Source organism: Ambystoma mexicanum, chromosome 8, assembly GCF_040938575.1.
Source record: "Ambystoma mexicanum isolate Mex_15411 chromosome 8, UKY_AmexF1_1, whole genome shotgun sequence".
NCBI lineage: Eukaryota > Metazoa > Chordata > Amphibia > Caudata > Ambystomatidae > Ambystoma > Ambystoma mexicanum.
In genome coordinates, this window is record NC_090929.1 from 973,811,097 (window position 1) to 974,099,454 (window position 288,358).

Sequence of the window (288,358 nt, forward strand, 5' to 3'; positions counted from 1 at the left end):
AACATGTCACTCTCTTCTGCACAGCGCTGACTGACTTGCAAACCTTTTATCTAGAAAGATGGGTGACAATGCCCAATAAGAACAATGGAAAAGTGCTGTGGGCTTTACACAAGGAAACAATTACTTGGCCATCTTCAGCATAATCCAATTTCTCTACAGGGTCTTCAGTAGACTTAAAGCGGCTTCTCATATGCAGATTTGAAGAGCTTCGCCGGTCAACCGTACAGTATTACCTTGACACTTGCTTTCATTCTTTTTCTTGTGAACTGTGGGAAAGGTTTATAATAAACCAAAAATCTTATTAATAAAAATAAAATTGATTTGTGAAGATTAGCCACGCATCACACCCAGATAGATTTGTGAAGATTATCCCTGCGTCCCACCTAGGTTTGTGAGGATTAGCCACATGTCAAACCTAGATAGATTTGTGAAGATCAGCCATGCATTACACCTAGATAGATTTGTGAAGATTAGCCACACGTTACAACTATTTTGCGCTTACGTTCTATTTCCTCATCAACCTCCTTGCGCTTCCTCGCTTCTTCTCTATTCTTATCTTCTTCCCTTCTCCTTTCATTTCTACGTTCCATTGCCCTTCTAACTTCCTCATCTTCTCGTCTCTTTACTCTCTTCTCACGTACTCTTTGCTCTTCTTCCAACTTTTGCATGTTCTGCCTGTACTTTTCGTAGGCTGACAGAAGGCACGGGATCTTGAATATTTGGAGTGGGAAGTTAAAAAACCCAATCCTGTTGTAGAATGGGAAGACATCGAAGAATTCTTTCCGGCGTATGACTCAAGTACCAGGCACGAGTAGGGCAAATATTGACAATGACTTCAACACCAGAAGCATCGGGGAAACGATTGATAAAATATACAATGAAATGGGGCTGGAACAAATTTCCCAAGGTGGAAGGGAAGATGAGCGCTTGGAAAGCACTCAACTGTATGACACTGAGTATGTCACCCGAAGTAATGGGAGCAGGGGACTGTCCCTTGATAGGCTGGAGATTGGTAAGAACGAAGAAGATGCAAGGAGTTGCGTAAATGCCTCAGCCTATCCTTCCTTTTCATTCTATTGTCCCTTATTTCCTTATCCTTTTCTTTCTCCCTTCTTTGTATCTCATCAGACTTCTCTCGTGGTCTCACATCATCACTTCCCTTTCCATCGAGTTTCAACAATATCTGTCCTCCCATCCATTCGTCTTTTGCGAATGCTATCTCATCAGTTCTGTCTCCACTCCCTTTCCATTTCTTTCCCTCTCTCTCCTTAATGAGAGGTGCACAACTCTGTGCCTGGTCCTTCCTTTCATCATCCTTTCATCATCCTGTTTCTCCTTGTCCCTCTGGACTGCGGAGGTAAGATTAATTTCCTGCTTCTTCCCCTTGATTTCATCACTACTGCACGTGGGTGACTCGTATACAGGGTTGCTATACCCCGTGGCTGCCTTGAGTTCTCTTAGCGGGTAGAGTCCCTCTGACTTACTCCCCTCGATCACTGGCTCAGGCGGGGCTGGTGACACGGTAGGCGTCTCACCCCCCTCCGTGCATACGTTTAATATCCAGTCTGTAGGAGGCTCTTCCTCCTTTGGCTGTTCAAACATCTTCCAAAGTTCTAGAACAGCAAGAAGTTTCTCTAGTTTCTTGCCTGTGTATGTGGCATGTAGGTAAGTCGTCATATGCTGTAAGACGGCTTTAGATAAAGACCCATTCTGTGGCCACGGCATAAACATCTTGTGGGTGGTGCCCTTAAACCACTCAGTGCTGTACTTTTTGAGCTTGGGTGCATGCTTGCTTACATAAATGGGCAAGTGGGGTAATCTCCTCCATTCTTAAATTTCGTTACCAACAATATTTATGCAGTTTCAACACGTTCACCAGTATGAGCGAGCACCAAATACGCAAACTCCAATCCAATCCTTTCCGTCGAAATTCTATATCATCAATTCACTTAAGAACAACAATCCATTGGCGATTCCCTCTTAGTTACAGAATCACGTAAAACCCAAGCTTCATTTCAAACAATCACTGATACAGTTCTTTACATTTGACATGTAACAGGACACGCATGACAGACATTTCACAGACTAGACGGACACCAGCTGGACAGAAATATACCTGCCTTCTGATCAATACCCCGACATGGAGTTTAAACAAACCCCCTTAGTGCTGTCTTTAATCGTCACCGTAGTCTAATTGTCCCCCATTATGTGGGCTCTGAGTTCACGTTTCTTCTGACCGCTATATTAAAGCGCAAGAACAAGGCGAATCCTCTTACTTTTTCTCTCTGGTGCCCTCCCGGTAACCTACTTTTTCTCTCGGGTGTCCTCCCGGTAACCACCTTTTCTCTTGGGTGTCCTCCCGGTAACCACTTTTTCTCTCGGGTGTCATCCCGGTAACCACTTTTTCTCTATTATACTCGAGTCATTAACCCCATACATATATATATATATATATATATATACAGTCTTCTCTACTTCTGATTATTTTTTCCACCACCCTCCGTTACCTTTCCCTTACTTGTTCTAATACCTACAAGACATTTGCCAAAGTAATGAGCTTATTGTTTCACTCACCGCTCGCATCTTTTCCTCTCTGGAACCTCGGGATCACCGCCTCTCCTTTCCAGCCTCTTGCAGTCTTTTCATCCGATCCGCTGCCCATGGGAATGAGAAGGGTTATGCTTTGAAAGGCAGCTTCCTTCAGACCCACTGCAGATGTTATGGACTTACACTATCATTGTGCACAGAAAGCTTCTCAGTCTACTCAGCCGAATGGTGAAAGAACTCGTGATATTGCCGAAGGCTTAGAGTTACTTCATGCTGTTGGTCTATGGGTGTCTTAGTATTAATTAATCAATAGTTGATGGTCGAAACCATCCTCACGCTACCAAGTGTACAAGAGAGGTGGAGCATCCTCTGACGGGCCCATAGGTCAGTGCTCGCCCTCTAGTACCTGTAAGACAAGATAGCTGCACCAAGTGAGGAATGGGGGTGCAGGATTCACTTCCTCCAACACAATTCAATAAGGACAACTCAATAGTTTGGCAAAGGGAAGTCTGTTTAATGACAATTTTCAAGACGCATCGGTGCTGGAAACGCATGAAACTTAGACGAAATCTATCCCTGTATTCTACCATATATTGTGTCAAGGGTTGCCTGAACCGGTGCAAAACAGCTCAAGAAATTGGTAGGTGTAGCAGCTAAACCATGGGCCGAAATACAGTTGACAATTGCACACTACTGTAGATTGTTGCAAGAAAAGAACCGAAAAAAGGAGCCAACTCGTAAAGGTGAGGAAGCGAAGGTGGTGCAAAAGAAACTCTCAAAGTATGCTCTCGAGGGAGCCATGTTGACAAGCCCAGCTGAACCAGGCGCACAACAAGCGACTAACCCATCGCAGAATAACCAGGGTAGCACAGGATTTTACCCGAGGGGAAGGGGATTTAGAGGAAGAGGATGGCAGAGTAATCAGGGAGTGTTTCAAAGTAATCAGGGAGGTTTTCAGAATAATCAAGGTGGCTTTCAAAACGTGCAGATGGGCAGTCCAGATACGCCAAATGGACAGATGGCCCGACCACCGCCAGTGTGTTGGCTGTGTGGAATGACAGGGCACGTGGCGCGCGCATGCAGAAGCCAAGTCATGTGGCAAAATGGCCAAGGAATGCAAACAGGGATGGTGAATCAGCCTGCTGTGCCACAACAAGGCGGTGCACAGATTCACACAGTGCAGCAGCAAGCACCAGGCTTTCAGCAGGGTACTCTACAAGGGGTCCAACCCCCGAACCTGGGGAACACGCCACAAGGGCATACCCAACAGGCACCTCCACAAATACCTCACGGAACTAACTCCGGAGGGGGAGTCAACCCTGGAAATGGAGGAAATTGACAAGTGTACAGTGGACCGAATTTATATATACAATAGGACAGCTCACGGGGAACTCTGATGTGCTCTATCCTATCAGTGACACCAAACCTTAACAGGGAACCAAGGATAAATGTCGTCATAGAGGGGAAAGAATATTCCTTCTTAGTTGACACGGGTGCAACGCGCTCATGCATACGAGAAGGCATGTTTTCCTTGTCCGGCCAGGCCATAGATTCTCAGAGTTTCACAGGAGCTCACAGTAGAGTTTGCTTTACGGACAATCTGCCAGTCTCTGTAGGGGATTGTGAGATGAATGTACACTTATTATATTCACGCCAGACCCCAGTAAACATTTTGGGTCGGGACTTAATGACAAAGTTGAATATGACAATTTCGTTTACGGAGGATGGCATAGTATGCTCCACTACAGGAATGCATTATTCAAACGTGTGCAAAGTAATCAGAGCATACTCCAGACGCATAGCCATGAGAGCTATACCATTAGAGCGAGAAGTCTTTGCGTATGGTGTGCGTGTGCTCCTGGCGGGATTGCCAGGCCTCGCAGATAAAACTATGAGAACCCCTGATGAGTTCCTATTCAGACCAAGAATACCTACGCATGAAGAAGAGGGACAGGTATTTCCCTTAATGATACATACTGCTGCAGTTCGAGGGAAAGTAGCACTGGTCGAAGGGTATGATGATGAAGGCAGACAATGGTGCGCCATTATCGCCATTGAAGAAGGGTATCGAGTGACTGACGTCACTGATGAAGATCTGTTCGAAGAACACTCTGACCTAGAAGAGACCAGAGTGGAAGTGAGTGTCATATTTTGGGTCAAAATGATCAAATGAGAGGTGCCACAGAGAATGATGTTGGCACTGATACGTCCAGAATACTTTGATGATGACATGGCCCAAGTGCCTGTCACAGTGTGGACTACAGGACCCTATGATGTAGGCCTCCTGAAGGGGGCAGGAGAAGTGAAAATTAAACTGAAACCAGGAGCAATTTTACCAAGAGCATGACAATATCCCATGTCCAGAGAAGTGGATGAAGGGATTGCAAAGACAATTTCCGCCATGATGGAGAAGGGCATCCTAGTGACGTCAGAATCACCCTGTAACACAGTGATTTACCCTGTCAAGAAATCAAAGGAAGGGTCTTGGCGTTTAATCCAAGATTTAAGAGCATTAAACGACATAGTCGAAGCCAAGTTCCCTCTAGTCCCTAATCCATCTACAATCCTATGCAATGTACCCACTGAGGCAAAATATTTCACAGTGATTGACTTGTAAAATGCTTTTTTCTCAATCCCATTGCACCGTGACTCGCAAGATCTGACGTTGTTCACTTTCAGACAAATGTGTCTGAAGAGCACGAGATTGCCACAGGGGTATTGTGAGTCTCCGTCCATTTTCAATAGAGTCCTGCAAATGGACCTAAGCAATATTGCGGTAGACATTGTTGTTTTGCAGTATGTAGATGACATTCTGATCTGCAGCGCCACTGAAGAGCAATGCAGGTGCGACTCTATCCAGCTACTGACTATACTGGCTGAGAAGAGATATAAGGTTGACAAGGAAAAGTTACAATACTGTCAACAAGAGGTGCTGTACATAGGCCAGCTAATCTCACACAAGGGAAAAAAGGTAACCCCCAGAAAGGGCTGCAGCTATCATGAACATGGCTAAGCCACTCACGATAAAGCAAATGCATAGCTTCCTAGGCTTGTGCAACTATGTCAGAGCATGGGTCTTCAATTACAGCTCGTATACCAAGCCCTTGCTTCAGGCCCTAATGAAGGCCCATGCGACAAAAGGAAAGATTGAATGGACTGAGGCAATGGAGAAGGGGTTTGCAGAACTCAAGGGGGCGATTTGTAAGCCCCCAGTTCTCAGGATTCCTAACTATGAAGAGGAATTCTACCTGTTTTCACATACAGATGGCAATGTTATGAAGGCAGTACTCGCTCAGCGAACCTCACTGGGGTATAAGCCCTTAGCGTATTACAGTGGGAGTCTGGACCCGGTTATGAGAGGCCACTTCCCATGCGAGCAAAATTTAGCTGCCGCCACGTTCGCCATAGAGAAGGCGTCATCCATTGTAATGGGATGCTCCATGACGTTATACGTCGAGCACTCATTATTCGCCATTCTAGAGAAACCAAAAGGCACACTGACATCTCAGAGAGCGTCTGCCTATGAGGTGATTATCTCTAACCCATCGATCAAGGTAGTCGATGTAAAACAGTAAACCCAGCTACGTTCATAGCTGAGCCAGTCACAGAGGGAGAACCTATACACGACTGTGCAAACTATGAGGAATTCTATGATGAAATCCCCAGGGTACAGGAAAATGCCCTGGCAGGTGGTGAGATTGTGTTCATTGACGGTTCTTTAGAATTGACCAAGAAAATGGACAAAGATACGTAGGCGTGGCCATGGTAAAACACCTAGCGAATGGAGAGTTTCAAGTACTCATCAGTGCACAAATACCATCTCACTATTCAGCACAAGCTGCAGAACTTTTGGCGTTGATACTCGCCTTTGAGAATCATTCAGACCAGGAGGTAACGGTGTACAGTGACTCCGCCTATGTAGCGTCAACCGTGCATGCAGGCTTAGCACGCTGGAAAAGGAGGGGCTACATCCGAGCGGACGGCACGCCAGTGCAACATGCAGCCTTATTGGACAGGCTGATAAAGGCACTACAGCTCCCAGTGGGCATAGCGGTCGTGAAATACGCCGCCCACACCAAAGGGACGGATTTCGTGTCACGTGGAAACTATGAAGTGGACACGGAAGCTAAGCGTATGGCATCCAAGAGTGAAACAATCATGGACGTGGAGGTGGCACGCACCAATGAGCGTATGATGGTAGCACGAGCCAAACCAGAAGCCTATAGCAACATGAGACAGACACAACTAATGGAGCTCCAAGGGGAGGCACCTCAGGAAGAGAAGAATCTCTGGAAGCGTTGAGGGTGTTCTTTAAACCCCGCTGAGGGATTGTGGCAGCAAGACAGCACTGGTAAACCAGTAATGCCTGTAGCCAAACTAAAGATAGCATTGGAGCAATTACACTACCCTTTGCACATGTCAAAAGAAAATCTCGCTGCAACGCTCACAGAAGACTGGTTTACACCGGATTTAGCGGAGCATGTTGCATTCTTTATGGTGAATTGCATAATCTGCCAGAAATTCACTGCTGGGCACACATTAAAAGTAGTGAGAGGAGTCATCCCCCGGCCTAATGGGCCTTTTCAGCACTTACATATCGATTATGTCGACATGATTCAAGTGTGCAACGGGTACAGGTACTTAATTGTGGTGGTGTGTCCATTCTCTAGATGGATAGAAGCAGGTCCCTGTACACACCCAGACTCAAACTGTGCTGCAAAATTCCTGGTGAGGGAAGTGTTCCCTAGATGGCGGGTGTGCGAGGTAATGAGGTCAGATAATGGGGCTCACTTTGTAAATGCAGTATTTGAGCAGATCAGCTTGCTGCTTGGTATAAAGCACAAGTTCTCGTGGGCGTATTACCCAGAGGTTAACGGTATATGTGAGAGGCTCAACGGCTTGTTAAAAGAGAGGATAGCCAAGTTGAAACTCACTCTGAAAAAGGGATGGCTGCACTGTCTACCACTGGCATTGTATGCACTGCGGAACCAGCCAGGCTCCGACCATCATCTTACTCCGCACAAGATAGTCACGGGCAGGAGAATGATGACCTCCCCTTACCCCCGAGATAGAGCTAGATGTGATGCCCAGCCAACTAGAGAGGTCTTGGGGACCGAAATGTAGGAGTATTTGAACTGCATGACATCGAGCCTCTCTATCGTTTCAGGCCAACTGCGAAAAGGGTGCAGCAAAGCACAAAACACAACAGAAGGTGCTGAAAGAGATGCAGGTCAAAGTCTATGCGCGCCCCTCTTCTTCTCTGGTTATGCAGTATTAATAAGGAACCATGCGAGGAAAAGGTGGGGTGAGCCAAGATTCAATGGCCCTTTCATCATAGAGGACTGCACACCGTCTGTCGTCAAGTTGCAGGGCAGGAGGGCTTGGATTTTCCTAAATGACATTAAACCCTACATCGGAGAAATCCCTCAAGCTGCACTTCACCGCGAAGAAAACACAGACAAGGGGGAAGAACCTCATTATGTGCAGACAAGATTCATGACGAGGAAGAAGGACACATGAACAGCAAAGCCAAGACAAAGCAACTCTGGTTTTGAAAAAAATTGTGGCTTGTAACTAGACATTCCCTCTAAGCATAAAAAGGTGATAAAAGACAATAATATGGACACTCTGTGCATCACAATTGCAGGGTGAAGAAGAGAAAAGCGCATCTAAGCCAAAACAAACTTTTGAATAAAGTCACTCAAGCATTATGAAAAACCAAGACTCTGATAGACTACAGACAAGACTTTCCTCTGAAAGCGTAACAACAGTATCCTGAAACAGCCCACACCAAGACTTTGGTTTTCAGAACTTATGGTATCCCCCAGCAGAAATATCACAAGGGATGTGCTGTCCTGCTTTTGATTAGTATTAGAGACATATCCGTCACTTGTAGGGAGAGACACCAGTATCCCAGACTTCATTCAAGATCCTGCTAAAAGGAAGGTAATACGGCAACTACTGACTGTCCTCGCGGAGGCCTTCGCCGAGTTGCCTGAGTACAGTGAATAAGGACACAGATGCTTCCACCAAAAGTGGTCATCGATGAACTGACCTACACGCTTTTCTTTTGCATTATAGAGGAGTGCCCAGGACTCATCGGGAGAACCACGGATACCCTAATGTACATCAGAGATCCAAGAAACAATGAATATCTGAACCAACTGTGGATCAAGCTAAACTACGCGGTTGCAATCCACGCAGCAGGAAAGTGCAGAGACTGTTCACATCGAAAGAAAGGCCTGTGATCCAGAACCCAGCAAAGCAGGACAAATGTCCCTGTCACCCGAAGACAGCCGGCTGGCACATAACGTGCTATTTCGTTTAGTCACTGACTTTACAGAAATGGTGGGGAGACCTGCTGATGTTGACGTCATCACCTTCATCAGAGATCCAGCCAATGTCGCACATATGGGCACACTCCTCCACGGAATCATGCTCCAGGTGGAGCTATCTAACTTCCAGCAAGAATACCTGAGGAGATTCCAGTGAAACTTTCCACTCAGGGACAGATCATCTTTTCGCCGTGGGACAGATCGAGAAGAGTAGAAACGAGAACTTCACTGTCTTGTTTGTATTTTTTCTTCTATTTTTTCTTTTATTTTTTTGGTTTTGAGTTCCGATTGGTACCAAGTTTTCCTTTTTGCATTTAACAGGTCCCAGCATATCATCAGGACTGAAGCAGGTTCGCGAGGTGAACTGGGAACATACCTATTTTTGAGATGCATAATGAAAGTAATTTACCAAAGGCATTAGTCTAACCTTTTTTCCATAGTCTAGCAAGGGAACTGTATCCCATAACTAGAGACTACCGTCGTCACCCGCAAGAGGGGGGACACTTGAGAAGCACTTGACACTTTACGATAAAATTTTAAGTGACAAGATCAGAGTAAGTGAAAAGAAATAAACACTGACAACAGACTCATGTTCGAAATTGGGGCCCAGAACAGTAACCTAGTCCTCCCACAGGCGGAGGGGCGCCCCCACTTCCCTGGAAGAAAATGCTGCAAATTGTCCTGTCGAACGATAATGTGCATATGTATAGTGATTATTATTGTTTTTCTGTCACTAACAATCAGAACTGCATGCTTTATTGGTGCACAAAGCTTTCCAATTTCAGTGCACCCACCAGATAACGTATGCATAAGTCACACGAAAGCACCCAGCCCTACATAGTTATTCCAGTTCCACGAAAACCTGATGGTAAAGTAAACGAACTAAAATTGAATGTAATTAGCAGTGATTCATACACATTTGAGGTAACAAATTAAGAGAAAAGCTGGAGACAGGGTCAGCACGGATTGAAAAGGTAGCACTGACCACTGCATGCACCCACACACAGGAGGCACACAAAACCAGGGCAAGTGTCAATGGCTAAAGAACCTCGAACAAAAGCAACAGAGGGTGCAAGACTGCCTACCGAACAACCAGTCCCAGAAAACAGTGGAAGTGACCAAGAAGAAGCAAGCGAAAGGCCGATTAAAGAAGATATAACGAAGGCACCCAAAAAGACTGAAGCAGCCACAAGAGAATTCACAGGAAAAGCACAAATGTTGATAGATCATTTATTCCCGTTTATAGTTAGAGCAAAGAAACTGCATGAGGAGCTGGAAAATAAAGCCACAGAGACTGCAATAACAAGCACGCCAATTCCAATGTGAGAAACAAGCACCAGGCCCAAAACGCAGCCACGCGTTGGGCAGATGGTAAACCAATGGTGGTTAAATATTACTCAGGGCTTCACAACGCTCTCGACCGCACCACTTAGCATGTGTCTGTTCACCGCTAACCTGCTGGCACATATCTTGATTAGCCTCAATACTGTACTACTGACCAAGATGGCTCCACAACTACCTAACATCATGCCAGCCTTATCTAGGCTTAACAACCAAGCACCATACTTAGATTCAAATGACACCCAGGTACCACTACCTTCCAGTCACCCCTGCATCACCATAGAAAGGAACCTAGGACTTAGAGCCAGACTAGCCAAAATTCACGAGCCCCCGGCCCGCTCACTGCCCACTTCACAAAACACTAGAACGTTGCCACTCTCCACTCAATCCAGTAACCCATCCCACCAAAAACCCTATCCCACTCCCCCGCATAACTCCCCCAACTTTGGCACTCCTGGACATACACAGGACAAGCGCCATACTACTACTTCAAAAAAGATAGCCACTCCTAAAAACACAGTCAGCCCTAAAATTGAGGGAGCTTTGATCAAAAGCCAGATCGCTGGCAGCCCATGCTACAGAAATTGCAGACTTAATTATTACATAAGACCTTGACTTCCTCACCGTTACCGAGACCTGGCTACACCCAGCAGCAGGCCCCATGCTCATGCTGGCAGTCCCAGATAATTACTCTATCTTAAGACAAGACCGTCCCAACTTTAGAGGAGGTGGTGTTGCCATCATCCATAAGTGCAGTCTTACCATGAGATTAGCTACTTCTATCGACGCCCTCTCTTGTGAATTACTAGCAGTCAAAATACCACTCACTGAAACCCAAATTCTTAACATCTATTTGATCTACCACCCGCCAGGCCCCATAGGCACCTTTGATGAAGACCTCAATTCTATTCTATCTAGCAACCTCAAAAGCACCACTCAAGCAATCACCCTAGGAGACCTCAACCTGGGCTACAATGACCCAAAAGACCATCCCGCTAGCACCATAGTTAACACTCTCTCTGAATTAGGCCTCATGCAAAGATGCACGCTACCTACACAATCGAAAGGTAGAACACTTGACTGGGTGGCGGACTACAATTGCCTAGCGAATATCTCAAATATCTCAGCTCTAGCCTGGACTGACCACCACTTGGTATCATTCATGCTCTCTACAGTCAGACCTCCAACCCCGCCTACTACTAAGGCCCTACCCCCTCTCACCAGAAACAATAAAAACATGACAGTAGAAAGACTTATCCCTAATCTACTCCCCACTCTCAACATACTGCCCGACAACCTGGACCCTGAGTCCCTGGTTGAAGAATATAACAAGATTATGGCAACTTCACTGGACCACATTGCCCCCCTTAAACTCAGATCCAGCAAACCGAAAATGCACCTCAATAAATGGTACACACCATTCCTCAAAAACCTAAGGCAGCAAAAAAGAAACTGTGAGGCCATCTGGAAAAAATCCCCATCAGACGCTAACAAACTCAAACTCTCCAAACTAGCCGCACTCTACAAAAAAGAAATCTACATGGCCAAACGAGCTTCATTTGACTCTCGTATATCCCAAGCTAAATGCAACACAAAATAACTCTTTTCAATCCTCAAAGAAATAGAAAACCCTATAGCACCCCTTGACACCTGCACCAAAGATAAAAGCTGGTGCACAGAAATTCAAAATGCCCTAGCAAATAAGATCGTGACTCTTCAAAATAAAATCTCCAGCAAAAGAGCCTCCCTGAGCAACACCCTCAACTCAAAAATTCCCGACAAGACCATGCCCACTGATCTATCCCGTTTCCAGTTCTCTAAAGTTAACACATTGGAAGTTGAAAAAATTATCTTATCTCTGAAACCATAAGATGCTGCCCGCAACCTCTCCCCTTTCATTACAAAACTGATTAATGCCTCCTTCGCTACTGGTTCTATCCCTACTAATCTAAAACACTCCTGGGTACTCCCACTACTCTACTCTACAGCTCACTTTTCCACAGAGGCCATCAACTGGATCACATCCTTCCTTAATGGCAGGACTATGAGGGTCTTCTCACCCACTGCTGCTGCAGACCCCATACCCATTACTTGCGGCGTTCCTCAGGGATCCTGTGTCTCCCCCATATTATACAACATATTTACCAAGCCCCTTTTCGATTATTTGGATCATCTCGGTATCACCTACACTAACTATGCAGATGATACCCAGATCCTCCTTCTGCTTTCTGGAGATTATGGAAAGGATTTGGCCTTGTTAAATAGGGTGTACATCATCATCCAGGCATGGATGGCCACTCATGGACTATGCCTGAATGATGATAAAACAGAACTTATCATCTTAGGTACTACACTCAGTATAAAGAACCTAGGCACGGCCTACAATTCCTTCATGATTGACGGAAACAACATCAAAGTCGGACAGGAGGTCAAAACATTGGGTTTCTATCTAGACTCCAAATTTTCCCTTAAAAGACAAGTGAGCTCCCTTGCATTTTCCACGGCTTATACGTGCAAAGTAATCCGCACAGCTAAACCCTTCCTGTCGGACTATAGCTGCTTGACACTCGCCAGAGCCCTCATTTTGTCTCGCCTCGACTACTGCAATGCCCTTTACCTGGGATCCACCAAGGCCACCACCAGTAAATTGCAAACCCTTCAGAACAATGCTCTCTGAGCAGCTGTCAGGAATTGGAGGCTGTGGAAGCGCTGGAAGCTTTGATCACGCTCCAGTCCTCACCCAAGATGGCCGCCGAACCTTTATAGGCAGGCTCCTCCCACAAGCCGACGCGTTGTATCTGTTTACCAGCGCTCGGTTCGTGTGGAGATTCTCTCGTGAAATTCATCCGTTCCGGCTTCCTACTTTCGCCTATTGTTTGATTCTTTACTGTACTCTTCAGCCCTTCTTGTGTTAGCCTTGTACACCCGTTGTTTTTTGCTTTCTCCTTTGCCTGAATTTTCTACTGCACTGTACGCGGTATTCGGCTTGCTCTGGGCCGTGCCGTGCTTACTTTTTTCTTTGCCTTCCTAATGTGTATTTCTGTTGGTAATTCTTTTGAGCACTATTGGTCTTTTCATTTCTTTTACTTTTAGGTACCGGGGGTATTATTGCAACCGGCGCCGTCACTCTGTTTTAGCGAGCGAAGCCTTGCTCACTAAGACCTTAAGGAGCATTTCTTAACTGGCGAGTGGGTTTCTTTCACGGTATTTCTTCCTTTCTTCCTAACGGTTCGCCTTTGCGATCTGCTCTGAATGGGTTCTTTTCTCCTTACCTACTTACCTTTTCTAGTCCTTTTTCTCTGTTATTCTGTTTAGTCTGAACCTCTGGCTCTAGTAGCTATCTTGTATTTTCCTGTTTAATATTCCACATCTCCTGGATACACTGAGCATTCATCAGCGGTGGAGTTTGTTCTAAAGTCTAACGGACTTCCTTGCCTGCTGCAAATGGAACTTTCATAACGGGAAGAGAGGAGTTCTAATTGCCGCCCAGCAGAACCCAATGAGGAACAGGGTTTTTTCTGCCTGAGTGCTTTTTCCCCGAATCTAGGACTGGCCCCCTGGGGATCCCCGCGGTCAGGGAATATCTCTGCCAAGGTGGCCTCCGGAGGGGACAGATCCTATCTGTACGATAAAAAGGCCCGAGCACCAAAGGACAAGACTCCCACAAGGAGGAGGGATCAGAAGAGATCTGAGGCTACTCTTACAGAACCCATTCCGGAAGAAACAGGTGAGGAGTTGGGGGATTAAGCCTCGGTATCTGACAGCATACAACGCCCAAGATCCTTCATGGCGTCACTCGAGCAGTATCAGGAGTTGGTGGCTGCTCTGCAGAACCTTACTATGGAGGTGCAGGCCCTGCGAACAGAGAACGTAGCCCTCCGACAGCAAGTGGTGTTACATCGGGATGATCGCGGGGACCTGCCTACTATGCCCCTTTCCTTTGGCAAATACAATGGACATCCAGGAGATCTGAAGGAATTCCTTGACGCTTGCAGGGTGTATTTCGCCTTCCGACCTCACGCCTTTGAGACAGCCAGGTCAAAGGTTGGGTTCATTATAGCCAATCTTACCGGAAACGCTCTTTCATGGGCTACACCCATTGTTACCCGAAACGATCCCCTTCTGAGTGACTATGACCGTTTTACGGAACTTTTCAGTGAAAGGTTTGATAGGCCAGAAGTATTCTATTCATCCTTGGAAGCAATCCTAGATATCAAACAAGGAAATACGGACGTTCAAACTTATCTAACTCGCTTCCAGAGGCTAGCAGCCAAGGCAGATTGGCCTGACTCCGCCCAGCAAACCATCTACAGAAGAGGTCTCCAGGACGAAATCAAAGATGAACTAGCCAGAGTAGCCCGTCCTGCAACTTTTCAGGAGCTAGTCACATTGTCCCTTCAGATTGAATTCCGTCTTCAAGAAAGAAGATCTGAGAGAAGAAGAAACCAAAGCTTCTCACAACCTACCCCTACTCCTCCACCTAGAGCCAGCCCTGCTACAGATGAGCCTATGCAGATTGGAGCTGCCCGTGGTCCTCTGACACCAGAAGAAAGAAGAAAGAGGAGAGAGGCAGGACTATGCATGTACTGTGGCTCCTCGACACATTTGTTGAGAGAATGCACTGAAGTCCCTCCTCGTCGACAGGGAAACTTCCGCCCCCGATCTATAGCAAGGAAAGTCTCGGGGGAGGTAACAAGCACCCTTGCAACTACACAAGAGCAGTGAACACCCCGGAAGACAACAGTTTAATGGTGTTCAGGGTGGACCTATGGTTAACCGAAGAAGCTCCCACAGAAGTGTTCGCCATGTTGGATTGTGGAGCAGCGGGAAATTTCATCGACTCCAAGTGGGCTACAGAGCACTTGGTACCCGCCAAACCCAAGGTTACCCCGATTCCGGTAGAAGGGGTTGATGGTAGACCCTTGTCATCCGGACCCATAACTTTGGAAACTGTTCCATTAAGGGTGAGGTTAGGTCAACATGAAGAGTTTCTGGTGTTTGATCAGATCCGAGCTGCTCATTTTCCATTGGTATTAGGGATTCCTTGGTTAAGAAGACACAACCCTCACATAGATTGGACTGCAAACCGGGTTTCTTTCAATTCTAAGTTCTGTGATAATCACTGTATGACCTTGTGTAACGCTCCCCACACTGTAGACCGCAGGAGAAGTATCCAGAAGCCAGTCACAGTGGCCTCAGTTCCCTTACATTACCAGGACTTCTCAGAGGTATTCATGTACACAATTCCAAAACAACTACCACCCCATAGAACCGAGGATTGCTGTATCGATCTGATACCGGAAGCAGTAGTACCATTCGGAAGAATGTACCCTTTGTCACTACCGGAAAGGAAGGCATTAAGAGAGTATCTAGATGCAAATTTGCAGAACGGACTCATTCAAGAATCCAAATCTTCATGTGGTGCCTCCCTATTCTTCATCCCAAAAAAGGACTCGACAGAACTTCGCCCTTGTATAGACTACAGGGGTCTCAACAAGGTCACTGTCCGGGATAAATATCCCATGCCCTTGATTCGGGACGTCTTGGAGGCTGTACAGGTGGCGGAGTACTTCACGAAGCTTGACCTGAGAGGCGCCTATCACCTCTTGCGAATCAGACAAGGAGACGAGTGGAAGACGGCTTTCCGCACCCCATTTGGGCTCTATGAATATCGCGTGATGCCCTTTGGCCTAGTAAACGCACCAGCCGTCTTCCAGAGGTACATGGACAAGGTTTTCGCTGACATGCTGTTTGTGTCGGTAGTGGTGTACCTGGACGACATCCTGATCTACTCCAAGTCCTTGTCTGAGCACAGATCATTGGTCCGACTGGTTTTACAACATTTGCAGTCCCATTATCTGCTAGTAAAACCAGAGAAGTGTTCATTCGAATCCAAGAGGGTGTCCTACTTGGGTTTCGTATTGTCTAAGGAAGGTGTTGAAATGGATGCAAATAAGGTAAAGGCCATAAGAAACTGGAAAGATCCTACCAACATCAAGGAACTGCAAGGGTTTCTAGGATTGGCAAATTTTTATAGGAGGTTTATTCCCAATTATTCCAAAAAGGTACTCCCTCTGACCTCTTTGTTGAAGAAGGGCGTTAGATTCACTTTTGACGGAGAACCTCGAAATGCATTCGACTTTTTAAAGGAATGCTTTTCTACAGCACCCATCCTGGTTCAACCAGATCAGGCTAAGCCCTTTATTCTGGAAACAGATGCTTTTTACGGGGGCAGTAGGGGCAGTATTACTTCAAGAGGCAGATGACAGCTATGAACATCCGATCGCATACTACTCCAAGACTTTAACTAGTAGTGAGCGAAACTACTCTGTTATCGAAAAGGAACTTTTGGCAATAAAGCTGGCCTGCCAAGAGTGGAGACACCTCCTGCAGGGAGCCACACATCCTTTCACTATCAGAACTGACCACCGCAACCTACGGGTCTTACAACAATTGGAATGTTCCAATGCCAGACACGCCAGATGGGCATATTTTTTCCTACAATACGACTTCATGATGACTTACATACCCGGCACAGAAAACAAGAAGGCAGACGCCTTATCTAGAAGCCTAGGAGATCCATCCGGATCCTATATAGGACATGAACTGGTTTTGCCACATCTCACCGTGTTGGCTTCTACGGTTTCATTTCTTCAGGATTTAATCCCTCAATATCAGATGTGTGCTGAACTTCCGCTGTCTACTAAACAGGAAAAGGATGGGTTGTTTTATCATGAAGGAGCCCTCTATATCCCCACAAAGAAGCTGCAAGAACAGATACTTTCTTGGTGTCATGACACCCCCCTGACAGGGCATTCTGGTATTAGGAAGACCTTTGATTTGGTCCGGAGAGGATTCTGGTGGCCTACCCTACGAAGGGACGTAGGTCAGTATGTCTCTACTTGTTCAATTTGTGCTTCCAACAAACACCAAACAGGAAAACCTCTGGGGTTATTACACCAACACTCCTTACCGGATCGCCCATGGGAACACTTATCCACTGACTTTATTGTGGATCTGCCTCCTTCATACGGAATGACCACGATCATGGTGACGGTCGATTCCTTTAGCAAGCTGGCACATTTCTCCGCCTTCAAGCAAGTGCCTTCGGCCTCAGAGATGGCTGCAACATTTCTCCAAGACATAGTCCGTCTACATGGCCTACCTAAAACCATAGTTTCGGACAGAGGACCACAATTTACCTCAAAGTTTTGGTCTTCCCTCTGCCAGGTTCTCGGAATTCATAAGGCTCTTTCCTCAGGATACCATCCTTAAAGCAACGGCCAAACGGAGAGACTCAATGCCAATCTGGAGCAATATCTCAGGTGTTTTTGTAGTCCCCAGCAGGAAGAGTGGTATCGCTTCCTCCCGCAAGCGGAATTCGCCTACAACAACTCTCTTCACACCTCGATCCAGATGAGTCCTTTCTATTGTACCTATGGCTGCCATCCTCAACACTTGCCCGGGCTCAGTCCGCCTTCAACCAAAATTCCAACTCTGGATACGATTCTACAGGACTTGCAAGAAGCTCACAAACTCGCTAAGGAGGCACACCAAGCTAGTCAACTTTCACAAAAGAGATGGGCCGACAAAGGTTGGAGAGCCCATCCCAGCTGGAAGGTGGGACAATTAGTCTGGTTATCCACCAGATTCCTACCCAAGTGGGTTCATAGGGGGAAGTTCTCCTCTCGTTTCCTTGGGCCATTTTCCATCATACAACAAATCAATCCAGTTGCTTATAAACTCAGGATGACAGAATACCTCAGAAGGATACATCCTGTCTTTCATGTCTCACTTGTCAAAGAACATAAGGAGGATCCCTTCAAGAGACCTGTGAACCGTACACGAGCTCGTGTGAAACCAACACCTGAAGAATACGAGGTGTCTCATCTGGTGGATTCTAGTTACCGCAAAGGGCGGTTGTACTATCTGGTCCATTGGAAGAACTATCCAGTAGCAGAGAGGACGTGGGAACCTGTGGGTCATATACACGCCCCGCGTCTGGTGCAGAAGTTCCATCAACTCCATCCAGGCAAACCCAGGGGTGCCCCGAGAAAGAGGGGGTATACTGTCAGGAATTGGAGGCTGTGGAAGTGCTGGAAGCTTTGATCACGCTCCAGTCCTCACCCAAGATGGCCGCCGAACCTTTATAGGCAGGCTCCTCCCACAAGCCGACGCGTTGTATCTGTTTACCAGCGCTCGGTTCGTGTGGAGATTCTCTCGTGAAATTCATCCGTTCCGGCTTCCTACTTTCGCCTATTGTTTGATTCTTTACTGTACTCTTCAGCCCTTCTTGTGTTAGCTTTGTACACCCGTTGTTTTTTGCTTTCTCCTTTGCCTGAATTTTCTACTGCACTGTACGCGGTATTCGGCTTGCTCTGGGCCGTGCCGTGCTTACTTTTTTCTTTGCCTTCCTAATGTGTATTTCTGTTGGTAATTCTTTTGAGCACTATTGGTCTTTTCATTTCTTTTACTTTTAGGTACCGGGGGTATTATTGCAACCGGCGCCGTCACTCTGTTTTAGCGAGCGAAGCCTTGCTCACTAAGACCTTAAGGAGCATTTCTTAACTGGCGAGTGGGTTTCTTTCACGGTACTTCTTCCTTTCTTCCTAACGGTTTGCCTTTGCGATCTGCTCTGAATGGGTTCTTTTCTCCTTACCTACTTACCTTTTCTAGTCCTTTTTCTCTGTTATTCTGTTTAGTCTGAACCTCTGGCTCTAGTAGCTATCTTGTATTTTCCTGTTTAATATTCCACATCTCCTGGATACACTGAGCATTCATCAGCGGTGGAGTTTGTTCTAAAGTCTAACGGACTTCCTTGCCTGCTGCAAATGGAACTTTCATAACGGGAAGAGAGGAGTTCTAATTGCCGCCCAGCAGAACCCAATGAGGAACAGGGTTTTTTCTGCCTGAGTGCTTTTTCCCTGAATCTAGGACTGGCCCCCTGGGGATCCCCGCGGTCAGGGAATATCTCTGCCAAGGTGGCCTCCGGAGGGGACAGACCCTATCTGTACGATAAAAAGGCCCGAGCACCAAAGGACAAGACTCCCACAAGGAGGAGGGATCAGAAGAGATCTGAGGCTACTCTTACAGAACCCATTCCGGAAGAAACAGGTGAGGAGTTGGGGCAGGAAGCCTCGGTATCTGACAGCAGCCCTGGGCATCTCCAGAAGAGAACACATCACAAGATTCAGCCAACAGAACAACTGGCTCTCGACTAGAGATAAAATTCTATTAAAAACGGCATCACATACACACAAGTGCCTTAACAATGCCGCCCCAATTTACCTGATCAACAGATTCCACCGACAGTCCTCACTAAGACTCACTAGAACTGCATACAAAAACTGTCTATCAGTTCCCCATTACAAACGGGCCACCATAGGGGGCAACAGCTTCCCTGTAAAAGCTGCCAAGCTGTGGAATTCTATGCCCCCAAACCTTAGAGAAGACCTGTCCTATCAGAACTTCCGCTCTCTGGCAGTCTCCTGGCTGAAATTGAAGTCCCACTAGGACAACGAAGTGCCTAGCGCTACCTGCACACAATGTAACCATGTGTGCCTTTTTTCGTACCTGTATATAATGGCCTGTTGGCCTCTACTGATTTGTATATAACACTGGTGCACCTTATTCTTGTATTATGCATACTCTGTATATTGTAACTAAGCTTCGAAAATTCTTGTAAATGCTGTGCCCTGATACCCCCGGGTACACTCGCGCATTATAAATAATAAAACAAAAAAATAAACATAAAGGAGATCTACAAAAGATTACAAAAAGAGAGGAAAAGAAACCGAAGACCTTCTCCTACCACAGCAATACAGATAATGAAACCTGCTCCACTGAAAAGCATGCCAGAAAAACCCCCAGAGTGGAAAAGCAGTACGGATGCATTTAAAGATATAGTTATAGCAAACTACAGAAGGACACTGAGAATCAAGAGAAGCCCACATGAAGACGACAATGAACTGAACGATTACCTGGACAGCACAGCACCTCTAGGAAACATTTGGTACCAGCACATGAAGGAAGTGGGAAGAAGGCAATCAGAAGGAGAATGCTTCATCTGTGCACTTTTACCGTACAGCATGGGAAAATCCAAGATCTTTGTGGCTGTAGAAATTGATGTCCGTACAGCACACTGTATGTCACAAATAGCAACACCAGAGGGCAATTTATGGGGAGCGACGCCTCATTGATATGGGCCACTGAAAAGGATTACCCAGATGAAGACGGCTACGTCCAGGACATTAAAACAAGAAACAGAGCACATACTAGGAATCACGTGATCAGATATGAGAGCCCTGAAGTTAAAGGATCAGGAACGAGATGGGAAATCAACTCGATACTGAACGTCCAAGGAAAAACTGCAGAAGAGGCTCAAATTTGGAAGGACAGAGGCCAAATGCAGATTTGGGGAACAGTGGTTTCCCCTGATGAAAGGGAATGGGAAGAAGGAGTAGTAACCTGCCAAGCTTGGATGGTCCTTGGAGCCTGCCAAGAAGCGATAGAGAACTCACAGAGGTTATGCAAACCTCTATGGCCAAAGTTGGTAAGACTGCTGACATGGGTCGAAGACAGAGGAGAACCCTTGCAAATAGTACCACTGGAAAGCCTGAAACTATGCTTCAGAAACAATGTCACAAGGAAGATGGGAGAGAATCTAAAATGCGGACAAATCTTTGAAGCCCCAGGAATGTCGCAAGGAACCGCAGTTATAATGGACCATTACTGGGCGTGTGGATCCAAGGCATATATAAGACTACCAAAAAACTGGGGAGGCATATGCACACTAGTGAACGTCCACGTTCCCGCACTAGTGATCCCAAAAAGTGACTTTAGTATTGACAGTTTCCCGAAAGCAGATGCTCATCTAAGGAAGAGGAGATCTGTGGAACTGGTATCCCGGATGAAGAGAGAGAATTACTTTTCTGCCAAATCAGAAGAAGCATTCCATGCAATCCCATACGAACCTAGCCTCACCTCAACAGTATTCACAACACTACTCCTGCCACACATCGAAGTCGGAGTGAATGCTAAATGGTTGCAGATAACCAGATGGGAATTATTGCAGACCTACCACACCACCATAAAAGGATTTAACGCGATAAAAGAAAAACTGAGAGCAATCCGATTGATGACCCTCCAGAACAAATATGTACTTGACATGTTCACAGCATTGGATTGAGGTGTTTGCGCAAAAATCAGAGAATCGTGTTGCACGTTTATACCTTCGCATGACGAAGAAAATGGAACGTTAACAGAAGCCATAGGTATGCTGACAACCATAAAAAAACAGATGATCGACGAAACAGATGAAGTGGATGATGACAGCTGGTTTTGAGCACTGTTCTCATGGGTCCCACAATGGATGGCAGACATATTCAAGTTTCTGGGAGCCTTATTAGCAATGATACTGCTAGGATTCTGTGTTATCATGATAATCATCACAGAGTGCCAGAAAACTGCGAAGAAAGCTATTGGGATGAAAATTATGGTCGATGTCGAACCAGGATGGAAGCCTAGAGACCTGACTGATGAAGAAATAAGAGACTTTGTGAAGGCCAGCGAATTTCCACCAGAAGGAACCAAGTTTACGTATCCCAAGAAACGAAGGCAGCATGAAGGAAAATGGATCTATTGCAGCCCTAATGGACATTGCCAGCTAATGACCTGGAACAAAGACGAACATGTAAAAACAGCAAGAAGCTTGAAAGGTGTGATAAAAATATGGACTCCAAAGATACACACATTCACACCATCTTGTACAAACCCTGAAGACGACGAACAAGACACAGAAGAACCAGAAAAGAAGAATCCAAAGGAGGAAGCAGAAGTGTTCGATGCACCGACCAGAGGGGGGAGTGTAGAGGAGGTCCCAGACATGGCCTGCACCCCTGCCCCCCATTTCGAGGTACCAGCAACGTACGCACCAAGGTACGTGACGTATGAAGAACAGATGAACCAACAGAGAGCTGCACGTGGACTCTGCCCAGTGTACATCAGAAGAGCCATACCTGTTGAAACGCCTATAACCAGACAACCATGGGCTGCACGGTACCCTCTTAGACAACCGTACCAGCAGCTGACACGAAATGAAGAGTACCTACAGACGGTCCACGAAGAGGCCCAAATAGCCTTAAAGATTGGCCAGTGGAAATGACACGAGGGCCCGGACAGACTCACGGATGAGCGAAAAAACGACAATCAAAGATAACACGACAGTGCGAGCAGCTATGAAAATAGATGTAATGGACGCAGGAGAAGAGACGATGTTGAAGCGTTAGGAAACATCTCTGTAAAACAAGATGGAAGTATCCAACCAGCTCACACGTGTAAATAGGCTTGGAACGCAAGAAGCTAAGAAAACACTACTGCTTGCAATGCTTAGTAGACGAATAGAACGGCAAGCGCCAATCATATATCTACCTCAATAAAGCGCATTTTACAAGTGCGACTTCATTTTGTAAGCAGAAGTATGCCCAGGCGGCCAGAGGCCTACCAGGCCAGGTTTCATATTCCTGCTAGAGCCAGAAAGAAGAGGGAATTGAAACTCAGCAAAGAAGCAGCTCATGCCTGGGAATTCGAGGTCAACCTAATGAAGGGAGGAGAGCGGCAACTCTGAAGAATCGAAACTTCAGAGCATACCAGCCTGCCCCATGAAGGTCAAAATAAAGGGGGCCTAGACAGGTGGCGAGGCAAAGGGAGAATCAAATACACAAAATGCTGGAAACTGAAGCAGATTCACGGTGAACAGACATGTGACCAGCCAAGCGCGAAGAGTTACCAACATCTGATGTCACCCAGAACCAAGGATGCCATAACTTCTCCAGATAAGAGGCTACAGTTTCAAGCCCATACCCAGCCAACTAATTGACACATAGCCCAAAAGCACTGATTGATGGAAGGGAGGCAGGGTGAATCTTGGGACACTAGGCACCTGGTTGTCCATTCTGTATGCTGCTAATTAAAGTGGAGATTTATATCTAGGGGTGTAACCTACCCAATCACAATGGACCAAGTTATCTAGGGTTCTATAGATAGTAGAACCAATAGGATGTTGTACGTGTAGTGACGTCTATCACGTGTGATGTAGAGGGATGGGAATAGATGCCCACCCGATAAGAGTTATCCAATCCGCATGCTCTGTTACCATATACAGATATAGCACTTATACTTAAGTTACCTTTTCCAACCAATTATATTGCATGACAAACTTGTGGAGTTAGACGTCAATGATGACGAGTTTTGAGTATAAATGTTACAGTTTGTATGAAGTTCGAGGAAGTTGAAGTGAGACAGGCGATCACAACACTGCTGATTCCCATGTGTTTCCCCATTTTCTGTACTTGTCATTAAACAGACTTCCCTTTGCCAAACTATTGAGTTGTCCTTATTGAATTGTGTTGGAGTAAGTGAATCCTGCACCCCCATTCCTTACTTGGTGCAGCTATCTTGTTTTACAGGTACTAGAGGGCGAGCACTGACCTATGGGCCCGTCAGAGAATGCTCCGCCTCTCTTGTACACATTGTACACATCAGAGTGAATGGTGGTGCAGATAGACAGCGGAACCCTGCTGGCCAGTGCATACCATGAGGAATCCCTGCAACCGTGGAGCCGTGAGCCTATCTGTGGACATCATAGCAGACAATTGAAAGTAGGTGAAACTGAATTGAAAGTGGAAGAAAATCACCAAGAGTCCCTCCTAGGTGTTAGCAACTGGGAGGTGAAAGCTGATGTTTGAGATTAGAATCACATTGACTGGTGCCTTGCAAAGTCAGATCTTGTGGTGAGTGGAGCTATTTGAAGAGCTGTCTCTTTGGATGTTATGCAGGGTTTGGCTGTGTTGCACAACCTTCCTTTGCTCTCATCTAACCACTGACCCTCCTTATTACCAATTGGAATATCAAACCATCCAGACTGGTCAGAGTAACCATTCTAGGTGGTATTTGCAGTAGATTTGCACCTGGAAGTTCATTGTTACTTGATTGGACAGTACCATCTCCCTTTCCATGATGGTCACTGCCGCAGTGGGAAAGTGCCATACACTGATTGTTCCAGGTGCCATCAAGGGACAAGGCAGCTATAGGTAAGAGGGGCAAGAATGTCGGGGGGGCAGTCTGTGGGGGAGATGAGATTTGGGGGAAGGGGCACGCGGGTTCACTTACCTGTTGCTCAGGTGGAAAATGAAGGTCTCTTACTGCTCAGGAATTGTCATGAGGTAAAGTTCACATTCCAAGCTCCCTGAATGGCTGGGAGGCCCCCTGCCCTCTTCCAGTAACGAATATCAGAGAGGAAATGCCAAAGATTTTTCCAGAGAAACTCCTGCTGATGCAATTTTATTGATAAGGCATCATGAGGCATCACACACGTGCCGGTACATCTCTGAACACAAATGCAACAAATATGGATAACATATACATCTCTTGGAAACATTTTCAATAACAAATTGAATTAAACAACATTTTAAACACCATAGTATGTATTAATACCCGGCGAGTGAGGTGTGGCGGTCTCCCAGCCAATGAGTATTCTTGGAATGGAGTCCTTACCACACAGGGAAAAACCCCACTCCGAGCCTCCTCAGAGCAGGTGGCCATCATCTTCCTTGCCGGGAACAGAGGTAAGTGCACTTCCCACATCCCTTGACACTTGCCCACTCCTATTTTCAACATATCCACTCCCCTCTTTACCCCAACCCCACTTACCTGTACTGCTCTGTCCCTTGCTGGTGCTGGGAACAGGATTGTTCCAGGTGCATCTCCCCCAGCAAATTTGCTGCCGTGGAAAGGGAGAAGGGACAACATGTAGTCCCTTCTCCTGCTCCCTGGTGGCCATTTTCTTTGTTTACTTAAAACAAAAGCATGGTGATGGCCGCCATGGAAAGGGAGAATGGACTACTCGAAGTCCTTTCTCCCCGATCCATGACAGCCATTTATTTTACTTTTTTTCTCGAATTGAGCAACAGCTTTCACACCGTTTTGCAACTCGAGAAAAACTACTATTAACAGCCTAGTACAACGTGCCGGGGTACTAATAGCAATAGACCCCTCTGAGGGGGGTCATTACTGGTATAGTAATGCCCCAGGGCCTACGTTAAAGCCCTCGCTTTGCTCTGGCTTTGCCTGGTAATGCCCACCCTCCTTGGATTCTATCGCTCTAAAAAGGTCATGGCTAGAGGAGTATTTGGCTCCTATCTCAATACAATTAATGTTTCTTGTGCACCACATGGAAGTGCTTTTACAAAATGACCTCGGTATTCAAGAACACACCAACCACAAAGTGATGGTTTACAAAAATCACATCTCCATCAACCTCGCTAAATAGCCATCTTTTTTTGGTTATGCTCACGCTTATGGGGAAGAGTGAATTCCCAGAAATATAGTCTTCAGTCAACTAGCCAGGTCTTCGGAGGTGTTGCTAGTGTAAAAGCAAAAGGAAATATCGAGGCTGAGTACCCCAAAAGGAAATACACCAAACACGGGCTTATAAAGATTCACAGATCTTTATTCTAAAAACTGTACAGTTTACAAAGAAACAAAGTATCAGATAGCTATCTGGCCCTCAGTACAGCACAGTGAATACCAGCCCTTTCGGTGTGAGAAGTGAGAGGTACTGGAGAGGTACTGGACGTCTAAACAGTTGCACATTTTATAGATTTCCAATTACAATGTCCAGCCCCTCTACATGTTAATAATACTTGGTCTAGAGTTTGTGCTGAGTTCACTTCTGGCTTGACCAACTATATGCATATGGATCATCTTCAGTTTGCATATAAACAAGTTACAATGGCAAAAGTGTATTCTCGGATTTAACAATAAGCCTTAACACATGTCCTATACAATGCAGTTCAGCTAGTGTCCACATTTAGTCTTTGTACAGCATTGTAGTCGATGTATGTCTGTAGATCGGACTAGTTGGCGCAGACAATCCTCTGTCTACAAGTCAGGCATGGGACAAGGTCTCTTTACTTAACCCAAACATTCGGCCAAGGGACAGTTTGAACATTAACTTTCGTACAAGGTTCAGGACGGCTCAGTTACAAGCGGGAAACACTGTCCACCATTTTAGTACACAGGATCACTTTAGAATAGTAATCAAAATGGCGGCTGAACCTAAAATGGCAGCAAAGTCAAACTAAGTTCGGAACTTTGCAACACGGTTTTCTTCGCAGAGCGACTGGGTTTAGGCCAATATGTACAATAAAGGAGGCACGATATGATATCCCATTTAACACTAGGTCTGGAAAAGATCTGGGGCTATGCTAACGTGGGGACTGTCAGGACTCAGGGCTAGCCAGCCATTGGGCTGTAGCCCCTGAGCTTCTATCCGGGGCTACAGCCAAAAGACCTAAGGCAATAGCCCCTTCATCCCCCCTGTCCCTAAGCAACGCCTCCGCAGGTCTTCAATGGCTGCCCAGTGGACTTTGCCTTCTGTTGCCTACCTTCCTCATGGACTTTTTCCACAGTCAACACGTATGGTGTCACCCAGCACTTGTATATAGCCTTGTGGGGGAGTGCATTTGTACACCAAAATGTTTTCAAACTTGTATTCCGACTGGTGCTCATTGTTCCCCATGTTTCCACCTTGGTTACTTGTTGACTTTGTTTGAAACCAATGCTTGACACGCTTGCCTTTTCTTTTTAACCATGACTCATCTTTTGCTGAATGTATCTAGTGCCAAAAGACAATGGGCCTCATTCGACGGTAGACGGTAACCATGGTGCTATTAGCACCATGGTTGCCGCTGCTATTTTACTGTGTCCGCCTTGGTGGATGGCAGAATTACCGCCCTACTCCAAGGTGAGCGGGGGCGGTAATTCACCAAGGCACTTCCCCATTCCCATTTTTGCCCCCATAGGGCATAATGGGAATGGGGAAGGCGCTAATTATGGTACCGCAAATTGCGGTACCGTAATTAGCTGCAAGGTCCCTTTGCGCACCCTACTTTAACGGCTGCTAAAACCAGCCGTTAAGGTCGGGTCCCGCAAAGTGAACTCGTAGTAAGGCGGTAAGGGTTTACCGGTACCGGTGCCCTTACCGGTACTGGTAAACCCTTACCGCCTAACGTGTAATGAGGCCCAATGAGTACGTGAAAACGTACTGTGCAAAAAATTATCTTCAACTCTTTTCAGTTCATGGCCATTAAAACTTTGCCTTCCCTGGTGAGATTACCAACATGCGTCAGCGGAGTCCTCTTCACATACAATCTTATGAAACCATTTACACTGTACATCTTACTGCCACACACAGTCTTTTCATTGTTAAGAAAGAGCCAGACCTAGTCGCTTTGTCAGCAGTAGTTTCCTTTTAATGAGCTTTATTACACAAACACAATCTCAGCATCATTACCCAATGTCTAGAAGGTACTTGCGACCATTCGCTAGTATGCATTTGTAAATCAGGCCACTGTCTCCTTGAATGGCACATTTATAGGACGTTCACTTTCCAGGCAGGTTAATATAATGTATTTTCAGCTAGTGGCAATCCGTATAACATCACTCAGTGCATGTGAAACTGAAATGAGAGAACGGATATTACACACCCTTCAAGTAATGCATACTACTATACTGCTACTGTGACTCTGCCTTTTTAACTCTCTTTGCTACTCCTGTGCTCCCAAACCCACAAAATGGTTCCTGACATTCCTCAGTCATTATTTATTATTCACTCGGGCGCACGCGAGGCCTGCAAGGATGGGCTGTTCCACGAGCGCACTGCCCTTTCTAAGCCCTCGGCTCCACGCTGAATGGTGCTAAGTACAGACTGCGTAAAACAGGACTCCTGGGGCTTGATTATTGTCACCGTGCCCAATGCCAAAATTACTCCGGAGGCAGCAGAAGGCCAGGGAGCTTCCAGCTTTGCGAGGGCTCCTCCTGTTCTAGCCGGCCTGTATGAATGCATATGTATAAGGGTGTGTGTCTGGGCGTCCATCTGAATGTATCTTTGTGGGCATTTTTCAACAGGCAAGCTCAGAGTGGCAGTGGGAGTGTACGAAAAAGTGAATTATGACATTGTGCGTGCAGCGCTGTGCTTAGGTATGTGTCAAAATGCAGTGCTGGGGTCAGTGGAAGTACAGCGAGGGAAGCAATAAGCAGCGCGTCTCCCCCACTGGGGCCTTAAACCAATATAGTATAGCTCTGCCGTGCAACCAGGGTTAGTGCCTCGCTCCCAGTAACTCCGATTCAGTTTGCAGATTAGCACTCGCTGTCTGATGCTCAAATCAGCAAAGCATATATGTTTCTCGCTTTTTATACTAGTGGAACTTTGCAACCTCTTTTAATCAGAAGCAAGCTTTTGTTCCCAGGCTGCATTTTCCTCCTGTTCAATGTGGTGAATGGGATGGGAATGGGATGGGAAGAAGCACGAATCAGCTTGTTTGTGCTGCAGGAAGGTGTCAGGTGCTGAGAGTGCGTGGAGTAGAATTTGTGTGGTTTTACACTACAAGTCGATTTATTTCGAGAATGCTCGGGAGCTTATGTTGCTTTTATGCCTTGCATTCACGCCACACCACATTTTCAATCATTTGTGTGGCAGAGAGGAGGGGCAGAACACAACTTGCATTCCCGACACCTTCCTTCCTCTCCGCCATACAAATGCTCCAGTATTTGCGCCACATGGATTTGCATGCTGGTGCAAATGCTGGAGAACCCTCTGGTGCCCGCCGTCTTTATGCACCAGCATAAAGCAGGCAGACCCTAAAGTGATCCATTGTACACACTGCCTACCATGCTTACAGGTCAGGCAACACGCACTTTGACAATTAAACGCTGCATGATATGCTTGCATGATGGGCAGCGTTTAACTGTAAATGTGAATGCTACTTATCATGCGCACATGGCAAGCAGCGTTCACAAGTAAAATTAAATGCTGCTTGAAATGTAATCATGTTGGGCAGCATTTAATTGTAATTGTACACGCTACCTGCCAAGCAGCGTGTACAATTAAAAGTAAACACTGGCTGGCATGCAAGCATGTCAGACAGCATTTGCTCACTTGCACGGCAGAGTGCAAACGTGCAGGGCAAAAGGCAGCGTACAGAAATGTATGCTACCTTTTGCCCTGCACATTTACACTCTACTGTGCAAATGACAACAATTTGGTGACAGGGACCTGGCTATGTCTGAGTGACAATGTACCAGGTCACCACAGTCAAATTAAATGTTGGAGCAACATGAGATCTTCTCTGTTCCCCTATAGGGATATGTACGGAACAAAGGACATGGCAAGTCCAGGGAGGTGGATACTGGATGTCAAAGAAAAGGAACTCCTCCTAATTTGGGAAAAATGTAGATCTGCCTTGAAAGGCAAATCCACCTGCGAATGCTCGCAAAGTGAAGCAGGAACTGTACCTGTCACACAGGTGACAGCTCTCTCCCCTGATAAAGACAAAATGCCTTCCCACTTTACTCCAGCTGGATCCTCCAGAGGAATGGCCACCAATTTAGAATGCATCTGTAAGCAACTAATCCCTCATTGGCAGTGCCCCAATTGATAATAACTCCCTACTCGAGCACTGTTATAGTCTGCAAAAAGAAGTAAGAGGGAATGGAGGACTGTAAATGGCAGTAAAAGACGACATAATTAATAATGTGCAAAGCACATCACGTGATTTATTGATTGAACGTGTGAGTGCTAATCCTGAACGTATTTGCCACGCTGAAGGAGGCTCCAGTTTTCTGACTTCTATCACGTGACTAACACTTCAAATTCGAATACTCTGATTCACATATTAACAAGCACTGGCAAGGCCAATAGTTTTAGTGTTTACTGCAGTTCTTTGCATTTTGCATTTATAGGCACCAGGGTGCAAGTAGGATAGTACAACATTTGAATGGGGGATCCAATAAGGGGTGCAGGTGTGCAATAGAATGAGAAGGGGACTAGAGCAAAAGAGCAAGCCGTTGACAGAGGGTGCCATTGATGATGAGCAAGAGGAAATATCAGTGTGGGTGATTGGGGGTAGGGAGAGTGGGGGTTGGGGGTTAGTTGTAGAGAGAATGGGGGTAGGTTGGGTGGGTGAAGGTAGACAGAATGGGGGTGGGGGTAGAGAAAGGGGGGATAGGGTGGGTGAGGGGCAGAGAGAGTGGGGGAGTGGAGGTAGGGTGGGTGGTTAAATGGACTAGAGAGTTGGGGTAGAGTGGGTGGGGGAAGAGAGAGTGGGGGGTAGGGTGGGTGGGGGAAGAGAGTGGTGGGTAGGGTGGGTGGGGGAAGAGAGAGTGGTGGGTAGGGTGGGTGGGGGAAGAGAGAGTGGTGTAGGGTGGTTGCAGGAACAGAGCATGGTTAAGACAGAGTGAAGGTAGGGTGGGTGGGTGGAGGAATAGAGAGTGGTGGTAGGGTGGGTGGTTGTGGGGAACAGAGAGTGGGGGTAGGGTGGGTGTGGGGAATAGAGAGTGGGGGTAGGGTGGTTGGGGAAGAGAGAGTGGGGGGTATGGCGGGTGGGGACAAGAGAGAGTGGGGTAGGGAGGTGGGTGCGGGAAGAGAGCATGGTGGGTGGGTGGTGGGAAGAGAGAGTGGAGGTAGGGTGGGTGGTGTAGAGTGCTGCAGGTGGCTGACAAAGTCTCCCTCCATGGTTTCAGAGTGCACCAGGTGCTGCTTAAAGTAAAGGTAGTCGGATAGTTCAAGCCACGTATAAAGAGAGAGAAAGAGAGAGAGAGCAAACATTGCTATCTCAGTCCTGGTGCCCCTCCACTTGCACATGAGGCTGTCTCCTTCCACCAAAGAGTGGTGCTGCGCGTGCTGCGGCCCAACATTGCATAGTTGTCTTGAAAATTCTGCTACTCTTCATTTTGAAGATGCCTCTAAAACCATTCATCTTCCATAAATATCTAGAAAGGCCCCGAGAAGTTGGCCGCTATTTCAAAGCAAGATTCGCTTTTGTTTGTTGGGGTGGGGGGTATTGAGGTCAATTGGTCAGGGACTTGCTTGCGCAGACACTTCAGGAACACAGGCACTGTTTTCAACCATGCTAATAAGCTGTAGATATTTGCATCCACCCAGTGCTGCACGCAAGGGGCAGGTTTCCGATGGCAAAACGGGCAGCAAAGGGTTAATGAGGTTTGCCCCGGCACTAACACGCCTCTGAGAGGAATTGCACGACTCTATTGGACATTTTAGCAAAAGGTGGCTGTTCACCCCTGTAAGGGCTCGAATCCCCGCCCATGGTGTTCACAAGGCCTGTGCCTTCTCCACTAGGCTACCGAGGCCACTTTGAAGAAGACACCTTCTCGCATTACAGGCCAGTCAGGCGCTTGTCCCACTCTGCCCTTTCAGACTCTTTGCCTGCAACTCGTGCACCACTACCCAGGGCTTGAACTCTCTGCTTTGTCACGGGGCCTTCCTTATCTGCTGCATTCACATTTTGAGCAAAGCCTGGATTTCCCAACCTTGTCTCCGTCGTGGCCCTGGGGCCCCATGGCGTCTGTCCGTGTTTCAGGCGCCTTATACCCTCAGTATGAGGAGTGAACTTGCAAGAAGCCCTGTCTGTTTGTGGCATGGGTATGAAGCGCATACCAATGTCTGAGCCTTTCATATCCTAGATCTCATCTGCACCCATCTCAGTCAAAGAGCAATTGAGTTAAAGGCCAGAGGAAAGAAGGGAAGTTGTAAAGACCAATATTGCAGATGGCGTTTATTTATATTCATTCAATATCTCGGCCAAGGCTAGGGAAAAGAGGGAGATTGTGCTATTCCAATTCGGGTTAGCTAAAAAATATAAAAACATACCCTGATACAGGGAGGCATCGAACCTGCACTCAGCCACCATCACAGAAACGCTCCCATGCAATACCCGACTGAAAATATATTCCTTTCTACTCCATTATGCCGCCTCACTGTCACGAGCCTCTTGTTACTGGTAGACACACGCTCTAACCATTGAGCTATCAGGGACGCATTGGATACAGCGAAGGTAAAATGGGATGAGATGACAAGCGGTCCCACACCCAGGGACCGTCACCATACTGTTAACAACCAGAACCTGCTTGCTTTCCGCATTAAGCTCCAAAATGACAACAAAAATGCTATACGAATTTATAGATAGTCCCAAACCCAGTGTCCGTCATGGATGCACGGAAAAGCTCTTAGATCAGTCTGCTGCCTGCATACAAATTAAAATCTAACGGGCATATAGTTAAATACAGTCATTTTGCTTTTACTTCGGTAGTGCGCACACCTTCCCGGCAACAGCAGCAGGCCGGCATACATGAGAGAAAAGGTGAAGCCTTAGCTGCTGCTTTGGTCATTTCATAGCCAAACCTTGGCATGTTGCCATGCCCACGCCATACACTTCTCCCGAACTCTCCTTTACAGTTTTTTTTTACACAGTAGCAATATTTTGGTGAATGCGACAAAACAAAAACATTGGTTAGACCTATTCAAGAGGTGCAGTGTGAGCAGGACACAATGCACCTCACTTTAGATTCTATAGACCTGCAGCTGACCATAGTGGATCACTGTTTCTCTTTCACAGGCTCTCCTGTAAACATAGTAAACGCTATTGCTGGTTTGGCCATTACAGGAATTTCTTCGGCATTGCTAAATTAAGATGAGGGCATAGTTACAATAGTCTTGAACAAACCGCATTTCCTTGCTAAATCTTGGGAATGAAGGCCTTCCTTCAAAAGATCTCCATAGCCCCCCACATGGGAAAAATAAGTTAGTAACAAAGGGAAGAAAACTACATTTTAGGAAAACCAAACACTGTGTGTGGCGTTTAATTTTACTATGATTGGTGATGCTAATGGCGGATTTGGCGTGGCTCCTGTTGGCTGCACTCCCAATGAAAAGAGGAAATCCAAAGTTAAGATTAATAAGCATATGTTTTAGGTTATGCTCGTTACATAGAATGATACTTTCTGATACCGCCATTTAATTGGCTTCAGTATTGTGCAGGATTCCAACATCTACTTCTTCAAGATCCAGTGTTGACTGAGAGCCCTTAAGTCAAAGCAGCTACGAGTTTCAATTTTAAGAACAATAATTGACAAAAGGCCAAGGAAGGAGTAGTACACGATGCAGGATTAAAGATACACACTCTTTTTTTTTCTTATACAAGAACTCTTTGGCAAGTTCAAAAGCTCTCCCTTGAACAGAACAATGTTATTGAAGATATCACATATGATTCCTATGTTTAGGATGGTGTCCATGGAAGAAACAGACTAAATAGAATGTTTGACTCTGGGAGTAGGAAACACAACTGGAGTCCATTGCAAAGCACATAGGTCTACTCAGCCCTCACACTTCTACAAACCAAGAGCCAACACAATCATAAAGGTAAAAGAGGCACAGTTAACCACTTCTTCACCTTTTGTGGTAACGTGGGACGAGGGAAGTCTATAATCTCAAGGGGGGTGTGAATGTGATTCAGTAGCAACCCAAACAGTGAAGTACAGTCCAAAATAAAGGAATGCTCAATCAAGGTTCTATAAAAGTATACATACTGTAATTAAACACACCACGTAGAATAATAATTAACTAGAAAACACTGTAAAAACCCACCCATTTGGAAAGAACACATTCTATGAAAAATAAAAAAGATGCAGTACTCTGAGTAATGAGACAGAGGGAGAAAAGACAATAAAAAACCACAAGGTTCAAAGGATATGTTCTTGAACTGCAAGAAATGGTTTACGGTGACCTAGCCAAACTCTAGGGCCCAACACGGACTAGGGGGGCAGATATCAGTTAATAATACCTTTTCTGTGTTGGAGGTTTCACAATGGTGAACCAGGCTTCTGGGCGTTGTTCAGTTCAGCGAGTACCAAAGGCAGCTCCTGACAGTCCTTGTGGTTCGGGTCAAATATGCCCAAATCACAGCATGCAGCAGTTCAATATGTTAATGTTAGTGCGCGGTACAAATGTCCTTTAACATTATCACCACCGTAGTGGTCCCTTGGCGCTCTGGCGGCTCTGAAAGAGGAGTGGAGGTTGAGTTAGTGAGAGGAAGCAGGAAAAGTGCAAGAGAGCAGTGATGTGCTGTTGGCGTCCTCAGCCCGGTGGGTCCATTGGCTGGGCCTGGGGTGTTTGCGGCCGGTAGTCGTCGTGTACTGTTGTGCAAGGCTATGTGTGTTTTTGTTTTGTTGTTGCAATGTAGTGAAGTTTGTGCGGTTTGTTGTGCTGTAGGTTTTGGTTGTGTTTGGTTTGGAATTTGAGAGGTGTATGCAGAAAGGGAAATTGTTAGTAGTGTTAGTTAGTTTGCGTCTGTATCCTGAATTGAAGTGCTCGGCTTGCGTAGTCTCCCCTGTTGAGGCTCTGTCCTGATCTGGGTCTGACTGGCATACAGGTTCCATACTCCTCTAGTCCCCGCGTTTAACATGCTCTCTCATGGCTCCCCTTATCCTCCATTTAGGCTCCAGTGGCCAGTGCATCTGCTAATGACAACCTCTCCGGTAGTGGGTAGATTGCCAGTGTCTCGATAATTCCACACCAATGTGGTACCTAGCGGTAGTTAAGTTACGGGGCGGGCAAGAGTGTTGGTGGCCCTGGACTCGCAAAGAGGTAAGGCTCCACCCACCTCTGCTACCTCTATTCACATCCCCCTCCAAAAGAGAAATGACAGAATCAGGTTTGTCTTGGCTCTTTGGAGTTGCGAGTCCCACTCCAGGGTCTCAAGGACAAGATGAGTCCTTTCCTCCGGCTCCGAACAATTGGTATTTCATTGTTTCTGTGTTTTGTATGACCTATGTGCCATGTTTGTTTTATCTCCCCTACACACAAGTCTACACAAATATTATTGAATCATTGGGGATGATGGGGAGCAGGTGCAGGCAGATGGGGAGCAGGTGCAAGTGGATTTAGGTCACTGTCCTAAGCCCCGCCCACCTGGTGCCTTCCTGCCTGCTGCTCTTTTTCACCACTTAGCAAGCCCCGCTCAACTGATGCCTTCCTGCTTGCCGCTCTTTTCCACCACTGGGCAAGCTCCGCCCACCTGGTGCCTTCCTGCTTGCTGCTCTTTTTCACCACTTAGCAAGCCCCGCCCACCTGGTGCCTTCCTGCTTGCCGCTCTATTTCCCTACTTAAGGAGCCCTCCAGCTTCTTTTCCTTTGCAGATGGGGAGCAGGTGCAAGTGGATCTAGGTCACCTGGCCTAAGCCCTGCCCACCTGGTGCCTTCCTGCCTGCCGCTCTTTTTCACCACTTAGCAAGCCCCACCCACCTGGTGTCTTCCTGCTTACCGTTCTTTTCCACCACTTAGCAAGCCACGCCCACCTGGTGCCTTCCTGCTTGCCGCTCTGTTTCCCTACGTAAGGAGCCCTCCAGCTTCTTTTCCTTTGCAGATGGGGAGCAGGTGCAAGTGGATCTAGGTCACTTGGCCTAAGCCCTGCCCACCTGGTGCCTTCCTGCCTGCCGCTCTTTTTCACCACTTAGCAAGCCCCACCCACCTGGTGTCTTCCTGCTTACCGTTCTTTTCCACCACTTAGCAAGCCACGCCCACCTGGTGCCTTCCTGCTTGCCGCTCTGTTTCCCTACGTAAGGAGCCCTCCAGCTTCTTTTCCTTTGCAGATGGGGAGCAGGTGCAAGTGGATCTAGGTCACCTGGCCTAAGCCCCGCCCACCTGGTGCCTTCCTGCCTGCTGCTTTTTTTCACCACTTAGGAAGCCCCCCCCCCACCTGGTGCCTTCCTTCACCATCACCGTCTTGTGGCCAATGCTGGATTTGGCTTTTATGGACTTCATTCATGGTGCGTCACTCTTTCTCAACTCTCATGCTGGACTTCCTTTGCATCTTGTACTCCTGGTGGCCCTGAATCATGCTGTTCCCTTCTTCATCTTGTATCCTGGCTTGCAACATCATGTGTTACTACTGACTTCTGCAATTGTATTTGCTCTCCACTCTTGCTTCTCCACTCTTTTTGACTGCTTACTCTCTGTTCTCTCCTCCTTTCCCTTCTCCCTTTTCCTATCTCATCCCCTTACTTTCTTCTATGCACTTACTCTATCAGAATTGTCCCTGGACCTAATATGATAGCAACCTCGTCTGTTTCCTCCACCCTCCCATTACTGTTTTTTTTCCTCCCCACCACCCCTCCAGCACTATCTGAAATGTCGTCAGGCCTAGTATGATAGTCGCTTGTTTTGTTCCTCCCCTCCCTTTCTGCACCCCTCTCCCTCACCTTTTATTTTTCTCCGGCTCTACCAGAAATGTCGTCAGGCCTAGTACGGTAGTCGCCTGTCTGTTTCCATTTCCTTCCCACTCTCCCCCTCCCTTCCTTATCTATGTCTTAGCTCTTGCACTATCTGAAATGTCGTCAGGCCGAGTACGATAGTTAATTTCACATCCTTACTGTTCATGGCCTGTAAGAATGTGGTTGTATTTTCCCTTGTTCCCTCCCTTGCCTTGAAGCACTTTGAAACACATTGTGTATAGGCACTATATAAATAAACAATCATATCATTATACCGTTATCCATTTGGTGTGTATTTAAACCTTTTTGTTTCTCGATTTATAGAGGTAAACACAGCTGTTCACAGAATCATTTGGCGTGAGTCTAGTATGTGTGCCCTTAACAATCATATATTACAAAACTGGCTCATTCAATTCCCTCTTTCAGAATCTGCAATCTTCAAACAACTTCAGGGATTAGTTTAGCAATCTCATAACATATTTTGGTACTAAAGGTAATACATTGGTACATAAAAATGTGAACTATGGGACACACACTGTCTTATACACTGAGTTTACTAGCTGGAAACATATTCTTCAACAAAATATTGGGGGCTATAGGAATCTATTCTATAAAACTCAGAGCCAGGCACTCTTATTCAAAGAGCTCAAAATAATTTGTAAACGTTGGCTGAGATCTTATTCAGTTAAGACTGTTTGCTGGAAACTCATATTATGAGTCCTGAAAGCAAATAACAAGAAGACATTCTTTATTTATTTATTTTTTTAAAATCTGGTCACCCTAGCTCTGAGGCACCACTGGACACGCTCCATTTATTATCTTCCCCATGCGACGGAGTTACGTCACTCCACCGTGTGTGTTTCTTAAAGGAACACCACACTGCTGGCAGTCTTCCTCTGCTACCGCGATCTGTGTGATTTGCTTGCCCCACGCTGCCTCACAAAGCATCACTGTCATCTTCAAGCATCCTTTGAAGGATAATCGGGGCTCAGGAAGCTGCATCCAGGAGGATTGCCGTGACGAGCGCCGTCGTATCACAGGAGTGCCCAGAAATGCCTTCAAACACACAGCAACGCTCTACAACAGCATCAGCTGTTACTCATGCCGCCGTAGCACCGGAGTGCATGAAAATGCCCGACAAGGCCATTGCAGGCCATGAGATGCACAGAGAGGCTAAGATGGTTGCCACCATGGTTGCCGTAGCAACCAGGAATCAACATGCCTCTGCCAAGGGCCGCAATTGGTCCCCTGCTCCAGCTCGCCACTCCCCTCCTTCCTTTAATGGAGGGGGGGCTCACCGCCAGGCGAAGCCGCAGAGGAGCTAAGGCCAGGAGAAAAGGCCAAGCTCACTCTCTACAGCTCTCTGCTGCTCGTCGGCGCTCAAAGGCGCCCTGGACTCGCAAAGAGGTAAGGCTCCACCCCCCTCTGCTACCTCTATTCACATCCCCCTCCACACTGAGGGCCGAGCTCCACCCCACACTTACCCTGCGGTCCTGCTGGTAAGATATCTACGACTCCGTACACGCATCCAGCTCTTCCCGATGCGCTGTTATACGCCATGTATTAGCGTATGCAACCACAGAGTTGCTAGTAGGTGCCCGCGTAAACCCCTAAGCAGATGTCACTCTGCTTGAGGCCTGCCGGCTAAACCCTGCGACGCCCCCCCTTATGTGCCCAATGCCTGCCGCAACGACACTAAAACACTCTCTACAGGAACCTTGAGTCTCACGCAGTGCCCAGGCGCTGAGGACAAATCGCCTGCACGTTATCCCACAGTTAACTGTGCTGCTGCACTGCCCTATACTGCCCTGCACTGCACTGTATTGCCTGCACCTTCTCATGTTGATACTGCATTGCCTGTATTGCCTGCACCTTCTCATGTTGATACTGCACTGCCTGTATTGCTTGCACCCTCTCATGTTCCTGCTGCTGCACTGCCCATGCCCATTGTGATGCCTGCGCCCAATCATGTTGTTGCATTACCCATGCCCATTGTGATGCCTGCGCCCAGTCATGTTGTTGCTGCTTGTTTGCTCTCTCCTGCCACTGCATCCCCAATGCCTGGCACTCCATACACCTCCAACCTCCCACCTTGTAACAACCACATCCCCCCTGAGCCACTCCATACCGCTCTGCCACCCTGGACCACACCTCAACCCCCTCCTCAAATCACCTTACTGCACCCTGAACGTACCCTAACATGCACACTAATGAATGCACGTTCTATTCCTGCGCATCCTCTCGACATTCATGATCTTATAACTAAAGACAATCTTGACATACTCGTAATTACTGAAACTTGGCTGAACGATAGTTCAGGAACTGCACTCGCTTTAACTATCCCAACAGACTATGTTATCTACAGGAAATACCGCACCAACCAAAGAGGTGGTGGTGTTGCCCTCATAGCCAAGAATTCACTTAGCATCAGGGAATCACCCATACAACAGGGACAACTAGGACTCAATTGTGACTACCTCCCACTTAAAATTAACCTGTCTCACACTTGCACCATCAGTATGCACATTGTATACCGACCTCCCGGCCCCTGCGCTGACTTCCAAGACTCTCTCGTCCATGCCTTATCAGACAATATAAAAAAAACCTCCCAAATCATCCCCCTGGGCGATCTCAACTTGGGCCTAAACGAGCCTAAAGATCCTCATGCCAAAGCCCTTAACAAAGCCCTTACTACCCTTGGCTTTGCTCCCACCATCTCTGAACCTACGCACATCAAAGGACGTACCCTGGATTGGATCAACCAGCACAATTGCTCCATCCTGGTTACTGACAATACCCCCATCCCATGGTCCGACCACCACTATATTCAGTTCAACCTCACCGCTAAGCAAAAGCACACCGTCCCCAACACCCCTTGCCCAGCGGCATTCGCCAGGAGCTCACGTAAACTTACAGTAGAAAACCTGGTACCATTTCTAATGACTCCCGAGCTTCAGACGCCCTCCTCCAGCAATCCTGATATCCTCGCTGGCAACTTCAAAAACATTATCACCAATGCTATAGACACCATTGCTCCCCTGACCCTCAAGAAAGCCAAGAAAATCAAGCACTCCAACACTTGGTTCTCAAATGAGCTGCTCAAACAACGGTCAGAAAAACGCTCCACCCTCTCTACCTGGAAAGCTAACCCCTCAGATTCTAACATGGAGCCCTTCAAAACCATCTTCAAGTCATACAAAAACAATGTCAGCAAAGCCAAGGCACTCTCATTTAACTCTAGGGTTAATGATGCCAAACCCAACTCCAAAGAAATACTCTGTACCTTCAGAGAATTGGAAAACACCCTCCACCCCCCCTCCCACACTCATTAAGGATGCAGACTGGTGCAACAGCATTCAATCAGCTATGCTAGACAAGCTCAACACACTTCAATCCAAAATAACTGGCCACCAAAAAGTGCTTGAAAAGCTAATAGCTGGGCAACACAGCGAATCACCCATACCACCTGCGCAGAATCCCCCTCCCCCCTTCGAATTCAAAGACATCACGGAATTGGAAGTCATCACCCTGCTCAAATCCATTAAACCCTCCAACTGCAAAGGTGATGCCTGTCCAGCCTAACTCATCAAAGACTCTGCACCTACATTGGCTCCTTTTCTCACTGCCTTTATTAATGCCTCCTTCAGGACAGGTCTTGTTCCCAAAGATCTCAAAGAAGCCTGGGTATGCCCATTAATAAAAAAGCCCTCTCTCGATCCCACCATTCCCGGGAACTACAGGCCCATCACCACGGTCCCATTCCTGTTGAAAATTCTCGACAAGGCTGCATATGTGCAATTACAAAAGTACCTGGAAGAAAACCAACTCTTAGGCCTACGGCAATCAGGCTTCCGCCCACGACATGGCACTGAATCAGCCCTCCTCGATTTAAAGAACCAAATGGATGACATGAGAGATGTAGGCAAACCTGCACTCCTCCTGCTCCTTGACCTATCAGCAGCTTTCGACCTGGTTGACCACAACATCCTGTGCCGTCACCTTGCCTCTGCAGCTAACTTTTCCCCTAAAGCATGCGACTGGATTACCTACTTTCTACAAGACAGGGCTATGAAAGTCTTTTCTGAATTATCCTCCGCCACCCCCAACATTCTCAAATGTGGAGTCCCACAAGGATCCTGCATTGCACCAACACTTTATAACCTCATCACCAGGCCACTGTTTAGCATCCTGGATTTCTTGGGCATCTCATAAACCAATTATGCGGATGATACGCAGGTGTTAATCCCACTCACAGGTGACTACAAAACTGACATGTCTAAACTCACTGCCATTTACTCAACCATCCAATCCTGGATGGCTGACAACTGACTTTGCTTAAACAGTGAAAAAATGGAACTCCTACTTATCGGTTCACCCACCACTCTGGGTAACCTCAGTCAGGAATACTCCTTCACTATCGACAACACACCTATCAAGGTATCTGACTATGTCAAAACACTTGGCGTATACCTGGACTCGAACCTCACCATGGACAGACAAGTGAATGCTATCTCCACCTCCTCAGCCTATTATGCCAAAATCATTAATGCTTCTAGACCATTCCTCTCCCAACAGAACTGTCTCACCATAGCCAGAGCCATTATAGGCTCCAGACTAGACTATTGCAACGCCTTACTATGCGGGACGTCATGCAAGAACCCCTCAAAACTAAAACTAGTGCAAAATAATGCCCTGAGAGCAGCCACGGGGACCTCTAGGAAAGAGCACCTCTCCGATATCAGGAGACAGGTCCACTGGCTCCCGGTTAAATAGAGAATCATTTTTAAAACTCTCTCCTTGGCATACAAATGCCTCCATGATGGTGCCCCTCCTTACCTTGTACAGAGGATTGTCAAACACACTGCCACAAGACCTCTCAGGGAAGGCTACTCCAACCTTATCCTTGTGCCCAAAACCAAAAAGGCTTGTGCATGAGGATCCAGCTTCCCCACGATTGCTGGCACACAATGGAATGCCCTCCCACCGAACCTAAGAATGATTCAATCCTATACAGCCTTCCGTAAAGCACTCAAAACACAACTATCATCTAACTAATCAGCTGTTTCTCATGTGGTACATAAACTGTATTAGTAATGTCAATCTTGTAATGAGTAATGTATGAAGACTGTAACTGTAACCAAGAGACCTCGCGTTCACATGTAACCTGGCCTATTGAAACTGCATGTAAAAATTCTTGTAACAAGCGCCACGATGCCTCTGGGCTGTAGGTGCGCTCTACAAATGAAATAAATAAATAAATAAATACATTTTGTCAATTTACAAATCAGATGTGGCAACAATAATTATGTAAACTACCAACCACCATATCAAAGTAGGTATCATTATATTTCGAGATTACTCTGCCACCTAGTGGTTAGTTTATTATAATACGATGGTTTTGGAACAGAGGTGCAGACTTAAATGCAACTTATGTGCTGCAGTGACCTGCCTGTTACAGAAACTGTCAACCAGGGCATCTGTGACCTCTGAACCTGCTCTGTGCCTCCTGAGAGCAGGCGCTGTAGATCAGGATACTGATGCAGCGCATCAAAGGTATAAACTATGCTTTTGGCATGGAGTTTAATCAAATGGTGTTCTGTTTAGCAGACCACCCTTTCTGAGATGGATTACCCACATCATTTTATATATAATACAAATCAACAAAGCTAGGGCTTTTACACCATTGCCAGATGGTAATCCTTCACACACACAAGTAAAACTGTATATGTTTACTCCTCGAGTATCAAAGCTATGTATAATGTCATCAAGAAAATTAAGCCTTCTAGATCTCCTGGCTGGAACTGGTGGGCAAGCCAATATAGTTGTAATAAGGGAACCAGAGTTGTATGCATATCTACTGCATTGGCTATTCATGAAAGTAATCATAAAAGATGCCGGACCATAATTCACTTTTAGTAGCAGTATACAAGAACAGTGACCCTTCGAATCCACCGAATTCCACATTTCTTGTTATGTCTGATTCGTCTAGTAAAATATTTTCCATCCTTTGACTTAAGGAATGTATTAGTTGGACGAGTGCAAACAATTTTTTACGACCATTCCAGACTTACTTTCACCTAGTATGACTACCGAGCTTTACATTTTAGGGCTCCAACTTTTAATTAACCACACTAAGCACACCACGTCACTTCCTTTGCATGCCACATTTATTGATTAAACTACAGTGTTTGACAGAGTCGACTGGGATTGGCTCAGGAATTAATTTAAAACTTGGGAAATATTGGCAGGGCTATTAAGGATGATACAACCACCTTTATACAGGCACTACTGTAAAGGTCTTCCTGAAAAGTTTGGGTGTGATCACAAAAGAACTTACTCCAGATATCGGTTTAAAGAAGGGATGTGTGCTGGCCCCCATGCTTTTTAACCTATATATTGCAGATATGTCAGATACCGTAAGACCATTAAATAACTTTCCTTAGAACATCGGGTCAAGTCATATCCCTTGGTTTGGATGTTCAGATGATATTGTGTTAATGGACCAAACTAAGATAGGTCATATGCACCCGTTGAATTCCTTATCCTCACCCGGGGAAGGGCACTTAGCCAATCAGGGGATGGAAATGTGGGCGAGAACACACAGTGTACCATCTGTGTTTTCCCAGCCACCCAAGGCCTTTCCGCATGTGCCACCATCTTGATTGTGAGGAAGAAACAGGTTGTACCTCCCTCTTGCCTCCCCGTTGCTGCACCCCTCAAAACTTCAAGTATCTTTTCACCATCCCCCTTGTTCCCCACTTACCTACTGGACCAGAGCGTTTTTGACCATTCGTGGTGCCCCGTGCCGTCCTTGCCACCCGTCATAGAAATAGAACCCGCCATGTATGCCCCCCGACGTGGGGCTGATTGCTACAATACATCATGAGAAAAACAAAATGATGGTCTTTCAAAGAAGGGTGTAATACTGATGTAAATGTGTAAATATGTGATCTGCATATTTAACAAACAGAGCATTGTACATACCTTGGTGTCTGTTTTACCTGTGGGAACTGCAAAAGCTATCGTAAAGTTCAACCATACAAAGCGAATTTTCAGAATATGCAAAGAATTTTCTTTACAAGGTCTACTTAGTATACACAAACAAAGCATTGCACCTACCATAACGTATGGCCTTGAAACTATGAAATACAAACTGGCTTAATGCATTGGAAGGTAAGTTGTGATTCTCTACATTAGGCATCACCCCCTGCACCTCAATTAAATGTATTAGATTAGAAGTGTGACTGGTTTCCCTAGCCATTGTCCTAGATATTCAACAGAGAAATGACAAATAGCATACCAACGTACCTGGGGCAACATTTCACATATGTGGTGGCACACGCTCCTCGCACACCATATCGACCAACCAGCTCAAATCCCTTCAAGGAGAGGACCCGCAAACACCCCTTCTCTTCTCACACACCCACCCTCTGGAACTCAATCCCGGTATCAGTTTGAAATGTCCTCACAATTCTCCAATGTTGAACATCTCTCAAAATGTGGCTCCTTCAACAACACAGGACTCATTCCAATGGAATACAGACAGGCGTGCAGGCCACAACTCACGTGCTGCTCTACTGTTAAAAGGTGTTCGCCCACACACTGGCTACCCAACCCCTGCAAAGCGCTCAGCTACTATCGAGCTACATCTGCACTTTAAAATAAATTAAAATTTAAAAAATCAAATATAGCAAGATATAACAATATACGATAATCCCATTGTGGGTCTTCTAGGGCAATTCGTCTGAATAGAATTGGATAAAACTGAAATAGCTGTCATTGTTTCCCAGCTGTAGCGCCCGAAGGTGCTACTTATTACTTCGTTTCAATCTCCTCCCCTCTCTGTTGATAATAGGTGCTAGATAGTGTATTGCCAGAGAGGCAAAGGCATTGCAGAGTGTGTAAATCCGCTGACGTCTTGGAAAGCACTCGGCACTTGGCCCAATGTCTCTCGCTCGCCCGATTTTCTATTGAATTTCTGGGGAAATGTACCTATGACCTTACTGCGTATGGCATCACATCTGTTTTGGCAATACTGTATATTGGGAAGTCATGCATGGCAACTGCTTCGTCCAGACTATGATTCTCCATTACGCAACTGCTTGATACTTAAAAGTAAAAAACAGAGACATTACAAAAAAAAAAACACAATTACCCTTTGCATCTTTCATGTAATTCTGTGGACGAAATATGTATTCATTTAAATGCGAAATGGAATCGGTATAATGTTTGTATGAAACATATTGTGTGTGGAACTAATGCATTCAATTTATAATATTGTAATGGTTTGGCATGAAATGTATTGTGTGGAAAGTTATCGGTTTAACTATTAAAACAAATAAAGAAACAAAAATAAATGGCGGCCTTTTTGGTGTTGGTGTGTACATGGCGCTTGAGCACCACCAGAGGGAGCCAGGGTTTATGAGCTAAATACACTGTGTCATTTCTTATGTCTTTCTATTGCATGATAGATGCGCGTGCTTCCTCCTGCTACCCATATCACAGCAATATGTGAACAACAAGAAAAGAAAGGACATCTTACCGCAGTTACCTGCAGGAGAACAAAGCATGAGGCTGCTTCCCCTGTGCCACAAACCCTGCTGAGCTGCCAAGTGTGGTAGGACAGACAATTGGCAGGAAGGCACAACAGGATGCATTCCCTCTTATCTGAAGCCACGTTATGTTTCAGAAATTGATGGCAGTTCACAAACTGGATGGCAACCTGAGTAAAAATAATGCTGCCAGTCCCCTACTTTTCACAGGTTTGAAAGAACTTTGTTTTGTGTTTTTTTTTTAAATATTTTTCCTGGCATTCACTCTACGAACAGTTTGGGATTTGTGTTTATCTGTACTTCAATGCACATGCTGTGTTCCTGTCACATGTTAGCCCCCCTGTCTGTACTCCAAAGCAATAGTTTCAAACAAACAAAAAAACTCACATCACATAAAGCAAAGGAGAGCTGGACTGGTCTCCAGATCCTGCAACCACGCAGACCCCTTGCATGAGGGTACACGGGCAGAGATGACAGGGCCCTCAGCTAAAAGAAAGGCCTGTTTCCCAACTCTATGTTTTTCTTCAGATACTGCAACCAATTACATGTGTACCCACACCAGATGTACTCCGCCAAGGAAATGTTTACTCATACAAGACCCCGAACGATACGGCATTTGCTCAGTACACACGTTGTGGCCATTCACAGAAGGCAAACCTTGATCTGCTTTTTGCTCAAAGGGACTTCCCACATTCTAATCAGACCAGTGTCTTTAGGCTGGCAGGTTTGGGAAAAAGCCAGTCCCTTGTCTGGGTCTTCAAAGGATCATTCACTCCCACATATACCATTCGTTTTGGGAGGTAATAGTCCAGTGTTTTTCATCTCCATTCCGCCAAGAGACTATCCACTGCAGCTATGTAGCATTCCATGGATCAAGGGAATCCGCCAGGCCCTCAGAAACAAAGTCCCACGCGATGGGATTGTGGGCATGGCAGAGAGGGTCATGGGAGTTGAAGTTTCTGGTACAAAATATCATTAAATACTGTTGTTAGCATCTTCATTGCACAAGAAACGGTGGTTCAAGTTTAACTGGGATGACTAGAATTATAATAGCGTGGCATTGCAGTCCAGGATACGACTGTGACAGGAGTTATTAGGCCACATCCAAGTTATGGGCCCAAGACACCCAACCGCCCACATATTCCGCAGGGCTGTAATGCCGTTATAATATGGAAAAATTGCAAACACGGGTGAATAAGATACTGCCATCGACTTAAACTACCATGTACAATTGTAGCCCTCGATGGCACTCACTACATTAAAATACTGCCATAGACTGCAACCTCCATGCAAATGTGCTGCCTTAGAACATGCCAACCATGTAAAATCATCAGTACTGTCACAAAGCACACCCACCATTTTAAATTTACAACGCAACGTGTTATAAATATGTATGGTTGAACATTCTTGGAAGCCTTCTTTATATTTGTTATCAAAAACTCTTTAGTGACAATGTACTCCCAGTGCACGCCTGTCAATCCTTAACATAGTTCTGACACAACTACAGAGAAATGGCCAAGTGTGTAATAATGCATGGGAAGGAAGGAAGGAAGGAAGGAAGGAAGGAAGGAAGGAAGGAAGGAAGGAAGGAAGGAAGGAAGGAAGGAAGGAAGGAAGGAAGGAAGGAAGGAAGGAAGGAAGGAAGGAAGGAAGGAAGGAAGGAAGGAAGGAAGGAAGGAAGGAAGGAAGGAAGGAAGGAAGGAAGGAAGGAAGGAAGGAAGGAAGGAAGGAAGGAAGGAAGGAAGGAAGGAAGGAAGGAAGGAAGGATCCCCAATGGCTGATCCTGTAACAATTGCAGATTATCGAGTTATTGTTTATGATTACATGACTAGCGGTACCCCCAGAGTTGCACGGTTCTGTAGCTGACATGCACGTTGGGGTCTGCTATAGCCTTGTGTATGTTTTATTGTGTCATAGCTTCCTACTTTCGAAAAATTGCAAAATCGGCAGTCACCCAAAATCGCCCATACTGATAGCAGAGAGCCGAACCTCACTCCACCCCTGTGCAGGTTTAAGGGGTGGGGTTGGTAAATTTTCACTATCGCCAGTACACAGAGACTTGTATGCTGACCTTGTGTCCTAACTTTGTATTATTGGAAAAGTCGCAAAATCAGCAATCTCCCAAAATCGTCCATACACAGGGCTGGACCACGCTCTGTGCAGGGTGAATGGGTGGGGTTGGTCAAAGACTGGTATACCAACCTCGGCCCAAACTTTCAGCCCACCAACTGTTTTGGGGCTGGAGCCAACAATCGCTCAATCTGCAAAATGCTGAAATCGCCTATACTAATAGCAGAGGGCCAGACACCTCCCTGTGCAGAGTGAATGGGTGTGGTTGGTCGAATTTCAGTACCGCCAGTTCACCCCAGATTGGTATGCTGAACATGGGCCAAAATGTCAGCCCACCAACTGTTATGGGGTGGAGCCAACCCCAAACCTACAAACACACTTTCACAAATGTACAAATAGATTGCTAAATTGTTAGTTTTGATTTAGGAATCATGCAGGACTTGCAAACGTAGCAATTTGAAAGGAAGTATACAAATGTATTTATTTTTACATTTATAAAGCACGCTAAGCCCAGAGGCATCAAGGCACTGTTACAAGACCAGTTACATGTCAGACATACTGCATGCGTAATACATACAATATCATAGTTGTCCATTGCAAGTAAAGAGGCTGCCAGTGTCTTTTGCAAAGGAGGCCATTGTCCATGTATGCACTTACTCTATCAGAATTGTCCTCGGACATAGTATGATAGCTACATTGTTTGTCTCCTCCCTCTCATTCCTCTTCCTCCCCCTTCCTCTCCAGCACTATCTGAAATGTCGCCAGGCCTAGTATGATATTCGCTTGTTTTGTCCCTCTCCTTCCTTCTCCTCCCCGTCACCCTCTCCTCTTGTAATCTTCCGGCTTTATCAGAAATGTTGTCAGGCCTAGTACATTAGTTGCCTGTCTATTCCCATTCCCTTCCCGCCCACCTCCTCCCCTTCCTTTCTGTGCCTTAGCTCTTGCACTATCTGAAATGTCGCCAGACCGAGTACGATAGTTAATTTCACATTCTTATTGTTCAAGGCCATGTAAGAATGTTCACTGTTTGTATTTTTCCCTTGTTCCCTCCCTTGCCTTGAAGTGCTTTGTAACACATTGTGTATAGGCACTATACAAATAAACTATCATATTGCATCATGTGTTGGGGCAAGTATTAGACAGCGGCCAGTTAGGTGAACAGAATTTTTTTAGCGATTTGCGCACGGTCCATTAGGAATGCTCAGCTCTCATGGAAGAAGGGAGAAGGTTCCAATGTTTGGCAGCAATGACAGCGAATCTGGAGCCTCCCACTTTGGCTTGTTTGATTTTAGATTGGATCAGATGATGAGAGTAGGCAGCTCTTGTAGGTCTAAAGGAGACAGCTTTTGCCAATTCTTGTGCAAGGTGGGGTGAGGCATCGTTGGAAAGGCATATGCGAGTGATGGAGAGTGTTTTAAAGAGAGTCCACTCGTGGACAGGGAGCCAGTGGGCGTTTTTCTTGCTGCTGTGATATGCTCCAATTTATGGATGTTCAGGGCTGCTCTTAGCACGTTATTTTGTATAACCTGCATCTTTTTTATGTTGTTGGTCAAGGTACCTGCAAAGATGGAATTGGAGTAGTGAAGTCCTGATCCTATTGTGGCCCTGGCTATCGTGAGGCAGTTATCTGGGGAGAGGAAGGGTCTGCCTGAATTGATCCATTTTGTTGTGTAGGTGGCTAAGGAGGCAATAGCACTTACTTGCCGTGAGAGGGATAGTGTATCATCCAGGCACACTGCTAGCATTTTCACAGAAGGTGAAGCTGGTATCGTGGTATCGTGGTGTCGGTAATATTAAATGAGGAGTATTGTGGATCGAGCTTCTTGATCATCGATGGGGTGCCCACCAGCAGGATTTCTGTTTTGTCATCATTTAAACACAAGCAGTGGGTTGCCATCCATGCCTGGATAGACGAGTAGATGGAGTTTAGGATAGTAGAGTCTTCTAGATAGTTACCGGAGGGGGGAGTAGTATTTGTGTGTCATCAGCATAATTTGTGTAAGAATTGCCGATTGAGTCTAAGTGGATGAAGAATGGTTTTGTAAAAATGTTGTACAAATTGGGGGATACAAATGATCCTTGCGGTACACCACGGGTGATGGGTGCTGGAGGGATGCTGACATTCTCTGCAAATACTCGGATGACTCTGTCACTTAGGAAGGAGTCAATCCAGGACGAGGCCTCAGGGGAAAAGTTTTTGGCAGATGAGAGGCATTTTGTGATCCACCAAGTCAAAAGCAGTAGACAAATATAGGAGTAGCAATACTGCCGGGATTCCATTATCCCTAATTTCATCCATCTGAATTTTTAGATCAAGTAGCGCTGATTCAGTCACATGGCCAGGGCAGAAATCCGACTGGTGCAGGCCTAGGATGTGGTTTGCTTTCAGATCATTTTGGATTTGCAGATAGGCGGCTTGGTCCATAATTTTTAGTAAAAAGGGGACTATGGTGATTGGGTGGTAGTTGGTGGGAATCATGGGGTCCAGTGAGGGTTTTTGATGAGGGGGAGAACACAGGATTCTTTAAGGCTGGTGGGGACAATGCCAGTGCTGAAGGTGGCATTAATGAAGGAGGCGATGAAGGATGCCAATATCTCAGCACAATCTTTGATGAGGCTTGCAGGGCAGATGCTGCCTTTACAACAAGAAGGTTTAAGGCCTTATAAAATCAATTTAACATTGGCTTGTGAGACTTCAGTGAAGTGGAACATCGGTAGATCTTTTGGGCAGCAGGGGGGTGTTACTAACTATTGTGGCAGATGGCGAGAGTTTAAGCAAGGCTTGCTTATTATCAATTTTTCTGTGTAAGGTTTGAATTTTAGAGAGCATGGCGCTCTGGATATTGGTGCACTAGGCATCATCTTTCAAGATGGTGACTGGGGGGTTAGTGGGGGTTTCCAATTCCCTCATATAATAAACAAGTCACAAGTGTTGGATTTTGCATTGGTAATGTGGGCAGTGTAGGTAGTGGCTTTGGCAGAGATGATAGCTTTTTTCTTCTCATCTGCACACCTGCGCCCTCCTTTCCTGTCACTCTCTGGCTGGCTTCCCTTGGCCCTTTTCCTGTTCCCATCTGTGAGGCTAAGTACCTCAGGGTCATCTTCGACTCCACACTCTCCTTTTCTCCTCACATCTCTGACATCTCTATGAAGTCAAACTACCAACTGCACCTCCTCAGAGGTATTCTTCCTTTCCACTCCTTCCCCCAGAAGCTCACTGTCCCTAGACCTCTGGTTTTCACTAGGCTGGTGTCATGATCTCTGCTTCCAAAAGGTCAGGGTTTTCCCAACTCCCTTGGAAGCAGATCCATAACCCAGGTTCCGAGTGCCAACCAGTCCCAATTGGGACCTTTTGGACCCAGTCCTGGCGCCAGTGGCACCAGGCTCATAAATATGCCCAGTCCCAGCGCTGGGAGCGCCGGGCTCATAATGCTTGGGTGGACTTACCTGCAGCAGACCATGCTGCTTACTTGCCTGCCAGTTGAGCCTCTGATCCTCTTCTGTTTGGAACTACTTTTCCTGTTGGGTGGGGCAGGAGCCACTCCCTAGGTTCAGAACACTGGAACTCTTCTGGAAAGCAGGAACTCTTTTCTTACCTAGGCGTGGCTGTGGAAGGAGACACCTAAGCACTACAGGAGGCTATTTAAACCACACCCGATGGATGAATCTTGCTTTGTGTTAGTCTGCATCCTCTGCAGCAGAACGCTCATCGTGTCTTCTGCATCTGATCCTGGGCCTAAGGAAAAAGGCTTACCATCCTGAATCCAGTCTTCAGCAACACCTATAAAGACAAAAAAGAACAGGTTAGCATTACGGTCGTCATTGACAGCTCTTCACTTACCTGGTCCATCGGCTGTCACCAACGCCTCGCGCTGCATTCCGACATCTGAAAGACAAAGGCTTACCTACTCTTCGTGCGCTCCGGAGGTCTTCACACTGCATTCCGGCATCTGAAAGACAAAAGCTTACCAACTCTTCGCACGCTCCGGAGGCCTTCGGCGCTGCATCCCGCATCTGAAAGACAAAACAAGGTGCGTTTAAAGACATTGGGGAACTTTAATACTCACGTGCCATTACTCCTTTCCACATCTAACCCAGTGGGTATTCCGGCACCCTGCAGCCGCTCCGAACTTGTACCTGCAAAATAAAAAGACAGTTAGAGCGCATCGTGAAGCAGGCAACAAGCGCTTACTTACGTGCTTCCAGGCGCTTCTATTCATCACACGGGCTCCATCTTCAACTCACTTCAGCCCGTCATCCACCATCGCCGGAACCCTGCAAAACAAGAGACATCATTACTAAAGACTTTAAAGACATTAGAATTACTTGAAACTTACCGTTCGTGCAGTAAACGACGGACAGCAGTGCTCTGAAGTCAAGAGGCCTGCTCCCCTTATCCAGTGAAGAAACTGGTTACAGCACCCTGCCCCGAGGCAGATGAAGAGCACGGCGTTCACTTACCTAAGGTGAGAGAGTTAACCTTCGGGGTTCTACAGGAGAAGAGAAAAGGAAGAAGAGAGAGACATTCAATAACCCAGTTCATTAATCCCATATTTTCTATCTGCAGACATCTTACCCTTCGAGTCAAACATACAGTGCCCAGAGGTCTAGCCCAAAGAGCCAGCCGTGTGTTACAAATCACCTTTGAAGATACGGTATACGCCCAGTCAAGACCGGCGCCTCTACGGGAATCAGGTGAGTGTTACAGAACACAAAGCCTACCACAAAACTCCCGTCCAGGCGCTATGGAAACCTCGGATACCGACCAACTAGCCCAGTTACTTGGGGAACTAAGGGCAGAAGTACATGCAGCCCGTCAGGAAACGAACGCTCTAAGAAGGGAACTGATTATTTCCAAGGAGCGAACAGATGATCTCGCTAGACAATTGCTACAGTCACAAGCCGGACAGACCCCGTTACCCGCATCTGGGGGAAATCTTCCTTCTACATCCTCTATGAATCCAGTGCAGATCAACCTACCTGGGAATGTACCTCTGGCTCCGCCCGAACGATTTTCTGGTGACCCAAAGAGGTTTGCAGTATTTATCAATCAGTGCCGGTTGCATTTCTTATGCCGGCCAGAAGCCTTTCCAACTGATCAAGCTAAAGTAGCTTTTGTGCTTTCGTACCTTAATGGCAATGCGGCAGACTGGTCGATCCCTCTAGTAAATCAAGATGATCCGGTCCTCCATGATTTTCAAGCTTTTCAGCTCAGTATGGAAAAACTGTTCGCAAGACATTCACAGGGGCAGGCCTTGGACAATGAGCTTCTTTCGTTGCGACAAGGTAATCAAGACCTTTTGGCTTATATTGCGTCTTTCAACAGACTGATAGTGGAAACTCAATGGCCTGAGGACAAAAGGATTACGCTGTTTTATAGAGGTCTACGTGGAGAGCTCAAAGATGTGTTAGCCCAAGTAGTGAATCCCCCACAAGATTGTTCAGACTATATAGACTTAGTCATTCAAATAGATCACAGACTGCAGAACAGGAAGGCCGATCGTTCCAAGTTTGATGCTCGAGTATTTTCCAAACCGCCAATTCCTTCCAAAGGAGTAGACTCCGGGGAACCCATGCAAATAGGGGGTCTGAAAGGTCCTCTAACACAAAAGGAGCGGGAAAGGAGAAAACAGTTGCAATTATGCCTCTATTGCGGAAACTCAGGGCACTTTCTTCGAGACTGTCCGGTGAAACCTGCCAAGAAGGCAGTAGGAGCTGCAGTTACCAAAGTTACAAACTCTGAGCAGGGAAACGACCTCGCATGACAAGAATAGAGGTCCTCTTGCCGAGCGTGAAAACCAGTTCCGTGACCTCGCATTTCGTGATACCTATGGTCCTCATTAGCCCTGATAATCCGGATCGATTACATGCAATTGAAGCTTACGTCGACAGCGGTGCCATCGGCAATTATGTGGATCATGAAATGGTTTTGAGGATGAATCTAACTCTTTGTCCCAAGGCTGTAAAGGACGTCATTACTACGGTGGATGGTACGGAGATAGCCTCCGGGCCAGTAACGCATACCACTCAAGAAAGATGGAGACCATGAGAAGATCGTGTTCGATGTGATCAAGGCCCCTCGGTTTCAGATTATTCTAGGAATACCTTGGTTAGAGAAACACAATCCTCTGATCGATTGGCGAGCAAGAACGGTCCAGTTTCCAGAATGTGTCTCTACTTGTCACCCTCCACCTGGTGTTGCACTGGCAGCAATTTCTTCAGAGACTCCCCAGTTACCTCCCGAATACCTAGAATACCAAGATGTTTTCCGGAAGGATCAGGCTAACTCTCTACCTCCTCATAGGTCTTATGACTGCCAGATACACCTGATACCTGGATCTACTCCTCCTTGTAGTAGAATTTATGCCCTCACCGAGCCTGAGAACCTTCACCTTCGACAATACCTGGATCAATACCTGGCAAATGGGTTTATTCGTCCTTCCAAGTCCCCTGCTTCTTCAGCTTTGTTCTTCGTTCCAAAAAAGGAAGGAGACCTTAGAACTTGTATAGATTATCGCTCCCTGAACCAGATCACCGTTAAGAATAGATATCCGTTACCTTTGATCCCTGAACTCCTGGACCAAGTCAGAAAAGCATGCATATATACAAAGCTGGATCTTAGAGGAGCTTACCACTTGGTACGAGTAAAAGAGGGCGATGAATGGAAGACGGCCTTCCGCACCAAGTATGGGCTATTTGAATATCAGGTCATGCCCTTCGGACTTTGCAATGCCCCGGCCGCCTTTCAATATTTTATGAACGATGTCCTCAGAGAGCTCATAGATGTGTGTGTTGTTGTTTACATTGACGACATCCTCGTTTATTCTTCATCGGAATCTGAACATTGGAAACACGTGAAAATGGTCCTCGAAAGATTGCGTCAACACAAACTTTTCGCTAAGTTGGAAAAATGTGTTTTCAACGTGACTGAAGTTGAATTCTTGGGATTCATATTATCACCTGGCGGAGTGCGTATGGATTCAAAGAAGGTCGATGCAGTTCTCAAATGGCCATCACCATCCTCCGTAAAAGGTGTGCAAAGCATGTTAGGCTTCGCTAACTTTTACCGCAGGTTTATCCCCGAATTCTCTCGAATAGTCCAGCCCATCACTGCCTTGTTAAAGAAAAACAAACGTTTTGAATGGTCTACCGAGGCGGAACAAGCTTTCCAGGATTTGAAGACTAAATTTATCTCTGCACCAATCTTAAAACACCCTCGCCCCGAACTCCCCTACATCGCGGAAACTGATGCTTCAAGCCTTGCCATGGGGGCAGTTCTATCACAAAAGGACCCGGTAACCAATCAGTTGCATCCCGTGGCATTTTGGTCCCGCAAATTCTCACCTCCTGAAATCAATTACACGATTACTGACAAGGAACTTCTGGCTATCAAGTCTGCCTTTAAGGCTTGGCGGCATTATCTGCTGGGGGCCAGACACACCGTTACTGTGATTACGGATCACCGAAACCTGCAATATTTGAAAACCGCAAAAGCCCAATCCTCTAGACAACTCCGTTGGGCATTATTCTTTGCCGAGTTTGACTTCATAATTACCTATCGACCTGGTACAAAAAACGGTAAAGCTGATGCCCTTTCTCGGATGGGAGTGGAAGAACACTTGATCAACCCTAAACCTGTACCAATCATTCTCGAACAAAGAATTCTGGGTGTAATCGCCACACAATCCATAGAGGAAGTTAAGGATAAAGCCAGGCAACTTGTAACTCCAGCAGACATACAGAATTGGCATCTGCAGGGAAAGGACTTTGCAGTAAAAGACAACTTATTGTATTTCCAAGAACGATTATACCTACCCAGCACAGATTTACAGAAAAAAGTAATCTCTTGTTATCACGATTCATTAATAGAAGGACATCCCGGTATAGCCAAGACCTCAGAAAAGATCAAGCGCTACTTCTGATGGCCGTCTTGGAAAAAAGATATCAGAGACTTTATAATGTCCTGTGGAGTATGCGCCCAAAACAAGAGTCAAAAGGAAAGACCAGCAGGCCTCTTACGCCCTATTGACATCCCACCTCGCCCTTGGCATACGCTTTCTATGGACTTCATCACCGATCTACCTCCATGCTCCGGATACAATACGATTCTAGTAATCGTGGACTTATTCTCCAAGATGGCGCATTTCATTCCGCTCAAAGGCTTGCCAAAAGCAGCAACTCTGGCCCGAGAATTTCTCGAAAACATCGTCCGACTGCACGGTTTTCCTTCGGTTCTAATTTCGGATCGAGGTAGTCAATTTATTTCTCATTTTTGGCGAAGTTGCTGTCGGTCGGCTCAAATTGATGTGAGACTATCGACCAGTCACCACCCTCAGACCGACGGACAAACCGAGAGGACCAATCAAACTCTGGAACAGTATTTACGCTGCATGCTGCAACAAACTGAAAAAACTTGGAAAGACATCCTTTGGATAGCCGAAAATGCCTATAATAACTCTGTCCATTCGGGAACTGGGAAAACCCCGTTTTTTCTTTTGTACGGCAGTCACCCTCGAACCTCGGAGTTGGATCCCCTCCAAGATCTTGAAACACCAGCAGTAGACTACCTGCATTCTACAATCACCCAAGCCTTTAAGGAAGCTGTTTCTCACCTTCAAAGGGCTAAAGAACAATACAAGAAAGGAGCAGATCAACATCGGAAGGAAGCCCCTCAATATCAAGTAGGGGATCAAGTCTGGTTATCCACCAAATATCTACCTCCAAAAGGGCCACGCACATTCAACCCAAGATACCTTGGTCCCTATTCCATCACTACCATAGTAAACTCAGTAGCGGGCAAGTTGGACTTGCCCCCGCACATGAAGATACATCCGGTCTTCCACGTCTCTCTATTAAAACCCGTGCAACCTCAAACCCGACTAACTAAATCTCCAAAACCTATCCTAGTTGATGGAGAACTCGAGTTTGAAGTCAAAAGCATTCTGGACTCCAAGATCTCCAAATCTAAACTATTTTACCTAATTGACTGGAAAGGCTACGGCTCCCAAGAGAGATCCTGGGAACCTGCTGAATATGTCCACGCTCCTCGCCTAATCAAAAGATTTCACCGAACATTTCCTGACAAGCCAAAACCCCCGGAGAAGCCTGGTTTGGGAGGGGCCTTGAGGGGGGGTACTGTCATGATCTCTGCTTCCAAAAGGTCAGGGTTTTCCCAACTCCCTTGGAAGCAGATCCATAACCCAGGTTCCGAGTGCCAACCAGTCCCAATTGGGACCTTTTGGACCGAGTCCTGGCGCCAGTGGCACCAGGCTCATAAATATGCCCAGTCCCAGTGCTGGAAGCGCCGGGCTCATAATGCTTGGGTGGACTTACCTGCAGCAGACCATGCTGCTTACTTGCCTGCCAGTTGAGCCTCTGATCCTCTTCTGTTTGGAACTACTTTTCCTGTTGGGTGGGGGAAAGACAAAAGCTTACCAACTCTTCGCACGCTCCGGAGGCCTTCGGCGCTGCATCCCGCATCTGAAAGACAAAACAAGGTGCGTTTAAAGACATTGGGGAACTTTAATACTCACGTGCCATTACTCCTTTCCACATCTAACCCAGTGGGTATTCCGGCACCCTGCAGCCGCTCCGAACTTGTACCTGCAAAATAAAAAGACAGTTAGAGCGCATCGTGAAGCAGGCAACAAGCGCTTACTTACGTGCTTCCAGGCGCTTCTATTCATCACACGGGCTCCATCTTCAACTCACTTCAGCCCGTCATCCACCATCGCCGGAACCCTGCAAAACAAGAGACATCATTACTAAAGACTTTAAAGACATTAGAATTACTCGAAACTTACCGTTCGTGCAGTAAACGACGGACAGCAGTCCTCTGAAGTCAAGAGGCCTGCTCCCCTTATCCAGTGAAGAAACTGGTTACAGCACCCTGCCCCGAGGCAGATGGAGAGCACGGCGTTCACTTACCTAAGGTGAGAGCGTTAACCTTCGGGGTTCTACAGGAGAAGAGAAAGGGAAGAAGAGAGAGACATTCAATAACCCAGTTCATTAATCCCATATTTTCTATCTGCAGACATCTTACCCTTCGAGTCAGACATACAGTGCCCAGAGGTCTAGCCCAAAGAGCCAGCCGTGTGTTGCACATCACCTTTGAAGATACGGTATACGCCCAGTCAAGACCGGCGCCTCTACGGGAATCAGGTGAGCGTTACAGCTGGACTACTGCAGCAGCCTCTTTCTAAATCTGCCTGCTTCTACTCTCCGCCCTCTGCAACCCAACCAGAACAGGACTGCAAGACTTATCCATAGCCTCAAGCCCAGGGATCGCATCTCTACAGCACTGAAATCTCTGCAATGGCTCCCAGCAAAGTAACAATATTAAGGCAAACAATGTTTCTCAGTACTGACAGTCTGGAGGACATGTCAGTTTCCCCATGACAGATGAGCAAAAGCCAGTGTATAGTGAATATTAAGGCTTCACTGCACTGCAAAAAGGATAGGTCAGAATAAAAAAATAAACATATCACGTTTGAGGGTCCGTAGCAATGGGAACAAAGGTGCTGTAAAGAGAAATCCTTCCTAACACCCATGTAACTCAAGTAAGTAACCTGGCAAAACTGCAGACAGTTAACCTGCAACACAAAGAAGCAACCTGGCGAATCTGCCTGCCATTCCTGCACAACTCAAGGTAGGACCCCGGTGAAACTGTGTGCCATCCCCCATAATTCAAGGCAGCATCCCAGCAAAAGCGTGTGCCGTCCAAACGCAACTCAAAGCAGCATCTCAGCAAAATTGCCTGCCATCAAGGCAGAACCCCAGTGAAACTGCAGACTGTCACCCATAGTTTCAAAGCGCCTAAACAGCTGAACTACATCCCTACATCATTGCAGCCTCCTCAGGTTCTGAAACCATGCACCACCCCCTGACCTCTTCCACAAACCCCAGGCAGACCGGTGCCAGTACACCTCCCTCTTCTCACCCCCCTGACCTCTGCAAAAAAAACAGGCAGCCCCCTGACAGTGCACACCTCAAATACCTCCTTGAAATCTGCCACAACCCCAAAGCAGCCCCTGCCAATACACCCCCTCCCCTCAACCAACTGACCTCCGCCACAACCCCCAGGCTACCCACTGCCAGGAACCCCCCTCTCACCCCCTGACTTCTGCCACAGTCCAAAGAAAGCCCCCTGCCAGTGCACCCCCCTGCTCCACCCCCTGACCTCTGCCACAACTGCCAGGCAGTTCCCCGCCAGTACATTCCCCTCCCCACAGACCCCTGACCTCTGTCACAACCCCCAGGCAGTCCCCTGCCATTACACCCCCCTCCCGATCCCCTCAACCTCTGGCACATCCCCTTGACAGCCCCTGCCAGGCCACCCCCCCTTCACCCCTTGACTTCTGCCACAACACCCAGGGAGGTTCCTGCAAGTACACCCCCTCCCCAACCCCCCTGACCTCCGCCACAAACCCCAGGCAACCCCCTGCCAGTACACCCCCTCTCCTCACCCACCCTCCATCACAACCCCCAGGCAAGCCCCTGATAGTACACCCCCTCCCCTCTCACACCTGACCCCCGCCACAACTCCTAGGCAGCCCCATGCCAGTACACCCCCCTCCCACATCCCTTCCCCGCATCCCCAGACCTCCATCACAACCCAGCGGCAGCCCCCTGCCAGTATACCCCCTGCCCTCACCCCCTGACTTCTGTCACAACCCCAGACAGCTCCCTGCCAGTACACCCCTCTCCCCTCACCCCCTGACCTCCACCACAACCCCCAGGCAGCCCCTGCAAGTACACCCCCATCCCTCACCCCTTGACCTCTGTCACAACTCCAATTAGCTCCCTGACAGTTGACCCCCAACCCTCACCCCCTGACCTCCGCTACAACCCCAAGGCAGCCCCCTACCAGTACACCTCCTCTGATCACCCTCCTGACCTTCTCCACAACCCCCACACAGTCCCTTGCCAGTACCTCCCCAACACCCCCTAGACCTTGGCCAGAACCCCCAGGTAGTCCCCTGCCAGTACACCTCATCCCCTCATCCCTCATCCCCTCATCCCCCTGACCTCTGCTACAATCTCCAATCCCTGCTACAATCTGCCAGTACACCCCCCTTCCCACACCCCAGTGATCTCTGCCATAAACCCCAGGCAGCCCCCTCAAGTGCTCACACCACCCAACAGCCCCAATCACCTCCTCCCACTACCCCAGGCTGCCCCATCAAGACCTGCCACCTCCCACCAAACTCATTCACTTCTGCCCACTACCCGAGGTTGCCCCTGCTGGATCACACCCCTACCAGTCCAATGTTGAACAACAACTGTCCAAGACACCCTCACTAACAAAATTTCATGTCTGCATGAGAAGATTGCATCTAAAATGTCCAGTATTTCTTCAGTGACACCCCCAACCCTGACCAGGAACAACGCAGAACTATCCCTCCATTCAGGTTCCAACCTATCAGTATCCACACTCTTGGTAACATCATCAAAGGCCTTAAACCCTCCTGGTGTAAAGACAACCACTGCCCGGGCTGCCGCACCACTACTTCTGCTTATCACGGCCATCATCAACTTTTCCTTTTCCTCCTGCTCTGTCCCCACAGACCTTATGGAATCTTGGATCTCCCGACTTCGAATAAAAGCTTCCCTCGACCCAGCCATTCCCACCAACTACTGACTCTTTGCCAACATCCCATTCCTTCTAAAAACCATTGACAGAGTCGCCTACTTAAAAATCCAGGAATACCTAGAATCCCATCAAATTCTGGGTATTCAGTAATCGGGGTTACACCCAAAGACTGCCCTACTGGATCTCAAGAACCAGCTAGACACCACTATTGACCAGGGAGACCTTGCTCTCCTTCTACTCCTTGACCTCTCTGCAGCCTTTGACCTTGTCGACCACCAAACACTCTTCCACCACCTCACATCCGCAGCCCACTTTTCCGCTGATGCAGCCAACTGGGTCACCTCATTCCTAGCCGAAAGAACCTCTCTGCTCTTTTCCGGGGAAGCTATTGCACACCTCACTCCCAACATCTGTGGCGTACTGTAAAGACTGCGGGTGGGGGGTGTCTGTACTTCCGCTCTCTATATGGTAGAGGAGAGGCACTGAGGACCTCAGCCAAGATTCTCTATTCGGTAGCTATGGTCGAGTAATCAAGGCCTAGGTTCTCAGGAGGTGATGCGGGCTGGTTCTTAAGTACAGTGTAGTCCCTAAGCACCCACAAAGGAATGTCCACACACTGTATCGGTTACAACACAGTCTTTATATAATTAATATTCAAAAGTATATACAATATCATGATCAGTCACTTTGTACTCCGAAAATCAGTAATGGTAAATATATACAGTTCTAAAGTGGTATCACTAACGTTATTGGATCTCATTAAAGTGCATAGGGTCAGAATGACACACAGATCAAATAAAGAGGAAACCAGCAATAGAGAGAGGAAGGAAACAAGATGGGTGAACAATTGGCAGAATACTGGCCCTGATACCTAGACACAGTTCTGTGCGGAGATCCCCCCACCTGTGCAACCTGTAAAGCAAAGCTGTATCACAAGCCCAGTCCATATATTGTTCACAGGCGACTTTCCATTAATTCTGCAACCCCAAAGTACCTTGGTGTTGTAGTGTTCCCCGTCGGGGAATCAACGGCCCTTCTTGAGTGCCCTCCCTTTAAGGCAGGAGTCATGGGTCATCGAACGTCCGACGGAGAGAAGGTCGAGCTACGACATTGAAGTGGCTGCGTGGTTCCTAGCGGTGCTCGTTGACGGGGAAGCGTAAACGTCCTGCAAGGAAGAGGCGTGCGGGGCACCTTGGTGCCGATAGTTCTGGACCGCAAAGAGTTTGAAGAACTGTGGCCCAGCAAGGGCGTCGAGTCGTCGGCGTCTCTGTGGTCTTTGGGTGGCGGGAAACCCACCGGTGGATGCTCCTCGGCGCGTCAATGGTCAGGCCTTCTCCAGCAGGATACAGCAGCGACGATGCGGACAAGAGTGTCCTTGGATCAATGAAGTTCTTAGGCAAAACGGGAGCATGGCGGCTCCAGTCAGCGACAGCAGTCGTCGTCAGTGGCGGACAACAGTCCGGGTGCTTCTCCCTGGAGTTCCGCAGCAGTCCCCGTATCGGGTCCGCAGCCTGTCGAAGGTCTGTCTACCAGGGATCTTGGGCAAAGATCAGCTGTACACGATGTTATGTTATCTTATGTTATTCAGATTTATAAGGCGCCAAAGCCCATGGGCATCCAGGCGCTGAAAGACAGCAGTGGTGGAGAAAACTACCATAGATCCTAATTGAACAGAATGGTCTTTATCTGATTGCGGAAAAGAAGATGATCCTCAGTTTGACGTATTTTGATTGGTAACACATTCCAGGCTTGTGCATCCCGAACATGAAAGGCCCGTCCCAAACCACAAGATCTTTTAGTTTGTGGCAGTACCAAGAAGCAGCCCCCCATAGATCTTAGGCATCTATTCGGATGATAAATATTAACCCTCTCCTTCAAATATGAAGTGGCATTTCCGAAGATGCATTTATGGCACGTGGTAAGCAATTTAAATTGAATACGAGCTGCCACTGGGAGCCAATGCAGCTTTCTTCTAGCAGTGCTAGTAGGTTCGGAGCTTTTCATCTGGAAGATGATTCAAACTGCTGCATTTTGAATTTTCTGCAACTGTTGAACATTTGTTTTGCTGGCTCCTCCTAGCAAAGCATTACAGTAGTCATGTCATGATGCCCGCTCCCGGGAAGCCGGTTCAAGCCCTGCGTCCCCGAAAGCGGTCATCCAGTCCCCAAGGAAGGTCCCAGCAACCCCATATAGGGGCCCTTTGGACAGTGTCTTGGCACCTATGGCACCAAGCTCATAAAAGACATCAGTCCTGGCGCCAAAGGCGCCAGGCTCATTATGGGAGTGCTTGGGTGCACTTACCTGATGCAGACCATGCTGCAGGATCCCGGCCCCCTTGAGGCCTGAAAGGAACTACTTTACCTGTGGGACTAATTTACCATCCGGGCGTGGTCGGGGAAGGATACATACCTGATTGGAGGAAAGATACATACCTGGAACTTCTTCCAAGGCTATTTAAACCCCACCCGAACAGCCACACGTGCTTCGCGTTGTTCTGCATCTAGCAGCTGGACGCTCACCGTGTCTGCTCCTGCATCCTGACTTCTGCCACGCCTGCCAGCATCCTGGATCACCTGCAAAGGAAGAGAAGAAGAGAACAGAAGAGGGAAAAGTCCTTACCTGCTAAATCCGCATCCCGGAGACATCTCGCCGACAATCCTGAAAAGGAAGACTTTAATTTAAAAGCTCATCGCGTCGATCGCTGCAGCGCCGCATTCCACTCACCTTTACAGGGCGCCTCCATGTTCGGCAGCGATCATCCGGATTCGCAGTCACGCCCCAGCGCCTAGGGAGAAAAAGACCAGAACAAAAGGTGAGAGAGAGAAGGGAATAAGGAAAGCTAAATCTCCATGTTAAGACTTACCTGTTGATTCATTACCTCTTCATTTCGGGTCCGCGCCGCATCCTGGCATTTCCCGGACCCCGGCCCCTAAGGGGAAAAAGAGACATCAGCGTTAATGAGCGAATGAAAAGACATTACCAGAAAACGCTCATTAAAGACTTACCTGATTTCTACAAGGCTTTCACCTCTCATCTCGGGTCGGTGCCTGTTCCCCGGCATTCTGTATCCCGGCCCCTATGGGGAAAAAGACACTAGCATTAGTACATTAATGCATGGACACAAGGGGAACCTCTTATCAAAAAACTTACCTGGAAGCCAAGCAAGTGTGGTTCTCACCAATCCGAAAATCCAGTGAAGTAACTGGATTCCAACGCGCCCCTGCATCAGAAGCAGGATGGAGAGCTCGTCCTTCCAGACCCTAAGGTGAGACGCTACGAGAAATCACAGAAGGGTTTCGAGGAGGGTAAGAGGGGAAAGTGGGAGGCCGATTGCATTACCCCGCAGACAGTTAATCCCCTATTTTCGCCTACAGAAGGATACTTCTGCGAGCCAGGCAAGCCAGATTTGGGGGCCCGGTCCAGTCCGTCTTCCGAACCCTGCGCATCACCTTAGAAGAGGTCACAGCAGCGCGAACCAGGCCAGCGCCTCCGTGGGAGTCAGGTGAGCGTAACAAGTCAACACATGGCAGAATTACTGCTCTTACAAGTTTTATGCGGTTTTCCACTGATATTAGCGGGGCAACTTGTCTCAGTACCTTAAAATGGTAGTTGGTATTAGAAGAAATGGCTATGACATGTGCCTCGCTATCAAGGCTGTCCTCCATGTAGGTGCCCAAGGTCTTGACTTTCTGCACAGTTTTGATTTGATTGCTTTCATTGGAAAAGCAGTTGTATTTATGGTTCAGTTTAGATTGAGCGTGTTGTGACCCAAAAAGCATCAGCTGAGTTTTAGCGGCATACAAACAGAGCCAATTCACTGACATCCACTGCTTAATAACATGGTATATTGCAGTCAGAGTTTGTTGATCGACTTCATAGTTCCCGGTTATGGCCAAAACCAACTGAAAATCATCTGCATAATTGCAGAAGAAGATCCCCAAGGTTTCCAACTCAACAAATAAAGGTAATATATAAATATTAAACAACAAAGGCGAAAGACATGCCCCCTGGGGGACTCCACATGTTATTGTTTGTGGCTCGGAAACACAATCACCCCAGTAGACACAAGACTGACGGCCCTCCAAGAATGATCTAAGCCAGATCATGGCGTTGCTGGATAGGGTATACTGAAAAATGTGTCCAGAGGTTTTTTTTATTTTATAAAGGTATCAAATTTTATTTACTAAGATACATTATTTTTTCAATGAATTAATCATCTATTAATATACACACTAAATTACATAAATGTTGCAGGAGAGCATGGTACACCAGATTCTAAAACAACCTAACACAACCAACATTCTTCAACAGTCAAACCATCATTTGTACCTCAAATCAATCAACCTCATTCATTCATAATAAAAATTTGGACCAAACAATTGGTGCAATATATATGTGTAGTAGCACTTCATTGTTTAGCACCACATAATCTTTGACATTTCATTTCATCCACATTCAGTGTGTATTAGCACAATAATTGTCCAAAATGTGCTCTATTCCGCGAAGTGGGTGCATTCAACAAAAAATGACAGATCCCATCCCTGGATGTTCTTCTACCGGTTTCGACATTTGAGGATAATTAAACCAACGTCTTCATCAGGAAAACCAATTATTGCAATATAACAACTGAAAAAAACAAAACAAAAATACAACAATTATATGCAATTGCCTAAACTAGCTGGCTCAAACTGACAACATACAATTCTTCAATTGCACTTTTAGAATTTTTAACTAGAGTCACCAAGAAGTGATCAGTCCCAAGGTGTCTCTTATTGTTCCAGAGTATAAGAAAGAAGGGGGGGTTTGTGAAGCCCTAGCACCAAGAAAGACACTGGCCCTCATTACGACCCTGGCGGAAATCGAAAAACGATGGCGGAAATGCAATACCGCCATCGAATACCGCCCGTTGCGATTATGACCCGTCACCGTAAAGTACGATGCCATTAGCGACACCGTAGTGAACGGCAACGCTAACTGCACCAAGTACGCGCACGCGCGCACTGCGAAACCGTAATTACCACCATGGCGCAACGGTACGGGAATTCTGACCCTAGCGGACATGTACCTAACGCCATCAAGCATGGCGGAAAGTACCATTCCGCCATGGTGATAAGTACGGCATCGCAAACCAACCGTAAAAGGCCTTACTGAGTGCCTGTACACCACTCCCTGGCCACATTGCACAACTCCTCGTAGGTGCAATGAAGTCAAACAATGCAACCAGTGAAATGTACAAGTCACCCATGCATGCCAACGAACAAATGAATGTAGGGGCTCCAAGTGCCTTGTGAGTGGCCATCCATATTAGCCATGTCACCATTGCCGTACTGATGCAGCACAGGCATGTGAAGCTCCAAGTACAGCAACATGAACTGAAAACTGAGACAAACAAAAACAGGCCCCCCATTGCTTGACACCAGTGCAAGGCAACATACAAAGCAGTATCCTGAGTGAGACTGCACCAGCCCTGTACTCCTGCCAGTAAACAAACCAACCAGCAGCATAAGCATGTACCACACAAGTTGGCAGAGTGACTGAGCAGCCAGGCACATCTCAAGAGGGGCCAATGGGAGCAGCAGGGCACAGATGGCACGAATACAGAAGCCATTCCAATGGACATGACCTCAGTCTCCCTCCAAGAAACGCACGCAAACACAGGCACCTGTGACCAGCCATATTCTGAAAATCACATCATTCCACCAATCCACCTGGCTGACCGGCATCTGTTACACAAAAGCCAATCCCCCTCCCATGAGCATGACATCATTAAAACAGTCATAATGGCAGCCCCTATCCCTGACCTTACTGGCCTTCGTAGGCAAACGCGCCCAGTACAGTACCACGCGACTATGCTCAGAAGGCCGAACCCAAAGCAGATCTCCTCACAATACATCGCTCCACAAATAGGAATATGCTACATTACTTGCAAAGAATAGCGCTACAAGGTCAATATCATAATCAAAATTTAATGCACAACAAAATCACCCGGGCCATACAGCTATTAGGTCATGAACTCCAAATCATATCTCATAATTGTGGCCTGCATCCGCAATAAATGACCAGCTTCTTCTTGTGTGACGCCCTGTTCCTCCATGGTACACAGGGGCTACATCCACGTTCAAAAAGGCAACATGGAAGCGCCTCGAACCGCAGGGCCGTCCCATTAGGTAGGCACTAGTCCAGCTGAAAGCTCGAAATGTTGCTCCTAGCCACTAGTACTGCGTAAGGGCATGTGGGCCATTGGCGATCGTCCCATAAGATCGTAATGGTGCTCCACTGATTAACACGAAGCAGCAGGTGTCGGGAGTAAAAGCCATCTGCAGGAGTGGCATACAGATGGCAGCGGCAAAAGGGGAGGAGATACCTGTCACCCAAATGAAACGAAAAAGAATAGTATGGGCATCTGAACTCCATTTGAATTACTCACTTCAAAGATCACACTAAATCCACAGCCATATGCATGCTAGCCCACTCAAAAGGATTAATCGCACCCAATAATCACTTGCGAATCATAACTATATAAATCGAGGTGAAAACACTATTACAAACGAGTGTTTGTGTGCATGCGTCTGTTAAAACAGAATCCATTAGATGGGATTAGTAACGTGCATAGACACAAGTGTTTGAAGGCGCGTCGAGACAGGGAGGGTTCAACAAGGGCAGATAGACGATGGTCCCACTATGGCAGCCCTGCATCACATAGCGCAGAGGAAGTTGATAGATTCCAAAAAGCCATGTACATGGCAGACTCTCTATTAAATCATCTGTCCATGCATCCATACATCATTCCCTCATCCCGGTATAAAAACGCCTGATTATTTACTCACATAACATTAGAAATTTCCATTGAATCCGTGCTTAATGCAGTCTGCAAAATCCACTGTGCTGCAGGCCGGAATTCTAGTGTTGTGAAGTAACATGTATTTGGGAACGTCCTGCCTTATCCTCCACTACGCTATTGCGCATCCCATACTATTCATATCAATCATTGCATTCTCGGCATGGCCCCTGTCCCAAGGACATTAAACAATAGAACTTTCTATCTGCAGTCAGACCTGTGGGCGTCTCCTCGCCGCTAGCTGGAAACCGAAAGCGCTGTCCTTCGAATTCCTCATTTGCAACATCACGTCGAAAAGGCATCTCTGACCGCTTGAAATCACAAATCCATCCATTTAGTGCGGCAGTGTGTGAAAATGGCAACTGGCTACACTCACAAATGGGACGCCCCGCCCGTCGGTGAATCGCGGTACAGCGCTGCATGAGGGTCCACCGTTAATCGAGTACTACATTCCACGGACCCTTCACAAGTTTGTTCCCGACTGCAAAGATAGTATGTGAAACAATGGGAGCATAGCAGAATTAACATATGAAGCAATATCTCACTGCCATCGGGATGAAATACATGATTGTAATAGCAAGATGCCATGCGTCGATTTGCAGCGTTGTGTGCGGGACGTGCTCGCCCAAAGGGGATTGCAGCTTGCACAGGTGGAATGAATCACCACAGGTGGAGGCTATACAGCTTGGAAACACATAAATTGCACACCCAACCCCCTCCCACAACCACACCCACTCCAAAATGCTACCGGCAGGACTTGCGATGTTGGCCCTGGGGGACCTGATAGCACTGCAAGTACTCCAACTTCAAGAAGAAGACGAACACCAACTACTACAACAACCGGCCGCACAGAGGAGACGCAGGAGGAGGAGGAGGGCAAGGCAGGGCCAGCAAGGCCCACCAGCACAGCCACTACCACCACGCAGGCAGCCCGCAATCCCACGCCTCTGAGCACATCCGTTCAACCTCACTGATGAGCAGATCCACACCCTCTACCGTTTGGACCGGGACACCATAACCGCCATTGTGGACATGACACACGCTGACCTTGTCAGCATGATAGATAGCCCAACCGCCATCCCACCCCTACTGAAGGTGGTGTCTGTACTCCACTTCCTGGCCACAGGCACCTACCAGCACACAGTCGGACAGTTGCATGGCATTTCACAGCCACTGTTGTCACGGACACTATTGCAAGTGCTCGATGCCCTCCTGAAGCACGCAGACGACTACATCTCTCTACCACGCTCGGAGCAGGAAATTACGAACACAAAAGTGGGATTCTATGCACTTGCCGGCATACCGGGTTGCAATGGTGCCATCGACTGCACCCATGTGGAATTGGTTGTCCCACATGCCATGGAGGCCCAGTACCGCAACCGAAAACAATATCATTCACTTAATGTACAAATGGTGTGTGACTCAAACAGGATCATTACACATTGTTGTGCCCGATTTCCTGGATCAACCCATGATTCCATGGTCTTACGGAACTCTACAATACCACGCTACATGGAGCGATATGCAGGGAACAGATCCTGGCTACTCGGTGAGTCTCATTTCATGCATGATAATGTGGGGTATGTGATGCGGCAATGACCTGCCAGGAAGGGGGGGGTGCTTACGTAGCAATGTCATTCCTCAAACATCCTTTATTGTCCACATACAGGTGATGCCGGGTATCCACTGAAGAGATGGCTCCTTACACCACTCCGGAACCCACAGGACCAGCATGAGGAGGACTACAACCATGCCCACTCACGTACCCGTGTAGTCATAGAACAGGCATTCGGCCTACTGAAGGGTCGTTTCCGCTGCCTCAGCAGGTCTGGCGGGGCACTCCAGTACCGCCATGAGAAGGTTGCTAAGATGGTCATGGCATGTGTCATGCTACACAACATGTGCATACGTAGAAATGTGCCCATGCCCCCTGACGCAGAACTGCAAGCACCAGAATATGGTCATGATGTGGGTGGGGATGTGGCAGAACCTCAAGGAGTCCGCGAGGCACAGGAGGGCCGTGAAATTTGTCAGATTATCATAGATTCATGCTTCTAGCACTCACGCCTGGTGGTTGATACATGGACACGGGAGTTGTGGAACTGTGTGTGTCTGGAACATGCACAATATGGACTGTACGCCTATGATGGCCTTGTACACAAAGATCAATGTCCACACATCTCATTGGATGATTGTGAAATGTTTATAGCATATGTGAAATTGTGTTACACACCCCATCGACCCGCCACCCAAGTAAGCCCAACACACCCCCTCCACCCTCCTACCTCCCCCCCCAACACCAGTGTCCAAGGATGCTCATTGTCAGTGGGCAGACGCTATTGCAAGCCCCCTCTCCGGGTATCAGGGGCACCCCTGCCTGTGGAGCGCAGGTTCCTCCCAGATCTACGTTGGGGGCTGCCCTGGACGGAACTTGCAACGGATGATGTCTCTGCCTGCTCACGTCCATGCATGTCCCTAAGGGTTTGTGAGAGCTCAGTGAGCACACGGCGCACAGCGGCAAGTTCAGCACATACGTCTTTGGACGTCGCATGCAGTTCCCCCCTCAGGCTCTCGGTGCTTCTCTCCATTTGTACTCTCAGGCTCTCGGTGCTTCTCTCCATTTGTACTCTCAGGCTCTCGGTGCTTCTCTCCATTTCTGCCCTTAGTGTCTCTGTACATGTTTCTATGGCTGCCTTGGTACCCCCACATTCATCAGCATGGCCCTTGAGGAGCGTGGCCAGTTGCTGCTGTTGCACGATCACCTGATCGAGGGACTGTTGCCTCTGCTGGGCCATGGACATTTGCGGTGGTGTCACAGAGGGGCTGATCACCTCATGTTGCCTTGACACAGGGCTTGTGGGGGATGGCCAGTCGTCGTCTTGTGAGTGCCCCTGCGTGGTATCCTCATGTTGTACGGGATGAAACAAACAGGGGGATTGAGACAGGTCATGGATGGATCGTACATACCGTTTTCTGTGTCGGAGCATGCTGCCATTAATGCAGTGTCACCTATGGTGCTGCTGCCACCAGAAGCAGTGCCTTCTGTGGCATCCATTGGGGGGGCCTGTGGTGGTGGTGGTGTTGTGGCCATGCTGGCTGCTGGGGTGCCTGTTGAAGTCCCCTCCTGTGTGCTGCCACTTGATTTGTGCTGCTGCCGTGTCTTGATGCGTGCAGCTGAGGTGGAGGGTCTTTGGCCGTTGGTCTTGGCCCTCTTTGCAGGTGTGCTGGTAGGGGTGTCCTGGAGCTCGTCGTTTGAATCAGACCCTGTGGTGGAGTAAAGGAGGGCGAGCGTTATTAATGGGTCTGTGGAAATTGGAATGGCAATGTATCACATGCATTGGGGTGGTGCCTGAGGGTGATTTGGGTCAGGGCCTTGGAGGTGGTTTCTTTTTTGTGTGGATTGAGGGTGCAGTTGTATTGCAGCCTGCAGTTAGGGGGTGCCTGCTGCACGTGTAGAGGGTGTTTTTAGGAATTTTAATTATTTATTTATTTAATTTGACTTTTAATGTCCGCTATCAGGCCAATGTAAGTGGACGTTCTCCTGGACATGTGTTTCTGTTGCACTATGTGGACACATGGTACTTCACATGATTGGACATTGTGGTTTTAGCATAGTTTTATTTGGGCCACCTACCTGATTCTTCGGATGTCTGCACTCCTTTCTCCATCCCTCCGACTCCCTCTATGGTCTCCATTCCAATGGTGGAGGCACAGATTTCTTCCCAGGGGGTCAGCTTGATGGGTGATTCCGATCCTCCCCCGGTAGCTGTGGCAATGTTACGGTTGGCGGATAGTATGCTCCGTACGCGTATCCGCAAGTCGTCCCATCGCTTTCTGCATTGCTGTGGGTTGCGGGGTGTGGTCCCCACCGCACTTACCCGCTGTGCCACCAGGGCCCATATGGCCTTCTTGTTCGCAAGTGCCGTCCTGGTCATTTGCGTCGAGAAGACGACGGCAGCATTCTCCTGGAGGGTCTCTGTGAGCACCGTGAGTTCCTCACGTGAGAAGTGGACCTGCCGCTTGCGGTCGCACGCTTTTTTCGCTACTTTTCCCATTGTTTTGGTTTCACTAGGGTGGATGACGGGTTGGGATGTCTCTCAGGGTAGTATTTTTTATGGTTGTGTGAATGTTCTGATTTTATAGGTGTACGGCGTGCTGTTTCCCGTTCCGGGACCATGTTTTTGCTTCCGTTTCCGTATATTTACGGTCACCGTATTTTCCGATTGCCGCTCTTTACGGTGAGCGCTATGTCCGGTGGCGGAATTGCACCTAGGTCGCCGTACGACGGCGGTGAGGGGCGTTTTGGGGACATTTCCGCCATCGCGGACTTTGCACTTCCGCCAAGGCGTACTGCTCGTGCCCGATGGGTCAGAATTAGCCGCACTTTACTCTGTCGTGCCATGGCGGAAACGCTATTTACGCTATGGCGGTCAGGTCAGTTGCTTTCCGCCAGGGTCGTAATGAGGGCCACTGTGTCTAAAGTGAAATTACACCAACACCATGGAGAACCAGAACACCGAGACACAATGGCCGACACAACCATGCTAACCTGATTTCCAGTGTCAAATGCTCTCAATGGTTGGAGCCCCAAATATGACTCAAAACGAGTTCAGAAGGATTCCAGATCTAAGAAATGTATGTAAAACATAATAAGTTAAAGAGTATTTAATTGAACTGCATGTCAGTTGTGTATGGCCAGGAGCACCATAGTTGGACCAACCACTCACCCCGGGCCAGATGTCGGAGATATTCCAGTTCAGTGCCTACAAGTGCCACGTATGCCATCGAAGTAGATAAAAATTCAACTTGCACGGATCAAAATTTCATTGTTATCTGTGCAAAAAAGGGAGAGGGGGAGAATAAATATTTTAAAATTATTTATAGAGCCTGATATTTAGCAGTCAGTCATAATGGCTGTATTTAAACGGTTGTGTTGAAATAGAAACACATACGGTTTACAAAAACGAACAGGCTTTCCGTTTTGCGGCTGATGAATTTTAAATTGAACGGGAGCTGGAAGAGATAACATTCGTACCGCATAGGCGTGGAAATAACATTCAATTACTTACCACTACCGAACGCTGGACAAAGCCTCGCCTACTACAGAAGAATACTTCCAATTTGGACTCGTTTCCGATGTCTGCGGCTCTGGATCTCACGCAAAAATACTGATTGCGTGCAGGCGTGGGGGCATGGTGTTGAACGGGTCTCCTTGACATGGTCATGTGATTACTACAGAAGACGATCACGTGGGTGAAGTTCTGTAGTAATTAAAGGCACTCGTCTTAATTTGAGAAAACAAAAGGGAGGTGCACTATGTGCTACGCCAAAGAGCCTCTAAGTGATGTTAAATTGTCTCACTATGCTAAATATTCCACTATTTAAACCACCAAGCAAAAGACGGTGCATTTACTAAAATAAATCAAAAGGTTTTGGTGAGAAACCCAGGTGCAAGGTGTTTCATATGCTAAGTGTAATGGGATTACGAATAAGGCAATTTGGGGATGATGTTTTAAATTATTGCACTTATTTTTATTAGTAAGGCTGAAAGTTAGTAATCCAAAAGTCCCACTTTACAGATGTTCCGGGTATTGGGACAACTAACTAAAAACTAGTGCTTTTACTGAATGAAACGAAAATATAATTAGAACAAAGTTAGTCAAGAACTGAGTTAGCTATTGTACTTGTTATGATCCATCGTACTAAAGAAACCAATATAGATATTATAATGTGTACAGAAGCAATTGCTGCGTGATGTTGGAAACACATGCAGAAAAAGGCACGCACACAGGAAGAAAAGGGGTTGGGAGTCAACCTGAGTTGAACTCCCAAGGGTCCAGCGTGTTAAACCCCCTATCTAACGTTTTAAGATTAAAAATCCACAATTGTTCTTTATATGTCAACTTGTTCCTGGTTTGAGCCGGTCCACTAGTGGCAATTTTCTCAATGCAGAACCACATAAGATCTTCCACACTATGACCTGTCTCTAAAAAATGAAGAACCATGGGTGCATTAAGGTTCCGAGTGCGAATTTTTGAACGGTGTTCGTTAATGCGAACGTGGACCTCTCTTGAAGTTTTTCCTATATATAACCTGTTGCAAGGACACTGGATCGCATACACCACATTTTTGCTTTTATAAGTGGTGAAAGTGCGTAGGTCCCATGTTTTACCTTCCCCCACAAAGGTGGTCATTTTCCTTGAATATTTGCAAGCTGTACACGAGGTACAAGGGTAATGCCCTACTACTGGATTTAAATTAATGTCTCTGATAAAGTGACATTTAGGTGGACATCGATTAGCGCAAGTCAATTTTTGTCTCAAGTTTTTTCCTTTCTTAAAGGCAAATAGTGGTTTTTGAAGTTTCATTGTAGTCGAATTCAGGATTCTCCAATTTTTCAAAATGATACCTTTGATCGCATGACTATACTGGCAAAAGGTAGAAACACATACCAATTGCTCTGGGTCAGAAATCTTAGTCTGCGGGTTAAGGAGTACTTCATGGTTCGTATACCGTACTCGCTTCCTGGACTGTTTGACTAGTTTTTTGGGGTACCCTCGTTCAATTAGCCTAGTTTCCAAGACTTGTGCATGTTTGTTGAAGTTACCCATATTGGAGCAATTCCGCCGAAGCCGTAAGAACATTCCATATGGAAGATTCTGTAGTAGGCTTTTGGGATGTTGGCTGGAAAATTGCAATGTGGTGTTTCTTTCCGTTGGTTTCCTATATAGCTCCAATTGTATATGATCAGATTCATTATAGATGGAGAGGTCCAAAAATGAAATTCTCATGACAGAGAATTCAAAAGTGAAATGTAGATCATCATCTATCTGGTTGAGCCAATTCACAAATTGGAGAAGTGTGTCAGTATTACCTTCCCAGATTAGTAAGATATCAGCTATGTATCTTCGGTATAGCTTAATCTGTTTGAAGAATGGATTGCTGTCGTGTAACACTTTATTATCTTCAAATAAGGCCATAAAAATAATAGCCAAATTTGGGGCAAATGTACAGCCCATTGCAGTGCCCTTACTTTGCAGAAAAAAAGTCTCTTTAAATTTAAAGAAGCTATTTGCTAGCACTAAGTCCACAGCTTGACACAAAAATTGAGTTGGCACATTGTGTGGTAAAGGGCGTCTGTCCAACATAGTACGCAAACTATTAACCGCTTTATCCTGAGGGATATTGGTATAAAGTGCCTCTATGTTAAGAGTGACAAGAATTTGTTTATTGGGATCAAAAGCCATGCCTTCCAGCAAATTAATGACCTCTCTAGAATCCAATAAGAATGTTGGTGTTGTCATAGCCAAAGGCTTAATGAAAAAATCAATATATCTAGACCAGGGCTCTAAAATAGAGCCGCACCCTGATACAATAGGGCGTCGAGGTGGCTGGCTGGTATTTTTGTGAATTTTAGGAATTATGTAAAACAAAGGGATGCGTTCTTCTGAATAGCTAATAAATTCAAACTCTTTTTTCGAAAGGTAGCCATCCCCCTGGGCTTTTTCACTAAGTGCCAGTATGTTTGCCTTTATTGACGATGTAGGGTCACTATTAATTTTCAAATAGTGTCCAGGAATGTCCAACAGTCTTTGTACTTCTTGATCATATAAGTTGGCGTCCCAAACAACAATACCCCCGCCTTTGTCGGCCGCTTTGATGACTATAGAAGGATCCTTTGACAAGGTATCTATGGCCTGAAATTCGGCCAAACTAAGATTTGGTCCACCACTATTTCTAGGGAATTGAACAGATTTTTCAAGTGCTTTAAGTACAATTTTTTCAAATGTCAACACTTCCACTGGAACCTCTGATGTAGTGGGAGTGAAGGAAGAAGGTTTTGTCAAACCAGATAGGTTAGTCTCTCTAGGGCCATCTCTATCTGCAAGGTACGCTTTAAGTCTGACTTTTCTCAAAAAATCTTTAACCTCGCTAGTAAGAGTCATTGCACTAGGAGTCTGTGTGGGCACAAATGAGAGACCCCGTTTGAGAATTGACAATTCAGGTTCTGTGAGTGTTCATGATAATAAGTTGAACACGGGTAATGGTTCATCTACCATCGATACGCCCGATTCCGTGTTTGAAATTCTCAGTGGGTCAACCCTTGTCGGGGGGGCATTCTGCATTTGCATATTGCGGTTTGCCCTGCCTTGTGGGAAACTTTGGCGGCCTCTCCGGCCGCCCCTTCCTCGAAAAGGATGGTCTCCCATGGTGGAACTGGGGGCTTCCTCACTGCTTGAATTGCTAGATGAAGTGTCTGAAAAAGTGACCCATCTTTTTCGACCCAAGTCGTGATTCTGACTATTGTTCTGTTTCCAAAAGGTCTGTGGATTAAAATCATCCATCAAATACGGATATACTATTTCTTTCTTAAATTGAGCAATATCTTTCTTCAATTTATTTGTCTTTTTTTCAATAGTCAGTTTTTTAAATTCTTGAAAAGATTTATCTATTATTTCAAGTTTTTGTTTAGTTTCAGTTATCAACACATTATTCAAGAACTGTTTTTCCTTTTCCACCAATGTTTCTTTAATTTTTGCACTTATTCTTTGAGCTGTAGTTATTGTGAGTACTAATAGATCTCAGCTGCACTTAGTTGCCACCTGACTAAATGCCACCTTATACTCTATGTCATCTAAAAATAAACATGGAATGATCTTAACTTGTAGCCCTTGCGGTATTATACTGGACTTTAGGTATTCTTTTAATACGTGTCCATGCATTTCCGTACGGAATTGTTTTTTCTTTAACCTAAGTAGTGCTTCGGACGAAGTGCTACTATCTTGATTGGGTAATTCTAGATTCTCAAAAAATGACGGGCCTTCGATAAGTTCAGCTATTTGGGCCTATGTAAAAGAGATGGTGTCTGATTCTGCCATGGTGTGGATAAATCCCACAGAAATAACTACAGTGTAAACTCTGGAACACCAACTAAGTGAATTAAAAACCCTCACAATAAGGGGACTAATGCTAATATCACTAAACAAGCTAACACCTGCACAGCCAAGGGGTGAATATATGCGTACTGAAAGGCGCAGGAACACCCCACACCCTGGACCAGGGTATTAGGTAACAGGGCATACTGAAAAATTTGTCCAGAGGTTTTTTTTATTTTATAAAGGTATCAAATTTTATTTACTAAGATACATTATTTTTTCAATTAATTAATCATCTATTAATATGCACATTAAATTACATACATTTTGCAGGAGAGTGCAACAGTCGCCATCCTTTTAAGTAAAAGTTTATGATCCAGCAAGTCAAAGGCTGCGATGGTCCCTCGTAGCTCGGGAAGAGGGCGCATTACCAGGTCCTCTCTGGGTCAGTCCTTGTAGACGCAGCAGCTTTCAGATTGTGAAGGAGAGCAACAGCAATTCTTCTCTTCCAGCAGGGCTTCAAGGTCAAGCTTCAGTTACTCCAGTTACTCGTCGTAGTGGACTTCAGCTTCTGAACATGATTCCTAGCAGTGAGAGTTACCCAGATATACTGTTGATCTCCCATTCATTCCACTGGGTGACACTCAATCATCCAATCACGACTAAGGGCATTCATGCAGGCAGGCAGCCAATCACTCACACGGTGCATTCAGGCCATTCACTTCTCTTCAGACACCCACAACAAGTTATGTGTATTGGGACACGTACCAAGCCATTCAACACTCCACACTGCATTCATACCGGTTTCAGGCAGGGCTGTCTCAGTCATTCTGTCAACCACCAGATACTAGACACCCACAACATAGAATGCGTATTTGTCCCACACTCCATTCACCCAGCTCCCACCCACAGGTGTACCCACAACATACGGTCGTTGAGAAGGCTCCAGCCAGTCTGGTCGGCACTTCCCCACACTCCCATATATGGAACTTCCACCCAACAGCCAGTCAGGGGGAAGGGACAGAGTCAGGGCTTCCTGGGACTTCGGGAAGATCAAGGTAACAGGCGATGGAAGGCAAGAGGCCATGGGGGCCATTTTGTCTCCATCAGGAATCTACTGATTCCAATGACAGGGCCTGGGCATCCCAAAATGGAGGACGCTCAGGGCACCAATCATTTCAGCACAGAGCTGCCACCAGCCCGTACCCTGCTCTGTGGGTCACACTCAGGTGCCCAAAAACATACACTAGGGGCACAGGATTGCACCCCTACCCATGGGTGCCATAAGGGTATCCCATGGGTCTGTTCACCAAACCAAGAGAGAGAGCTGCACCGCCAGGAGTCCCACATGAACTCCTGAGTGGAAAACACGACAGAACACGATAAAAAGCAGTAAAGGACAAGGATACGGAGGCCCTGTCCCTCCGATGGATTTCCAGCATCACCGTCGCCACCCCAGTCTGAGGTTAGGGTACCTAATCTCCCACGAGATAGACACCCTCATCCAGACAGTCAACATACCTTCTGGTAAGGCCATCTGCATTATCGTGACTCTTCCCGGGTCTATGATTTATGGTGAAGTTTAGCCCTTGCAGGCTAATGGACCACCTGAGCAGTTTCGGGTTTTCACCCTTCATCTGCATAAGCCACTTCAGGGGCTTATGATCGGTTTGGACCTTGAAGGTAGACCCGGTAAGGTAGGGTCTAAAACGATTAAGGCTCCAAACTATACTAAAACATTCCTTTTCAACAGTAGCCCACCTAAGTTCCCTACCCTTAAGTTGTCTACTGATGAATATGATCGGATGTTGTCTTCCTTTGTCATCTAACTGGGACAAGACAGCTCCAATTCCGGTGTCGCAGGTGTCAGTTTGAACGATAAAGGGCTTGCTGTAATCGGGCGCACACAACACCTGTGCCCTACACAGACTTCCTTTCAAGCCATCAAAGGCCCTCTGACAGTCTTCAGTCCAATTAACCTTCCTAGGCTGTTTGGGTGAAGTCAGAGCTGTCAGGGGTGCAGCTATAGTTCCATAGTCTGCCATGAAATTGCGATAATACCCAGTGAGGCCCAAAAAGGCTCTCACCTGGGTTTGAGTAGTGGCAGTCTCCCAGTCCTGTACATCCTGTACCTTACTGGGGAGAGGTTGGATTTGAGCCCCTCCTACCTCATGACCAAGATACGTGACTTTCCCCTAAGCTATTTGGCACTTGGTGGCCTTGATAGTGAGGTTACCCCTTTTTAAGGCCTGCAACACTTTATCCAGATGAGTCAAATGCTCTTCCCAGGTGGAACTGCACACGACAATGTCGTCTAAGTAAGCCACGCAAAAGGCTTCCAACCCACTGAGCGCATGGTTGACCAATCTCAGGGGCATTCTTCAACCCAAAAGACATGACTCTAAACTGGTCCCTCTGGTGTTGAGAACACCGTCTTTTGCTTGGCATGGTCCGTCAGAGCTATTTGCCAATAGCCTGAGCTAAGGTCAAAGGTGCTCACAAATTTGGCAGCACCTATGGTGTCCACGAGCTCATCAGCCATGGGCAATGGGTGCGCGTCAGTTTTGGTGATGGCATTGACTAATTGGTAGTCCACACAGAACCTCCAATCCTTGGTACCGGCCTGGGAACTTGCCTTGGGGACAAGGACCACGGGACTGGACCAGGGACTGGTTGAGGGTTCAATAACACCCAGATACAACATCTTGGCGACCTCAGCCTGGATGTGGTTCTTTACAGTATCTGACATACGGTAGCACCTGGTTTTGACAGGCACACTGTCACCAGTGTCAATCTCGTGCATACACCAGGGTGTAAGGCCTGGTGTCAGTGAGAACAGAGAGGCATACTGCCAAAGCAAAGTTCTGCAGGCCTTCTGCTGCTCTGTCGTCAGATCGGGAGAGAGATGTACTCCCTCCACTGAGCCATCCAGAGGGTTGCTATGCAGCAAATCAGGAAGGGGCTCACTCTCATCCTCTTCTTTCTCTGAAGCTAGCAAGAGACATGAGACTACGGCTCGCATGTGGAAAGGCTTGAGCCTATTAACACGGAATACCTGAGGGGCTAGCCCCGAGGCTCCCATGTCAACCAGATAATTGACCTTGCCCATCTTGGAGATTATCCTCAAGGGTCCAGTCCACTTATCTGCTGAAGCCCGAGGCTTGGTAGGCTCTATCACGAGGACCTCCTGGCCCCGAGTCCAGTCCACTTGCGATGCTTTAAGGTCATGCCAGTACTTATTCAACTCCTGGCTGGCCTTAAGATTCGCTGTTGCCTGACCCATCATCTGTGTCATCCTCCGTCTGAGCCCCAACACATAGTCCCCCACTTGCATGGTGGGACCTGGAGGGGTGGCCTCCCAACCTTCTCTGATTAAGGCAAGGGGCCCCCTTACGGGATGTCCAAAGAGTAACTCAAAGGGGCTGAAACCAACACCCTCCTGAGGTACCTCTCTGTAGGCAAACAGCAGGCATGGCAGGAGAAGATCCCACTTCTTCCTTAGGGGCTCTTCCAAAGCACCTAGCATGCCTTTGAGAGTTTTATAAAATCTCTCAACCAGACCATTGGTCTTGGGATGGTAAGAGGTGGAGAACTTATAGGTTACCCCGCACTCTTTCCACATGGTTTTCATGTAACTCGACATGAAGTTGGATCCTCTATCAGACACAACCTCCTTAGGGAATCCAACACGGGTGAAAATGCCCAGGAGAGCCCTGTCAACCACCTTGGCAGTTACAGTCCGAAGGGGTATAGCCTCAGGGTACCTGGTGGCATGATCTACCAAGACCAGGATGAACCAATGTCCCCCTGACGTGGGAGGATCAAGGGGACCAACGATGTTGATGCCCACCCTCTGAAACGGTGTGCCAACCACTGTCAATGGCTGCAGTGGGGCAATGACCCTGCCTCCAGTCTTGCCGGACAGCTGACAAGTTGGGCAGGTCCTGCAGTGGGACTCCACTTCTACTCCCATCCGGGGCCCGTAGAAATGGGCAGAGAGCCTCTGCTTAGTCTTCTTGGTACCAAGATGACCAGCCAAGGGCACCTCATGTGCCAACTGCAGCGGAAGGGCCTGTAAACCTGGGGTACAACCAACCTCTTGAGGGCACCAGTTTTAGGCTTAGTGGGCTCACTAACAAGGAGCTCACCCTCCCAATAAATCCGGAATGTCCTAGGCACTTCTCCTTGTGCCTGGGACAGGGCCTCTTTCCTCAGACCCTCAAGAGAGTGGCACTCTCTCTGTCCATTACAGAAGTCTGCCCGGGAGGGTCCCCCTTCAGCTAACAAGCATTGAACGTCGGGATGATCCTCCGGGTTGAGAGCCTCTCCCACAGGAAAGTCTTCTGGCTCTTCTCCCACAGGAGTTGAGATGGGATTCACCACTGGACCCAGCCTGTCCGGAGCATGGATCCCAATGGGTGCTGTCGGAACAGCAGCAAGAGCAGGGGCTCCCTCCACAGAGGTGGCCTTCTTACTTTTCCGTTTCCTTCGTGCCTTGGGTTTCCCCGTCGGCAAGGATACCGGGCTCGCAGCCGGACCCTGGGTGACCTGCGATCGTGTGACTGCCAGAGCAGCCATGGTTAGACCATCCGTGATCATCCCCAACTCGACCAAATCGTTTCCCAACAAAATGTTTGCAGGCACGTTGTCCTGAACCAGGACCGGAAGCTTCGCTGTCTTGTCTCCATTTGTAATGTTGACTAAGGCTACAGGTGATAATTTGGGAGGCCCACCAGCTAACCTGGTGGTTCTCAGAGGAGCACCTACATAGTCCTCTCGCTTGAGCAGGGTCCTGTCCACCACTGTCATGCTTGCCCCAGTGTCACTCAAACCAGTAGAAGGCTGGCCATTCAAGAGGACACTTCTCAAAAACCTACGAGTGTTCTGTGGGATAGTCTCCAGTACTTCTGCATACTGGTCCCAGGCCCCAAGGGACACTAAGAAAATCTCTACTGGAGCACCGAAGGTGATCCCAGTAGAGGAGGGGAGGACAGTGGCCTCCACCTCAGGTACGGAGTAGGGGTAGGTCAGGCTGGCAGCCTGGACTGCAAGTGCCTTACCCTTACACTTGGGGGTCACCCCTTCAGTGATCCAGAGCCCCACAATCCCAACAAGTGCCGGGAGTGCGGAGTACGGTACTGGAACCACTGGGACTCTGCTTTGAAGCAGCAGACCACTGCTCTTACTCCCACCCACAATAGACTTATCCCCACTAGGTTTTTGGGTCTTTGGAGAGGAAGGTTTTGGTTTACCCGACTGTGATTGCTTCTAGGACTCCTCAGCTTTCTGAGAGGTCCCCTTTTCTTTATCCTTGTCCTTCACACTGGAGTTCTTAGGGGACACCCGGTGGGAAACCCACTTGTCAGCCAACCTAGCAAGCTTAAATGGGTCCAGAATGTGTTGGTCAGCAAGATAATGACGCAGCTCCGGTGAACAGGCTTCCGAAAAATGCTCAAAATACAAGAGGTGGGACAATTCAACAAACGTTTTCACTTTGTAACCATCAATCCACCCCATCATGTTCATGTGCACAGATCTCACCCAGTCAACCCAAGACACATTCTCTCGTTTCTTAAAATCCCTGAACCGTTTAAGGTATTGGGTAGGCGTTTTGCCAAACTTGGCGATTAAAGCAGACTTCATGCACTCATACTGACAACTTTCTTCCACACTTAGTTTCAGAATACAATTATGTCCAGTCTGAGGCACTCTGCTTAACAAATACTTAGCCCAACCTCTCTTATCAACATCATGAATTTCACAAGCCATTTCAAACGCTTCAATCCATTGGAGGATATCAGAACCCTCTGCATACACACCAACCCAATCTTTCATAAACTTGGCTGCTGGGGAGCTGACACTCTCAACTGGTTTAGCTGAAGTCTCCACTCGAGCTTTCTCTAACTGGATTTGCTGACATTCAGTGTCCCGGTCCTTGAGTTCAAGGTCCTTATCTCTTAGTTCAAGATCCCTATCTTTTAGCTTAAGATCCCCGTTCTTGAGCTCCACTTGTTGTGCCAACTCCTCTTTCTGAAGCTCAGCATCTATTTCCAACTTGCGATATTCAAAGGCCCTTAATAACTCAAGCTCCAAGGAATTGCTGGGGTTTGGAACAGAGGCAGCAGGAATGGTGGCATTCCCAGAATCAGATTCGGCGACAGCCCTCAGGGTAGAGTCCTCATTGGTTGCATCCCCCCTTCAAGAGCTTCACAATCAGTCTGGTAGTCCACCAGGGCAGCTATCAGCTCAGCCCTAGATTTATCCACAAAGTCTAACTCCCTGGCTTCACACTCTAAGCTCATCCGAGTCAATTTACCATTTGCAATAGATTCCATTGCTTGTAATGCAGTTATCTTGTACACAACCAAACCTCAATTTAATAAAGTGCAGATATCCTTCGTAAGTGGGATGGTTATACACTTATTCTTAAAACCATAAGCATCCCACCTCTGCCACCATTGTAAAGACTGTCGATGGGGGGTGTCTGTACTTCCGCTCTCTATATGGTAGAGGAGAGGCACAGAGGACCCCAGCCAAGATTCTCTATTCGGTAGCTATGGTTGAGCAATCAAGGCCTAGCTTCTCAGGAGGTGATGCGGGCTGGTTCTTAAGTGCAGTGTAGTCCCCAAGCACCCACAAAGGAATGTCCACACACTGTATCAGTTACAACACAGTCTTTATATAATTAATATTCAAAAGTATATACAATATCACGATAACTCACTTTGTACTCCGAAAATCAGTAATGGTAAATATATAGAGTTCTAAAGTGGTACCACTAACGTTATTGGATCTCATTAAAGTGCATACGGTCAGAATGACACACAGATCAAACAAAGAGGAAACCAGCAGTAGAGAGAGGAAGGAAAGCAAGATGGTTGAACAATTGGCAGAATACTGGCCCCGATACCTAGACACAGTTCTGTGTGGAGATCCCCCCACCTGGGCAACCTGTAAAGCAAAGCTGTATCACAAGCCCAGTCCATATATTGTTCACAGTAGACTTTCCAATAGTTCTGCAACCCCAAAGTACCTTGGTGTTGTAACGTTCCTCGTTGGGGAATCGACGGCCCTTCTTGAGTGCCCTTCCTTTAAGGCAGGAGCCACGGGTCATCGAACGTCCGAAGGAGAGCAGGTCGAGCTACGATAGTGAAGTGGCCGTGTCGTTCCTAGTGGTGCTCGTTGACGGGGAGGCGTAAACGTCCTGCAAGGAAGAGGTGTGAGTGGCACCTCGGTGTTGATAGTTCTGGACTGCAAAGAGTTTGAAGAACTGTGGCCCAGCAAGGGCGTCGAGTCATCGGCGTCTCTGGTCTTTGGGTGGCGGGAAACCCATCGGTGGATGCTCCTCGGCGCCTAGACGGTCAGACCTTCTCCAGCAGGATACAGCGGCGATGATGCAGACGAGAGCGTCCTTGGATCAATGAAGTTCTTAGGCAAAATGGGAGCACGGCGGCTCCAGTTGGCGACGATGGTTGACGACAGTGGCAGACAACAGTCTGGGCGTTTCTCCTTGGAGTTCTGCAGCAGTCCCCGTATCGGGTCGGCAGTCTGTCGAAGGTCTGTCTACCAGGGAGCTTGGGCAAAGATCAGCTGTGCACGATGGTCCCTCGTACCCCGGGAAGAGGGTGCCTTAGCAGGTCCTCTCTCGGTCAGTCCTTGTAGACACAGCAGCTTTCAGATTGTGAAAGAGAGCAACAGCAATTCTTCTCGTCCAGCAGGGCTTCAAGGTCAAGCTTCAGTTACTCCATTTCTCGTCGTAATGAACTTCAGCTTCTGAACACGACTCCCAGCAGTGAGATGTCCCCAGATATACTGTTGATCTCCCATTCATTCCGCTGGGTCACACTCAAGCATCCAATCACGACTAAGGGCATTCATGCAGGCAGGCAGCCAATCAGGCACACAGTGCATTCAGGCCATTCACTTCTCTCCAGACACTCACAACAAGTTATGTGTATTGGGACAAGTACCAAGCCATTCAACACTCCACACTGCATTCACACCGGTTTCGGGCAGGGCTGTCTCAGTCATTGTGTCAACCACCAGACACTAGACACCCACAACATAGAATGCGTATTTGTCCCACACTCCTTTCACCCAGGTCCCACCCACAAGCGTACCCACAACATACGGTTGTTGAGAAGGCTCCAGCCAGTCTGGTCGGCACCTCCCACACTACCATATATGGAAATCCACCCAACAGCCAGTCAGGGGCAAGAGACAGAGTCAGGGCTTCCCGGGACTTCGGGAAGATCAAGGTAACAGGCAATGGAAGGCAAGAGGCCATGGTTCCATTTTGTCTCCATCAGGAATCTACCGATTCCAATGACAGGGCCTGGGCATCCCAAAATGGAGAACGCTCAGGGCACTAGTCATTTCAGCACGGAGCAACCAGCAGCCCGTACCCTACTTTGTGGGTCACACTCAGGTGCCCAAAAACATACACTAGGGGCACAGGGTTGCACCCCTACCCATGGGTGCCATAAGGGTATCCCATGGGTCTGATCACCAAACCAAGAGAGAGAGCTGCACCACCAGGAATCCTACAAGAAATCCTGCGCGGAAAACATGACAGAACATGATAAAAAGCAGTAAAGGACAAGGATACGGAGGTCCGTCCATCCGATGCATTTCCAGGATCACATGTACCCCAAGGCTCCTGCGTTTCTCCCGCCCTGTACAATATGTACACTAAACACCTATTTTACCTCCTCAACTCATTAGGCATATCATACACCAACTATGCCGACAACAGACAGATCCTTGTCCCTCTTACAGGCAACTACACACAGGACATTGTTTGGAAATTAGAAAAGTCTGAACTTGGAGCACCATACCACAGACTGTGGGGTGGACACGTCCTCTTCGTTTTATCTATCATTTTCGCAAAATTGCTGCAAATATTACAATATTTATGGTAAATGGGATCAGTGTTACATTTAGGTTACTTTGTGTTATTTTGTGTAGAGGCGATATATCTGTAGAGTTGCATGCGTGCAGAAGCATAGCGATGAAACATTTTCACACAGAGGGCCCCTCCCCATTCAGGTGAAGCAGCTGATCAATATGTGCACATGGAGTTTAGCTGTATGAATGGTGGTCATGCAAGGAGATCATAATATGTATAAAATGCACACATAATGGTATACATGCATGGGAATTTGAATTAAGTAAAAGATATGAAATATATTAGGTGTGGTTACTCAGTGTATCATGGATCTTCGTATTGTGGATTCATTAGAAGGGTGTTTTCGCAATTGTGGCAAAGGCTGCAAAGGCCCATCATCAGTCAGGGAACATGCTTTGTAAGTTGGTCAATGGGGTGGGTGCGGTCAGTTTGCTAATGGCACAAGTGCTGGAGGGCAAAGGGAAGATATGATCTCTGGTAAACAGGAGAGCTCTTTGTTGTATGGGATAGGCATCTTGTGAACTCACAGGGGTATTTGGAACAAGTGGCTTCTCCCAGCAGCATTTGCTGAGATCAGTAGTATTACATTTCAGGAGAGTGATTGTGTTGTCAGAGAGTGGGTGGAATTCATGTCAATAGGAAAGGTGGGTAGTCATAAAAATTGAACACCGGACAGGTTTGGGCAATGCGGTTATCAAACACGAATAGGTCAAAAGGGAAGCTATGTGTCTTTTTTTTTGTTTCGTCTTCAAGTGCTTAGGTATTTTTCGGGCAGGTCAGTGTGAGTCATTAATAGGAATTCTGTTGTTGAGCAACTAAGAGGCAAGGTTGCCACCAAATATGGAAAGGTTTTTGGGAAGGGGTGTGTATACCTTGTAATTATAAGTGTTTAGGGGATTGTGTTATAATGTCTGTGTCCAATGAACTGTGTGGGTTTTAGATTTCCCTGTACAGGGCAACCAATCCTGTTTGGGAGATGCCGTTGTAACGGTATCTGGCGAAGAGTATTAACTGTTACAAACTGTATATAATATGTTTTCTTTGTGTGGTTAAGGGAGACCAGGGTTAGTGTGACTGTTAGATGTCATCTAAGCCCCCTCCCGGCCATCTGTACAATAAACTTGCTTTATGGACAAAAGGCACACTTACTAATTCTGGAGGTGGGCCTAATTTGGGTAAAGGGGCAGAGCTAAATGTTCACGCCTACAACATGCTCAGGATTAATGAAATCTACGAAACATTCCAGACCTGGATGACCACCGACAGCCTCTGCCTGAACAATGAAAAGACAGAGCTCCTCCTCATCGGCCCTCTAGTGTGCCTAGGTAAGGCTCATCAGGCGTACAAAACCCATCGATAGCCACAACAATCCTGTCGCCACCGATGTAAACACCCATGGTGTTTACTTTGACACCTTGCTCAATATGATGCACCAGGTCAATCATATGGCCTCTACATCAGCATATGCAATGAAGCACAGCACTACCATCAGACCTTTTCTGTCCGGCAAAAATCATTATGAAGCTGCTCAATCCCTCATTTGTTCAAAACTTGACTATTGCAACTCATTGCTCGGTGGCACATCCACCAAGAATTTAAACAAACTCCAAACACTACAAAATGATATTCTGCGAGCAGCACTTGACACTGGGAAGTGCAACCACATCAAAGAGGTGACAAAATCTACCCACCGGCCTCCCCGTAAAGGATGTATATAATTTCAAGATTCTTTCCCTCACAAATTGCTGTCTCTCCAACATCGCCCCATCCTACCTGGCAAATAAACTCAAAAGCCGTTCTGCAGCAAGGCCCTTAAGGTCATCCTACAAACATTGTCTCTCTACCCCAAAATTCAACCGTAAGAGAGTGGGAGGCTCCAGCTTCCCAGTCCACTCCTCTCTGGAATAAACTCCCTACTCACCTGTGAGACGAACCATCATACATTTTCAGAAAAAAGTTTAAGACTCACCTTTTTAACTAGCTCTGTGTCACTTTACACCCTTTTCTCCCCCCACATGTTCCTTTATTTTTGCCTGACTGTAACCAGCACCCAGGTGCCCACGTGCTAGGTGTGCTTATATAAATGCCAAAATAAATAAATAATACAACTTGCCTCAACTCTTCTGGCCTGCCTCTAACATGAATTACACTGGCCACATATCCTCCTCCAACCTGAACAACTGGGAGCACTGCTGCTGAATCCATGTCCATAGCTCCTTACAGGTCTCCCTAGTACATCACACTCAGTTGCCCATCTACAGGACAGCATAATGTAGAATCAGCTACGTTTTGACCACACCGTGTACTTGTGACATAGCAATGCAATGGAATACAATCTTATCTATTATTGTGCCCATGTGCCATTGCAATGGCCTCAAAGCGCTGTAGGTGAATGCCCTTCAAGGACACAAGTCCTGAGATATCAGAGATTGAATTGAGTCGTTTGGAATGTGTGTGTGTGCATTATAACCTGTAAAAAGGATGCAAGGAAGGTAAGCAGGTAGGTAGGCAGGTGTGGCAAAGTCCCTGCAAGTGACATAAGTAGGACAGGCTTGTGGTTGGGTGAGAGTGTGTGAGTAAAGGAGACGGATAATGTGTACAGCCAGACAGATTAATAAATAATGTGAATATGCAGCATTTGAGTGGCGCATGTGCAGCATGACATAAGAGAAGGTAGTGGGTGATTGCATATGTGTGCAGGTGGGTGGCCATGCTTTGGTTGGGGGCTACAGCTACTGAATATTGAGTGCACAAGTGATGAGTGTAGTCCACACATCTACAGTGAGGCCCCAACCCAGGTGACAGCCATAGAAGAAATGCATTTGGATAACATGGAAAAGTGATTGTGCACATGGACAAAGAGACTTCAAGAAGTCTGGTAGCAAGATTCATAAACTTGTATTCCAAATATTGGTACTACAATGATAAAATATGGGGAAGGGTAAAATGTCAAGGGATGAAAATAAAATAAAAGTCCAAAATGAAACCTATCACTATAAAACCAAATGCAGTTACAGCAGGCTTAAATGTCTTTCAATGCTTCCACCAGGGCAGAATCACACTCCTCATCCTTTGCCTAGAGGTGAGCCTCTGTTCTTTCCTGGAGGGCTTGCAGACCCTCAACCACCCGCTCTCCTCCACCTCTGCATCCCTGCAAGCAGCCTCCAGGATTGCTGCCCACATCATTGTCTGCCTCTCTTCTACCTCCACCCTAGTCCTCTCCACCATCAGCTGCCTCTCATACTGTGCTCGGACGTGCACCATTTTTCTCAGCTGCCTCCTTTCCTCCTATCAGATGTTTTCCATGTGTTGCCTAATTGGCCTCCTCAGAGTGGAATGGCCCTGCATTGTCTCCTCACACTAAACATCTGCTACTACCTGGCAGAGTGTAAGCTGCGTAGGTACCCCCTCCGACTGAATGTCACTTGTCAGTGGGGGGTGGGGGGAACAACACCTGCATTGCCCTGAAGTGCCAGCTGCCTCTCCACAGCCTGTTCCTGTGTTGGTGCCTAGTCAGACACAGTGACCACCTCATGTGGTGTTATTGGGACTTCCACCTCATGTAGGGACACCGGCACAACGAGACAGGACGGTGTTGGTAGGACTGGTGCACAGGGGCCGTGATCGTATGTGGCACGGAAGGCTCCATGGAGGATGATTGGGGCACAGAGGAGGAAGTGGGGGAGGGGAACATTGCATGTGCCTGCACACAGAGACCAAACAAGAGCAGTGCAGTTGCCAGCTGGCCCAGGAAGCACCTCATTTGCTCGTGGTGCTGAGCCAGCTCGTAGCGAGTAGCTGAAACAGCATCACAAATAGATGAGGCCCGTCTCATGAGAGCAGCCAGCAGGGGCTGCACCACATCTCTGAAGGACACTTTGGTCTCAAGGAGTGCCTCGGTCTGGGTGGAGGCATCCTCGAAGGTGGTCACTGCCGCAGCAGATTGCCAAGGGACAGGAGGTTGTGACGGACCTTCCACGGTGGACTGGCCATGCTCATGTCTCTGAGCCAGGGGTGTAGCCTGAACACTATCCTCGATGCCCCCACCTGATCCTGTGGGCTGAACTGCAATTAACTCCTCCTCCACCTCTTCCTCCATCATCCCTGATGGCTCCAGAGAGTCTTCCACCCTTGATGGCCCCTGTCTCTCAGCACCGTGTACCACAGCTGCTGAGGTATACCCACCACAATCTCCTCCTGGGACTTACCAACAACAGCCTCGCCTGATGATACTGGTGATCCCCCAGCCAACTCACCCTGAGGAGAGGTGGTGTTAATGGGGACTGACTGGGATGTGTGCCTGCGTCTGGTGGCGCAGTCCCTGCCCCTTTGCTCTACAGCAATGCTTCAGCCCTTTACATGAGCTGCAGCAACTGTGGAAAATGGGATAAAGAACATTGACATCAGTCATCAGTGCCAATGCATGTGTGACATACACAACAATAACAGTAACATTCAATCAGCATGGGTCGACCAGCAACTAAATGACACACACACACACATGCACCCACACATGTGCACGCCCATGCAATCAGCATGAATACTGACACACAAGTGTAGGGATAGTGATGACTCACAGTCATGACACAGGCACATGTCAACCCAGCACATTGTTCTGTGGACACAAACACATACAAAAAAATAAGCAAGGGCACAATACCAATGCCAAAGTGACACACATTTGACATGCAGCCAGGGCCATCGGAAGTACACCTGGGTACCTGTCCACTGTGAGAAACCTGAAGGTGTCTCCCTATCTAGTCCCCGGGATCTGTCTTCCAGGTGTCCAGGACATGGCCATCGCTTTTGGATCCAGTTCCTGGGGGTGGACCAATGCAGGAGGATCACCTTGATGGGGGGTCCTTGGCGAGTGGGACACTGACAGGTGAGAGATGGTATCCCCCTTCTTTGTACACCTTTTCCCCATCCTATTACATAGAATATTCCAAAACACTGCCCCCCCATTTCCGACACGGACACTTTTGCATGAAATACAACTCTTTCTATAATTTTTTATAAGGATTTGGCAATAGTTTTTTATTAGTATAGGCCTTTTACAATAACAAGACGCCACTAGGACTGCCTTATTTTTCATTTGATGGTCGAAGCTTGCTCCCATCTTAGATTTAGTTTTAGGTCAGACGTTTTTCCAACCTGCATATTGTTTTAAATAAACACCCTTGAATAGTGATCACTTGTGTCTGTCTTTACTGTTGCCACCATGAGTTCCTTACACCCCCCATTTACATTTAGTAACATGCATCCCGACAGCTTGACCTGTAATCTTGCAACATGTACAGGAACATTTATGAGGAACAAGCACATATGCTGTTTGCCCCAGCACATACACATGGCAGGATGACACATCACCTCTGATTTCACATGCAGTGGGATGAAACATCACACCCCTGTCCCATAGAGGTCAAAGCACCAATATGACATTTAAAGACAACCATGCACATGTGTCACTCTCAGTAGATTTGTGTGGATGGCCTCACTTGCAGATGTGCAACACATTGAGATGCCCTGCATGCATGTCCCTCACATGGCCACAACATCGTAACCAGGAATCCGTACTGTCTCAGCACTTGTTCTCATGAACTCACATTGCATGTGCATGAGTGCACCAAGTCACCAAGGACAAACAGTACACATACTAATGCATGCCCAATCAAGATATGTCTGTCATCAAGAACATCTGGTATTAGCAGGAGGCTGCATGCCTCTGCGAATCACTGCAACACACATGCTGCATACAGAAGGGGGTACCTGAAATCATGCATGCCCATGCATGAGACACATATACTGTAGAGCAGCGCACCAGATGGGTACTCACCAGGAGCTTCCAGATGTTGTTGCCACTCTCAGATCTGGGAATGGAGTGCTGGGTAGAACATCATGAGGACCCACAGCTGTTTAAGTGACATCTGGTCGCAGACTGCATGGTGCACCACCGTGGTGGGCACCATCGTGAGGGCAGCCACCACCTTGGAATGGCTCTGGGTTTTGAAGTCCTCCCAGTGCTTCCTGACAGTCCTGAGTGAACGGACTGCCACCTACTCTGTGTAGATGGCAGCCCTCATTTCCCAGATCTGTTAGCGTCTTTCGTGCCCCACGTGCATTACTGGGTTGAAGAGGGCATCATAATTACCCATGAACCGATACACCAGGATATCAAATTCATTGGTGGTGCAATTGGCAGCGCTCTGCCTCATTGAGTTGGGGGTGCCGCTCTCTGTAGATGAGGAAGATGGTGCAGACATGCCAACCCCTGAGGCAGGTGTGGTTTAGCTGGGATATGTGCTGTGAATCTGTGGTGGAGATGGTAGGGAGAGGTGGAAGTCTGAAGTTGCCAGATGAGGTGGTCACAGGGCCGAAGCAGGAGGACAGGTAATGGCTGAACAGGTGACACTCCAAGGCAGTGATGATTTGCAGCAGGTGCTTACACTCTATCAGACAGCAGCAGATGTAGAGTATTGGAGACAATACAGGGCAGGAGGAGGCAAATCATATGACACAGAGGCAGGAGGCACTTTGGCGTGGGACTCGCATCTGAGGCAGCAGATAACAGAGTAAAGTCCATAGCCTGTAAATTACGTGCTACGTGCTGCACACAGCATGCCTACATAGCTTAATCGGTACACAGCAATGACAGGGATAGTTAAATGGTGCGACGCGCATCACTGGTAGTGCACAAGAAGGTACTTTACTTTAAAAATGTATCCTGCACACCGCAGGAACCGGGATCTTATGGGCGCAACTGACACAGAAAAAGATGAAACATATAACACAATGCATGGCTAAGTGGGAGTAAGGAAATTGGTTAGGGTATGAAGACGGAGGATTGAGTGTAGCTGACACACATTTGGGAGTGCTTTGCAAGCAGCTGCCTTCATGTAATGCATACTGCATTTTTCTTTCTGGGGGTTGTCTCTGTGCATACGCGCATGTATTTTATTTTATTATGAGGCTTTCTGTTGAACCCGTGTACCCAACAATAGGCCCTTTAAGATGAGGTAGCAATACTTTGAGATGGATGGGGATGCAGAATATACTCAAACATCAATAATCAGACTGACTCAGGAAGTTGGAAAAGTACATTTGTTTTAATATCAATTATCTAAAACTGAGAATAACGAACATCAACGAACATCCGCTCGATCTTCTCACTCAGCATATTTCATACAAAACATAGCTTATATAGTGAAAACATGGCATCATTGACGTCAATCTACGTGGCAAACTACAAAAACCTACTTGGGAGAGTGATTGGCTTAAAGGAAATATCTAGGTGTACGTTCCTTACTTGTTCGGGAAAGTGATTGGGTTTCTACTGTCAGGTGGGGCAACTAAGCCCTCCTCTAGTGCAAGTCACTACGAAATGTTATCAAATACACAATGTCCTACTAGTTACATAAACTATAGGGCTCTCAATTACATGGCCCTCTACAATTGGTTGGCACCCTTGTACCCCTCTGTAATATTCCCACACGCTAGCAGCACGCAGGCTGGCACCCAGGTGCTAGTGGGCTGACCATGACCATAGCTTCCCACCTAATTAGCCTGCCATCTATCATCACTCTTGCTGTCTGCTAGTCAATTAACCTTTGAACATTGGCCTTGGAAATGTTCTCTGTGTCTGAGAATAAAAGGGAGTATAATTTACAAATTGTACAATAAGTATTACTGTCTGTGTTATATGTAACTAAGCTCTGATCATTCACTGTAACAAGCGCCACGATGCCTACGGGCTGCTGCGCGCTCTACAAATATGAATAAATAAATAAAGGCATACTTTGTCTCTTGGTTTCGATACAGCACAACTCAGTATTTATTTTCATCCGACCATGTGACGAGAGACCATGTTTCTAAAGTGCATTGTGGAACATCCATAGTCTATAAATTCCTATTCATATACGTTGGCGCATCACTGCAATCTATTCACTACGTAGATAGCCTTTAAGAATACTTTTATTTATTTATTTATTGTTGTTTTTAGTTCATAAGAACTTCTACAGCAGTAAAAGCTTTACATTGATCATCACAGATATATACTTCAATTCCTCAGTCATCTACATCTATAATTCGTTGGCAGTAGTTCCAGATCAAAGCAACTACTCATGTATCATCAAAAAATTAAAACACTTGATTTCATCTTTTCATTCTTAACATAATTTACATTCATTCTGGCTATTCATTCTGACTAGTTTGACTATTTGAACAATAATAATTTCTAAATTCAGTCTCTTACCATCTTAATATCAACTAACTCCATCCATGTCAATGATATCAACATTACACCCTTGGAACGACTCCAAGATCATCACTGTCGCAGAGATATCAAATGTTAGTTGAGCAATCAGCAGTTGTACATTAAGTATCAACAGGTGGTTTAAACATTACTGATGTCACTTGCTAAACAAATAAAAACTTTAGATGATGTATTTAGACATAAGTTCCAAAAATGAACAGTTGCTACAGAATCAAAATGATGGTAATAACGATGGTATCTACTTCTGTAAAGCAATTCCATTTTTGGGCATCCAGAAAGAACATGTCTAACTGTCTCCAAGTTACGATCTATTCCATATACGCGACACATGCGTTAATCGGTTCTAAGTGATCCGACCGTGGCTGATTTTGCTGCGGCCGGAATGTTCGCATTAGAAAGGTGCAAACCACCAAAAGTTTGCACCTTTCTCATGCAAACACACATACATACTACGGGGGCTGCAGGGGTTTCCCCCGCAGCCCCCGCTCACTATACTGTGAAGTATAGTGAGCGGGGTGTTGCGGGGGACACCCCCGCAGCCCCTGCAATTTTCTTTTTTTTTACTTACCTGCAATGCTACCACCAAAGGTTCGAACTTTTGGTGTTCGAACCTTTGGTGGTAGCATTTTTAGAACTTTTGCTCCTTACGACCATTTATAGTCGGTCAAAAAGTACAATTCCCGTTGATCTTTAGCAAGTTTCCATTGGGATCCGTGGGTGGTTCTCACGGGCATTAAATTAAGGCGCATTAGTAACCGGAATCTGTGCAGTTTGGGGTTTGGACATCTAATTAAAGGGATGGTCTAGTAAAAAATGTTATTTAAAAAATAGATAGGCAACATAAAAAAAAAATACTAGCATTCTCCGTTTTAAAACTTCCTATGTAAAATGTTGAGCTATTCAAGCTCAAAATTCGCAAAAGCAAGCACATGGGTGCATCTATTTTGTGAAATGGAGGCCCCGCCTGTGCTGGCTTTTGCTTTTGCGGCACTAATGAAGGAAAAGCCAGCCAGCTGTAGTAAACAAAAGCTACCGCTGGGTGGCTTTCCCTTCATTAGTGCTGTAGGCGGAGGACGGGGACCGGAGACCAGAGCAGGAAAGCTGCAGCTGAATCTCGGTAAGTGCTATTTATTTCTTTTAAAAAAATAAGCACTAGCTGCGTTTTTTTTTCTAGGTTTTCCGGGCTGGAGGAGCCCGGAAAACTTAGAAATAAAACTGCAGCTTTAAAAACGTTGTATTTATGTTTGCGGTCGCTTTTGAAGCGACCGCAAACATAAATACAACGTTATTGTGTTGGAAAACGCTGCGGTTTTTCTTTCCGAGTTTCTCAGGCTCCTCCAGTTCGGAGGAGCCTGAGAAACTCGGAAAGAAAAACCGCAGCGTTTTCCAACACAACCGCGTTGTTTCTGCCTGAATCTGCTTTCCCATTTGGGGCTCCCATTTGGGGCTCTCCCCACGGGGAGCCCGAGAGCCCCAAATGGGAAAGCAGATTCAGGCAGAAACAACGCGGCATTGCGGAAAGCACCGGAGACCCAAAGTGATAGCCACAGCAGGCAGAAACACACGCGGTTGTGTTGGAAAACGCTGCGGTTTTTCTTTCCAAGTTTCTCAGGCTTCTCCGAGCCGGAGGAGCCTGAGAAACTTGGAAAGAAAAACTGCAGCGTTTTCCAACACAATAACGTTGTATTTATGTTTACGGTCGCTTCAAAAGCGACCGCAAACATAAATACGTTTTTAAAGCTGCAGTTTTATTTCTAAGTTTTCCGGGCTCCTCCAGCCCGGAAAACTTAGAAAAAAAAACGCAGCTAGTGCTTATTTTTTTAAAAGAAATAAATAGCACTTACCGAGATTCAGCTGCAGCTTTCCTGCTCTGGTCTCCGGTCCCTGTCCTCCGCCTACAGCACTAATGAAGGGAAAGCCACCCAGCGGTAGCCTTTGTTTACTACAGCTGGCTGGCTTTTCCTTCATTAGTGCCGCAAAAGCAAAAGCCAGCACAGGAGGGCCTCCATTTCACAAAATGGATGCGCCCATGTGCTTGCTTTTGCGAATTTTGAGCTTGAATAGCTCAAAATTTTACATAGGAAGTTTTAAAACGGAGAATGCTAGTATTTTTTTTTTAATGTTGCCTATCTATTTTTTAAATAAACATTTTTACTAGACCATCCCTTTAAGTACAACTAGGGGCTGAGATACTTATGATGAATACCCTCCAAGTGGTTATAATTGCGCAATCCACTTAGATGTGTGAAGTATTTCTCCCAGTCTCTCAGCCATGCTTTATTTTAAAAGCCCTTTTAATGGCTTTAAATCTACCACACTTTGATTGCGCCAAAGACCAATTCAGATCAACATAAGATGCAATACACAATGCATCATAGGTGTTACAAACAGCATTGTTAGATTTGAATACAATTACATCCTTACAAATAATTCTAAGCAATTGGCTGGTTGGATGACTCAATGCTTTCAAGGGTAATAGAGCTTGCTGGCATTGGATCATTGCTTATAAATACATCAAGCCAATCTCTGCTCTAATATATTGTATTGGGCATGTCGGGGCAGGCTCAATGTAGTCTACCAGAAGAAGCCTTCTATCTTGTCCAACCAGGACAAATTTCCAAGGGTAAGAGCTGCAAGGCCATACGACACGACCGGAACAAACCATTGGTTATATAGGAGCATTATTCCCTTCAGTGTATGGCCTGCATATTGGGCAACAAATGTACATACCAATAGCATAATTTGCCTAGTGTGTTTAATCCTACTATCAATCAAAGGTTGATAACAAAGTTTACAATCCATTTCCACTCCTAGATAGTTATAGGAGTTAATATAGTCAATTGTACCCCAGCTGATTTCCATAACAGGCCAATTAACCTTTCTGGAGGATACAAGCATCGATTTAGTTTTTTTGCAGATTCACACAATTCTTTGTCTGCTTGCGTTACTGCATCTGTACAATTGTAAAATGATTTTGCATTTTCGCCATCGTTTCTGTAGCAAGAGCATCTTCATCTGAAGCCCGAAACGTTGCGCATCTTTAACACCTCCTGCTGCAATCTAATAGAATGTTTATGGTCTTCAGCCTCTTTTCTGGATGCGTCAGCTCTGCTTCGCATGATGTCATCAATCTTCTTTCTTGATCATTTTCACACTTCCTCCGGGATTTCATTCAAAGCACCATCATATTGTCGTGAGTGTATATATGGCTTCCTTAATGGGTACCTCACTTCCAGAAATATTTTTGGTATAGGTATTCTCACTGGCACTGTACGTGTTTCATACTCTGGCTCCCAACATATAGGCATCATGGGGGCAGAGCTTTGAGTGGGGGTACTTGGCTCCACCTCTACATTCCCCCCTCTGCGTGATTCATCAACCACTCTCCCATCATCTTTCACATCTAGACATCCTCGTCTAAAGAAATGCCACCTCTCTCTAGTCAATAGTGGCAAACAGCATTGACAGTCATTGCCCTGATCAATGTAGCACATCTTTTATCAAATGAAATTAAGTGTCCTTTCAGTGATCTGAGGGACCAGAATGGAAAGAAGGCACAACCTGGTACATCCTTGCTCACAAATGCCCTGACTAACTTAGCAAGAAGGGCCCACGATATAAGCAGTGTCCATGTATGATCCAGCTCTAAACCTTTGAAAAAAGACAGTAAACAATGGCAACCCTACTGACACGGTATGGGTATGGGCTTCTTTAAGCGATCCTCAGGCCCATTGTGAGGTAACCTGTAAACCCCATCAATCAGGAGGCCATAAATGTGTCATCCTAGCAGATATACATAATCCCACCAGCATATCATCTCCACAATTGGATGTAGATTCAATGCAATATGTGATATTGATGGAACTGAATATTTCATTGGTAAGAAGTGCCTGTTGTAAACAGTCTTTTTCTCTGTTTGAGTTTTATTGGATTTCAAGGTATTGGTTGGCACGTGCATGGGAGCCCATACATCTGTGGAAATGTGACTTGGGGCTCTGTCTAGGGCACAGGTACAACTTCCTGGCTTCCTGTCTCAGTGCCATCATTTAAGGCAGCCCACACCACCTGAGAACCTGGCCAAGAGTCATGTCAGAAATAGGTGCTGGATATGACTTTATTACGTGTGATAGAATGAACCTTTAAGAGGTAGTGGCCATATCATGCATGTAGCCCAAGCCAAATTGTACACATCTTGAAAGGAGCTGTAAAAACATTCCCTCCATAGTCAGCAGATTTACTGCTACGAAGTTAATTTTTAATGACATCAAATTTCTGTATATAAAGTTAAATGTTTTAAAACCTATAAAAACCCTGATATAGTTGTTCCAGGAGGGTTTTTTTGGGATTGAGATACTATGCCAGGAATTAAGCCTTGCCTTTACCTTTGCGACTTGGCTTCCTATTGTACTATTTGACAATTTAACAATAAACTGTTGGTTTCTACAATTACCATATTGTTTCCTCTTTATACTCCCCCTTAACCCTGTTGAATCCTAATTGCCCAAGATAACTCTTCTTAGTTATCGACACCAACAGGTCATTTGACCTTAAATTGCGTAATTTTGGAGGTTGAACGGGCGATACTTTCACAGAAACCTCATAAAGCTCCTGACCACTCCATAATCCCTACTGGCCTGAATAGAAGTGCTATTTGGGCTCTGATTGCTCTGAAAATTGTGGAGGAAACATGGTGTGTCATTAGGTTTCCAATTTGTCGTGATCAGTGACAATTATCCACATTTGTTAGAAGGGGACAGAAGTATACTGTGCAACTACCATCCTATATCCTTATTTCACTCAAAGAGGAAAATCTATGTGAACTTGATCCTGAATGAGCCTGATGTTACTCTACAGAAAAAAAGGATTATATCAAACTCCTGAGTGGGATTCAGAAAGGGCCAAAGCACAGCATTTCTGATTGTTCTTGTTCGACCACAAATATGTGGTGATAAACTTTTTTTGTATTAAGCCTTTATTGTTCTCATGATGGATTTTGATCGAGTTCACAAACCAAAACAGTGAGACACGTTATGGTTGAAGGGTTTACCTCTGGCCATTAATAAATAAAGATACACAACGGTTACATTCAAATAATGTGGCAAAAGTTAGGTATGGCAAGCTAAGGGAGGAAATGTATAATTTTGCACTACATCTGGTCTGCATCTTGGCAGCTGCTCTTTTTTGTCTTTTCATTGAAGATGCAGTTGAGAGAGTGATGGCATCATGGTTGAATGTACCAATGATCAAGAAGTGCACCTCGCCAATCCCTCTATGTCAGAGTTGTCCAACTCCAGGCCTTGAAGGCCAGGATCCTGATGGATTTTCAGGATGCCCTTCATTAATATTCATGAGGCAAAATGTGCATACATTTAGAATCAGTGAATGCAAATTTATCTCATGAATATTAATGAGGGGTATCCTGAAAACCCAACATGGATCCGGTCCTCAATGCCTGAGTTGGACAACCCTGCTCTATGTGCTGATGAAGTGGTGTTGATGGCCAAATTTGGAGTTTCAGAGAGCAGATTTTTAAAACCTTTGACACGTTCTGTTGCATGCCAGACCGGGTCATCAGCAGGGGTGGATTGGCCTACAGGGAACTCTGGAGATTGCCCGGTAGGCTTCTGGACCCTGGGCCTCTTTTGTGTGGCATTTCCAAATGTTCCTATAGGAAAACGGTTGGTCTTGCTGAAAATGTGTAAAATGGGGCCATTTTAAAAATTATTTCCAGGGCCTCTTTTGGTTCCTAGTCCAACCATGGTCATCAGACCTGCACAAACTAAGATGATGAGGTTGTGCAACTGGACGGCATCCTTAGTGTAAGACAGAAAAAGACAGATGTGGTCAATAGTGCTAATGGGGGTTTCTAAGGAGGAAATACCAGGAAATAACAAGTGAGAGACAGGGGACGGCTTTAGGGCCCACACAATTTCAATAAATACCATTGAACCCTCCTTGAGAGTCAAGGTGATCTGTGAGCCATCGGTGACACCTTGTAGTAGGATTTAAAGGGATTGGTGGTTAATTCCTCGACTCGGAGAACATGAGATTAGAGTTGTTAGATCAGCTCATGCTTTTTGTAGGAGATTCGAGTTTGAGCAATTCTTTTTGAGGTCTGTATGTGTATTTGGACTGTAATTTCTTCACTGTTCTCTCCACCAACTGACTGAGCTGCAAAGTTTGCAATCTCGTTTGGGCTTTTACTGAATGCTGGTTTGAATAGGGAAAGGTTGAATGTGATTAGCGGGAGCTGAGTTTGTGGAGCAGTCTGCAGCAGTCTTGCAGTCCATCTACGTCCTTTTGCGGAAGTAGCCTTTATCAGCCCTATCCTACTGCAGAGCGGTTAGCGGAGTTCGGGAGCTGAGTTTGTGGAGCAGTCTGCAGCAGTCTTGCAGTCCATCTACGTCCTTTTGCGGAAGTAGCCTTTATCAGCCCTATCCTACCGCGCAGCGGTGAGCGGAGTTCGGGAGCTGAGTTTGTGAAGCAGTCTGCAGCAGTCTTGCAGTCCATCTACGTCCTTTTGCGGAAGTAGCCTTTATCAGCCCTATCCTATCACGGAACAGAGAGCAGAGTTAGGGAGCTGAGTTTGTGGAGCAGTCTGCATCAGCCTTGAAGTCCATCTACGTCCTTTTGCGGAAGAAGCCTTTATCAGCCCTATCCTACCGCGGAGCGGTGAGCGGAGTTCGGGAGCTGAGTTTGTGGAGCAGTCTGCAGCAATCCGCTGCAGACGCGTAGCAGGACTCAAATGGAACCCCGCACAATACAACATAATGAACAATGACTCTGTGAAGTGATGCGAGGAATTTCAAAACACGCCTACTACGCTGACCATCCAAGACGGGATAATCCCAGCAAAGTCCAAAACTATTCACCCTACGTCAACAACAACGGCGAACCAAGTTCACAAGCCCGCTGAGTCTATGAAGATAAGAGAAATAAGAAACAGTGCACGTAACCTTACCGAGACCAGCAAGGTTTTTCGCCCGGCGCCAGCAACACCAGCCGCGATGTCTGATGACTCCCGTGCGGTTGGGTCTGAGCCGGAACGACCTCTGGGAACCATCGCGGGCGTGATCCAGGAGCGGAGTTTGTCGAACCGGCAGAAGAGCCTCCCTTTCCCCCGCCCGCAGCCGCGAGCAACTCTCCACCCGCCTCCTTGGCGAACGACCTCGACGCAGGAGCTGTCGGAAGACGGCCCCTCTCCGAGGCGGATCAGAACGCCGTAGGCGGAGCGGGGAAAAGTGAACCCACCAAAGGACTGCTTTCGCAAAATGGTGAAAACAGTCCAGGGTCCACGAAAGAAGCCGGTGAACAGGGGTCACTCCACACGCGAGGCAGTGGGGAAAAAGCCCACCCCACTGCGCCCCCCTCCTGCAAAACATGCAGGAGAGGAAGGAGGGGCAAAGACCTCAAGCCCACAGAGACCCTTAGAGGTCATATCTGCTGGCAAAATGAGAGAAAAAATCCAGTCCTGAAACTCCACAACATCGACCAGTCTCGAACGGGCCCTACAACAAAGACATTGATGCACCGGCCGGAGAAAAGACAAAGAAGCCTCCGTGCTGCCTGCACAGCAGCAGAAGCCTTCGACCACCACGAAGACTAATCCAACGACGACTGCTAATGAGCAGGTCTCTAACACACCCAATAACTGCGTGATTACAAGCCCGACGATAGAAGACATTTTGACCCAGAGTCAGCCAACGATTCGGAAAACTCTGCAAACAACTCTGAGGAAAGACAGCCAAAATCAACACTAAAAGTTTCAAAGAAAAAAAATAATAAGAAAATGAAAACAAAAAAAGACGTAAAACAAACACTACAAAAAAAAAACAGTACCCAAAAATGGGTCGGGAAAGTTTGCAAACGAATCAAAACATGTCACAAAGGAGTACGAACTTGTCAAAGTCATCAAAAGAAGGAGAAAGTTTAACAACGCCCTACCAAACCCCCTTCTCTCATGCCCCTTAAAGACTTTCTTCACACAACAATACAAAGGAAACTAACCTCAGAGCTCGAGGTCTCCGATGCGGAGATGCTGGAAATAGCACACGACCTGCCCCCAGGCAGCAAGAAGAAAACCACTGACTCAATTTGGACCAAAAAAAGGGAACTAGCCAGAAAAACCGCTGCTCTTCAGGCAACTCTGGAAAAAACAATCAACAACTTAGATTTAACTCAACCACAAACAACAGCACAACCAGTACTCGAAAACGTCTCAGAGAAAGAACAAGCAACGAACACCATCACCCCACCGCAAAGCTCTAAAAACGATCAAGACCTAAGCTCATCAACAGGAGTGAAAGAGCAAAGATATGCATGGACCAAACCACATTTGGTGACAGGCTTACTAAAGACGCCGCCAGCAACGACCACGGAAGGCGAGGCGTGCCAACATGGTCTTGAATTACCTAAACAAAGACTCTCCAAAAGCCTAAAAACAGCAGATCACAATCAAAGTGCTTCAACGGAACACCTAAACCAAGATCCTTTGATTCCACAAAAAAGGTTTGACAATACTTATTCTACGCCAAGAAAAAGCCGCCTCAGCGACATAGTAGCAGGAATGCAGAAAGCCACCCCAAACGACAAGCCGGACATGATCACAATCATGTCAGCAATGTCAGTTGTACTAGCACCCATCTGCAAATTGTACGAGACAATAAAAGAAGATATTCGAGACAATACGGCAATCTTGACAAACATGATTACGAAAATTGCCCACGTTGAGAGTTACCTAATGGCGATTGAAGATCAGAAAAATTGACAAACACAAATGCGGAAAACAAGAATCGAAGAATTGGAAAAAAAGATTGCCAACTTGGAACGGCTTTCCAATGTCCAACAAATTCCACGGGACGGGCCACCAACGACACAGTTGGTTCACAAACGGCTGCTAGATAAAACCAATATATCCTGCCCGAATTTAGCGTCGGAACAAAGCCAAACCAAAGCGGTTCAAAACAAAAACATTGACTTGGAAAAAACAAGGGCTAAAACGTACACTTGGTATCAACACCCAAAGAACCGTTAGCACTTCCGACCGTAGCCCAAACAGAAGAAATAATCATTAAAAGCTCCCCACGAACCACAGAAGATTTTATGTTAGACAAAGTCCTAATGAACTTATCTCAACATATGAATGTTTCAATCAGTACAGAAGACGACTTTACCCCACAGAGAACTGACGCCCAAAAGGGACGATCTCACCAAAGAACTGAAAGAGAACCCCCACCTCGAAACAAACAGAGGAGGACGACAAGAACAGCATCACGCTAAGACGCCTAGGGGAAAAAAACAAGATCCACACAAGGAACAAGAAAAATCAAAGACTAGATGGAGAAGTAGGACTGATGCCCATCATCAAAACATAAAGAGAGTGACCCGTTTCTTTAAACTCGAACAACAAGAAAGAGAAAAAGATTATCTCATCCTAAACCGCTCGACCGTAATTCAACTAATGAGAAAAACTAAATCCCTAAGGAAGATCGGAACAGAAGACGTAAAGCATGTTGAACCTTACCACAGTGGAAATTTAGCCAAAGCATACTTACACGTTAAAGCTGAAGCCATTGAAAATATCGACTACCTAGCTTTCAAAGAAATCAAACAGATGGGCTTCCTCTTAACGGAATTAAAATCCTCAGATAAAAAAGAAGAGAGAGAAAAACCAAACTGGGGATTACAAGAAAAAACAAGGCATATAACCTCGCCAAACGAAAGGCACAATTCCTCCAACACGACAAGTTACCAAGACTATTACATGAGTCACTCAATCCCAACTAAACGACACGATCAGCAGGAGCACAAACACAAAGAATCACCTGGACACTCAGAAACATGAAGGAAAACAAGAAAACCGGCGGAAACAGGCGAAGATAGCCATCCAGGAAACACATGGTCTTGTCTACTTAAATTAGAACAACTAGACCGAAAGAAGGACCACGCTCCTCTCAACCGCCCGACGATACTTCAGATATTGAACAGATCTCAAACGTTAAGGCACTTGAAATTAGAAGATATCAAACTAGTAGAACCATACCACAGCAACAAAAGAGCCAAAGCTTTCATCCATATAGAATCAGAAAGCGGGAAAAAAGTCAGTCACCACACTTTTCAAGAACTAAAAGATATGGGCTTCTATTTGACAGAAATAAAGAAACAGGGAAGAAATAAAGACGAAAAACATCCGGCCCTCACAAAAGGTCAGGAAACAAACTCCAACCATCCTGTCCAGCTTCAAGACAAAAGCCAGAGAAAGGATGAGAACCATTACCGCTCACGAGAGGACTCATCTGTAAAGCCAGACGAGAGTAAACGTACAAAAAAACCATTTGAATTGGGCAAACCACAAGGCCGCTGGAATTGGCTGAAATCAACGTGGAACATGAACAGCAAAAAATAGCAACGACCCGGGCCAGTCCTCTTAGACTGCCACGTCTCAAACGTTAAAGAGGAACGGCCCATAAAAGAAGTTTTCTGCCTGGGATCGTGTAACACCCGAGGCCACGTACACCTTACTCAGCTGAGCGACGTGAACCTTGGCAGTTTTGACATAATATGCTTACAAGAGACATGGTTGATGGCTAAACCAACACTCGACGGCTTCACAGTACAAATCTCTCCAGCAGCGAAAGGTCTGTTGGGAAGACCATCAGCGGACCTATTGACGGTATTCAAAATAGGTTTGGGCCTTGAAGAACCGAGGAAGTGGAAAGAAGCATATGAAATGCTGGTGTCTTTGACCACATGGTCCCGACAGGACAACAAACACGGCGGCGGTCTCGCAAAAAAGCTAGCCATCATCAACTTTTACTGGAATCCACAGCGTATGTCAACCGAAACGTTTTGCTCAAACATGGGAAACACGATTGACCAGCTCTATGAGGACTTCGAAGACATCGAAATCATAATCTGCGGAGACCTTAACGCAAACTGCAGCAACCTCCAAAAGTCTAATTCCTCTACCGATAAACACTCTACAATATCAGACACCACCAGGAACAGAGGGAAAGCTTGGCAGGAGCTAATCGCAGGAAGAGATATTCAAAACATCGACACCCTGTTCCCGAACAAAATAAATATCCCAACCTGGGAGTGCGGAACGTCGAGCGCTACACTAGACCACATCTGTATTTCATGGGGTCTAATTGAATTCATAACGAGGTTCCGAGTCGAAAGAACCAACAATAGCGACCACAATCTGATCACATGCTCTTGGCAGGGATCAAGAACAGCAAAATCGACATACCCTTTAGAAACAGAAGTTAGCAGCCAGAGATCCCGACTAAGGCTAACAGAAAACGATATTCTGAAAATCAGGCTCGCATGGGAGAAGAAAGTTTGGTCCAACAAGCAGAAAAACATAAGAGAAAGACCGGACTACACACCACTCCTACTGCCACACAAAAAACCTTGGGAAAAAAACCATAAAACAGCCCAGCCATCCCACGCCTTTAACGAAGAAGTGGTCAAACAAAGAAAAATGAGTCGCCGTCTGAAAAGAAGAGCAAAAAAATCGAACACCATAGAGGACTGGGAGATCTGGCAGCGGGAGATGAAAAGGTACTGCAACTGGCTAAGACAACATAAGGCACTCCAATACCACCATGACGCAGAGGATATGATGAAAAGACTTGCATCTAAAAAATCAAGCGAATTCTGGTCACTGATAAAAAAGTCGGCCCACTCACAGACCTCACAACTGTGTAACGCAGTTGATGAGAAGACATGGATATCCTACATAACGTCGGAATTCGAAGAGGCCAAAGAACCATCACTGCCAAAACAAGCAAACACGAACTTTAGCTGGGTAAACTTAACTAACCAAGAAGACATAGAAGCAAAAATCAAGAAATTAAAGTCTTCCAGAGCACCCAGCCCCGATGGCCTGACAAACGTAACACTGAAGCAATTTCCCGACCAATGGTCTGCGGTAATTAGCAAAATCTTTGCCGAATGCGAGAACAAAAAGCAAATTCCAGAGTCATGGCTGAAAGCAGTAATCGTGCCAATTTACAAAAAGGGTTGCCGCAAAGATCCGGCCAACTACAGGCCAATCGCCTTACTGGACGTCATCGGCACGATTTATGCTTCCCTTCTCTTGGATCACTACACAGTATGGGAAAAAAGCGGCCCATCGAAAGACAACCTTCAAACGGGTTTTCAAAAAAACAGATCCACCTCGCTTAACATCATGATCATTAAAATCCTAAAGGCCAAGGTAAAGGAAGGGGCTCCAAAGATCCACCTAGCCTTTATTGACCTATCCAAGGCTTTTGACAAAATTGACCGCAACATTCTGTGGGCCAAATTACAGGCCTGGAACTGCCCTCAACCAGTTTTGGATCCGGTTAAAGCACTTCACTCAGAAAACACCGTAAGAGTGAAACTCAGCCAACAAGGAGCTCTATCTGAAGAGATTAAGGTAACCCGTGGGGTCAAACAAGGCTACCCCCTGGCTCCAGCCCTTTTCATCTGTTTCCTAGGTGAATTCCAACACTCCGAAACTGAAGTCAGGTGCTTCCCACCAAAAATAGGCAATACAACTATACTGAGACTTCTATACGCAGATGATACCATCTTAATCGACCAGACCATAATTGGTCTACAGCGAAAACTGAACAACTTGGCTAATTACATCGCCCAGAACTGCCTCGTCATCAACAAAAACAAAACCAAAGTTTTGACGATCGAGAAAGCGCCGAACAAAAAATCGAAGAAACCAGCATGGTTCTTGGAAAACGTCAAAATCGAATCAGTAAAATCCATCAGATACTTGGGAGTTGACCTGGACAGTTCAAATACATCCTTGGCAATGCAAAAGACCCTATGGGATAAAGCAAAAAGACTAACAGCGCAAATGCGTCTCATCGATAAAAAGTTTGGCAAGTTCTCCCTGACCCCTGCCATAAACTTCTACAAGGGTAAAGTGGCCCCTGCTCTGATCTACAGAATGGAAGTCTCGCTCTCCATCCCAGCCAAAATTTGGACCATACTAGAAGCCCTAATTTGGAAAGCAGTGTTGGGAGTTCCCAAATCAACTTCAATGGCGGCAATCAGAAGGGAGCTAGGCCTAGTATCTCTCGAATCCATGGTTGACCAAGCCGCCATGAATTTCTTTAGGAAATCTATGTTAGATGAGTCCCTGCCAGCCTTCAACATTATCAAAGACGAGATGGACAACGCAAAATGCGCAGCCCTAGAAAAATGGACGAATAAAAGGAGAGAGAAACTGCAGGAAATAGCGTGCTCAGTCAAAGAGCTCAAAGAAAACCCTGACAGAATCAAGCAAAAAATCATAACGACGGATTGGATATGAACCCTCAATCTCGCAACTAATAACACACTCCTTACTCATCTCCCTCCGACTTTCAACAAAGTAAAATCCCCAATTAAGTACTGCAAAAAATTTCCTGACAAAAGAAAAAGAAAGCTGCTCATGAAAGCAAGATTAAACTTACTTCCGACTCAGGAAATACTAATCATCAGAGCCGCCTCTGACAACATCGAATGTCAACTATGCAAAAAACCGGAAGCGAAAGAAACTCTGAAGCATTTAATACTTGACTGTCAAAATAACAAACATAACAGAACACTTCACCTACTACGGTTGATGGAGAATCCATGGATGTTCCAAGATAACGAGCTGTGGAATGGATTAAGGGGAATCCACTAGGTGGTTGGTGGCAATGGTGAATCTAATTGAGGCAACTTTCAGACAGATCGGTGACAGAACCTCACCCACGCAGAAAATCAATGGAGTCCAGACTACAGGGACAGAGGCAAAGTCTTGATGATCTCAGATCTGTCACGTGTCACGTGGAAGTCAAAAACATAGCGCACCTGGGAAGCACGAAATGTAGAAAAGTGACGTTTGCTTAATTAGTAAAGCACTGAAGCTTTCGATACATTTATCAGGGATCCCCTGAATAAAAAAAGTTGAAAAAAAAAAGAATGTGATTATTTTTAACGTTATGTGTTAATAATAATGGACGATGAATGCACTGATGTATTTATGTATACCCGTGTTTGTGTATTTCTTTTTTAAGTTTGTCATATTTTGTCTGTTAAGATGAAAGCTACGGTAACCCAATATAGATTGTACACACGTTACCATCAATTCTTGGAGGCCTCTCTACACGCTCCTAATGGAAGGTACATTGTTGTGATGTTTTCGGTTTCGGAATTCAGCAGAATCCTGAACGTGGGCTGTGGATGAACTCCCACAACCTCCAGGAAGAAGTGGGAACCCACCCCTTCCAGAGTAAAGTTCATTGTTCAACAGCAGCTATTTATAAAGGTACTGATCAGCAGGGCACACGGTTTTCTTACACTATATTTCACACCCCGCAACCCTTTACTTTACTAGTGTTGAGTGATTTATTTGGTAGTCGTTAGCCCACTGGAAAACAACATATTCGATTTTGCCTGCTTCTATCCCCACTTAAAAAGCAATTACAGCCCTTTCAGCTGCTGCAGGTGTATTATGTATTAACTAAATTAAAGCTGGTTTAACCTTGTTTTTGATTTATCACAGTGTGACTTCCTCGATTACGTAGTTGTGGTGTGTTTACCAATCAGGAGGGAGGCAATTCAACGTTGCACAATTCCAGAGTGGAGTCCTACGATTGATATCTAAATATATCAAGTGCTGAAGTGATGAAAAGGTCCATAAACAAGTCAATGTAACTTTTAATAAGTAAAAAAAATCGGAGTGGTGGCGAAATCTTAGAATGATTCATAGCTAATCAGTTTGGCTGGCGCTGCACTGAGTCACTCCTCTTCAGTCCCCTCTGCCCTCGACCATCACCACCATGCTCCACTCCAACCCCCCCCCCTCCTCTGACCGCCCCCATTCTCCCTTCATCCTGGCAGTCCCTCGTGCCATAAAACAAGCGCATAATAATACAGTTCTTTAGTTCTTCTGGATTTACGGCTCGTGTGATAACCTCCTAATCTAACCAGGCTAGGCCGCAAAAAATAACGCCAATTCACCCAACAACGGAATAAAAATGCCAAATAAATCACTGGTATACATGTAGACTGCGGGCGATCAGAGTCAGCTTTAATTAAATTCGTTTTCGCATTATGTACTGTAGGTAGGAGGACGGTATTCTGCAGATAAAGCAGACATGTGTACATATTGCAGACGTGCGAGGATTAAGCCATCCCAGTCTGGCATAACGCTAGGGCATCCTGGGTAATATGACGCCAAGACATTTTAGGCCATGTCACGAATGCAGTTGGGTTTTGAAGAAACACATGGCCACTCTTCTTATGACCATTCCTGCTTTTGCCATTATAGATTACATTAAACTCACAGGCAAATTGCAGTTGTAGAGTTTCAAGATATTAGACTGTGGGCCTCATTACACAGTAGGCGTTAGGGATTTAACTTTACTGGTAATGGAATACCGGTAACGTTAAATGCCCATGCGGATTACGACCTGGCTCACCGCCGTTACCGGCACCGCTGAGTACGGTGCCACTAATAGCGGCCAGTCCGCGTGCGCGCAACCCTCCATCCCGTAAATAACGACATGCCACCAATAGCACAGCATCACAAGGCAAGTGTACATGCTAATAGCGGCATGGTAAATCCCCCCAAACCCCTTACCGGCATGGCGCTAATATCGCGAACCACCCGTTAAAAGAACTGTGCACTGTTACCATCTGCTACAGGTGGCCAAAATCAGCACAGGTGGAGGCAATGGAGACTGTGGCTGCTCAAAAGAAGCACACCACACCCCTTCCCACACCCCTTCCCACACCAAGATGGTTCCAATACTGGCAGCATTACATGGCCTGGAGGACCTGATTGCAGCGCAGCTGCAACAACAACAGGCAGCACAGAGGAGACGGAGGAGGAGGAGGGCAAGACAGGCACAGCAAGCACCACCACGGCACCTAATCATGCCACAGAGGCACCCACCAATTCCCAGGATCAGAGCCAGTCCACACCCTGTACCGTCTGGACCGGGATACCATCACCAGCATCGTGGACATGATACACGACAACATTGTGAGCCTCAGAGACATCAGAACTGCCATCCCCCCTCTACTGAAGGTGGTGACTGTGCACCACTTCCTGGCCACAGGCACCTACCAGCATTCAGTGGGGCAGATGCATGGCATCTCCAACCAGTATTCTCACGCACACTGAACCAGGTACTCAATGCCCTCCTGAAGCATGCACCCGAACACATATCCATGCCACGGACTAGCCAGGAGATTGCAAACACCAAAGTTGGCTTCTATTCACTGGCAGGCATCCCAAGTTGCATCGGGCCATCGACTGTACACATGTGGAATTGGTCGTCCCACATCACAATGAAGTAGTGTTCCGAAACAGGAAGCAATTCCACTCCATCAATGTCCAAATGGTATGTGACTCCAACAAGATAATCACACATTGCTGTGCCCGATTTCCCAGATCTACCCATGATTCCATGGTCCTGAGGAACTCAACTATCCCCCGCTACATGGAGCGACAAACGGGACAACGTTCGTGGCTACTTGGTGAGTAGCAGGCCAAGCATATGGCAGTGTGATTGGGGGGGGGAGATAGATACTCCAACTGGGTGTGCTTGGTGGGGGGAGAGATAGATACTCCAACTGGGTGTGCTTGGGGGGGGCGAGATAGATACTCCAACTGGGAGTGCCTGGGGGGAGAGATAGATACTCCAACTGGGTGTGCTTGGGGTGGGAGAGAGATAGATACTCCAACTGGGTGTAGCCTGTAGTCCGTCGTCCAAATGCACATACAGATGTACGCCAATGTCCATCTGGGAGGGCCGCAACGTACTTGAGATGAACGGACATGCAAGTATATGCTACACAACACAGATGACAATCCAAGTCTAGAAACATCAAACATCAATCCACATCCACATTGCACAACATTCCACGCCACAAAATACACATATGTCATCCATGCCGTCAACATAGTCATGCAGAATTCGTCCAGCACGACATCAATAATGCATTGTGCCCTTCAATGCATGCTAAGGGATACCCCCTAGCCATAGCAATGCACCACGAACCCATAGCACCACTGAAGTGATGCCTCTCAGCATGGCAACATCAATGTTGGAAGGGCAGTACACCACTAGTGTGGTACCAAATCTGCCTGGGCACAGGGACACCTAAGACCTGGCCTCACCCAGGACATGCCAATTACTGTTGGATCAATGGGGCATGTCTACTTGCAGGGTTGGGCTCACCTTTGCACATTGCAGTTACACAGACCATTTGCATGTATGCTGTTAAGTGTGTACTTGAATCTCAATGCCAAGTCAATGTTTGTGATATGAACCGGCCACACTTGTGGTGAAAAGTAACAGGACCCCATTACTTCCCCCATATAGGTGATGCCGGCTCTTCCCTGAAGAGGTGGCTCCTCACACCTGTACAGAACCCACAGAACAGGCACGAAGAGGAATACAATCGTGCACATACCCGTACCCGCATCGTGATCGAGCAGACTTTTAGACTTTTGAAGTCACGGTTTAGGTTAATTAGCAGGTCTGGTAGCACTCTCCTGTATGGCCATGAGAAGGTGGCCAAGATCACCATGGCATGTGTCATGCTGCACAATATGTGTATCAGACGGAATGTGCCACTGCCCCCTGACGTTGAAATAGAAGCACCTGATGAGGATGATGATGGTGATGAGGATGGAGGTGAAGGGGATGGAGGTCATGCAAGAGGGGATGGCCAGGAGGGACGTGCTGTGAGACAGCATCTGATCAACCAAATCTAACATGTTCTCGTACTGTCACCTGGATATGGCTAGTGATGCACTGGTGTCTGTTTGTTAGCTCACAATGGACCCTGGCGTCAATAAATTACACATACACAATGAGGAAGTCCAGGCCTGTGTTTTGCTCAAACACCAGTGTATTTATGAACTTAAACAGGAAAATGTGCATGTCCCTCAACATCCCACCGCCCTACCCCCCACCCCCCACAACTGTCTCATCACACCCTTCCCCCCACAACAGTCCCTCATATGTCTTCCACAATGTTTGCGTCCAGGCATGCACGTGGAAGCATGGACATTCACTCCCTATTGGTCATTGCCAAAACCAGCATTTGGAGGCTGCCTAGAGTTGCGTCTGGTGGTGCGTGTGGAGCGTCGGTGTGGGCTTGTCTGCCGCGAACTGGCGGACGAAGAAGTGGCAGACTGTCCTGGTGCTGGTGGTGGTGGGAATTGGCGGTCCATTGCGTCCGCAATACGTGTGAGGACCATCCCGAACTCGGATGAGCTCCCCACACAGCCTGTCTGTGCATGCCTCCATCCCCTCCCTGGAGTGCCTGGATGTCTCCCCAATCTCCGCCCTGAGACGGGCAGCCTCCTCCACATGCTGACCAACCAGCACAGTGAGACACTGTTTCCGCTGGCTGATGCTGGCCAGGTCAAGGGCAGTGTCGGGCTGTGGTGGTGTGGCTGCTGTGCTTTGTGATGCTGGCAGGTGTACAGATGGAGGCACCGGGGGGCTACTGAAGGCTGCCATGGTCTCGTCACCAGTGATGTTGGAGCCAGGTGTGTGCTGGGTTGATGGCTCTGGGGTTCCAGGGGGGCTTGGGGTGTGCATGCCCAGGTCGAATTCTGTTGGGTCCTCCACATCAGATAATGCTGCAGTGGCTGCCGCCTCTCCTGCCGAACTAGCTGCAGCTGAGGGTGGTCCCTCGGTGGCTGTGATTGGTGGTGGTGAGTGAACCTCCGGAGGTGGGGCAGTTGGGTTTGGTGTGGCCTTAGCAATGGCGCTTGACCGATGTTGAGACTCTGCAAATGGAGCCTTGTGCCTTTTCCCCTTGATGTCGTGAGGGTGTCCTCGGTCGGCTGTGGCCTTTTTTTCTTCTGCGCAGGGGGTGCCTGGGATGCATCCTCACTGTCTGTATGTGACCCTGTGGGGGACAAGAAGGGGGATGACATTGGTTACGGTTCAATGTACTTAATGCAGGATACATCATCAATGCAGTTGTGGGCATTTGGACTTCATTGTGAAGGATGCAGGTGATGTGTCAGTTCAGTGGCTCATCCATGCAGTGTTGTGTGTGGCACTTGGCTCTGTTGATGTGTGCATGTGTGTGTGTTTGGGTCTGGCACTGACATGGGCAGGGTGGGATGCATGTGTGGATGTTTGGCCATCCATGAGGGGATTCTGGGCTGACATTTGTGGGGACCAGTAGATTCAAATTGCATGCTTTCATCAGTACACTTACCTCCATCCGAAGTGTTTGCCACGCCATGCTCCATCCTCCCGACTCCCTCGATGCATTCAACTCCGATGAGGTTGGCGCATGTCTCCTCCCATTCCTGTAGTTTAATTGGCGACCCAGATCCACCTGCGGTGGCAATGTTATGATTTTCTGCCAGGATCATTCTGACCCGGAGTCTCAGGTCATCCCATCTTTTCCGGCACTCAGGTACATTGCAGATGCTGGTGCCCAAAGCACTTATTTTCAGTGTCACCTCGGCCCAGATAGCCTTTTTTTTAAGGAGTGTCTCCCACCGCATGTCGTTTGTAAAGACCACTGCAGCATTGTCAGATAAGGTCTGGGTCAGCATAAGTAGCTCCTCAGTTGAAAACTTTTCTTTCCGCTGGCGGTCAGTTGTTTTTTTAAGTGCCTTGGGCATGGTAAGGGTGTTCCAGAAAATCTCCAACAGCAAAGTACTACAAACAGGTCCAGGGGGCAGAGGATGGCAATGGATTATGTTTTTAAAGATGGCCGCCGTGCTCTTTCCCGTTCCTGTGCGATGACGCTGTTTCCGGTTCCGCTATTTAACGGTCACCGCCATAAGCGGTGACCGATATTTGCATGCTTCGTCAAGGCGGAGTTGCTATCTGCACTGTCGTCGAAGCCGGTAAGAGACTTTGGGGGAGTTTAGCGGCATGGCAGTAGGGACATTACCGGCATGGCGCAATGCTTGTGTCCGCGTACTCGTAATGGTACGCTATTAGCGCCCTCATGCGAGGGCGGACATGTTAAGGGCGCCATGCCGGTAATTTGCGATTTTTACCGCGCAACGTGTAATGAGGCCCTGTGTGTTGTCCTTTGCTTTCGCAGAGCCCCGGTGCTGTGTGACCGATGCACCTGCTAGCGCAGTAATGCATCTGCATTAAATGCAACCAACAATAACATAGACTGCTAGATATAGAAAACGTTATGAATGCATTAATACAATATGCTGATCATCCCTTTACTCTCACCGACACTCATAGGATACTGCTTTTTATGTTGTGTTATTCAGAAATTGTAACGTGCTCTGAGACACTGCAGTTTGCTAAAGATCATGGACCTGAGATGTCAACCTGGAAAATATCTTTTCTTTCTTTCTTTCTTTCTTTCTTTCTTTCTTTCTTTCTTTCTTTCTTTCTTTCTTTCTTTCTTTCTTTCTTTCTTTCTTTCTTTCTTTCTTTCTTTCCTTCTTTCCTTCTTTCCTTCTTTCCTTCTTTCTTCCTTTCCTTCTTTCTTTCTTTCTTGATGAATGCTCCAATCTGGGGTATTTCAATATATAACACTAGAAATAATGTATACACACAAATTATTATTTCTATCCCCAAACATTTGAAAGTTGCTGAGGAAAATGTCCATTCGAAATGTCTGAAAACTTTGGTGGTCTCAAACACCTAATTCATCTGATGCTAGTCAAGTGTGGCATTTTGGAATTATGACCAAGTAGCAGTCAATGCAATTGCTCAATCACTCAGACAAAAGTGGGTGCATTGAGGGTGTGTAGTGCTTACATAGTGCTGAGGTGCATAGTTATGGATGACAATCTGAAAGAACATTTATGGGACAGATTTAAGGGTGGTCTTCGAGTTGCTGGATTTCTAGAGGCCCTATCTACTTTTAATGGAAAAGATGTGTTGCCACCTAGAAGGGCAGACTCTGCTCCTCTGTGTTCTGCCACCTTTCCCTACCATTTCCATAATATTTTTGGGACATCTGTGCAAAACCCTCGCATCTCTTTAACAACACTAGTCTAACTTTCTATCTGCTACGGCGCTCCATCATCCACTACTTATAATCTACAAAGCAATAGTTCTGTTGACACGTAGGGTTCTCTTGCCCTCGACTTATTGAACAATATTGAATGCAAGTTCAATTTTTCCCGTCCATCGTGCATTGATCAGCGCATACGGGGTGGGGGGGCGGTCTCCAGAGAACGAATCAGCCAAACATGACTTCCTTCTGTCAAACTACTGAAACTGTATCCCCGGCCCCTTTCTACTGACAATACTATGGCAGAAACTGCTTCAGTTACAACATCTTTGATGGCTCAGACATCGAGAAATCAACAAATCCAATTCCTTTGGCTAATTCCAATCAGGTTCCTCTTCTGTGGACTCAAGGAATAACACGGACGGCATTGATTCAATTGTTCTTAATTGTTCTTAATTAATCTTTTTTGCGACATTGGCAGTGATCTGGGCGATCTGCGTGACGGGTCTCAAATCGCTCACTCATAGGTCAACAGTATGAAACATGCACCAGTAAAGGTACTGTGCTAACGTTGGATTCTTCATGGAATTTTATTGTAGGTTTATTGCCTCCCGTTGTTGTTTGATTCATCTAGGGAGGAAGATGTGTGGAGCGAAGAGGGGCAAAGTGACTTCAATCCAGACCAACAGGATGTTATCACTAGCCCTCTCGTAAAGTAGAAAACTAAAACAAAAAGGAAAAAGTCCCAACAGAAAAAATTAAGAATTTACCAAGCATTAACAACAACAAACGAGTATCATCTCTGCACATTCTGTGCTCTTTGCCCAATGAAGAGGAAATAATCGAACTAAACAACATGGAGGCCCAGGAAATTCCAATGCAAGCACCTTTTGCTAACATTTCTAGTGTGCCCCGGACCTTATACTCTTAAATAGACTGGGGACATTTCAAATCAGAAGAGAATCACCACCTTTCTTCTTTCTGTGAGTGAATTGTTGACAGCAGCTAAATGCACAAGGCAACAATTCTGACTTGGCAGTCAAAAATGTCTCAACAGTGCTTCGATCCCAGGCTCCATCTCTGCTTTCTATGGGGTCCAAAGTTGTGACGTTAACTACGACTGGTTTTACGAAACTAGCAACTATGGGTGTCCAATCGGATGAAAAGATTGTGAGGTGGGAGAACATTGTGCATATAAAATGAGAACTCAACATGAGTAGGGGCCAAATAATTGGATGGTTTTTTGCACATCCCAGCTTTGCATTCATTGCACACATGGGATATCGATTATGTCACTTTTCCTGAGTGTGGCACCAATCAACTGGTTATTTACTCTTATTCCAATTTAGTAACCCAGTTGGTTCGGGAGCAGCGGAACACCGAGAGAATACTGGTCTTGGACTTGTATGAGTTTTTTAGCCCCTTCAAAGTTTCATCTTATTAGTCTTCTCCACCAGCACCGCTGGAAGGAGTTCCTACTATGTAGTATTTACAACATGTGAGTAGGAGTATCAGTTAATACTTCCAATCTAGTAACAAAGTGTTGTGCCTAGATTCTACCAATACAACCAACCAAGATTGGTCATGGTTGACTGCTGAAATAAAAATAACCCATTTGCAACCTTTAACCTTTTAAACATTAACATTTTAACGTGTTTGGGTTTACTAATATTCATAGGTATATGCATAAAGAAAAAACATTCTTAGATCATCATATTTTGTTGCTACGAGAAACTATGGCAGTTGATTATTTTGAACTTGAGGGCTTTAAAAGTTTACCAAAGCAGCTTCTAGAGGGCAGTCTGGACGTCCCTCAGGGGTCTGGCAATAGCAATTGATTATAATATTCTCACACGTTTCCATTTTGCCTTAACAGCAGAGTTCTTGCTGTGGGCCTACATTTAGAAAGTTTGGCAATTTAATTTCTAATGATTTGATTTGAGGAACTTGTATAGCACATAAGGACGAACCTAATCTTATGAAGGTACAGATGGTAAAATCAACAAAAAATAAGGCAGGACAGGAAACAGTTGAGAGGGGCCAAGTTCTGAAATGGGGAGAAATCAAGAGGCCTCAAGTGGTCCCTTATTTTTAAAGAAAGGTTTGGAATTTGCAACAACAGTTGGTCCCCTGACCGCAGCACCCTGGAGAGTTGATACAAACCGAGTGTGTCCGCTAAATATAATGGAGCCAGGCCCTTTAGGCTCTTAAAGATCAGCCAAGCCACCTTAAAGTTTATTCTATCATCCACTGCCGGCCAGTGGAGGGTCTTGTGGACAGCCAAAACATGGCCATACCCATTCAGTTGAAAGACAAGTCTAACAGCTGTATTTTGGGCCCTTTGTAATCTCTGATGCTGCTGAAATTCCAGAAAGGAGGCTGTTGCAGTAGTCCAAATGTTAATTGACTAACAGACCCACTGCAATAGCATGATCCCTACTAGGAATACATGGTAAGACTTGTCATAGCAAACGCAGGGAGTAAAACACTGCCTGCACTTTGGCACTAACCTGGTTTCGCTGCCCAGGTTATATTGCCATATACAGCCCAAGTTTTCGATTTTGGGGGCTAATTTAAGATTGGTCCCCATAAAGTTTGGATTTTGAGGGCGCTTCCCTAGCGCAAGAAGATGTTTTGGCCCAAATAGGGCAACATTAGTCTTAGCCGGACTAAGCTGGAAGTGATTTTCTGACATCCAGAGAATGAATGACTTCTCCAAGACACTGGTTGATCCTAAGGAATGTTTCATCAACATTCTCTATTTTGATGAGTCATCGGCATAGGAGTGAAAGTTAATTGAATGACTCCTCAAAATGTTCATCAAGGGTTGTAGATAAAGATTAAAGAGAAAGGGGACAGGGAAGATCCCTGCAGAGCACCACAACCCAAGAGAGAGGGATCTGACAGGAAATCCCCCATTGTTACCTGCTGACTTCAGTCTGAAAAGAAATATCTAAATCATTTCATGGCATGTTCCGAGACGTTCCCAGTCTCTTTAAGACGACTACGCAAAATTGAGGGATCAACGTGCCATAGGCTGCAGAGATATCCAACATCACTCCAATAATTCAAATATAATTCCAATAATCATACATTTGTATTGGAATTGCGCTAAGATAACCCATATTTCCTTGCAATCAGTCTTAGAAGTTATTGTTACTGATTGGCTAGAGCCAGGGCATTCTCATAACATCATAATTGCAGATACTTCAATGCAGACTTTGCAGAGGTTTCCAGGTGAATCAATAATTCTACAGATGCATTGAATATCTACCTGGGTAGTACCAATTAGGGTCTTAGTTGGGATTCTTTTATGCAAAAATGGGACCTGGTTTTATTTGCCCCAGAGGTTGGGTCCAATGATGTTCAGGTCTATATCTGGCATAGCGGTACTGCTTTTTTCATGGACCACATATATTTTTCATCAGGTTTAAGATCGCTGTGCTTACCATTGGTCGTAAAGAACACACGTTTAAGTGATCATTCAATCTTGTCTCTTAGTTAACATTTATCAGTGAACCTTCCAATCAAAGGCAGCCCTGGTTTCCTCTGCCAGGAATGGTCTTACAGTACAATGGAATGTGTCCACTTGCCGTAGATTTACCTAAGTAATAAGAGAATTTGTTAACGGTGACAATTTTGCTAATGATTTTCTAACTGTTGAAGGTTACATAAAGGTACTCACTATGCAAGCACAGCCATTGGGGTTTGAAACGTTTACTCATTGCTACAATGCTAGGGTAGTTTGTGCTAAAAAACACAAACAGCAGTTACTGAGAAAGTTGTCATGCAAGTGTGTTTCTTTGGAGGTTTTCAATTATAAAAAGAAGAACATGCTTCAAGGTTATAAATATTACATCACATTATTGAAAATGCATCTCCATAATAACAACACCAACAGAATTTGTAAACCCTTAAAAACGCAAAATCTTCAGTATTCTGGGCTCTCACAAACTATGACAGGCAAACATGAAATGAATATGGATTGTCCAATTTCTGAGTTGACCTGGTTTGATTACTACTCGGCCATGTACGCTAAACCTTTTGCCAAACCGCCAGTTATGGATGAAAGACTCAGGACACATCGTGATTGTCCTTGGACTGAGGATGACATCTTATGGACAATATCTAAGGCTGAGTGGTCCAAGGCACCAGCCCAGATGGCTTATCTCCAGTTGTTATCAGAAGTGATCCACAATTGTGGTTGAGCCTGCTTGAGGTGTTGTTTCAAGGAGATCTTGTCCTCCCATTGAGTTCCATCCTCTTGGCTGGAATCCATTATTATCCCTATTCATTATAAAGGAGATCTTACCAACCTTTCAAACTATAGGCCAATAGCCATTCTTGATGAATCAAGTATGATCTTTGAGTCCCTAATTTTGAGTGGCCTTAATAGATGGGTTACTTGCCTTGGTATTAGCTGCCGATTTCAGGTGGGGTTCAGGCATTCATGTTCACTTCATTAAACACTACTATTATGGCCCACACCCAAGCAGTGGTTAAAAAATGATCCATCAGCACAACTTACATGGCCTCTATTGAGAAGAGTAATGCTTTCAATAAAGTAAATTGAAACATTTTATGGAGCAAATTACTTGCATGGCTTTTACCTTTCTATTTGGTCAACTTGTTAGCAACTCTGCATAGTGGTACCACCATTAAGGTGAAGATGACTAAAAATTGTATGTTTTTGAGACCTATCCAGACCTTTTTTTGGCTTGAAGCAGGCCTGGCTTTTTGGCCCCTACCCTCTTTGACATGTACATCTCTGATATTGACAGCCTATGGTCTCTTGACACTACATATCCCATCAAGATAGGTAATCTTCAACTAAATTGGTTAGCTTTTGCTGATAATTTGGTTTTCTTTGATAAAACACCTATGGGACTTCATAGAAAACTAAATATTTCTTTCAACTGGGCCATCAGGAAACAACCTTTTAGTCAATGGCACCAAATCCAAAATTGTAATTTATACCACCAAAACTAAACCTAAGACCAAGGTGTGGATGGCAGCTGACCAAAGACTTAGGAGAGTTTCTTTCAATCAGATTGCTGGGATTTAATTTATAGAACGTTGTATCTAAATCGGTTTTGAAGGATAATCTGAGAGCAAAATACAAAATGTTAATTTCACAGTTGAGAGGAATTTATTATAAGATGTGCAAGTACATTCTTATCCCTTTACTTTTTACTGGGCTAAAGTGGAGCCGACAATTTTGTATGGTTTGGACATGACTTTGCATGACATCGTCCCCTATATAGATACCTTGCAAGGAGTTATCTGGAAAGAAACCCTGAGACTGTCAAAGTCAATCCCTAACACTGTCATACAACACAAACTGGGTTTGATCTCCTTACACTACAAGGTGTCTTGGATGCCTCTTATGCAAACATTATTTGTCCTACACTAAGTTTCTTATATGTTGATCTGGTGTAATTCTGCAAGCTCAGTCCTTGCCTTCTATTAACACTTGTAAAGACAATATGTCCAAGCTCTTAGCTAGAATTAAATCATTTGAGGAAGAACTTATTGCTAATTCTGGTAAGATGAAGTCTAAATTATTTGCCTTGGACTGGTGTGAAACAGTTCATCGCTTAGGTTAATTCAAAACCTACAAGGAATATGCTGAATATCCCAGGAGATGGGAAGGTTTACCTAAATATATACATCTTTTTCCTTTTAACAAGGCACAAAGTGTCTACTTACGCTTTCAGCTCAACCAACTTCCTACTCCTAAACATATGGGTATGTGGAGTTTACGACCAGATCTACTTCCTTACTGCAGACTATGTAAACAAGAGTTTGCTTTTGAAACGCTTAGTCACTTGGTTCTTCATTGTCCAGCAATTAGTAACTTAAAAACATTACATTTTAAAACTTTCTTGTCTGCAAATTCAGGTCTAATGGGTGAAATGCTTTGGTCCTGTTTAATGTATGGTAATCATGTTTCTTTAGTTATAGATTTACATAGATGTTTGCAAGAGGTTTTTATTACTTTTGATATATTGATATAATTGTATATTTCTTTATTTGGTTGTATTTCTGTTTTGTGAAAGATTTTTCTAATGTAAAATCATATCACATTAAAAAAAGAAGGGCGACATGTTGCCACCTCTAAATGGAGTGGTGTTAGATGCCTAAAAGTGAAATGTTTTGGTTCTATGTCCAAGCATACATCATATTGAAAGTATATATGTTTAGCAAACTATTATTGAAAACATTGAATGCACTGTTCTTCTAGAAACTTCCGTTTATCTTCTCAGCCACAAAACTGCTACAGTGCCACTCGACTACCAAGGACTTATGGAATAGCTTCAAGCTTCAGGAGAGGCTGCACTTACCTTGGGCAGAGGCCAAACCAAGGCTGCCCTAACACATATTTGGACATTGAGCACTGCAGGCCACAATTGCTACCTCACGGCAGCCGAGGATGGGAAAAAATGGTGTGGCTTAACCCGCAATATGAAAGTTTTACTTTGTGGAAAATCTCCCGGTGGGGAAGACTGGGCCATATTGGCAAGTATCAGGCAATTAATGAAAGGATTGAGAGGGATAAGAGAGACCCCTGGAAACAGGGAGTGCGGGCTGTTCAGGTGAGTCTGAGGAGTGGAATGTGAGATGACCAGGAGAAAAAGCGAGACATTGGGTGATGAGAGAAAATGGTACATTGTTGTGAGTCTGCAAGGTGGGCGAGCAAGATTATTAATGTGAGTGTAGAGAGTGAGTGGGAAATGGTTTTGAGAGTGGCAGGAGTGTGACTGGGGAGAAAGTGGTTGGAGTGGTAGAAGTAGCATTGCAGAGGCAGTAGTAGTAGTTCGGAAGAGGGAGAAGTATTGTGGAGAAGGGAATATTGAAGATGGGAGTAGCAGTGTGAAGGAAGGAGAAGTAACACTGAAGGTTGGGGGCAAGTAGTAGGAGTGAGAGTGATCAGAGGGACAGAGGAGGAATATGATGGGAGTAGAGAGAGTGAAGGTGGGTGGCGCTGGGAGCAGGAGAGTAGTTCTGAAGGTGGGTGGAGCTGGGAGCAGGAGTGTAGTGAAAGTATCACATATGAGAGAGATAGTGGGGGAGGATTACGTGGGAGTGATAGAGCAAAGACTGAAAGGCACATCCTATAATTTCCTTTAGTCAACTAACCACATTGAAGGAGTAGGGCCAGTCCAGGAAGCCTGTGAGGCAGATAAGGCATTGTCCTTCAGGTTTTTCTTCAGAGTAAAATCCAGAACCAGGACAGTAGGGAGAAACCTGCAATATATACTAAACTGGGTAGTAAGGACAGCTAGGTTAGGGAGGGATTGGTGCTATTAGATGAGAGAGACAGAGGGACAGCCCTAGTCCTATGTTCAGTACATCAATACAACCTCCCCAACCATCTCTGGGATTTGGAGTATTCTTTGAGCCTTCTGTGACACTATTCAGTAGTGCTTGTGTTTGTGTGTGACTTATTTGTGCATATTACTCCAACTCTGATCTGTCTTCATTGGTGTCCTCTTCACTACTATGCACTCTTCACTACTATGCACAAGATGTGCTGCATGCCCGTGGTGCAATGGTGATGAGACAGTCTTCTTATTTGGCAGGTAGGTTGCACATTTCTGGGATTATGTGGAAGAATAGAAGTGCTGATAACTTGTGGGTAGACATAGCACTTTTCAAACATGCTTGCAATTCTGCACAAGAATTCTCATCTGCTGTGTCTGAGGACTGGATTTCTGTTCCTCTATCAAATCATCTTCTGCCTTCTTCAGTCAGAAACGCCCTTATAACTCATTTATTTAAAACTGCTTAGGTATATATTTATTTTTCAGCAGTTTATTTTTTTATTTTATACTGATGAAATTTAGATTCTGTTATTTGCCACATGCTGCCACCAATTGCCCTTGTACACATATTGTTTGGCGACATACAGTTCAATGCAAAAATTCATACAAATGTATTAATTACAATTATCAATCATTATTACACTTTCATAATAATCTTTAATAATGGGGGTAACTTAACCCTTATTAAAATTATTTACACTCTCCATCAGAGACAGTTCAGAAACAAACCTTTCCAAAGCTAAGGCCATAACATTTGATTATCTGCTGCTATCCTTTCCTAAAGGGAATCTGCTGAAACTGCTGCTGGTGAATGTACAAAATGTGATCAATAGTATAATCTCCTGTCAGTGAGATTAGTGCAGGACAGTAAGAGATGGTACAGGGTCTCCACATTAGTTACTCTTTTACAATATCTGCATATACATTTGTCCCTATTCCAACCATTTCTAATCCCAATCACTTCTTGCATTGGACACACATTAAATCTAATTCTCATGTAAGTGACTCTGTATGTATTGCCTGGAAATCTTATCATATATTTAGGAAGGACTCCTAATTTTTCTCCATTGTTGAAATTGACCTATACATTTTATATTTTGTTATTGCATTATGACATTTCATCAAATCAACTATGAATAATAAAGATTTCATTTTTAACAAATTTCCCACAAAAATAGAACCGTCCACATCTAATTAATTGAATATACCTTGACAATTTCTCACAAATTGTGTTACAACCCTAGAGGTTTTATTCAAGGAGATATCAAGGGTATCATCATAAAAGGTACTTTTTGGGGTACAAAAATGTTGAATACATCAGTACCACTTGCCATTTAACATGTTCTATTAATGAAACTAAGCCTAATTCACAGCAAAGTATTGATACTAGCAGCCCAAATGGAAAGAATAATACTTGTCTCCAAATGACACGCTTGATTATATTTTAAAAGCTCCAGTCTGTGTTTTGAAGAAGTTGCAGGCCATACATTAAGATAGGTACGATTGTTTGTTTATAACATTTTTTTCATAGAAATAAATGAAAATCTGCCATATTTGAAAAGTAGCTGTTTCATTTGAGCACTTATAAAAGAAATTGTATGTCTCAATCTTTCTTCTGTTGCTATTACATTGGTCACTCACATGTAGTTTAATCTAAATCTATATTTATAAAAGTATTGGAGGGTGGCTGGGTTTGTGGCAAAGCATTGTTCCTTTTACAATTCCACACTGTTTCACCAATCTGCACCAACATTTGCATAGTTATCTGTTAGGACGCTCCAGACAATACTGGCTACATGACATTTGAACACTGCACCCCTTTGCCCGGATTTCAGCATCTTCACACATGAGACTGTTGCCTGATATCAGCGAAGCATCAATGTGGTTGGAGAAGGACTGGTCTCAACACAAGGAACAAAACTCGAGGTCACTGTGGGAACTCGAAAACCATGTTTCATGCCCCTAAAATGCACGGTTTCCAAGATATTTTCACTGCAATGCACTGTAACAAACTGCACCACGCCATGGTGAGGCAACAGGTGGGGATAGAGCACAGAAGGTCCCAGTATGCAGCAGCACACCAGCTCTCGCCTCCCTGCAACATTTTCTCTGGGGTATGTCACCAGCCACAAATGCCCATTCTCAGTTTCTCTGTTTACTTCAGAGTGCAAAGTACATCACGCGATGAGAGAATCGGAACAACAACCTACAGGATCATTGATTTTCAACAATTGATGAGAGTGTTGTCATGTCTTTCTACAGAACTTGTTCAAAGAATGGGTACTTTTTGATAGTTTACTATATTTGTCTATGTTTTCAGATGGACATAGTCTAATTACCACGAGAATTTCAACATTTTGTTTCCCTGTAAGATATTATACATGATTTTGTGGGGTTTGCCACCTGATTGTGTTTAGATGGAAATGTGCATACACTGTTCAATGATCTCTGCAGTCCTATTGGGTTGTGTCAAAAATAATTAAATCATTGGCATAGGCTAGCCAAAGCATATGCACTTTTCCTATCCTATCATATTAAATAAAGTAAGGCCTGTACACAACCCTGATGAAGATCATGTGAAACATCGATCCTCTTTGACAATAAACCTTCGCTATTTAACGTAACTCGGAAGTGACCACCCTGTGTAATAATACTGCCTCTACACCATGCCCTGGGGAAGGCCCCATTTCAATAATTTTTGCCGTAGCAGATTTCTGTTGATGTAATAAAACACATTTTTCAGACCTACGCAGGCAAAATGTAATGATAGGCTGTCCCTCAAATAGGCCTCTTTTTGGAGTACATTTAACAGGAATCCATTTAACGAGGGTACCACATTTTATTCAGAAACCTGTTTGCTGCATGTTCAGCCAATATGAATTTTCGGCATGAATATCAATATCTCATAGCATCAAAGCTGCAAATATTTTACTAGAGCAATCCATCAAAGCAATGGGTTGATCGTTTTTTGGGGGAAGCTCTCTCTCCCTTTGTATATATTGGGATGATGATAGAGTTCCATGAAATTGGAAGAGTATTTGATTCAATTGTATCTACAAACATTTCCAATAATTGCTTAGCACAAAGTTCTGGCTGTTCCTTTAGCACTCATATTAAGAGATCATTTGGGCCCATTGCCTAGCCTTTTATTTAAGTGAAATGATGTCATGAAGAGAAATATCTTAAATCCAATTATCCAAAACATTAATTCATAAACAAGCATACTTATTTTTAGACGGTGCATACTAAGATTCAAAATACTCTTCCCATCAAATATAGGATATAGGGTTCCATTGTAAAGCAACTTGCAAAGTGTTTTCTTCATTTATCAATTGCCAAAATGGAGCTGAATTCCCGCTGTAGATGATTCTAAGCAAATGTTTGCTCTGTTTTTGTACCATGGAAGATATGTGCACTTTGAGCCAATTTTTATATTGCGTACATAGCGGGTTCTTGAGTGTAGAATACACTATACCCTACATTTTAAGCTCTTGTTTTTGCATCTGAATTTGTTTACAAGTCAATTTTGTGTATTCTTACTCACCCATTCGAACTACAATATGAAAGTGAGTTAGAGCTGAAGATTTTCTTAACATTAAGTAATACTGGAAATGTTTCCTTATCAGATACATTTGTTAGTTTATCTACTGACAACCTTACAAGTTGATCGTTAAATCTCCTTATTGTAGGCAGATGCCATGTAACTTTATTTTTAATGACATTTGGCAAAATATTTGTACAATTGGAGTTGGAATACAGTTGATTATACTTTCACATAATGAGCATTATCAACATTGAATGATTACTTCTTTCTGTATCAATTACCCCAAATTAGTGACTTTTATCAAATAAATATTTTGAAATAAATATATAGAAATGTAAAAATACAAAAATAAATAAATAGTCAATTGTGGAGTCTAAAGTGCCTCTGTGCAACATACGTTGAGATGGAATATCACCACTTATATTGCCTTTAGCCACCCTTAGATTCCAATTTTCCCATCAACTGCACCCATATTCTTCTAGGATAATGATCTCGAACCACTGTGCTCGATTGGATCAATGCATACACAGGGTAACTCCCCAGCTATAATCACGAAGGGATTAGACACTTTAGAGTAAATAGATATCAGGATATCATTCATTAAGTCAGACACTGTTGATGCCTCCAACCGTTGATGCCTCCAACATTTGCTTATTCCAGTAAATGTTATCTATGGAGACTCCAACAGAACTAGTTGGCCAAAAGACACATTCCCTTTGAACTCCAAAGAAAACACCCTGTGATTGAAGGATCATCACCCCACAAGGTATTTTTTATTACAATCATTACAATAATTAACCCACCATATGGGCTACCAAGTACACCCTGTTGGGACCTTTGCAGAATTACAGTAAAGCTGTCTGAATATGAAGCTTCCAGAAGCCAAACTTCCTGCAAAAAAATAATATGAATGTTTTTTAAACAAGGACATGATACATTTGAACTAAGTAAGCACACATGACCTCTGGTGCTACATGATGAGACAGCTACAATATTGATAAACTCTGTATCTTATTCTTTCATTCTCTATTTTACCGGATTGTGGCAAATAGGATTCCAGCTGCTTTTGAACTTCTGGTTACTTGGAGTCCCAAGGCAGGGGCTGCAGGACAAGGCAATCTCTTTAAATGTGCACTCCCATTCCAGGGAGCCTGGGGTTCATCACCTCCAGAGAGGAGCCTGGTTGCAGTGCAGCTGGCAGAAGGGCAGGCCTTTGTCCAAGCAGCAGTAGCCTCCACTTTGCCATGGTGATGGTTAGGGGATAGAGGTCTCCTCTGCCTTGGATACCTACTAATTTAGACACGCTGTTGGAAGACTCTGGAATGGACTGCATTCCCAAAAGGGGTCCAATGAATTATTATTGTCTTCTTGAAAATTCAAAATGAATCAAGGAAGGAGTGGGAGACAATTTCCTCATAAAAGCACATTGACACTCCGGATTAGGCAAAAACCAGTCTGCTGCATGGGGTCCCTTCCCTGTTGCTGTAACAAGTGATCCTTGCCTTCTTGCATCATACCCGAAGTGACTTGTTTCACAGAAAATGAAGCAGACAGGAAGGAATGACAGCCCAACAGAAAAGGAAGATGGTAGAACCCTTCACAGACCTACTTTACACCTCTGGCTATTCTAACTCCACACTCATCCGAAGACTACAGACTTCAAAGGGTCTTCGGTGTGCAACAATGTGGTGTGAGGCTGGCATTTGTTATGTGAGTGCCCCTTATAGGCAGGGTTCCCAGGATATCCTGGTGTGTACACATGTGGCCTCAGGAGAGTTGTTTCCTTTCTCCCAGGGAATCAAAAGAAGACAGCATCTTGGCTATTGTCTCACTTTGAGCTTTGGAAACAGCCATGCTAAACATGAATACACATTACCTTAACTACACTGATTTGGGCTTACCAGGTTCACACTGGTATGATATCAAATTGGTGTCGTTTCAATAATTGTGTTTCCTCATCAGTCACCATGCCATAACCAGGTATTGCTAAAGAGTAGAGATGAACATGCCACCAGATTAATAAGGCAATACTTATTAAATTTGGAATCAGAGGTACAGATGTTAAAATGCCACATCTGCCTGCAGTGAATTTGGCCACAACAGCTATTAGGAATGCTCATATGACTGTTGAACCTGCTAGATCACACAAGAGCAGGTGCTACAGTTGTCAGGAGACTAGTGCAGCAAAGGTACATGTATAAAACTTGCTTTTGGCAGAGATTTATGAAAGGGGGCCTGATTAGCAGACTCCCTTTGCAGAAACAGAATTGGCCACATCATTTTCTATGAAGAAAAAAAAAGCCAGGGTGATTACACTCATGGCAGATGGCATTCTGTCACAAGCCCCCAGACAAAAAGTTTGAGCACTACCCTTCTAAGTATCATGCTCATCCTCAAGGAAACAATACATACTGTGGCCATCTACATTGGAGTGCTGTGACCCCGGTTTGTGTTGGATGTCCATATTTAGTCAATGAACGATATGACCAAATGCAGTAACTAGGATTTCTCTCCTTTTATGGCCATCAACAACCTGAGAGATCTCTGGTAATTTTGGACAGTAAAGTAAGACCCAAAACTGTAGGGTTTCAGCTTGCATATGGCCCAAACTACTGCAACTGCCTCTTTTGTCAATGGTGGCCAACTTGCATTCCTGCTTTGTCAAGTGCATACTAAGTTAAGTGCATTATTTTTCAACCCCCATAGAATTTTGCTGTGCTAACACTGTGCCAATTCCAAATTCATAGGCGTCTGTTTGTATAATGAATTCCTGACTGTAATCCAGGATCTTTAGAAAAGGGGCCCTGCACAAAACATCCTTTAAGTACAATAAGGCTGTTTTGCTGGAAAGCGTCCAGGTGACCTTCCATGGCAATCTTTTAGATGTCAAATCATTAAAGGGGAGGCCAATGGGCCCATACCATTTATTGAAAGGCCTGCAATATCCTGTCTCTGGGTGGTTGGACTTCCCAATCCATCACTGCTTGCACCTTGGGCTGTAGAGGATGTTTCTTACTGCCACCTACTTGATGTCCCATGTAAGTCACAATGCCATGCGCTATCTGGCACTTAGTGCATCGACAGTCAAACCAGTATTCCCCATGGCATGAAGCACCTGCAACAAGTGGGATAGATGGTCTTCACAGGTATGACTCAAGACAGCAATGCCATCTAAATAGGAGATGCTAGAATTCTCTAATTTAGGTCGGACCTGGTTTACCATCCTCTGAAAGGGGACAGAATCTTTTTTAACCCAACAGGCATAACAGTGGACTGGTAGCGTCTCTTTGGTGCTGAAAATGCGGACCTCTCCTGCACTGTCAGCCAGGCTGACCTGCCATTACTCAGCTGTGAGTTCCAAGGTGCTCATATACTTGGCAGAGCCTAATTTGTCAATAATCTCAATGGCATGAGGTATGCGATTTTGTCTTGGTGATAGAAATGAGCCCTGGCTAGTCCATACAACATCTTGGAGACCTCCTCCTTGATGGAGTCCTTTACCTTGTCAGACATGCAGGGAATTCTGCTCTTCACTGGCTTACTTTCCCCAGTGTCAATGTCATGGATTCAACAATCTATTTTAACTGGAGTCATTGGCCCTCATTACGACCCTGGCGGAAAGCGACTGACCGGAGCGCCACAGCGTAAATAGCGTTTCCGCCATTGCACGAAGGAGCAAAGTGCGGCCCATTCCGACCCATCGGGCACGAGCACCACGGCATGGCGGAAGTGCAAAGTCCGCGATGGCGGAAATGACCCCAAAACGGCCCACACCGCCGCCGTACGGCGCCCCAGGTGCAATACCGCCACCCCTCTTAGCGGTCACCGCAGTGTGCGCCTACCGGAAAGTACGGTGGCCGGAAATATACGGAAACGGAAGTTAAAACATGGGCCCGGAACGGGAAACATCCCGGCGTACACCTATAAATACACTAAAACCACACAACCACTAAAATCACTACCCTGAAACACACCCCAACCCGTCAACCACCCTAGCGAAACCAAGAATAATGGGAAAAGCAGCGAAGAAAGCGTGCGACCGCAAGCGGCAGGTCCACTTCTCCCGTGAGGAACTCACCGTGCTAACAGAGACCCTCCAGGAGAATGCTGCCGTCGTCTTCTGCACGCAAATGACCAGGACGGCACTTGCAAACAAGAAGGCCATATGGGCTCTGGTGGCACAGCGGGTAAGTGCGGTGGGGACCGCACCCCGCACCCCACAGCAATGCCGCAAGCGATGGGACGACCTGCGGATACGCGTCCGCAGCATACTCTCTGCCAACCGCAACATTGCCACAGCCTCCGGGGGAGGTCCTGAATCACCCATCAAGTTGACCCCCTGGGAAGAAATCTGTGCCTCCACCATCGGAATGGAGAGCATAGAGGGAGTCGGAGGGATGGAGAAAGGAGTGCAGACATCCGAAGATACAGGTAGGTGGGCCAGGAAAAACAATGCCAAATCCACACAGTCCATCCATGTGAAGTACCATGCGTCCACATAGTGCAACAGAAACACATGTCCAGGAGAACGTCCACACACATCGGCCTGATAGCGCACGTTAAAACCCACAATAAATACATAAATAATTAAAAACCCCTAATACACGCACTACACGTGCAGCAGGCACACCCTAACTGCAGGCTGCCAAACAACTGCACCCTCACTCCACACACAAATCAAAGCACCTCCAAGGGCCCGGCCCAAATCACCCTCAGGTACCACCCCAATGCATGTGACACAATGCAATTCCAATTCCCACAGACCCACCAATAACCCTCGCCCTCCTCTACTCCACCACAGGGTCCGATCCAAACGACGAGCTACAGGACACCCCTACCAGCACACCTGCAAAGAGGGCCAAGACCAACGGCCAGAGACCCTCCACCTCAGCTGCACGCATCAAGACACGGCAGCAGCACAAATCAGGTGGCAGCACAGAGGAGGGAACATCAACAGGCACCCCAGCAGCCAGCATGCCCACAACACCACCACCACAGGTCCCCCCAATGGATACCACAGAAGGCACTGCCTCCGGTGGCAGCAGCACCATAGGTGACACCCCATTGATGGCAGCATGCTCCGACACAGAAAACGGGGATGCCGAAGTCAGATCCATCCATGACCTGTCCCAATCCCCCTGTCTGTCCCATCCCGTACAACATGAGGATACCACGCAGGGGCACCCACAAGACGACGACTGGCCATCCCCCACAAGCCCTGTGGCAATGCAACATGAGGACAACAGCCCCTCTGTGACACCCCCGCAAATGGCCTTGGCCCAGCAGAGGCAACAGTCCCTCGACCAGTTGATCGAACAACAGCAGCAACTGGCCACGCTTCTCAAGGACCATGCTGATGAATGTGGGGGCACTAAGGCAGACATAGAAACATCAACTGAGACACTTAGGGCACAAATCGAGAGTAGCACCGAGAGCCTGAGAGTCCAAATGGAGAGAAGCACCGAGAGCCTCAGGGGGGAACTGCATGCGACGGCCAAGGACGTATGTGCCGAACTTGCCGCAGTGCGCCGTGTGCTCACTGAGCTCTCGCAAACCCTTAGGGACATGCATGGACGTGAGCAGGCAGACACATCATCCGTTGCAAGCTCCGTCCAGGGCAGCCCCCAACGTAGATCTGGAAGGAACCTGCGCTCCACAGGCAGGGGTGCCCCTGATACCCGCAGAGGGGGCCTGCAATAGCGACAGCCCACTGACAATGAGCATCTTTGGACACTGGTATTCGGGGGGGAGGTAGGGGGGTGGAGGGGGTGTGTTGGGCTCACTTGGGTGGCGGGTCGATAGGGTGTTCAACATGACATCACATATGCCATAAAAAGTGCACGATCAACCAATGAGATGTGTGGACATTGATCTTTGTGTACTAGGCCATCATAGGCGTACAGTCCATATTGTGCATGTCCCAGACACACGCAGTGCCACGAGTCCCGTGTCCATGTATCAGCCACCAGGCGTGAGTGCTAGAAGCATACATCAATGAGATGCTGACGAATGTCACGGGCCTCCGGTGCCTCGCAGACTCCATGAGGTGCTGCCACATCCCCACCCTCATCATGACCATCATCAGGTGCTTGCAGTTCTGCGTCAGGGGGCATGGGCACATTTCTACGTACGCACATGTTGTGGAGCATGACACATGCCATCACCATCTTTGCAACCTTCTCATGGCGGTACAGGAGTGCCCCGCCAGACCTGCTGAGGCAGCGGAAACGGCCCTTCAGTAGGCCGAATGCCTGTTCTATGACTACACGGGTACGTGAGTGGGCATGGTTGTAGTCCTCCTCATGCTGGTCCCGTGGGTTCCGGACTGGTGTGAGGAGCCATCTCTTCAGTGGATATCCAGCATCACCTGTATGTGGACGAGAAACGTATGATGTGGAATGCCATTGATACGTACGCACACCCCCCCCCCCCTTCCTGCCAGGTCATTGCCAATTCACATACCCCACATCATCATGCATGTAATGAGACTCACCGAGTAGCCAGGATCTGTTCCCTGCGTGTCGCTCCATGTAGCGTGGTATTGTAGAGTTCCTCAAGACCATAGAATCATGGGTTGATCCAGGGAATCGGGCACAACAATGTGTAATGATCCTGTTGGAGTCACACACCATTTGTACATTCAGGGAATGAAATTGTTTTCGGTTGCGGTACTGGGCCTCCATGGCATGTGGGACGACCAATTCCACATGGGTGCAGTCGATGGCACCAATGCAACCCGGTATGCCGCCAAGTGCATGGAATCCCACTTTCGTGTTTGTAATTTCCTGCTCCGAGCGTGGTAGGCAGATGTAGTCGTCTGCGTGCTGCAGGAGGGCATCGAGCACTTGCAATAGTGTCCGTGAGAACAGTGGCTGAGAAATGCCATGCAACTGTCCGACTGTGTGCTGGTAGGTGCCTGTGGCCAGGAAGTGGAGTACAGACACCACCTTCAGTAGGGGTGGGATGGCGGTTGGGCTATCTATCATGCTGACAAGGTCAGCCTGTGTCATGTCCACAATGGCGGCTATGGTGTCCCGGTCCAAACGGTAGAGGGTGTGGATCTGCTCATCAGTGAGGTTGAACGGATGTGCTCGGAGGCGTGGGATTGCGGGCTGCCTGCGTGGTGGTAGTGGCTGTGCTGGTGGGCCTTGCTGGCCCTGCCTTGCCCTCCTCCTCCTCCTGCGTCTCCTCCGTGCGGCCGGTTGTAGTTGGTGTTCGTCTTCCTCTTGGAGTTGGAGCACTTGCAGTGCTATCAGGTCCCCCAGGGCCAACATCGCGAGTCCTGCCGGTAGCATTTCGGTGTGGTTGTGGGAGGAGACTGGCTGTGCAATTCATGTGTTTTCAGGCTGTATGGCCTCCACCTGTGGTGATTCATTCCACCTGTGCAAACTGCTCTCCCCTTTGGCCGAGCACGTCACGCGCACAACGCTGCAATTCGGGGAATGGTATCTTGCTATTGCTATCATGTATTTGTACCCGATGGGCGTGTTGGATTGGTTGTTATGTTCATTCGGCTATGGTCCCATTGTTTCCCATTCTATCTGTGCAGTCGCGAACAGACTTGTGAAGGGTCAGTGGAACGTAGTACTCGAGTAACGGTGGGCCCTCATGCATCACTGTACCGAGTTGCAACGACGGGCGGGGCGTCCCATTCGTGGGTGAAGGCAGTTGCCATTTTCACACACAGCCGCACTCGATGGAATAATTAGTGATTTCAAACGGCCACAGATGCCTTTTCGACGTGATGTTGCAAATGAGGAATTTGAAGGGCGGCGCTTTCGGTTATCAGCTGGCGGCGAGGAGATGCCCACAGGTCTGACTGCAAATATAACGTTCTATTGTTCAATGTCCTTGAGACAGGGCCCATGGCGAGGGAGCAATGATTGATATGAATAGTTTGGGATGCGCATTAGCTACGTGGGCGATGAGGCCGGCCGTTCCAAAATACATGTTACTTCACAACACTGGAATTACGGGCTGGGGCACTGTGGATTTTGCAGGCTGCATAACGCACAGACTCAATGGATGTTTCTAATGTCATGTGAGTAATTATTCAGGCGTTTTGATCCCGGGATGAGGGAATGATGAATGGATGCATGGGCAGGTGATTTGATACAGAGTTTGCCATGTACAGGGCTTCTTGGGATCTATCCGCCTCCCCTACGCTATGTGATGCAGGCCTGCCATAGTGGGACCATCGTCTATCTGGCCTTGTTGAGCCCTCCCTGTCTCGAGGCGCCCTCAGACACTTGTGTCCATGCACGTTGACATTCCCATCTGATGGATTCTGTTTTGACAGACGCATGCACAGGTACACTCGTTAGTGATGGTGTTTGCACCTCGATATAGATGGTTATGAGTCGCAAGTGGTTTTGGGGTGGTGATGATCCTTTTGAGTGGGCTAGCATGCATATGGCTGTGGATTTCGTGTGATCATTGAAGTGAGTTGTTCGAATGTAGTTCTGATGGCCATTCTGTTCTTTTTCTTTTCTTTTGGTTGACAGGTATCTCCTCCCCTTTTGCCACTGCCATCTGTATGCCACTCCTGCAGATGGATTTTACTCCCGACACCTGCTGCTTCGTGTTAATCGGTGGAGCAGCATTACGATCTTATGGGACGATCGCCAATGGCCCACATGCCCTTACGCAGTACTGGTGTCTCGGAGCAACATTTCGGCCTTTCAGCTGGACTAGTGCCTCCCCATTGGGACAGCCCTGCGGTTCTGTGCGCTTCCATGTTGCCTTTTCGTACGTGAATGTGGCTCTGTGTACCATGGGGGTACAGGGCGACACACAAGTAGTGGCTGGTCATTTCTTGCGGATGCAGCCCACAATGGTGATTAGTGTTTTGGAGTTCATGGCCTGATGGCTGTATGGGCTTGGTGTCTTTGATGTGCATAAATTGCTATTCTGATTTGGCCCGTGTAGCGTTTTTCTTTGCAAGTGATGTGGCATATGCCTATTTGGGGGGCGATGTATTGTGAGGAGATCTGCATTGGGTTCCAGCTTCGGGGTTTAGTTGCGTGGTACTGTACTGGGCGCGTTTGCCTACTAAGCCCGTGAGGTCAGGGATGGGGGCTGCCTATATGACAGTTTGAATGTTGTCATGCTCAGGGGCGGGGGATTGGGTTTTGTGTAACAGATGCCGGTCAGCCAGGTGGACTGGTGGAATGATGTGATTTTCGGAATGTTGCTGGGCACAGGTGCCTGTGTTTGCGTGCGTTTCTTGGTGGGGGACTGTGGTCATGTCCATTGGGATGGCTTCTGTATTCGTGCCATCTGTGACCTGCAGCTCCCATTGGCCCCTCTTGTGTTGATTTTGTTCGTTGGCATGCATGGGTGCTTTGTACATTTCAATGGTTGCATTGTGACTTCATTGCACCTACCGGGAGTTGTACTTTGTGGGCAGGGAGCGGTGTACAGGCACTCAGTGGGGCCGTTTACGGTTGATTCGCGATGCCGTACTTCTCGCCATGGCGGAATGGTACATTCCGCCATGCCTGATGGCGTTAGGTACATGTCCGCTAGGGTCGGAATTGGCGTACCGTTGCACCATGGTGGTGTTTGCGGTTTGGCATGGCGCGCGCGCGCGTGCTTGGTGCAGTTAGCGTTGGCGTTCACTACGGTGTCGCTAATGGCTTCGTACTTTGCGGTGACGGGTCATAGTCGCACCGAGCGCTATTCGATGGCGGTATTGCATTTCCGCCATCGTTTTTCGATTTCCGCCAGGGTCGTAATGAGGGCCATTGAGAGTAAATATGAGAATTGGCACAACAGCTGCTGGCCATCTTGCAATTCTTGCTCTGCTAGGTCTGAGGAGACCTAAACCCCCATGTGCGGTGTGGACTATTCATGTAATAGTTCTGGAAGGAGATCTGCCACCTTCTCAGTCTACTCATTGATCATGTGAGCCAATACCAAGTCAAACCCTGATGTTGAACCCTGAGGTTTCATCCCGTTGACATGAGTGACACTCTGCATCTGCCTCAGGGTTTTTGTATCAATGAAGTAGGTAACCTCAATGATTTTATCTAGAACCACCTAAGCATAAGGCCCAGTCCACTTATCATTAATAGGGCTGACATTGATAGTTTCCATAATCTAGATCATCTGTCCTGAAGTGTATCATGCCATTGTGTCCTTTTGGTCGTGCTCGTGCTTCATTAGCTCTTGACTGACTTTGAGATTTAGTATACTCTATTCTCTGTTCTTGCCCACTTTGGATCTGAGCCCAAGTACATAGAGCACTATGCACTGTGAAGGAGTTGAGGAAATTCCCTACCATGATTTATGCACAAGTTTAGTGGGCTTTGGGGACCCTAACACGGTGGCCAAAAGGTAGCTCAAAGGGTCTGTAGCCTACACCAATCTGTGGAACCTCCCGGTAGGTGAACATGGGGCATGGCAGGAGAATATCTCATGTTCTCCTTAAGGGCTCTTCTGAGCCAACTACCATGCCCTTCCTGGTTTTGCTAAACCTTTCACAAGTCTATTGGTTTGTGGGTGGAAAGCTGTGGTGACTTATAAGTAACTCCACATTCCTCCACTTCACCTTCATATATGCAGATATAAAGTTGGACCCATTAAGTTGGTCAGAAAGTATGTCTTTAGGGAACCCCAAATGAGAGAATAAGCCTCTCAAAACGTTCACCTGCACTGGTTGGAATGGAGCACATCCATTTGGACATTAGAGTACCCTTCTTGTAGATTGTCATGGACTTCTTGGGTTGTTGGAAGGTCAGGCATCACAACCTCAGAGAGAAGGAAAGGCATGCTCCAACAGTTGTGCTTACCCCACGCCTGCAACCAGTGGAGGTGTTTTCAATAGCTGCACGTTTATAACACCTCTTTTGCCCTACCACCCATGACGCAAAATATCTATTCTCCTCTTAAATATTTTGCCAAAGCCTCATAGGATTCAAAAGGAAGTCATAGTGGCAAAGCTCCAGTATCAACTACTGCCCAACATGGGAGAATGCCCAGCAAAATATAACAGGAACCTCAAGCATGAGATCTGTCTAATATAACATATTTGGGGACCTTTAAGAAGGATGAAGACTGTGGCCCAATCAGCCATACCCTAGGCAAACAGTTGGAACATCTGTGCCCAGTGGTAGCAGGTAACTCCCCTGAGATTGAGGTTGACAGACCAACTATTGGAGTCATAGTACAATAACATTGAAGGTTAGTGTGTAGACAGGTCTATAGCCATCCAAGGACCTCTCTTTTCAGAGGATTAATGGGGAGGCACCAGAGATTTCTATGAAAGAGCCCTCAGGTGAAAGTTCCACTGTTGAAGTCAGCAGAAGAATATAATGGAGAACCCCTACTTGGATTAGTTCAGAGACACTTACACTCGAGACTCCAATCTGGATTCAGAGGGAGCGTCTTTGTTCCTCATGGCCTTCAGAGAAGATTTCATGAGCCCAATACCTGAGGAAACATCAGCAACCCATAAAAAGAAAGTTGAGGACCCCCACCTTTAGTTGGAAGAGGCAGTCATGATGTGCCTATCTATAGATGAAGAATCACCAAAGAGACATTGATAAACAGTTTGGAATATGTAGACTTCCTGGTTCTGAGGAATTGAAGAAAGGCTACAACAATCTATGAGGCACATACTGTAACGCTCACCTGACTCCCACGGAGGCACTGGTCTGGTTCGCGCTGCTGTGACCTCTTCAAAGGTGATGTGCAGGGTTCGGAAGACGGACTGGACCGGGCCCCCAAATCTGGCTTGTCTGGCTCGCAGAAGTATCCTTCTGTAGGCGAAAATATGGGATTAACTGTCTGCGGGGTAATGCAATCGGCCTCCCACTTTCCCCTCTCACCCTCCTCGAAACCCTTCTGTGATTCCTCGTAGCGTCGCACCTTAGGGTCTGGAAGAACGAGCTCTCCATCCTGCTTCTGATGCAGGGGCACGTTGGTATCCAGTTACTTCACTGGATTTTCGGATTGGTGAGAACCAAACTTGCTTGGCTTCCAGGTAAGTTTTTTGATAAGAAGTTCCCCTTGTGTCCATGCATTAATGTACTAATGCTAGTGTCTTTTTCCCCATAGGGGCCGGGGTACGGAATGCCGGGGAACAGGCACCGACCCGAGATGAGAGGTGAAATCCTCGTAGAAATCAGGTAAGTCTTTAATGAGCGTTTTTTGGTAATGTCTTTTCATTCGCTCATTAACGCTGATGTCTCTTTTTCCCCTTTTTCCGGGGTCCGGAAATGCCAGGATGCGGCGCGGACCCGAAATGAAGAGGGAATGAATCAACAGGTAAGTCTTAACATGGAGATTTAGCTTTCCTTATTCCCTTCTCACTCTCACCTTTTGTTCTGGTCTTTTTCTCCCTAGGCGCTGGGATGTGACTGCGAATCCGGATGATCGCTGCTGAACATGGAGGCGCCCTGTAAAGGTGAGTGGAATGCGGCACTGCAGCAATCGACGCAATGAGCTTTTAAATAAAAGTCTTCCTTTTCAGGATTGTCGGCGAGATGTCTCCGGGATGCGGATTTAGCAGGTAAGGACTTTTCCTTCTTCTGTTCTCTTCTTCTCTTCCTTTGCAGGTGATCCAGGATGCTGGCAGGCGTGGCAGAAGTCAGGATGCAGGAGCAGACACGGTGAGCGTCCAGCTGCTAGATGCAGAACAACGCGAAGCACGTGTGGCTGTTCGGGTGGGGTTTAAATAGCCTTGGAAGAAGTTCCAGTTATGTATCCTTCCTCCAATCAGGTATGTATCCTTCCCCGACCACGCCCGGATGGTAAATTAGTCCCACAGGAAAAGTAGTTCCTTTCAGGCCTCAAGGAGGCCGGGATCCTGCAGCATGGTCTGCATCAGGTAAGTGCACCCAAGCACTTCCATAATGAGCCTGGCGCCTATGGCACCAGGACTGATGTCTTTTATGAGCCTGGCGCCATAGGCGCCAGGACACTGTCCAAAGGGCCCCTATATGGGGTTGCTGGGTCCTCCTTGGGGACTGGATGTCCGCTTTCGGGGACGCAGGGCTTGAACCGGCTCCCCGGGAGTGGGCATCATGACACATACTAGATTCCTTAGCCCAGGAGAGACAAATAGATAACACCTGACTATTCATGGTGGGTAAAATTGTGGCTGTCACAAGGGAAGGTATGATTTATAAGGACGAGGTATATAGAAACTATGTTTGCGGACCCAGCCCGCTCCTCACACGAGAAGCCAGATCTGCTAGAGGACCCTATCTAGAAGAAGGCAACTATCATCAAGACTAATAGTTCAGTAATCTCCTTTTACTCCAGTGGTTTATTGGGCATTAAGCACTGTCCCCTAAACAAAAGGGAAGAACAGATGGCAGTCATCTGGTTATTCCCTCCTGATCCAGAAGAAGAGAGCACAGGTGAAAAAGAACAATCCGTGAAGAAGAGTAAACTCCAAATAGGAGGAGGAAAAGGAAGAGGAAGATCTTGAACATGTGTCTATGCCATCTGCATTGGCAAAGAAAGGAGATTCCAGCTAATAGTACAACTTTTCTGCTGAGAGATGCTGGCACATCTGGACACAGGCAGTACATAGCATGCCCTTAGGCCTGAGCTCCTATGAACTTACCATGAGCCTGACCAATGGAAAATGAAAATCAGATGATTCTTGGGGTCTGGGGCAGATATACCCTCACCAGGATCATGATTAAGATTGAGAACCAGTCCTGGAATATTACAGTTTCTGTGGTGCTGGAGTTACCAAAAGGCAATCTGCTTGGGACAAGTTTATCAAGATTCAACCATTGGAGGATCCAACTTTCCAGGCAAATCTAATCTAGCTGTCGAGATATGGATAATTGAGAGTGAAGCTGGGCGAATGATCACCAGATTTGATTACCAGGCCACAGAAAGTCCCAGGTCCCATTTTCCTAATAGAAACAAAAGGAAGCCATTGAAAAGGGAAGACATATGTGGTGAAATGAAGGAACTCCACACAGTCCCTTATGAGGATAGTGAGACACAGAGAATTGGGTTGACATGGCCACTAGCTGATCTGAACCATAAGTTGATTAGAGAGGGCCTCGCTGGAGCCTGGACCTCCTCAAAGAGAAAGGGTGTTAAAATCATTCCCTAAATCCATATCACTGCATTTGGCTCACACTCACTTCTATGGTGGGCTACATGACCCAGCAGACCACCAGCTGGGGGAGTGGTGGGATTACCTTGCATGTAGGATACAAGATTGAGTATACACGGCAGTAGTTCCAGAAAGATGTAACTTTCTTCCCAGCAACACTTGGCCTGTCAATCAACAGCTGGTGTTCAGTTCACAGAACAACTTTTTGGGGAACAAAGCAGCCCACAGACTTAATGAAATACCACCTATGACATGCAAACTGCAGGATGCTGCAGTGCCACAGCCACTAATTAAAGGACTTCCAAGATGGTGAAGCATACTTCAGACACCTTTTAAACCTATCAGGGACCAGCAGAGAAAACAGCAAAAAATCTTATAGTTATAAAAGTAGCAGAGAAATTTCATTTAGTGTCTTGGACACGGAAGAACTAGACATACCTGCTGAAACTCCCTTGATACAATGGGAGGCTACTGAAGAAAAGAAGGCTGGAGGGTCAGCTGTCTGGATGAAGGCAGTGAAAATTTCATGACCCTGTAGAGGCTGGTGGGATAGATGAAGACCTAGAATTAGAAAGCCAGAGTCAGAGGTTTTCCTTGAATTACCCCTCGGAGCACTGAGACCTTTGGCAGGATGTCAATGGACTGTGGCAGCCTAAGAAGTTCCTGATTGATGGTAACATAAATACCCATGAAAACCGAGTTTCATGAGGGACTTGTCATGAATCCTGAAGCCAAGGCCCAGCATGGACCTGACCTGAATCCAGATGCTAAAGTCTTGGAGAGCCTTGGAGATCACACAAGTCCCATAACAGGAGGCCAAACTATCAATGGCAATGTGCAGGTTTTAGGGGCATCATTTCACGCATTTGAATTAAAACTAACTTTTTTTACAGTGTAATTTTTATTTATTATTATTCTACCATAAGACGTTATAGCTAGCTATTTTAAAACTGCACATATCATGATGTAAAGGCTAACACTGGACCACAGAGGCTTTGCACACCTGATATGACAGACTTAGTGACTGTCTCAATTTAAGCCAGACAACACTTAATCATTACATTCATGTAACCTTTGGCCCACGGGCTGCATGTTATGCACCACTGGTTTAACCCATCCTTACAAATTCTTATTCAGAAGTCCCTCTTTAGCAGTAAAGTATCCATTAGTCCCATTTGCCATTCATCAAACCTGAATCTAGAGCCTGTTCATTACTGACATTAATAAAGATGTTGTTAGAACCACACTTATTGGCAATGTGCAATAGTTGTATAATTAATTGGATTCAGTTGGTTGGAGTTTGAGGTTGGCGGGCCCCTGCACTTACTTGTACGGTTAGTTGCTGTGTTGCGACCTGCATCCTGGCATATGGTTTGTCTGGGAACTGTATGGGAGGAGAGGTAATTTAGGCCCCCTCCCCTCTATTCCGACCCGTTCACACATTATGCTCGTCCAAAGGCTACCCATGCGATAGCCGCGGGACGACCCATATGGATGCAAAGCCCTCCAGAAGGCTGATTATTGACTCCATTTTGTACCAAACTCTGACTGCATTTCGTACATGTTAAAGCAGGACTCATAAGCAAAACCAGCCTGCTGGGCTGCAGTTCTCCCTTCGAGATCGCACACAGTGAGCCAGTTATTTCCCTCACCCTCCTCCCCTCTGTGTCCCTGCAGCAGCTCTGTTCTAACGGGAGACTAGGCGCGAACACGCTAGAAGACAAACACTGTATCTTTTGCCTTCCTCCGTCCATCACTGACCTGTGAATGACTGGGGAAGAGTTTAGGTCTGGGAGAAACAATCCATATCCACAAACATGTCCCATCACATGCAGACCCTACTTTTCAGATATATGCTGTGGATAAATCCCCAACCTCACATCTCTTTTGAAGTAACAGATGCATCCCCCATGCCTGTGTGCCACCCTGTTTCACCCACAATGATAATCCCCTCTGTAACGGCTGTAAATCCCCTTCTGCGGTTATGTGTTATGGGGCTGAATCTATGTGATATAACAAAATGATCCTTTATTATCATGTCTAAATTAATTGCACTGTACACAAAGTTATGATCTATATGTCCGGGTCCTGTACTGTTGGTTACACATCATTTCCTACCAAAGACCTGCGTTAATGTATGATATGCCAGGTAGCTCACTCGATATGATGCAAAACATATAATCCACATGTTCACTGGTTTTTAATACTATGCATATCCACAGATGTGTTCAGATGGTACAAGATTCTCATGTGTTCAATATAAATGGCAAGACTATGAGGTTAATGTAAATAGAGTCATTTTGCAGCACGATGATCATGGTAAATGCGAAGGCATAGCATAAAAAGTAACCAGAGCCTGTTTATTATTTGTTGTACATGTAGTGGCAATACCCTGGTTTTATTCCATCCTAATGATTCACATGTGATCCCACAAATCAAACGGGACCAAGCTTAACAGACCTTCTCTCCCCTCTCTTGCTGCGCCCACATTCAGCCCCCACCATTCTCCCCCTCATGATGAGCTGATGGCTTAAGTCTCTTGTCTCACTGATATCCTGATGCTACAAACGTAACCTCTTACACTTCTGCTGAGCCCGCACCAAGTATCCACATCCCCCCTGCCCATCCCCCGACACACGATGTCACCATACACTTGCTCTGCTCCCCCAGACTCTGGTTAAAGAAATATGGGCAACTAGCCCCTCACCCGAAAGCCTTTTGATGTAACAGCCGCATGCCCCTCATCGGTGTACCACCCCAGATCACTAATCCTATGCATGGCCATATATTCCCTTCACGATAGCAAACAATAAACCATTCTTTCATGAGATCTAAAGGAATGGCTAATGAATGTGACAACATTATGTTGTGAATAGGCCAGGCACCTGGACCCATGGAGTCTCCTTTTTATCTTCCAGGTCAAATGTCTAGTAATATAACTCTTTTTTGTCAAAATGTATAAATAATGTTTAACGTATGTGGGGCCACAAGGGCAAATGTTAAGTAGCGTATATCTTCATGCATTGGACACCTCGCCTGACCCTGCACCCCATCCAGATGAGCCCAGTGGACCCACATGCTCCATGAAGTGAACAGGTCTATGCCAGCCAATCCGGGAGCACCGCCCCTACAGCATGGATACAGTCCTGTCCCCTTCATCCAATAATTTCAACCCAATCTATCCCCTATAGCACACATCATAGCCGGCGTGATTTTGTAATATAACGTGTATTTTCTGATGTTTGGGCAGAGCGCTCTTGAAGTTTGCAGAGTTCTCTGCTTGCCCTATTTGGTTTAGATAAACTTTACTTTTTATCTTCACCCGCACTTGGTCTTGGCCTCATTCCCTCCTGGGGTGTGTCCATTATTGACTCTAGTTTCACAAATTCTTGGCTATGTTGGTCTGGTCTAACATGGCAACATATTCCTTCTAGAGATTATTGATAATATTCTAAGACCGAGAGCAATGAGACTGAAGGTATATCTAAAGGATACTACTGATGTCATTTTGAAGCTGAAAAGTGTGAATTGGGAAAGTAACTATCAACTGGCAACCTTGAATGTAAGGGCACTGTATACATCGATCCAACATACATGGGCCTTGAAAGCAATTGATCATACCTTTAAGGAGGACTCTGCTCAATGTATCAACAAATCCAAATGGTGAAAGAAATGTTGGAACTAACTTTCAAAAGCAATATCTTCAACTTTACTAACACCTTTTTTAGACAGTCCAAGGGCATAGCAATGGGCACCAAATACGCCCCGGTCCTAGCAAACATCTTTATAGGTCTGTTTGAAGACACAATAATCTATCAAGACAACGCATATGAGAAAGAACTTGTGCACTGGATGAGATACATCGACGATGTACTAATAATATGGAAAGTACAACTTCAGAATTTAGGGACTTTAAGGATAGGATAAACCACAATGAAATGGGAATACAATTCACATGCATCTGCAATGAGACAAGCATAGATTTTCTGGACCTCACAATATATATTGACCACAACCAGATCAGAACCTGTACATACCAGAAACCCACGGAAGTTAACTCGACTCTACATGCAGAGAGCTGCCACTACAGACCAACCTTTCTTAATATACCTTCAGGTGAATTTTTAAGAGCTAGGAGAAACTGCCAGATAATGGAACACTTTGAGAAGGAATGTACGCTCCTAACATCACGTTTTTTGGCGAGAGGCTATACAGAGCGATGTGTCAAAAGAGCATTGGACAAAAGCTCAACAATAACCCAAGAACATACTCTAACAACCAAGATCAGAGTGATGGAGCAACCAACGATTGGCTTTATCACCAAATATACTTGTGATCATAGAAACCTGTACAAAATCTTAGCTAAGCATTGGTACCTTCTTAAACTGAATGAGAATATCGATATTTAATGTGGATGACAAACCAAGAATTATATACAGAAAGGCACAAACCATAAAGAACAAACTGAGTCCATCGAACTTACCAGACCTGATTGTGAAGGAACCATTGAACTGGTTAAAAGCGTCAACTAATGGATTTAGGAAATGTGGATCATGCACGATCTGCAAATTTGCACATAGCAAAACGGACACATTTACTGGCACCCACAATAGAACTCTAAAAATTCTACAATCTATCAATTGCAGGTCAAGTTACGTAGTGTATGGAATTATATGTGTTTGTAATCTGGTCTACATTGTGTCATGATCACTGCTTCCAAGGAGCCAGGACCAGCCCAACGTCCTTGGAAGCAGGCCCCTAACCCTAATCCTAGGCACCAGCCGGTCCCCACTGGGACCTTTTGGACCTTGTCCTGGCGCCGGTGGCACCAGGCTCATCTAAACCATCGGTCCCGGCACTGGAAGCGCCGGGCTCATAATAGGTGTGAAGATGCTTGGGTGGACTTACCTGCAGCAGACCATGCTGCTTACTTACCAGCCACTTAGAAGCCATCTGTGAACAGGAACTACTTTCTTACCTGGGTTGGGCAGCTCTACTCCCTGGATACAGCACTGGAACTCTTCTGGAACTCTTTTCTTACCCAGGCGGGGCCGTGGAAGAAGACGCCTCATCACTCCAAGGCTATTTAAACCACACCCGATAGATGAAGCGTGCTTCGCGTTATTCTGCATCTGCAGCAGAACGCTCGCCGAGTCTGCTCCGGCCTTTCTTCTTCCGATCCTGAACCTGCAAGAATCCTACTTACCATTTCTGCATCCAGACAACAGCAGCACCTGCAAAGACAAGAAACAACAGGTTAGCAAGGCGAACTTGACACGCAGTGCTTACTCACCTGATCCATCGGCTGCGGCCGTTTCATCACGCCGCATCTCCACCTGCAAAGACAAAAGCATTGCCATACTTACCGGCACGCTGTGAATTCCGGAATCCTTCATTCTGCATCGCTGCCTGTGAAAACAAAAGCATTGTACTTACTTACTGGCATTCCGCGAACTCCAGCGCTGCTGTCTAGCATCTGAAAGACAAAAAGAGGAGACAAAGACAGGTATTTACTTACGCGCCCTCCGCGCTCGTCGCAATAGAACGCCTGCGGATACTCCGGCGTCTCTTCAGCACGAACAAGGCTGCAAGGAAAAAGACCATTGGAGCGCTTGCCTTACTTACGAAGTTCCAGGCGCTTCACTCCATCTTCCATCTCGAGGGTCCTGCAAGACAAAAGGGGAAAAGTATTATACGAGTCTTATTTGATATTAAAGTGCCACGCACCAAAAGACTATAAAGACTAAAAGGTGTCCAGAAACTCACCGCTCGTGCAAATAACGACGGTAATCATCCTCTGAATTCAAGAGGCCTACGTTTCACCAGTGAAGGAACTGGCAACGGCACCCTGCATCAGACGCAGATGGATAGTCCAGCATTCACCTATTTAAGGTGAGCAAGTTGACCTGGGGGCTCTACGGAAAAGCTGGGAAGAGAGAGAGAGAGAGAGAGAGAGAGAGAGAGAGAGGGACACTCCACAATCCAGATCATTAACTCCCATATTCTTTCACCTGCAGAAACCTCACTCTTCGAGTCCGACACACAGTGCGAAGAGGTTCGACCCCAGAAGCCAATCGAGTCCTGCACATCACTTTTCGAGTCACAGACACCTTCCTGCCAAGACCCGCGCCTCCGTGGGAATCAGGTGAGCGTTACAGAAGGCGAAGCCCACCACAAAACTCCTACCCAGGCGCAATGGAAACCTCAGACACCGATCAATTAGCCCAGTTGCTCGGGGAGTTAAGAGCAGAAGTACATGCAGCTCGTCAGGAAACGAACTCTCTGAGAAGGGAACTAATAATTTCCAAGGAGCGAACAGAGGACCTTGCTAGGCAGTTGCTACAAACGCAGGCAGGACAGACACCTTTGCCCGTCCCAGGAGGAAGTTATCCTTCTGCATCATCTTCAAATCCAGTGCAAATCAATCTGCCCGGTAATGTCCCCTTGGCTCCGCCCGAACGCTTTTCTGGTGATCCAAGGAAATTCGCAGTGTTCATCAATCAGTGCCGCCTACACTTCTTATGTCGACCAGCTGCATTCCCAACAGACCAGACCAAGGTGGCTTTCGTGCTTTCTTATCTCAGTGGCAGCGCCGCAGATTGGTCGATCCCTTTAGTCACCCAGGATGATCCGGTTTTACACGATTTTCAGGCCTTCCAGTCCAGCATGGAGAAACTGTTTGCAAGACATGCACAAGGGCAGGCCTTGGACAATGAACTTCTTTCATTACGACAGGGTAATCAAGACCTTTTGACTTATATAGCCTCCTTCAATAGACTCATAGTGGAAACACAATGGCCCGAGGATAAGAGAATAACGCTTTTCTATAGAGGCCTGCGTGGAGAGCTCAAGGATGTGTTAGCGCAAGTTGTGAATCCTCCACAAGAATGTTCTGACTATATTGACTTAGTTGTCTAATTGGACCACAGACTACAGAACAGGAAGGCAGATCGTTCCAGATTTGATACCCGAGTGTTTTCTAAACCACAGGCCTCTACTAAGGGAACTGACACTGTGGAACCCATGCAAATAGGGGGCATGAAAGGACCTTTAACCCAGAAAGAGCGGGAAAGAAGAAGGCAGCTGCAACTATGCCTCTATTGCGGAAACTCAGGACACTTTCTTCGGGACTGTCCAGTGAAACCAGCTAAGAAGGCTGTAGGAGCCGCGGATACCTATACCACAAATTCTGAACAGGGAAACGACCTTGCCCGACAAGAGTAGAGGTCCTCTTGCCGAGCGTTAAGATCTGTCCCGTGACTTCGCATTTCATGATACCCATGGTCCTCATTAGTCCCGAACGTCCGGATCGTTTGCATGCAATTGAAGCTTATATCGACAGCGGAGCAATCGGTAATTATGTGTACCGTGAAATGGTATCAAGGATGAATCTACCCCTTGTCCCTAAGGCAGTAAAAGACATCATCACTACTGTGGATGGCACAGAGATAGCCTCCGGACCAGTAACGCACGCCACCCAAGAAGTGACGCTAGTGAGTCAAGATGGACACCGGGAGAGAATCGTGTTCGATGTAATCAAGGCCCCTAAGTTCCAGATCATTCTGGGAATCCCTTGGTTGGAGAAGCACAATCCTCAGATCGATTGGCGAGCAAAGACGGTTCAGTTTCCAGAGTGTTTTACCACTTGTTATCCTCGGCCTGATGTTTCACTGGCGGCAATTTCTTCTGAGGAGGTTCCCAAATTACCTCCCGAATACCAGGAATTCCAAGACGTCTTCCGGAAGGATCAAGCTAACACCCTGCCTCCTCATAGGTCTTACGACTGTCAAATAGATCTGATACCCGGAACAACTCCTCCTTACAGCAGAATTTATGCTCTCACCGAGCCAGAGAATCTTCATCTCAGGCAATATCTGGACCAATACCTAGGTAACGGGTTTATCCGTCCTTCAAAATCTCCAGCTTCATCGGCTTTATTCTTCGTCCCGAAAAAGGAAGGAGACCTTAGGACTTGCATAGATTACTGCGCCCTGAATCAGATCACCGTTAAAAACAGATACCCGTTACCTTTGATCCCTGAACTCCTGGACCAAGTCAAAGACGCATGTATATACACAAAGTTGGACCTCAGAGGAGCCTACCACTTGGTACGGATAAAAGAGGGCGATGAATGGAAAACGGCCTTCCGCACCAGGTACGGGCTATTCGAATATCAAGTGATGCCCTTTGGACTGTGTAATGCTCCTGCTGCTTTCCAATATTTTATGAACGATGTCCTTAGAGAACTCATAGACGTGTGTGTTGTTGTCTACATTGATGACATCCTCGTCTAATCATCATCTGAAGAGAAACATCAGAGACACGTTAAAAAGGATCTCGAGAGATTGCGTCAACATAATCTTTTTGCTAAGATTGAGAAATGCGTTTTCAACGTAACGGAAGTCGAGTTCCTGGGATTCATATTGTCACCTAACGGAGTCCATATGGATTCAAAGAAAGTTGATGCAATCATCAAGTGGCCGTCACCAACCTCTATAAAAGGAGTTCAAAGCATGTTAGGCTTCACTAACTTTTACCGCAGATTCATTCCTGAATTTTCTCGGATAGTCCAGCCCATCACCGCTCTGTTGAAAAAGAACAAACGTTTTGCGTGGTCTTCTGAAGCAGAACAAGCCTTTCAGAACTTAAAAGCTAAATTCATTTCTGCGCCTGTTCTAAAACATCCTCGCCCAGAACTCCCCTACATCGTGGAAACGGATGCTTCTAGTCTTGCTATGGGGGCAGTTCTATCACAAAGAGATCCGGTCACACACCAACTACATCCTGTTGCCTTTTGGTCCCGCAAGTTTTCGCCTCCCGAGATCAACTATTCAATTACAGACAAGGAACTTTTGGCCATCAGATCGGCCTTTAAAGCCTGGTGGCATTATCTTCTAGGAGCCAGACACACAGTCACCGTAATGACTGATCACCGCAATTTACAATATCTAAAGACAGCCAAAGCTCAGTCTTCCAGACAGCTTCGCTGGGCTCTGTTTCTAGCAGAATTTGACTTTATAATTACTTATCGACCAGACAGTAAGAACGGAAAAGCAGATGCCCTCTCCCGGATGGGAGTAGATGAACATTTGACCAATCCAGAACCAATACCCATAATCCCAGAACAAAGGATTTTGGGTTTGGTCAGCGCTCAATCTTTTGAAGACATCAAGACCACGGTTAAATCACTCCTAACTCTGGGCGATTTACAAGATTGGCAATTAAACGGGAAAGAATTCTCAGTGGATCAAGACCTACCGTATTTCCGAGGACGATTGCACTTACCCTGTGAGAAAATACAAAAACAAGTAATCTCCTGTTATCACGATTCTCTAATGGAGGGTCACCCTGGCATTACTAAAACCATGAAAAAGATTAAAAGACATTTCTGGTGGCCGTCATGGAAGAAGGATATTAGAGACTTTGTAATCTCCTGCGGTGTGTGTGCCCAAAATAAAAGTCAGAGGGAGAAACCAGCCGGCCTTTTACAGCCACTAGACATCCCTCCCTGTCCATGGCATACCCTGTTCATGGATTTCATCACGGACTTACCTCCATGCTCGGGGTATACTACCATTTTAGTAGTCGTGGACCTATTCTCCAAGATGGCTCACTTCATTCCCCTGAAGGGTCTACCTTCAGCCTCAGTATTGGCCCAAGAATTCTTAGAAAATATTGTTCGGCTAAACGGTTTTCCCTCGGTTTTAGTCTCCGATAGGGGAAGTCAATTCATCTCCCACTTCTGGCGCAGTTGCTGTCGTCTAGCCCAAATTGATGTAAGACTTTCAACTAGTCACCACCCCCAAACTGACGGGCAAACCGAGAGGACAAATCAGACTCTAGAGCAATATCTACGTTGCATGCTCCAACAAACTGAAAACCCCTGGAAGGATATTCTTTGGATCGCTGAATACGCTTACAATAATTCAATTCATTCTGGAACAGGGAAGACTCCCTTCTTCCTATTATACGGACACCATCCTAGAACCTCTAACCTGGATCCTCCCCAAGAATTCGAAGCACCTGCTGTGGACCACTTGCACTCGGAGATCACCCGTGCTTTTAAGGAAGCCTCTGCCCATCTGCAAAGAGCTAAAGCTCAATTCAAAAGAGGAGCAGATCGACACCGTAAAGAGGCTCCTCACTACGCTGTAGGAGATCAGGTCTGGCTATCCACTAAGCACCTGCCTCTAAAGGGACCCCGCACCTTCATCCCGAGATACCTTGGACCCTATCTCATATCTGCCATAATTAATCCGGTGGCTTTCAAATTGAAATTACCTACGCATATGAAAATACATCCAGTATTCCATGTCTCCTTATTAAAACCAGTACAACCAGAAACCCGATTGACTGAACTCCCAGAACCGGTTTTAGTAGATGGAGAACTTGAATTCGAAGTAAAGAACATCCTAGACTCCAAAATCTCCAAATCTAAGTTATATTACCTGGTTGATTGGAAAGGTTACGGCCCCCAGGAAAGGTCTTGGGAACCTTCAGAATATGTCCACGCACCTCGTCTGGTCAAGAAATTCCATTTGAATCACCCCGACAAGCCAAAACCCCCGGAGAAGACACGCTTAGGAGGGGCCTTGAGGGGGGGTACTGTCATGATCACTGCTTCCAAGGAGCCAGGACCAGCCCCACGTCCTTGGAAGCAGGCCCCTAACCCTAATCCTAGGCACCAGCCGGTCCCCACTGGGACCTTTTGGACCTTGTCCTGACGCCGGTGGCACCAGGCTCATCTAAACCATCGGTCCCGGCACTGGAAGCGCCGGGCTCATAATAGGTGTGAAGATGCTTGGGTGGACTTACCTGCAGCAGACCATGCTGCTTACTTACCAGCCACTTAGAAGCCATCTGTGAACAGGAACTACTTTCTTACCTGGGTGGGGCAGCTCTACTCCCTGGATACAGCACTGGAACTCTTCTGGAAACTGGAACTCTTTTCTTACCTAGGCGGGGCCGTGGAAGAAGATGCCTCATCACTCCAAGGCTATTTAAACCACACCCGATAGATGAAGCGTGCTTCGTGTTATTCTGCATCTGCAGTAGAACGCTCACCGAGTCTGCTCCGGCCTTTCTTCTTCCGATCCTGAACCTGCAAGAATCCTACTTACCATTTCTGCATCCAGACAACAGCAGCACCTGCAAAGACAAGAAACAACAGGTTAGCAAGGCGAACTTGACACGCAGTGCTTACTCACCTGATCCATCGGCTGCGGCTGTTTCATCACGCCGCATCTCCACCTGCAAAGACAAAAGCATTGCCATACTTACCGGCACGCTGTGAATTCCGGAATCCTTCATTCTGCATAGCCGCCTGTGAAAACAAAAGCATTGTACTTACTTACTGGCATTCCGCGAACTCCAGCGCTGCTGTCTAGCATCTGAAAGACAAAAAGAGGAGACAAAGACAGGTATTTACTTACGCGCCCTCCGCGCTCGTCGCAATAGAACGCCTGCGGATACTCCGGAGTCTCTTCAGCACGAACAAGGCTGCCAGGAAAAAGACCATTAGAGCGCTTGCCTTACTTACGAAGTTCCAGGCGCTTCGCTCCATCTTCCATCTCGAGAGTCCTGCAAGACAAAAGGGGAAAAGTATTATACGAGTCTTATTTGATATTAAAGTGCCACGCACCAAAAGACTATAAAGACTAAAAGGTGTCCAGAAACTCACCGCTCGTGCAAATAACGACGGTAATCATCCTCTGAATTCAAGAGACCTACGTTTCACCAGTGAAGGAACTGGCAATGGCACCCTGCATCAGACGCAGATGGAGAGTCCAGCATTCACCTATTTAAGGTGAGCAAGTTGACCTGGGGGCTCTACGGAAAAGCTGGGAAGAGAGAGAGTGAGAGAGAGAGGGACACTCCACAATCCAGATCATTAACTCCCATATTCTTTCACCTGCAGAAACCTCACTCTTCGAGTCCGACACACAGTGCGAAGAGGTTCGACCCCAGAAGCCAATCGAGTCCTGCACATCACTTTTCGAGTCACAGGCACCTTCCTCCCAAGACCCGCGCCTCCGTGGGAATCAGGTGAGCGTTACACATTGGCAGCACAATCAGAGAATTAAGGACACGGGTCAGAGAACATTTAGCCAAATTCGGCAGCCAGGATCCGAGACTACCACTGGAATGCCATTGGCAGGGAAAACATCAGATGGACAACAAAGCAGACATACGATTTATTGGCCTCGAGAAGATCTAAGTAGGCAAAAGAGGTGGGAACAAGGAAAAGGAACTGAGACAAGCTGAAGCGAGAACAATCTGTAAACTTAACTCTACATTTCTCGGATTGAACATGGACAATGAAATGGTGTCCTTCCTTTAAAGGACCCCATTCTCTCTCAGAACTAAATGTGTTTAAAGTGAATCCCCATGATTATAATATATTTTGCATATACATAACCAATAATCTGGACAGGACACAGGACGTTTCGAATCCTTTCAAACTTTTAGAATGTTTATTAATTTCAGATGCTCATTATCTCTAGCAAGTAATTATGAATTCGAAATGCAAAGTTTTGCTCCTTCAGAAATAGATAAATATCTAAATATTAATGTGGGATACAATGTATTAATTACATGCAACAGAATAATATCTAGAACCATATGTCAGGTGGTCTGACAGTGCAGCTAAGTACTTATCTGTTTCATTATAAATACATGAAACTACAGTGGAAAACAACATTATGATACACGGAACATACAAGGCTAGAGGTATTTGATTTTTATCATTGTAAGGCTACACACCAATGATCTATTAATACCTTACGTAATGATGTTTCGAATCTAACACACATGATCATTTGTAAACTTTTTTATTATCTCTTAACATTTAAATGTGAATGAAAAAATCGAGTCTATAACACGGCTTTTAACAATAGAGAAAGGCTAATGACACAACCTTAAAATGGCCGCCTTAATACCACAGGAGAGGAGTTGCCATGCAATTAGAAAACGGACTAGTGCTCGGGTCCGTTGTTATGGCAACCAAAACACAATAATGAGGGAGAGGACGCCTATTGATGCCCCCTCTGGACATTCGGCAGCACGCGATTATACACAAGAACATTTGTTATCAGGTAAGAGACCGTCTCAACAAGTGCGGCGCACGTTTGCTTTGTAGAAATGCCTACCGCGAGTCCGTGTGCGAGTTATTAAATGCCTAGGGCTTCATGACTCTTTTGCCCTGCACGGCTTTCCCGCGCGCACAGACATTTACCCAGACCAATCACTTAAGACTAGATGCTCTGTCAGAGCGAACATTATTGTGAACAGAAATGAGCATTTTCCCTTTCACAATTAAGGAATGTTAATAATTTAGCCACCAGGGAACGCTTATATATATAAAATGAATGGACTCTAAAAACACAATTTTTTAAGGTTATAAGTCTACAAAACTATGGTGCGATTTCCTTTCAATCCAATGGATACATAATTAGGGATGTAATGCGATTATCGCTAATTTATAAGAAACTGTTATGGTGAGTCTGTAACCAAGCTTAAGGTGAAATTATGATTGATTTATCTTTTTGTCTTTTTGAAGGGATCTAACCCGTGATTTGATGAGCGGCTACTGTATTATTAACCCAATATAGGGGCATTAGGTGAAAACAAGGTAAAACAGTAACACTTACGCTAATTTGGAATAACCATGTGACAATAGATGCAGCATTGACTAATGAAGGTGTGTTTTTTGTTTATCTCTTGACCCCCTTCATCCCTCCCCATTCCCTACCCGATTTTTGTCTGGCATTTTGTTTTTTCTGATTAAACAATTACCAATTTTTGTTAACATAACATATATTACTATATCACTTGTATCTTTTGTTAAATATGTGAATGAACATTTTTATTTTTGTTGTTGTTGGAATATACTCATATATACTTTTCGGTGATATACCTAATTAGCCCTGATTTGAAAAAGGTCCTTTAAGCGACCGAAACACGTGCCATCAGAAAGAGCATTTACATAATAAATCATGTTTTGAAAAACTGGGCGCAGCCTCATTCTGGGATTCCTTTTTTGCTGTAAACATTATTGACTCTAGTTGGGGAGTTATCACTGTATTTTGGGGGAGACACTTTCAGAAACGAAACTCCAAAGGTCTCAAAGAAAGTTTTACTGGATGGTAAGACAAACCTTGTTAACTTGCTAGTGCTGGTGGGTGGTACTTACCCCTGTGTTGTACCATACCAGTAAACACAGGGGCCTGCCAACCTCAACCTCAAACTCCAACCAACTGAATCTACTAGCGCGAAGTGCAGCATAAGTGCAGTCATGGGCAGTCAGCGTTTGGGTTTTGGCTGACTTGCCTCCATTCTTCTCAAGAATTGTGCCATTGAAGTGAAGCGATCTTGGAAAATTGTGTAGCAAATTCAACACACGTAACCAGTTGCCACAGGCATTAGACAGTGGGAGAAGAGCCTGTGGCTTTAAGGGTTGAGCGTTGAGCGCGCCACTCGGCCCCTCTACTGGTCAAAACCTCCTGGGATCCGCGAAGTAGCTGCAAAGTGCGGCGTAAGTGCAGTCATTGGTAGTCTGTGGCATCAATGCAGGCAAGGTAAAATAACTCTGTTTAAACTACTGACTTTAAGCCTCTTGACCCTTCAGTTTGGACATTTGCTGAAACCCGCGGCAGAAATCCAGGTTGTGGGGTCGGTTGGGGTGCCTTGGTCTGACTTTGTTTCTGTTGGTCCTCAAGGTGAAAAACAAGTGGGGGGCACCTCAGTAACTCTCGGAAATGGCGGCACTATGTGTGTTGTTCCCAGAGATTGAAATCAGTAACAAAACGGCGTCCTAAGAGAATCTTTTACAACATCCCCCAGAAGTGCCAGTTGCACCCCCGACTAACCCCATGTTTAAACCTGTGCCGGAAGATCTGGTGGACATGGGCATGGTGACCCAGCCCATGGTCTGCAGTACTCCTGTTTTGAACGGTTCTATCACAGGTGATAAGGTAACGGCGTATGACCAGTCGCCAGACAAGGAGGGTGGGTCAAGTCCAAATCTCCCTCCTAGCCAGCCGACAAGCCCTCTCCTAAAAACAAAGGATTTACCTTTTGTGGAGGGTAGTGGGCTGCTGATAGGGCTGCAAGCTCAGCAAGGGGAGGAGGAGGCTTAAGGGAAAGAAGATGACTCTCCCTCAACGGACCCATTTATATTTGGCTCAGTTCCCCTGCACAATCATAAGGACCCTTACTCTTATAAAGTAGATAAGGATTGGAAACCATCCGGTATTACATCTACTTTAAGATGTAATTCACAAATTTGTCGTTTCGATGCACAAACGAAAAATGTAAATGAAGCAATGAATGACAACCCCATTGCAGGAGCTTACGCTCAAACCATTCCCTCCTCGTACCTGCCTACATTGAATGGTGTGAGGGCAGGTCACGACTCAAACACAAACTGTGCGGGAAGGTCGCTATAGCCGAAGGCTCAACCCTACCGCCATCGGGCGCCCTCAAGTAGGGCAGCTCCACTAGGAATTCAACAACTGGCACACTTCCAGAACAAACATCACCGAGGGATGCCTCTACTGACTGAAGAAGACCTTTTATTGGACTTGGCGGCAGCACAGGTCGAGGAATAGTCCATACCGGAACCAGCTATCAATGCAAGAATGATATCAGCATTTGCAATCACAATGTCCCCATTTATGAAACTAATAGAGACCCAGAACGAGCAACTACATGACCAGACAACTGTTATTGCCATGCTGCACTCCAAATTAATTTACGTGGAAGGCTTCATTACAGCCTTACAGACCAATCTGGACAAAAATAAGGATCAAATTACACAAATTCTAAAAAGCATACTTGACCCAATTATTCTGCAAGAAGAAAAAAGGAGAGCTGATAGGCTGAGCTGTAATTCGCTGTCGGCGGGAGCCCAAGTGGAACTCAACAGCAATGAGGACTCAGTTCCACCTGTTATTCTGATTCCACCACCTCCTGTTCATACAGCGGTCAAAGCCAAAGTTCCCACAACAAAAGACACAACAACGTCAACTGAGAAATTCTACGATTGTGGACTCTGAGTCTGGTAAAATGAAAGGAGGCATGGCCCAGTTGCCGGCCGCTACACAGCTGGAAAACCGGGGTTCGACCAAGGCGTTAGGGCAAAGCCCCCTAAATCCGCTGATCAAAATGTATGACATGTTTAGATCCCACCAAAGTGGACTTAAGAAGACCCAAAGTGTAAACTTGATGGTGAATAAGAAGGGGTCGTGTACCTACGCAAAGAGACAAGTGCCCTCTCCTGGACACAACAATACAGAAGGCAAATCGTGCCAAGGCAAGGACCAAAAGGCAGCGAGTCTCAAGCATGAAGAAAGCAATTTTGGCCTACCCCTTAACATACAAAGACTGGAAAAGCCAGCTGCATTTAAAAGGAAAACATCCAACCTCAATGTTCACTCAACATCCTCAAAAATGTACCTAGAAATACTAAGTGAAGAGGAATCGCAGAGTGATCCATCCTATGAAGGATCAGGAAACCTCTTAATGAACTTGTCCATCTACTCGGATGACAACGATCTAGAGGAGATGAGGGTGAAAAACATCACCAAGAGGAACCCAGCAGACCCACTCTAGAGACCCCCAGAACTCCATCTGGGCCAATAAAGGAAGCCAACAAAGCCATTGAGACAAATGAGGGGACTGTAGCAGCAAATGCCACAGGTCTGCCTCAAAAAGAAGACATTAGAGGTCCAATATGGAGATCGAGAGTTCATCGAAAAATGGAAACCTCAGACGTGTCATCAGAGTCAGATGAGCAAAACTCCCCATCCCACTCAGAGCAAGACTTCATGATGATGGAACAAAGGAGGAGCGTCTTAGACCTGAGGAAAGCTGCTGGGGTTGAGCTGCAATGCAAGAGGCACAGACATGCTCCAGACTGGGACTCCAGAAGATCTGTCACATGGGCTGAAAACAACCCGGTGGCCAGTAGAGACTTGGGAGATAAACCCACCAACACACAGCAGCCAAAAATGGTACCTTCTAAGGAGAAGTTTAGATTATCCCTAGAAAGAACACTTGGTTTTGCTGACAATCTTGTGATGAACAGAGCAAATGTAATGAGGCTGCTGCGTTGTGTCGATACTCTCGACCAAGTGAGCTCCAAAGACATACACTTAAATGAATTTCCAAACGATGTAAGTTTTGATAGTGTAATACTACACATCGTGTCCTGGAACATCAAGAATCTCCTCATCAAAGAAGGGACCAAACGGAACGCACATGGGTTCACCTTGAAGGACCTGGACATTCAATCAAAGAGCACGGGTACAACCCCACAAAGGGGAGAGGGGAAAGGTGAAAGGGGGTCTTCCCGGGCCGGGACAGTAGTCTCCAGTGCTCACGGAAACTGCAACACAGAGGGGAAAGAAGATTTAACAATTGGCATCCATAGTGGCAAAAGATCAGTCCACTTGAAGAAAAGTGAAGAATCTGCAGTAGGATGCTGTGAAGATTGGAGTTGGCTGGCGGGATCGCTGGCAGGAAGATCATAACGCCAGCCGAGGGGTCAAACTGATTCATCAAAGGGGAGGTTAACTGCAAGCAGGAACACAAGAGGGTTCTCTCACTGGTTCGGCAAAAGTGACCTAAATTTGACGAAATATGATTTTATTTGCCTCCAGGAGACTTGGTTAAGGGAAATACCGCTCCTGGAGGGCTTTGAACTCTACATAAACCCCACATTGAAGGGTGTCAAAGGTCGACCAATGACAGGTCTCTTAATGGGCATTAAACGCTCAAGTGGCCTAATTGTAATTTCCTCCACAAACCCAAATCCTTGGTTCCAACTCACAATAGTATCTACGAACAAGGCCCAAAGGGAAACAGAGCATTGGATGATGCTAGTTTGTAACGTCTGCTGGAGGACCAGTTTGGGGCTCGAGCCGAGTATTAAAAACACCCTACTAAGGGCTATTGATGATGCGAAGACAACCTGGCCAAACTTGGATGTCCTACTTTGTGGGGACCTGAACATGGAATGCTTCAATAAACAAGGTTCGAGAATAGAAGTATGCCAGTTACAGCCACAGCAAACGCTAGAAGGGGCCTTGATTTTGAAAGAGAATTATTAAAGAGGAACATTCACATGGCATGACCAACCCCCAGCTATAACTTAGAAACGTGGGGGCAAGCAAGCACAATAGACTATATTTTTGACACTGCAGAGTTGTTCACGAAACTTACCTCTCTAAAAGTGAAACCTACGGACTTGAGTGATCACAATCTCCTGAAGCTCAAATGTGTAGATTGGGCATTGAAAAGCCCTTCTTCAGACTACCACCAGCAAGATTACCAATACGAGGTGAATCCGGGCGGAAACCGCCTACGTATCAGAAAAAGAGAGACAGTGTTTATCACAACTTCCCTGACGGTAGTTCAGAAAACCATGTTCTGAAGGGGGCATGTTGAACTACCCAGAGTTCCTATTGGGTTTTAGTGAAAATGCCCATCCCTCCAAGAAGGTTGTCCTTAGACCAAGGCATGCAAATTGAACAAATTGACATTAAAAAATGAGTTGTAAACAGGCTGGCTCTACTTAAAAAAACCAAAAACAACTTTAAGAACTGGTGAACTCAACACAGACATCAAGTTTACCAACAAGACAGTGAAAGAATGTTGCAGCTCGCGATAAAGAAAAACTTAGCGGGTATGTGGAAATTAATAAACTATCTAAATACCCCGGAGGACTCTAAAATCATAAACCAAGTGCCATCGCACACGTGGGAGGCGCACTTTAAAAGACTGTATGAGTCCAGGTTGGGGCTATATATTCCTTCAGAAGCTTCTTGGGACTTTAAGTTCGACAGACAAGATATAACCGAGCTTATAACAAAATCTAATGCATCAAGGGCGGCGGGGCGCGACTGACTCACAAACAAAATTCTGAAAAAGGATCCTGTCAGATGGGCGACATTTATGTTAAAACTATTTGAGACCATAAATAGGGTGAAAAAGAAACCAGTCTCCTGGACCAAATCTATTGTGGTTCCCATCTTCAAGAGGGGGGGGTCTAATCCCAGCAACTATAGGCCCATCACTCTCCTTGACGTGGTGGGCAAGATATTTGCAGCAATAATTTTGAAGCACTTCAACTCCTGGAGTCTGGAGTCTCATCACCAGGACCAGTGGCAGGCGGGCTTCCGGAGGGGGATTGGCACTGCCCTCAACATATTTATCATCAACCTACTTAAGTGCATGGTAAAACAGAAACAGATGAGAACCATATACATTGCCTCGATTGACCTAGAACAGGCTTTCAATTCGGTGTGTGAAAACAAAGAGAAAATATCGAGGTTGAGTACCCAAAAAGGAAATACACCGAACACAGGTTACAAAGGAACATACAAAGATCTTTATTTTATACTGAATAGTTTCAAAGGACAAAAACAACAGATAGCTATCGGCCCTCAGTACAACACAGCAAACTCCAACGTGGTTCGGTGTGCTCAGTGAGTGGGACTGTACATTAGAATAGTTGCACTTTATATACCTTTCAAACATGATGTCCAACCCCACTGTGGGTTAATATTCATTAATATATTACGGATCTAGGGTTCGTGTCGAGTTCACACATCTATACGTTTAGGGTTTACTTTTAATGTATTCACCAACAAGCGTCCATGGCTACAGTGTACTTTAGGATTTCTTCTAGAAACCTTCTCAAACATCTATAAAATGTAGTTTAAACAAATGTCTCAGTTCAGTATTTGAATACATTGTTCGTAACATATGCTCGCGGATTAGCTTCATTGACACGAGTAATCCTTTACACACAGGTCGACGAAGGACAAGGTCTCAGTTCATGACCCTAACAAGGGGCCTGCAGGCAAGTTACACATTAGTTTATACATAGAGGTCAAGACAGCCATGTTACATTTTCGGAATGACACTGTCCACCATTTTAGCTCACAGGGTGACTTTGCAGAGAGAACCTAAAATGGCGGCTTACATTGATTCTAAGGTCGGGACCTTGCAACACAGATTTCTTTGCAAGTGGCTTACAAGCAGCTTGGCGTAGGCCAATATACATATATTCATCACAATAGGAGGGACGATATAATTTCCCGTTTGACAGGTGGACCGGAGAAACTTGTGGGACAAATTGAAAAGGTGGGGGTGTCCACAGGACCTGAGAGAACCCATGGAAGCCCTGCACAGTGAAACCACATTGAAAATCCGAATGGACATAAGGGGCACACGGAATTGTTTCAGGAAATGGGCTGAAGCAGGGCTGTTGGCTTACACCAGCTGTCTTTTGTCTATTTATATCCGATATGGTAGAGGCATTTGCAACAACAAAATGTTTCCCGCCTAAGATTGCGGGAAACTCAGTGGGTCGCCTACTATTTGCAGATGACCGCCTTCTGCTAGACCAAACTGAAATTGGGCTGCAGAGACCGCTGGTGGCTCTGACCACATATGTTCACAACAACGCTCTAAAGATCAATGCAAATAAATCCAAAATTTTGATCTTGGGGGATGGTGGAAAGGCAAGGAAGCTGAAAAAATTCCACTGGTACCGGAATGGGGAACACATAGCAGTAGTTACATCAATGCTTTGCTGATTAAATGTTGTTAATGTAAATTCTCCTTGTTGCCACTAATAGACTTCTACAAGATGAAAGTCTCACTGATACTGACATACGCCGCAGAAGCTAACCTTTTCACCAGTCCAAAGCTATGGCCTAGCTTGGAAGGTCTTTTTTGGAAGAGGGTCTTGTCCCTCCCAAATTCACTGCCAATTGAACTTGTACGGAGAGAATTGGGCTTAACGTCCTTGTACACTTCAATGGAATGGAAATCAATTTCCCTGTACAGGAAATGCCCTGACCCACCAGGACTAAGTGGGTTTACTATCATTAAGGAGGATATTGAAGGGAAAGTGGTCCCAGTGTCAGGAATAGGGTATGGGGCAAGCCCAGGAGACAGTATGGGAGAAATTGAGATAAAGACTACAGTTCCCAGCATGTTTCATGGCGAATTGTAGTCCCTGGAGTTCACGCCGTGAGACAGTTGGAGCCCATCAGGGGTGTATTTAGCCGTTGACCGCCCATGCACAGGTGCTGATAATTGATGTTGTGCAGCACGGGCGGTTAGGACGGCGTGTATGGGGCTCTGGACAAACTGATGGCGATCTGGGTAATCAGGCAATCACGGCGGCAAGCGGGGGCTGCAGGCAAGCATGGCAGTGAGAGAGAATTGTCGGCCCGAGTCTGTTGATCCTTGCGGGCTACGGCAGTGACTCTTGGAGAAAACGCGGGTAACTCGGCAGCTTTCCCCAGCAGCAGCGGTGAACCTTCCATTCAGCCGCTTTGAGCTCCAGACTATGCGCGGCAGTGGCTCTGGCTACAGCGCTCCAACAGCGGCATGTCCTAATGTCCGGGTGTACTCTCGAGTCACCCGGACCCTAAGATAAGTACATTCAATGTATTTACGTTAATGCCTCGAGCATGGTGTTTAAGTGCTAAATTCTGAGCGATTTTCATGAGCTACTGTCGTTGGGTCAGTAGGTGATCTCGCTTATGTTTACTTACGTTCAATGTCAGTCCACGGAACCATGTGTCATGTTGAATTCATGTAAGGAAGAGTCCCTTGTGTGTGCCATACAGTTTATGTTGCTTCATGTTTGCTATGGGTTATACACGTTATACACACACGTACATGGTCATGGGTATGGTATAGTATAATTAAGAACCCTAGGTGCTACATAAGTAAATTCAGGAGTGAATAAGATAGGCAGTATCAAACATGGAGTGCAGGATTATGAAGTTTCAGTATTAAGTGCTGTGTTAAGAAATGCATGTTTTCTCTTCCCTACCTTCCCTTTGTCATTCCACACCCTTTCCCTAACTCTGTCTTCCCCACATTGGCTGCCACGTGGTTATCTGTGTATTTACATTGAGACGCCCGTGCCAACCACGGTGGGAGGGTCGATCTATCCGGCTTCTGTGGTTCGGGAGAGGGGGTTGAGACCCTTTCATCCCTCATTTGACTTGACAGAATTATCAGCCCCCGATTAGGGGTATTTGAACCACCCAAGCCAAATGGAGTCGAATCCTCCTTCTTTAGCAGAAGTGCTAAAGACATTGCAAGATATTCAAGCAGAGTTAGTGCAGGCCAGACAGGAGTCTAATAATATTAAGGCTCAAGTACAAGGGTTAGTGGCTCAGGGTATTCCCTTGGAGGGGGCGGGACCATCCACAGGGGCTACCACAGGAAGAGCCTCTACAGTTATTGTACAAGCACCCAGCAGTGTTCCATTAGTGGCACTGAAAGATTTGTGGGAGATCCTCGGAAGTATATGACATTTTTGATGCAATGTAGGTTGCATTTTCTGTGTAAACCCGCTGCATTTGAAACCATCCAAGCTAGGACAGCATTTCTGATTTCCTACTTAACGGGGGATGTAGCGGAGTGGGCCATGCCATTAGTACAAAAGGATGACCCATTGCTATACAATTGGGATATGTTTTGACAGAATTCGGCCGACTATTTGATCGAAGAGAAGTTTCATTAGCCCAGGACAAGAAACTGTTAGCATTAAAGCAAGGGACACGTGATTTAGTATCCTATGTCATGCAGTTCAATCGGTTGGTAATAGAGACGGATTGGCCAGAGAATAAACAGACAGTATTGTTTTATCAGGGACTCAGGGAGGAATGGAACCTCAACCAAGTTCCTGTACTGCTATGATTGACCTAGCTTTGAGGTTAGATCATCGTATGAATGAAAGGAAAGGGGACAGGAAGAGACCTGAGGTGGTTCCTTTTGTAAGATTGGATAAGGGCCGGGGAGGAAAAGGTAGTGATGTAGAGCCCATGCAAATAGGTGGCATAAGAGGGCCTTTGTCGGTGGTGGAGAAGGAGCAGTGCAGGGCTAATAACTTATGTTTGTACTGTGGTCAACCAGGACATTATATACGAACATGCCCTAACACACCAAAAAAGGTTGTGAGAAGTGAAGGGAGCAAGGTGGAGGCGGGAAAAGGATTGGGCCGGCCTTAGGGGGAACTCAGGTGTCAAGCCCCAGTCTGAGTAGGTTCCCCAGCTGGGCAGCTAATACAATGGATAACAAGAATTCTCATTTGTATCTGTTGCTAACGTTATTATTTGCATGCACAAAACAAATGGTGTCAGCCATGGTGGATTCAGGTGCTACTGGAAATTTTATTGACATTGGCTTGGCACGAAAATTGGGATTACCGTTAAGAAACAAGACACAGGTGGAAGGAGTACAGTCAGTGGATGGTTCTCCCTTAATTTCTGGTCCCATTTATCAGCCAACCCAACCAATTCAGATGAGATGTGAATCAAGACATGTGGAGGAGATTGTGTTGGATGTGATAGCAGCACCTCAATTTGGCCTTATTTTGGGAATGCCTTGGTTGACCTTACACAACCCTAATATTGATTGGGTCAAGAGAGATGTATCATTTGAGGGGGTGGGGAGTGAAGAACATTTGGAGGAAGAGGTTGGACCGGCCCTATTTCTGGCGGATCAGGCAGGATATTCACAAGTGATGGGTGCTGTGGGGACTGGCATCCCTAGGCAGTATGTTGATTTTGCAGGAGTATTTGACAAAAAGGGAGCAGAGAGGTTACCTCCACATCGATCTTATGAATGTTTGATTGAATTAGAACCTGGGCCAAGTTACCAGGCAGTCGTATTTATGCACTAACAGAAAAGGAAAATCAACATTTAAAGGAATATTTGGATGATATGTTGCAAAAATGTTTCATTAGACATTCTACTTCGCCAGTGTCATCCCCTTTGTTTTTTGTGCTGAAAAAGGAAGGGACACTTAGAACCTTAGAACCAAAACTGTTGGCGTCTATCTTGACGCCACTCTATCACTAACCTGACAAACAAACGCAGTCAGATCCTCTTCAGCCTACACCTGCAAACTCATTACAGCCTGCATGCCATTTCTGACTACACCCAACACTGTCACTTTAACCAGAACTCTCATCATGGCCAAAATTGACTATGGGAGCGCCCTCTACCTTGGAACGAGCCAAGAGAACTTGAACAAACTGCAAATTACCCAAAATAACGCTCTCAGAGCAACCCTAAACATCCCACGAAACCACCACATCTCGGAATCCAGATCCAAACTACACTGGTTACCGGTCAAACAGAATTTCACTGAAAGTCTTAGGCCTCACCCACAAATGCCTAGCTAACCAAGCCCCACCATACCTTTGCAGCCGGCTTTCCCGACACGCGCTACCCCCCCGCAAAGAACGGCTCAGACCCACTGTCGAACTATTACCAGGTTCAATCTCCAAAATGCGTTTGGATCTAGCTTCCCCGTCCTAGCCACCAAGCTTTGGAATGCTCTCCTTCTCACCATCCCTTCTGAAGAAAGCTTTAACGCCTTCAAATCTAAAACCAAATCCTGGCTCTTTAACCAGCCATGATGCCCAGACCCACTCCGGCAAACGCTTGCCCCAAGCTACGTCTGTAAATATGTATATATTGCTTGCATGCCCTGATTACTTTGTACTGTCAACTTGTTGAATATATGTAACTGTTTGCTTATGTAACCATGTCTAAGTTGAACCCTGATGCCTCAGGGCCTGATGGTGCACGTTACAAATAAAACAAATACAAATACAAATACAGACCTGTATTGACTATAGGGCGTTGAACAAGGTAACCATAAAAAACAGGTATTCCTTGCCTTTAATCTCAGTACTATTGGATCAGGTGACATCAGCAGTGATATATACTAAACTGGACTTGAGAGGGGCATACCACTTGATTTGTGTAAAAAATGGGGACGAGTGGAAGACAGCCTTCAGAACTAAATTTGGATTATTTGAATACTTGGTTATGCCGTTTGGGCTGTGTAATGCACCTGCAGCATTTCAGTACTTTATGCAGGAGGTGTTGAGGGAGTTTTTGGACATATTTGTCATTCTATATATTGATGATATCTTGATTTATTCTGCTTCAGAAGAACAACACATAGATCATGTGCGAGCGGTGTTACAAAAACTACAGGAGCATGAATTGTGTGTAAAGTTGGAAAAATGTGAATTCCACACTACTAAGGTGGAATTTCTGGGATTCATACTCACTCCTACTGGTATAGTAATGGATCGAAAGAAGGTACAGGCAGTCATCGATTGTCCAGTGCCTCAATGTGTCAAGGACATTCCGTCCTTTTTGGGATTTGCCAACTTTTACAGAAGATTCATTGGGAATTTTTCACAAATTGTTGCACCCATAACTAAGTTGTTAAGAAAATCCTCTGGGTTTAGTTGGAATCAAGAAGCAGAACAAGCATTTAGCGCACTTACAAGGGCATTTACCTGCGCTCCTGTTTTGAGACATCCCGATCCAGAAAGACCTTTTCAAGTAGAGACTGATGCCTCCAATATAGCAGTGGGAGCGATGTTGTCTCAAAAGGATGGGGAAGGTAGGTGTCATCCAGTGGCTTTCTCTTCCAGGAAACTCACGAGTTGTGAGCAAAATTACTCTATTACAGACAAGGAATTATTGGCCATACGAGCAGCATTTCGGAGTGGCATCAGTATCTTCTGGGAGTGAAACATCAGGTGTTGGTAATAACTGGCCATAAGAACCTACAGTACTTTAAGACTGCACATACTTTACGCCACAGACAGTTGCGGTGGTCACAATATTTCAATGAATTTGACTTCCTGGTAACTTTGTGGCCCAGGAAGAAGAATGGGAAGGCTGACGCATTATCCCGACAGCTAAATCTAGAAAATGTGACTATCGAGGTGAAGACTATCCTGCCGGTGGAAAGAGTGGTAGGTGCAGTAACCAACAGTCTGTTGATTCAGGTGAAAAGGAAATGAAGAAACAAAAGAATATGTCATGGGGTACCAACGGACCCTTAGAGACGATGAGGAATGGTCTCCCATACTATGCAGGAAAATTATATTTACCTACTCAAGATTTACAAACAAAAGCCTAGCATTGGTGCCATAACCCTCCCTTGGCAAGACATGCGGGGAGGAAAAAGACACAGGAAATGTTGGCAAGGTATTTCTGGTGGCCAACCTTAAGACAGGATACCATTGATTATATTAAAAAATGTGAAACATGCACACGATGTAAGGCTGATCATGTACGTAAGGCAGGACTATTACAGCCCCTGCCTACTCCGGAAAATGTTTGGACACACATTTCAATGGACTTCATAACTGACTTGCTTCCTGATAATCACTATGACACAATCTGGGTAGCAGTGGATTATATGTCCAAACAAGCTCATTTTGTGCCTTGTCAATGTATCCCAGGGGCAGGAAAATTGGCAGAGATATTCTTACAGAACATTGTTCGATTGCATGGATTGCCACAAAGTACTGTGTCTGATAGGGGTCCACAGTTTACATCTAAATTTTGGCGAGCCTTTTGTCAAATGCTGGGTATTGAATGTGCTTTATCTACAAGTTATCACCAATAGACTGATGGACAAACTGAGCGTGTCAATCAGACTCTGGAACAATATTTACGATGTTATTTGCGTGACGGTATGGATTCCTGGGTACAGGCTTTGTGGTTAGCAGAATTTACGTATAATAATACCGAGCATGCTTCACTGGGGATATCACCTAATGAATGCTTGTATGGACAAGGACAGAATATGTTGCCAGAACAGTTACCCCCAGTGGAAACATTTCCAGCATTACAGGAAAGAAAAGAATTACTGTTGGCTATCAGACAAAAGGCTAGAGTGAATTTAGAACAAGCAAAGCAGGATTATAAGAAACAGGCAGATAAAGGAAGAAGGGCAGCTCCTCATTATCAAGTGGGAGACAAAGTACGGTTATCTACACGTAATTTATCCTTGGCAGGATATCGTAAATTTTCCCCCAGATTTATTGGGCCCTATGAAGTGGTGACATGTATTTCGCCAATGGCTGTTAAACTTAAATTGCCTGATATGTTAAAAATACATCCTGTGTTTCATGTGTCTCTCTTTAAACCCGCAGTTCCAGGAACACATGTACAGAGACCACCAGCCATCACCAAAGAAGGTCTATCGGAGTATGAAGTCAAGAAGATATTGGATTCCAGATGCAGACAGCGGAATTTGTGGTACTTAATCCAATGGGCTGGTTATGGACTGGAGGATTGTTTGTGCGAACCTGCCAGCTCAGTGCATGCACCAAAATTGATAGAACAATTTCATTTACGTCATCCGGAAAAGGCAGGGCCAGGGAAGAACCCTGGGAGAGGAGGTACTGTCAGGAATAGGGTGTGGGGCAAGCCCAGGAGACAGTATAGGAGAAATTGAGATAAAGACTACGGTTCCCAGCATATTTAAGGGCGAATTGTAGTCCCTGGAGTTCGCGCCGTGAGACAGCTGGAGCCCATCAGGGGAGTATTTAGCCGTTGACCGCCCGTGCACAGGTGCTGATAATTGATGTTGTGCAGCACGGGCGGTTATGACGGCGTGTATGGGGCTCTGGACGAACTGATGGGAATCTGGGTAATCAGGCAATCACGGCGGCGAGCAGGGGCTGCAGGCAAGCATGGCGGTGAGAGAGAGTTGTCGGCCCGAGTCTGTTGATCCTTGCAGGCTACGGCAGTGACTCTTGGAGGCATTGCGGGTCACTCAGCAGCTTTCCCCGGCCGCGGCGGTGAACCTTCCATTCAGCCGCTTTGAGCTCCAGACTATGCGCAGCAGTGGCTCTGGCTACGGCACTCCAACAGTGGCATGTCCTAATGTCCGGGTGTACTCTCGAGTCACACGGACCCTAAGATAAATACATTCAATGTATTTACGTTAATGCCCCGAGCATGGTGTTTAAGTGCTAAATTCTGAGCGATTTTCATGAGCTACTGGCGTTGGGTCAGTAGGTGGTCGGTAACTTTGTTTATACCCAGAGTATGAGGCAATACTCGCAGTAAAGAGAGGAATCTTTACTAATTCAGGAATCCAACTACAGACAAGTCATGATCTATGTTCTCGCTTATGTTTACTCACGTTCAATGTCAGTCCACGGAACCATGTGTAATGTTGAATTCATGTAGGGAAGTGTCCCTTGTGTGTGCCATACAGTTTATGTTGCTTCATGTTTGCTATGTGTTATACACGTTATACACACACGTACATGGTCATGGGTATGGTATAGTATAATTAAGAACCCTAGGTGCTAAATAAGTAAATTCAGGAGTGAATAGGATAGGCAGTATCAAACATGGAGTGCAGGATTATGAAGTGTCAGTATTAAGTGCTGTGTTAAGAAATGCATGTTTTCTCTTCCCTTTGTCATTCCACACCATTTCCCTAACTCCGTCTTCCCCCCATTGGCTGCCACATGGTTACCTGTGTATTTACATTCAGACGCCCGTGCCAACCACAGTGGGAGGGTCGATCTATTCGGCTTCTGTGGTTCGGGAGAGGGGGTTGAGACCCTTTCATCCCTCATTTGACTTGACACCCAGCCTTAAATATTTGGCAAGAGACGTGCCTTTTCATATTGAACAACATTGCTCAATCGGAAAAACTATTAATTGAAAACCCACTGGTATTAAGACAAAGCTACTAGACTTGGACTGGATTTTGACCAAGGGAATATTGAGGTCTTACAAATCGATTGCAGAATAATCTAATGAATACTACAAAAGAGGAACAGTTCTGCCGTACCTTGAGAGGTTCCCTTCACATTGTTGCAGTTTGTGAGGGAGATTTTTGCCACTTTGGAGTACATGGATAAATTATAATTCAGGTGGAATTTTATGAGCCCAGGCTGGGTTGAGGGTGTTTTCAGTCAAAACTGTCTGTGGGGGCCAAAGTGTAACATTGTTGGGTGACTTCATGCACCTGTGTCAAGGAATTGTATTAAGAAACTGTGCAACTAAAGTTTAACTTCAAATCAATTGATGCAAAAAAAAAAAAAAAAAAACAATCTACTTTCCAGGATCTGGAACCCCGATGCTACATAAGACTCTGGTCAGCCACCATGGCAGACTACCTGGAATCCAGGAAAACAGACACCAAAAACCTCTTTGCACCAAAAGGCTCTACTGTACATGCCTTCCCTGCAACACCTAATGCTCCTAACAACCTTCAACAACAATTTATCAAACTAGAATGTCTGTGTAGCAAGGAAATAAATAAATTCTAGGAGCGTTTCACACTCCGAACTTACATAGTACAAGAGAAGATCCCTCGAGGACTAAGGATCATCATCTTCCCCCGGACTTTACCAACCCAGAGGATGCTGATTTAGCAGCAAAGTGGAAGAGAACCTGATCATGGGTTCAAAAATTATGATGGAAGTACTAATAGAACATGCCGACCGGGCACACAAGAGACTGGTCATTGAAATTGATGTACTTAAAACTGATATTGAAGCAAGTAACTCACCTACAGTGACGAAGGAGAAAAATTACAAAATAATGTATGAGATACTAAAAGCTCACCAGGATGAAATCAAGATCAGGAAAAAAAGGAAGTTTGCAAGAGATGAAAGAGACTACCAAGATAATCGTGTATTTACATTCCAACCAACATTTGACAATATATCAGGTTCCAACTGAAAGAGCAGCAGCCCGAAAGCTCACCAGCCAGCTCTGATGCAGAAAGTGACCCGGACCAAGCTCATGCTGAACCAGAGACCAGCTCAGCTGAACTGAGATCGAGCCTTACCAAATCCAATGATTTTTTTTTTTTTTATAAAAAAAAAAAAAGTAGAATTGTTGTTCGCGCTCCTAGCGCGGTGTTTGTTGCCTGCTCCTGCTCCCCCCTCCCACTTCCTGGTCTTCCTCTCCCTCCCCGCCTCCCTGCCCGCCCACCCCCCCTCTGATTGGTTGTGTGCCTGCCTCCCCTCTGGCCTACTCGACGGCCGTTCCCCACGCTCGCTTCTTTTCCCCAGCTGAGCGTGGAGAGCGGTCGCCGGTGGCCTGAGGGGATCAGCAGGCCTGGGAAGCCCTGCCTGGGCCTCCGTGAGTGTTTTGTTGTGGTTTTTTTTTTTTTTTTTTTTTTTTATAAAAAAAAAAAGTAGAATTGTTGTTCGCGCTCCTAGCGCGGTGTTTGTTGCCTGCTCCTGCTCCCCCCTCCCACTTCCTGGTCTTCCTCTCCCTCCCCGCCTCCCTGCCCGCCCAACCCCCCCCCCCTCCCCCTCTGCCTATAACCTCGCCCCTCCTGGGCAGCCCTCTGCCCGGCAGCCCCCGCGGCTAAGGGCCCCAGGCCAAGGGCGACTCCTACAGTGCGGCTCCCTGTGTGTCTGCAGGTGTCCGCAGGGGACGCCAGGCGCCAGTTCCACCTGTTCTCCGTTCCCCGGCCCACCCCTCCTTCTCCTGGTTACATCCACATGGGGCCTTGCCTCACTGTATTCACAGTTTTGGTATACTAGGGTGCTTTTTCTCCCCTCGCAGGATTCTCAAACTTAGGTGGCCCGGTACCTAATACGCATTACTGTTTGCTCTGATTTGTGGTATACTAGGGTGCTGCTCTAATTGTGGTAACTTGTGCTTGCCGCTCACTTCCTGTCTGCGTGCTCTCATTTCGTCTGTCCCCCCCCCACCTCCCTCCCTCCTTACTCCATGGTGCTCTCCGTCTCGCCTATCTTCTCTAACTGCTTCTCCATTGACTATCCTGCTTTCCTCACTAAATCTGGTAGGAAAAAGTTTAAAAAGGACATCCTGGTCTCCAACCCAGGCCTCCCTATCGCTGACACCTACACTAATGCCTGCTCTAAGGAAACTCTCACTGACATCCTCTTTTTCGTGCCTTCGCCTGACCTATGGACCCTTCATATGGTCTCTGTGCTCTCTCCTTTCTCCTCCTCTCCCATTAATGGTGGCACCCGTTGGGATGTCCTCTTGGCCCCCTTCCACTCCTCTAAGGCCATCATTAATGTCTACGCTAACGGGACCGTCTTGGTCCAAGGCCCTCAGGCCAACCTTCACCTCTTCGATAGACGCTTCCCACACCTCATCAACTTCCTCTCCTCTCCTGCTGTCCCCCCTCCTCTATCCTTGGCTACCTTGCCTCTACCCTCCCTCCCTGCCCCCTCTCGTGCTCCTTCTTCACCTCGTGCTCGTGCTCCTTCTTCTTCACCTCCTTCTTCAATACCTCCGCAGGGCGTACCTCTGATCTGTACCCCTCCCCGGAAGTTCTTCAAGGATGGCAGCCTTCTCCACATTGCCACACTAAACACTCGCTCTGCCATCAAGCACTCCTCCGATATCTGTCACCTTCTTGAGGAACTGGACCTCGACGTCCTTTGTCTCACTGAGACATGGTTCACAGCCAGCTCTGCCACCAGCTTTGACACACTCCTACCTGACGGTTAGAAGATCCTCTCCGTGCCCAGGCCCAACCGTGCAGGGGGTGGTGTTGCCCTTATCTTCCCTGAGTGGATTCCTGCCACTGTCACTCCTACGCAGACCTACTCCTCTTTTGAATGCCTTGTCTGCCGACTCTCTCTCTCTCCTAGCCATTCCCTTACCGTGGCTACTATCTATCGGCCACCTGGTCAAATTTCCTCCTTCCTCTCTGAGTGGGCTGACCTCTCCTCCGCACTCCTGTCCTCAACCACTCAACTCCTCTTTCTTGGCGACTTTAACATCCACCTTGATGCCTCCAGTCCCCCCACTGGTCTATTTCGTGACCTCTGCGACTCTCTCTCACTCTCTATTCTCCCATCTGGGCCTACTCACTCTGCTGGGCACACTCTTGATGCTCTGATCTCTTCTGACCTTCCCCTCTCCGTCCCTCTCTCCACTCCTCTCTCCTGGAGTGATCACTTTCTCCTATCCTCCCACCTCACCCTGCCTACCCCACAGGTAAAGCCACCCTCATCACTGCCACCCACCTTCTCGGTCATCCGACCCATGAAGCGTGTGTCAGTTGAGGCTTTCGCTGCTACCTTCTCGCCCCCCCCTGCCCCTTCGGCTGACTCCCACCCTGACACAGCCCTCTCCATGCTCCACTCTGCTATATCTGTTACTCTTGATATCCTTGCCCCCGTCATGAGAATCCGCCTGAAGCCCAAAGCCAAATGTAACTCCTGGTATGACTCGGATCTCGCCACCCTAAAACGCAAGTGCAGGGTTGCAGAGAGGAAATGGCGTGCTTCATGTTCATCCTCTGACAAACTGGCCTGCCGCCTGCTCCAAAGGCAGTACCGGCTCTCCGTTCTCACCAAGAAGAGAGCCCTTATTCAAGCCCGCATCTCTGCGGCATCAAACAACTCCGCCGAACTCTTTAAAATCTGCAAGGAGCTGGCCAACCCTGTTGCAGTCTCTACCTCTCCTGTCCCCTCCCAGGCCCTCTGCACTGCACTGGCCTCTCACTTCATCTCTAAAACTCAGGACATCCTGTCCTCGCTCTCCTCCTTTCACCTCCCTCCCTCCCTACCCGGCCCTTCCTCTGGCCCTTCTGCGGTCACCCCTCCTCCCTCTTTCTCTGCCTTTCCACCTTTCTCTGCTGACGAGGTTTCCAGACAAGTCCGATCTATGAAAGTCTTGTCTAAACAGGTTCACCCCTGTTCCTCCAAAACTATCAAGGACCACATCGACTCCCTGGCTCCTGCCCTGGCTGACTTTTGCAACGACTCCTTCGCCTCTGGAGTCTTCCCTTCCCCCCTCAAGCACTCCCTTGTGCACCCTCTTCTCAAGAAACCCTCTTCCGACCCCTCCTGCCCGGCTAACTATCGCCCTATCTCCATCACTCCCTTCCTGGGCAAGCTCCTGGAGAAACTGGCCATCTCCCAGCTTAACCTCCATGCTGAATCTGTTGGTAGTCTTCATGACCATCAATCTGGCTTCAGAGCTGCCAGAAGCACGGAAACTGCTCTCCTGAACATCCGTGAAGACCTGCTCTTGAACCTTGATTCCAACACCCCGTGTGTTCTCATTCTGCTCGATCTCTCCTCTGCCTTTGACACTGTCAACCATGCCATCCTGCTCAACCGTCTCCGGGAAAACCTGGGTATCACTGGTCAGGCTCTGGCATGGTTGACCTCTTTCCTTTCAAATCGACCCTCCCAGGTCCAACTGGGGTCCTTCCTCTCCGACATCTTTTTCTCCACCTGTGGTGTCCCCCAGGGATCTAATCTCTCTCCCTGGCTGTTCAACCAGTATCTGGCACTCCTTGCCCACCGCATCGCCGCTCTCTGCCCTAATTTCCAGTGCTATGCGGACGATACCCAGCTCATTTTCAGGCTACCCTCAGCCTCCCGCTCTCCTTCCCTCATCTCTGACTGTCTGTCTACTATCCAAGAATGGTGTGCCGCCAATGACCTCTGCCTTAATGCCAGTAAGACTGAGATTCTACTCATCGGTACTCCCACTCCCTCCTTCCCTGTAGCTCTCTGGCCTGCCTCCCTTGGCCCCCTCCCTGCTCCTACCTGCAAGGCAAAAAACCTTGGGGTCATCTTCGACTCCACACTCTCCTTCTCTCCTCATATTTCTGACGTCGCCAAGAGGTCACACTACCAGCTGCACCTCCTCAGAGGTATTCTTCCCTTCCTCTCCTTCCCCCAGAAGCTCACTGTCTCCCGAGCCCTGGTTCTCTCGAAGCTGGACTACTGTAACAGCCTCTATCTTAATCTGCCTGCCTCCACTCTCCGCCCTCTGCAACTCATCCAGAACAGAACTGCGAGACTTTTCCTTGGCCTCAAGCCCGGGGACCGTATCTCTCCAGGACTGAAATCTCTACACTGGCTCCCAGTGGCTGCGAGGATAAAGTTCAAAACCCTCTGCATTGTCCACAAGGCCTTCTGGGGCCTGGGTCCTAAATACCTTCAACTCTCTCTTCCCAAATATCTTCCTTCCCGAGCCCTTCGCTCATCCGCCTCCAACTCCCTCAGGGTTAGCCGCTTCTCGAAGCAACGAGCTGGGGGTAGATCTCTCTCCGCGGCAGGGACCTCCCTCTGGAACAGCCTTCCTGCCTCCCTGAAACTTGAGGAGAACCATCTCCGGTTCCGGAAGCACCTCAAAACCTTCCTCTTTGCTTCTGCTTTCCCTCTCCCTCTCCCCTGCTGAACTGCTAATTAATTTTCACTGAAACTGCACTGATCCTGCAACTGGACCACTCTAAACGGCCTCGGTCCTGGGCCCTGCCACTCTCCACTTGCACTGATGCCCTGGAACCCCTTTGCACTGCGGGACTGTCTCTGTATCCCTACAGCCCCCCCCTCCCCCAGCACTTGTTCTGCACTTACCTCACACTTGCCACCAGCTGGCCCTATTTATTTATTTATTACGTACGCCACTTACCTTGTACTGCACTTTTCCCCCTCCCCTTCCCCTTGCACTTTTTCCCCCTCCCCTACCCCTGCACTTGCGCGATCTGAATGACACCTGGCCTAGTAGGATCGCTGTCTGTCTCCCCTTGTCCCCCCTCCCTGCCTCGTCGCGCCTTGAAACACTTGTGTATAGGCGCGTTACAAATACCATATCATATCATATCATATCGAAGCAAGCAAAAGTATTGGATACTATTTTTTAGACGAAATCCAACACTACAAAAAAGGGACACATGCCCCAAACCAGAAACGTGCCAGTTTTCAAGATCCACCAAGAGACAATACACTAACAAGGAAAGATCCAAGAGAGGTAAACGAGCGGGGACCATGAAACGCAATAGAAGAGCAAGAAAGTGCTAACAGATTGACAGGATCACAAACCCAATTGCAACAGAGAGAAGTGAGACCCCCAACTAGTAATTAATCTGTCAAGCCAACCCCTAACCACCAGCGACATCAGCGTACTGAACAAAGGCTTGTCCTTTGCCCCAAACTCTTCCATCAATCTAATCGAAGCACACATTGACCTTTACAAATACACCTGGAAACTCAAGTTAAAAAAATACTTCACGAAACAAGTCAACTGGTGCCCTACGAAAAAGACAAATGTGAAAATCAGTGAAATGGACATGAAACACCTTGAACACGCACACCTACTAGCAAACCTAGAAAAAGAACCGGGCACACCTGGAGAGACAATTCAACAAACCTTGCAGGATCTGAACATTGTGGCGAGCAACCTTAAGATCCCTGAAATGAAGAGTAATCCAAGTTCACTCCCAACCTACAAGGCGAGAACGCTATTCATATCTTCACTCAGGCTGCGACCCATGACCTACACGCCTTGGAAGACCGCATGAAAGCAAAACCTAAATCCAAAATAGACAACATCACCAACCAAGAACGACGAGCACTGAAGGCACTACAAGAGAACAATGAGATCATAATGAAAGAAGCCAACAAAGGCGGTAATGTTGTAGTAATGGACAGAAAAGACTATGTAATCATGACCATGACGCACCTGACAATACCAGGGTGCTATCGCAGCTAACTTACTTGTAAAGAAATGGCACCTGTGCGGATTACTGACAGATGACAAACATAAGTACTTTCAACCAAAACAGGCCAGGACGCTGACAATGTACTTCCTGCCCAAAGTCCAAAAGGAAATCAGCAAGATCCCAGAAGTACGCCCAATCATTAGCGGGATTGGATGGATAACAGAAGCATTTAGCAAATACATTAACAATGTACTCGCTCCAGAGGTTCGCAAAATCCTGACGTTCCTAAGGGACACCATGCACACATTACTATTGCTACAACATGTCAAATGGCAACCCTACGATACACTAGTGACACTGGATGTCAAAGCCCTCTATATGGCTATTGACCACACCCTAGCGCTCAAAGCCATAGACTATGCATTTGCCACGGCCTCAGCCTCTTTCTGTTCACACTTGGAGCTAACCAAGTAACTCCTTGAGTTTTCACTGGCTAACACGATCTTCTTGTTTGACAAACAATACTACAGACAGACCAAAGGAACAGCCATGGGAGCAATCTACGCACCCCCCCCGTGGCCAACCTCTTCATGCACCAATTTGAACAGGTACATGCCTTCTCCAACCAAGACTTAAGCAACTACGTGCACAAATGGTTCCGCTACATCAATGACATTTTAATGATCTGGTCTGGATCCATGGAACAATTGGAATCTTTTCAGAAATACCTCAACGACATCAAATTTGGACTGCAACTGACTGCCACATCCAGTAATACTTCCATAGACTTCCTTGACATCACAATCAGCACAAATGGAACTGAATTGTCCACTACAACCTACAGAAAGTCGACTGAGGTCAACTCGGTGCTACACGCAACCAGCTGCCACAGGAAATGAGTGATCAATCACATTCCCAAAGGGGAATTCATACGACTGAAATGAAATTGCAGCACCCATTCACGCTTCAATGAGGAATGCTTTATCCTAGAGCGAAGATTCACTGCAAGAGGCTATCCCAAGAAAGCAATTGATTCAGCCATCAATATTGCATGCAAGAAAAAACGCCCTACATTACTGATGCCAAGAACAACCAACAACAAAGACACAGAGGAAAAAGACACAATACGATACATCACCAAGTACAATAGTGACAGCCTTCAGGTGCAGCGAATCCTGAACAAACACTGGCATATCGTAGGTATTGATGAAGACATAAGGAGATGGCTACCTTCCAAACCACTACTGACTTTTCCCAAGGCCAAAACCCTCAGGACAATCCTCAGTCCATCATACATGGCCCCCATCCTCAGATTGTCAGAGAATTCGCTATCAAGTAACAAGCCGGTAGGCTTTTACAAATGCAGGTCTTGTAATATGTGCTACCACACAAGGAATTCTAAAGCACTAATCTTCAATGGTACTGATGAACATGTAATTAATCAGTTCATTAATTGTAAAACTAAGTATGTTATCTATGCCATTACATGTGTATGTGAGCGCAAGTACATTGAAGTACCAAAAGGGAACTGAGAACCAGGATTTGTGAGCATCTAGGACTACTGCACTCACAAGAGTCAAGGTACATATTGGCAACCCATTGGCAGGAGCAACATCAGCACGAAAAAAGGAAAATATCAGCTTCATGGGACTAGAAACTGTACAAGCAGATGCCAGGGGTGGTGGCAGAGAACTACACCTGCGACAATGGGAAGCTAAACTAATTTGGAAATACAGATGTTTTACTCTTGGTCTTAATAGCGACCACGAGTACAAAGTGTTCCTATGAATAAACCCGCTTTTCACGTTCTTGCCTTATCTGCTCTTCATGCTCAGATCTCATGGAATGTCTTGCCAGCCTTTGGATGGCCTTCCCAGAATTTGTTGCTTCTGAGGATTCTCCCCTAGCCCACTGGCTTCATCGTTGCACCAGCTCCCAGCCCTACGACCTGCATGCACCTATACACCAGCAGCCCCGCTCCTCACCTTCTTTGCCCTTATCTTGGGCCCTCCCATTTCAACATGCTACAAGCGCACCACACTCGTAGCACGACCAGCAGAAGGTCTTTGCATGCTTGTCCACACTAGCCAAGCCGTAGCAGCCGCTCATCGTTACTTACCAAAAAGGGCCTCCTTTCAGCTCCCTTCTTCTCACGGTTGACACACTGAACTGCGCACACTATGCAGACCTGCCCATGTCCATGGGCACTATTAGATATGCCTCGCTTCATGTTCATTGCCAATGCGCAATCTCGGTATCTGCCCCTAGTGCCCGGGCTGTCTGCCTCCAACTTTCTTGACATGACCACCTCTGTTCTAGCTAGACCCACGTAACCAATGCCATATGGCTCATGCCACTCACCTGCCCTGTACATGAGCAGCACCACTCCAGTCTCGCTATGTGTCAACCACACATGCTACAAGCGCTGCTTCCTTGGCAACCGCTCCCTTGCCCTGGCTCTGCGCCCCCACCTTTCATTACATGCCTACCTCAACCTTATGCAGATCTGCGTTTTCATTGCCACCTGACTCATCCACAGCTCTGCCCGTGTCCACGGACACTACCTTAATTTGCCACGCCTTGGCGATCACACGCACTTTCTGCACTGTTTTTGTGGCAACCACCTCATGCGCCTTGGATGTCCACCCGACCAAGCCATGTCATGATCACCTGCCACAATTTGCTCCTTGGCGGGTTCCAACCTTTCCTTACAACTAAAAGTATTAGTAATTACTTGGCTTAGTGTTAACTGCACACGCTTCCGAAATTGCAGGAACGGCAACCCCCCATTCACCCCAGCTCCGCCCACCTTACCACGACTAATCATGTCATGACTACTGTCCACCAATACGTAAGCTTGGCTTACTTAACCATGATCCGACCAGAAAGTCAGTGTCTGACGATAGAAACTCAGAGCTTATTCTGCCTGCTTTCCAGGTAAGACCCCTTGTCGTGACCACCAGGTCACGCACAATCAGTAGCACCGTCGGACTTGCTGCGCTACATGTGCCCTCACAGGTACGATTGTCACCCTTTGGGATCGGCACTTGCCATTGTAATCACACTCCCTTGTACCCTTTCAACTGTTCTCCTTGCACAACCGGGTAGCCATGACACCTCCCACCTTAGTGGGGGCACCAACCGCTTCCCCATATCCAACCCACCTGCCCCGTGATGCCGCCACCAGACTCCACATGGGCCTCACGGACACAGCGTGCCTGCCTTCCATGGCCCACCCGACCACCACTGAGCACTTCCTTAGTCTGCACCAGCAACTGTCATCAGCGAGTGGCCTCTAAGCCAGAGCATGCCCCCACATATGGCCAAATACCACACTCAGGTCATACACCTGCAGCATCCCCACACGAGCCTCACGCTTGCCCGACTGGGCCCCCACTTGGCCCTCTCTCAATCCGCCAACAAGAGTCCACCTGACCTTGACCACTCAGCTACACTGGCGTCTCAACCGCACATGGCTCCAACAACCCGCCCTGCCTCACAACCACTCTTGGCATAGGCTCCAACATGCCACAGACTCTCAGGCCCCACTTCAGCTTTACACAGACCACGGCCCATTCACCACCCGTTTTCTCGCACTTTGACACTTCCTATCTGCACCGGGACACCAGCTTTTCCAGGTCTTGCAACACGCACCAGTGCTGCAACAACACACAGCTTCACTACTCCTCCCCTGCCATCCGGCGTATGCCCCAACTTGACACTGAACCTCAGGCATATCTCCAGCCTCACTATCACCATGACCTGCCCACACTGTCCCCTTCGTTTCTCTGACACAACCCTCTCCAGGTTCCCAACTTGCATACTAATCACATGCTTGTTCTATCCCCAGATTGGCTAACCAGCCCTCTGCCCATATTTTATTGGGAGACCAGTACCAGGCATCTATATCCTACACAGGATCACTACACTTGCTCTGGTAAGCATCAGCACCTAGCTATGAAATGACTCAGCCTATACAGCTTCTCCACACGCTAACCCTTTCCCTTCCCTCCTTCTCCACCCCGCTCTTCTCTCCTTGGTACCCTAACACCATGGCATCTGCCGTATGGAAATGTCAGTTATATAAAATGCCATCTGTATCTACCTAAATAAACATATGCATATGTGATTACTTACCTTGATTGCCCTGTCACTTTCACCACACTTCACACCCTTCCACCAACCATGCTATGTGAACAATATTAATATTTCTACTGTCTAACTATGTATGACCTTGCAGTGATGCGCCGATATGTCTTCACAATTGTCACCTCACCACATCACACATCACAGCCTTGACAAAGACCACAGTCGAAACGCGTTGGCTTTTTCTCTCTCACCTGTACCTAGCATGTTTACTAGGTCAATTGTTCTATGTTTGAAACAACATTAAAAAAACTTTACTGATGACAGCAAACCAAGACTCTTTACTACTCCATTATGATACTTTGAAACTAATTAAATTGACGGCTACAACATGGAGGTAATTACCACCCACCAGCGCCAGCAAGTTAATAAGGTTTGTCTAACCACCCTGTATAATTAATTGCCTTGAGTTTCACACAGTCTTCATTGACAATTAGACATATTTCATTACATCTGTATACAACACAGACAGTTCTAATTATCAATACTGGAATCACCAAATTAATGTTGTGCCATACTCATAGATGTCTGTCCCACCCATTGCTTCTGCACGAGAGTGTGGGGAGGTGGATAACTTTGATCATTTAGGTATCATATTTACTAGGAAGAGCAAATGGAAAAAGCGGTGTCTGAAGAGTGTATTTATTTTTTGCATGGCAGTTGAGAGGTTTTATAGATACTTTGGTTGGTGTGTCATAAGCCTTGCAAACGAGATTTATAGGCCACAAGCAGTCTCGGCAGCCAAATATTGTGCAATTGTGCAGATATTTTCGGTGCCTGTGGTATGTCAATGTTGGCAACCAGAGTGGGACACTTCTTTAGGAAATTGTTAGGGATTCCTAACAGTGCACCAAGAACTGCCCTATTCCTTGAACTATTGTATAAGAGTGGAACATATTTAATTAATTTTAAAATCTTTTTTAGATTAGGTTAAACCATAATACTCGCTGTGACTAACAAAATTTAGAGGGGCACTACAGGGTATATTGACACTTTCGGGAGCCAGGTCCCTAACCAGGTTGTGTTCTGACTTGAGTGTCTTGTAGACCGTTGATACCTCCGTCCCCAAGTGACGCACAGGGGAACCTAAAAGAACCCCGCTGTGCGACCTTTGGAGCCACAGGTGGGAGATGTTGCTTCCCGGATCCATGGAACCTCAGGAACACCAATGCTGCTGCAGAAAGAACGGGGTTAAGTACCAGGCAAACACAATATAATACAAGAATCACAGGGTCAGAATAAGCTTACCTATCCGATGGTTGGAAAACCCGGGAGACCTAGTGGAGGAGGTTTGAGACTCAGATGAGAGGTAGTCCCCAGAACAACAGGGACAACAGGGACCGGAGTCACACGTGGATACAGGACAGCCCACCTGAACCAAGGGCTGGAGTCGTAGCGTGAGCCCTCAAAGGGCGTAGCAAGGACAAACAAAGTTCAAAGGGATGATCCGAAGGCAAATGAGGGACGGGCCGAGGTTCAATGACGAGTCAACAGTTCCAAGCAAAGGTACAAAGGATAATCCGAGGGAGTCCAGGTGAGTGATCCAGAGTCAAGGTAACCAGCAAAACAAAGTTCAGACGTAGCGCCAGACAGAGTCGAAAGACAGCTGAGAAGTAGTGAGTGCTCCGTGCATCAAGCATTATGTACTGGGCGCTTCCGGGTCACGTGACATCTTCCATCGTCACGTGGGAGAGGGCGCCCTGAGTCACGTGAGCGGACGACTGTTCGATGCGGAAGCGTTCTACCGCCCCTTCTGATGTGTGCTCTCCATGGCAACTGCCAATGCAGGAAGGGCTGCAACCGGGCACGTACATTGTACCCGGTACGGAGCTTTCGGTCCTGTGGGGCAACCAAATCACGTAAGTCTTGAAACCTGGGGGGAGTAGTGTGGGAACCCGGGGAAGGTGTTGTGGGGGTGCTAGCAGTGTTCTGATGTGCAGTGTTATGATGTGCAGAGGAGCATCTAACATAGCCCCCCCCCCAACGGCCCACAACCCCGTGAGCAGGACGGGTGATCCCGATGGAACCGGGACACCAACCGAGGAGCGTTAACGTCCAAGGCGGAAACCCATGAGCGCTCCTCCGGGCCATAACCCGCCCAGTCCACCAAATACTGGAGCCTACCCCTAAACCAACGAGAACCCAGAATAGCCAACACCTCAAAGACTTCAGGGGAGGCCAGGGACACTGGGGCCACCGGGGCACAGAGACGGGAGGAATCAGGGCAAGGCTTGAGAAGGGAGACATGAAAAACGGGATGGATGCGCCAAGAGCTCGGGAGAACCAGGCGAAAACCACAGGATTCACAACCTGGGAGATCACATACGGCCCAACAAAGCGAGGCAGAAGTTTCCGACAACCAAGCAGGCGAAGGTGACGGGAAGACAACCACACCCGGGAACCCACCGCAAGGGGAGGAGCAGTCAAGCGCTTGCCATCAGCACGGGACTTCATGGAGGACTTCGCTTCAGTAAGATGGACAAGAGTACGAGCATGAACTGCAGACAGATCCCTAAAACAAGCTGTGGCAGCAGGATTTAAAGAGACAGAAGCGTCAGGGACGGGCAACACCTTGGGGTGTTGACCATAGAGGGCGTAGAAAGGAGAGAGACCCGTAGCAGAGTGAGCCGCGTTGTTGTAGGCGAACTCGGCAAGCCGTAAAAAACTCAACCAGGAGGACTGCTGCTGTAAGATAAGGCACCGGAGATACTGCTCCATAGATTGGTTTGTCATTTCGGTCTGCCCATCAGTCTCGGGGTGATAGGCCAAGAAGTACCTGGTATCGATGCCAAGCAGTTTAGTCAAAGCTCGCCAAAAACGAGACGTGAATTGCGACCCTCGGTCAGAGATAAGGACAGAAGTGAGCCCAAACAATGAGAAAACTGATTAAAAAAACAAGTCAGCCAGGACCGGGGCCGAAGGAATACCCTTACAAAGGACAAAGCGAGCCATTTTTGTGAATGTATCCACCACCACCCAGATGGTATCAAAACCCCGCACCCTGTGGAGATCGGTCACGAAATCCATAGTCAGTGTGTGGCAAGGTCTCGGGGGTACTGGCAGTGGAAGCAGCAGGACAATTGGGCAGCCCCTTCGGTGTTTGGATTGAGCGCAAACGGAGCAGGAGTTGACATAACATTCCACGTCGCGCTTCATAGAGGGCCACCAGCACCAGCGCTTTAGGAGATCCATGGTGCGCTCCTGGCCGGGATGGGCGTTAAAAGGGGCATCATGAGACCATTCAAGAGCCAAGTTACAGGTGTCGGGCGTGGGAAGAAACAAACGATCATGCACGAAGGGCAAGCCGTCACATTACACCGGATCCCAGTCCCGCAGTTGGTCAGAGTGACTGCTCGTCCATGCTCGCACAGAATCCAACAAAGAGAGAGAGGGAGTACAGAGACAGATCACGTGATTCTTGCCTAGAAGAGTATCAGGGAAGGTTGGCAACGAGACCCCACCCGAAGAGCGTGACAAGGCATCCGCTTTCCCAAGAGTGACCCCAGGACGATGAGTGATGTGAAAGTCAAAGGCGGAAAAGAAGAGATGCCACCGGACCTGTCTGCTGTTGATGCACTTCAGGGAGGCCAAATCCTGCAAGTTCTGATGATCGGAGTAGACAGTGATTCGATGCCTAGCCCCCAGGAGATGATGGCGCCAGACACGAAAGGCGTCCATGACAGCCAGAAGTTCCTTCTCCGTCACAGTATAATGGGCCTCTGAACTGGAAAACTTGCGGGAGTGGTATGCCACCGGGTGCAACTTGCCCGTGGTCGGACAGGTCTGAGACAACATCGCACCGAGGGCGAAGGAGGAGGCGTCCGCCTCGACTATGAATGGGAGTTCGGGATTGGGGTGCTGAAGGATCGGTGCAGTGGTGAAAGCGGTCTTCAGAGCCTCGAAGGATTCCTGATGTTCCTTCCGCCACTGATAGGGTACCTGAGGACTAGTCAGAGCCGTAAGTGGGGCCGCAATGGTGGAAAAGGACGAAATAAAGCGCCTGTAGAAGTTGGCGAAACCCAAAAAGGCCTGCAAGGCCTTGAGCGTCTGAGGTATCGGCCATTCTAGGACCGCCCTCACCTTGGATTCGTTCATGGACAGGGCCCCAGGGGTGATGTGGAAGCCCAGAAACTCAACAGACGTTTTATGGAACTGACATTTCTCGGGTTTGGCAAACAGCGAATGTTTGCCTTAAACGGGATAAGACCTCCCGGACGTGCTGCACGTGGTCATCTACATCTCGCGAAAAGATCAGGATGTCGTGCAGATAAACAACCATGTACACGTCCAGAATGTCCCTGAATATGTCATTCATAAAACGCTGGAATGTGGCCGGGGCGTTGCATAAGCCGAAGGGCATGACTCGGTAGTCGTACAACTTGTAACCGGTGCAAAAGGCATTCTTCCACTCATCACCCTCGCGGACACGCACTAGGTTGTACGTGCCCCGGAGGTCCAGCTTGGTAAAAACGGAGGCATGGGATAAGCGGTCCAGGAGGGGGTTGATCAAAGGGATTGGATACCTGTCCTTTTTAGTGATGGCATTGAGGCGTCAGTAATCCACGCAACGGCGGAGATCCCCCTCTTTCTTGGGAACAAAAAAAATAGGGTTTGCGGCTGGTGAAGTAGAGGGGCGGATGTGGCCTAGTCGCAGGGCGTTCTGGACATACTGCTTCAGAGCCTGTTCTTCCGAGGGGGACAGAGAATAGATCCTGCCCGAAGGAACGGCAGAACCCGGGATTAGTTCAATCGGGCAGTCATATGGCCAGTGTGGGGGAAGCACCTCGGAAGAACCGCGATCAAACACTGATTCGAATGCCCTGTACTCAGGAGGAATTCCGCTAACCACCCCTCCCACAGTATGGGAATCCACAACCATTGGTCCACCGTCATTCAATGTGAGATGAGCGAGAGCTCCCAGGGCCCGTGATGGAGTATCTGCTTCCTGATGGGCTGGGAGACAATAATTCTGGCAGATATCTGACTCAAAGAGGACCGTGCCTGTTTACCAATTAATGAGAGGATTGTGCTCATGCAACCAGGGCATCCCTAGTATGATACCAAACTGGGGTGTGGTAATCAGGTCAAAACTTAGCGTCTCTGTGTGAATGTCTTGTATAGTCAATAAGAGTGGGGCAGTTTGGTGCCTAACGGGACCAGAGACTAGGGCAGGGCCGTCTACAGCCTGGACCAGTTCGGGTCGGGTTTTCACCACTAAAGGCAGATTGAGGGAATGGGCTAAGGCAATGTCTACGTAGTTCCCCGTGGCACCAGAATCGTTGATGATCGTGACTGCGTGGGAGATACCCGCAGAGGGACAAAGAGCGGCCTGTACAAAGATGGGCTGAACACGAGCAAAAGCAGGAGAGGCACCCGGAGATGAGGACTGGAAGCTCGACCTGGTCTCTGGGTCTAGGGTCGAGCTGTCTGAAAAACCTGGGACTTCTTGGGACGTCGGGGGCATTCCTTAACATAGTGTCCCGTGATGCCACAATAAAAGCATGCATTATCCACCCTCCTACGTTCTCTCTCTGATGTCGTGATGGGACTATGTAACCATCCCACTTGCATGGGTTCCTCTGTGCTGGAGGTGGGAGGATTGACCGCTGCAGGGTGGGAGAAGCCCAACTCAGCCCTGCGCTCTGAGCGACGTGCAGGGCAAGATCTACTAGTTCCTGATACTGAGTGGGCACGGAGGGGACCACTGATAAGGCATCCTTCATTGGATTGCTCAACCCTCTATAGAAAACAACCACCCGCTTGCTTTCCGGCCATGAGGTCTCGGCGACCAATTGGTTGAAGCGGGTGATGTAGTCTATCAAGGCCCCTCTACCCTGGGTTAGTTCTAACAGCTCCAGATCCCTGGATTGTGCCTTGTGCCGGGTGTCGAAGACTCGGGACATCTCGGTAACTAGCAGGTCAAAATCATAGAGAACCGTACTGTTGTTCTCCAGTAAAGGGTTAGCCCAAGGGGCAGCCATTCCGGCAAGGTGAGACAGGGTAAAGGCCGCTTTAGCAGTGGAGTCGGGTCGCCCTGGTAACGTTCAGGATCAGCCAGGGGAGAAGGGGCTGGAAGGACCACCGGGGTCGGGGCTGGGGCACTTGCCATCGGAGGAGGCGTGGCTGGAGCGGCAGCATCCCCGAATTCAGAATCTGCAGGGAGGGAATGCTGGACACTCTGTATGGAGTCTAACCTTTGGTGAATAACGGTGTTTGCGGCGGCCATATCCGCCCTTAATATTGTAATTGCCTGTACTAAAGCAGCTATGGGTTCTTCCGTGGACCCCTGCATTGTTCAACACGACTATACGGCTTCTCAGTCTGTTCTGACTTGAGTGTCGTGTAGACCGTTGATACCTCCGTCCCCAAGTGACGCACAGGGGAGCCTAAAAGAACCCCGCTGTGCGACCTTTGGAGCCACAGGTGGGAGATGTTGCTTCCCGGATCCACGGAACCTCAGGAACACCGATGCTGCTGCAGAAAAAACGGGGTTAAGTACCAGGCAAACACAATATAATACAAGAATCACAGGGTCTGAATAAGCTTACATATCCGGTGGTTGGAAAACCCGGGAGACCTAGTGGAGGAGGTTCGAGACTCAGATGAGAGGTAGTCCCCAGAACAACAGGGACAACAGGGACCGGAGTCACACGTGGATACAGGACAGCCCACCTGAACCAAGGGCTGGAGTCATAGCGTGAGCCCTCAAAGGGCGTAGCGAGGGCAAACAAAGTTCAAAGGGATGATCTGAAGGCAAATGAGGGATGGGCCGAGGTTCAGCGACGAGTAAACAGTTCCAAGCAAAGGTACAAAGGATAATCCGAGGGAGTCCAGGTGAGTGATCCAGAGTCAAGGTAACCAGCAAAACAAAGTCCAGAAGTAGCGCCAAACAGAGTTGAAAGACAGCTGAGAAGCGGTGAGTGCTCCGTGCATCAAGCATTATTTACTGGGCGCTTCCGGGTCACGTGACGTCTTCCATCGTCACGTGGGAGACGGCGCCCTGAGTCACGTGAGCGGACGACTGTTCGATGCGGAAGCGTTCTACCGCCCCTTCTGATGTGTGCGCTCCATGGCAATTTGCAATGCAGGGAGGGCTGTAACCGGGCACGTACATTGTACCCGGTACGGAGCTTTCGGCCCTGTGGGGCAACCAAATCATGTGAGTCTCGAAACCTCGGGGGAGTAGTGTGGGAACCAGGGGAAGGTGTTGTGGGGGTGCTAGCAGTGTTCTCATGTGCAGTGTTCTGATGTGCAGAGGAGCATCTAACATAGCCCCCCCCAACGGCCCATGACCCCGTGGGCAGGACGGGTGATCCCAATGGAACCGGGACACCAACCGAGGAGCGTTAACGTCCAAGGCAGAAACCAATGAGCGCTCCTCCGGGCCATAACCCGCCCAGGCCACCAAATACTGGAGCCTACCCCTAAACCAACGGGAACCCAGAATAGCCGGCACCTCAAAGACATCAGGGGAGGCCAGGGACACCGGGGCCACCGGGGCACGGAGACGGGAGGAATCAGGGCAAGGCTTGAGAAGGGAGACATGAAAAACGGGATGGATGCGCCAAGAGCTCGGGAGAACCAGGCGAAAAGCCACAGGATTCACAACCTGGGAGATCACATACGGCCCAACAAAGCGAGGCAGAAGTTTCCGACAACCAACCAGGCGAAGGTGACGGGAAGACAACCACACCCGGGAACCCACCGCAAGGGGAGGAGCAGTCAAGCGCTTGCCATCAGCACGGGACATCATGGAGGCCTTTGCTTCAGTAAGGTGGACAAGAGTACGAGCATGAACAGCAGACAGATCCCTAAGACAAGCTGTGGCAGCAGGGTTTAAAGAGACAGAAGCGTTAGGGACGGGCAACACCTTGGGGTGTTGACCATAGAGGGCGTAGAAAGGAGAGAGACCCGTAGCAGAGTGAGCCGCGTTGTTGTAGGCGAACTCGGCAAGCCGTAAAACACTCAACCAGGAGGACTGCTGCTGTAAGATAAGGCACCGGAGATACTGCTCCATAGATTGGTTTGTCCTTTTGGTCTGCCCATCAGTCTCGGGGTGATAGGCCGAGGAGTACCTGGTATCGATGCCGAGCAGTTTAGTCAAAGCTCGCCAAAATTGAGACGTGAATTGCGACCCTCGGTCAGAGATAAGGACAGAAGGGAGCCCAAACAACGAGAAAACTGATTAAAAAAACAAGTCAGCCGGGACCGGGGCCAAAGGAATACCCTTACAAGGGACAAAGCGAGCCATTTTTGTAAATGTATCCACCACCACCCAGATGGTATCAAAACCCCGCACCCTGGGGAGATCGGTCACGAAATCCATAGTCAGTGTGTGCCAAGGTCTCGGGGGTACTGGCAGTGGAAGCAGAAGGCCAATTGGGCGGCCCCTTCAGTTTTTGGATTGAGCGCAAACGGAGCAGGAGTTGACATAACATTCCACGTCGTGCTTCATAGAGCGCCACCAGTACCAGCGCTTTAGGAGATCCATGGTGCGCTCCTGGCCGGGATGGGCGTTAAAAGGGGCATCATGAGACCATTCAAGAGCCAAGTTACGGGTGTCGGGCGTGGGAAGAAACAAACGATCATGCACGAAGGGCAAGCCGTCACAATACACCGGATCCCAGTCCCACAGTTGGTCATAGTGACTGCTCGTCCATGCTCGCACAGAATCCAACAAAGAGAGAGAGGGAGTACAGAGACAGATCACGTGATTCTTGCCTAGAAGAGTATCAGGGAAGGTTGGCAACGAGACCCCACCCGGAGAGCGTGACAAGGCATCCGCTTTCCCATGAGTGACCCCAGGACGATGAGTGATGTGAAAGTCAAAGGCGGAAAAGAAGAGATGCCACCGGACCTGTCTGCTGTTCATGCACTTCAGGGAGGCCAAATCCTGCAAGTTCTGATGATCGGAGTGGACAGTCATATGGCCGGTATGGGGGAGTCATATGGCCGGTGTGGGGGAAGCACCTCGGAAGAACCGCGATCGAACACTGATTCGAATGCCCTGTACTCAGGGGGAATTCCGCTAACCACCCCTCCAACAGTATGGGAATCCACAACCATTGGTCCACCGTCATTCAATGTGAGATGAGCGAGAGCTCCCAGGGCCCGTGATGGAGTATCTGCTTCCTGTTGGGCTGGGAGACAATAATTCTGGCAGATATCTGACTCAAAGAGGACCGTGCCTGTTTGCCAATTAATGAAAGGATTGTGCTCACGCAACCAGGGTATCCCTAGTATGATACCAAACTGGGGTGTGGTAATCAGGTCAAAACTTAGCGTCTCTGTGTGAATGTCTTGTATAGTCAATAAGAGGGGGGCAGTTTGGTGCCTAACGGGACCAGAGACTAGGGCAGAGCCGTCTACAGCCTGGACCAGTTCGGGTCGGGTTTTCACCACTAAAGGCAGATTGAGGGAATGGGCTAGGGCAATGTCTATGTAGTTCCCCGTGGCACCAGAATCGATGATGATCGTGACTGCGTGGGGGGTACCCGCAGAGGGACAAAGAGCGGCCTGTACAAAGATGGGCTGAACACGAGCAAAAGCCGGAGAGGCACCCGGAGATGAGGACTGGAAGCTCGACCTGGTCTCTGGGTCTAGGGTCGAGCTGTCCGAAAAACCTGGGACTTCTTGGGACGTCAGGGGAATTCCTTAACATAGTGTCCCTTGATGCCACAATGAAAGCATGCATTATCCACCCTCCTACGTTATCTCTCTGATGTCGTGATGGGACTACGTAACCCTCCCACTTGCATGGGTTCCTCTGTGCTGGAGGTGGGAGGATTGACCGCTGCAGGGTGGAAGAAGCCCAACTCAGCCCTGCGCTTTGAGCGACGTGCAGGGCAAGATCTACTAGTTACTGATACTGAGTGGGCACGGAGGGGACCACTGATAAGGCATCCTTCATTGGATTGCTCAACCCTCTATAGAAAAAGACTGCCCGCTTGCTTTCCGGCCACGAGGTCTCGGCGACCAATTGGTTGAAGCGGGTGATGAAGTCTATCAAGGCCCCTCTACCCTGGGTTAGTTCTAACAGCTCCAGATCCTGGATTGTGCCTTGTGCCGGGTGTCGAAGACTCGGGACATCTCGGTAACTAGCAGGTCAAAATCATAGAGAACCGGACTGTTGTTCTCCAGTAAAGGGTTAGCCCAAGGGGCAGCCGTTCCGGCCAGGTGAGACAGGGTAAAGGCCGCTTTAGCAGTGGAGTCGGGGAAGGCCAGAGGTCTACACAGGAAGTGCAACTTGCACTGATTGATGAAGGTCCTGAACTTCTTGGGGTCGCCCTGGTAACGTTCAGGATCAGCCAGGGGAGAAGAGGCTGGAAGGACCACCGGGGTCGGGGCTGGAGCACTTGCCACCGGAGGAGGCGTGGCTGGAGCGGCAGCATCCCCGAATTCAGAATCTGCAGGGAGGGAATGCTGGACACTCTGTATGGAATCTAACCTTTGGTGAATCACGGTGTTTGCGGCGGCCATATCTGCCCGTAATATTTAATTGCCTGTACTAAAGAAGCTATGGGTTCTTCCGTGGACCCCTGCATTGTTCAACACGACTATACGGCTTCTCAGTCGAGTGTCGTGTAGACCGTTGATAACGCCGTCCCCAAGTGACGCACAGGGGAACCTAAAAGAACCCCGCTGTGCGACCTTTGGAGCCACAGGTGGGAGATGTTGCTTCCCGGATCCACGGAACCTCAGGAACACCGATGCTGCTGCAGAAAGAACGGGGTTAAGTACCAGGCAAACACAATATAATACAAGAATCACAGGGTCTGAATAAGCTTACCTATCCGGTGGTTGGAAAACCCGGGAGACCTAGTGGAGGAGGTTTGAGACTCAGATGAGAGGTAGTCCCCAGAACAACAGGGACAACAGGGACCGGAGTCTCACGTGGATACAGGACAGCCCACCTGAACCAAGGGCTGGAGTTGTAGCGTGAGCCCTCAAAGGGCGTAGCGAGGACAAACAAAGCTCAAAGGGATGATCCGAAGGAAAATGAGGGATGGGCCAAGGTTCAGCGACGAGTCAACAGTTCCAAGCAAAGGTACAAAGGATAATCCGAGGGAGTCCAGGTGAGTGGTCCAGAGTCAAGGTAACCAGTAAAACAAAGTCCAGACATAGCGCCAAACAGAGTCGAAAGACAGCTGAGAAGCGGTGAGTGCTCCATGCATCAAGCATTATGTAGTGGGCGCTTCCGGGTCACATGACGTCTTCCATCGTCACGTGGGAGACGGCGCCCTGAGTCACGTGAGCGGACTACTGTTCGATGCAGAAGCGTTCTACCACCCCTTCTGATGTGTGCTCTCCATGGCAACTGCCAATGCAGGAAGGGCTGCAACCGGGCACGTACATTGTACCCGGTACAGAGCTTTCGGTCCTGTGGGGCAACCAAATCACGTGAGTCTCGAAACCTGGGGGGAGTAGTGTGGGAACCCGGGGAAGGTGTTGTGTGGGTGCTAGCAGTGTTCTGATGTGCAGTGTTCTGATGTGCAGAGGAGCATCTAACAGGCTGTGAGATGTGAAAACGTTACTTCTAAATCTGGAATGCACCACCACAGGCAGAATATGGAGTTAACAAACACACATATTGAATGGTATGAACATTGTTGAACAATATCAGTGAAGAGTAGTTTGTAGAACATGTCCCTGCTATTAATGCAGTTATGGTTAGCTAGAATATATTAAGTATGAACAAATATAACTAGACAAGTTCAAATTGTTTTTTGAAATGCATACCTCAACTTGAGCGAGTGATTTTGTCAATTTAATTACAAGAGATAAATGGAGCAATTTAATACTTTGTCTAAACCATTAGACAAAACATGTTTCTCTCTATTCTAGAGCTTCTTCAAGACCTAGATTGGATATTTGTACATTGAGTTTATAGTTTGTGTGCATTTGTGCTTTACTCAAACAACTATTTTAAATTGTAATATTATGAAAGTAGAATAATCAATTTGAACCAAGACACAAATGACACAGCGTCACCCAGTAACCATCACTTGAGGTTCACTTCCAGTTCAGAGCCACATGGGCAAAGCATTATTATATAAGAAAATACACTTTTTATCAGTAGGAACTGGGTAAAATACTGGGATATTCTCACACCAAAATTATCAGTAGATTGCAAGTCTAACTGGAGCTCCTTAGATGGTAATGACTCTTATGTTATGTTATGTTATATGTCACTTTTATAGCACCTACTGCCATCGTTATGGCCTTGAAGCGCTGTGAGGTTGAATTCCCTTTGGATGACCATAGTCTGCAGTTTTAGCCAGCACAAAGATGGTTAGGGAGTGGCTCGGACCCTAGCAGCAACCCATAGTTATCAGGTGAGAGAATGTATGCTGTGACAGATTTTCTGGTAAGCATCAGCACCTAGCTATGAAATGACTCAGCCTATACAGCTTCTCCACACGCTAACCCTTTCCCTTCCCTCCTTCTCCACCCCGCTCTTCTCTCCTTGGTACCCTAACACCATGGCATCTGCCGTATGGAAATGGCAGTTATATAAAATGCCATCTGTATCTACCTAAATAAACATATGCATATGTGATTACTTACCTTGATTGCCCTGTCACTTTCACCACACTTCACACCTTTCCACCAACCATGCTATGTAAACAATATTAATATTTCTACTGTCTAACTATGTATGACCTTGCAGTGATGCGCCAATATGTCTTCACAATTGTCACCTCACCACATCACACATCACAGCCTTGACAAAGACCACAGTCGAAACGCGTTGGCTTTTTCTCTCTCACCTGTACCTAGCATGTTTACTAGGTCAATTGTTCTATGTTTGAAACAACATTAAAAAAACTTTACTGATGACAGCAAACCAAGACTCTTTACTACTCCATTATGATACTTTGAAACTAATTAAATTGACGGCTACAACATGGAGGTAATTACCACCCACCAGCGCCAGCAAGTTAACAAGGTTTGTCTAACCTCCCTGTATAATTAATTGCCTTGAGTTTCACACAGTCTTTATTGACAATTAGACATATTTCATTGCATCTGTATACAACACAGACAGTTCTAATTATCAATATTGGAATCACCAAATTAATGTTGTGCCATACTCATAGATGTCTGTCCCACCCATTGCTTCTGCACGAGAGTGTGGGGAGGTGGATAACTTTGATCATTTAGGGATCATAATTACTAGGAAGAGCAAATGGAAAAAGCGGTGTCTGAAGAGTGTATTTATTTTTTGCATGGCAGTTGAGAGGTTTTATAGATAGTTTGGTTGGTGTGTCATATGCCTTGCAAACGAGATTTATAGGCCAAAAGCAGTCTCGGCAGCCAAATATTGTGCAATTATGCACATATTTTCGGTGCCTGTGATATGTCAATGTTGGCAACCAGAGAGGGACACTTCTTTAGGAAATTGTTAGGGATTCCTAACAGTGCACCAAGAACTGCCCTATTCCTTGAACTATTGTATAAGAGTGGAACATATTTCATTTTTTTAAAATCTTTTTTAGATTAGGTTAAACTATAATACTCGCTGTGACTAACAAAATTTAGAGGGGCACTACAGGGCATATTGACACTTTCGGGAGCCAGGCCCCTACCCAGGTTGAGAGATGTGAAAACGTTACTTCTAAATCAGGAATGCACCACCGCAGGCAGAATATGGAGTTAACAAACACACATATTGAATGGTACGAACATTGTTCAACAATATCAGTGAAGATTAGTTTGTAGAACATGTGCTGCTATTAATGCAGTTATGGTTAGCTAGAATATATTAAGTATGAACAAATATAACTAGACAAGTTCAAATTGTTTTTTGAAATCCATACCTCAACTTGAGCGAGTGATTTTGTCAATTTAATTACAAGAGATAAATGGAGCAATTTAATACTTTGTCTAAACCATTGGACAAAACATGTTTCTCTCTATTCTAGAGCTTCTTCAAGACCTAGATTGGATATTTGTACATTGAGTTTATAGTTTGTGTGCATTTGTGCTTTACTCAAACACCTACTTTAAATTGTAATATTATGAAAGTAGAATAATCAATTTGAACCAAGACACAAATGACACAGCGTCACCCAGTAACCATCACTGGAGGTTCACTTCCAGTTCAGAGCCACATGGGCAAAGCATTATTATATAAGAAAATACGCTTTTTATCACAAGGAACTGGGTAAAATACTGGGATAGTCTCACACCAAAATAATCAGTAGATTGCAAGTCTAACTGGAGCTCCTTAGATGGTAATGACTCTTATGTTATGTTATATGTCACTTTTATACCATCTACTGCCATCGTTATGGCCCTGAAGCGCTGTGAGGTTGAATTCCCTTTGGATGACCATAGTCTGCAGTTTTAGCCAGCACAAAGGTGGTTAGGGAGTGGCTCGGACCCTAGCAGCAACCCATAGTTATCAGGTGAGAGAATGTATGCTGTGACAGATTTTCTGCAAAGAAGGGAGAGTCAGAAGTGTCAGATTATGTGAACGTATGGTCAGAATTCTGCATGGGTCTCAGCTGTATTCTATTGGAGAGGTTGATGTATGTTTTGGGTGTGTGTAATCGAGTAGTGTTTATTGAGAAGAATGCACATGAGTGGGCAGTGCTCGTGCGGAGTATGTTATGTTTCTTTGTGGTGGGGTGCTTGATGCCCCATTGAAGAGAGACTGACACCTGGTTGGAAACGTTTTTGCTGAGCTTATCATAAAGGCCTGACTGGGGTGCATTCAATAGGGGTGAACCTGAAGGCAACCTGGGGGCTATAGGGAGGCTACTCGGATGGGTGTTGTGGGAGAGGGGCTCATAGCTAGAAGGGGGAAGGACGAGTCCTAACATTGGTGCTAGATTGAGTGGGTGGAGATGGAATGTAAGGGTGAGGTCTGACCGGAGCAGTGGGGGTATTTCTGGTGCGCCAGTTGGTGCCTCTGATCTTGGAGCTGAAAGTCGTAGCAGGAGCAGGTGAAGTGTACCTGTTGTGCTATTCACAATAGGAAAGGCCTCCAACCTGGATCCTTATGGGATGAAAAATACAAATACAACCCAGAAGCATTGTAGGAAGAAAAAGCAATGCGGTAGAACAATTGTCAGCCAAGTAAAAATTGCATCCATACACTGGCACTGGACAAAGTCACATTTGCCCTACATATCTTTTCACACTTAAAGATTGGTTTGTAGAGTTTTGAGGTATTTGGAGTAAAAATGGTCCCCTGACCCAGAGTATTATTTTGAATCAGTTTACATTTCGTTGACCAGAACATTATTTATCAACTTGAAACTGGGCATCCTTCCACTGATGCAGATTAAATCACAATGGAAATAAAGTATAGATTTTCTCACGAAAAAGAATGTTTCTCATCTCCTCTTTATTTGCCCTTTATATCTAAGGCGAAGGAGATATTGGTTGAGGCCAATACTGAGAAATTTGAATATCTGTACTTTTAGGGAGGCGTTATTGGTTTGTAGAGTCACTACATTTACTTTGCTCTGTGTGGAGGGTGTAGATATCTACATCAGGCCTGGACAATAAGAAGGAAGACATTGGGCCTCATTACGAGTTTGGAGTTAGCCATGCCTTTTTTAGCAGCATGGCTACCCCCAAATTGGGGTCCGGGTCCCGAAAAAGGGGATTTACCAGGCCATTCCGACTTTGGAGGTCCCAATAAATCCCTTTCGCGGGATCCGGACTGGTACGTCCCCATTCCCATTGAGCCCCAATAGGGCTCAATGGGAAGGGGGAGGATGCTAACAACGGACCCGTAAATGACCGGTCTGTTGTTAGCACCCTGGTCTGCTTGCTGCTGCCGGTATGCACCTCTGGCAAACTCGTAATGTATTAATGTGGCGGCTCGGTATGAACGGTGCCAGTGACTTACTGGCACCGTTCATACCGTGGCTGCCACAGTCGCAATGAGGCCCACTGTCTGTAAAAGAGGGCTATTTAGGGAAATGTCAGAAAGACGATTTATAAAAATGACATCCTGAACATACTGCTAGTGGATGAGTATGGTTTAGGTTGAATATATATAAGATGCCGCTCAGGGCTTTAAGTGGGGTAAGAAATCGAGGGGGGCCCTCATTTGGGGGCATGGCTTGTGGGAGGGGCGTGGCCTAAAAAGTACGCAAATCGTAGGGTATACACACAAATATATATAAATGTTATATATTTGTGTGCATACCTTACTATGGTTTGTGTACTATGCAAGCCATCTTTTCTTAACATAGAAATATGTAACATATTTCTACGTTTATAAAAGATGGCTTGCAAAGTACACACATCATAGTAAGGTACGCACACAAATATATAACATTTATATATATTTTTGTGCATACCCTACGGTTTGCCTAGTTTTCAGGCCATCTTTTTTAAACATTTCAGGTTTATAAAAGATGGCTTTGAAAGTACACAATTCAAGCCATCTTTTATAAAGCTTTGACTACGGACAAAATTGTCCGTCGGCAAAGCTTTATAAAAGATGGCTTGAAATGTGTACTTTCAAAGCCATCTTTTATAAACCTCGAAATATGTCGAGTAATCCCCAGGTTCGCCGAGGGTTAAAGACACCTCGGCGACCTGGGGAAACAAAGGGACAGTAACTGCCTCTGGTGACCTCTCGCGCAAGGGGTCACCAGGTGCAGTTACTATGACTGACGGAAGTGGCAGCCAGTCACAGTGTCGCTGTGGCTGGCTGCCACTTCTGTCAGCTTGCCTGACTTCATTGCAGGCGCATCTCCCGTCGCGGCTGCGGCCGCGACGGGATAATGCATCCCGCCAATGTTGTGGTAGGACGGGGGCCCCGGCCGGCCCACTTTAAGCACTGATGCCACGTCATTACATATGTGTACATTTTCGCAATTGTTATGCTCTTTTACTGAGAGATACTTGGTTTTCTTCACTGTGCTTGTTTTACAGATTGTGTTATCTTAAATAAGCATTGTAAAGATAAAGAGAACAGTGCTAGGGCAATGTGACATTTTGGTGGGTTGATAAGTGCAGATTTTCACAAGGCCTGTTCCACTAGCTATTAATTGTGCACTTGTTCTTCCCATGCACGACTGTGAATGACAGGGTCATCTATATAAGCTAGGTTGGAAGATTAATATAGTTGCAGCATTGTGTCTGTTGTCACTGAAAGTGCCAGGAGCCCTATGCAGCAAATAGGGTAAGCAGGTATATAGGAATATTTCCCCAGGTGTAGAAAAGGCTATCTTCTCTTTATCCTCAGGAGTAAGGGAAATCTGCCAAAATCCTTCATTGAGGTCTAAGGTGAACATTATAGTAGAGCGTTGCACATGTTCAATAATGTCCTCAATCGTTGGCATTGGGTATGCATCACAGTATGACCATTTGTTAACTGATGAAGGTCAATGAAGAGTTACCAACTAGCATTGCGATTTTGTCTTTGATGATCGGTCTGTGGACTTCTGCAATTGGTAGTCTCAAGGCAGAACTGACATCCCTGGAGAGGTGTGGACATGGTGGACAGATCCCTGGCTGGGTAACTCCAACCATACATCAGAGAAATGTTAGATACATTTTCATAAGTCCTCTTCTAGGGAAAAAGGCAGATTATCACGTATAAAGGCGCAGGTGAAGACAGGGCTTGTTACATTTAGTGGGGTCAGCTTTATGGAGGCCATGACAATTGGAGTGTTATTTTCTTTTTCTATCTATGTGGTTTTTCTACTTAGTAATTTTGATCCCTCGCCACCTTAATGGCTATGCTATGCCCATGCCACACGCTAGCTTGCTATCTTTAGCCAGTAACAATGGCCAATAACAATGTAATAAAATAATCCCCCACTTGGATTCTGTAAACTGGTCTTTGGTTTATACAGGCATTTTTGTTTTTCTTGAACACTTTGCAGATGTTGCTTTGCTAGGACCATTACTAGATCCATGCCTTCCATTGTACAAAATGGGACATATGTTTAACTTGATCTCCCTCTTCCTCTCATCTCTCTCTTAGCACGTTCTTTATGACGCTGTACTGTCTGCCATACACCATCTCAAAAAGTGTAACATTGGTGGAAGCCTTGAACCTCTTCCATACTACAAACAGGGCCCAAGGGAGTAGCTCATGCCAATGTTTCCTGTCTTCTGCCACCAAATCCTTTGCAGGTTGTAAGAATCTGGTTAGCTCTCCCCACCTAACCACTTGTTTAAACTTGATATATGTAACAGTGTAGATCTTGTATATGTATCAGCTGTATAATGTTCCCCACATGGGAGAAGTAGAGTACTGGTGCTTTAGCGAAGAATTGGTTAAGGGGAGGTCTCAGGATAACTGCTTGCATAATCTATCATGATTTCCTGGTCTCCTGCCCTTGAAAAATCCAGATGTTCCATCATATCCCATGAAGTGTTGGAAAAGCGTGTATCAATAATGGCCAAATGTTGTGAAGATGCTCTGAGAAAATCAGCTAATAAGCTCTTTCATTATATGGGACCAGTAAGGTAGTAGTTCTTCAAGTGGTTATAGATCACTAGCCTTAAACTTGTGGCAGCATATGTTCCTTGGTTTATTCCACCCCCAAATGTCCTATCGTAAATGTGTGAGTGAGTCACATCCATAATATTATGTTGGAAAAGATGGGGTACAAGTATTTCGAATCAGGTCTCGCTATCACGTTTTGCATTATTTTTAGTGTTATACGATAACCCATTCTGCTCCATGAAATCAGGCTTCTGTTTAATCTGACCCTGTGCCTTTCATATAGCCAGTTCAAAGGCTGCCGAAGAGATGGGCAATTCCTCTGGTTATAATTAAGTCAAGGGGTGCGTGTATGACCCCTACCTCCTTTGAGAATATTTCTGGGCCTTTGGAGGGCTATTTAGGCTCAAACTCCTTTAACCACCTTTCTGTTTGCGGTAATTTGGGAACCTCTAGGACCTCAGGGATAAAAAATCACTTCACACGTCTAATAGACAATTAAGTCCTCCTCTATAGTATTAAGGCCTGATCCGTTGTCGATAAAACAAACAATGTTATGTTTGACATTTTTGTATAGTGTTACAAACCCATTAGAGCACTGAATCAGACCAGAAACAACTGCTGCTAATGAATGCAGGATACATATTATAAAGTACGCATCAACATAACAATTAAAAAAATGGTTTTATTATTTTAAATGCATGATATTTGCCTTCGCCCCAACAGAGGACTTTGGTTCCAAATAGCAGCCCTGTCACGCTCACCTGGATTCCACAGGGGCGCCATACGAAGCTGGATTGCTGCGGTCAACATCATGTGCCTCTTAGCGAAGTGATGATCGACTGCACTTGCCCACTCGGTTTCGTCTGCCTGGCCCGCAAGAGGATTTTCCTAGAAGCAGTAAAGGGAATTAGCCACCCGTGGTAGAGGGGTTAACACTAACACTATCTTCCCGAAAACTTCTAGTATTCCCCTTCGTAAAGTCTCACCTTATAGTTAGGAAGGATGAACTCTCCATCCTGCGTTTGGAGTGCGGGGACGCCTAGAACTTCAGTTACTTCACTGATCCGAAGGTATTTGGCAGAGTTCCAGACAAATAATGACTCTGAGGTAAGTTAGGTGTAAACCAAATGTATAGTTCTTTTAGAGTTCAAATATCTGTTAATTCACTCATGCTCTTTTCATACCTTTCCCCATGCAGCGTGGTCCAAGGAGCGAGTTCGCCTCGATGGATGAAGGTAGCGCCTTCGTAATAGTCAGTTTGCACTAAGCACTGTTTAGCAAGTAATATTGTTCGAAGTGCGATTAACCAATAGTTCTCTATGATTGTTGCAGGTGCAGCGCCTTTGTGAAAATGTTGAGCGTAGAATGGTGACCAGCACTGCCTCGAGCGGTAATATGCCAAGTAAGTATCTTGCGGTAAGTAAGTGATTGCCTTTGGTGGAACCCCGCTCACCTTTTGTTTGTTCTTGTTTGTTCAGATGCTGGTGTTGTGAGTGGTGATTCAACGGGCACCGCGCTGGGTCGTGAAGATGCTAATGATAGGTGAGTATGGTGCGGCGCTGCAGCTGGCAATGCGATGAGGTTGTTTTAAATGTTTTCTCCCTTTCTCACAGGTGCGGCTGCACCAGGAGAAGATGATGACCAAATGGGAATCTTCCTGTTCTAACCTTCTCTTCTTCTTTCCTTTTCTCTAGGATCGGCTCCAGACACAAACAGGTGTAGCTGTAGACTGAATAGTGGACTGTAGACACGGTGAGCGTTATGCTGCTGAGATGCAGAATAACGCAAAGCGTGAGCTGTTCTTCGGGCGTGGTTTAAATAGCATCGAAAAAGTAGTTCCAGTACCACACCCAAGTAGTAAAATAGTTCCTAAAGGAAAGTAGTCCCTTCATGGCCTCATGATGGCCTGTATGTGAGTTCTTTGCAGGATTACCTGCACAGTTTAAAGATGGCAATATGAGCCTGGCACCTACAGCGCCAGGACTGAACCCATATAGCCCCTAGACGGGGTTTTGGGAATTCCTTGGTCTTTTTGGATGCCTGTTCCCTGGATTGATGGATCTGTTCCAGATGTCTGGGGGCATGCATCGTGACAAGCACCCTGCAGAGAGCAGCAATTACTGGTTTTCAGATTGCAAATTGAACTGTGGAGGGAAATTATTAATCTGATTTGTAGATTTTAACAGTCTAGACACTTTATAATGTGTGTTCCTATCAATCAGATACTCGGCTCCTGACTGATGCATTTTTGAGCCCGAGTAGTGATCTTAAAATGAAAACTGACTTGAAACACCCGATAGAGATGATGTAGGATCAGAGTGATATGAGGCTTGAAGAAGTAATTTGTAGCTGTCCTCAAAAACATGTTTTTGCAGGTCCTTCTGTCCTTCCATGTTCGATTAACAATAGCATTGCAATAATGAAGCTTAGCTCTAGCTTTTGTTCTTACTATGTCCTTGTGTGGGACACAACGAGATAAGGTCCTATTGACTAAAAAAAGTCCTCTATAATAGTTGATGCTAGTAACTACAGAATTCGTTTGAGCTGTCTGTTCTAAGTGAGAGTCAAACATATTAGGGGTCTTAATGCTCAGAAGTACACAGATAACCTGAGAATCGAGATTACATGTAACAGTTGTTTGTCAGGCTTAGTAGTATTAGCACATGGAGTTGGTTATTGACCTCCTCTTGGCCAATCAGAATGTTTAGAGTGCAGTCAACAACTACTAGCAATGTCCAGGCACAATTTCTTTTCCACAAGAGATTTCCTCTCTGGGACAACCTTTTTCGTTGGGTGCAACAAGCTATTTACAAATGAAAGAAAAAGATAGAACATGGGTAAACTTTCACTTTAAAAAAAAGAGAAACTGTTTACTTTTACAATACATATTAGTCTATGTTTATGTTAAACCTGTTCCTGTTCAAGCAACTTGCAATTAAAATGATTGACATATGAAGAGGACCATCTTATTTAAATACTACAAAATAAAACCACATTTAATTTACTAACTCAGTTTGTCTATTTACTTTACTCACTTTTAAAGTAGCATGTTTTACTTCACCACCAAAACTTCAAAACATGTATTGTTACTACCACCATGTGCTAATAGCACTCTAGACCTCGGGAGGGGTCATCATCGATTGAGATAATGACACTTCCCCATCCTCATTCATCATCCCACAATAACAACCCCTCCCTCTATGAAGCTATGTTACATGAGCTTAATATTAGCAATTCTGTGTTACCACATTTGAAACATGGGCAGTAACTTTTCTTGAAGTCCTTTAAGGAAGACGGCATTTGGACTAAATGTAAGTGTGACAAAATGATTACTACTCTGCAGGAGTATAAGGGTGAGTAGTAGATAAACCACCCACTCAGTCCCACACTACTACTAAACCAGCATTGATCACAATCATAAAGGTAAAACTGACACAGTCTGATGGCTATTCCTCCTTCTCCTTTTGTGGTAACATGGGACAGGGACAGGCTACACTCTCAGCAGGAGTTTAAAATGATAACTGTAGGAACAGAAACAGCTATAGTAGAAAGACTCCACAACAAAAGAATGTAAAATCAATATTCTCTAAAGCTATATATACTTTAATTAAACAATCAAAATGCAAATAGCTAATTAGAAAACACAAGTAAAAACCTCCTCCTGCAAATGAACACAGAAAAAGCGAAATGTGTAGAGAATAGTTGCAGGGTAAACTCTAAGAGCAAACTATTCCATGGATATGATATAGTGACTGATAAGGGCACACAATTAGCAAAGCTGCACCAAATTGACATAATTGTGAACTCCAGCCCAGACCAAGTATACAAGGGCAATTTGTGTTTAGAGCAGCCTGGCTGTCTGCAGTGCTCCCAATGAGACAATAGGAAGGGTGGTGGCTTCCTTTGATTTCCTGGATGAAGGCTATCAACTCTCTTTAGGCAAGGGGACTTTCACCAGGATATCTTCTGTGAACCATGCTTTCAAAGGGACAGTAACATAACAAAGGTCAGCCTTACACCAGTGGACTGCAGTCCAAAATGTCTTTGAAGTGCCGGCTTGGGAATGGGTTGTTGTTAGGGTAGCCAGTGAGTATGACGTGAACCTGAGAAAGGGTTCCAACATATTGATTTTCTGTTGGGCACTCTTTTCTTCCTGCCCTCTCTATTTCCTTCGGCACAACACACTCTGGCTATGATGCAAGAAGGCAAGGGTCACTTGTTACAGTGACTGCGATGGGACCCCTTATATTAGGCTTGCTTGTGTCCCCTTTGACTTTAAGTCATCCTTTTCACAAACAGAACTACCCACATTTTGTCATTTTTAATACAAATCAAAAAAGCTAGGGCCTTCTCACCCTCACCAGATAGTATTCTGTCACTGTCAGTTGCTCTTAATATCACCGGACAAGTAAAAAAATTGTTGAAGTTTAGCTGCATAACATTGCGATCCAAATTCAGGCCATTAAGAAGAAGGTAGAATGGTATTATGTTATGTTATGTTAAAGGATATTTATATCACACACCTCCGGACTGGTCCCCTAGCGCTCTGGCAGATATGAAAAGCAAGAGAGTTGGTTAAGTTAGTAGGAGTGAACAGGGAAAGAGCAAGAGAGCTGTGATGTGCTGTTGGGAGCTTCAGTTCTGTTGTAACAGAAGGTATCCTAATAATATAATTTAAATTCACTAATTCATGTGTTGTTCATATAATTTATAGGTGGTTGTTATTGTCCATTTGATTCCAATAGTTTATGTGTAGCATTTTCAGTCATGATCATGATTCTATCACGCTTTCTTTATGGGTTTATTCATCACCCAGTTTTTTTTCTTTTTCTTTTTTTTAACATTAATTTAACAGATCATTCAGTTGTATATATGATCTGTAGTAATTTTCTAATCATGTACAGATTTACTTAATTGATTTAATTCTGCCTACTACTCTGCCAGGCTTACTCAATTTTCAAAAAGCATATATATAAAAATACAAAGTGAGACAAAAAAGTGAAACGTTTACAAATGAGTGTTCATCCTACACATTCATTTGTTCAACATACATATACAGACATAAAGTGTACCAAATACATGAGACATATAACCTTTCGCATAGTTTTTACCATTGTCTATAACAACCCTGTTTGTATAACATCCATATATTATTGGTCCATAGGGGTGTCTTGGGAATTACTGTTTTTCCTGGGCGTTCCTAGCAGAGGGGTTGCTAGGGGAGGGCTGAGGGGGCTATAGACCCAGGTCTTTTGGTTTTAGCCCCGGATAGAAGCTCAGGTGCTTCAGCCAAAAGACTATAGCTAGCCCAGAGTCCCGCCAGTCCCGACATTAGCTTAGCCCCTGATCTTTTCCAGACCTAGCAACACCCCTGGTTCCTAGGTTGTTCAATTACATGATGAAATGTATCCTGTTACTGATCATCGATCACTTAGAACAGTCACTAAACCAATCCTTGGTCTCTTGTAGGTTTAAGTCCAACATTATTAAAAACTATGAAAGCCTGAGCCTCTTAGGGCCCATGGAGAGTCACTGACCTTGGAGAACCAATGGGAGCAGCATTTGCTTCCAGTCTAAATATTATATATGGCTATGTATGAAGGGATGTATGTGTTGGATATAGAATTCACCATGTGCAGGAGTCCAGAGTCCATCAACTTTCTAGATCTGACCATTATGAATAGAAAAGGGAGAATAGGATGTAGGTTATACAAGAAAAATACAGATAGAAACATGCTACTTCACATTGAAAGCCATCACCCTAAGAATCTGAAAGAGAATCTTCCCTATGGGCAATATCTCTGAATCCTCAGAAACTGCACAGAATTATCCGAGTACCAAATCCATGCGGATGCATTGGAGACGAAACTAAGAACAAGGGGCTACACTAGAAAACTTCTAAAGAACTCCAAAAAGAGGACTCAATGCATGCCCAGGGACACCCTATTGATGCCCAAGACTACAAATAGTGCTGACAGTAACCTATCATGTGTTACAACTTTTGGACCAGGTATGGGCAAGATGCGATCAATAATTAAGAAATTCTGGCCACTGGTACAAATCATTATGCCAGGGGAACCTCTACCTCTCATGTCTTTGAAGGGATCTAGAAATCTCAAAGAATATCTTACACATGCACAGATGAGAAATAAAGAAACAAGAAGTTCCCTTTGGAACCTCAGAGAAATCTCTGGAGATCATCCATATGGCAACTGGACGGCATGCAGATTCACCATAAAAACTCAAATCATTAAAAATAGTTGACAAAGAATGGAATCTCAGACAATTCTCGAACTGCAAAGCAAGCAAAGTAGTCTACATCATCCAATGCCCATGTGGCCTACGGTACGTGGGTCAAACAACACGTCCAGTGAACAAACGGATGGGAGAACATCGCTCTAAGATTAGGTGCAAAGTTCCTACAGCAAACTTGGTCTCTCATTTCACAGAATACCCACATGGAGAGGATGAAATACTGTGGTGGGTAGTGGACATAGTGAAAAGCAATACCAATGTAAACAATGCGTTACTGCTTAAAGAAGCGTGGTGGATTCCCAAGCTCCAAAATCAATTAACAGGCATAAATGAATTTATGCCAACATACACTGAATGATGAAGCTCATCTGTATGTCACACCTTTCGGGACACTTATGAGGAGGATGATAGACATACCAGTAAAAGTAGCAACAAGATAAAGTATTTGCAAGTGAGCCTAATGAGGGAGATTATGTACCTATCATGAAACTGTCATCTTTGGGATGTAAACGGTAGAAATGTAAAGCAGTTTAGTACTCAGATTGCGATCTCAGCTCCACACCGTCAGTGAGAAAAGTGTACTTTTCCCTCGAAAACGTACAGATTTAGCTTTAAGACTTGTTCCCCCGTCCCACCATGAGGTTGCAAAAAATAATGAATGGGAGCATCCAGTCGTATCTGCTTCAAAATTTAGTTAACATGTTAAGTATATAGGTTCTGCATTTCCTTATTCATCACCCAATACATAGAGCATCTTCCAGTATACCTACCAACCTGAGGCATTCCTTGACTTCTAGAAATGGCTCCTGTTTAGCTACAGGTCCAAATCATTTGGGATACCTACACGAGCATGCGCTAGGGTCCTGTAGCTTTGAGTTACCATAGCAACCCCTCCGTCCTCAACTTGGCGTGTTCGATAACTCACCCGGGACACTGCTACTGCACAGGTAAGCCCCTAGCATAACCCGAGACTTCCATCTGAGACCCTGACTTTAGACACCTTCTGAAGCCTGATTCTGTCTTCCCATTACTCTATTATCGCTGGATTTTTCACAGGGTTATGAATGGACCCACATGAGCTGACAACTGCCCACAATGTGATCTTTCCCTGCACCACTAATTGCAATTTACCAAAAGGACAAGGATCCTAGCTTGCAGTCTTCCTGTAAACAGCGAGCCTCTGGCATGCATGACACTGCAAGGATATCCAAATACTGGGTGTATGACATAAGTTTCCCTCCTCTCCCTCCACCCCATTTTTTTGTTCCCACAGGTCACTGATAGAGACAGCAGCTCTAACCTTGCACTTTGAAAGCCCAGTAAACCACGCCCCTTGTTAATCTGGAGGAAGCATGCTGAGCAAGCCATTATTGAGGTATCGAGGTTTACACAGCCACTGCATATGCCTAGCAATTGCTCTTCCAATAATGGGTCCAGATATGAGTCCTGTTCTCACATATCTCTCTTCTCCCCCTTGCTTCCTGGCCTACATTCACAGGACCCAGGGCCGCAATCTCACAGGTATGTGAAACCTCCCTGAAGAAATCTGAGCAAGTAAATCTTCACAATTTTAGAAGCAGAGGATTGCTGCACAAGTAATCCACCCGACTTCGTGGAACGGTGGACCAGTACAAGGTCAGTGACTCTCAATGAGTCTAAGAGGCCCAGGTTTCCATAGTTTTTAATAATGTTGTACTTAAACCCACATTAGACACAGGATTGGTTTAGGAATTGTTCTAAGTGATCAATGATCAGTAACAGGGTACATTTAATCATATAATTGACAACCTAGGAACCCCCAGGAAAAACACGTACATTCCCAAAACACCCCTATGGACCAATAATATATGGATGTCATACAAACTGGGTTGTTATAGACAATGATAAAAACTAGATGTTTATGCAAATGGCTATACCCCTCAAGTATTTTGTACATTTGATGTCTTTATATATGTATGTTGAACTAATGAATGTGTAGGATGAACACTAATTGTTAAAAGTTTCATATTTTTGTTTCACTTTGTATTTTTATATATGCTTTTTGATAATTGAGTAAGCCTGACAGAGTAATAGGCACAACTAAATCAATCGAGTAAATCTGTATAAATAAATCGAGTAAATCTGTACATGATTACAAAATGACTACAAATCATGCATACAACTGAATGAACTGTTAGATTCATGTAAAAAAAAAAAGAAAAAGAAAAAGACTGGGTGATGAATAAACCCATAAAGAAAGCGTGATAGAATCATGATCATGACTGAATATGCTGCACATAGTATTGGAAACATGTGGACATTAAAAGCCACCCATGAATAATATGAACAACACATGAATTTATGAATTTAAATTAGATTATTAAAACACCTTCCGTTACATTTGTATATTTTCTATAAGTCATAATATAAAAGGGTTCTCTTAAATATAGCTTCAATTCGGTTTACACCATTCGCTGAGCTTAGTTGTGTTTTGCGGTTGGTAGCCTTCATGTGCTGTTGTGTGAGGCTATGTGTGGTTTGTTTTGTTGTTGTGATGTATTGAAGTGCATGCGGTTTGTTGTGCTTTAGAGGTATAGTTGTGTCTAGTTCAGAGTTTGAGAGTTGTAGGCAGAGGGGTGAATTTTTATCAAAAGGGTTCGTTAGTGTCATCATTATCTAGATGTGACGCATGCGGATGTCAACACTTCAATCTAGAGGTGATGCATGCTAATCATCACAATTATATCTAGATATGGCTCGCGATAATCTTCAAACTTCTGTCTAGATGTGAAAGAAACTAATATTCACAAATCTGTCTAGATGTGACCCAACCTAATATTCACAATTCTGTCTAGATGTGACACAAGCTAATATTCAGAATTCTGTCTGGGTGTGATGCAAGCTAATATTCACACATCTGTCTAGATGTAACACAAGCTAATATTCACAATTCTGTCTGTATGTCATGCAGGCTAATATTCACAGTTTTGTCCAGATGTGACACAAGTTAATATTCAAAATTCTGTCTGGATGTGACACAAGGCTAATCTTTACAATTCTACCCCATCCATAACTGCCGCAAGTGTAAACTGTGGCTGACTAACCTAGTTGATTTGATGCAATGTATGGTAACCTTGCACATTGAGGCTATTTTCAGAAAGGCTACCTTATACATGTCGGGTAAATGCTGACTATGGCTGATTACCAACAAATAGGCTGAGTGTCTGTAGAGTAGGACGACTAGGTAGTGAGATGAGTGGGGTAGTTAATGGAGTACAGTAATGGCTGACTAACACAATCAGTCTAAATGCAAGATAAGATTACTATACAAACTGTGGGCTGGACGCATCAGACAATCAGCTAATAGAGAATACGATGGGAATAGTTTAGGTTGGTCAGTTTAGTGGGGAGCAGTAATTGCTGCACCCCCTGTCTGAACTGCACTTACCTTGCCAGTAGCTGCTGGTTGACAGTTACAGGTCTCTCATGCAAACACAGGCAAACATGGACTGGAGCTGCTTCTTCAGGAGCTGCCCTTTGTCTCAAGGTCCTTCACTGAGGCTGCCCGGGCAAGAGGCTGCCCTGGTGTGTTGGTCTTAAATAGGGCTGCATGCTCAATCAGCTGATCTAGTAGGCGGGAGCGGCACTGGAACGCCGAGCAAACTTGAAGCAGCCTCGGGGAGAGGGAAGCTAAGGAGTGTAGCTACAGTACCAATCACAGGGGAGGGAAGGGGGAGTGGGAGTTGCAGGTATAGGGAGCGAGTTGGGGAGAAGGGTAATACTGGGAGGGAAGAAGAGAAAAAAGTTCCACAGAGAGCAAGAAAGAGAGAGAAAAAGGTGGAAAAGAGAAAACATGAAGGGGGTAAATATAGGGACCACTCACCTGCAGCCAGGACGGGGCAAGAGGACCCGCTTTCACAGGCCTGCTGCAGGTTACAATATCATCCTGGCTCAGAAACCATCGAGGAACACAGGCCTCCACGGAGGTCTGCCAATCACAGGTGAGGGGTGAGAAGCAGGTAGCTGGAACAGGTTTGGGAGAAGGGAAAATTGGGATGGAAGAAGAGAAAAAAGCTCCAGAGAAAGAGAGAGAAAAAGGCAGAAAAGAGAAAACATGGAGGGGCTAAAGAGAGAGGGACCACTCACCTTCAGCATCGACGCAGCAACAGACCTGCCTCAGGTTACAATACCGTCCTGACTCAGGAAGCCATTAAGGGGCACAGACCTCCACAGAGGTCTGCCAATCACAGGGAAGGGGTAGGGGAGGGGTGCAAAGGAGGTAGAGGGAGCGGGTTGGAGAAAAGTGGTGAACTGGGAGGGAAGAAAAGAAAAAAATCTCCAGAGAGAGAGAGAGACAGAAAGAGAGAGAGAAAAAGGCGGAAAAGAACAAACATGAAGGGGGTAAAGAGATAGGGATTACTCATGTGCAGCTAGGATGGAGCAACAGGACCCGCTTTCACGTGCCTGCTGCAGGTTACAATACCATCCTTGCTCAGGAAACCATTGAGGGGCACAGTCCTCCACAGAGGTTTTTCAATCACAGTGAAGGGGATAGTACTGGGATGGGTGGGAAGCAGGTAGAGGGAGTGGGTTGGGGTGAAGGGGAAAACTTGGAGGGAAGAAAAGAAGAAAGCTTCAGAGAGAGGGAGATAAAGAGAGAGACGAAATAGGTAGAACATATCAAACATGGAGTGGGTTAGGAGGGAGGGGCCACTCACCTGCAGCCAGGATGGAGATAGAGGACCCGCTTTCACGGGCATGCTGCAAGTTACAATACCGTCCTGGCTCAGTAAACCATTGAGGGGCACAGGCCTCCATAGATGTCTTCAATTCACAGGGAAGGGGTGGGGAAGGGGTGAGAAGCAGGTAGAGGGAGCGGTTTGGGGAGAAGGGGAACACTGAGAAGGAAGAAGAGAAAAAAGCTCCAGAGAGATAGAGAACGGGAGAGAGAGAAAAGGGTAGAAGAGAGCAAACATGGAGGGGGTAAAGTGAGAGGGACCACTCACCTGCAGCAAGGCCGGAGCAACAGGACACACTTTCACAGGCCTGCCGCAGTTTACAGTACCGTCATGACTCAGGAAACCATTGAGGGGCACAGGCCTCCACAGAGGTCTGTCAATCACAAGGGAGTGGAGGGGTGAGAAGCAGGTAGAGGGAGCGGGTTGCAGAGAAGGGGAAAACTGAGACGGAAGAAGAGAAAAAGCTTGAGAGGGAGAGAGAGAAAGAGAGAGAGAAAAAGGTGGAAAAGTGCAAACATGCAAGGGGTAAAGATAGAGGGACCACTCACCTGCAGCAAGACCGGAGCTATAGGACCCGCTTTCACTGGCCTGCTACAGGTTACAATACCGTCCTGGCTAAGGAAACCATTGGGGGGTCTGCCAATCACAGGGGAGAGGTTGGGGGGGTGAGAATGAGGTAGAGGGAATGGGTTGGGAGAAGGGGAAAACTGGGAGGGAAGAAGAGAAAAGAGCTATTGAGAGAGAAAGATAGAGAGAGAAAAAGGTGGAAAAGAGCAAATATGGAGGGGGTAAAGAGAGAGGGACCACTCACCTGCAGCAAGGATGGAGCAACAGGACCTGCTTTCACAGGCCTTGCACAGGTTCGAATACCGTCCTGGCTTTTACATGAATATAAAATAATAAAGAGGGCAGAGTAGATCCATGAGATACCCCATAACGAACCAGTGTCGATAGTGCTCACAAATGACTGGAGTTGCATAGTAGCTACTGTTACAAGATGTTGCAATACAAATAGGGTATTGTCTAAAGGCCTGTTGTTACCTAGCTAGTCAGGTTCTTGGTGTTTTTCTTTGAGAGCAGATTAGTCCAATTGACGTCAGGATGGATGGAATAAACCCTTGGTTAAAAGAAGTGCTGATGAAAGTCGTGAGGAATTGCAACCGTTCATCAATACAATGATCGTTAATGTGACATCAGTACGACCACAGTAACACCCTTTAGTTTTTAAACATTACCCCTGTTACCACATCACTACAATGGTTGGCAGCTAGTACAGTCTTCAATGCAATTTGCCCATAGGTGCCTCAGGGAGTTAGGATATTTAGGTTGATCCTAATTATGGCCTTGCATCCAGAGGATGTTAAACATTCTTGGCACTACATTGGTTAAACCGAACTTCCCTGAGGCAGTCAGACGCAGAGTTTAGTAGTAGGAGATAAGTAAACTGCATTCAGGGGAGGGGGAGGGAGCCATATCCGGATGAAGAATTTGTCAGGTTCTGTGGATTCAAATTTTTGACAGGGTCTTCGTTGGAGACCCTTGCGGGGAGCTCGGGCACCATTGGATGTTTATTCTCCCCAATGCTTAGCTAATCATCAGTATGAAAAGCCATTTCTTGGAATGGACTTCACTACTCCACATAGGAGGAGAAAATAGTTCCTGAGCAATGTTCAGCAAATGATGCATAAGAACAGAAACATGTAGAGGAAATGATGACGTACAGTTGTGGCTTAGTCATTTGATAGGTCCATAGGTGGAGCTTTGAGATATTTATTCGGTGTTATTACAACAGGAGAAATACACTGATTCATTTGTTTTGCACATATGCACTTTTCCAGTGAATATCGGTGCAATATCTCCTGTCACAATTTTATTCATGTTTTAGAAATGTTTGAAAGTATATGTTATTGTTTAATAAAATTGGTTTTTAATACACTTTGTGTTTCATGAACGATAAACTAGCAGTGACACTGCCATAATCCACTCTATAGCCGACTCACCTTTGTAATGTGAGTATTCTTAGGAGGCTGACTGGGCAAAGTTTCAACAGTTTCAAGTTTATAGCAATACTCAATATTTTACTTTTTCTCAGTGTTGGTGTACAGGTTTCCCTTGTCCACTCGCTGGAGTCAAAGAAGGGTGCTGCGCTGTGCGGGCAGCGGATCCTGCTTTCCTGGATCTGGTACCATAAACATCTGATAAAAAGTGTCTGAATGAGATTAACAAACTATTAAATGCCAGTGGGGTGAAGTCATGCCTTCTTCAGGCTGACAAACTAAGTGTAACTTTGGTCATAAAAATATCTGTTATGAGTACAAGAAAGAGTGGGGTTGCTGCTAACGGTAATGATGTTACACTGCCATTATTCAGGGTAGGGTACTGTCTGAAGCAGGGAAAAGTAAATGTAAGAGAATGGCAGAATCTAGTTATATTACATTACCCTGGATATGGAGAGATAGTACATCTATGGAGGGACATGGACAATAATGATTGTTAGCTTGCAAATATTGCAAGACCGGTCATAGTAGGCGTATTTATGTATAGTTTACGCAGAGTGTCTTTAATGGTACCCGTGCCCTCCAAACAAGTTTATAGTGCAACACATAAAGGGCAGATCCATTGACAGACCCTGCAGGAATCCTACAGGACCTACAGTAGCAGGTAACAATCTCAATGTATTTGCAGAAAATATATGCTTATAATAGGCTCTCTTTTTGTATTGCACAGTAGCTTTATTGCGGTATGTAGCACTTTCCACATGCACCAAAATAAATAACTATCATCACAGACACAAGTTAGAAAACAATGATTATTCTACAAATGGATCTCCAATCCGATGTTATGGTATAGAGTATTGAGAAAGAACATAACATGTTATGCTGTATACAATAAGAACAATGAAATAGAAGGAAAATCAAAACAGGAAAATTGACAAAAATGAATAGAGTGGAAAGGAAAAGAATAATCTCCTGAAATTGAGTTCATCCAAATCATACATATTTATCATTGGGCCTCCTCTTAACATTTGGGAATCTTCACCTTGAGCAAGGGACGTTGGTGATTGTCCGCCCATGTACTCAAGTGAGAAATCTAGATATAATCATTGATTCTAAGCTATCCATTGTGCCACAAGTCAGCACAGTGATACAAGATGGATGCTGGCATTTGAGAATGTTAAAACCTATTCTATCTACGCTTAGCCAAGAACAGAAGATTTCCGCTATATCAGCATTAGCAATAGCTGACTTGATTATGCTAATGGTCTGTATTCCCGGGTCACTTGCCTTTGTAATCCAGTAGCTACATGGCATTAGAATGCCGCGGCATGAACGATCACTGGTACTAGATGAAGAGATTTGATTACTCCAGCTTTTAGATCACTACATTGGCTTCCTCTCTCAGCCCGATCTTATGCAGTGCTTATAAAGCCCAATACAGAATCAATCCTATTTTTCAACAAGACAAACTCCAGCTCTACACACCTTCTAGGACTCTGAGTTCTGCCTCAGGTCTTTTATTAGCTGAACCTAAATGAACGGAAAGTCGCACTAGCGGAAAGATCTTTCAGTTACTTGGCACATCACCCCTGTGATACCACCGAGACTAATCATAGAGAAATCTCTCAACTCCGCAAATTTACAAAAAGCGTAAGTCTTTTTATTTACTAATCATTTTGTGCATTAGCTTTGATGCGTAGGGATCAGCACATCAATGACTGCTCTATTTTAGTGCGGTCAGGCCTCTTGTGGTAACAGTGCATTCTACAAGCATTAACACCATAACATACCCCATAAAGACCTTCTGTATGTTTAAGAGGAAAGTGCTTACTGAAATATTCTAAATATTGTTAAGCCCTGAAGAAGTGCCCAGCATGTATGAAAAGCATCTACCAAGCACAGTGCACGCATAGTTCACATATGTATTTATGGTTGTTCCCCTTACACGAATATAATTAAAGTAGCATTATGAACTTGGATTATGGAATGTTGGCTTTTTGGGTGAGAATAACTCAACAACTAGTTATTGCCTATTGTGTTCTCTGGTGAATGTGAAAAGTCAGCTCAAATCTTAAATTGCTTAACAAATCATTATCAGCTGGTAACTTTTCACACGCCAAGAGGCACACAGTAAGCACCCTTTAAACCAAATATTTCCTAATCAAGAAGCAAATACTGGCTGGGTGTGGGTGTATTGCATTTTCAGAGTTTCCTTTTCTACGTGTCTTTTCACAAATCTGTCCACCATTGCCTCCAGCTCGCATTATTCTTTTGGTGTATTTTCAATCTTGCCCCTCCACGCAGTCCAATCCTCTGTTTATTAACTGCATAACTTGACTTTACAAATGTGCCTCCTGTGACATTCTTAGACCGAGAATTTATATCCCTGGACCTCTGGGGGAGGGGAGGGGGTGTGAGGGAGGAAGTGCTGCAGGAGAAGTGGGCAGTGGTTTTCGATATAAATCATGAAACATTTAGGAAAGTGATCAACATTTATTACCCTTATTACTCGATTTAACATGCCCAACAGGGTAGCATAAATCAGTGACAACAATACTTAGAACCCCACCTAGACTCCCATATGTGTTGTTTTAAAAATAAGGCGTTTGGTTCAGTCTGATTCCGCAAGGCCTTATTTCTGTTTGAATTCGTTGCTAAGTTCATTTCCCTTTAATTAACGTAGCGTCTCATAGTGAAGGTTTCATGAGTTAGGTCTGTGGGACGCAAGGCCTTGGCTCCTTTCCTCCTGGCAGTAACATGTTGTGTGAATGTGTGTGTGTGTTTTATCATAAACCCCCGTTCCCTGTTGTGCCCTGGCCAGGCTTCCAGGATAATAAATGTGAATATTTTTAAGGGCCTGTCAGGTTGAGGGATGACAGCCCCTGGCAGCTGATCGTTTTTCTTCTTGTAATCCCAGGTTAACGTTAACTTGCTTTGGTTTCATAGCAGCCAGCCTCTTCATTTTCTTAAATGAGGCATAATGTCCTCTTGTATTTCATGAGTGCACCAAGTACTTGCATGTCTGTATCCCTCCACCCCTCACCCCGGTGACCTCCTTTCTTTTCCTTACAGTGGAAGACTGCCCTAGTAGAGCTTCTCACTCCTCCAGCCCCTGCACAGTGAGATCTAAGTTGTGATGGTGGCCCCGCGTTCTAAATAAAAGGTAGTGAGTAATTCGGCCATTAAAAGTCCCAGTTTTGACCAGAGACCTTGTTCTACGTTTGTCACAGAGATAGTTGTTCTGACACTTTTACCATAGTGTCAAATTGTAGACACTTGTATCTTTTAGATAGTGAAATAAAAACGACCGAGTTGTGTGTTCTGTCACCTTTCTTCCTAGCAATCCGTTACACAGTCCATTATGTATCATGTGGGTTGGTTCCCGGGCAAGGCTTTTGTGTTGCGCTGGGACTTTGTGCATCAGAACCATTCCAAATGGTACTTTTTGGACCAGTCTTTTGCAGGGGCTTTCGTCTGTGCAGGGAAGAGGCGGGAGTGCTGCAGTTGTCTGTGTGCATGCAGTGAGGGTAATGCTGAAGGGGTCTGTATGTGCTGGGGACGTGTTTTGCTTCATGGGGTTGTGTGTGTGTGTGTGTGTAGGTGGAGAGGCCATGCTGCAGTTTGCAGATAGAAAGAGGACTTGGCACATTATAAGCCACAGCGAATTAGGTGGAGCTGAGGCATAACGTGTGCTGTTCCGAAAGCTACTGCAGGGCTTCCTTTGGCCTTCTTCCCTGTCTGCATGGTTGGTAATAGGATATCCAAGATTTGAAACTAAAAATAAACACTTTGCCTATGAAGTACTACTAATATATGTCAGCGACACAGATAAGGGAAAATTCATTGTCAAAACCGTGGCCAAGGTATGTTTGCACTTCTGATAAAAAAGAACATTTTATTTTGGATGAACATAACGGGGAGGCACATGGTTAAAATGGCAGGGAGGGTTTCGCCTGTGTAGGGATTGACACTGTGGGTGCATTTAAAGGCCCCAAATAGAAGTCCTTTTCACATGAATGGCAGGAATTTAAACACTGAAACAAAAACGGCGTGGCCTTTGTTTTTGTTTTTCAAGTAAAATTAAAGAGCCATGTGGAAAGGGTCATACCTGTCATTACCAATGGATAAGCAGCATTTTAATTTACAAAAGAAAGAAGGCAGTATGAAAGATCCCTGTCACATGGCAAACAGGATTTTTACATATTGAAAACAAAAACGGCCTGCACATGTGTGTGCAAATAAAAACTTTTTGAAAAAGAAAAAGTGAAAAAATATCACTTCTCCAAGACAAATGTCAGGAAAAGAAGAACATGATGTGTGGGTTGACAAAGAGCAATGTATATTATGTTTCACCCATAAAACTTCAGTGACATTTGAAGAGCCACTTTGTCTTCATGAAAAAAAATGTCAGTCCAAGGCAGACCCTTTTGCTGGCTGTGGGCAAAGCTTAAACAAGGACATTTCCCGCTTGCAGCCTGGATGTCACATCTCCCATCTAATGATCAACTGCAATAAAAATGTCTGGCTAAAGGTGTCAAAATTCAGTGTTCTCCAGACCTGCTGGCTCTGAAAGCATGGACTTCTAGAAAAGTCACCCTTGTCTGGAGCACGACTAACATGTGTGAAAATAGGCGCACTTCAAAGATGACGCTTCCAACACAAAGGAGATTGATAAAAAAAAATGGTGGGTATAGGCTGACCCAGTGAAAACAAACGGTCAGAAGCAGGAGCAAGACCATTTGTCCCACATGAAGATTCACAATTTATTTAAAAGGACTATTATCATTTAACCGTTTTCCTCAGCCATCATAAGGTGGAGGGATTTAATCTACGTGCCATTTTTTCTGTAATTTCCAGGCAATTTGGGGGATATAAAATGTAATCCTCTGGGAACTGTAATGTCCAGTTAAACTAGGTTTCTGGCTGATCTGAACATGTTCCAAATGTGAGAGTTATTGAGCGGGTGGAAAATGAAATTAGGGATATGCTAAATAATTCTCCATGATTAGCGGAATCAGAAAATATGTTTAGTATGGAAGTTGCTAGTAGAATTATGAAGTTGTGATGCACAACAAGTTTTTGCCAAAAAGTTAAAAGGCCAACAAAGCATGATGACAAATGGGAATTGCCATATGTTGCTCCTGACCCCTAAAGCAATCCTGATTTGGAGGTTGTGTTTGGGAAGAGAGAGAAGGTTAACTGTCCAATCCTAGTGGCAGGGATTATTGCAGGGTACTTCCCCAAGATTGGCTTCTCAGTAAACTGTTACAAATTCGGGGCTCATCCGGGATTTAGCTTCCTATTCCTGACCCATGGCAAGTACATTGTGACAGTCTATTAATTTTGATGCAATTGCATTAAGTTGGAGGGAAAGTCATCTTTGTTTTGTTAAAGTGCCATTAGGACTTGATTTCTGAGTTCCAGGGAGGTGTATAGGTAAAAAACAAAGAGTGAGTGAGAATTCATGTGAGTGAGGAAATCAAACAGGAATAAGAAGGTTTTATTAAAGTGCAAAAAGGCAATTGTGAAAATGACTACTGTACAAATTAGGGGAGCCAGGGAGCCTCTCCTAACTACAATATTTTTCAAAGGGGAATGGGTTGAGGATGATGAAGGAAGCTGGCAAACCAGAATTGTGCGGGAGGTTAGCTCAGTAAGCAATGCTATTTGTCTTGAAGCTGGGATATTGCACACAGCACTTGAGGCATTTTATCTGACTACAACTGCTCGTGATGAACAGATACAAATGGCTCAGCTAACTGCTCAGTTATATTTTCATTTGCTTTTAGTAGAAGAGTGTTGGCAAAATAGTGAGGCTAGTAGGATGAATCAGGCTGGAGACCTGTCAAAGGCCCAGGAGCGTATTCAACAACTCAAAACTGAGTTAAAAACACTGCAGCAAGAGAGTGCAGAGTGTGAAACACAGTTTTTTGCACTGAGCAATTCACATAAAGAGTATGCAGAAAACCAGAGTGCACTGCAACACAAGCTGAATGACCAGTCTGCTCTTTAAAGAGTCTTTTTGGAGGACACTATCACATTCCAATCATAAATAAAACAATTGAAAACTAAAAATTGTCAATTAATTATCAAAGGGGTTGATTCCCAAAATGACATTGATCAGATACATCAGCAGGTAAGTACTCTGAAACAACAGAGGACGCAGCTGACTCCGGAAAAAGACCTCTTGAAAGAGGATAACTGCGTCCTATTACAGAGGGTAAATCAGTTGGAAATGGAGGTAGAAAGGAAAAGTCAGGCTCTCAGGAACTGACCAGAATTCGAGAAGAAAGGAATGAGCTTGTAAAGCGAGTGAGGAAAATAGAAGCTGAACTATTAGAGGCAGCAAAATGTAGGGATGAACAAAAGAAAGATATTTGTCTCCTGAAGGAAAGGCGCCTTGAATAGGAAAACAACATACAAGGCTCACAGAGAGAAAATGAATCACTTCAGCAGGAGGTGCAGCAAACAAAGGATCGGTTGGTAACTCAGAATAAGGTGAATGAGATTAATCAGGCCGTAGTGTCAGAATTAAAAAGCCAGCTCTCTGATTATCAACAGCAAATAAATAAAGAGAGACACAGGTAGGTGTGAGAGCCTTACCAGGAAATTAAAAATTATAAACAGGACCTGAGGCTCCATGACCAATCAGGATATGGGACAAGGCCCACTGATAAAGGTGAGGCACCCTTCCAAACAGCAGCCTCATGCATGCCACCTATCAAGAACCGGGTGACATGAGGCAATTAGACTTACAAAGGCCTAGCCCAACTGATGAAGGCCAGTCCCTGTCTGAGATTGATGAGTATTCATCTCTATCACATGGAAGGAAAAGTGGCCATACCAGTGTGTCCTGGGAAGTAAGGAATAGTACAGTAAGTAGTTTAGACCAGGACAACTCATATGAGGAGAAAGTCGGGGAGGTAGATTGGCTGAAGATGTGACTACAACGAGACCACCTTGCCTGCTTCGTTGAAGGAGAAAAGCCAGACCCTCAGCCTAGGAAGGGCATTCTATAAACCTCTATATATCCAGGGGAAGAGGGAATTCCCCAGACTCCCTGGTAGGAGGGATGAGGAAACTGGGTTCTATCCTGAGCCTGAAAGGAACTCCAGGGAGAGTGACCCTGAGAGTTCACTTGGTGCCAGGTGAGAGGAGTCCAGACCTCATGGTTCTGGGAGATATTCTCAGTCTCATGGAAATAGGGAGCACCTAGAAGACAGGGAAGGGAGTACGGGTAGCAGTTCTGTGTCAGAGGTGAATGGACTCTGGTGCAGGAGAAGTACAATTGGTGGTGTCATTGCTGCTATATCAGGGGGACTGCACTAGGACAGACAGAAACAAGTAGAAAGACGGGAGAAGAGACAGACCCTCAGGAAGGCTGCTGAAACTTACCACCTGACAGCGGTAAGGAGACAACAGAGGAGTTGCTGAGAGCGCATCTGGTTGGAGCTGTCTATCTCTAGGAAGGCCTCAAAGCTGACTGGGTCCTATGGTGGAGAGCAGGAGTCCATATTTGAGAGTGGAGTGACCAGACCTCTGAGTGTCCTGAGATGCAGCTGGCTTTCCTGAACCTTAAACAGAGGCTTGCTATGTAAGTAGAACTGAGCCCTGGGAAACAAAACTGTGGGGGAGTCTGCTTGCCTTGAATCCTTTCCCTTTCTAGTGTGTGTGGCGGCGGCAAAACTGTGTAGATCCTTAGCCTATGTAAACAAAAATATTAATTTAATTTATTCCCCATTTGGCAGAACACTACGGAGTGAATATTGTCAAAATTTCGAAAATAGCAAAGCTTACTTCCCAGTGTGCTCTGAAACCTATAGCCTATAATTTAATTGGGTAGTCCTTGTTGTCCAGCTAACCCCGACTTCTTTAAGGAAGAGGGCTGTCTTGGTCCTTAAATCAGTCCAGCCATTTTTCCAGCTTCCCCAACACAGGCCTTTCAGTAAGGAGGGTCTGAAATCCAAAATTCCCCAAAGCATTCCTATATCTCTGTCTGACCTCCCAACCTAGACCAAAGCAAGGTGGGTGGTGGTCTGAAAAACAAAGCAATGCATCACCCTGTGTTTATTTTAAACAAAAAGTGTGGGCGAAATTATAATTGCTATGTGTATGTTTACCAATCTGGAAATCATACTGCTACCCTTTTAAGCCCGCAGGAAAATCTAAATCGCACAACATAACATAAGGGCCTTTGTTAGTGATCAGTGTAATTATTTCGTGGATGGACATTTGCAGAAAGGAAAGGATTGTGATTGTGTTCTTTTTTAATTTCACTGTTGTGATTTATTTATGCTGAGGGAAGTTGATTGTGTTAGGCCACGACGGATAAAGTGGTGTTGACATTTTCGTGCTAATTCCTATTACTTTTAATTTAAATAAATACCAATATACTTCCTGCACACCTTCCTGGTTCTTAGCTCATTGTTAGCTCAATAGAGAGTGATCCAAGGGGCATCATATGTGTCTGAGATAGGGCTAAAAAAAAGAATCTGTTGAACAGTTTGTTGCATAACCACATGAGTGGGGAGGGAAGGAACTCCCTGTGTTGAGGGTGGCTTCTCAATAAACCATTACAACACAGCCCTTACGTCCTCTACAATCTCTTGATTTTAAATCTGTCTTGAACCACGCCACCTCCTGCCATTGGTTTGTGGTTAAGATGTAAAATTATATTTTGTACAACTATTCATATTATTATTATTACTTTCTTTTAAGTGTATAAATAATCTTTTGTTGCCCACTTAAGGTCATTCCAGTTTACCAAATGAAAGCATTTAAGGAAGGTATCCAGTGAAAATTTGGAACGAACAATTTCGAATGCCATTTTGTCGAAAAAAAAAGTAAAAAAAAATGTTGAATATATGTTTTTTTATTTTATATGTTTTTTGGGGGGTTTAATTAGTTAAAAAAAGGGTCAATACAAGAAAAAAGGGGATTGGGGGAACCCCCCATTAAAAAAAAAAAAAATTAAAATTAAAAATCGACATTTCTTTTTTGGCATTTTTCATTCGAGAAAAAGGCATTCCAAATTGGGACATTCGAAAATGTCACTATAAACCTTTAAGGAAAGATTCAAACCCATCTAACAGTGCTGATTTCCTTTAATCAAAAAGCATGAAAGGACAGGTTCAAACCAGGCTCCCAGAGCTGCTGTATATGATCAACGTCGAGCTTTAGAGCATCTATACTACCACTGCTTTGGATTTGAGCTGCATTCAAGTTAATGGAGGTTTAAGGACAGAACTAGGTCACTATGCAACAGAACACATCTACAGTAACTTTTTAAAAAATGCTTGATTCCATTCTTGTTAGTTTTTGTGAGGGAGGGGGAAAAGTGCAATATTTGTACATTACTGACAGAGGACACCGGGGAGTCAACTGACAAAAGCAAAACCTACACTCTTCTTAAATGGTTAACTGTATTTTGGTTAGGATGTAAAGTGTTACTGTGTACAACTCGGCCAATGAGCACCTAAAATTTAGCACCATTATTTATTACACCTTTTTATACAAATACATTCTTAACATGACCCTGTGCCTTTGGTTTCTGCCACTTTGGTAGCCAAGGGGATCTGTTGTTGTAGGAGCTAGAGGCAGTCCTTCCATTAATCCCAGTGCTCAAGTGTTGCCCCGCTAGATGGAAATTCTCTTTTTTTGTATCCCTTAGCTGTTTTTTTAAATGTCTGTTTTTGTTGCATTGACATTTTATATGTAGTGAGGGAGGGGCTTCACAGCAGTGCGTGGCCTAACCAATGCAACCAGAGATAGGGCAGTTGCTACAAAAATACAATTCTCTGCAACCATGGGCATGCAAAATTGCAGTCACAATTGCAGTCACTCGCAGGTAGTCACTTATCTTTGGGCCTTAATTTTGATTTCGGCTCTGCAAAAGTGCTTCATGGCTTTCATAATCTGATTGATAATGGTACCACTATCTGCTTTGGCTGCACCCCATTATGAGATAGGTAGCAGTGCATGAAGTGGGGGGTAGAGACGAGAGGCTATAGCATGAGTGGGCCAAAACCGAACCACATTGGAGATTTTGGGGTTGATATTGAGCCATGTGATTAATATGAATTGCACATGAATGTGTTAGCAATTATTATAAGCAGTTCGTATTGTAGCAGATTGATGGACAGCTTTGTGTGACCTTAATTTCAAAGGGTAGATGGTAACCGCTTTGTTGCTTTCCACAGGATAGCACATGGACAGCACATCGGCTCATATTTGTGTATGTTTTCCATTAGTAGAACATTTTACTTTTAAAAAGTGTGGTCAGAATAATGTAGTGTCTCCAGAGTACACCCCCAGAGTTTACAACAAACTAAGTGAACACTTAGGGACCGAATCATGGAAAAGTACACAGAGATCCTGCAAAGCCTGCGTGGCGAGAATGCCTCTGGGTGAGCCTGCATGCAGAAGTTATTCTGCACGCTCCACGTATTCATAGAATTGTTTGTGCAAAGTGACTGTACACACAAGTCAATGCCGGAATGCCCCTGACATGCCGATACACAAAGCAAGGGAGACAGATACAGCTAGCTTTGTATGCTCCTTGGGCACAAACAAATGCACCCCTGAAACAGTGTGTGGGGTCACCTGCTACCAGGCCTGCACCTTGCGGACACTTGCGAGGGGTCCCCTGTAACTATTACCGGCACCCTGACAACATGCATACACATTTCCGTAACTCTGGTTAAACTCTGAAAAAACTGCATGCAAACCCCTGCAAACCGTTCCTGCACCCTGCTACAGTGCTTACGTGCACCCCTAAGTTCTATCGGAAACCCCGATTGCATGCACACACCCTTAAATCCACCACACGATCTTACCTCTGTGCGGTGATTCCTATGTGCAAGTGTCAGCATGCCTGCCTTCGGGTGGCGGTAACATCAAGAGCTTTGCATGGTCATTTTCCTGATGTGAGGTTGCACAGTCAGTCCATGAATATGATTTTACCTGTGCAGTTGTGGGCGTGCGATCGTCTCGCGCGGACTGTCCCTTGGAACGCCTTGGAACATTTCCTCTTGTTCTTGCCCATTTTGCGAGTTCCGCCACCTACTCTGGTCTATGCGCAGGCCACGTCCACGCCCTGCAAGATGTCTCATGCAAGGCACTTGGTTGCTCGCAGAGACGTACCGGGCCTGCGGGAAGTCCCCACAGAGTATGAAAAAGTCCTGCACAGTCGATTCCATGAATTGACAAACAGGATTTTGTGCACGATTTATCACTGCAATGTCCCAATTTACCATGCAAATAATTCCATTAAACAGGCCCTTAAAGCCTAACCACAGCGTTAGCAGCATTTCTCCCTGTTGCTGCATGTTTGGTCATTTCTACAGTGCACCTTGCATGGTAATCATGCCAAGTTGACATTATAGCTATACAACCTCCAGTAATATGAAACTCTAAATATGGCACTGCTGTTATCTTACGTCTCCCCCACTATTTACCTCTCTGCTGTTCCTCTCCATGCCCACTACTAGATTCAAAATGTGGTTCTTAGTACCTGACAAGATCTGCATCCCTTGTTGCTTTTTTTAAAATTGTGTAATCAGCCAATCTGTTTACAAACAATATAATGTCAATAAAATAATGTGTTTTAATTATTGGATCCTTCAGAGCGACAATATGCAAAAATGGTCGAGTATTGTTGGTGATGTTCGAATCGAATCCAGCTCACAAGATTGATACATTTGTCTTTCAAGTGGGATAATTGACCACTGTTCCGATTATGCATATATTTTTTTTAATTATTGGACATTGTAGGCCATTTAGCATCATACAGAAAAAGCATTGACAGAGAGGTTCACACCCAGCTCACAGTCATGCGCCTTTTTTTCAAATGTCGACGGCAATTTATTTTTTTATTTATGTATTTATTTATTTATCAGGAGCTTTGTATCACGCTATATGTATAAAAAGAAACTGCCTCAGTGACCATTTGGGAAGACAGAGGAGTGGCAAAGGTGAGGCGCACCATAATAATGTGTGCCAGAGGGGAACCTGTCCTGAAGGACCAAAACAGTGCAGGTAGGCTCATGGCATGAAAACGTTATGTGGATTTGAGAGAAATGTGTAGGATCCTAACACACAAAAGCTTTCACCAGAAATAAGCGTTGTCCAAGAATCTTGCAACTGGATATAGATGTTCCTAGATCAGGGGTCTGCAACCACAAGGCCGCCAGATGTTTTGGACTAAAACTCCCATGATTCCTCGACATTGACTAAGTTGGGGAAGGCTGAACAGATTTGTAGGCCACAACATCTGGAGAGCCAAAGGTTGCAGACCCTATCCTATATGAACCATTTAGGTAAGTCTTATTTAAGGGGCCATAATCCTCTAATCCGTGGAGAAAGCAAGAGTCTTGGGGGCCTCTGATTAAAGTGCATGATGATCTGCAAGTGATAGATAACTCATGCTTAACACACAGTTCGGGATATGGGTACATACCTGTTTTTAAGATCTTTGGTAATGAAGAGTGAAGTGTGTTGGTAGCTCACGAGGAGGCTGCCCTGCACCTTGGTTGCTCAGTACTGGGGCGAGAAGGATCTAGCCAAGAGAAAGGTTTTCATCAACGTTTTGATCAATCTGTAGCTCTATTGTAAATGTTTAAAAGCATGGTTTCTGTGCCCGTGGCAGGTCTGGAAGAATGCAATGCAAGGAAAAAAACAGGCAAACCAGGAGGTACCTGTATAAATATATTTGCAGTTCTGGCCCCACCCCAAATTCAATAATGACTTTGAAACAAAAAAGATGTGAGGAGGAAACTAGGTATCTGCAGTCATAGAAAAACACAAGAAGGGCTGAGGATATCCCCAAACAAAAGAGGGACTATATGATACAATGAGTAGAGAAATTAGAAATTAAGAACATCTTTAATCAATACATATTTTTAAAAAACACTGTGTGGTTAAAACATATAACACACAGGAATATATACACAGTTACAGAGACTTTTAAACTCAACAGTTCAAAGGTTAAACAAATAAAGTGTAGACATAAACAACATCTAAATAAAGTGCTATAGTGACTCTTGTACTAACAAAGTTAGGACTAGCTGGTTCTAGTATAACATAACCTAAATGGGGTACAATGGTCTGTGGACTAATATCAGATCGCCTGGAGTTTAATTACTCAATCTAGTGCCAGAAGGTTTGTGCATGTGCTATTGGAGTATCTCTCTATTGCACTCTATTATGACCGAAAGAATCCATGGGAGGGAAAACTTGACCCATTCCTTTCCAATTATGGCCATGAAATGGAAGTACTTTTGGCAGGACTAACTATACATGACTTTCAGGTTAATTCGACAGATACAAAAAAAAACCTGTTTGACTGGCATTGAAGGAGGGCTAATGGTAGGAGTCTCACATGCTCCCTATTTAAAGATCAGCTCTTAAGAAAACTGGAGTGTTTTTCATGAACTGCGCTGACGATACTCAGCTGGTGATGGAGCTGTGTAGCAACTATGAGATAGATTCTCGTTATCTAGAGACAATTTACAACACTATAGAGGCCTCGATGACATCCAACTGGATGTGTTTGAACGGGAACAAAACTGATTTTTGGTTCACGACAGGCAAGTGCCAAACTAGTCAAGGAATATGAGACTTTTCAGATCAGGAATTCCACCATCCAGGTCCAAGAAAAGGTGAAGACTCTTGGTATTAGCCTTGAGGCATCGCCAAACACAGAGTCTCATCTGAGCAATATTCACAGAAGTTGCCAATGCTATCTACGTCTGCTCAATCATATCAGACCATTCTTGAGTGAAAAGAGCAGTGCTACGATAGCCAGGACTACTATTCCTTCCAGGTTGGACTATGGAAATGCACTTATGTTAGGAGCAAACAAAGGGTACATTGCAAGATATCAGATTAATATCAGATTATTCAAAACAGTGCAGTGAGAACTGTCAGGAAGAAAACCAGAAGGTAGCATATTACCTCAGATAGAAGAGCCCTTCACTGGCTGACAATCAAGGATCAGATTATGTTCAAGGCTATGACCATAGTCCACCGATGTCTCCATGGTCAGTCTCCTGCTACCTACATACCTGTCCATTCGTCGAGATCTGAATCTAAGGGTCAGATATTTTGCCCAAAGTTCAAAAGCTCAAATGGGCTAGGCAGATCATTCCCAGTAAAATCCAACCATGCATGGAACTGACTGCCGAGGGCAATCCGATTAGAAAGTAACAACTTAGCTTTTAGAAAAGCCCTGAAGACACTGATCTTTAGATAGCAGTTGCAGTTTTGCAGGAGGATCAAAAGTACCCAGTTGTCTCATTTCTGTTATGTGGTTCCTTGTCTAAATGTATGCGCCCTGATGCCTGCAGGCTTCGGCACAATATAAATGCATACATAAAAAAAAATAAAAAAAAATAGCAATACTGAAAAAGGAAACATGGAACTTTGCACCACTATCTTGCAAAATGTTCTTGTCCAAAAAGCAGAGAAATATAAAAGCTATTTAAATTAAACTTGGTACCCACTTTGGCGGTATTGAGTCCCATACGTAAAAGCTTAGAGCGCACCTGTAGACTATGTGAGATCAGTGCAAGAAACACTGAAGCACTTTATAATTGAATATGATCAAACAGCGGAGTTGAGATTAGCTCATTTGTCTGAATGTGTTAATAACTTGGAATCAGTTGTCTCGGAGCAGCTTTGGTCGCATTTAATTCAAGGGAATCAAAATGCTCTGATTATAAACCTTTCTAGACATTTTGGTAAATTGCATCAACTACTTGAGTCAAAGAAGATGTACTAAATATCTATAGAAGAAATGGAGTATACATTGGCTTTTATTGTCTCTACTTGTGTTCCTTTTGCTTTTTGTGAAATTAAAAATTATTAATAATTGTATCTTGTTTATTGTAGTAGGATATTTTCTCCTTTAGCTATAGGATTACTATTTGTTTTTCATACTTCCTTTGTACTGGTTAAATTAGATATCTTTTAATTATGGATATTATTGTCTCGTTTAGATTGGAAATGTTTCAAGTCAAAAAAAAATTCCAAGTAAAAACCAGAGCACCAAAAACACATGCAAAAAAGAAACAAAGTTACTAATGGCAGAGGAACATGCACTTTTTTTCACTATATTGATGTGATATGGTATTTATAACACAGTTAATACCCAGAGGTTTTTAAGCACAGACCCGGGAATCAAACCTGTAGTGCTCCATGTCATCTTGCTTCCAAGGCAAGCATGTTGCCCCTGAGCTATTCTCCCGAGACATATTTTTGAAATTGGTCGTTAACTTTTTTTTCAGGATCTTGGATTTGCATGGCAGGTTCAAAATATAGTGAATAAGATGTTGGGGTGGGACAGGTTACTTTAACAGGGCAGCACTCTTGCTCGCTTCACTGTGGAAACAAACCATGTGAACAGAGAGGCATTGCAGAGGGCAGTGATGGCAGCCATCATTCTGGTCATCTGCTGATTCATGGTCGATGCCAACCAAGTGTAGGACTCAGTTGACAAGGCTTTGATTTTTGAGGCAACTTTGGCATTTTCCGTCACAGCAATAGTCTAGTAGGAAGAAAAGCTAGACAATCAATATTTAGGGCGAACGATAGGATGTGCAATGAGATGCTGAAAATCATTGATCTTTTTCCTGATGTTGACAATGGGCCTCATTACAACTCAGGCGTTAAGGGTTAACGCCACCGTTAACCCTTAACGCCTGATTCTGATTTTAACGCCTGCTTTTAGCAGGCGTTAAAATCCATGGCGCTAACCTGCCATGGTGCTAATTACGCCGCCGTAATTTACGGCGGCGTAATTAGCGCCTTCCCCACTCCCATTATGCCCTATGGGGCAAAAATGGGAATGGGGAAGGGAAAATGGGAAATGGGGATTTACCGCCCCACTTACCTTGGAATGGGGCGGTAAATCCGCCATCCACCATGGTGTAAACGGAGTTTACACCATGGTGGTAAAGTTGGTGCACTTAGCACCAAGGTTGTAATGAGGCCCAATGTTGTTAGTGAAGAACATCGCAATGTCCTCAGTTTCCTCTGTGAGGAGGATTTTAAAAAGCAAATCAGTCGAGAAATCCATTCTCTTAAATAAATAATGTAGAACCTAGGCAAATGTTCAAACATGGTTATTACCTGATGAAGAAAATGATATGTGATTGAGTGGCTAAACATGCATGCGAAATCACGGAGCTGCAAATATGTCAACATAATGCGCCACGAGTAGAAAGGTATTCCATCTTGCTGAGTACACATCACAGAATTTTAAAACACTTCAAATGGCACATCATAAATATGCTATAGGTTGTTAGGGAGAATTCTCTGTTTAGGCTGAATTTCCTAACCTAGTGAGTCCCCCAGTAGCTTTGCTGGATTTCTGGAGTTTGTTTTTTTCCATCCTGCCAAGAGTGAGACTCTTTTTCTCCCACTCTTGGACATGAGTGTGTGTAATTCCTTTGAATGTCAATGTGTTCTATGGGCTATGGGGTCTTTTACTCCATAGGGTCTCATATGTTTTGCTATGTGTGTTACACCGCACCCTCCGTGCCGTAACACTGGGGCGTCCTAGCGGACATCCACCATAGACTCCATACCCGGGGACTGACTACTATCTCCCCGGGCATGTAAAGTCACCATTGGCTTTACTAGACCTAAATTTACTAACAGAACTAGTACAAACCATCCTATTTTGGACGTACTAGTAGGGGTAATTCGATTACTCCTGGGTCTGTTATTCGAGGGGGCACGGTCCCGTCCCCCCTTGTCGAGTTTTGGCTGGTGGCAGTGGAAACTACTTGTTATGTTCGACCCCGAATATAACCCTATGGGATTCTTCCCATTGTTAGAGATTGATACTTTTTCTCGTTAATCTCTAACGTACCACCGGTCTACTTATCTTAAATAAGCCTATCGGATGGTATTTTCTGCCAGAACTCGGTTTTTAAAATGGCGTCTGTGTTCATCTCTGTGACTCCTAAACCAAAGGTCGAGCCCTTTGTTCCACTTTTGGCGGGCTTCTGTACAGAGACCCTCCAAAGTGGTGCCATTCTGTCTGGGTTACCACAGGGGTGTGGGAGGGGGTTTAGGCACCCTGGACCGAGTTGCCTTGCCAACTCCGGTCGCACTCTGGTGTGATTGGCCCAAGTGGTGAGCCTCCCCGCTCACCACTTAGCGTTTGTTGATTGAGAGCTAGGCTGAATGAATGGGGGTTTTCTGCATAAAAGCAGGGCTTTTGGGACTGGATCTTCAGAAGTCGCCACAGGACCTAAGAATCCGACGAGGGTAAAGCTGAGCCGACCTGCAACGACGACACCTCCGGTGGAGCCCTGCTGAATCGACTCACCACTTCCCAACGACAGAGGAGATCTCCCTGCCGGAGAGTCTCTTCCCCTGACTGGTGGGAACAACCAGTCCCCTTTGCTTTTTCTTCGCCTCAGGACGCAGTGGTCAAATTGCCTGTGCAGAGCACCTCGGCAACCGGATAGCCACTACCCCTGTACCGCGACCAAAAGGTGGTGCCTTGTGACGGAGCACTCCGCGGCTGGTCTCTTCCCTGGTGGTGCACCGGACTTCACTTTTCTTAGACGACGAGATCATCTCTACTCTTGGCAAAGACCCGACGTGCATCCACCACCAGGAACAACTGCCCCCGCTGGAGCTGCCCTCCACAATCAAGGTACTGTGTCCGCCTGGCTTCCCTTGTTGCTGGATAGAGTGAGGTGTCTTAATCCTCGCCTCTCCATAGGGTCGCCCACTAACTTTCTCTAGTGTATTGTTCTGAACTGGTTCAATCTTCCAATAACAATTTGCTGCACAGACTCAAACACATTTCCACAAAGAAACTTTTTGGGACATATCGCCTTGCCTCTCTCCGAGTGGGCCTGGCCTCTGAACTTTAGGATCTATTGTGGTTCTTGTCTTCTTGCCTTGCATTTTTCCCGTGAAGTATTGAACTGTGTTGATTTCGTAACCTACTTATTTTTCTCTCACGTCCTAACAAATACTAGAGTGCCATCTAGGTGGCAGCATACACCTCTGTCTTCAATTAAGTGATGCTGGTAAAACCTAGAATTGTCGAATTATTGTTAGGGGGATTGCTCTTTTGCTTCGTAGAGTAATTGTATTTGAATTGTTTGCCGTGATAGTGCCAGAGTGTTTTCGATAGATGTTCCGTTATAAATAAATACCTTTATATCTTTACACTGAAGCCTTGTTGCGTGTTTGCTTGTCTTACTGTGAAGAATTGTCCTATGTTGTATACTCCACATACTGTCTAACTCTTCTTGAGGGAAGTCTGACTGCTCAGCCACAGCTACCAAGTGAATATGTGTGGTACAGACTGCTACCAAGTGGGTTTACTGCCAAACACCTGTAGTCCTAAATCTTTTGCAGTGGTCCCAGAGGGAACTGCACAGGTTTCTGCCTAACACTGGTGTACAGCGGTTGGATTTGTATCGAGTATACAGTTTAGAGTGCTTTTCGACACTTTAGGACACCTTACCACAAAGCTTAGCACTAAAAAGCAACTTTCAAAAACATGTCTACGATGGAAGCTTACAGTCAAGAATCCTTGTCAGGTGAAAATACTGAGAGTTGACGAGCTCTCTGTAGGCAAGAGAATCTTTCTGTAAGGGGCAAGAAGTTAGAACTAATAGAGAGATTGCTGGCGAACCAAAGTCTGGGTACTGGTTCAGAGGAACCAATTTCTCCAGCAAATGTAGATAACAGTGATGGTGTTGATCTAAATCGTAATTCTGATGATAGTGATGAAGAGGCTGAAGAGGAAGGAGAGGCTAACGAAACTGTCTCCCCTGCCCCTCTACCTGCCTTACCAGCTGTACCTACGGGGCCCATACCAGGTCCCACATGTAACCCCGCTTATTTTGAACTTGAAAAAATGAAGCTCGAATTAGAATACAAACGGTTCTTGGCTCAATCTGAACGAAACCAAGAGCTCGAGTTCAGACGGATGAATGCCCAGGCTGAACAGAAGCAAGCTGAGTTAAGACTCAGGGAAATAGAATTTAATCACAAGTTAGAGATGAAAAAGTTGTCTATGGAAAATGCTTCTCTCTCCTCTGGTTCCTCTAGGAGCTCCAGTCCCAAAAGACCCTGGATGCCGAAGGAATTAGTGGGTATGTATGAACCCAGATTGGATGTGTTGGATTGGTTAAAACTGTTTGAGTACAATCATGGGCTCCAGGATATCACCGGGAATGATTTACTTCCCTGGTTGTTCTCTAGGCTCCCTCCTGTTGCGACTGATGTGGTAATGGAATTGGGGGAGGCGGATAAGACGGATTACGAAAGTGTGAAACTAGCTTTGATAGATAGATTCGGGAAGACCCCTTCCCAGTATCTTAAGAGGTTTAGAACCCTCAAAAAGCATGATGGTATCCCTTGGGCTACCTGGGTGAGTTAAGGGTTGAAAAACTTAGAGGGATGGATTAAGGGTTACAAAGTGAACACTTACGAGGGTATGAGGAATCTTTTTATGTTGGAGTCTATTTATGATGCCTGTTCTCCTGAGCTCAGACAGCACTTGGCTGATTCGAAGGAATTGGATTCCCGGAAGCTAGCTAAGGCTGCTGACTTGTGGGTTGCCAACAGGGCTACTCATAAGGATTCTGGGGCAACTCAGAAAAAGGATGAGGGAAAACAGCCTAAAAAAGACTCAAAAGAGAATTTGAATAACTCAAATCCCAAAGAGGGCCCCAAACAAAACCAGAAGGGTAAGCCACCGGGAAAACCACAGCAGAATAGTGTGTCTTCTGGTACCAAACCGGAAGGAGGCCAGAACAAGCCACCATTCCAGAAAGCATTCGGTAAATGCTTTGTTTGTGGCTCGACTGACCACGTGAAAGGAGATCCCAGAAGTAAGGGTAAACCTTCAGCGGTCCAGCTTGTCTCCTTAGCCTTCGCTCCAGAGTAGGAAGTCCAAATGGCAAGTGGAAACTTTCTACTGCTAGCTGACGAACCCATTGGAGTCTCAGCCAGCGTTTCTTTAGTATCTCTGGGGTTGTAGGAACAGCAGAATTTAGATGTCTATAATTCCATCCCCGATAATACTAAAGAGTATTATAAGGACAGTGTCCAGGTGAATGGTCAGGAGACTCCTGCCATTAGGGACACTGGGGCCAGCATAACTGTGGTGGATAAATCGTTTTTTCAGGCTGAGGATGTTGCTAAGGCACCCAAACGCCTCACCAAGTTAGCTGGAGGGCCTGTGCAGATGCTTCCCCAATTACCAGTTCTCATCCAGTGTAACGACATAACTGTGAAAATACCTGTCAGCATACAGAGTGAGGGACCAGGACGCGTACTGTTGGGTAACAATTTGAAAACTCTCGGAGTTGTATCGCATACTCCCAGACCTCCTAGTAAACGGTTACAGGAGCTAACCAGACCCGCAAGAGAGAGGACCATGCGCGGTACTCTCCAGGAGATGATGAAGAAGGAAATCACTCCTGCTCCACTGGAATTGTCGGCCGCTGTCTCGAAGAAACCAGAAGCGAAAGGGAAACCTAAGACTTCTGCCCCGAAACCAGCAGCCGACATTACAGTGCAGCCAACACAGACTTCCCCGCGGTTGTCCAAAGTTAAACCCGTAACTCCACCTCCGGCTCAGGCTGGGAGGGAGGTACAACCCTGTGTGGTAGAATTAGAATCCGAGGAATCCGAGGAAGAGCTAATGGAAGGCCAGGAACTCATTGGAGATCTGGATCCTGTTGACCATCCTGAGCTGCAGTCTTTACTGGCAGAAGGTGGACCCAGCAGGGCAGACTTCAGTAAGGGACAGAGAGAATGTCCAACTCTGGAAGGTCTTCGCCACCAGGCAGAAGCTCAGGCTGAAGGGCAAGAGCCTGGGAAATACAGGTTGCACTGGGAAGATGGCCTCTTCTACAGTGAACCGACCGAGTCTGCACCTGGAGACTACAAACGACTTGTAGTACCCCAAGAGAACAGACCACAGTTCTTGCAGTTAGCCCACGAGATTCCTTTGGCTGGTCACTTGAGTTTCAAGAAGACTAAGGAAAGGCTCTCTCTCTACTTCTATTGGCCAAAGATGGGGGCAGAAGTGGAAAAACACTGCAGGAGCTGCCACACCTGCCAGACCTCTGGTAAGGTTGGCTCCAAGAATGTGGCACCTTTAGTGCCTCTCCCAGTTGTGGGAGTCCCATTTGAGAGAGTAGGGATTGACATTGTTGGTCCCCTTGGTCCTCCAACCTCCTCAGGCAACAGGTTTATACTTGTTGTAGTAGACCATGCTACTAGGTATCCTGAGGCAATTCCTATGAGGACTGTTACAGCTCCGGCTGTGGCTAAGGCCCTCCTTAGTATTTTTACTAGGGTCGGGTTTCCTAAGGAAGTAATCTCTGACAGGGGGTCAAACTTTATGTCCCACTACATGAAAGCCATGTGGAAAACCTGTGGAGTTACTTACAAGTTCTCAACAGCTTACCACCCACAAACCAATGGGTTGGTAGAATGGTTCAACCGAACCATGAAGAGCATGATAGGTGCTTTAGAAGAACCCCTTAAGCGTAAGTGGGACCTTCTACTGCCATGCCTTCTCTATGCTTATAGAGAAGTCCCTCAGGAGGGAGTAGGTTTCTCTCCCTTTGAGCTTCTCTATGGTCGCCCCGTCAGAGGTCCATTGGCCCTGATTAAGGAGGGGTTGGAGAGTGCTCCTTCCCCCAAGCCAGTCAGACTGACTGACTACATGAGTGACCGACTACATGAGGTCTTCGGAGGAGAATGTCGCACATGATGACGGAAGCAAGCGATAACTTGAAAGCTGGACAAGCATTGGTCAAGCACTGGCACGATCAAAGGCTAACATGTTTGAGTTTGCTCAAGACCAGCTTGTTCTCGTTATGATCCCAACAAGGCAGAGGGCATTGCAAGACAAATGGATGGGACCCTTCAGAGTTGTGGGTAAACTCGGAGAGGTCAACTATCTGGTGGACTTGGGCAATCCCAAGGAGGCTCCGACAGTCTTTCACACCAACCGACTCAAAGCGTATGTCTCAAGACCCGATGTAGGAGCGTTGCTTCTAGCATCATCCGAGGAAGAAGAAAAGAGTGAAGCTCTTCCACATCTCCTCCGAGGCTTACCTTTAGACGAAAAAACTGAAGGAGTAAATCTCTCCTCCAACCTGACACCCGAGCAACAAGAAGAGTGCAAATCTATGTTGAATCAGTTTGCCTCTCTGTTCTCACTTTCGCCAGGCTTGACCCCTTGGGGCCAGCACGACATACTCACTGGTGGCTGTCTGCCAGTCAAAAGCAGAGGATACAGAATGTCAGAAAACGTACAAACCCACATCAAAGGTGAGGTCAGCAAGATGCTCGATCTCGGGGTAATAGAGCCCTCTACTATTCCATGGTCTAGCCCAGTTGTGTTAGTACCAATGGCCGGATCTAAAGAACCTAGATTCTGCATGGATTATAGAGCTCTTAATGCAGTCACCAAGACTGATGCCCACCCTTTGCCAAGAACAGATGAGTTGGTGGATAAACTTGGCGCTGCCAAATTCCTCAGCACATTTGACTTGACATCAGGCTATTGGCAAATAGCCCTGACAGACCATGCCAAGGAGAAAACTGCATTTTCTACCCCCGTTGGCTTATACCAGTTTAAGGTAATGCCTTTCGGACTGAAGAATGCACCTGCTACGTTTCAACGGATGGTAAACCAGGTTCTGAATGGGATGGAGGACTTCTGCATGGCATACTTGGATGAGATTGCAGTGTTCAGCAATTTCTGGGAAGAACATGTAAACCACCTGAGAGATGTTTTGCAGGCTCTTGGACGAGCCAATCTGACCATAAAGGCGAGTAAATGCCAAATTGGACAGAGTAAGGTAGTCTACCTTGGACATGAGGTAGGAGGTGGAGAAATAAGGCCTTTGCTCAGTAAGATTGAACCTTGCAAAATTGGACAACACCTAATACTCAAACCCAAGTGAGAGCCTTCCTAGGCCTCACTGGGTACTACAGGATTTTCATAGAGAACTATGGGACCATAGCTTCTCCACTGAATGTCATCTCCTCGCCCAAATTTCCTAAAAAGATTAGATGGAACGAGGAGTGCAATCAGGCTTTTGAAAACCTGAAAAAGGCTCTTTGCCAAGCCCCAGTACTCAGAGCTCCTGATTACCGCCAACACTTCATTGTGCAGACAGATGCTTCAAATGTAGGAATAGGTGCCGTACTCAGTCAAGTGGATGGGAAAGGTAGGGAGCACCCCGTTTGCTTCATCAGCCGCAAGCTGAAGGATCCTGAAACAAGGTGGGCAACAATCGAAAAGAGTGCTTTGCTATCGTGTGGGCTCTGAAGAAGTTTAGGCCGTACTTGTATGGTTCTACCTTTGTCATTCAGACTGACCACCAACCCTTGAGATGGTTAATGCAAATGAAAGGGGAAAACCCAAAACTATTGAGATGGTCGATCTGCCTGCAAGGGTTTGATTTCACCATTGAGCACAGGTCAGGGTGTCACCACCAAAATGCTGATGGTCTCTCTAGGATGTATGTCATCGACTAGAGGTATGAGATTCATCCAGGAGTGGATTAAATCCTCCTGTCCCTTAGTCTGGGGGGGCAAGTGTTAGGGAGAATTCTCTGGTTAGGCTGAATTTCCTAACCTAGTGAGTCCCCCAGCAGCTTTGCTGGATTTCTGGAGTTTGTTTTTTTCCATCCTGCCAAGAGTGAGACTTTTTTTCTCCCACTCTTGGACATGAGTGTGTGTAATTCCTTTGAATGTCAATGTGTTCTATGGGCTATGGGGTCTTTTACTCCATAGGGTCTCATATGTTTTGCTATGTGTGTTACACCGCACCCTCTGTGCCGTAACACTGGGGCGTCCTAGCAGACCTCCCTCATAGACTCCATACCCGGGGACTGACTACTGTCTCCCCGGGCATGTAAAGTCACCATTGGCTTTACTAGACCTAAATTTACTAACAGAACTAGTACAAACCATCCTATTGTGGACGTACTAGTAGGGGTAATTCGATTACTCCTGGGTCTGTTATTCGAGGGGGCACTGTCCCGTCCCCCCTCGTCGAGTTTTGGCTGGTGGCAGTGGAAACTACTTGTTATGTTCGACCCCGAATATAACCCTATGGGATTCTTCCCATTGTTAGAGATTGATACTTTTTCTCGTTAATCTCTAATGTACCACCGGTCTACTTATCTTAAATAAGTCTATCGGATGGTATTTTCTGCCAGAACTCGGTTTTTAAAATGGCATCTGTGTTTGTCTCTGTGACTCCTAAACCAAAGGTCGAGCCCTTTGTTCCACTTTTGGCGGGCTTCCGTACAGAGACCCTCCAAAGTGGTGCCATTCTGTCTGGGTTACCACAGGGGTGTGGGAGGGGGTTTAGGCACCCTGGATCGAGTTGCCTTGCCAACTCCGGTCGCACTCTGGTGTGATTGGCCCAAGTGGTGAGGCTGCCAGCTCACCACTTAGCGTGTGTTGATTGACAGCTAGGCTGAATGAATGGGGGTTTTCTGCATAAAAGCAGGGTTTTTGGGACTGGATCTTCAGAAGTCGCCACAGGACCTAAGAATCCAACGAGGGTAAAGCTGAGCCGACCTGCAACGACGACACCTCCGGTGGAGCCCTGCTGAATCGACTCACCACTTCCCAACAACAGAGGAGATCTCCCTGCCGGAGAGTCTCTTCCCCTGACTGGTGGGAACAAGTGCTTTGCTTTTTCTTCGCCTCAGGACGCAGTGGTCGAATTGCCCGTGCAGAGCACCTTGGTAACCGGATAGCCACTACCCCTGTACCGCGACCAAAAGGTGGTGCCTTGTGACGGAGCACTCCGCGGCTGGTCTCTTCCCTGGTGGTGCACCGGATTTCACTTTTCTTAGACGACGAGATCATCTCTACTCTTGGCAAAGACCCGACGTGCATCCACCACCAGGAACAACTGCCCCCGCCGGAGCTGCCCTCCACAATCAAGGTACTGTGTCCGCCTGGCTTCCCTTGTTGCCGGATAGAGTGAGGTGTCTTAATCCTCGCCTCTCCATAGGGTCGCCTACTAACTTTCTCTAGCGTATTGTTCTGAACTGGTTCAATCTTCCAATAAAAATTTGCTACACAGACTCAAACGCATTTCCACAAAGAGACTTTTTGGGACATATCGCCTTGCCTCTCTCTGAGTGGGCCTGGCCTCTGAACTTTAGGATCTATTGTGGTTCTTGTCTTCTTGCCTTGCATTTTTCCCGTGAAGTATTGAACTTTGTTGATTTCGTAACCTACTTATTTTTCTCTCCCGTCCTAACGAATACTAGAGTGCCATCTAGGTGGCAGCATACACCTCTGTCTGCAAATAAGTGATGCTGGTAAAACCTAGACTTGTCGAATTATTGTTAGGGGGATTGATCTTTTGCTTCGTAGAGTAATTGTATTTGAATTGTTTGCCGTGATAGTGCCAGAGTGTTTTCGATAGATGTTCCGTTATAAATAAATACCTTTATATCATTACACTGAAGCCTTGTTGCGTGTTTGCTTGTCTTACTGTGAAGAATTGCCCTATGTTGTATACTCCACATACTGTCTAACTCTTCTTGAGGGAAGTCTGACTGCCCAGCCACAGCTACCAAGTGAATCTGTGTGGTACAGACTGCTACCAAGTGGGTTTACTGCCAAACACCTGTAGTCCTAAATCTTTTGCAGTGGTCCCAGAGGGAACTGCACAGGTTTCCGCCTAACATAGGTTTAGGAAAAAGAAAACAAGAAAACAACAGAGAGAATGCATGCATGACTCATGAACATAAACAACATACTTAAATGTTAACACCTTTGATTTTGATAAATTCTAAACACCTTTAAACACACCTACACACACTTAATTGCAGACAATAGCAATTGTTTTAGCTGTGGAAGAAAATCACGATTTTAATATATAGAAAGAGGCATGCATAATGCACTTACCTTCTTTACTGAACTACCAGCAGCAAAGAAATACAAAGTTAACTTTGAACATTCTGAACATGCACAAAGGCCAGCGTGGGTGACCATAATTAGTGCCTCAAGTGTATAACAGCGTTTCAGTCCAGGGGTGCTTCCTTTTCTTAATAAAATGTATATTATAGGGGTCACACTAGATTCTACCAAATATCAATCTCCTAAAAATAATGTGAATATTCTTTTTGTGAATATTCAAAAATAATTTTGGCTTTTGAGTTGTTTTTTAATTTATTTGCTTTCAGGCAGCTAGGATATTTAATTACATCTGAATATCGTTCTGGCATGTCACGATGCAACCTTCTAGGCCATTCATGTTTTTGGACTGGAAATTGCAATGGCTGAATTATTCAGTAAAATTATGTTAAGAGACCATGTTGTAGGGTCTATAATTTCATATGGGTATGTTTTAATCCATTAAACGGGGCCCTTCTTTGTTCATAGGTGGGAATTTTCCTGAGATGAGACAGTAGTGGGACCAAAAAACGTGGTTGCCTCGAGGTCTGTGATAGTAGCCTCTCTTGCCAGCATGGTGCCCAAGGTAAAGACCATCACATGAGTAGGAGTGTGCATCAGTTGATCCGTCCCTAGATTGGATGTAGGGAGGACGCAGGTTGTTGCCTTTTTGTAGAGGGATCATCCAGATGAGGATTAAGATCTCCTGCCATTATGATATTATTGTTATTGTTCTGCATCATTGTGTCAAGCATGATGTGGGTGCTGTTATCAGACCAGTTCCCTGTGATTGTCAGCAGGATGGATTTAAAGTTTGCAATGATGTAATATAGCCATATAGACCGAGGGAGGGGTCGTTATTGGGGGATAATGACCGACCACCAAGTTATGGCCTGAGGCGAAGCTGAGAGCCATAAACTGGACATGGGTCATTATCCCGAGCGATAATGACCCCTTCAGAGGTCTATAAGGCTGTTTGCACATGACAGTAGTATTTGGACATTTTGCACTGAAGTAAAAAAAATTGCTTTTAGCCAAAATGAGTTAGTCCATTATATGTGGTTTTATTTTGTAATACTTAATTAGCATGATTGAACTCAGATTTAACACAAGCATGTGTTAGGAATTTTGTTTCTTGAAGTAACTTTGCCTCCATGTTCTGTTGACCCTCAAACATTTACAGGGTAATTCATAGAAATTCGCACAAAAGTGGCGCACGCGGCTGGCGCACAGCGTGCCCGTGCGAATGTCTGCGCCAGTCGCGTGCGCTAAAATCGATTTCCGCGCACAGCGTATTCATGGATTTTCGCATCCAAAACCAGCCGTGGCGCAGCGTGGCGCAGCGACCCTGCAGCAGCGCCAGTTACGCCCCCAAGAACGCCCTCGCGCAAGGAAAAGCCTTCAAAATCCCCAAATAATCGCAAAGGGCTGCGCTAACCCTGGACCAGTTCACAGGGCTGGCAAACAGCAAACGCCAAACGGGGAGCGTGTATTTCAGTGGTTCGCGGGAAGTTCCACACGCGATTGTCCTGTGTACGTGTGTATCAAGGGTGCATGGGAAGTAACACACGCAAAAGCAGCAGGGTACGTGTATTTCCGGGGTGCGCGGGAAGTATCACACGCAAAAGCAGCAGGGTACGTGTATTTCAGGGGTGCGCAGGAAGTATCACACGCTAAAGCAGCAGGGTACGTGTATCTCAGGGGTGCGCGGGAAGTATCACACGCGATTCCATCAGGGTACATGTATTCCAGGGGTGCGCGGGAAGTATCACACGCAAAAACAGCAGGGTACGTGTATTTCAGGGGTGCGCGGGAAGTATCACACGCAAAAGCAGCAGGGTACGTGTATTCCAGGGGTGCGCGGGGAGCACCACACGTGAATTGCACGTGTGGGTCCTCCCAGGTGTTCCCTCTACACCCTCCACGGCCCCTGCAGGTGGCCCACACCACAGGGGCCTACCCTGCACATGTCCTGCAGGCACCCCATCCACCATGGCCATGCCCCCCAGCCAACCCACATGTCACCTTGCACTACTGCCCACCAACGCATGTCCCCCTGCACCCCCAACCACCAGGGGCAGCCTCCACCAGGCCCCCACCCATGTCTCCCATCACCCCACCCCCCAGCCACCAGGGGCAGCCTCCACCAGGCCCCCCCTCATGTCTCCCATCACCCCCACCCCCCAGCCACCAGGGGCAGCCTCCACCAGGCCACCACTCATTTCCCTATCACCCCCACCCCCCAGCAGTGCAGGGGCAGCCTCCACCAGGCCCCCACTCATGTCCCCTATCACTCCCACCCCCCAGCCACCAGGGGCAGCCACCACCAGGCCCCCACTCATGTCTCCCATCACTCCCACCCCCCAGCAGTGCAGGGGCAGCTTCCACCAGGCTCCCACACATGTCCCTCTGCACCCCCACCCCCCAGCCACCAGGGGCAGCCTCCACCAGGCTCCCACCCATGTCTACCACCACCCCCACCCCCCAGCAGTGCAGGGGGAGCCTCCACCAGCCCCCCACTCATTTCCAACTCATGTCTCCCTGCACCCCCACCCCCCAGCCACCAGGGGCAGCCTCCACCAGGCCCCCACCCATGTCTACCACCACCACCACCCCCCAGCAGTGCAGGGGCAGCCTCCACCAGGCTCCCACACATGTCCCCCTGCACCCCCACACCCCAGCAGTGCAGGGGCAGCCTCCACCAGGCCCCCACCCATGTCTATCACCACCCCCACCCCCAGCCACGAGGGGCAGCCTCCACCAGGCCCCCACTCATGTCTCCCATCACCCCCACCCACCAGCAGTGCAGGGGCAGCCTCCACCAGGCCCCCACTCATGTCTCCCATCACCCCCACCCCCCAGCAGTGCAGGGGCAACCTCCACCAGGCCCCCACTCATGTCTATCACCACCCCCACCCCCCAGCAGTGCAGGAGCAGCCTCCACCAGGACCCCACCCATGTCTACCATCACCCCCATCCCCCAGCAGTGCAGGGGCAGCCTCCACCAGGCCCCCACTCATGTCTCCCATCACCCCCACCCCCCAGCAGTGCAGGGGAAACCTCCACCAGGCCCCCACTCATGTCTCCCATCACCCCCACCCCCCAGCAGTGCAGGGGCAGCCTCCACCAGGCCCCCACCCATGTCTACCACCACCCCCACCCCCCAGCAGTGCAGGGGCAGCCTCCACCAGGCCCCCACTCATGTCTGTTAGGCGGAAACCTGTGCAGTTCCCTCTGGGACCACTGCAAAAGATTTAGGACTACAGGTGTTTGGCAGTAAACCCACTTGGTAGCAGTCTGTACCACTCAGATTCACTTGGTAGCTGTGGCTGAGCAGTCAGACTTCCCTCAAGAAGAGTTAAGCAGTATGTGGAGTATACAATATAGGGCAATTCTTCACAGTAAGACAAGCAAACACGCAACAAGGCTGAGTGTAAAGATATTAAGGTATTTATTTATAACGGAACATCTATCGAAAACACTATGGCACTATCACGGCAAACAAGTCAAATACAATTACTCTACGAAGAAGAAACGATCAATCCCCCTAACAATATTTCAACAAGTCTAGGTTCTACCGGCATCACTTATTTGCAGACAGAGGTGTATGCCTCAACCTAGATGGCACTCTAATATCAGTTAGGACGGGAGAGAAAAATAAGCAGGTTACGAAATCAACACAGTTCAAGACTTCACAGGAAAAATGCAAGGCAAGAAGACAAGAACCACAATAGATCATAAAGTTCAGAGGCCAGGCCCACTCGGAGAGAGGCAAGGCGATAGGTCCCAAAAAGTGTCTTTGTGGAAATGTGTTCGAGTCTGTGTAGCAAATTGTTATTGGAAGATTGAACCAGTTCAGAACAATACGTGAGAAAGCTTGGAGGCGACCCAACGGAAAGGAGAGGATTAAGACACCTCACTCGATCCGATCGAAAGGGAAGCCAGGTGGACACGGTACCTTGTTTGTGGAGGGCAGCTCCGGCGGGGGCAGTTGTTCCTGGTGGTGGATGCACGTCGGGTCTTTGCCAAGAGTAGAGATGATCTCGTTGTCGAAGAAAAGTGAATTCCGGTGCACCAGCAGGGAAGAGACCAGCCGCGGAGTGCTCCGTCACAAGGCACCACCTTTTTGTTGTGGTACCGAGGTGCTCTGCACGGGCAATTCGACCACTGCGTCCTGAGGCGAAGAAAAAGCAAAGGGGACTGGTTGTTCCCACCATTCAGGGGAAGAGACTCTTCGGCAGGGAGATCTCTTCTGTCGTCGGGAAGTGGTGAGTCGGTTCCGCAGGGCTCCACCGGAGGTGTTGTCGTGCAGGTCGGCTAAGCTTTACCCTCGTCGGATTCTTAGGTCCTGTGGCGACTTCTGAAGATCCAGTCCCAAAATCCCTCCTTTTATGCAGAAAACCCCCATTCATTCAGCCTAGCTGTCAATCAACACACGCTAAGTGGTGAGCAGGGAGGCTCACCACTTGGGCCAATCACACCAGAGTGCGACCAGAGTTGGCAAGGCAACTCGGTCCAGGGTGCCTAAACACCCACGCGCGTCACGTCACAGACACGCTCACGCGCTAAGGGCCTTTGGTCCAATGAAATCGCATATGCGTGCTGACGTGCATACGCGCTAAGGGCCTTTCCTCGATTTACACGCAGACGTGCAGGATTTTCACGTGCAAAATCACTCCGTATCAAGCTGGCCACGCGTAAGCACACGGAAGACCACGCTCCTGCCCAGAAGGCCGAATTACTGCCCCCCAGAGCCCCGAGCACGCTCCCACCTGCCATCTGCTGCTGCCTGACTGCCTGCTGCCCACGTGCTCTGCCATTTGCTGCCTGCACATCAGCCAGGGGTGCTGTTGCTGTGACCACCCCTGCTGGAACCGAAGACTCCCGACTGGGATTCCATCGCTCCACAGCCCAGCCCCAGGACCCAGTTGCCCACCCACTCCTGCCTCTGGGGTTGTCATGTCGGGCACTGCAACATCTGGCACCACTGACAACCCCCGGCCAGAGAGGCAGATGGGCACCAGCTTCAGTGCCAGGGAAGTTGGTGTCCTGGTGGAGCAAGTCCTGGGGCAGTATGATGCCCTATACGGAACGGTGCGCGGCATCAAGGAAGGATGGACTCGGATCTGGACCAACATCGTGACTGCCCTCAACGCGGAGGGGGTGGCAGTCCGCGACTTCCAACATGTCAAGAAGCGCTGGGAGGACTTCAGGTCCATGACCCTGAACAAGGCCCGGCGCATCTTGAAGGCAGCGGATGCTAAGGGGCGCCGGGGCCACTTGTCGGAAGATCAGATGAGGGTCCTGGAACGCATATCCCCAGCGCTCCACGTCCAGGTCCTTGAGAGGCAGACCCGTCTGGAGTCGAGCGGTAAGTGTACATGCATCATGATTGTAAGCTGTGCGTGTGGTGATGTGCCAGTAGTGTGCCGGTTGCACATATGTTTGAATGGGGCCGAGTATGGGTGGGGGTGTACAGGGCCGTGCGGCTGACACATGCGAGGGCTGTCATGTGTGAGACATGGATGGTGCTTGTGTGTGTAGGCTTGCATGCCAAATGCAGTTGCGTGGGCACACATGTTTGGATGAATGTGTATGTAAGTAGGCATGGTCGTGATGTCACGCATGTATGTTGTTTTCAGCTGCATGTATCAGCACTGTGTACATGTGCATGTGTGTGTATTTGACAAGGGTGCAACAATGAGGCAACATGGATGCCTGTGACAGCGGGATGTGGAAGCCTGATTGGCAAATGTGACATGGATGCCCATCGGAACACTGCAACAGTTGGCTGAGGTGTACACATGCATGCAAGTGTGGTGGTGTGCGTGCATGTGTAGTGCACTCCCTGTGTTGCATGTGATGTCTGGTTCACCTTTGCCTGCTGATGCTGTTGTATGTGTATGGATGGTGCTGGCAGTTGCGATGTGGCTGTGGTATGGCTCATGTGTGCATGTAGAAATGACATGTGTGTTGCCGATTGTGATGCCATGTCTGAGGTTTGCCAATGCCACTCATGTGCAACTGTCATGTGTGTATGTGTCCATTGTACAGTGCCCTGATGCCTGTGTTTCATTTCTCCCCATCTGCAGCCTGAACTGATGAAGAGGGCGGAGAAGGTGCTGTGGAGCACAGCGGCGGGGATCGCACCGCCAGCCGGAGACGCAAGGCCCGGCTCCCCTCCCAGGTTGTGATCTCGTCGGGGAGTGAGGAGTCCGGTGCCGCGTCCCAGGCCGCAGCTGCCGGGGGAGGTCCAAGAGGCGTAGGTCGGAGTTGGACTCCTCGGCAGCAGAAAGGGCAGCTGGGACCCCACAGGGCACAACGGGGGAAGATGGCACAGAGTCATCCAGGTTGGTGGGGGGTTTGGTGGAGGAGGAGGCCGTGCAAGCAACAGAGACGGGGTCTGGAGGTGAGGATTCCACTGGTGCTAGTGGTGCAGTGCAGGACCAGGGACAGGAGGCAGCACAGGTCGCCGCGGAGGTGCCTGTGTGCAATCCTGTCCCTGATCCTGTCACTGCATCATCTTGCACCAGCAGGGATGCCTACGTCCAGACCCGTTTTCAGGCAGGGGATGAGCTCACGACAACTGGCCTTCCTCTGCCTGCGGACGTGGCTATCCGGGTCCGGGTTGAGCCTGTCCTGACTGGTGTGGCGTTGCGTCAACGAGCCATGCGAGGTGACCTGCAGTCTTTTCATGAGGAGACTGCACGTCATCTCGAATGGCTCGTTGACCGCGTCGGCCTACTGGGACAGGTCACCCAGGCCGGATTCCTCCGTTTGATGGGGCTTGCTACGACCCCCTCTTCAACTGAACACCCTATGCGCCAGTCGTCCTCCGTGCCATCTTCCCACCCATCAGTCACCTGGGTGCCCCGTGGAGCTGCCTCTGACGGTGCGGCCAGGCTGGTGGAGGAGGCATCCCTGCCAGAGTCGGGAGTTGGACGTCCAGCAGGGGTGGCCACATCAACGACTGCACCCCAGCCAGCGGAGGATGTTCAGGCAGCAGGAGGCAGTGCACGGGCAGAGCCGCAGCAGCAGCAACGTGGTGGGAGCCATGATGGCTCGGGGCCTTCCACATCTGAGGGGCAGGCATCGGCCGGAGGGCAGGAGGACCCAGGATGGGAAGTGTCTTCCGTGTGGCAGCGGTTGGGCCACGCCATAGATGCGGAGCGGCAGCGGGCAGAAGAGGCACGGCTCACTATGGTCAGGGCGGAGAACTCCATGCGGAGGGCCCTGAGGCGTGCCGAGTGCCTCGAGGCAATCCGCAGGGAGTTTGGGGGGAACATGTGGACGGCCCTGCGGACCCTCGGGGCCATGGAGGAGGAGCGCCTCCGGGACATTGAGCAGGAGTTCGATGATGCCCTGGCCTGGAACATCCCAAAGTGAGCTGTCGGACTAGCCCGCTGCCCTTGTAAATAGTTCTGTAGTTAGTGTTAGGTTTCCTTTGGTTTAGCATTTCTTTTGGACCTTTTGGACAATGGGCCATATTTTTGTATATAGTTTATTATTTTAGGTAGTGTTATTAGATAGGTTTCATTTCTTAGGTTGGGATCATGGACCCTGGATTGTTTATCTGTACATAGTTGACTTTTGGATTTTAATTTTATTATGATTTCCCCATGGAGCAATGGTTTTCGATTTTAATTTTACATTGGATTAACTTTTGTGGACTGTGACTTTGGACACCTTTCGTTTGCATTATGATTTGTGGTTTTGCATTTTTTCACGTACCTGCTGGTTTATTTTAAAAAAAATTCAATTATTGTTTATTTATTTTTGATTCAATTTATGTTGCGTTTAATACATATTTTTTCATCAAACTTCAATGTGTAGTATCATCTCATTGGTTTCATGCATATCATGATATGGGTTTTGACCTTCACTGACACCCATTGGGTGTATGTGAGGGACATGTGTTCATTTGAAAACTTGCAATTGTGGTTCAATCATGTTTTTGCCATTTCTAAGTGGGTGGATGCAATACTCGGGTGGGTGTTAGGCATTTGGAGGCTGACCATAAGGGCCAGGGATCTAGATTGTGGGGGCCTGGTGGAGGCTGCCCCTGCACTGCTGGGGGGTGGGGGTGGTGGTAGACATGGGTGGGGGCCTGGTGGTGGGTGCCCCTGGTGGCTGGGGGGTGGGGGTGCAGGGAGACATGAGTGGGGGCCTGGTGGAGGCTGCCCCTGGTGGCAGGGGGGTGGGGGTGGTGGTAGACATGGGTGGGGTCCTGGTGGAGGCTGCCCCTGCACTGCTGGGGGGTGGGGGTGGTGATAGACATGAGTGGGGGCCTGGTGGAAGTTGCCCCTGCACTGCTGGGGGGTGGGGGTGGTGATAGACATGAGTGGGGGCCTGGTGGAGGCTGCCCCTGCACTGCTGGGGGGTGGGGGTGATGGGAGACATGAGTGGGGGCCTGGTGGAGGTTGCCCCTGCACTGCTGGGGGGTGGGGGTGATGGGAGACATGAGTGGGGGCCTGGTGGAGGCTGCCCCTGGTGGCTGGGGGGTGGGGGTGCAGGGAGACATGAGTTGGACATGAGTGGGGGCCTGGTGGAGGCTGCCCCTGCACTGCTGGGGGGTGGGGGTGGTTGTAGACATGGGTGGGGGCATGGTGGAGGCTGCCCCTGCACTGCTGGGGGGTGGTGGTGGTGGTAGACATGGGTGGGGGCCTGGTGGAGGGTGCCCCTTGTGGCTGGGGGGTGGGGGTTCAGGGGGACATGAGTGGGGGCCTGGTGGAGGCTGCCCCTGGTGGCTGGGGGGGTGGTGGTAGACATGAGTGGGGGCCTGGTGGAGGCTGCCCCTGGTGGCTGGGGGGTGGGGGTAGACATGGGTGGGGGCCTGGTGGAGGCTGCCCCTGGTGGCTTGGGGTAGACATGAGTGGGGGCCTGGTGGAGGCTGCCCCTGGTAGCTGGGTGGTGGGGGTGGTGGTACACATGGGTGGGGGCCTGGTGGAGGCTGCCCCTGGAGGCTGGGGGGTGGGGGTGGTGGTAGACATGGGTGGGGGCCTGGTGGAGGGTGCCCCTGATGGCTGGGGGATGGGGGTGCAGGGAGACATGAGTGGGGGCCTGGTGGAGGCTGCCCCTGGTGGCTGGGGGGTGGGGGTGGTGGTAGACATAGGTGGGGGCCTGGTGGAGGCTGCCCCTGGTGGCTGGGGGTGGAGGTGCAGGGAGACATGAGTTGGACATGAATGGGGGCCTGGTGGAGGCTGCCCATGCACTGCTGGGGGGTGGGGGCGGTGGTAGACGTGGGTGGGGGCCTGGTGGAGGCTGCTCCTGCACTGCTGGCTTTAGACATGGGTGGGGGCCTGGTGGAGGGTGCCCCTGGTGGCTGGGGGGTGGGGGTGGTGGTAGACATGAGTGGGGGCCTGGTGGAGGCTGCCTCTGGTGGCTGGGGGTCGGGGGTGTAGGGGGACATGAGAGGGGGCCTGGTGGAGGCAGCCCCTGCACTGCTGGGGGGTGGGGGTGATGGGAGACATGAGTGGGGGCCTGGTGGAGGCTGCCCCTGGTGGCTGGGGGGTGGGGTGGTGGTAGACATGAGTGGGGGCCTGGTGGAGGCTGCGCCTGGTGGCTCGGGGGTGGGGGTGGTGGTAGACATGGGTGGGGGCCTGGTGGAGGCTGCCCCTGGTGGATGGGGGGTGGGGGTGGTGGTAGACATGAGTGGGGGCCTGGTGGAGGGTGCCCCTGGTGGCTGGGGGTTGGGGGTGTAGGGGGACATGAGTGGGGGCCTGGTGGAGGCTGCCCCTACACTGCTGGGGGGTGGAGGTGATGGGAGACATGAGTGGGGGCCTGGTGGAGGCTGCCCCTAGTGGCTGGGGGGTGGGGGTGCAGGGAGACATGAGTGGGGGCCTGGTGGAGGCGGCCCCTGGTGGCTGGGGGGTGGGGTGGTGGTAGACATGGGTGGGGGCCTGGTGGAGGCTGCCCCTGGTGGCTGGTGGGTGGGGTGGTGGTAGACATTGGTGGGGGCTTGGTGGAGGCTGCCCCTGGTGGCTGGGGGTGGGGGTGCAGGGAGACATGAGTGGGGGCCTGGTGGAGGCTGCCCCTGCACTGCTGGGGGGTAGGGGTGGTGGTAGACATGGGTGGGGGCCTGGTGGAGGGTGCCCCTGGTGGCTGTGGGGTGGGGGTGCAGGGGGACATGAGTGGGGGCCTGGTGGAGGCTGCCCCTTGTGGCTGGGGGTGGGGGTGGTGGTAGTCATGGGTGGGGGCCTGATGGAGGCTGCCCCTGGTGGCTGGGGGGCGAGGGTGCAGGGAGACATGAGCAGGACATGAGTGGGGGCCTGGTGGAAGCTGCCCCTGCACTGCTGGGGGGTGGGGGTGGTGGTAGACATGGGTGGGGGCCTGGTGGAGGCTGCCCCTGCACTGCTGGGGGATGGGGGTGGTGGTAGACATGGGTGGGGGCCTGGTGGAGGGTGCCCCTGGTGGCTGTGGGGTGGGGGTGCAGGGGGACATGAGTGGGGGCCTGGTGGAGGCTGCCCCTGGTGGCTGGGGGTGGGGGTGGTGGTAGTCATGGGTGGGTGCCTGGTGGAGGCTGCCCCTGGTGGCTGGGGGGCGAGGGTGCAGGGAGACATGAGCAGGACATGAGTGGGGGCCTGGTGGAAGCTGCCCCTGCACTGCTGGGGGGTGGGGGTGGTGGTAGACATGGGTGGGGGCCTGGTGGAGGCTGCCCCTGCACTGCTGGGGGGTGGGGATCGTGGTAGACATGGGTGGGGGCCTGGTGGAGGGTGCCCCTGGTGGCTGGGGGTTGGGGATGTAGGGGGACATGAGTGGGGGCCTGGTGGAGGCTGCCCCTGCACTGCTGGGGGGTGGGGGTGATGGGAGACATGAGTGGGGGCCTGGTGGAGGCTGCCCCTAGTGGCTGGGGGGTGGGGGTGCAGGGAGACATGAGTGGGGGCCTGGTGGAGGTGGCCCCTGGTGGCTGGGGGGTGGGGTGGTGGTAGACATGGGTGGGGGCCTGGTGGAGGCTGCCCCTGGTGGCTGGTGGGTGGGGGTGGTGGTAGACATTGGTGGGGGCTTGGTGGAGGCTGCCCCTGGTGGCTGGGGGTGGGGGTGCAGGGAGACATGAGTGGGGGCCTGGTGGAGGCTGCCCCTGCACTGCTGGGGGGTGGGGGTGGTGGTAGACATGGGTGGGGGCCTGGTGGAGGGTGCCCCTGGTGGCTGTGGGGTGGGGGTGCAGGGGGACATGAGTGGGGGCCTGGTGGAGGCTGCCCCTGGTGGCTGGGGGTGGGGGTGGTGGTAGTCATGGGTGGGGGCCTGGTGGAGGCTGCCCCTGGTGGCTGGGGGGCGAGGGTGCAGGGAGACATGAGCAGGACATGAGTGGGGGCCTGGTGGAAGCTGCCCCTGCACTGCTGGGGGGTGGGGGTGGTGGTAGACATGGGTGGGGGCCTGGTGGAGGCTGCCCCTGCACTGCTGGGGGGTGGGGGTGGTGGTAGACATGGGTGGGGGCCTGGTGGAGGGTGCCCCTGGTGGCTGTGGGGTGGGGGTGCAGGGGGACATGAGTGGGGGCCTGGTGGAGGCTGCCCCTGGTGGCTGGGGGTGGGGGTGGTGGTAGTCATGGGTGGGGGCCTGGTGGAGGCTGCCCCTGGTGGCTGGGGGGCGAGGGTGCAGGGAGACATGAGCAGGACATGAGTGGGGGCCTGGTGGAAGCTGCCCCTGCACTGCTGGGGGGTGGGGGTGGTGGTAGACATGGGTGGGGGCCTGGTGGAGGCTGCCCCTGCACTGCTGGGGGGTGGGGGTGGTGGTAGACATGGGTGGGGGCCTGGTGGAGGGTGCCCCTGGTGGCTGGGGGGTGCGGGTGCAGGGGGACATGAGTGGGGGCTGGTGGATGCTGCCCCTGCACTGCTGGGGGGTGGGGGTGGTGGTAGACATGGGTGGGGGCCTGGTGGAGGCTGCCCCGCGTGGCTGGGGGGTAGGGGTGCAGGGAGACATGAGTGGGGGCCTGGTGGCGGCTGCCCCTGCACTTCTGGGGTGTGGGAGTGATGGGAGACATGAGTAGGGGCCTGGTGGAGGCTGCCCCTGGTGGCTGGGGGGTGGGGGTGATGGGAGACATGAGTGGGGGCCTGGTGGAGGCTGCCCATGGTGGATGGGGGGTGGGGGTGATAGGGGACATGAGTGGGGGCCTGGTGGAGGCTGCCCCTGCACTGCTGGGGGGTGGGGGTGGTGGTAGACATGGGTGGGGGCCTGGTGGAGGCTGCCCCTGGTGGCTGGGGTGTGGGGGTGGTGGTAGACATGGGTGGGGGCCTGGTGGAGGCTGCCCCTGGTGGCTGGGGGGTTGGGGGTGCAGGGAGACATGAGTTGGACATGAGTGGGGGCCTGGTGGAGGCTGCCCCTGCACTGCTGGGGGCTGGGGGTGGTGGTAGACATGGGTGGGGGCCTGGTGGAGGCAGCCCCTGGTGGCTGGGGGGTGGGGGTGGTGGTAGACATGGGTGGGGGCCTGGTGGAGGGTGCCCCTGGTGGCTGGGGGGTGGGGGTGCAGGGAGACATGTGTTGGTGATCAGTAGTGCAAGGTGACATGTGGGTTGGCTGGGGGGCATGGCCATGGTGGATGGGTTGCCTGTGGGACATGAGCAGGGGTGCAGGGTAGTCCCCTGTGGTGTGGGCTGCCTGCAGGGGCCGTGGAGAGTGTAGAGGGAACACCTGAGAGGACCCACACGGCCAGATCACGTGTAGCATTCCCCGGCACCACCTAAATACACGTACCCTGCTGAAATCGCGTGTGAATCTTCCCACGCACCTCGGAATACACGTACCCAGGCCAATCGCGTGTGGAACTTCCCGCGCACCCCGAAGTACACGTACCCAGGCCAATCGCGTGTGGAACTTCCAGCGCACCCCGATACACACGTACCCAGGCCAATCGCGTGTGGAACTTCCCGCGCACCCCGTAGTACACGTACCCAGGCTAATCGCGTGTGGGACTTCCCGCGCACCCCGAAGTACACGTACCCAGGCCAATCGCGTGTGGAACTTCCCGCGCATCCCGAAGTACACGTACCCAGGCCAATCGCGTGTGGAACTTCCCGCACACCCAGAAGTACACGTACCCAGGCCAATCGCATGTGGAACTTCACGCGCACCCCAAAACACACGTACCCAGGCTAATCGCATGTGGAACTTCCCGCGCACCGCGAAACACACGTACCCAGGCCAATCACGTGTGGAACTTCCCGCGCACCCCGCAGTACACATATCCAGGCTAATCACATGTGGAACTTCCCACGCACCCCAGAGTACACGTACCCAGGCCAATCGCGTGTGGGACTTCCCGTGCACCCAGGTACACATGCACACGCTATTTTTCACACAGCGGGTGTCTGTGTTTGTCGGTACCCCTTGGCACCTCATTTGGCCTAGAGGGCCACTGTATGGACCATTCATCATGGCTGTATATGGGTGCTTTTTGTTATCGCACATTTTGATGCACATTTATTTCAGGCGCAGGGACGCTACCGCCTGCCTTCTTGTGGTGTACTTGTTTGGCCCTGTGCACGTCTCTGACCGTGCGTTGGTTTGCCCTATTCGATTCCATGAATACGGGTTGTAGGCGAGCGTGTGGGCGTTCCGCGCACTTGCCCCCTGTACTTCCCCCGTGACGCCCATATTTTCACACGTTGATCCCCATTCCGAGTGTTACGCCCCGTGTTCTGCCTACTTTTGTGATGTGGGCCACGCTATGTGTGATTTCGCAGTGGCCGTGGCGCACGCTGTTGGATGACCTGTGCGCCGGCGTGCGCGGCGCACATTTTCAGCGCACATCCAATGTTTTAATTGCGCACAGACTTCCATGAATCGAAGTGCGCTGGTTTCCCTGCGATTTTCGCACTTGCACTGCGATTTTCACACTTTTACTGCGAATCGTACGTTTTGGCACCTCTGCGCGCGAATTTTCGGCGCACATTAATTCCATGAATCGACCCCTAAACGTTTGTTTTTACACCTTGTCCAACTTTTTACAGTGAAGTGAAGCCTCCAACTTCACTCCACTGACTTTTTGCTCACTTGTTATGGGGAAACTGACTATTGCACAATGCAGCTTCCAATGCAGTGCAATGGGGATACTTTTGTATCACCTACTATACTCAAAGGATTTATGGTTACTTTTACATGCGCCTAAAGACAAGATGGTGGCAGGAGATACTTTTTTTTAATTTTTACTGTATTTTTATGTAGCTCTCTCACATTTACCGCATTTGACTACTAACTTTGGCTAGTGCCCTAACATGGCTGTGGCATAAGGTGTTTAGCTTGCTCTTTGGCCATTTTGTCCTTTAGTCTTATTCCTACCTTTTCAGGTCAGGAATGTCCTCATAATGTAATGCATTTACCCAGGAAAGCACTGCTTTTTGCCGGCTAGTGCAGGCCATGTGTGTTGGAAGCCTAGAAGTGGGATGGAACTGACTGGTACCAATCCACAAACTGGTTTCTGTATGTCTGGAGTGTATGCATGAGTTTCACCAACAGTCGACCCTGATTGCTGGGGTGTGTGTGAACGGAAGATCTTCCGTTGGTTGGGCTGAGTATCTGTGCTCACCTGGACATTAGGATAAAAACAGTAGTCCTGCAGCCATTTCCCAGAGCAGAAGAGGAGCCAGGTATCCTGCATAGTTATGGAGACATCGCAAGACCCTGATCCTGAAAAGGCCTGGTGGTGACCAACCTTTGCTGCAGTCGTGGTGGAGCCCTGTCTGGCAACTGATCTCAGAAGACTCTTGTTTGTGCTTGAACCCTTTGGAGTGGTGGGAACAACCATTCTCAATGTCTTCTCGGTGGCCTGCAGTTTGGAGTCTTCTGAAGCATTCCTTAGCCAACTAGTGGACCGACAAACTCCAGTTTGGGCGACCAGGGTATAAGCGTCGCCGTTCTGCGTTTTGACTCAGATTTTCAGAGGTCTTCAGCTTGTCATATAAGTCACCTTCTTGCAAGATGCTGGCTTTCCCGTATATAGTCGAGGATCCTGTAGAGTTCTTCATCAGTGCCTGCTACATTGATCTGCGAGAAGAGTTTGCATATAGCTCATGTCCCTGACTGGAATGCTTCTTGAACCCGCAGCTCCTGGACTTCTTTAACTGGACCCAATGGTGGGTAAAGCTACCTCAGGTGACCCTCTAATGCCCTGCCAGGTTTGGGGAAAAATCCGAGTATGGGTGGTAAGTTATAATAATACTTACCGGTACCCCTATCTCCACCCTTTAAAGTTTATGAAGAACTTTGATTTCTTTTAAACCCTAAGCTAGAAATACATTTTACTTACTTGTAAACACCTTGGACAACCTTTTGGACCAGCTTCATATTGTCAGGACCCATTGCCTCTCTTTTTCCCAACTCGTAAAACTCTTTGGAAATTGTGAGAACTTTGGGCACAAGGACTCAATCAACCTATGGTTGACTTTAAAAGATAGGGTTGTAATTCCTGTGAACTGTCAGTGCTACTGTTCTGAGCTTGATGGTCGTGCAGATTATCGTACCTCCGTCCCCAAGTACCGCACAGGTAGGAGAAATAAACTGCCTCTGCAATCTTTGAGGCCACAGGTGTTGTGAGCCGTCAATCAGGAACCAGGAACACCGGAAGAACCCCCAGACCACTGTTAGGAAATGGGTGATTTATTAAACAGGTGCAGTACTAAGAAAATACAATGTAATCACCAATTGAAATAGGGCTTACCCCAGTGTATGACAGTAGTGCCTTCAATGTAGTGGTTAACAGGTGGTCGAGGGCAGGAAGACCAGGCGTTCCGCACGGCTTGTAGGAGGATAACACCTCGGTCAGATGGCAAAGACCCGAAAACACAAGTTCCAAGATACAGAGTTCAAAGATCCAAAGCTCCAGAGAGATTGATCAGAGGCAATCCAGGGAATAGGCAAAAATCAGGTCCGTTGAGCAGTCTGAGGTCGTAAGGGACAGGAGTTCCGAATTCCGAGGAGTAGACAAAGATCGAGTCCGTAAGGCAATCCAAGGTCGTAAAGAAACAGTTCCAAAATCCAGGGTGAAGGCAAAAATCTGGTCCGTTGAGCAGTCCTAGGTCATAGTAATCGTGATTCGAAGGGAAAACAAGAAACGCCAAACAATCCTGACGAGATTAGCTGTGAAGCACTGCTTCCGTGTTTTCGGATGCTTTTGAACTCGTTTGAGGCAGTCATGTGATGTGAACCACGGAAGCGTGCAGCGTGAGGATTGTCACATGATCTTAATCACGTGATGCAGGATGATCGAGGTTGCTGTGGGAGTCTCTCTATGTGCTGCATGGATGACCATAAAAACCGGGGATGCTGCCAGCTGTGTGTGAGTCTCCATGGCAACTGCCAACGAAATGAAGGACGGAAAACACCTGGATTGCATGCTGGTGTTCTCGCTCGTTGGGTAGGATGCTGCCACCTTGGTGTGTGTGCCGTGACTGCCTTTGCAGGTAAGTGTAATAAGGGGCGAGCAGCCGTAATGGGGGACGTGACAACTACATGTAATTATTTACCTTCCCTTTCAGGTATTGTCGGTTTCAATTGCTTATTTTACACTGACTAACTGTGACTGTTTATATGTTTTATATTATTAGTCGTGTGTGAAATCATTACCTTTTCTAAGTCATTTTTATAGTGTGTTCTTTGGCCTATAATAAATATAAGTAATGTTGTACATGCCTGTATAGGTCTAATCATTAATTTCTCATTGTGTGGACTCATTGTGTACCCCTGACAACACTTACCTCTCCAGAGACTAAGCCTTGACCACTCTCCCTTCTACCTTGATTAGTTTGGCTAAGCTCCCAGAGTTTTCCCTGTTCACTATAACAAGGGTGGCCCCTTAAACATCTGTTCATCAGGCCAAAGTCTAGAAATCCATCTTAACAGTATGCCTGATGTGTCAAGTAAAATTAAATGATGCCTCTATAAGAAAGTGAAAGCATTTTCACATGTTTTGTTATCATTCTCTTGAGTGTGTTAATTAGCATGTTGCAGTAAAAAAAAGGTCCTACTAGAGAGGAAGTGTATTGTTTAAATTAAATCTTGCCTGGAAAGTCATGCTGTTCCCAAGTGTCCATCTGGCAACAAAAAGTTCAGAATTCAGTCAATACCAGCAGTTGTTGACTGCACTTTTAGCATTCTAATTGGCTGAGAGCAGGTCAATAACTAATTTCATGTGCTACTAGATGCTAACAGCATTTGTTTTCACTGAATGAAAAGGAGGTAAAATGTTTCTCCTCTTAAGATTGTTGTGTGGGTTGGCTAGGTATGATCTGTTTGGGGGGGCGTGGCCTGGTGCTCATGGCGTGAGGAGGCTGAAATCCCGAGCTCCGGCCGAGCCCGTAATCCGATCCTGATCAGTGAGCCCATTCATTAGCAACACCAAATCTAAGCTGACCCACTTGAAGCTGGGACGATCCCCCCTCTCTGGCAGCTCAGCCCGACGAAAATCGGACAGCGGGGATCGAGCGGGAGCTCTGGCCCGGTGTTCCCCCCGACTCTGAGTGAGACGCGCAAGATGGCGGCCGCGGCGCCCCGACGCTGTTGACCCGAGTGGAGAAGGCGGAGCGCCAGCAGCGGCCGCTGCCCCTCCTGTTGCCTGGAGGAGTTCGGTGGACCGGAGGAGGTGAGATCCGGCGGGACCCGGCGCGGACCTCCTGGAGCCCTCCGCATCGACCGAGGACCGCGGCGCTGGGCGCTGGGGACCATGCGAACCAGCGGCCCACACCCGGGCGGCCTCGGCGGAGGGGCCCCTAGCGCCGCCAGCACCCTGCAACCTGGCTCATCCGGGCCGCGCGACAACAGGCGTGACTCCCCCCGTGGAGCCTCCGGAGGAAGACAAACGAAGAAGCGGCCGAGACCTGGGGCCCGCGACACACGCTGGTTCCCGGAGGCGGTGAGACGCGTCCCTAGGCCGCGTGGAACGCGCGCCGGGAGCTGCGGACTCCGGCCAGAGCCCGGCGCCCACCTGGGTTGCTACCTACCCCACCCTGGGGGCCTGCGGCCGACTGGCACGCTGGGGCCGCGGGCGACACGCGCCCCCCACCACTAACCTCCACAACCAACGGGGGTGACCCCGAGAGCCCTGCCTACCCGGACATACCGCGACGCCGCCCCTAGCCCGCCATCCCTGCGGAGAACAGGCCCTAGGGAGAGGCCTTCCCGGGGCCAACATCACGACCAACACACCCAGGCAGGACACGGCCCTGCACCCGGCGCCACCGAGCTCAATACACTAGGGACTCTGGGGCAGCACGTACCCCCCAGACCTAGAGGAGCATACTGCAGACACTCCTTACCACGACAACCCGGAACACCGCAGGTGGGGCCGCCGGCGAAACGGACTGGCGGGGCCCACGCAGCAACCCAGCCCGAAGAGGCGTAACAGCCGAGCGAATAGCACCACAATGTCCACCCTGAGGAGCAAGCCCAAATCGGCCACAATGGACCCCTTCCTGACGACCAAAGCCCACCCAGCCGCCCAATCTACCCCAAAGGGGGCGGCACGCAGGACACTCAGAGGGAGAGCCCCGCAAACAGCCAAGTACTTGAGGCAATAGCGGCCCTAAAGGAATTCATAGACACTAAGATAGGGGAGGTAAAGGCCGATATCCAGCTCATCCGTCAAGATGCTTGCAACCTGACAGAACGTGTCACTAACATCGAATCCGCCCAGAAAGACACCATGGAGGACACGAAAGACCTAAAAGCCGAGGTGGCAGATCTCAGGAGGAAGGTGGGCATCCTAGAGGCAAGGTCGGAGGAGGCGGAGGGACGAGCCAGACGAAATAACATCAGGATCCTTGGCGTCCCTGAGGGGACAGAGACTCCCGACCCAACCGCATATGTTGAATCCCTAATCCAGCAGGAGATTGGGGCTGAGAAGCTGTCACAGGATTTTGCTATAGAGAGAGCCCACAGATCACTCCAGAAGAATCCTCCCCCAGGCTCGTACCCCCGACCCATCATAGCGAAGGTTCTCAACTTCCGAGACAGGGAAGTGATCCTGAGATTTTCCAGGGAGGGTGGTGCAATTGACAGAAACAACTCCAAAATCACCATCTACCCGGACTATACACAATCGGTACAGAGGGCAAGGAACTCCTTTGTCTCAATCAAGGCAAGACTGAGGCAACTAAACCTGAAGTACATGCTGCTGTACCCATCCAGACTGAAGGTGATCTACAAAGGGAGAGCGATATTTCTTGAAACCCCGGACGCGGCCACCATGTGGATGGAACACAACAACCTGGCCGAGGTCCCTGAAGAGGTTATCTCTGACAACAGCGTTGCAGCTCGCAAAGCATGATAGCCTTGAGCCAGAGCCTTTTTCTCCTGATTCGCACATCGAATTTCAATCCAGCACAATACAACGAGCATGCTGGACCCCAGCATGACATGAGAATGCAATATGATTACGGGGCCGGCCGGGCCTCCCACACATGGGCACGCAACGACAACCCCCGAAAGACCAGTGCAGGCCCGTTGCCAGCACGACCCTGCTCGCGCCGGAAACCCAGATGGGGCCAGATTGCGCGAGAGCACCTGAGCACTGCACTTCACCGGCAGGAGCTGGGTGCACCAGTTATAGTTATTTTGTATGTGTTACTGTTGAGACCGCCCCGCTACCCGAAACAACCCAAGTAACAAATGAGTACCTGACACCGAGAGAAGCATTTGGCCGACCCGCAGAACTAGAGCAAGTAACGGCACCCAGCAACACGAGATCGAGTGCTGGAGAGGCAAGGGACCGCCCAAGACAGAAACTGTATTCAAGCAATGGCACCACAACTTAACATAATCACATGGAACGTCAGGGGGATGGGATCCTTTGTAAGGAGGAACCGCGTCCACTCCTACCTGAGGCGCAAGAAGGTATCGATTGCACTGCTCCAGGAGACCCACCTCCTGGCGGAAGCCACACACAAACTAGCAGACTACTGGGGAGGGCAGGGCAGCGGCGCATCTTACACCAAATATGCACGGGGTGTATACACATGGATAAGCCCAGACACACCATTCCACCAAATGGGAACAGAAGCAGATAAGGATGGAAGATATGTAGTGGTGTGGGGCACGTTGGAGAACACACGGATATGTATAGTAAACTCGTACTTCCCTCAACACGGGGTCCCTTCCCACCTGAAACAACTATGCACTAGAATAGTGCACCACAGAGAGGACACCTTCCTGTGGGGAGGCGACTTCAACTGTGTCATGAATGAAGAGATGGACAGGTCCAGGACGCCACAAACCACCAACAACTCTGTCTCAAGGGCACTTGCAACGCAATGGAAAACCTGGACCTGGTCGACATTTGGAGGGACCGTCATCCAGCCGATAGGTCCTATTCATTCTTCTCATCCCCGCATGGCCTCCACACCAGGATAGATTACTTCTTCATCAACGGCGAACTTATCCCACAGGTGCACTCCGCGGATTACCTGGGCAGGTCGATTTCGGACCACTCTCCCCTGCTTATGCAACTATGTCTGAAGGGCCCCAGGCCCCCCATCCCGATGTGGCGTATGCCCGCGGAGACCCTGATGGATCCCTCTTTCAAGGGCACCCTAGGAGAAAAGCTGGAAGAATACGTAAGAATCAACACAGGGTCGGTCGAGAAAAGGAGCACGCTCTGGGAGGCAATGAAGGTAGTAACCAGAGGCGAGGTGATAGCAGGAGCAGGCGGAATCAGGAAGCAGCTGAAAAGGGAACTTGAGGCCAAGGAAGAGGAGATCAGGCGACTGGAAGACAGCCCGGCCCCACCCAGTGAGAGGGAACCCAAGCTAGCAGAAATCAGGGACGAATGCCGACTTGCCTGGGACAGGCTGTCCAAATTCGACTTCTCCACACGCACCGCCAAGGCACACAAGGAGGCGGACAAACCGGGCAGTATACTGGCCTGGCTGTGCAGGAAAAAGCAACCAAGACAAGCCCCCAAGTAAATCAAGGATGAACACGGAGTGACCCAGAGGACACAACAGGCAATCAACGATGTCTTCTCAAACTTCTATGCCAAGCTCTATGCTCATGATGAGCTGGTCCCAATAGAAGACATCCGAGACACCCTGGACGAAGTGGGTCTCCCCAAACTGAGCTCGGAGCAGCGAGAGATGCTGGGAGAAGCCATCACGAAGGAGGACATCTCGGAGGCAATTAGGTCCCTCTCTACATGCAAGACTCCCGGAACTGACGGCCTCACACCAGAATTTTATAAAGCCTACGAGGAGATCTTAGCCCCGGTGTTACACGGAGTATATGCAGAGGCATATGAGACCGGCATACTACCTGGCAGCATGAGAGAGACACTCATAATACCAATGCTTAAACCCGGCAAGCCCACTGATGAGTGCGACTCGTACCGCCCCCTGGCAATGCTGAACTACGACAGCAAAATCCTTACAACCATACTGGCTAAGAGGCTGTCCAGGGTGATCGGGTCTATAATACACGAGGACCAGAACGGCTTCGTCCCGGGGCGCAACACCACAGCCAACCTGAGGAGGCTCCAGCACGTCATAGCACAATCCGCAGGGAGCAATGAAGACCTGGCTGTGCTCTCACTGGACGCCATAAAGGCGTTCGCCTCAATATTCTGGGAATGGTTGATCGAGACCCTGAGGGAGTTCGGACTAGGCGAGTGCTTTATACGATGGATCAAGGTGCTCTACAACACCCCAGTGGCGAGGGTAAAGACAGGGGGAGTGGTGTCTGGATCCTGGGACATCCAAAGAGGAACAAGTCAGGGATGCCCACTGTCACCAATGCTGTACGTCCTCGGCCTGGAACCAGTAGCGATCTACTTCAGGAAGCAGCTCTTCGACGCAGGGATCAGAACGGGCGAGACTGATAACATCATCTCGCTGTATGCAGACGATGTCCTCCTCTACCTGCGCAACCCCCGAATGAATGCACCCACAGCGCTGGACATCCTCGACAACTTCGCGACATACTCCGGGATAAGGTTCAGCAGGCAGAAATCATGCTCCTTCCCCCTGGCCGGGCTTCAAGGGAAGGAAACAGAAGAGCTACCAGACATTGGGATTCAATGGCAGACGGCAGCGTTCCGCTATCTCGGACTCACCATCATGCACACGCCTGCTTCCACACATGAAAGCAACACGGAAGCAGCAATGCGAGGGGTACGCAAATCCACCAAATTCTGGTCCCGACTCCCACTTTCTGTGATGGGCAGAGTGGCCATCACGAAGATGATAATACTACCGAGATTCCTGTACTACTTCACCAACATAACGCACTATATACCCCCCCCCTTCTTCAGAAAATTGGAATCTCTCATCAGAGACTTCCTGTGGGGCCCGGCCAGACATAGGATCTCGCTGCACACCCTCACTCTCCCGTACAAAGAGGGTGGAATCCAGTTGCCTGAATTCCAAAAATACTACCTTGCAGCGCAACTGACACACGTTGTTAAGTGGTTGTCCGACGAACCAACAGCTTTACAGGCCTCCTTCGCCAGCTGATAGCCCCAATGCACCCTAGAGAAGTAGCATGGAACTCAAAGGTTGGGCCTCCCGACCCGCCTATGCTGGTGAGGCTGGGGAGACAAGTCTGGAACAAGGCACGCACGTCGCTCGACTTGGGACAACCATACATGCCTGAAATCCCCATGCTCGCTGATGTCTGTAAGACACCCATCGATTTACCAGCAATGAGGAAATGGGAAAACTTTGGCTTATACACCTGGGGGGACATGTATGAGGATGGAAGCTTCAGAAAATTTGACTCACTACAGATGAAAGAGGGGCTTGCTGCTGGACAATTCCTATGGTACCAAAGGGTGAAACAGGTCGCTAAGAAGACATGGAGCACATGGCCAGAGGAACCGGAAACCCACCCCCTCGTGCAAGAGATGCACAACTTAAGCGACGGCTGGAAACCCACGGCGAGACTGTATGCCCAACTGAATGACAGGCGCAACCCGAGGAGTGCACTCCTGAAGGAAAGGTGGGAGGCGGACCTGGAGACCGACATTGCGGAGAGCGAGTGGGACAGGGCCCTGATACACCCGAAGGAAGTGTCCCGCAACGCCAGGTTCAGGCTCATCCAGCTGAATGTCTTATATAGGACCTACATAACCCCACAGAGGGTATCCACATTCAGCAGGAAAACCCCACCAGTGTGCCCATGGTGCACCAGCGAGCATGCAGACCTAATCCACATGTTTTGGACTTGCCCTAAAACCAAGAAACTTTGGTCCGCTGTCGAAAGGACTTGCAGGGGAGCCGGATTGGAAAGGTACGAGTGGACGCCCAAGGAGTGCCTCCTGGGCACATACCCCAGACTGAGCAAAATCAAGCATATGGTGAAACTAATGGACATGGCGTGCATTCTAACGAAGAGAACGATAGCAATGGCCTGGAAATCCCCAGGAGGCCCCAGATACGAACCGTGGAGCAGGGAAATGGAGAGATGGACCAGAGCCTGGGAGGAGGGGAATAACCGAGGAGGCGAAGACGTGAGTGCAACACTGGAGTCCTGGAAGACCCTCCTGAAGGACATGATCTACCTGACGGACTTTAAGCCCCCTTGAGCGCACCCTCTGCCACGAACTGTCGCCCTGAAGCAAACGTAACAGCTACATTCACAACAACCCTGACCCTGGGACTTTAAGAGACAACCGGATGGTGTCTGGAGTGAGGCCCAAAGCGGGGCTGGCAGGTACCCACGCAGTGGGGGGAGGCGGGACGGTCAAGTTATGGTTTGTTTTTTGTCTCCCGTTTTTTCCTTTTTTCCCTTTTTTTTTTTTTCCTTTTTCCTCCTTTCCTTTTCTTTTCTTTGTTACTGTTCTGCAATGTTTATCGGGCGAACTCGTGACAAACCGGATGTTGTTATGCATCCATGTATAACTGTTCTTTGTCGATATAAATGCCAATAAAAACATTTAAAAATAAATGATCTGTTTGGGCAGCACGGACTGATCACTGGATCTTCAGTTCTGGAAACAAGCCCAATTGTCATCTCTTAAATGTGGGGTTCGGATTCTAGCCTACCTCTGTGGTTATTGGATCATGTTATATTGCTGTGTATTGGCTGAACAGAGGAGGGCTGACTTTACCACTTCATGGAAGCTGTCACCACCTAGACAGAATTACTCAGTAAACATACATATAAACATTTGGGGAGAAGCAGAGAGAGCTATTTTGCATCAGAAAGCAGTAGTCACAATTAGATAGACTTTGCTTCAACTTTGACATGTTATGGAATAAACATTATTTAGTCTCCCTGGATCCCAACGTTTCAGTTCCACCCCAAACTGTTATGTGCTGTTGAAAAGCTGAGATGAGGACAGGTTACTCACGATTCTAAATTCATCCTAGTTTTTTTTTTTTTATATATAGGAAAGGCTTCTAATAATATTGCAATTAAAATCAAGCTTTGAAGTTATGTATATGTCCTTCGTATTATTCTGTGGGTCACTCATTTTCCATTTGACTGATAGGTGAATATAGGGGACAATATTGGTATTTGTGATCGAGCACTTGCCTGGATTGAATCCTTCCTGGCATCCCGTCAATTATCTGTCTCCTGGAATAACAACACTTCTAAAGTCACTCTTCTTTCTGTTGGTGTTCCGCAAGGCTCTGTCTTGGGTCGCCTCTTGTTCACACGATATACTTCTGCTCTTGGCACACTTATAACCTTTTTTTGAATTCTCGTGCCAACTCTTTGCAGACAACATCCACATCTTTTTCTCCTTTCCTGAACCCTCCATTTACCTATTTCTCAAAATATCTGACTGTCTCTCTGCTATTAATTACTGGATGGCCTCCTAGTCTCTTATGTTGAACTCCTCCAAAACAGAGGGGCTTTAATTTCCTATCAAATCCTCACTCGCATCCCCTCCCCGGCCTATCAAATTCCCCCCTCGCACTATTGCCTACTCCTCTTCAGCTAGAAGCCTTTGTGTCATCCATGACCCTTTGCACACATTCTCTACCTTTGTCTCTAAAACTGCAACAGAGCCTCACCTTAACCTCCTAAATATCAGGAAAAAGGGGCGCCTTCTTCCCTTCAAAACCACCAAACATCTGCTAACCACTCTTGACTTCTCTAAACTGGACTACTGTTCCAGTATCCTCTTTGGTCTTCCAAACATTCTGTGCCCTTGACAAGTTTTTTTAGTTTACTGGCCGAGGACTCTCTTTCAACTCCCTCACTTCACCCCTGCTTCCTCTTATCTCCAACAGACTGGCTGGCTTACAATGCAAAACAGGGCTAAAGTCGAATGTCTCAGTGCATACATCTACCCACAGTAAGGCACAGCCATTTCTATCCTCTTCTATCAACCCCTAAAAACCGTTTCACAGCTTTTGCTCTGCCTCCTCCACCACCCATGTGGCACCTTGCCCACCCTGTGCTTTCTCTTGCTTCAACTCTGTCACTCTTCTTGCTCTGTTTATTTGTAACTCCCTCCCCTCTGCAATTCGAAACGCATACTCGCTTTTGAGCTATCCTCTTGAGCCTTACTACGTATGCCGTCCCTCACAGCCCACTGTCAATTTTCCCCACCACACTGGCACTTCATAGTTTGAGGTCACAGCTCATGCTTAGCTGGCTAGACTGCCTACCCACTGGCATCAATTTATCCTAAGTTTGTTCACTGCATTGTTCCCGTTATCTGTCCAATATACCCCTTCTTAAACCCAGTCGTCATGCCACTTGAACTCTCCCTATTATAAGAGGCTCACTTCCTCCCATTGATTTTATATGCTGTATTGTGACCAAAAGAGCTTGTTCCCTGTATGTACATATGCAAATAAATAAAGAAATAAATATTTCTCAATATATCCATGAATATTGAATATTGTATAATTTATGCAATTTAGATAAGTTTATGATGAGAGAGTTATAGAAGCATGCAGATCAGAGTTACATGTCACTAAACACCCTTTTCAGGAATTAATCATAACTCATGATGTATGGCATTTATACAGATTCCATAGGAATCCATAACTGTTAGGGCCTAAGGACTACATCCGGAAGTGGTGACTTGACATGTCGTGATGCAATTGAGTCTTTCTGACAACGTACCTTTCAAGAGTACAAAAGGACAGATTGAGGTGAGTATTTCCCTAAAATATTTGGTACACCCTGGTACCCACACAGCTGGCTGCAAGAGAAAGTAACCAAGTATTAATATATAGCTCAAGACATGAAATAACTAGGCAAGATTATGAGTTGTTACTCACAAGCAAGAATGGTGGCTGGGACTGATAAGTTCCAAGCTAGATTGGTGAGTATCCTGAAACAAGAGAGGTAGCTATTACTATTAGTACAAGGTAGTGAAAAGGAAGAAACGGGCAGTAGTGTGCTTACCAATAGAAAGGTGTTGAGTGTTCTGGAGGAATTCTTAAGAGGAGATTGCTGTAATTGAGTGGTAGTCCTGGGAACACAAAGTCTTGTTTCGTAGTCCCGCTGGCACGAGGACGCCTAAACAAGTCTTTGATCCTTGCGCGGTTGAGCTAATGTCCCTTAAGTTCTTTAGAGTCTTCAGACCGGAGAAGAAGGGAAGACTTGACGGATGATTTGGAGATTTCAGGATACTGGATAATCCAGCAGAGGTAAGCAGTCCAAACAGCGTTCCGAGTTCACCAAAGACAAATGAGGTGCAGCTAGTTGAAGAGAGGCAGTTCTGTAAACGTTCCGGTTTGGCAACAAGTAGACAAGACGAGAGGGGCTTAAGCGGGTGCAGTCCAGTAACGTTCTGGTTTGGCAACAGGCAGGCAAGACGTGAAGGGCTTAAGCGGGTGCAGTTCAGTAAATGTTCCGGTTTGGCAGCAGGCAGGCAAGACGTGAAGGGCTTAGGCGGGTGCAGTCCGTAAGTGTTCCGAGTCGACAACAGATAACCAATTAAGCAATGACAGAAGACGAGGCAAGAGAGGTCAAAGAACAGACCAGGGGATCGAAGACCAGGACAACAAGGTAACAATATACGAAGCTTAGAAATTACAAATTCAGAAGCAGCGCCATGCAGTGTGGGCGGGGTTTAAATACAAATCAGCTGACTGCACGCACAACGCGCTGCCGTAAACTTGAATGCATACCTGTATGCAATGGGAGCCAGCGTTTCCAGGGCAACCCATAGCGTTCTCTAAATGAACGCGTACTCCTGGACGAACAAGGGTTCAGAGGGTTTAGCTTGAATCCCAAATTCATATGTATACTGGTGAATCTACTGGGGAAGCAGGAATGTTTCCTCATGTGTGTATCTGGTTTACGACATGATAAAGAGGAATCAAATGGAACCCTGACAGTTTCCTCCCCCAAAGAAAGATCCCCAGAGTGGGAGGCCAAGAACCTGGATATTAGAACAGGAGCATGCACATTTGACTCGGGTTCCCATGTACGCTCCTCAGGACCGTAACCTTTCCAGTCAATGAGAAAATGATGAACCCCACGTACCTTCTTAGTATCCAGAGTAGCCTTAACCTCATACTCCTCTATGCCCTGGACCATCACAGGTGCTGGACGAGAAGGGAGGTGGGTGCCCGCAGGGCAAGGTTTCAGAAGGGAAACATGAAAGACGGGATGTATCTTCCACTGGGAAGGCAACTCTAAACAAACTACCAAAGGGTAGAGCACTTCCTTAATAGGAAAAGGCCCCACAAAATGAGGCAACAAACATCTACGACCAGGCATATGGATATTCTTAGAAGCCAACCAGACCAGCATTCCGGGTTGATAATTGGGGGCAGGAGTCCGGTGCTTATCAGCATAGAATTTAGCTTGCCGTTGCACAGCCTCCAAGTGATCAGATGAGAAATCAGGGAAATGAATTCACGGATGCAGTCCTGAACTGCCGGGTTGACAGTTGCAGGAATAACATCCACAGGAAGCAACCTAGGGTGTAGACCATAAAGGGCAAAGAAGGGAGTGGTGCCAGTAGAAGAATGGACTGAATTATTTATTGTACGCATATTCTGCTTCTCCCAAAAGTTTGACCATGATTCCTGATGTTGAGCAATTAGACAGCGTAAGAATTGTTCCATAGTGGCATTCGCCCTCTCTGTCTGCCCATCAGTTTCAGGGTGATAGGCCATGGAGTAACGTGCTTCAATACCCAAGGCAGTGACGAGATGACGCCAGAAACGGGAGGTAAACTGTGAACCTCGATCAGTGATGATGATTTCTGGTAGGCCAAAACGACGAAATACGTGCTGCAAGAACAAATCCGCTAGGACAGGAGCAGAAGGTAGACCTTGGCAAGGTATGAACAAGGCCATTTTAGAAAAGTAGTCTATGACCACCCATATGGTATCACAGCCTCTGACAAGAGGTAATTCTACCACAAAGTCCATAGAAATCATAACCCAAGGTTTCTCTGGGACAGGCATGGGATGAATCAACCCCATTGGTTTGGATGCTGTACCTTTGCACTGAGCACAAATCGCGCAATTCCTAATGTATTCTGACACCTCCTTAGTCATAGTAGGCCAGAATGCCCATCATTTTATTTGCTCAAGAGTCTTGCGTCTACCCAGATGTGTGGCCATTAAGGCATCATGACACCACTGGAGAGCCAACAAACGGGTTTCAGGTGTAGGAAGATAAAGCCGCCCTTGTACATATGGCAGCGAGTGGGTGATTTCCATCTTATAGTCATGGAGTTCGGGAGGATTAGTAGCCATCCAAGAATGAATCAAACCCTTCAAAGATGAATCAACAGTACAAGAACAAATGACAAAAGACGGCTGTATACCTTCCCTTCCCAGACAGGCATCTGTCCACCTTCATTCAATCTGGACAAGGCATCTGCCTTAGAATGCAAACTGCCAGGATGGTAGGTGATTTGGAAGTTGTACATTGAGATGAATACATGCCAACATGCATGGCGGGCGGTGGCACAGCATACTGATTTAAGAGCAAGGAGATTACGGTGGTCGGTGAAAAGCTGTACCGGAGCAATAGTACCTAATAGATCGTGCCTCATTACGACTCAGGCGGTAAGGGTTTTACGACGGCGTAAACAGCGCCGACCCTTACCGCCTGAGTACGAGGTCCCTTAGCGCCATGGCGGATTTAACACCTGCTTTTAGCAGGTGTTAAAATCCATGGCGCTAAGGGACCATGGAGTTAATTACGCCACCGTAATTTACGGTGGCGTAATTAACGCCTTCCCCACTCCCATTATGCCCTATGGGGCAAAAATGGGAATGGGGAAGGGTAAATGGGGATTGGGGACTTACCGCCCCACCGATCCGATCCTGCATCCGAACTTCCAATCCAAACTCTGCTGTGGCACGACATTGGGCCATGAATAACCACAATCTGTCACAGATCAAATTCCTGGTGTTAGAGGTTCTAACCAGAAACAACCCGCATGAAGACTTGGGCCTACGCCTCAATCGCAGAGAAACATTCTGGATCGATAAACTCTGTAGTTTGGTCCCCAATGGTTTGAATGAAGAGATAAATTACCATTGTTATATTTGAATCCATATCTGCACGCCTAGTGTGTTGGCTGTTGATGTTTCTGTTGGGCTCATACCAATACTGACCAATATGTTTAAAATGTTTAAGACATCATGCATCACTAGGATTCCTTGTGATCTTTGTATTTACCTCGTCCAATCTCCCGGACCTTGGTCTGGGACCCAAGGTGCTGCCTCCTGTGGGCAACACCACCTGGGACGAGGATATGCCTAACAAATTCTTTTTGTTGACTTTTCTTGACTTTTTATGACTGCGCATATTTGTATCAGCATTGCCTATGCACTAGTTTTCAACATAGTGCATCCCGTTAAAATTTGTATCTTGAATTTTGTATTTTGTTTGTTTTCTGTTTTAGTTCCAATATTTTAGATGCATCTACACATGTCTGTTTATTTCATGACCCATTTTCGTTATGCTTGAGTGTTTTTTCTATTTCTATGAAAATCTCTAAATTTTAGGTTCGATCTAAATTAGATTTTTAGGATGAATTTCACCCTAGCATGCCTCTAAATTGGTTAATTTGTGTAATGTTGCAGGCCTACACCTGTAATACAGCGTGATCCGCGAGCACCGGCCACTTAATGGCGCTCGGGAGTCATGTGTACTATAACACGAGCGGTCGTCCAGGCAACCGCCTAAACACTGCTCAGTGGAATCTAAGCTCGGCGGCTACACGCAGGAGCTTTGCTGCGCTCCAGATGTGTTAAGGTATGCAACTTTCTCGCCGCGATTTTCGCTAGCATTTCCATTTCATTCTGCCTTTATCACAGACCCTGTCAGATACGCTGACTTTCTGAACCCGATCTTTGTTTCCAAACAGATTTCACTCTGAAACACGTGTGTGTTAACACTACGGCTGCCTATTGCATGCCACACCGCTGCACCCTACTGTGGGCAGCTTTAACGCTTGTTAGCTCCCATACAAATCTTCCAAGGTAACACCAGTTTTTGTTCTGATCCTCATTTTGTATTTAGTTACCATTAATCCACATAATATGTAACTGTTTATTTTTGTTTTTCTTCATTTTATGTACACATGTGGACTTGCTATTGATCGGTATGTTTTCATTATTTATATCACTGTTTGTATTGTGTGTATTATAATCGGTATATTATTTTTTCAATGTTGAATCACATAGACTTGCCCTGATGAAGGAAAAATGTTCCGAAATGCATTGGCTTTAGTCTGAAATATATATGAGTTGCGACAAATGCTCCCTCACTAAGGAAATATTAGTGACAGCTTTATCTTCTTGATAAAATACTATTTGATACTACTCCTGTGATACCTTGATAAGAACTATATTTTTGAATGTCTTGACTGAATGCCCGGATTTGGGCCTTTTTTGAGAGCGGTTGTGTGACCTGGTATTCATACTTGGTCTCTAGCTGTTGTTGTATTTTGAAGTCCGGGTGTCTCCAGACTTGTCACAGCCAGCTCCATTCAAATATCTACTATTATATTTTTACCTCTACATCTACCTGGATATATAAACATTTCTAAATTAGTGGTGCCCACTTACTTCCCTGTTTGCCTTCCATTTGTCGCCTTCTCTGATTCTCACCAGGTTATAGGCTCACATTAAGTCCAGTTTGGTAAAATCTTGGAGGAACCCAGTTGATCCAACAGGACTGAAATCAAGGGAATTGGATACTGATTCCGGACTGTGATTGCATTCAGTTCTCTGTAATCGATACAGGGGCGTAGGTCTCCCTCTTTTTTGGGAACAAAAAAAGAGGTGATGCTGCTGGAGACCTGGAGACACGAATGAATCCCGTTCTTAGTGCCTGGTCCAAATACTCTTTGAGCACTACGTCCTCCTTTTGCGTGAGTGAATAAATCCTACCAGAAGGAATACGGGCCTCTGCCAGTAGCTCAATCGGGCAATCGTAGGGACGATGCAGAGGTAGTTTTTCTGCCACCTTTTTATCAAAAACATCCCTTTAGGAAGGAGCACTTTAGTGATAGCCCCAATAGTAAAGGCTGCATCCAGGATCATGGAACTAGGGTTACCTGGTTCAACCTTAGATACATGACAAGATTCATGACATTGGTCCGAGGTAAATTCAACAGAATGTGACACCCAGTCAATGACGGGATTGTGTTTTGTTAACCAGGGCAGTCCCAGTATAAGCTTGAGTTGTGGAGCTGAAATGACATCCAAATGGATGACCTCTGAATGCGTGGTACCAATTGATAACACAAGGTCAATGGTTTGTTCCATCACCAGACCGGAGATCAGAGATGTACCGTCCACTGCATTAACTAATTCTGGTGTTTTCTTTGAAAGCAATGGAATGGAATGATCAAGAACATATTGAGCGTCCACATAGTTTCCAGTTGCACCTGAATCAAGAATGAGTTCAACAGACCAGGGTTTCTCAGATGGACAAGACAAGGTAGCCAAAACCGGGAATAGAACCGAGGATCTGGGGTCCATGACAACCTGACTCGACAAAGGGACTCCGTCTATTGTCAAGCTTTGGCGTTTCTTGGGACAAAGTTTCAAAATGTGTTCTGTGGGGGTAAGTGGGGGTAAGTGGGCCTCGAATGGCACCAATCTGCATTGGCTCGGATGTCGAAACAGGTGTTAACACAGGTGGAACGGCTAGGGTTGCTCTTTGTTCGCCCTTTCGTTCACCTTGCGGGCGTCAATTTGCAACACAAGGTCAACCAGTTCTGGGAAGCCACTAGGCACAACCAGTACAGTTGCTAAAACGTCCTTCAAGCTTTCCGAAAGACCTTTATAGAACAAGGCCGCTTTCTTTTCTTCTGGCCAATCGGTTTCTGAAACTAGCTGATTGAATTTAGCCAAATAACCCAGAAGGGAAATGTCTTTTTGTTGCAAAGAAAGCAATTCCAGGTCTGTAGCCTGTGACTTATATCTTGTATCAAAGACATGTGTCATGGCCGTAATCAGTGCTACACAATCATAAAGTAGCCGGCTACTTTGTTCCAGTAGGGGAGTGGCCCATACTGTAGCAGTACCCCCAAGTTTAGACAAAACAAAGCTGCCTTTGTAGTAGCATTCGGAAAGGAGGCAGGTCTACACAAGAAATGTAAGCGGCACTGATTAATGAACGTTCAAAAGGTCTTAGGATCCCCTAAGAACCTTTCTGGAGGGGCCAACGGAAACTTTGCTGGCATGTAAATAGGACCTGACTCAGTTCTAGATTGAGCCCTTCCTGCAGCAGTATCCGCACCAGAACTAGATGCTCCAGCCCCTGACTGCAAGCCAGCATGTAACTCATTGATACAACGTTGAGTAGCATCATGTGCTGCTGTCATGTCTGCCCTGAGGTCAGCCACCACCTTGGACAAAGCTGCCAAATGATCAGCGGATTCTTCCATTTTATAAGGCTTCTGAATATGTAGGGCCCAAGGACTAAATCCGGAATTGGTGGCTTGACACGTCGTGATGCAATTGAGTCTTTCTGACAATATACCCCTCAAGAGTACAAAAGGACAGATTGAGGTGAGTATTGTCCGAAAATATTTGGTACACCCTGGTACCCACACAGCTGGCTGCAAGAAAAAGTAACCAAGTATTAATATATAGCTCAAGACAATGAAATAACTAGGCAAGATTATGAGTTTTAACTCTCAAGCAAGAATAGTGGCTGGGACTGATAAGTTCCAAGCTAGATTGGTGAGTATCATGAAACAAGAGAGGTAGCTATTACTATTAGTACAAGGTAGTGAAAAGGAAGAAACAGGCAGTAGTGTGCTTACCAATAGAAAGGTGTTGAGTGTTCTGGAGGAATTCTGAAGAGGAGATTGCTGTAATTGAGTGGCAGTCCTGGGAACACAAAGTCTTGTTTCCTAGTCCCGCCGGCACGAGGACACCTAAACAAGTCTTTGATCCTTGTGCCTTTGCGCTAATGTCCCTTAAGTTCTTTGGAGTCTTCAGACCGGAGAAGAAGGGAAGACTTGATGGATGATTTGGAGATTTCCGGATATTGGATAATCCAGCAGAGGTAAGGAGTCCAAACAGCGTTCCGAGTTCACCAAAGACAAACGAGGTGCAGCTAGTTGAAGAGAGGCAGTTCCGTAAATGTTCCGGTTTGGCAACAAGTAGACAAGACGAGAGGGGCTTAAGCGGGTGCAGTCTGTTACAAAGTAATTTCTTGGCAGCGCTTTGTAGTTAAAATGAAGTTTATTATACGAGTCCCCGGCAGGCTGCCGTCGTCAGGTCTCACCACCATAATCCGCAACGTTCACTTCTCTGCATTCGAGAATAGGAGAATGCAGAGAACCGAAACGTTCGCGGATTGGCATGTTTACACATAACATAGTGAATACACTGTAACATCTCCCTTCCTTATACACAACCAAGGAACACCAAAAAATATATGGAGGATATAAATATATCAGGGGTGATGGGGCAGGAAAAAAAGGAATCCAGGGGGTAAAGGAAACAGGGAGAGAAGAAACAAAGGATTGAAGATTAATCATTAGGCAAAACATATGTCTATGCAAAAAAAATCTCAACCAGTCCTACATCAAAACTGTACTAAGAAATGCTATCCCTACCATATATATGAACACTGTAGAATAAAGGATACACCCTACTGTAGATTTAATCAGCATGGCCTCCAAGTTCTAATGAACAACTCTGATATGTGAACATAGTCAATAATAAATGAACCCTTCCTTAAAATTAGGTACAACTCTCCTGGGTCTTGAACACTCTCCACCATTATTACTGGAAACCCTTTGGTCCTCTCCATTTGGTTCTTCTCCAATTCTTCTTTCTCTTCCTCTCTCATCCACACTTTGTCTGCATCTAACAAAATCATTGTCAATATGTCTTAATTCATTTTCTTCTGCTGAGATGATATCATCACAAGACCACTTGTCCCCATTTTCCAACACTACTGATTTTCTGAGACGCTTAATAACTTTTTGCGGGGCACGGAACTTAGACTCTCCCTTCAGGACTCTTTTGGGTTCCTTTACTCTAACCCAATCACCAGCTTTGATATTATTTTCCTTCACACAGTTATGCTGATTATAGTACTTTTTGTATTGATCTTGTTTTTTCTTAACTCTCTCCATGACCTCATCCATGTTAATGTTAAAATCTTTCCCTGTAGACATCCAAGCTGGCTTGAGTCTATTATTAGCAATCCTACCTCTCATTAAAGTGAATGGTTCTATACCAGTGACAGAGTGGGGTGTAACTTTATATGTATCCAATGCTTCTTTCAAAGTATCTTTCCACGGCAGATTGTTTGCTATTGCCAGCTGAATAGTTCCTTTTATGAAGCGATTCATCCTTTCCACAAGTCCATTGCTCATTGGGTGGTACAAAGCTGTGGTATTATGTTTGATGGCTCTATCACTTAAAAATGTCTTAATTTCCTGTGACACAAACTGAGTACCATTGTCAGAAATCAATTCTTGTGGATCACCTTCTCTACTAAAGATCTCCTCCAAGAATTTTGTAACCTTACATGTCGAAACTGAGTCTTCCAAAATTCCACATTCAATCCATTTTGATGTATAATCGACTAACACTATCAAATATATTTTCATGGGTTCCAACACTTCATACGGGCCAGCAATATCAATGGCTAGTTTCGACCATACTGTATCAGGCACAGTTACAGGCTGAAGGGGTGTGACTCTTATTACTTTGCTTTTATCACTAGCTGCACAAGCAGAACATTCTTTAACAAGTGACTCTATATCACCCCACATACTGGGCCACCAATATGTTTCCCTGACTCTCCTTTTCGTCAAATCTCTGCCAATATGTCCTTCATGTGCAATGTCCATAATTCTTTTCCTCAATGCCACTGGTGGTACAATACGATCACCACGATAAACATATAAATCATCATATGATATTTCATCTTTGATCTTCTCCCACAGTTTAATTCCCTCTTGTACATTTTTCCATCCATCTGTTACAGCCTTTTTCAACATCTCTTGTTCTGGGTCTGAATTAGTGGCTGCCAGCCATTCTCCTTTATCAAAACTTGGATGAATCTGTGCAATAATGGAATCCATATCTTGATCCTCAACTAAACTCTCGTCACTTAGTATTTCAAGGTATTCATCCTTACAAGGCAAACGGGAGAAACAGTCAGCAACTTTGTTGGATCTGCCAGGAGTATATTTTATAATCACATTATACTGCATAATGATCAAAGTCCATCTTCTAATGCGAGGTGATGTTAAATGGGAGTTCTTGGGATTTAGGACATGAATGAGAGGTTTATGATCTGTTTTCAATTCAATGGGAACTCCCCAAATTAATCCCTTGAAATGTTCTAATATCCATTTAACACCTAGTGCTTCTTTTTCAATGGTGGAATAATTTCTCTCCGCTCCCTTTAAGGATCTTGAGGCAAAAGCTATCGGAACAAACGAACCATCATGGAATTGTTCCAGAACTCCACCCAAACCAACATTGCTCGCATCAACTGACAGCACAGTTCTGGCCCCAGGGTTGAACATTTTGAGTGTGGGTGCTTTATTGATCAGATTTTTTATATTGTCCAATTCCTTTTTACATTCTGCTGACCAATCAAATTTTGTGCCTTTGGTCATCAAATTTCGCATGTAAACAGTTTTTTCTGCATAATGGTCAACAAATTTAGAATAATACTCAGTGAGACCAAGCAGACTCCTAAGCTGATCTTTATTTGCAGGATCAGGGACCTTCAAAATGGTATTAATCAGAGTTTCCTTGGGTCTTATGCCTTCTTCACTGATACAATGGCCTAAATATGTAACCTCCTTCCTTTTAATTTTGCATTTCTCTATTTTCAAAGTTAGACCTTTTTGTTGAATTATCTGCAAGACCCCTAACAATTTGGCATCATGATCTTCTTCACTCATGGCTGATATTAAAATATCATCCTGAAAATAATGCACGCCTTTTAGGCCAGTAAACAAATGTTGCATTAATCTTTGGAACACAGCGGCTGCCGATGCCAGGCCAAATGGCATCCTTTTATATCGAAACGCCCCCAGTGGTGTTATAAATGATGTGAGGTGTCTAGATTCTTCATCTAATACAACCTGATGATATGCTGATGACAGGTCTAAGGTAGAGAATATTTTTGCTGGTTCCATCGTTGTTAACATCTCTCCTATGTTGGGTAACGGATGTCGGTCAATCCATATGTTGTTGTTGAGATCTCTCAGATCTACACACATCCTAATGGATCCCTCAGGTTTCCTTACAATGACAATTGGAGAGAGCCACTCGGAACTTTCGATTGGTTCAATAATATTATGAAAGCATAGTTTATCCAACTCCTTCTGAAGGGCTTCTCTTGTGCCAATGGGGATGTTTCGCACTTTGTGGACAACTGGCTTAGCTCCCCTCTTCAATATTATTCGATGCTTGAAGCCTTTCAAAGCTCCTATGTTATCATTGAAAACCTTGGGGAAGCTCTTCACTAGATCTTCAGCAGAATTATATGTATTGCTCATTATACTCATTATAGGCTCTTCTTCCCCTGGATGTATTCTTATTTTTAGTGATGCTTGCTCCCACCAACCAACTATTGAGTAACCTTCCTTGGCAACATAAAGTTTACAATAAGTCTTCCTTCCCTTGAAACACAATTTTACCCAAATGTATCCAATTATGTCAATGGGAGTCTTCCCATATCCTGTAGCTTTGACAGTGGGGATATGAAGCTCCTTTATGTCCATCTTCAACACATTCTCGAATGTATTTATATCAACCATCGTGTAAGGTGATCCCGTGTCAACCATCACCACCAACATAGTATCGTTTATTGTCATGGACACCCATGAGCCCATAGTACTTCCAGTTGTGGCAACAGTAAGTATGTGCACCCTGTCTTCCATACCACTGGTAATCGCAACTAGGTCATTTGATGTAGAGGCTCCTTCAACTGCCCCTACTGATGCCATGGTGCCTCTGTTCCATTGGCCATTGTTGCCCATGTTGTTATAACGTGAATTGTATCTGCCTCTACCTCTCGTATTACGGCAAACTTTACCAAAATGGCCCACATGTCCACACTTGTAGCACTCTGCCGAATGAGCCGGGCATTCTTTCTCGATGTTCATATGTTTTGACCACCCACATTTAAAACACTTGTTCTGTGATCTTTGAAATGTCTCTCTGTTTTGTCTCCAATTTGAATTGAAATCTGACTTCACCACCTTTTTTACTACAGCTACAAGTGCTTCTTCACTACCATCGTATTTTCCTTCACTGTTGACATGTACAGATTTAATATCAACACTGTCATTCTTGTTCTGGATCTCCTTCATACACTTCTCTCCAAGTTCAAACGTCCGTGCTATTTCAATAGCCTGTTCTAAAGATGGATTTTTAGCTTGCCAAAGACGTTGTTGTATACGGTTGTCAGCTACATGAAGTACTAATTGATCTCTCATATACTCGTCGGCCACACCAGTGAATTCACATGTCGAAATAAGTCCTCTGAGAGCTGCTATATAATCATCAACAGACTCACTTTTACCTTGCTTCCTGGACAGAAACCTATATCTTTCCAAAACAATGTTTGTTTTATTCCCAAAATGTTTGTTTAATTTTAACAACGCAATTTCATATTTCCTTGAAGTAGAAGCAGAGTCCCCAGCCCCTAGTTCATTATAACTGGGCTCTGGCAAAGTCCTAAATATTCTTAAGGCTTCTGCGCCTATACAGTTCAGCAAGGTAGCTTCCTTGACATCATCATTGTATTTCGCACCACCAACTGCTCTTAGATACACTTGAAAGCTGTCCAGCCACTGTTCCCAAGGGCATGTCGGATTTCCCGGCAAAGGTAAGAATTTCATTGGAGCCACAACACTCTGCATGGCTAATGATGCTAAATGTATCAGTAAACAGACGGAACTCTTTTTGGTTTTATTTGTCTTTAGCTCCTTCTGCTTGTTTATGTCCTTATTTTTTATTTTTTTTTTTATAGTGCAACCCCCATTCGTTTTTTTATAAACACTGCTGCACCCTTCATACAGTCATAACACTGGACCATATCCTTGCTTGCTGTAGCCAATGTTCATTGAACTATATTTATTCAAAATCTTCGGTCCCAGCACAATTCAATGCAATCCTTGAATGTCTAGTTTCACGAAGGCTCTGCATCCATTTGTCACACAGTTGCCATGGTTACTTTGCTGGATTTATACAAAATGGAGGCACGTTCACTCACGTCGCTGGTTCCTTTCCTCTAACAATTTATGCACGACTCGCTTATGAAGCCGTTGGCAGTCCGCGCGCACATTCACACTTGCAGTCTTCAAACGATTTTCATATAAGGTACAGAGACAAGTAAATGTCTCTTTTGTCTTCAGTACCTGTCACGTCGCTTTTGTTTTCGTGAGGATTCCGTCATATATATTGTCCTGGGGTTCGTAGTGGTATACTGCGATCATAATAATGTGTGCGCATCCAGTCAGGGACTCTCACCGAACGAACATGCCACTGATCCTCGTCGCCATTGTTACAAAGTAATTTCTTGGCAGCGCTTTGTAGTTAAAATGAAGTTTATTATACGAGTCCCCGGCAGGCTGCCGTCGTCAGGTCTCACCACCATAATCCGCAACGTTCACTTCTCTGCATTCGAGAATAGGAGAATGCAGAGAACCAAAACGTTCGCGGATTGGCATGTTTACACATAACATAGTGAATACACTGTAACACAGTCCAATAACGTTCCGGTTTGGTAACAGGCAGGCAAGACGTGAAGGGCTTAAGCGGGTGCAGTCCAATAAACGTTCCGGTTTGGCAGCAGGCAGGCAAGATGTGAAGGGCTTAGGCAGGTGCAGTCTGTAAGCGTTCCAAGTCGACAACAGATAACCAATTAAGCAATGACAGGAGACGAGGCAAGGGAAGTCAAAGAACAGACCAGGGGATCGACGACCAGGACAACAAGGTAACAATATACGAAGCTTAGAAATTACAAATTCAGAAGCAGCGGCGTGCAGCGTGGGCAGGGTTTAAATACAAATCAGCTAACTGCACACACAACGCGCTGCCGTAAACCTGAATGCATACGTGTATGCAATGGGAGCCAGCGTTTCCAGGGCAACCCATAGCGTTCTCTGAATTAACGCATACTCCTGGACGAACAAGGGTTCCGAGGGTTTAGCTTGAATCCCAAATTCATATGTATACTGGTGAATCTACTGGGAAAGCGGGAATGTTTCCTCATGTGTGTACCTGGTTTACGACATGATAAAGAGGAATCAAATGGAACCCTGACAATAACATCTGTCCCAGCATTAAAATTGGATGCTGGGACAGATGTTTCAGTATTTAAAAATCAGAGCATGGAAGTGTAGCAGGAACGTGAATTTGTTCCTGTGCTCCCTAAAGTAGGTTTAAGAACAAGTGTAAGCCTTGTAGTCATACTTTCAATGCCTACTTTAGCACTGCATGCAGTTTTAAAAAGGCCACTGTGTGTTTTAGGATCAAAAGAATAGCTTGTTTTTTTCATGTGTGTTCTTGATGCATGAATGCTGCTCCCACATGTAGCTAGTGATTATGTGTGTGTGATTTTTAATGACGCAACATTTTCGGAGCCGGTTGGCCAGCCTTGTCGCTAATGACCCACCACCAAAGTTAAGGGCGCGAACCAAGTGAGGGTCCCTTATTGTGCAGGAGTGCCGTTACCAGCAGGCCTCGCCAACCGGCCAAGTATATATCACTATTAGCACCCAAAATAATCACATGTGAGTGCTAAGAGCTCTCTCCCTTCACCATGACTATTACCTCATCAACAAGGAAAACTATTACCTCAAAAAAGGAAAATGGACTGCCCTCTCCGCCAGACTTTTGATGTCGCGGGGTGGCTGCAACAGTGGTGGCAACTGGCAAGCCGGTTCAGAGAAGTGAGAAAGGCCGGAAGTGTTTGGCTCTCTGGAAGTAGCGGAGACCGAGGCGGAGGAGGGTCCGTTCCTCAGATGGGAACTAGATCCGGGCGGACTCAGGCAGGGCGGAGCGCTGTCTGGGTGGAGGGTGCTAGGCTTGAGGAGGCGGAGCGGACTCTCTAGTCGGGTGCAGGGGGAGGTAAGGATGGCAAAGGGGGGTGAGAAGGCTGATAAGAAAGGAGGGGTGGAGGAAGGGGAGAAGAGGGAGAAGACGCAGTCTGTGAAACCTACACCTGTGGAGGGGGGGAAGGGAGGAAGTGAGGGACTGCATCGTAGCAGATCTCCACTGAGTAATGATGGAGGGGGGCTGGTCCGGAACATCTCAGGGTCAGGGATCCAGGAAAAGTGTGTTTTGGAGGGACTGGGGGCCTCAGGGAGCGGTGTGTCTCGGGAGGAGCAGATGCAGTATGAAAGTGTGTGGAAGGTGGTATTGAAGCCTGAAAGTCAGGTGAAGACGTTTCAGGGAGAGAATCCGATGGTGATTGCTGAATGGGTGAAAGAGGCTGTGGGGGATGTCACTCGGGTGCAAGTGGTGGCTGGGGGCCGGTTGTTGGTGGAGGGGACGGATGCTGGCAGTAAGGCTAAGATTCTGGAGGTAGGTTGTCTGGGTAGACATGCAGTGCGAGTGTTTGATCAAAGTGGTGTGTCGTGTAAGGGGTGTTGTATGGAGTGCCGGTGTCCGTGAATATGTCTGAGGTGGAGGAGCAGCTGGCGGATGTGGGGGTAGTGGAGGCGTGGAGGCTGGGGAGGAGAGATGCACAAGGGGATGTAGTGTCAACGACTGTGGCAGTGAGGTTTGCGAGGGCGGAGTGTCCAGAGGTAGTAGTGATGGGTTACCAGAGGTTCCGTGTGAAAGCTTATGTAGCGTTGCCTTTGAGATGTTACAAGTGTCAGCAGTTTGGACATGTGGTGAGAGTATGCAGGAATGAGAGGCACTGTGGGAGGTGTGGTGGAGATCATGATATTAAGGAATGCAAGCGGGAGACCCCGGAGAAGTGTGTGAATTGTGGAGGGGGGCACTCTACTGCGTTTAGGGGGTGTGAGAGTCACAGGGTGGCAAGAGAGGTTGTGCAGGTGAAGGCGGCAGAAGGTTTGTCATATGCGGAGGCAGTGGCAAAGGTGAAACCGGTACGAGTATTGAACGAGGTATGTGGGAGAGTGTCGGTGGTGGATGAGGCTGCGGGAAGGAAGAGACTGGTGGGAGAGGTGAAAGGTGTAGAAATGATGGTTGTCCCGAAAACTGAGTTTATGTGCTTTATAGTGAGTGTGCTGGAGCTGGTTCAGGGGAATTTGTCAGTCAGTGTGTCGGATATTACGAAAGGAGTGGTGGAAGCAGGGAGAAGGTTTTTGAATGTTGTGGATGTGTTGGAACTTGATGTGTTTAAGAAGGTTGCCAAAGTGCGGAAACAGAGTGTGGTGTCGGCCTGAGAATTTTGCAGTGGAATGCGAGGAGCTTGTTGAGGAATGGGCAGGAGTTGTGTGGGGAATTGAATGTTGATGTGGTTTGTATCCAGGAAACGTGGTTAAGGGGTGATCTGAGGTTTGTGATTCCGGGTTTTGAGTTGTTTCGTAAGGATAGGATGGAGGGAAGAGGGGGCGGTGTAGCTCTGGCAGTTCGGAAGGGGTTGGTTGCAAGGGAGATTGTGGTAGATGGAACTGTGGAGGTTATCGGGGCGGGGATTCGGGTAGGGGGATCGGAAGTTTTGGTGTTGAATTATTATAATCTGTGTGAGGTGGTGGAGGTGGATGTGCTGTCTGGAGTGATAAGGGGACATGTGGGACCTTGTGTTTTATGTGGCGATTTCAACAGTGCCAATACATTGTGGGGTAGTGATCGGACGGATGCGAATGGGGAATTGCTGGAGGGTATGGCAGATGAATTGAGTCTGTTTTTGCTGAGTGACGGTTCGGGCACGCGGTTCGATGTGAGGACTGGGAAGTTGTCGTGTTTAGATCTGACCTGGGTGTCCGCTGCGATTGCGGGTGAATGTGACTGGACGGTGCGTGAGGATGGGGATATGGGGAGTGATCATTCTGGCATTTTGGTGACTGTGAGGGGTGAGGTAGGGGTCGGATCTCGGATGCTTGGGAGTCGATTGAATTTTAGGAAGGCTGATTGGGAGTTTATACAAGATTATTTCAGGAATTGATTATTCCTCGAGATAGAGATGGGGGGGTGGATGAATGGAATGAGCATTTGGTGCAGGCAATGAGACCGGCGTCGGTGGCAGCAGTTCCGGAGGTTGAGAAGGGGAAGGGTGGGAAGGTGGAGGTTCCTTGGTGGTCTGTGGAATGTTCACGGGCTGTGGCTGCGTGTAAGAAGGCGAGGGCCAGATGGGTGAGAACGAGAAGGTTAGAGGATTTGTTAGCATATCGGAAGGCGAAGGCGGTGGTACAGAGGGTGACTAGGGAAAGAAAGCGTGGATATTGGAGGGGCTATTGTGGGTCTCTGGCGAGTAATTCTGGTGTGGGTGAGGTTTGGAAGCAGTTCAAGTGGATGTCTGGGTTGATGAGGCCTCAGGGTGGTATGTCTGTGTTGTTGAAAGGGGTGGAGGTGGTCAGTGAAGATGGGGAAAAGTAGAATTTGTTGGGGGAGCATTTTGCGGGAGTGCACAGTTCAGAGAACTTTCCAGAGGCGGTGAGACTAAGTATGGGAGTGGTTGAGGAGGAGAAGCGGGAGTTGTTGGCGAATGTTGGGCCTTGGGAAGAGCAGTATGAGGTTCCGTTTTCTATGTTGGAGTTGGATGGGGCGATTCGGAAAGGGAAGTGGTCTAGCTCAGGGGTGGATGGGGTCATGTATGTATTTTTGGAGAAGTTGTCAGTGGAATGTAAGTTGGAGGTGTTAGCATTGTTCAATGAGATCTGGAAGAGTGGAGTTTTACCGAGGTTATGGAAGAGAGCGATTGTGGTAGCAATTTTGAAGAATGGCAAGGTCCCGACAGAGTGTAAGTCTTATAGACCGATTGGGCTGACTGTTGTGATGTGTAAGGTTATGGAACGGATGGTAGTTGAGCGTTTGGGGTTTTATTTGGAGTCAAATAGGTGTTTGAGTAATTTTCAGAGTGGGTTCAGGAAGAATCGGTCGGTGGCAGGTCCGTTAGTGAGGTTGGTGACTGGAGTGGAGGAGGCGTTGTGTGATAGGGAGATGGTGGGGGCGTTCTTTTTGGATTTGGAGAAGGCGTATGATATTGTGTGGAAGAATGGGTTGCTGGTGAGACTGTTGGAGATGGGTGTGAAGGGGAAGATGTTTCGGTGGATTAAGGCGTTTTTGGCTGACAGGACCTTTCAGGTGAGAGTGAGGGGGGTGTTGTCTGAGGTTTGGAAGATGGAGAATGGGACGCCGCAGGGGAGTGTGATTAGTGCGATGTTGTTTAATGTGATGGTGGATGGGTTGATTCAAGCTTTGGCGGGTTTCGGGTGTCAGGTGGATTTCTTCGCAGATGATGGTGTGGTATGGGTAAGAGGACGGAGTTTGTTATTGGTGCAGAGTCGGCTGCAAGCTGCGATAGTGCGTATGGAGGAGTGGTGTGGGAAATGGGGCTGTAGATAAAAGTGTGAGCATGGTTTTCTCAAGGAAAAGAGTGCAGCAAGGGTTGGACTTGGTTTTGAAAGGTGAGAGGGTGAAAAGCATCGTAGAATTTCGGTACTTGGGGGTGATTTTGGATAGGAAGTTAAATTGGAATTTGCAGGTGAATGGCATGGTGGATAAGTGTAAACGTAGATTGAATTCGTTGCGGGCGGTGACTGGGAAAGAGTGGGTTGCGCAGCAGAAGTGTCTACGAATGTTGTATAAGGGTTTGATTTTGAGTGTGATGGATTTTGGATGCCTGGCATCAGTGGGTTTCACGGCGAGTCAGAAGTTGCGGTTGGATAAGGTACAGGCGAGGGCATTGAGGGTGTGTTCGGGTGTGATGAGGTCATCTCCAGTGAATGCGGTTCAGGTGCTTGTGGGAGAGATGCCATTGGGGTTGAGGAGGAATGAGTTGAATATGAGATGGTGGGTGAAAAGCAGTGCGAAGAGTGTGGCTTATCCAGTGCGTGAATGTTTGAAGTATAATTGGAGGTTTGACTATTATAGGGACCGGTGGAGGAGGAAGGGGGGCACTTTTGGGTTTCACATGTGGGAGAAAGGAGTGCAGTCGGGTGTGGGCGATTTGATAACTGTGACGGGTACAGATTTGGAGAGATGGCCGAGGTGGATGATGGGGTCTCCAAAGGTGTGTTTGGAGTTGGCGAATGTGGTGTCGAAGAAGAGAGGATTGCCGGGGTGAGATCAAAGCTTTGGGTCTGGCGTATGTGGCAGGAAAAGAAGGAAGCAAGGTGTTCATGGATGGTTCGAAGGATCCTGTGTCTGGGAGAGTGGGTATGGCGTATTATCTGGAAAGCACTGGGGAGTATAAAGTGGGGCGATTGACGAATGATGTGTCGATTTGTACGGCTGAGTTGGTGGCGATTGCATTGGCAATTGATAGGGTGTGCGAGTTGGGGTTAGAGAAGGTGGTGATGTTTTCAGATTCATTGAGTGGGTTGCAGGCGATTGTGGCAGGGAATGGTGATAGGAAGGATGTGATTATGGACATCAGGAGGAAGATTGATCGGTGTGTGCGTGGGGGAATGGATTTGGAGTTGGTGTGGGTTCCCAGTTACAGTGGCATTTTGGGTAATGAGTTGGTGGATCGGGAGGCAGGTGAGGGTATGAGAAGGGGAGCGATTGATGTGAGGCTGCCTTTGAGTGTGGATGAGGTAAATGCTGTGGTGGTGAGACGGGTCATCGAAGAGTGGCAGGACAGGTGGGTGAGTGGGGTGAAGGGCAGGTGGATGTTCGGTGTTCGTGGGAAAGTGTCGGTGATGGTGGATGCGGGGAGCCTGGAATGGAGGAGGGGGGAGGAGGTGATGCTGAATCGGTTGAGGATAGGACATGTGGGGCTGAATGACTGTCTGTTTCGAGTAGGGAAGCATGAGTCGAGGGAATGTGTGGTGTGTGGGGTGCCTGAGACTGTGGGACATTTTCTGCTTAGGTGTGAGAGACATGTTGAAGAGAGAGAATTGATGAGGGTTCGCTTGTCTGCGCTGGGTGTGGCTGAGCTGAGTGGGAAGGCTTTGCTGGGAGGTGACGGGGTGAGAGGCAGGAGAAGGAACAGTGTGATGTTGGATTTTGTGAGGCAGACTGGGCGGTGGGAGGAGTTGTGAGTTTACGGGAGCTAAGTACTGATTGGTGGATCTGGTGCACATCATCCTTTAGGGTGGGGAAGCGCCTGCGTGGGTCCGCCCACGCATCTGATAATTAAGAAGAAGAAGAAGAAGGAAAATGGACTGTAGAGGAACAGTGCAACTTCAGGAAATGTCTGTTTATCCTTTCTTTTTTTTTAACTCCTTAGAGCTCTTGGCCCATGTGTGTGATCTTTGTGTGTGCCAAGGGGTGTGCTGGAGACTCACTATTAGAGAGAGGGAGCAGTGGGTGTAGACCCATCAGAATGCTAATGTTGAACAGTATACAATGTCAGTGGGGAATATAAAGGCAAGCCTCCTCTGAAAGGGGCCATCTTATCTCTTCATTGAAGGCTTACGGTTGCTTTAATAATGAGATCTATTATGGGAGTCTTTAAGGTTAAACCCATGTCCCAATTAAGCTAGAGGCAGAGGAATGGGGTCTTCAAGGGAGCCATTGTTTCTCTGTTATCGAGAACGAGTTACCAAATCCCTTTACCAATCCTCCGTCCGTACTCTTTGTCTCCTTGGTCCTTGTGATTCCATTTCCTCCTCGCTCTCTCACCTTGGCTGGCTTCCCTTTCACTCCCAAATTAAATTCCTATTCCTCTGTCTGATTTTCAAATCTCTCCATGACCTTGCACCCCCCTATCTCTCTTCTCTCCTCTCACTTTACACTCCCTCCCACTCTCTCCGCTCTTCTGATCTCTTCTTACTCACCGTCCCCCCGCCCCATGCACCTCTTCAAGCTACCGTTCCTTACAGCTCCTGGGCCCCCTACATTGGAACTCTTTACCTCTCTCAATCCGCTTCATCCCCACCTACACCTCCTTCCGCACCTCCTTGAAATCTCTTCTTCTCCACTCCCCCACTTGACCTCCTTCCCTACCATCACTCCTCCCCCACTTCCCTATTGTCCCTCCTATCCCTTCCTACCACCCCTTCCTTTTTCCCTCCTCCTACCCCAATGGAAATTTGAATCTGAAAATTGAAAATAGTTATTTCATCTTCCCTTGATTACCTGCTCTCTCCCTTCCTCCTCACCCTTCCCCTCACCTTTTGCCATCTAGGTACATTTTTCTACATATTGTTTCTTTGGTTTGTTTCATGATTGTAAATATGCTTCCTTCATTATTCTTGTATCTTGTTATATTGTAAAGCGCTTTGGATTAAAGCGCTATATAAACATAATAAACATAAACATAGAAGACATCAATAGGTATTCCGTTGTCAACAACTAACGTGATTGTTCAACAGTTACCATCGGCTGGGACGAGTTAAAGATACTTGGTTGTGAGGGAAGATCCAGGGCTAAGATGTGGGGTAATGAGGTGTTCGCCTTCTGCAGGTCCTTAATTAACGAGTTGTTCTTCTCCACAATAGGATCAAAATAGCCTGCACCGTTAGGCTGGATTCCTGGTTTCAAGATCCAACAATCATTCCAACAAATAACCTAGCAAGGCATTTGCTTCCCTCGTGAATTTAGAAAGCAGGCACCACTCAGATAGCCTGACAACTATTGTTAGGTTAGCACTGATATGCAGAAACCTCCTGTAGAAATCACACTAGGTCGGAAGGAACTAGCATCCTTGTGTATATGGATCAAATTATTTATTCATTTCTTGTTCATTTTTAATGCTATGCTTGCCATATTAGATTGTGTTATAATTAATGGTTCCTAGTAATACTTTTATAATGTTATAAATGTGCTGTCTTGTATTTATTTATTGAAAGGAGCTAATGCTGATTTATGAGCGATTGCTCGTTTTTAGGCATTGTATACTTTTTAATCTGAAATAAACGGAAACTGACTGATTGACCCTGTGAAAGTGATGACCTGCCCAGCGCACTGCTCCTCACTAGGACTCATAAGGGCTGGACCACAATTTCTTTACACCAAATTCCCTGGTTTTAGGATCTCGCGCAATATTTTTGGCTTTGGTTCCTGCTGACTTGTCCATGTTTGTTTTCTTAAGGCAGCAATTCGCCACAGCTGAATTCTTCTTCATATTAGTGGAACGATGCCTCGGCACGTGCGTAGCGCTGCAAGGTCAAGGCAGCAGGATGACTGGTCTCCCCTGGGACGTGCACAGTGAAAGGTAGAAGGGAGGGAGTAAAGGATGACGGCGGGATTGGTTAATAACATATACTTTGCAATAATTCATTTTATTTACGCAGTGCGGTTAGGATTAGCAACTGCTTTTCTCTTGGAAGCATTGGCCAACAGTACTATTTTGTCTGTTCAGACCAAGTGGAGTACATTATTTGTGCAATGTCGCAGCAGCCGTCATATCAATGACTGGATGTTGACTGAGTTCTTTTCAGGATAATATTACAAGTTATGATATTGGGGTGCATTTCCCGGTACATTTCAGGAATAGCAAAGTCCTTGGTCAGCCACGACCTTTTCTTTATTTCAGTTTTGGAGTTTGTGTGAATCCCTTTTAAGTCAAAGTGATATGTAAAGGATTTCGACATTTTTTTTTTTTAAGAAACTGCACAGTCCAACATTTTCTCTCATGTACAATTGTTTATGTTTGTATGTTTGGTTATGGCACACAATAATCCCATAGAGCAGGGGTCTACAACCTTTGGATCTCCAGATGTTTTGGAATACAATTGCCATGGTACCTTGCAGTTGACTATATATAGCCAGGGATGCTGGGAGTTGTAGTCCAACACATCTGAAGAGCCAAAGGTTTGCTGACATTGACATAGAGTGCCAAGCAATATTTCTCGCCTTGTTTACGTTTTGTTGGCTTGTGGGGTCTTAGATACAATTAGTCGGAACCTCCGAACATAGCAGGAATTCACAAAACATCAGTTGTGGGGAAAAGGTGTAAGTTACAGCTCATAAAATGAAGGTGGACCACGTATGCCTAATATTGATGCACTGACAAGGCACAACCGTACTTGCTAATCTTACATCGTGTCAGAATGGGAAAACTCTACATTTGCCAGCACACTCTAAAATACTTGAACTCATAGGCGAGCATTTTATTTCACCAGTTCTCCGTTCTTACTTTGCATATTTCATATATATATTTACATGTATTTTAAATTACTTTCACACTTCTCAAACAACAGTTATCCATAGAATGCCCAGATGTATCATTTGTGTTCACAAATGTTTCAGAGACAACTTTGAACATATGTTAATATACATGACATAATATTTTTGAGGCCCCCATTTCCATTCCCTCTTCTCACACACTCTTGATGCACACAGTACTCCCAGACATCATCTAGGAATGCTCACTTTTGCCGATATATGTATGTATGTGCAAACTTATGCCAAACGTATGGCTGCTCCACAGTCCCATTTCTTGTGTGAATAGAGAGTAATAATTAATGGAACGTTTAGAGCGGTGCAAAGTGACTTTGCATTGCTAACAAACACGTTGAACGGGGCCTAATTCACAGAGAGCGGTGAAAGGTGTATTTTTGCAGAGCAAAGTCACTTTGCACTGCCAAAGTACTCTGCACCGCACTTAATGGGCCTAATTTTTTTTAAAAAGCACTAAGTAGCACTTTTTTTCAGAAATAGACCCATTTAGCTGTGCAAAAATACACTCTGCACCACTCTGTGAATTAGGCACGGTTCAACGTGTTTGTTGGCAGTGCAAAGTCACTTTGCACTGCGCTAAAAGTTCCATGAATTAGGCCCTCAGTACGTTTGTGGGAAGGTGCAACCTGAGTGGACGTAAGGGGCTAATTCTTCAAAGCTTAGATTTCACTTTGTCCTGGAAAATACATTGTAAATTGACTACTCTGATTTTGAAGGTGAGGTGGATGTAATAAATTTAGCTTTTAACACTAAACAACTTTGTGGATTGAAGTTATTTCTATAGACTACGAGCACCTTTTTATAATTTTCTTAGCCTCAGAATTGTCTTAATAATAATGGGGAGGCAATCACCGGGAGAGGTTTCAGTGTCTGAGGGAACAACAGTGTTTCCTGTCCTTGCTAATGTCCACTGGGCATCTCATTGGTCGGATGCTGTGTGAATGTCTCCCCTTTGCCAAATTCAGGTTGTCTTGTGTGTTCGATGGAAGCTGACCAATGGCAGATGGATAAAGTTCCAGTGGTCAGCATAATCACGTAATGCTATGAAACGCCATTGTGGGGTGGTGTGGGAAAGTTTGTGACCTCACAATGAGTGGTGTTGGACAATGGGGACCAGGATGGCCTGAACCAATTACAATCATTCAATATATGCCTAGTTATTGGAGACTGATGTAATCCCACCAATCAGCTTTTGTGAGGTGTTTCAAAATATGTTTCAGATGGGTGTATGCAAATGATGTCCTTTGTGTATAAAGGTTTTGCCCGCAGTGAGTGGCATTGACAGCTCTCTTTACTCAGTTCTGGCCCACCATGCGTGTTTGAACCGCGCTCTCCCAGCTGCACCTGAGCCTAAATAAACTGTGTTACTTCCTGCTTGGTGTATGCTCCTTCTTGTATTACTTTGGTGTTGCAGACGTTACTTGCATTGGAGGACCCCTGACACATTTGGAGGCCCCAGCTAGATCCTCAGTTCCCTTGGCAGGTTGAGGATATTCTGGCCACACTCCCCTTTGGGCGCGGGCCTAGCGAGCGCAGAACAGCCCGAAAGTGCACAACCAAGTCGGACCTGCAGACGCTGAGTTCACAAAGGTCTGCCTGGTCCCAAGCACTGCATGCGCTCAGATGAAGGTGCAGGCCACAGGGAAGTCTCTGACAGAGAGGACTCGAGGATCTCTAGGACACATGAGTGTACTCTCGCATTAATGATTAAAGAACAAATCCGTGGTTGCATGCCCACGGAGGGGGTGAGTGTTTAAGGCACATCGTACAGGGAGAAGGCAGTCAGCCATAGTTGTAGATGTTAGTTCTAGCCCTCCGATAGTGTGTGGTTGTGTGGCAGGCACATCTGAATTACAGCAGAAGAGTGCATAGGCAGTGGCAGACCCCATAAGATCGGAGTTGTGCATAGTGTAGGCGATTGTATAGTTGTGTCATTTTTGGGGATGGGATGTTGATGATTTGTTGCTTTGAAGGAGGGCACCTAGTAGGATAGTAGGTGATGGGTACATCTGTCATTTTGATCTTTAGTGTTTTGTCGGTTCCCACTGACTGGGGAATTGGATGTAAATGTGACCCACAAAATATTTTTATTTATTTTTATTTATTTATTTGTTTATATAGCGCTAAAGCCCGCGGGCATCAGAGCGCTGACACATAGACAGGACAACAAAAGGATGAAGACGGGACTAGTCGGGAGAGGCCTAAGTTAACTCAGTAAGATACAATGTGTTTCTAGGGTTTACTTAAAAAGAAAGGTTTTCAGTTTTTTCCTGAAGATGAGATAGTTAGGCTCAAGTTTTAGTGAAGTGGGTAGGTCATTCCATTTACCGATGACTATTGTCGGGAAGGCCTTGCCAAGGCCATGTTGTTTTTTAGTGATAATGGTTTGAAGTTTGCCTATATTAGATGATCTAAGGCTCCTGGATGGTTCGTACCATTTAAACTGTTTCTTGAGGTAGGCCGGGGCTGTGCCATAGAGACAGCGATGTACTATGGTGAGAGACTTGAAGGAGATTCTCTCCTCCATAGCCAACCAGTGGAGGGCTTTCCTTTCTCCGGAGATGTGTTCTCTCCATGATTTTCCAGTGATCGTTCTGATAGCATTGTTTTGGATGATTTGACATCTTTTCAGGCACTTGCTGTTGGCTCCCAAGAGTAGGGAGTTTCCGTAGTCCAATCTAGATAGTATAGTGGCCCTAGCGATGATGGTACTATTCTTTTGGTCTAACAGTGGCCTGATCTTTCTAAGGAGGATTTGGTGATATTGACAGTTTTTTTTAAGGTAGTTTGTGTGTGCTTCAGCGCCAAGAGAGGCTTGAAGATACACACCTAGGGTCTTTACTTTTACAGATATTGGGATCTGGATGTTTTTGATGGTAAATGAATTAAAGGCAGGGCTCAATTTCTTCCTGGCTTTTGTGGATCCGAAGATCATGAGCTCGGTCTTAGAGCCGTTAAGGCACATCCAGTTTTCTTTCATCCAGTATTCGATGGTGTTGTAAAGGAAAGTAAGCTTATCGTTGTCTATTTGATGGTTCCCGCTGAGTTCAAACACCAATTGGGTGTCGTCAGCGAAGTTGGTAAAAAATATGCCCATCTGTGATAACATAGTGCATAGGCATCGCATATAGAGATTAAAAAGTAATGGGGAGAAACTGGCTCCCTGAGGGACCCCGCAGTCGACTAGCTTAGCGCTAGATGTTTTGTCTCCCCAAACAATCTTAGATTGTCTGTTTTGCAGAAAAGAGGCAATCCATTCAATGGCTCCCTTTGAACAATTGCCTGATTTTTCAAGGGCCTCGCGGAGTTTGACATGGTCTAGCAAGTCAAACGCCGCTGAAAGATCTAGCAGTATCAGCAGCCCCGACTTGCCTTTGTCCAAAATGGAGAGCATTTCAGTTTGGAGGTCCAATAATGCCGACTCGGTGCTGTGACTGGATCTAAACCCGGATTGTTGTGGATGAAGTAGGTTGTTTTCATCTATGTAGCTTTGAAGTTGGTCAGTAGCTATTTTATCCATAATTTTCAGCAGAAAATTGCAATTTGTGATGGGCCTGAGGTTGGCAGGGTCCTGTTGGTTGAGGTCTGTTTTTTTTGGTAGGGGGGTAACCGTGACCGTTTTGATGGTGTTGGGTACAGTGTGATCTCTGAATGAGGCATTTACCATTCTTGTGAGAAAGGGACCAAAGATATCAGGGTTTTCGAGAATGAGCTTAGGAGGAAGAACATTTTCTAAGCACGAGGTACACCTCATAGTGGATAGTGTTTTCTTCATTGTGTCGACTGTGATGGGTTGAAATTGAAATTTAGGGACTTCTGTCTCAATGTTATGTTCTAGAAGGAGGGTCTTAACTGAGGTATTTGTGGTCTGGCAGTTAATGATGTTTTCTCTGGTTTGGTTATTTTGTTTTGGAAGGCGGTCTGGACATTCTCACAGTCTATTTCGGTTGGTTGGAAAGGTGGTGTGAGTGTTGTGGGCTTATCTATGGATTTAAGGATTTGGAAGAGTTTTCCGGTGGAGTTTGCCGCGGTACTTATGATGTCATTATAGTGGTTTTTCTTCAATTCCACTAGTTTTGATTTATATAAGTGGTCCGCTGTCTTCCAGTTATTTTTATTAATTTCTGTGGGGTCTTTTAACCATTTCCTTTCAAGAATTCTTTTTTCCTTTTTAAGCTTAATGGCTTCTGCAGTGAACCATTTTTGGTGATTTGGGTTGGGTCTAACTTTTTTGTCTTTCAGAGGGGCATGGGTGTCTAACAGTTTTAACATGCCTTGGTTGTAAGTCAAAATTATGTGTTTACTATGGTCTTCGTCCTTGGTGGAACTCATGATTTTCTGCATTTCCTCAGAGAGCATACTACTCGTGATCTTTTTCAAGTTTCTGGCCATAACTGGTTTAGGTGAATTGGCTGGTTTTCCCTTATTGAATTTCAATGATAGGGAGATTTCGATTTTAAAGTGATCTGACCATATGCAGGGGTGAGTCCCGAGCATAGTTACTTTGGGGTTGTTTGTAATGATCCAATCAAGTTGGTTCCCTGTATTTGCAGTGGGCTCTCTATTGATGATAGTGAAGTCACTGTTCTCCAAGTCCTCTTCTAGTGTGATGGCTAGCTGGTCCTGAGAGTTCCCCCTCCATCTGTTTATATCGCCTAACATTATAGTCTCTGTG